At 38.7% G+C, this 288,358-nt stretch overlaps 1 protein-coding gene and 1 pseudogene across 2 annotated transcripts; both read left to right on the plus strand.

Moving 5' to 3' along the window:
- The first annotated feature begins 15,647 nt into the window (after positions 1–15,647).
- Positions 15,648–241,945, plus strand: LOC136857015 (tubulin gamma-2 chain). Of its 2 annotated transcripts, XM_067135356.2 has the most exons (11): positions 15,648–15,821; positions 66,734–66,846; positions 91,240–91,329; positions 125,123–125,269; positions 125,358–125,494; positions 145,075–145,269; positions 149,383–149,494; positions 181,748–181,879; positions 202,573–202,755; positions 214,360–214,551; positions 238,703–241,945. In XM_067135356.2, the coding sequence occupies exons 1-11, from the start codon at positions 15,773–15,775 to the stop codon at positions 238,715–238,717; spliced, it is 1,365 nt and encodes a 454-aa protein (XP_066991457.1). In that variant the 5' UTR covers positions 15,648–15,772; the 3' UTR covers positions 238,718–241,945. The 2 variants fall into 2 exon arrangements, with proteins under 2 accessions (XP_066991457.1, XP_066991458.1); XM_067135357.2 differs by lacking the exon at positions 66,734–66,846 and having other exon boundaries at positions 15,758–15,821.
- Positions 241,946–269,228: 27,283 nt separating this feature from the next.
- LOC137500920 (uncharacterized) lies at positions 269,229–279,668 on the plus strand (annotated as a pseudogene).
- Positions 279,669–288,358: the final 8,690 nt, after the last annotated feature.

Below are 288,358 nucleotides of genomic sequence, written 5' to 3' on the forward strand. Positions count from 1 at the left end.
CCATGTATGGGTCTATACCACGTATAGAGGTCGGCGGCTACGGAAGAAAAGAGGGTCTATACCACGTATAGAGGTCGGCGCTGAGGGGTTAATGATATAACCGCGCCGAGGAATATTTTGTGTCACGTAATCTCTTCCAGGATACAATGTTGAAGTAGGTGTTGAAAGGTAAAGCCTACTCTGTCATTTTCTTATGAATTTGTGTCACGAAATTTCATTTCAGGAGTCCACGTTGATTTGTGTGTGATATTGTAAAAGTCCACCAGTTTATTGCTTTTGTGTCATGTAATTATTTTTTAGGAACCTGCGTCGAATAGGAAGTGGGAAGTGTTCCTTAACGTGTAATTATGCTTCCCTTTATTTCCAGTGTGGCTTTGAGTGGATGCGAGTTGCGTGAATACCGCATGCTTTTCTTAGTGAGACGTGGAAAATCTGACATCATATTTTGTTTCTTTGAATGTATATATTTTGCCATTTATGTGATTTTGATTGTGTGTGGTTCTGATTCACATTGTTTGTTATGCTCATGAAATTGCTCATGGCTCGGTATGTATATATTTTGTGCGTAGGTTATTTTACCACTCAGCGTGTTTTATATATATATATATATATATTGTACAGTTAGGTTAGTTCCCCCCCCCCCCCCTTGCGCATTAGATCATGTCTTTTCTTAAGGTAAGGGACTCATTGCTATGTCAAGTGTGCAGAAATGGGTAACGTACTCATCTACAGTTAAAAGTGTAAACAAAAAGTAAAGCCAGGAGCGTGGTGCGAGCACGCGAGCCCATGTGTTAAAATTAATGAAACTTCAAGATTTGATTTGATGTGTTAAGTATGTGTGTAGGCATACACTGTAAATTTGTAATATATTCTTATTGTCAAGATGGATTTTATCAAGCTGAAAAAAGGTACAATTTGAGTCATGTAAAATCTGGATCATTTGATAGTTTGCTGTTTATTTAAATATTTATTGTGTTTATTTTAATAAACAGATTTTCCTCCAAACCTGACGTCATGCTTCGCCTTGCTTTATTTGTAGTTTTAATTGACCTCACGGTGTCCGTATTTAGTTATATGTTCCCCATCATGATCCAGGGTGTATGTATTTTTAGGGCATTATTTTTATCATATTTCGGACTGAGCACGCCTGTGATCGGCTGATTAGTCTGGGGCAAATTACCTTGATGGTAGAAACAGGGGACATTATGAAGAACGAATAAGGACGGAATAGGAGTTACAATACACTGGTAAGTGGCGTACATGTGCTCATGTACACCTGTTGCCTACTTATTAATACAATTTTATTTACTATTGAAGATGCCTCATTCTCTTCCTTCCGGTGTATATTTGTCGGCGTTAGCCCCCTGTGATGGAGTGCGGCTATGGCCTAATAATAATAATAATAATAAGAAGAAGAATATAACATTGGATTATAAGTTAAGTTTTTGTGTCGGTGGTGTTAGTAATGGAATAATAATGGCCTTGATCTCTTCTACTCTTCAAAGATAGATTGTAAGGATATCAAAATTATTGTTAAAATTAGAGTGGAAGGATTGGTGAGCTTGTAACAATCAAAATAGGTGTGAGGTTTATTATCACAGAATATTAGTGAATACATCTCAGAATTTGGTGGTAAAGATATTAGTCAGTTATTATCTACAGTGTGATACTTGCAAAGAAGCTACTGTACAAAAGGAAAACCCTTAGCTGGGCTGAGTGGCTCAGACGGTTGACGCGCTTACCTTCTGACCCAAATTGGCATGTTCGATCCTGGCTCAGCCCGGTGGTATTTAGAGGTATTCAAATACGTCAGCCTCGTGTCGGTATATTTACTGGCACGTAAAAGAACTGCGGGGCAAAATTTCGCCACCTCGGCAACTCCAAAACAGAAGTAGTTAGTGAGACGTAAAATAAATAACATTAAACATTATTATTAGATAATTCTAATCCATTCATTTCTTTCAAGAATGGAGGTAATCTGCATGTTCCTACGAAAGGTGTTGTTCATGTGTGCAAACTTATTGAGATGTATTTCGGAGAGAATACATGTAATCGTTTAAGCTCAGCCATGAAAGGTGACATACCTAATGATATACCTAATGTATGAAATATTGCTTTTTTTCAATTTTAAGCTCACATACTTTAGATCTAAACTCAAATGACTCGCACGTTTATCGCTTTGTTAGTGTAATTTCTTTAGCGTACCTGAAAATACGTGTGAGAGCCCGACTGGTGGCGTTTAAGTGTAAACAGTCTTATACCGTGGTTAGCCAGTTCGAGTCCTATTGGTCGAAAAAAATTCACAATCAAAATGTTGACCGGCAAGGTAGGGAAGGTGGTGGTGTACAACATATAATCACCAGATTGCGTGCCAAAAGCCTGGATTAAATTCCAAACCACCCCGCAGTGCTTGAAATGGCGTGAGGGCATATGACGCTGTTGATGGTGATTCGTCCGTTGGATGGGGAGGATAAGCTTCCAGCAGACCCCTTGGTGCTATTCAAAAGAAGATGGCTATGTGCCGGCATCGCATTTCACCCTCCCACTTCCTACTATCATATATCACGTGATTCATTTCATCTCTTTAATTCTCTGTTGAGGTTGACATCAGGAAGGTCGTCCAGTAAAAATATAATAAACTTGCCACGTCAGGTTCATCTCACTTCATACCCGACCCGTGTACAGAAACGGGACAAGGTTTGGGCAAACAAACAAACAAACCTGAAAATACGTGTGAATCGTGCTGTGAGAGAGTTGAGTGGAAACAGATTTGACCATAGGTCTGTCTAAAACAGGTTGGCTATTTTTAAGCATTCGGAAATTGATATACCATTGTTTATTTTTCCGACAGCAAAATAAAGAGGACATAATAGGTCTAATTAATCAGTGTTGTTGTTGTTATTATTTCGATGTGCCTTAAATTATTTTAATTATCTCCTGTTCAAAATTACCAAATACAGTAGAGACAATACGCGACACTTACAGATTTAGCCTTGTTAAAATGGGAGACAATTCGACGTTGGCGCTCCTAGTGACTTGACCTGAAAGTCACGCTAAATTCAAATATCAATGGAAATATATACGAAAATGGATAAATAAATTACGTCTAGAAAGAAAGTGTTATTGAGATTTTAACTTCGAAGTTTCTAAAGCAATTCTGGATAAATGAATGAAGAATTCTTTAAAACGTTATTATTTAAAGACTGAAATTAGACATATAAACAAGATGTGAAATGGACTGCTGTGAAATGGGTTGATCTTTCATTCATGCATTACTTTTTTGCTGTAGCATTCCTGCCTGAACTTTTACGGTGAGAGTTGTCTTTTTTCTCATTTAAAAACATTGTATCATCACATTAAGACACTTGTCAATACAAATATCGGCACATTCCTTAAACACATGATGCAATGAATTAACTTTTAAAAGCTGGACAATTTTCCTCTTAACATGAAGCCTACTAACAGAAAGAAAATCTATAAAATCCCGGCCTCAATCTGAGAAGAGGGATGAAAGAAAGAAAAGTATGGAAATGTTGTCGATAGTGATGCTTTGAGGAATATTTACGTACAATTAGAGTAAATATATAACATACCCTTGGCTGTATAGTTGAGGATTTTTAAAGTCGCTGGCCTGTAAATGATCTGTACAGATCTTATAATTCTTATATAAGCGTAACGTCCCCTATTTCTTGTACACCTTATCCGAATCACTTCTGTGTTATTTCAAAACCCACAGATCACACCTACAACAACACATCGGTATTTAAGGTTAACTGCTGCACTATACAATAAAATATGCGCATTATATTTTAAGCCAGTAAAAATATGGGTCAAGCATGTCATAAGATTATGAAGTACTACAAAAATATCTTTGTAACTGGAAGAATATATATGCAAACACAATATTACTTACATTTTCTTGTCACGAGGGTAGCGAAAGAAAGACCGCGCATTCTTCTCTACTTCATAGTTACTGCAGCCAAACACAGCACATACCTTTCCCCTCGTGTTGAGAGGAGATATCAAGGAATGACACACGCTACTATTTAATTATGTCAACTCACTGAAAACGCATAAATAACACCAAAAATTTCACACAAATACACATGCTCTTATGGCATATTCAGTAGTTCTCAGGTCTACACGCTCTAATAGCTGTCCCTCGAAATCTCGCTGAGTGTCGCGTATCGTCTCTACTGTATTTGATATTACCATTTAGGCTACTATTTTACATTAATGCATGGTGTAGTGTAGAGACGCGCCGCACGCTTGCGGCTTCTGAATCCTGCTGATCATTGCCAGTCTACTTCTCTCAGTAGAGACACTATGCGACAGTTCCGGTTTTAGCCTTGTTAAAATGGGAAACAAGTCACAAGTGGCGCTCCTAGTGACTTGACCTGAAAATTCGTGCTAAATTCAAATATCAATGGAAATGTATATATGGAAATGGATAAATAAATTACGTCTACAAAGAAAGTGTTACTAAGATATTAACTTCAAAGTTGCGAACGCAATTCTGGATGAATGAAGAATTATTTAACAGGTTATTATTTAAAGACTGAAATTAGACATATAATCAAGATGTGAAATAGACTGCTGTGAAAGAGCTTGATCTTTCATTTATGCATTACTTTTTTAGCTTTAGAACGTTCACAGCTAGATTTTTCTTTTCTTCTCATTTAAAAGCACTGTATCATCATATTAAAACACTTGTCAACAAAAATATCGGCACATTCCTTACACACATGATTCAATGAATTTACATTTAAGAGCTGGACTATTTTCCTTTCAACGTGAAGCCTGCTAACAGAAAGAAAATCGATAAATTTAGACTCAAACAGATTCAAACTTTCCCTATAAGCAATACTTGCCATAATGCCATTGCATTAGTGTAAAGCAAATTTGCACCATCTTATTGTTTCAACAAAATATGTACATTTCTTAAATCACCCATATTTAATAAATCTTTATTACAACCAATGGTCAAATAAAAGAATAGCATACATAGCACTATTCACTACAGAGACTTTTCAGAGAGTAAGCTCTCTTTGGGCACTCCAAAGCGTGGTAACGGCAACAAAGTCTATTGACCCATCGACATAGTCACTACTCGGATCGTGAAAGCGGAGAGTAACACAAGCCTTGTGGCGTTGCCTACGCTATAATACAAGGATTTGAAATGCACTCGTGGAAACGGGTTGCTTCCTAGTTCACCATTCAGCCGCTAGGATCGCGGACTTGCTCCCTTGTATTCGCATGGCCATACATGGCAATAAGTAAAGTATATCCTAAATAAAAAGAACTGAATGTTTTTGCGAGTATTGACAGTACTTTATTTATAGAGCGGTGCTACATTGGCTTGGATATGTCACTGAAGTTTCAAAACTTTCCTTCTGAGTTGCTTCTTATCAAGTTTCAAAACTTTCTCTCTTCTCAAATCAAATCAAAATCTCTTTATTTGCAAATGAGGTGTCTACCTCGGTGGCAAATGGTACACTAAAATACATTATTGTCAAGCACTAAATTTTAAATTAACAGGAGACGAAGAAAATTTTCCTAGAATACAATATTGTACAATTTACGCTAACAATTTTTTCTATTAAACAAACACATCATCCTTAATAAATTTATATTGTTTACAAAATTCTACTTATAATATCTTACGAACATAGTCAACTCATATACAGTACGGTATGTGAAATTACTTCTAATAATACTATACAACTGGTATAAGATTAAAATTAACATTGAATTTATTTACATATTTATATTTTACCCATTTTCGAACCTAAGTAGCATAACGACCTGCTGCGTCTTAACCAGAGCCCCTTTTGCCACCACTTTTCAGAGTTCCTGAAGGGCCTTCACAGCTACCGTAGCGGTCCCAGGGCCCTCGAAGTCCCCACTGTACTTCACCCCTACAGGCAGTCCCCTACTTGGGCTGTCCAAACACCTTAGACCAGGGGATGGAATTAATTTAATCACACACATTTATTATTTACAATATCCTGCACTGGTCGAATGCCCTCTAACATTTAATTTATTATCTCTGTTGTTGTTTATTCTCTTCTTGAATATCTGTACAGATTTTGGAAAAGGATCAAACACTACCCCTGGTAAACTGTTCCACTCCTCCACGCCGTTCCCAATGAAAGAAAATTTACCCCAATCGCTTCTGCTAAAATTCCTTCTAATTTTGTACTTGTGGTCAGTTCTACCAATATAATTATTTTCCAACCGAAGCCTCTCACGGATATCTCCCCATGCTTCTTCTCCTGTATATGCTCTATATAATCCTATGAGTCTACTTTTCTCCCTTCTCTTACTTAAAGTTTCCCACCCAAGTTCCTTTAACATTTCTGATACACTACTCTTTCTCCTGAAATCCCCTGTTACAAACCTTGCTGCTTTCCTCTGCACACCATCTAGTTCTTTTATTAGGTATTCTTGGTGAGGATCCCAAACACTGTTTGCATATTCCAATAATGGACGAACTATACTTAAGTAACTTTTTTCCTTTAATTCTTTGTTGCATCCTTTAAGTAGCCTCATTATGACATGTAACGATCTGTATGCTTTCCCAACAACGTCATCAACATGACCCTTCCAGTGCAAATTACTTTCAAATCTCACACCTAAGTATTTGCACTTGCCATCTTTTGGGATAACTACCTCATCCAAAGTATATTCAAATTCAGTTTCAAAGCTCCTGTTTGTAAATGTTGTAACAGTTGATTTGCCTCCATTAACCTTCATATTATTTTCTTCAACCCATTCCTGGATACTGTCAAGGTCCCTTTGTAATTCTGAACAATCCTCAATGTTTTTTATTTCCCTATAAACAATTATGTCATCTGCATACAATCTTATTTTCGATGTTATATTGTTCCCTAAGTCATTTGCGTATATTAAGAAAAGTAACGGACCGATTATACTAGCCTGTGCAATTCCCTTCCAGACTTTCTCATCCTGTGATATATTATTTCCTACTTTGACTTTCTGAACCCTTGAATTTAGAAATGTTCTTATCCAACGTATAACCCTTACGTCCAATCCTATTCCCTCCAATTTCTTTACTAATATTCCATGTTCCACTCTACCAAAGGCTTTGGAAAGATCTATGGCTATGCAATCTAACTGGCCTCCTGAATCTAACTGATCTGATATGTCCTGCTGAAATCCCACCAGTTGTGCCTCGCAAGAAAATTTCTTTCTAAATCCGTACTGGCTCCTAATGAACCAATGTTTATCATCACATATCCCTCTGATGTACTTTGCTATTAAACTCTCCAGTATTTTACAAACTATACTGGTCAGGCTAATTGTTCTGTAGTTCTCTGGTTTCCTTTTATCACCCTTTCCTTTATAAATTGGTATTATTATAGATTCCTTCCATTCCTTTGGTATCACACTATTATTTATGACATAGTCAAAGATAAATTTTAAATAAGGCACTATATACCACCCCATTGTCTTTAATACCTCCCCAGTAATTTGATCACTTCCTGCTGCTTTTCCTTGCTGAAGCAGTTGGATTTCTCTGAAAATATCTTCATTTGTGAATGAGAAGCTTCTTGTTTCCCTCTGTGTCTCTCCCTCTCTATCTTCTGTTACGGTTTCCAAGTCCTGACAATCTTCTACTGAATCTCGGAATTCCCTACTAAAGAGGTTTGCTTTCTCAGTATCTGTTAAATAGTGTTCACCCCCTTCTCCCACCATTGTAGGAATTTGGATTCCTTTTCCTTTTTGATTCCTAATATATGAATACAGCTTTTTCCATTTCCCTTTGTGGTCATTACCCTCTTGAAGAATGCCATTCATATAATTCTCTTTTGCTTCCTTTTTCACTCTATTCAGTTCCCTCATTAGTTGTTTTCTAGTTTCTCTATTCTCCCTACCTTCTTTGATTTTCCTGTTTACTATTCTACATTTTCTTTTTTTTGCTTATTTCCCTTGTGTAATAAACAGGGTCTGAGGTCATTTTACCCTTCTTAACAGGTACAAATCTCTTCTCTCCTTCCCAAATTATTCCTTTAAATGTAGCGCAAAGTGTATCCACATTATTCCCTTCATTTATCCAACAACTGAATTGTGATTTAAGGTAAGTCCCAAATTCATCAACTTTAGTTTTTCTGTATAATTTCTTGTCTATTGTGACCCTCTTATTAAGCATTTTTGGTACGAGTCCTACATCCATTATTACAGCCTTATGGTCTCCTATTCCTTCAATTACCTCAGTTTTATCAACAATTTCCCATGGTTTAACCAAGAATATATCTAGCAAGTTATTGAGACGAGTTGGTTCTTGTACTACTTGTGTAAATCCTCCCTCCCAAATTAACTTATTTGCCAGTTTCTGTTCATGTGCTTCACTTGCAGCTCCATTCCATTCAACTTCAGGCAAGTTTAGATCTCCCCCAATTATTACCGTATCATTATTGTTTTTATGAGTATAATCTATTATTTTCTCAAATATTTCCATATCTTTTTCCTCTCTTCCAGGCCTATATGTTCCTATAATTCCCACCTCCTTCATACTATCACAAACTAATTTTATCCCTAATATTTCATTCCTTTCATCAGTAAACCATTCATGCGAACAATAAGTTTCCTTCACCAGAATAAATACCCCTCCTCCTTTTTTATCTCCTCGGTCTCTACGATAGACTGTATACCCTTCTGGAAATACTTCTGTATTACCCACCCCTTCTCTCAACCACGATTCCACTCCTATCACCACATCCGTCTCATAAGATTCCATCAATGTACCGAATTTTAATTGTTTATTTACTACATTCTGACAGTTTACCAAGAGCAATCTCAGACCTCCTTCCTCCCTAAAACTTGACTGTTGCAATTGGGTAACGTTTGACTCATGAGTTGAGAACTTCCCTGGAACCCAGATCCTTGTACATAGATCTTGATTTAAGGGTCTGGGTTTTCTGGCAAGTTTCCCTGTATGTGCCAGTTTAGTGGTATGGGTTTTCTTAAGTACCGATTAGTTTGCAAATCTCTATTGATAATTGTAGCAATTTGTCTACAGAGAGTTGCTTTTCCATTACCATTTAGATGTAACCCATGTCTAGTGAACATTTGCCTGCCAAGACCTAAAGTATCTACTACATAGACATTTCTAAAACCCTTACATAATCTCTTGATTTTTATATTTACATCATGTACAGCTTTGGTCACACATGAGTCCTCTAAAAGTTCATACCTGGGTGGCACATTTACTACAATTACTTTTGAGTCAGGTAGTTTGGAAATCTTACCTCTGAGAGTCGTAATTAGTTCCTCACCTTCATTTGCAGCAATGTCATTTGTACCACTCACAATCACCACATAATTGTCCTTCTCTAACACAGGATCACAACTTGAAAGGACGTCTTCAGTTTTGGCACCTGGTTTTGTTAGTCCTAAAACCTCAGTCTCTGTATTCTTCAGCTCATCCTTGATGCCTTCTGCCATACCCCGCCCTTGACTGTCTGCGTAGAGTTGAATCTTTGGCGATCTTGACTTTTGGTTGGTTTTCTTACCTCCACTGGATTTAAAATTATTTGGAAAACTTGGTGTGTCTTCTTCTGGAACTTGCTGCAATAACTGAAATCTATTTTGGCACTGCAAAGAGTTTTTTCCCGGTTTTAAGTTGTACGTAGTTTCTCCCATATGTTTAACATTAGGCTTAAAATGGCCACGCGTCACTTCCGTCCACGGCGATCTTTCTTCTCCAATGTCTTCTTTATCTTCCAGTTTCTTTATTCTGTCCTTTAAGCATTCATTTTCATGTTTCAGAGCGCATAAGTCCTCTTGTAGCACTCCTAAAATCTTAATTATAGTTTCGTAAGTCTCTCTTTCTTGTTGTTCTGCCTCACTATCAGTTTGTTTACACTCGGGACACAGCCACTTACTTTCTTCATTATCAGTCCTATTTACAATATTTGCACAACAAAAATGGTACCATTCATCACACTTACGACACAGAATCCCATTTTAACTACTCTTCTGCATTTGCCACATTTTTCACTGCATCTTACACCATTATCTACTACGGATATCACAGACTCACACACAGTAGTCGCCATCTTGAAATTAGAGTGAGTGGCTCAAAGCAATGTTGTCTAACAGAGGTCTCAGAAATTTTCATAATAGAAAAAGAGGTGGTTTGTCGCCTTTAAAATTTCCACACTTAAGTTCACTGTTGAACATGTCTTTCGAAAAAAGAAACGTACACATTTTAGTAACTCTCTTCGGGACAAGTACTGCGTAGCGGAAGTGACAAATTCCGTCGTTCACTGCAGAAGTGTCACAGACGATGATTTTCGGTATCTGAGGGCTCTTCGATCTTGAAAACGAATAAGACACAATGTTGGACTCTGAGTAGCTGGAGAACAGATATGTTCTAAACAGCCTTTACAGTCTGTTTTTTCTTTTGCCACACGAACCATAATGTCATTGTATTTCGCTTGGCATCTTAGGTAGCTGAAGAAGAGCTCGATGTCATAGCTCGTTAGGTTTCTCGTCAATGCATAATGCAAATGTATACTTATGAGGTATTTTACGCAGGCCACAGTGGCCTGGGTAGTGAAGATCTATGCCCGATACATTTCTCTCATGATTTTACAGTCTGTTTTTTTCTTTTGCCACACGAACCATAATGTCATTGTATTCCGCTTGGCGTCTTAGGTAGCTGAAGAAGAGCTCGATGTCATAGCTCGTTAGGTTTCTCGTCAATGCATAATGCAAATGTATACTTATGAGGTATTTTACGCAGGCCACAGTGGCCTGGGTAGTGAAGATCTATGCCCGATACATTTCTCTCATGATTCTTTTTTACTTTCTCTGAATGCATTTTAAGTTTCTTAATATATGATAGGAAATCATTAATAACCAACTGAGGAGTTCATCTTCAGTACCAAAAGATGACACAGATAGGTATTATGGCGACGATGGGATAGGAAAGGCCTAGGAGTTGGAAGGAAGCGGCCATGGCCTTAATTAATGTACAGCCCCAGCATTTGCCTGGTGTCAAAATGGGAAACCACGGAAAACCATCTTCAGGGCTGCCGACAGTGGGATTCGAACCCACTATCTCCCGGATGCAAGCTCAAAGCCGCGCGCTCCTAACCGTACGACCAACTAGCCCGGTTAAAAGATGCTCGTTTGTTCTCGTTCCTGAATATGTTCCATGTGAGGTGTTGTAGACGTTATGAGCATCGAACAATTTAATAAAATGCTCCATAAAACAAATGGCTTATTTTAAACTGTATTTTATGCTCTCGGGACAAAACCACCTCCATACTTTTCAAACCAGAGATTGCTTCAGGGGAAAATACAATATTTTTAGCTCTTATTACATTCATTTTCGTGAAATTTGTTGGGCAAATTATTTTCCTGGTTGGTTTCCTAATTTAAGATTTCTGAGTTTGAAGATGCCTCTCAAATGATTGCCGGTCACGGTAGCATAGTTTAAAAAAAGTCCAGTGACAAATTTTGGGATCGGCCGATTCTTATGACGTAACTCGGATCAAAACTTAGGAACAGAGGCCTACTTCGATCAGGTTGAATTCGTATCTCATGCGTAATTCTTCCTCTGTATAATGTTTCGAACATTGAACATTCACTGGAAATTGTGAAACGAAATTCTACTACCTTTAATTTCTCGTGAATAAACCATGACTGGAACTGTGAATGCTTAACATCAGACAAATACATAATACATTCACAACCAACTCAGTTAGTGAACACGTTTAAAGGCGCGAGCCTGGTAGACAGGGAGCAAGAAAGCGATCCTAGCGGCCCGGCATTGAACTTCGGTGTAACCACTTACATAGCGTTTTACGGGCTCTATTTCCAGGCCTTGTATTATAACGTAGGCAACGCCTTGTGGTGAAATCCGTGGACCGCTGCACGGGTCACCGCGTGTCTCAGTTCAAAACAACTTTGTTGCCAGTCAGTTGTAGTCATTGCGTCGTTTGTGTAGAAGTCACTCCATATTTCGGTCTTTTTAAATTTCAAATTACGCAGGAAGTCTTGGTATTCTGTCGTCGATTGCAGGGTCATAGAAAACCGTAGGTCTTCGATGAAAAACAGTTCTCTTGTCAGTTCGTAAACAAGTCTTGAAGGCGTGTATTTGGACACACAAAGAATTCGTTTAAGGAAGGTACATTACAGCATTCCAAATGGGGTAACACAACCAGCCGCACTCATATGCATATGTATTTTCCTGAATTAAATCAAACCCACAGATCACAACTACAACAACACATCGGTATTGTAGGTTAACTGCTGCTCTATACAATAAAATATGCGTATTATATTTTAAGCCAGTTAAAATATGTGTCGAGCAGGTCAGAAGATTATGAAGTACTATACAAATCTCTTTGTCACTGGAAGAATATATACTGGTACGCAAACAAATATTACTTTCATTTTCTTGTCACGAGGGAAACTGAAGAAAGATCGTGCATTCTTCTGTACTACATAGTTACTGCAGCCATAAACAGCGCATACCTTTCCCCTCATGTTGAGAGGAGATATCAAGGAATGACACTTCCTACTGACACTCCTGATTCTATGATTTACTCAGATAAACTGTACAAAGGGTTAGGTGTTTTTAGGACAAGCTGGAAAGCCTTGCTTTAGAATATAAGCAGCTGCAACATTCTGAAACGGGAGTGGAACCAATATATTGAAGCCACTAGAAATCTAGATGAAGAAATTAACAGTTAAACGTATTAAACGTTAATGATAAAACTGAGGATATGAAGAATAGGCACGGTGAGTATATGACACCAAGAAACTCAGAAATAAGTTGCGAGAATCTGAATTTGAGAATTGGTGCCAGTTGAGAAGCAAAGGTCAGGGAGTGTGTCTGTACAAGGAGTTCCATCCTGCAACTCGCTGAGTTAGAAACCACGATGGCCTTTCTAGCACGGAGTGGGAGGAAGTCCATGGCATTGGAGTAAATGGCAGCACGAGAAAGATAGATATGATCGCCATTAAAGGGAAGAAAGGATATATATTAGACCCCTCAGTAAGATTTGAAACACACTCCGAGCAACCAAACGAAGTGGACCGAGAAAAGAAGTCTATCTACTTGCCTACAGTGCCGTATTATAAGAATAAATACGAACTGGACGATGTAGAAGTGAGGGGTCTCATGATCGGTGCGAGAGAGACAGCCCCTAAGGAGACGATAGAGCTGATGAAGGTCTTCAACATCAGTACCAAGGAGTTCATCGAGTGGGGGCTGAAAGCACTCAGGGGTTCTCTTTTGATACTCAGACACCACTTGTATTCGCCGGACTGAGACATTAATTACTTATTTTTTTTATATTTTTTGAATGAAATTGTATGTGTATTCTTTGTGTTAGGCAGCCTCCTAGTGGAGAAAGATTTTGAAAATAAAAAATATGTCAACTCACTAAAAACACATAAATAACACCAAAAACTTCTTCACACACAAATACACGTGCTCTTATGACAGAATCAGTAGTTCTCAGGTCAAACCGCTAGAGAGAGAGAGAGAGAGAGAGAGAGAGAGATATGTAGCTCTAATAGCTGTCCGTCGATATCTCGCCGAGTGTCGTATATTGTCTCTACTATATCTGCTTCTATATGTCTGTGGGCCTGAACGATACCAGAGATAAATACCACTGATCTCTATACCTGGATGGCTGGTAGCTTGGGTAGCAGTAAGCCGAATAGAAGATGACTGGCGTCGTAAGATGGCAGCAAGCGCATGGTGCAGTAGACCACGAGGAGCGCGCTTGCTTTGTTTGTGCTTAGTTCAGTGACGCCAGGCCTCTTGATTGTAGTTTCACGAGTGTTCTGTGCTGTGTTATTGCAAAGTAAATAGTAGTGTATTTTACGAATTTAGGTTCGTTGCCTTGTAGTATGCTTGTGAATTACAAGATTAAATTTAAATATGTATGTGTTTATCTGAAATATGAATGAAGAAACATTCTACGGGGTATTAACATACCGCAGTATTCAGCTTATGGATGTACAAACAGAACCGATCAGCAGAAGGAGAAATCATTTCATCGGGGAGTTTTAATAATAATGTTATTTGCTTTACGTCCCACTAACTACTTTTGTAAGGTCTTCGGAGACGCCGAGGTGCCGGAATTTAGTCCCGCAGGAGTTCTTTTACGTGCCAGTAAATCTACCGACACGGGGCTGTCGTATTTGAGCACCTTCAAATACCACCGGACTGAGCCAGGATCGAACCTGCCAAGTTGGGGTTAGAAGGCCAGCGCCTTAACCGTCTGAGCCACTCAGCCCGGCCCGGGGAGTTTTATACTGTACATAAGAATCTTCCTAGGGTAGTGTTTTGAGTTTTAGGTTTATTGTATCTTATTTCACATATTCCGGGAGCAAAATGGCAATTAATTTTTGTAGGTTTCCTTTCTCGAGACCCGAACATCTAAGATCATCGATTAGGAGTATCAGGCGGGAGAATTGGGAGCCTTCTAAAACAGCTGTTCTCTGCTCGGATCACTTAGAGGAAGACTGTTTTGATAGAAATGGACAAACTGTACACCTTAGAAGTGATGTACAGCCAACTGTTTTCAATTTTGCTGAACATTAACTGCAAGTAAAGATTTACTTATATTTTTTTTTATTTCCCATAATTAAACTGACGGTTTCGATGAAATAATTGACGTGACCTTATAACAATCTTAGAAAATGAAGTCTGGAGGAATTCTAGACCTTATTTACATCAGTAATAATTATGGGTTTCAGACACTGGAGTGGTGGGAGAAGGGAAAGTGTGGTGGGTGTTTGGGGCTATTCCATTATACTATTCGTGGTATTTGGGACTCTTTTAACTGGTGTTATGTATTTCTGATGATGACTATCAATATCGCTTTGCTAGCTGAATTTAATTAAAGAGGTCTGCAATAGTACATTAAGCTGGAGGTAATATGATATATTGACTAGTTTTGAATATTTGCTGGTTTTATAAATGTGTAAATTTGCTTCAATGATATTTTAATTTGATAATATGCGCGTTATTTCTTGGAAACAGGAAACAGAAATTCATTATCAAGCACCGATTACGATATGTCGAATCTAGGCCTGTATATTGAGCTACGTTTATAGGTACATCATTTTAAGAATGCATAATTTCGTGGCATACATGTATACAATTTACAGCAATGTTTCCAGAAACTGGTTTTCACTCGTATTGTGTTACCGATCGCTAATTGCATGTATTCAGCACCTAAGTTAATATTTGCCGGCCGTTATTATACACTCATTTTTATTGCTATCCCGGAGATTTACTGACCTCGGAATGACGTGTCAGTGATCCCAATGTCCTTATGCTTTGAGTGAACATGTCTCTATATTTTTAATTATTCCAATGCGCCATTAATTGCGACTTAAAATTGACTATATTATCATTGCTTCCCCATAAGGAGAGCTCGAGGTTGGGTACGCCAACATGGCGAACCGCGCGTTCAACTTGGCGTACTTTCTCCTGCAGCGGAGACCTGCCATCAGCGATCCATGTATAGAGATCAGTGATAAATACTTAAGGGCTTATGTTATTCTTTCCGTTCATGGATGTTTCTTATTCCTTGGCAGAAACAGAGCAAAGACTGATCGATCCCATAATCGACTATCTCAGTACCCAAAAACAAATGGAGGGAATATTTATTTATCCGTAACTGTCGTACAGTAATGTATTTTGGTTAAGTGGCTCTCTTATATTTAATTCATTGTGTATATCTGTAGCGTATTGAACACTCTGCAATAATTCAAGATGCCGTGTGAAATGATAACTTTGCAGCTTGGACAGTGTGGCAACCAAAGTAAGCAACGCGCAGTTAAGTTGTTTGACAGATTATCATAACCTTCCCTATCTATTTTTATTTACCCCAACGGGATGAATAATACGGCAGTAGCTTCGGTGTTGTAATGCTGTTTTGTAAATGGTGATTTGTTTACATATTCGTAATCTTCTCGTTAAACTAAATTATGCTTTTTATTCGTTCAGGCATACCAAGTATATTCAATTACGGCAGGGGTGTGTTACGAATGGTATCGTCAAATCTTACGCATTTTCAGCTGTTTACCATTGGATGTGAAGTGGACACAGAATTAAATATAGCATTGGTAATGCGTGTTTTTTTAAGTCAATACCGTGTTATTCGCACAATGCAGTCTTATCATCGCATTCATTCTGGTGAAAGGAAATTGTAAGCTACGAAAAATTTAAGGTGACAGACAGGAAATTCTAGGCGTGAGGCTCATCTCTAAAGATAATAGGCAACTTAATGTCTTTGGAGTGTACAAACCGGGAAAAGGTAGCGCTGACGCTGATTCAGAATTATTTGATAAGATAATCAGGTATGTGGGAAACGACATGGAAAGGAACGTGATAGTAGCGAGTGATATCAATTTACCAAATGTCAGTTGGGAAGGTAATGCGAACGACAGGAAGCACGACCAACAGATGACAAATAATTTAATATGGGAAGGGCAGCTGGTTCAGAAAGAGAGGGAAGAATATTCTGAATGCAGTGTTGCCAACTTTGCTTTTTCCTGCGAAATGTATTTTATTTAATCCAACGTTTAGTGGCAAAAGAACTATATTCCCGCTGTATGTTCTTCCCTGCTAAATCTAGCTTATTTCCTTCAACGTGTCTCATGGGATGTCGCGTTGTGTTCCCCCGGTATGAACGAACATACACGCACTCTCTCTCTCTCTCTCTCTCCCTCCCCCCAGGAGCTCTGAATTTGGGAGTGTGGGTTGGCCAACACGGGGCCCTCAGATGAGTTCTGTCGCTTCCACTTACTTGTGACGGGCTCCTCACTTTCGGCTATACTGTCCACTTGGTCAACTCTTGTTCTTTTCTGACCCTGACGGTATTATGTTTGTGAATCCTAGGTAGTTTCATTTTCACGCCCTTCATGGCCCTTGTCTTTCTTTGGCCGATATCTTCATTTTTCGAAGTGTTGGACCCCTTCCATTTTTTCTCCTTGATTGGTAGAGGAAGGCTGCCTAGTTGTACTTCCTCTTAAAACAAAAATAATCACCACTACCTCTGTCCCCTTGTATGATGTGCTGGCGACAGTGAAACTAGCTATGATCATGATAAGTGACTCACGACAGGTCCAGCAGGAGCATGCAATGTGCCTTTATGATGTAATATTATGACAGCCCTTCTCATACTTCAGTTTTACTATCGTCCGATCAACTCACAAAACTTCCTTTCTTGTGTCAGGCTCCTCACTTTCATCTGTCCTATCCAACCTCCTTTGATCAACTCTTATTCTTTTCGGACCCCGACGGTATTAGATCACGAGGCCTAGAGAGTCTTTCACTTTAACGCCCTTTGTGGTCCTTGTCTTTCTTTGGTTGATATCCTCATTTTACAAAGTGTCAAATCCCTTCCACATTTTTAATAAAGGATGATTGTCCAGTTGTATTTCCTCTTAAAACAATAATCACCACCACCTCCACCTACCAGGACTAGCTCAGTTTATGTAATAATTATCCATGGTTTGCGGTTATACTGTAGCAGTTCGCTAATTGAACAGAACAGTTTCATTCTCTACCTGGTGAGCAGTGTTATAAATACTTGGCATATTTTTTAACTTTCTCTAGTTCTGATTTAGTTTTTTCTAGCTTATATTGGATGATGTTCCAGCTTATTAAATGAAAATTATGTTAGCAACACTGTCTGGATGTGGTGCTGTTAAAACCAGATGAGCTCTATAGAGAAACCAAAGTAATAGATGGTACGTTTTTGTCATAGTTAAAAATAAATGTGAAAGAAAGGAAGGTATTAATATTAGGACTATTAGGCAGTTCCATATGGCTGATTAAACAGGCATGGGGGAGTTTAAAAAAAGTAACTACGATCCGTGGAAAACGGTAAATAAAAATGTAAACTGACTGTGGGATGGTTTTAAAGCAATTGTTAAGGGATGTAAAAATAGTCGTTTTTTACCTCTTAAAAGGTGGTAAGGAATGGTAAAGATCCACTATATTATAACAGAGAGGTAAAGAGACTAAGAAGGAGATGCAGGTTGGAAGTAAATAAGAGTTAGAAATGGCTGTGGAAATAAGGAGAAATTGAAGGAACTTACTAGGAGAGTGAATCTAGCAAAAAAAGTCAGCTACGGATAACATGATGAAAAGCATACTTCATTCAATTCCTTTCTTTACAGTACTTTTACAGTTGACCATGAACATTTTTGTGTCATCCCTACTTGACTTCCATTTCCCTGTACCCTTATCACCGCTACCTAGGCCACCCCGTTTCCCTCAATGTACCTATCTATAACCCTTCTAAACAAATTTCCTAACTTACATGTACCACTGCGGTTTATTTGAAGGCCATCCGAGCGCAGATCACTATCTCCTACACACCCATTAGGATCTAGAAATCTCACTCCCAGTTTCCCACATACCCACTCCATTGTCTCATTTAAATCCCCTATCATCTTCCAGTCAGTATTCCACTAATAACAATCTCTGCTTCCTTAAACTTCACCCGTGTTGCATTTACCAGATCCCACACATCCCCAGCTATGTTCGTACTGATACCTGCTTGTCTTACGTTGTTAGTACCAATGTGAAATTGTAATTTATAATTATTTGATAAGATAATCAGCTATGTTGGAAGCGATATGGAAAGGAATGAGATAGTAGCAGGTGATCTCAATTTACCAAATGTCTATTGGGAAGGTAATGCGAACGACAGGAAGCGTGAACAGCAAATGGCAAATAAGTTAATATGGGAAGCATAATGGGTGGTCATACAAATTTTAGTGAAAAATGGAAGATTATGTACTTTAAGGCAGAAATAGGTTCCAAGAAGGACATTGCAGGAATCATTAATAAACAAGAGGTGTGTGTATGCTAGGATCTTCAGAAGGCTGAATCAATCAATAAATCAATCAGTACATCAATCAATCACTACTGATCGGCATTTATACTCAGCACGGCCTTACTTCTAAATTGAAGTTTCGCAAAACAAATGAGCATCGCCTTTCCTCTGTTGCCAGTGCGGTACACTCGCGAAAATAACTGATGCAATACAACCGCGGTAAACAGTCCTAGTCAAATGCAATACCGTACTCAGAAAAACTAATGAATATGGATTGAAAACAAATCCATAAAAACTACACTTACCTACTAACAACATCTGACACTAAAAGGGAATATATTATTAAGAATAAAAGAGAATGAGGAAATAATACATCACTCACTGCTAATGGCTGGCACAGGAAGGAGGTTATGGCCTACAAGGGGAACACTCCACTGAACTCAGACTCACTGAAACCCTCCAACAATATGAAAAACACACCAATTACTGAAGAAAAATGCAAAAGATCACGAACCATACTGAATACCGTACACGCTGAGCGAGACAGTTTAACCACGTGGTGAATGTTAATATTAGAGTTGGCAACTAGGTTTCGAAATCGTGCTCTGCCGATATAAATCTATATGAATGGCAGCTTGGGATTGGTTGGATGTCTATGCTTCAGCGCATAACCACCAGACAGAGCCAAAATCTGCCAAAACGTCAATTTAGAAGTAGAGCCGTACGATGTATAGGGCAGTCGCCCAGGTGCCAGATTCCCTATCTGTTGTTTTCCCAGCCTTTTCCTAAATGATTGCAAAGAAATTGGATATTTATTGAACATCTCCCTTGGTAAGCTATTCCAATCCCTAACTCCCCTTCCTATAAACGAATAAGCAAAGCAAAAAGCAAAGTCATCTCTGTACAGGCCATGGAGGCCCTTGGAGGGGTGGAAGGTAAAGGCTTTCACTATCTGTAACCTCGGCACTTGATGGGGAGAGTGGTTAGCTCTACGCCTGGCCGCCTTTGTCCCTAGGAATTAATCTGGTACTCATTTTTTGTGTATAGCTTACTCGTAGCGTAATGGCTAACGTGCTTACTTCATAATACGAGATATGCAGGTTCGAGTCTTCTTAATCCTTTTTTTTAATAAACAAGTATTTGCCCCAATTTATCCTCTTGAATTCTAACGTTATCTTCATATCGTGATCTATCCTTTGTTCGTTACAAGGATAATGTCCAGACAGAGTAGGTGACTAATACTAAAGAAGTATTAAAATTTACCTATGATAACAATAACTTTTGCAGTAAAAGTTGTAAACTAGACAGCTGGAATTGATAAGATTTCTGGGGATATAGTAAAGACAATGTGTTGGGATATAGTACCATATCTGAAGTACTTATTTGATTATTGTTTGCATGAAGGAGCTGTACCAGATGAATGGAGAGTTGCTATAGTAGCCCCTATGTATAAAGGGGAGGGTGATAGACATAAAGCTGAAAATGATAGGCCAGTCAGTTTCACATGCATTGCATGTAAGCTTTTGGAAAAGCATTCTTTCTGATTATATTATACATGTTTGTGAAATTAATAACTAGTTTGATAGAAGGCACAGAGTCACCATGGCTCAGGTGGCAGCTCGCCGGCTTCGCACTGCTGGGTTCTGTGGTTCAAGTCCCGGTCACTCTATGTGTGATTTGTGCTGGACCAAGCGGAGGCGGAACAGGCTTTTATCCGGGTACTCCGGTTTTTCCCTGTCACCTTTCATTCCACCAACACTCTCCATTACCATTTCATTTCATCTGTCATTCATTAATCATTGCCCCAGAGGTGTGCGACAGGCTTTGGCAGCTGGCACAGTTCCTGTCCTCGCCGCTAGGTGGGGGCTTCACTCATTCCATTCCTGAGCCGGTCGAATGACTGGAAACAGGCTATGGAATTTTTTTTTTAGAAGGCAGTTTGGGTTTAGGAAAGGTTATTCCCCTGAAGCGCAACTTGTAGGATTCCAGCAAGATATAGTGGATGTCCTGGATTCAGGAGGTCAAATGGATTGTATCCCAATTGACCTATCTAAGGCATTGATAGGGTAGATCATGAGAGACAACTGGCAAAAATGAGTGCAATTGGACTAGAAAAAAGTGACTGAATGGGTGGCTATATTTCTAGAAAATAGGACTCAGAGAATTAGAGTCCGACTCGGCTGAATGGTCAGCGTACTGGCCTTCGGTTCAGAGGTTCCCGGGTTCGATTCCCGGTCGGGTTGGGGATTTTAATCACTTCTGATTAATTCTTCTGGCTCGGGGACTGGGTGTTTGTGTCCGTCCCAACACACTCCTCTTCATATAAAGACAACATACCACACTACCAACCATCACACAAACACGAAATAGTAGTTACATCCCTCCATGTAGGGTTGGCGTCGGGAAGGTCATCCGGCCATAAAACAGGGCCAAATCCACGTGTGACGCAGTTTGCACCCGCAACCCCACAGATGTGGGAAAAGCAATAGGAAAAGAAGATGAAGAACTCAGAGAATTAGAGTTGGCAAAGCTTTATCTGTCCCTTTAATAATTAAGAGGGGAATTCCTCAAGGCAGTATTATTGGACCTTTGTTTTCGTATATATATCAGTGATATGTGTAAAGAAGTGGAATCAGGGATAAGGCTTTTGCAGGTGATGTTATTCTGTAATAAATACAGAGTACCGAGCTCGATAGCTGCAGTCGCTTAAGTGTGGCCAGTATCCAGTAATTGGGAGATAGTGGGTTCGAGCCCCACTGTTGGCGGCCCTGAAAATGGTTTTCCGTGGTTTTCCATTTTCACACCAGGCAAATGCCAGTCTGTACTTTAATTAAGGCCACGGCCGCTTCCTTCCAATTCCTAGGCCTTTCCTCTCCCATCGTCGCCGTAAGACAAATCTGTGTCGGTGTGACGTAAAAAAAAAAGAGTAAAAAATGTAAGTTTCAAGATTGTGAGCAACTGCAAAATACCTCGATAATGTTCTGAGATGGATAGTAGACAATGGTATGATGATAAACGGGGTTTTGTCGGGTTGTGAGTTTCACATATAGAAAAAGTCCACTCAGTTTTAATTACTGCATTGATGGGGTGAAAGTTCCTTTTCGGGATCATTGTAAGTACCTAGGTGTTTATATAAGGAAAGATCTTCATTGGTAAGGTAAGGGTGTATTCTGACCGAAGGCAGGTCCAAACCTCCGCAGAGGTGTGCCTGAGCCGGAGTTTACGTATGATGGGGTGGCCAGTTCCTTTCCGCTCCTCCATTACCTTACCCCCCACCAACAGCGCATGGCAACCCATCCAAATCTTGACCACGCCCCATGTTACTTAACTTTGGAGATATCACGGGATCCGGTGTTTCAACACGGCTACGGCCGTTGGCATCTTCGTTGGAGTAATCACATAAATATGATTGTAAATAAGGGTACAGATCTCTGCACATGGTTATGAGGGTATTAAGGGTTGTAGTAAGGATGTAAAAGAGAGGGCATGTAAGTCTCTGGTAAGACCCCAACTAGAGTATGGTTCCTGCTATGGGACCCTCACCAGGATTACTTGATTCAAGAACTGGAAAAAATCCAAAGAAAAGCAGCTCGATTTGTTCTGGGTGATTTCCGACAAAAGAGTAGTGTTACATAAATGTTACAAAGTTTGGGCTGGGAAGACTTGGGTGAAAGGAAACGAGCTGCTCGACTAAGTGGTATGTTCCAAATTTACTCATTTACTCGTTCGAAACAAATATTTCATGTTGCCTATGGGAATCAACATCTTTATCATAAGCATATGTTCCGAGCTGTCAGTGGAGAGATGGCGTGGTATGACATCAGTAGACGAATAAGTTTGAGCGTTGTCTTTAAAAGTAGGAAAGATCACAATATGATGATAAAGCTGGAATTCAAGAGGGCACATTTGGGCAAGTATTCGTTTATAGGAAGGGGAGTTTCAGATTGGAATAACTTACCAAGGAAGATATTCAATATATTTCCAATTTCTTTGCAATCATTTAAGAAAAGGCTAGGAAAACAGATAAGGAATCTGCCACCTGGGCGACTGCCCCAAATGCAGATCAGTAGTGATTGATAGACTTGGTTCACATTATTTGCAGCTGTTAATTCAAGTAGCATTCTTTATTTAATGTTCTGCTGTGTCTCACTGTGCTAACCGTTGTACAAAGAAAACTCAAATAAAGAAACATAATAGTACTGTAAAGAAAGCTATAGAAGTTCATTCTGGGGCAGGAATCTATAATAACTGGGTTCTAGTCTGTTCATAAAAATCAGTTATTTTTTCTCATGTTATGAAAATTAGGCTGTTGTATTGGTATTGAGCAGGTAGAAGACAACAGTTACTCCATGTCTTGGCCTTAATATTAATTAGACTTGCTTTAGTCTTAATCGACACTTATGAAATATGAAAACGTAAAAGCTTCCTCGGCTACAAATTGAGAGAGGTTTAAGTATGCTGTATTTTGCATCTTTTAACAATATAATACCTATTCATGAATGAGAACCATGTATAGTGATAGATTTTTGTACTGGGTTGAGGAGTAAGGAGTGAGCACTGCCAGTTCCGGTAATACTGCCAACAGAATGGAAATGAAATCTGAATTGAATCAATATGATCGATCACTATGACTTTTCAAAACCTTTACATTCTTAAACCAACAACTGTGTCTCACACACACATACACACACACACACTCACTCACACTCACTCTCTCTCTCTCTCTCACTTGGCTTTGCTGTGTAAACAACAGTACTACGAGTACGTAAAGTGTACGCCAGATGTCGCACAGCGATTCATGAGTGATTCTTAGTTCGTGTTGCAAAGGTTGCCAATACGAATCTCGAAGATAACCGAGGTTGACCGATTCACCACTAGGGTGTCCATCTATCACTAAAAGGTGCACGTACCATACTTACACTGCTCAGTATAATTTCCTGCAGTTTGCACATGGGCTTGCCTAATCCAAATCAACATATGAAGACTATAGAAGTCTAAAAGTATTTAATTGAATTCCCAAGACTTTTTCCTTTAGTTGTTTTTGGAGGTGAAATATTTTTAGACACAGCCATCATGGAACTTAAAAGTCCATAACAAGGGGCAGCTTGTACCTTTGGTACAATTTTCACTTCAATGGGAGTGTTCTAGGTGAACTTCATGTTGCCGCCACAAGAGTGCAGTAGGGACCGTAACGGTCCTGGCACATACGAATGGGCAGACATGCTTCATTCTTTCTAATGCAATCAGCTGTACTGTCAGGCATCAAAATGAGTGAAAAAAAAGAACTATGGGAACTGGAATGTATTTCAGTAGAAGGCAGAACTCGGAAGAAGAAATGCAAAAGTTTATGGGCGGAAGGGTGAACTTATAAAGAGGTTTTGTTGTTTGGATTATTGCTGCTTTATTTTTTAACCTGACATAGGCGTAGGCCTTGTACAGTGTCAGTTTTATGGAGCTTTAATCGTCAATATATGTGTAACATTTTGTATTTCATCCTTTATAGTTTCAAAGATTATGATGCCACATTTAATGTGGAAAATCAGCAGGATGAGGAGGAGGATATTTTCATTTTTCATTTTTTAATCATTGTTTTGCTTCTGAAAAAATATAAATGTGCATGTGATGGACTCGGTTAGACCCAAAGAATTAATTCTCACTTCAGTATGGAGTTTTGGAATCTGGAGAAGAAATTAAAAGCCAAATTAGGCAAAAGATAGAAAGGAAAGAATAAAAGGAAATGTCTAGAAAAGACGAGAAACAACTAGAAATGAACTCACCGTGAGCAGCCTGTGTGATCGGTGGACGGAACTGGACTGATGGATGCGAACATGAGGTGACGGACCAAGGGGAGGGGGTTAGTGGCGGAGCAATTGGCAGGGAGCTACAATGGAGTGGAAGGATGTGGTAGTGGGGGTGACTGAAGAGGATATATATTACGCATGGTTTGAAAGGTCGAGTTGTTCTTTGGTGGTCTAATATTTTTTAACCATTTAATTAAGAGGTCAAAAAGAATATTAGATTTCTCAGAAATTTAATTTAAATTATAGTTAGGATTGAAATATAGATTGCAATGAATAAAACAATTTTCGATAACGTTCACTATTGGCCCTTTGTTTGCTATTTGAAGTATCTCAAAGTCATGTTCAATGTCAGTGAACGTATAGTTAGAGTCGTGAATGTTTTGGCCTGTAGCAGAAAACTTATTATATCTTACTGCGTTGACGTGCTCTGAGTATCTGGTTGCGAAGCTGCATTCTGTTTGCCCCATGTAAGAGGTGCTGCAGTCATTACACTTGAATCTATAGATTCCGGATTTAGAATATCTGTTGTAGGTATTGACAGATGCTGAATTGTGTATAATTTCTGAAGTCCTGTTATTAGTCCTGAAGAAAATTTTTACGTTACATTTTCAAAAGAGATTGGTGATTTGATGAACATAGTTGTTGAATGTAAAAGTAGATGAAATGGTAGTTCTAGGTTTTTCTTTTGTGAAAGTAGTGTTAAGCCAGTGTCTGAATTGATTGATTATCATTCTGTAAATGATCTGTTGTAACCGTTGAATTTGGCGATAGCCCTTATGCTTATAGCGTTGAGTTCATTATTGAGGTCTTTCTTAGTCTTGGAATCATGAATGCACGATGAAATGCTATTATACGCTACATGTTTGTGTGTTTGGGGGTGTATGGAATCTTGACGAATAGTATTGGCAGTTTGTGTCTGTTTTCTGAAGATTCTATGTGATAGAGCTAAAGTGTTTCTGAGAATAGTTAAATCTAGGAAATTAATTACTTTATTATTTTCGGATTCAAGCGTAAATTTGATGTGGGGGTCGATGTTGTTTAGTTCCTGCAGGGTGGAGGTCACATTCTTGATTTCTTCATTCATTATAACAAATGTGTCTTCAACATACCTGGCCCAAATAAGGATGTTTGGAAAAGTGTTGTTATTTATTTTTGTATGTTCCAAAAAGTCTCAGTAAATGTCCGCTAGAATTCCCAATGCGGGTGATTCCATGGCCAGTCCATTTTGTTGATAGATGGTTTTATCAAACATATTATTATTAATGACCAGATTCAGAAGAGAAATGAAGTCTTGTATAAGTTATTTTCAATAATGGAGGAAAGTTTAGTTGTAGGTATGCTTGGATAAATATTTACTATGTCGAAAGAATGAAGAGTATGGTTGGGTTGTACATTAAATGACTTCATTTTTTCGATTAGTTTGGTGGTGTTTTTGATGGATTTTTTAGAGAGAAATTGATAGTTCTTAGTTAGAAAACATTGAACAAATTGAGAAACTTTATATAGAGGGCTGGGTTTGTAGTTAATAATGGGCCGGTTAGGAATATTAGCTTTATGTATTTTTGGGAGGGCTTTAACTGTGGGTAAACCTGGGTTCATATTTAATAGTTTAGATATTTCTTTATCCGTAAAAAGAAAGGGTATATTCTTTAATGTTTGTTTTAATTGTTGCTGTATTTTCTGTTTAGGATCTTTATTGATTATTGTATACATGCTATTATTAAAAAATACTTTGGTTTTAGATACAAAATTATTTTTGTCCATGATAACTGTAGTATTTCTTTTATCTGCTTTTGTGATTATTAGATTGTTATTTTTAATTTTCCTTTTGAGTTCTACGATTTGCTTATGTTCAGAAGTAAAACTATTAGCAGTAGAATTGATAGGCGGGGTTTCTTTTATTTACGTTATTAGAATTGAACATCTTATCCAATTTTCTTTTTACTTCAGATCTAATTTCGTCCTGATCTAGCAGCATTTTATTGATTGTAGCTTCCGACTCAATAATCAAGTTAGTGGCTGTGTTTATTTTATCCATATTGAGCCAATTATGCTTTAGGCCTTTTGCTAAGATGGTGGTTTCTTTCTTGGTTAAAATTACGTTAAATTAACTACAGGAGGGTGGAATTCTCTATTAAGTTTCTTTGTAGACTGGTCTCTTGGGCTGATTTTTTGATACAGTTCTGTTGCTTTTTAATGCAGTTAATTTCTTCTCTAAAGAAAGCTTTTTTTTTTTGTGAGAGTATGTCAAAAAGCTTATTATTAATCTGGTTTAAAAATAAATTCCATTGGATGCTAGGAAGCATATTGGCTGCTTGAAGGTGAGTTTCTTATAGTTTATTATTTAAAAACTATTTTTTAAATATAAAATGCAAAGTTGGTTTTTCAACCAAATTTTGTTGGTTTTTTGTTGAGTTCTGACAGAATGTAGCGCGGAACGATGGTTTTTGATGGTTCCTTCCAGAGAGTTAGGTGTTAAATTGTGTATAATGCATTGTTTCAAAAAGCTGATATCTTTGCCTAATTTGGTGACTTTAATTTTAAACCCATATATTAACAGGCTTTTCTCTTTGCCTGGTAGGCCGTTTCATTGATATTTAGAAATTTCATGATCCGTATTGAAGAGGGATTACAATAATTGAAATTATTAGGGGTCCTCCTACTCAATACAAAGACATTTATTAATGTGAATAAATCACATGTCGTTCACACAAGGTACTAGTTTCGGCACTTAACTTGTGCCATCATCAGCCAACGAGTCAAATCAGGCAAACACAAACAACTTTAAAACACACTGAAACACCTGCATAGATTAATATTAAATAAAATATGGTACATGATGATATTGCACTTTAGTATAAACTTTTTAAAAATGATGGTGACTTCGTTGTTTTGTACACATGGTGGTTTTTCCAGCTTGTATAAGTTTTTAGTTCTTTAATCTTGTAAAAATACGCATGTGACATTATATTATATTTTTTTTGGAACCAAACCAATGATTAAACAAAGTGTCAACTTCACATGACATTAAAACTCTGCAGCGTATTTTCACAAGATTAAAGAACTAAAGACTTATACAAGCTGGACAAACCACCATGTGCACAAAACAACGGAGTCACCATCATTTTTAAAAGGATTTTATACTAAAGTGCAATATCATCATGTACCATATTTTATTTAATATTCATCTATGCAGGTGTTACAGTGTGTTTTAAAGTTGTTTGTGTTTGCCTGATTTGACTAGTTGGCTGATGATGGCACAAGTTAAGTGTCGAAACTAGTAGGCTACCTCATATGAACGACATGTGATCTATTCACATTTAAAAATATCTTTGTATTGAGTAGGAGGACCCCTAATAATTTCAATTATTGCAATCCCACTTCAATACGAATCATGAAATTTCTAAATATCATTGGTTAGAGATGTTAAGCTTTATCAGACCCCTCGGGGTTATTCAGTTGGCGTAGGTTATGTGCTGACACTGGGTTTCTCCCTTTCCCTACATCATCATCATCATCAACTTGCACCCAGACTTGCAGGTTGCTCATATGTGTCAAATAGAAAGGCCTGCACCAATTGAGCCAAACATGTCCTTGGACACTCCCAGCACTAAAAACTGTATGCTTAAATAAATTATAATGTAGTTTTGTTTAGTTTGGTTGTGGAAATTCTTGTATCTTCTGATCTTGGGGTTTAATTTCCATGAACAGCCCAGGCCTTTCTTTCTTAGATTCTAATTTTTTGGAAGAACAAAGTTATTTTTCTTCACTCTACAGCAAAATTGGCATAGTTTACTAACTCAGATATTATTAATAGCATTGAATATATTGTTGTATGTTAGGGACTTTTCATTTTGTATTTTCAATAAGTCGACTCAAGAGCAGCCTACTCTTTCGGCTCATAGTTCATTGTCAACTTGAAAGAATTGAAAGATCAAACCTGTGTCTGTGACATATTCATCATAGGCTGTATGGCAGTGTTAATTATGGAGCAGTAAAGTGGGGGATCTTCAAGTTTGCATTGAGTAGGGGGCAAGGAGCAGTTTAGTGGTATGCTTTTAGAGATGATTTACTTTTAAAGCCTTGTAGGCCATGAAAACATGGTGTTCAGAATGCCATGGGGACATGCTGAGTTTTGTTGCTCATATCACAATTATTCATAATTATTATATTGATACTTCTACTGTTCTACACCCACTTAACTCAATAATTTTAGTGAGGAAACAAGAACTGAAAAAGATGAAACCATTTTGGATGATCTGGATATCTTGGTAGAACCACCAACACGACAGGAGATAGCAGAAGCAGGGAGATAAATGAAGAGTGGCAAAGTGGCCCTAAAGGCAGATCCACTTCTATCACAAATATGGAACCAAGAACACCTTCCTGAGGAATTCCTCATTGAGATACCAAAAATGGGTGACCTCTCAGATTGTAATACCTGGAGGGGAATAACATTGCTCTCATATGGAGAAAAAGTGATGTGAAAAGTCATACTGAACAGAATAAGCAGTGACATTGATAAGGGACTCTGCCAAGAACAAGCAGGTTTCAGAGAAGGTTGGTCTGTTGTAGATCAGATTACATTGAACAACTTGCTGCATTTCAGACAACTTTGTATATACTTTTCATTGATTATGAAAAGGCCTTTGATTCTTTCAACCAAAAGGAAAATGTGGTGGGCTATGGAAAAGTTTGGAATCCTATAAAAAATAGTCCGTCAGATACCTCCTCAATTGTAATCATGTAGGCTTAGTGGACCAGCCCTCAGATACAGATTAAAATCCCTGACCTGGCTGGGAATCAAACCCAGGGCCTCTGGGTAAGAGGCAGGCATGCTACTCCTACACCACGGGGCTGGCGCATGTATCCAAAGCAGCCTCTAATTCAGGAGTAATAAACATTTTCATACCATGCCTTGCAGCATTCTGCATTGATGAACTCTCAGAAGTCTCTCCTAAAAATTTACCAACATTGATTTCATCTGAACTTGGAAGTGCATTATCGAAATCTTCACATGATGAAGAAGGAAGTACAGCAGAAAATGTAGACACTGTACACTGTTGTGTCCCTTTCCTTTTCTCTTCTTGTAATTTTCTTTGCCTCGCCCTTTCTTCATTATCCACAAGTTCTTTTTCTACTCGTGCAAGGTAGCCTTTACGTCCTGGCTTCATCTGCCAAAGTAAAAGCATCTTGTCTTCTTCCAACGTCATCATTTGTAGAGCATTTGTATGTGCAATATCAAATAGATTGTCCAAATTATTTCTAAACTCCTCTTCATGATGCTTAAAAATATCTTCGCACTTGTTTGTGTTATTTTGCAGTTTTCTCCACTCTGAACACAAGTTAATCATTTTTTGTGAACATTGGTGATTAGCTCTTGTTGGAATTCTTGCTTTCTCTCAAAATATGAAGGCTGTTCAACAAGGACTGAGACTGGTTTTTTTTTTACAGATGTTTATTACTCCATTCCAATGTTTATATAGTCTTTTTCATAGTAGTCCTCTTCTACTTCAGTGCACTTCCTCTAGAGTTTTTAGGAGCCATTTAGAGACAGTTGTGGTGAATTTTAATTTATTACTTGATAAAAATAGCATTGCGCTTCGCAAAATTGCGCGGACGTGTGATCTATGTACTAATCTATGCATTTGCTCAGTAATGGCATCTAACGGCATGACTGATTCACAGGTGTGGAGCATGAGTTCATACTATTTTTGGAAGGCTTATCTGAGACCGATCATCTCACTCACATACTTCCTGTGAGGTAATAGAGGTGTGTAATTTTTAGCTTTGTAGCCTCGTATAGCAACAGTCATGTTTTGAGAAAATAAGTGTTTTTATATATATATGGTACTCCTGTATTGCGCATGACATGTTGAATAAGCAGTTTTGACCGATTGTATCTCCTGATTTTCATACCAAAATCTCCTGATTTTTGGTTTTGTAAAGTTGGCAGGTGTGGTAGTGATTGATTTATTGATTGAATTGCCTCACTTTTCTTGAACACTGCTTCAGAGTTCTCGAATCGAATGCCCCTAATCTTTGCCTTTAGTGATGGGGAAAAAAGTCACAGGGTGCGAGATCAGGGCTTTAAGGTGGATGTGGTACACAGGTAATGTTGAATCGAGCCAGAACTGCATGATTTGGTTTGCAATGTGAGGCTGTGCATTGTCATGATGAAGTCTTCACCCAGCCTGAGAAAGCTGTGGTCGTTTCTTTGCAGTGTGCTTCCTCAGTGTAGCCAATACTGACATGTAGTAACAGTAGTGTGAGGGGGAACTGCATGCTGGTAAATCATTCCATTACAGTCAAAAAATGTGATCACCATCACTTTCCCTGCAGATGGAACAACTTTTGTCTTTTTTGGTGATTTCCACACTGTGCTGACTTGTTTTCCTTCAGGATCATAGTGATGCTTCATCTCTTCATAAAATTCAGTGGTGTTATGGTTTAAACAAAAAAAATTGATTTCACCGTACCGTTCCTTTTGCGTTGCCTCCATTGTTTGGTATGCGAAATGCACGTAGCGTCTACAAAATAGAACATGACTACCAACCTACCGATACGAGAGTGCTGCCGCCTACGGACATTATACATAAAAACCTGTTGTTTTCAAATATTTATGTTACAGATAGGAAACTATGAAGGAAGCTACAGGAAAAAAATCAGTCTGTCTTTGTTGATCAGCCCTTGTATCATGCACTCACGAAACCACACATACACCAATGGTTAATTTTGCTTTCTGTATGTTATAAAATAAAACTTCAAGCACTTGTGTATTTGATGGAAATTTGTGTCCACTTATTTGGTGTATTTTATCTCCTATTAAAAACACATGCTCCCTGGCACTGGGTTATTGATGTGAAATTATGGTAGATTAGCAACCCGAAAACATGTGTAACATGATGGATAACAATGCACGTACTGATAGTCTCCGGCCTGACCCAGCGCTGGTTGGCAAGTCTAGACTTGTTCTTCATGTGACTTTGCGCTCAAGTTGGTGCGGGTTAGAATGCTCCGATCTCAACAGAATTTTGTACGGGCGTCTTTTAGAGTCATCCGAACAAAATTAAGGTTAGGCATTCAAAAATTTTGAACTCGGAGAATAAGGGACAGCATATCATACGTACGTACTATACTTGCACAATTTTTGATAGTCATCATAATCATTATCATCATTATTTTACAGCTCCAGGTTTCTGGGTGTGGTTTACTGTGTATAAGTGCTCACTACTTCTTCCTGTCAAAATATAGTTTCTGTTCCTCTGTGTCTCTCCCACTTGATATTCCTGTTGCTGACCTCCGATTTCACTGTGTCTATTCATTGATGTTTTAGCCTCCCTATTGTCCTCTCCCCTTTCACTCTTTATCAAAGTAATTCCTTGCCATTCTCGTTGTATCCATTTTTATAATATGTCCTAACTTTTGTAGCCTAAATCTTCCTAAAAGCTCGGTAACGGGTATTTTGATGACTGCCTACCTCTTGTTTGCTTCATTTCTAAATCATGTCTTTCCTGGATTGGTTCATTAGTTTGATGAATTTCATTTTTGTTGACTGGATTTTACTATTAGCCTTGTTAGGTAGGGTACATGTTTTGAGTTCATTGTCACGACCGCGTGTTGCGACGCACCCCTTTCGTGTCTCTGTGCCGAGCGAACAGGCTTGAGCAAGTCTCGAATCTGCAACTTCCGAGACTAGAGATTGGGAGTGCTTTGAATGTTTGAGTGATAATTTAATTAAGTGAAAATTCTAAGTATTCAAGGCATAAGATTTCATACGAGTTTAACATAAAGCAGGTTTGGTGCAACGCAAAGACAGTGCATGTGTAATGTTGTGAAATAGCCGACAGCTTGGCATCAGTGTAAAACAGAGGTGCAATAGGAAGCCCTGAGGTTATTTCAGGAAGCCAGAGGAAGAAAATTTTGCATAGGTTAGCGCAGAGATTTTGATGCAGTACAAAGATACTTCGTTCGAGTATATTCTATGGCACTTCCCATCAGTTAGTGGGAGGAACACGTGAGTCAGTCAGACTATAAAACAACTTATCTCTGGGAGAATAGAGGGGCGATATTCTAGAAGCCTCGAACTTGGAATATAGTGGAATTCTTCGAGAGGCGGGGGAGAATCTATCCAACTATCGTGCAAGTAGTGTGTGTGGCTGTGAGCCATAGCAGGGAGAAACAGTGCAGAATTTGTGAGAGACGGGTGTGTGGCAGTAAGCTGCAAAATAAGTTGTATGTGGCCAGGCGAATCAGTCCAGATATTGCGAAGGATGCGCAAAGCAAGGAGAGACTACTGTCGACTCAGATTTGCAACCGTTAGTGAAGGGAGATTGACTAAGTTGACTAACGACGAAGATTGGAGGTGCCGAGTTTGAGTTCTGCGTTTGCACCTCCCTTCAACTAACCATCGTAACTCGCAAGGCGATTATGGCATCGCAGCGAGAAAAGCATTGAGAGAAGACGGAAGCAGACGAAGGAAGAAGCCCCCAAACACAAGCTAAGTACTCACCAAATATTTCAAAGTTTAGCATAGGCCTACTGAAGTGAAGAGTGTTGAGAGAAATTGGGGAGACAAGGACTTGAAAAGAGTCTACCTCAAACCAAGAGTTGTATATATTTGTAAAAAAGATCAAGTCTTTTGTAGAGTTTGTGTATTTGTACTATGTGCTGAATTTTCAAATAATACAGGTGAAGGGAGTTGTGTGTGTTGGAATTTTAGTCTTGTCATTGCTTAGAGTAAGCTTCCAAAATTCTGAACCCAATTCTTCAGCCTGTCCAATCCTTAGGATCACGACAGGTGGACTTAAAATTCTTGGAGTGCAGAAGTGGAGTTATATGCACCATTAGTTCGTGATAAAATGGCAAATATCATTGGTGTTAGATTGTGAGAGAGTGTATTTGCATTTAGTAATTTTTTTAAATACTTATTTCACGATCACCGAAGTATATTACTTGGTGATCTGCTCTTTTAAGCTGATTTATAATTATTTGGGGTTATGTTACAGAGCAACAAAGTATGAATTAAGAATTCTTCGCTGGTGTGGGAAAGGAAGGAGAGTTCTGGTGACACTCAGCGGCATTGTATAGTCGGAGCAGCAAATAGTGGAGTTAGATCCAGTCCAGAGTCCAGCGGTTAGGGTCTACTAGATCAAATAGTCCAGCTCCCAGTAATGTTGAGGAGCAAGTAGGAATAGTGCTTGAAGGTTATTTATCTGTAACAGAGGCTCTTAAATTGATAAGTACAGAATTTTACGGTATGCAACTGCTGGATTATGCGAGATTTTAGAATATGGAAACTGCAAATTATAGGTCAAGCAAGACGACGGATAGAATTCCGTCCGAAGCCGAGACACCAGATGCTGCAACCAGCACATAGGCCTAGTAACCAGAAACTTCATGGAAGGGCTAAAGTGCGAGTAATCTGTTATAATTGTGACAAGGAAGGGCACATAGCATGCGAGTGTAGGGCCTTGAAAACCCGCGAAAAGAAACCTTCATTATGCAGACATTGCAATAGGACAGGCCATACACAGAAAGTGTGTAGGAATAAGCACAGAGAAAAGGTAAAAGACGGGTTACACAAGTTAAGGTTTGTGCTACAATCCGTTACTATAATTGCAACAAGGTGGGACACAAAGTCTGAATGCTGGGAGTGGCAAAGACAAGCAGGTGAAAGGAAGCGTATTACCTGCGGCTGCAAGGGCCACTTGCAATGTACGTGCTGGTTCAATAAGACAGAAAATACCTCTCGAAATAGATAAGGTAACTATTCGAATAATAAATGGACATTTTTTCAAACCTCTAAACAAGCAGAAGAGCAGAAAGTGCAAAAAGCTAGTGATAGGGGGTTAAATGAAAGAGGCCGAAGAGTGAGTCCCAAGAAATAGGAGGCCCGTGGAAGGGTGCAGCTAGTGAAGTGAAGGGGAAGTCACGTACCCAACCACAGCGTGAGGGCAATGTCTGTAATAAGCATAATTGAAGTAAAAGTAAGAGTTATCCTGAGAACACTCAGCGAGTAATTTGGAGCAGTGCCAAAGGGAACATGATCGAACTGGCTCTGTAGAGGTCTGTATCAAGGGATGAAGAAGGCCCTGTCGTTTTCTTGTGGATACTGGGGCCGATGTGAGCCTCATACGAGAGAGGGCTGTGCAAAAGGAAGAAATAAACTACTGTAAACCAATGATAGAATTACATGGGGTGACAGGACCTCCCGTACTAAGGAAAGTGTCATACAGGAAATAGGTGACTCCTCTCCCGAATTTTATATTGTAGAGGACGAGTTTTGATTGTCTGTCAATGGTTCAATAGGGAGAGACCTTTTAGAAGAGAGTGTAATAAATTACAATAGAGTAAATTAATGTATTATTTGGGTCCACCTTTTCAATACAAAATGTAAATAGTTTAAATTACATAAATGATTAGGGACTAGTTTCGACCTAGTACTAGGTCATCATCAGCCTAAAGCAAAATTAAAACACAAAATATCGAAGAAATTAAGCAATATAAAGACACGTACGGTCTCGTAAAAGTACATACCATGTGAGATATTGTGCAGCACTATGTTAAAAAATAACTCTCTGAAAGAGATTCATAATAAGTCCAGTGCATATTAAGAAGATGTTATAGAAAGGAATCCTTGAATTGCTGGAATATGCTGGCTCCTTTAAGATGCAGGTATCCAATTGAAGAACCAATGAGCCAAAGTTACGTCGTTTATTTATGAATAAAGTCCAGTGCGCCGTATAGCATTAAAAAGTCCAGTGCGCACTAAAAAGATGTTAAAGAAAGAATTCTTAAGTTGCTGGATAAGGAGATTAGAATAAACTGGCTCCTTTAAGATACTGGTATCCAATTGAAGAACCACTGAGCCGAAGTCATGTCGTTTATTTACGATTAAAGACCAGTGCGCCGTGTAGCATTAAAAAGTCGATAGGGATGGAAATTTTTCAGTTGTTGGTCAAGGAATTCAACATATGCTGGCTTCTTAAATTTGCTGCTGTATATTCGAAGAACAACTGAGATGAAGTTATGTCGTTTTTTAAGATATTCATAGACGTAAAAACACATGGATGCTGGAAAGGCTCTTCAGTTTTTTGGAACTTGTTGCGCGTGGAGGCTTAGGAATCCAGAGATGCGCTATATTATGATAAAAAATAGAGATCCATAAAAAGGTCCCGAGCGCCATATAAAAGTGACAAGTTGTAAAAGTAATATTTAAGTTGTTGGTCATGGAAATCGAAAAAGGTTGGTTTTCAAGCGATGCTGGTGTTCATTCAGAGATCAATTGAAATTACAGTACCGTAACATTGTTTTCTCAAGATGGTTATAAACTTGAAATAAATGTCGATGCGAAGTAAGATGCTAGAAGAAAGCTCTTCTGTTTCTAGAATCTTGAAAGACGATGGATATTACGCGAGGAGGATTAACATATATGGAGTTAAATAAAGGTGGATAGAAATTCGCAGTTCAATGCGGACCATACATTTGACTCTGAATAAATGACAGCAAGGAAAGAAAGAAAGAAAGAAAGAAAGAAATTTGGTCAGGTGGAAGAAAATATTTAAATAAAATATGTCATAAGGGAATTAATGCGTGTTGTAATAAGCTGAAGAGAGAAATGGGGGTAGGTGAGGTTCAAAGGAAATTTTGAGGAGGTGAAGGGAGAAAAATAACGGAAGGAGAAGAAAATGGGAAGAGGGAGAGGATATTAAGGTGGGGCTGAGGGATGTGGGAATAGGGAAGATTTTTTAAGAAAAATACTATAAATAGAATGAAAAATCGGACCTTTAATATTAGATTTTGATTGTCTGAAAAGCTGAATGAGCAGGTCAAAAAGAATGTTCGATTTTTTGGAAATATTAAGATTGAAGTTTGGATTAAAATATTGGTCACCGGGAGAGTTGGCCGTGCGCGTAGATGCGCGCGGCTGTGAGCTTGCATCCGGGAGATAGTAGGTTCGAATCCCACTATCGGCAGCCCTGAAGATGGTTTTCCGTGGTTTCCCATTTTCACACCAGGCAAATGCTGGGGCTGTACCTTAATTAAGGCCACGGCCGCTTCCTTCCAACTCCTAGGCCTTTCCTATCCCATCGCCGCCATAAGACCTATCTGTGTCGGTGCGACGTAAAGCCCCTAGCAAAAAAAAAGAAAAAAGGTCTAGATTTATAAAGCAATTCTCTGTTATGTTAAGGAGGGGTCCTTTATTAATAATTTTGAGAATTACCATATCATGTTTAATGTCTGTAAATTTATGATTATAATCATTCATGTGTTGACCAACTGCAGAAAATTTATTATGTTTTAGGGCATTGACATGTTCCAAGTATCGTATTTTAAAGCTTCTACCTGTTTGTCCAATATAAGAAAAATTGCAGCTGTTGCATTTGACCCTACATACACCGGATTTTGAAAAACAATCAGTTCTATTAACAGATGATGAGTTGTGTAAGACTTTAGCATTATTATTGTTGGTTCTGAAGGAGATTTTAACATCATGTTTTTTAAAAACGTTAGTGACCTTATAAATATCTTTATTGAACGTAAAGGTAGAAAATAAATAAACTTTTGGTTTTTCTTTTTTCAGAGTGGTTATGGGACGATGTTTGTATTTATTGATAATACCTTCAATGAAAGAACTATTGTATCCATTGAGTTTAGCAATCATACGGATATTGTTCAATTCTTTTTTAAGATCACTTTTGGTCATTGGGACAGTATAGGTTCGATGAACCATACTATTATAAGCTGCTCTTTTATGGATTTGTGGATGAGAGGAACCTTGACGAATAGTGGAAGATGTTTGGGTAGACTTTCTGAAGATATTGAATTTTAAGGAATACAGTTGCCTAGTGATGGTTAAGTCTAAAAAATTCAGTCTTTGTTCAAATTCAGATTCGAGCGTAAATTTTATGTGCGGGTCAATGTTATTAAGGTTGACAAGAGTGGAAGCAGCGTCTGTTGTGCTATCATCTAGGATTACTAAAGTATCATCCACAAATCTAGCCCAAAAAAGAATATTATTGAAGTTATTATTATTATCAATTTTAGTATGTTCTAAAAAATCCAAGTAGATTTCAGCCAAGATGCCCGAAGCCGGCGATCCCATGGCCAAACCCTCCTGCTGATAGATAATACTGTCGAAAGTGAAATAGTTATTATTTAAAACCAATTTCGGGATAGACATAAAATCTTGTATTTCCAAAGCACTTAGGTGGCTGTATTTACTTAAATTGTTTTCAATGCTGGGTATAATTTAGAGGTTTGAATACTAGGATACATATTAACAACGTCGAACGAGTGAAAGGAATGGTTAGGTTGGATATGAAATTTATTAAGATTCTCGATCAACTCTGTAGTATTTTTAATAGATTTTTTAGATAAAAAATGATAATATCTTCTTAGAAACTTTTGAATGAATTGAGAAGCATTGTAAAGAGGACTTGGTCTATAATTGATCGGGCGGATAGGGACACCGGGTTTGTGTATCTTAGGAAGGGCTCTAGCGGTCGGAAGGCTTGGATTCGTGATAATAAATTTAGTTTTTTCTTGTTTAGTTAAAAGGAATGAAGTATTTTTAAGAATTTGTTTAAGTAGGCATTGGATTTTTTGAGTAGGGTCTTTTTTAACAACAGTGAACAAACTGTCAGAAAAGAAATCTTTAGTCTTATCAATATATTTGTTTCTTTCCATTATAACGGTGGTATTGCCCTTGTCAGCCTTAGTGACAATAAGATTATTATCAGAAATCTTCTTTTTAAGAGCGTGTAATCGCTTTTGATCAATGATTGATTCTTTATTGCCGACAGGGATGTTGGGGTTCATACTTGAGTTAAGAATGTCGTTAATTTTACGTTTTACTTCGAATTTAACTTCATCCTGTTCTTCAAGGGGTAATTTACTGATGGCTAGTTCAGATTCTAAGATCATAGTAGTAGAGGTGTCAAGCATATTAAGATTAGGCCAATTATGATTAGGACCTTTGGCTAAAATTGAATTTTCGTCATCATTCAGAGGAACATCGGATAAATTAATAATCGGTGGATGAAATTGAATCGTTGTATTAGAGGAATTTGTATTATTAATAGCAAGGTTGTTATTAGATTTGGAACCTTTTAGGATGCAAAGCTTCTTATCCAAGGTTTTCTGTTTCTTGGCTAATATGTTGAAAAGTCTATTATCAATTGGAGATTGAAATAAATTCCATTGAACACTTGAAAGTAAATTTGCAGCTACGAGGTGAGTTTCATATAATCTATGATTTAAGGAAGATTTTTCTTATATAGGAATTTAATTTCTTCTCTTAGCCAAATTTTGTTCATTTTAATTTGGGTCTTAGCAATGTGAAGTGACGGTCAAAATCTTTTCAAGTTGCCTTTGAGAAAATTAGGTGTCAAATTGTACATAATACATTGTTTAAGAAACTCTATATCCTTGCCTAATTTGGCTATTTTAACTTTTGAACCTAAGTATAAATAGGCTTTATGTTTTGCCTGGTTGGCTAAGTAATTAAATGAAATAAGTTCCATAATGATAGATCCGTATTGAACTGTGATTACAATAGAGTAAATTAATGTATTGTTTGGGTCCACCTTTTCAATACAAAATGTAAATAGTTTAAATTACATAAATGATTAGGGACTAGTTTCGACCTAGTACTAGGTCATCGTCAGCCTAAAGCAAAATTAAAACACAAAATATCGAAGAAATTAAGCAATGTAAAGACACGTACGGTCTCGTAAAAGTACATACCATGTGAGATATTGTGCAGCACTATGTTAAAAAATAACTCTGAAAGAGATTCATAATAAGTCCAGTGCATATTAAGATGATGTTATCCACGAACCTGCTACGCAGGCGTAGCAGGGGGAGAGGTGATACTCCCACGTGGCGCGTCCCAGGTGGCGGATAGGGGGGTCCTAACCGGCTTGCCGGCGGACTTGAGGGAAATAAAATACCTCTCGTGGACCAAACACACTACCCCCTGTGGGTGGGGAACGCAGATGAAGAATGCACCCACGGTATCCCCTGCCTGTCGTGAGAGGCGACTAAAAGGGGCGACCAAGGGATGATTAACTTGGAACCATGAAACTGCTTTTGATTCATGCCATCACGCGGGGAACACCTGTACTTGCGAGTTGTACCACTATATTCAGTACGAAATGGGTTTGTGATTAGTAACAGCAGAGTGTTGGTTCCCCTGTGGGTTTTCCAGTACCCGTGTGTCGTACCCATGTGAGCAACACCGCGGATCTGGGCGTAGCCTGTGAGTTGTACCACTATATGAGCGACACCGTGGGTCTGCGTTGCCTTTGATTAGTATCCACTATGGGAGGAACACCACGGAGCCCGTGGGACCGGCATCCGTGCCTAGTACACCTAGGTAAGGAGACTCTTTGGTTTGCGTTGGCTATGAGTGGCGCCATTGTGTGCGAAACACCATAGGTCTGCGTTACCTGTACGAAGTACATTGCTTGTGAGTAGTACCGTCTTGTATGGAACACCGTGAGTTTAGCTACTTTTGATTAGTACCGCAACATGACAAGTACCATGGTTCTACTTTACTCGCGACATGTACCATTCTGTGGGGCCTTAGACATGGATTTTGCACCCCTTTAGACATCAAGCATCATTGTGCTTTATGAGTGGTCCCTTGGTCAGTAATCAATTATGTACGATCTTTGTTTGAGTCTGATCCACTGTATTTTGTTTGTTTGTTTGTTTCCTCTTTTTTTTTTTTTTGTGGGGTTCATGTCCATCCATTCATTCTTCATGTCATTATTATTTTTTTTTTGGTCAGTGGATGAATTTGTCATTTTTGTTCTTTCATTTCGTACCATTAGGGGCCGATGACCTCGATGTTAGGCCCCTTTAAACAACAAACATCATCATCAAGAAGATGTTATAGGAAGGAATCCTTGAATTGCTGGAATATGCTGGCTCCTTTAAGATGCAGGTATCCAATTGAAGAACCAATGAGCCGAAATTACGTTGTTTATTTATGAATAAAGTCCAGTGCGCCGTATAGCATTAAAAAGTCCAGTGCGCACTAAAAAGATGTTAAAGAAAGAATTCTTAAGTTGCTGGATAAGGGGTTTAGAATAAACTAGCTCCTTTAAGATACTGGTATCCAATTGAAGAACCACTGAGCTGAAGTCATGTCGTTTATTTACGATTAAAGACCAGTGCGCCGTGTAGCATTAAACTCCATATATGTTAATCCTCTTCGCGTAACATCCATCGTCCTTCAAGATTCTAGAAACAGAAGAGCTTTCTTCTAGCATCTTACTTCGCATCGACATTTATTTCAAGTTTATAAACATCTTGAGAAAACAATATTACGGTACTGTAATTTCAATTGATCTCTGAATGAACAGCAGCATCGCTTGAAAACCAACCTTTTTCGATTTCCATGACCAACAACTTAAATATTACTTTTACAACTTGTCACTTTTATACGGCGCTTGGGACCTTTTTATGGATCTCTACTTTTTATCATAATATAGCGCATCTCTGGATTCCTAAGCCTCCATGCGCAACAAGTTCCAAAAAACTGAAGAGCCTTTCCAGCATCCATGTGTTTTTACGTCTATGAATATCTTAAAAAAACGACGTAACTTCATCTCAGTTGTTCTTCGAATATACAGCAGCAAATTTAAGAAGCCAGCATATGTTGAATTCCTTGACCAACAACTGAAAAATTTCCATCCTTATCGACTTTTTAATGCTTCACGGCGCACTGGTCTTTAATCGTAAATAAACGACATGACTTCGGCTCAGTTGTTCTTCAGTTGGATACCAGTTTCTTAAAGGAGCCAGCTTATTCTAATCTCCTTATCCAGCAACTTAAGAATTCTTTCTTTAACATTTTTTTAGTGCTATACGGCGCACTGGACTTTATTCATAAATAAACGACGTAACTTTGGCTCATTGGTTCTTCAATTGGATACCTGCATCTTAAAGGAGCCAGCATATTCCAGCAATTCAAGGATTCCTTTCTATAACATCTTCTTAATATGCACTGGACTTATTATGAATCTCTTTCAGAGAGTTATTTTTTAACGTAGTGCTGCACAATATCTCACATGGTATGTACTTTTACGAGACTGTACGTGTCTTTACATTGCTTAATTTCTTCGATATTTTGTGTTTTAATTTTGCTTTAGGCTGACGATGACCTAGTACTAGGTCGAAACTAGTCCCTAATCATTTATGTAATTTAAACTATTTACATTTTGTATTGGAAAGATGGACCCTAATAATACATTTACTCTAGTGTAATCGTAGTTCAATACGGATCTATCACTATGAAACTTATTTCATTTAATTAGTGTAATAAAGTATCGTAATGGTTATGTGGAGATCTTCGGAAGAAGGTTTCCCGTTGGGGTTAAGTGTTCGAGAAGTGTGTAGAATAATTTTGCGCCATAGTGAATTCCCGAACACTGTAGAAGGCAAAATAAAATTGGCGTGCCAGATCAGGAGAATCTACTTCAATTTGTGCTGGGTACTGGAAGCGAAGTATCTCTCATAAAATGGTATTATGTGCCACGTGAGGCGAAGATTGTAAGGGGGACTGTCCCACAGTTTATGAGTGTAGATTCAGAAAGGTTCAGAATCAGAGGGAGAGTAAGACTTCCAGCCGGAGTGTCAAATGTTGATTTTCATGTAGTAGGTGAAGCTGTACACCTCAATAGTGATGGAATCATCGAAAGAAATGTACTAAAAGATAGGATATTAAATTTCAAGGAAGGCTATGCTGTTGTAAAGGGTGCTCAATATTACATGACGGAAATTAGTGATAGAGTGCACATGATCAGTCTCGAATTCAGGACAGAGACGATCATTGAAGTAAGAACAGACAAAGAAGAGGCAGAAGGTGTGATTGATAAGGAAGAAATTTAGCCAGGGGTATACATATCAAGCTGTATAACGAAGGCTTGTAATCATGAGGCTTTAGTTAGCGTGTTAAATACAAGAGAAGTTGTAGTAAAGTTTGAGAGCCGTTATTTAGTATTAAAATATTCGAACCCGTCGCATCCTCTGAACGGGTACAGTCAAGAGATAGATCAGGTGATTCAGGTGAAAAAATATAGAAAACCCTGAGAGCAGAAGGTAATAGATCAATTAAAAGTAGATCATTTAGCACCTAGGGACAAGGAACAATTGTATGCTATATGTGCTGCAAACAATGACATATTTCATTTAGAGGGTGATAAGTTAATGCACACAGATTTACTGCAGCACGAAATTCAAATTGGAGAAAATCAGCCTCTGATTAACATGAGACCTTGTAAGTTACCCGAGGCTCAGAAAGAGGAGATTCAAAGACATATTGACAAAATGCTAGAGGACGAGATAATTACTCATAATACCTCTGCCTGGAGCGCCCCATTGTTACTCGTGCCAAAGCAAATGGACGCCTCAGGGAAGTGGAAATATCGTATGTGCATAGATTATAGAGCGCTGAACTCTGTTTCCATAGGTTCTGCCTATCCAATCCTGTTAATATCAGAGTTATTAGATGCACTAGGGAAGGCCCGCTATTTTTCAGTGACGGATTTAGCATCAGGCTACCATCAAGTCCTGTTGAGGCCCGAAGTTCGTGAGAAGACAGCATTCTCTGCCTTAGGTGAACATTATGAGAACCTACGAATGCCGATGGGTTTGAAAGACGCCCCTAGTACGTTCATGAGGCTAATGAATGTAGCAATGTCAGTGTTAATTGGTGTAAAATGTGTGATTTATCTGGATGACATTTTAATGTTTGCAAATTCTATTGAGGAACAGAATCAGAGACTTAGTGACATGTTCCAGAGATTGAGGGAACACTAGCTAAAATTTCAGCCAGATAAATGCAAATTCCTTAGAACGGAAGTGGCATTTCTAGGCCACGTTATTACTGCAAGCGGGGTACAGCCAGACGAACGAAAGCCTGAGGCCGTGAGAAATTTTCGCAGACCTACAACTACTAAACAGCTAAAAGGTTTTTTTTTAGGTCAAGTGGATACTACTGTAGGTTCATCCCAGAGTATAGCAAGATAGCAAAACCTCTGTATGAACTTCTAAAGAATATTGTCCTTTATGTGTGGACGGATAAACGGGAGACAGCTTTCTGTATCCTGAAACAGAAGTTGACGGAGAGACCCATCTTACAGTACCCAGATTTTGAGAGACCCTTGATTTTAACGACAGATGCTAGTGGCGAAGCTCTAGGAGCGGTCCTCTCGCAAGGCGAATTAGACAAAGACTTGCCAATAGCATATGCTAGTAGAACTTTAAATAAGGTGGAAAGGAACTATTCGGTTACTGAGAAAGAATCACTTGTTATCGTCTGGAACATGAAGTATTTTAGGCCATACCTGTTTGGATGACACTTCACGGTGGTCATGGACCACAAGCCTTTAAAATGGGTGTTTATATACAAGACCCTTCTTCCAGGTTAATGAAATTTAGAATCAAATTAGCCGAGTATGACTTCATCATAGTATACAAGACAGGGAAGATGAACAAGAACGCAGATGCGTTACGTAGGATTTCCACTATGCCTGAGAAGGCAGTGAGAATAATAGGTTCTGAAAGACACCCACCAAGAGATAGGCGAGCAAGAAAGGATTGATAGAATGATCTCGAGGATGCGAGAGCAGAGAGGTAGGAAATGAGGATCTAGCTCAGAATTATAACTCTGAGGACGCAGAAGCAGAGGAAGTTGAGTCTGATGAGGAGAAGAGCTCGCCTAATGCTGTAACGAAGGAACTAGCTAAGGAGGACAAGTTAGCTATTTTACAGGATGCGCGTAATTCTCTTGTGAGTGGTCATCAGGGCATTACTTGAACTCTGGCGTGAATTAATTATGTTTACCATTGGTCGAACATGAAGAAGGGCATAAAAGCCTTTGTATGCTTGTGCCCTTCATGACAGAAGAATAAAATTGTAGGACCAGGAATTAAGGCACGAATGGTTATTACTGATACACCTAGCACCATATTCGAAAAAAGTGGCTTTAGACGTGATGGACCCTTTTCATGTAACCGAAAGACAACAAAAGTACACTACTTACCTGTCATGATCAGCTGTCGAAATATGTAATAGCCAGTCCAATAGTTAATCAAAAGGTAGATACCATAGCAAGGACTCTAGTGATGAATATGATTAGTATTTTTGGAATTCCAAGTGTTATTTTAACTGATATGGGTAGTAATTTTTTGAGTCAAACTTTTAAAAGGCTGTGTAAAATTTTGAGGATAGAAAAAGTCCATACTACAGCTTTCAGGTCGAAATCTAATGGAAGCATAGAGCAAGCGCATAGAACACTTACTGAGTACCTGAGACATTATATGTGTAAAGATCAGAATGATTAGGATGAGTACTTACCCACCACCACTTTTGTGTATAATACATCGCGACACACCAACACAGGGTTCACTTCGTATGAATTGATATTCGGACGAGAGGCGAACATACCGGGTATATTGCAGAAAATACCCGAGGTAACCTAGAGTTTAAGATATTACCAAAATTTATTAGGTTGATCCTAATAAATTTTGGTAATATCTTAATCTGATGTACATTTCAATACGGACCAAACATGAAATTTGTAACATGTAACCTAGAGTACCATCATGTGGTAGAAGACTTAACCCGTAGGTTACAAGAGAATCACGAAATCGCACAAAAAACTTTAATTCAAAGTAAAGAGAAAGGGAAGCAGCGGTATGATAAAAAGCATGAACTGACCTCTCCAGTAGGCGATCAGGTACTGCTTAGAGAATGAGATGATACGGCGAGGTAGGAGTTCCAAATTTTCTCAGCCGTGTAGGGGACCATATGTGATAGAGAAAATTGAAGGCGTAAACTGTCTTTTGAGAACTAGTAAAAAGGGAAGGTAATTAAAGTGCATAAAAATAGATTGAAACTATACATACGAATTGGGCCAAGAAGTTAAGGATAGTTTGGCTCCTCTTTTGATCGCAGTGATTCCACACCCCGTCTACTCTTACGATTATGTGAAACCATATATTTAAATTGGGCTGTGATATTTAGAGATACGTCTCTTTCATTGCTAGTAGCCTTAAGGATATTTAGTACGCAGTGCACATTGCATGTTGCTGTATGTACTTGTCAGAGGGACTGTGTGATACGAGACCACAGTCCAGATGTCGCCTCGCAACACTAGGAAATCATAGTTCGATTCCCCATTCTTCCTGTTATATATGGGAAAAGCCATTAGAATTTAGAGAGAGAGTAAAGTCATTTATATAGTTAAAGCAATAACTCGAATATGAAACACTTCACTAAAATGCATCACTTGCAGATCTTCAAATTACAGTAGAACCTCGATAATTCGAAACCAGTTAATTCAAAATCCCGCCTGATTCGAAGAAGCTCTCATTCCCGGAAACATGAAATATGGTTTTGCACGTTATTTAAATTGTTTAATTTGAAATACGGATAGTTCGTAATTCGAAGTACATTGTCGGCCCAATTAGCGAAATTCAGACTTTTAATTCGAAACTGCCTTTACATTTTGAAACAATAGTATGTTACAGAGTAATTTAAATTCAAAATTTATCCGCATCATGATGGAACACGTCTTCCGGAAAGTGCAGGGGTAGCTTTCTGCACTTTCACACACTTCATAATTGCTAAGTTCAAGTGAAATCTGAATTCTTTTTTATACAACATTTTAAGGAACGCCGTAATATCACGCAGCAGGCAATGTGTAGAGAACAGAATCCGCGAACAGTGGCGATGCTGACAGTGACGAGAAAGTGTGGCTCATGTAATCAACTCATAGGCACCGAACAATATTGTCATTGCTGATGAAACTACATTGGTTTTTTTTTTTTAATGCTGAGCCCAAACGGTCAAATGGTTTTAAAGGAGAAAGTGCCAGCTGGAGAATCGTACAAGGGTGGGGCTCATTGTACTGTGTTGCATTGCACATGGAAGCGAGAAACTTTATCCCCTCGTCATAGGAAAGGTCGATAAGCCACAGTGTTTTAAGGGCGTCGGGCATTTTACGTGAAAGTACAACACATCTAAAAAAGTAAACAGTACAGTCATCCAAAAAAAATAATGCATTTGCACAGGAGAACCAGCATAGTTTATCCTCGTTTTTGAATCGTGTGATTTCTTTTTTCTTTCGTTGCATGAGGTTATGTTTGTCAGTGATTTATCCAAGTGCATTATTTGAACATTGTAAATGCACCTTGTTGGATACATTTTGGAAGTAGTTTTTTTCATTGTATTTGAAAGGTTCAAACTGTGAATCAAGGCGATTGCATGCATTAATGGGTGGTAGAATACTTTGTGACGCGGCAAGTCTTTACATTTTTGAAGTACGGTATGAGTGAAGTGCCACGGTGGGAAATCGTACAATGATAAGAGTGTCTGTATTGTGTTGTCATGCAGAAGGAAGCGAGAGACTTTCTCCCCTCGTCATAGGAAAGTTCGATTAGCCACAATGTTTTAAGCGCATTGGGTACTTTCTGTGCAAGTACAGGGCATCTAAAATGCATACGTACAGTAATCCAATGAATAAACAAAACACTTGCACATGGGAGCCAGCATAGATTTCTCCTCGTCTTTGAATCGTACATTTTTCCTTTCTTTCATTGCGAGAGGTTATGTTTGTCAGTGAGTTATCCAAGTGCATTATTTGAATACTCTAAATGCACTTTCTTGGATGCATTTTGGAAATAGTTCTTTTTTTTTTCATGGCATTTGAAAGGTTTAAACTGTGATACAAGGTTAACTGCATACAGTAACGGGCCTTAGAATATTTTGTAACGCGGCAAGGGTTGGCAATTCTGAATTGGCGGTTAATACGAAATCACGTAATTCGAAGTCCGATTTTTTAGTCCCAACGACTTCGAATTAACGAGGTTTTACTGTACCTGAAAAGGCCTTGCCTGTAAATGAAAGAACACATTATGATTGTGCGATAGTGAGAGCCTACAGATGTTTTTGACAAAGAGGTAGGCTAGAGAAAGTGAGAGTGAATACCGTTCATCCTAGTGAATTCAGACCTGACTATGGAACAAACCCATTACCCTATGGTCAGCTGTTTTGATGAACGAGTCCATTCCCTCATGTCAGAAATAGACAAGGAGTGATTCAGTTTGCCCGTGTGGCATCGGGCTAGCACAAACAACTCTTAGACACATAGAGATGTAGAGCGAAAGACACATACACACACAGAATAGTGCCACGGCCAGTTCTGTCTCTCGTAGCAGGTCAGAAAGGAATCTTTTCTTTCTGTCTTATGCCCTTGTGCTGTCTGTCAAGGCAAATATAACATACCTTCTTCTTACTTTTTTTCATTTCCAATAGGATATAGTTTGTTCATGATTGACTAATTGACAGGAAGTACAACACCATTGAATGCAGTACCCACAAGGTCACCAGATGCTATGTACCCTAAGTCCAAATAAGCGCGTGTTTCACTACCATCTTCTGGTGAGGACCTCACTTTTTGGAGTAGAAGCAGTGACAATGTAAGATGACTCTGGGGAGGCAGATTATTTTAGTAGTAAACAGCCAAAGAAACATCTTAACCATTTATTAGCTTAAACAGGACTATTGTAAGAGGAAGGTCATTTGTAAGTGACCATGACGAACTCATCATCATCATCATCATCATCATCATCATCATCATCGTCATTTCCTATTATCCAGCTATAGCAAGGTAAGGGCAAATCTGGTTCCTCTCCACTTTCTTCGATCTTTACACCACTCCTTCAAGTCCAGGTTTCTTTCTCTAATACTGCATTGGATTGTGTCCTTCCATCTCAATCGTGGTCATTTATGGCCTCTCCTTCCTTGCATTTGCATTTCCATCACCTTTTTTGGCAGTCTTTCATCACTCATTCACGTTATGTGCCCAAACCATCTTAATCAGCTCTTCTCTATTCTATCATTCATTTTTTCCACTCCAATTTCTTCCTGGATTTTCTCATTTCTTATTTTGTTTCTTCTACTCTTCTGTATCATACTCCTCAAGAACATTTCGGTTGCCTGTATTCGACTCTCATCCTTCTTTGTCATTGTCCAAGTTTCTGCTTCGTAAGTTGTTACGGGTACATAATAGATTTTGTACATAGTTTCCTTTGCTTCCATTGGCACATCGTTGTCCCATAGCATGTTTCGTACACTATGATAGAAATAGCTTCCAGCTTGAATCCTCTTACTAATTTCAGCATCCAGCCGAGCATTCTCCATTAATTTACTCCCCAGGTATTTGAACATCTCTACTACTTCCAGGGGCTTGTCTAATCTGACCTTTCCCTTCTTTCTTTCTCCCCTCTAGTCATAACAAGAGTTTTACTCTTTTCTACACTTACTTTCAATCCACATTCTTTGTATCTTCTCATGCCCCATATCCAACTGTTCGAACATTCATGTTGTCTTCTCCCCAAATCACAATATCATCTACAAATAACATGTTCATTTCTCTTCCTCCATATGCTGCTTTTGCTGTTTTCATGATGTCATCCATTACTACCATATAATCCCGAATACCACCTGCACTTTCTTCCCCAAAATATTGGTTCTAAATCTTGAGTGCGGGTCGTATTCAAGCCGTTCATTCTTGTAAATATTTACTACGTTTACATGGAGTATTGAAATAGATTTGAATACGGTTATCATACTCAATATACCACATGTAAATGGGCATTCAGCTCTTACTGTGTTTTAGTTGTGTTATAGAAAACAAGATTGATTTTTTTTCAGTACAGTTACAGTGGCATGTAAACATGAAATGTAAGGTAATGAAATACGGTAAATCAAAGAATATGGGTAAATATGCTGTTAATATGAAAGCCACTGCTACGGATGCTCAATCGTCATTTGTTTCACAAGTGTTGCTGGCATGCTGGGTGCACGAATAGCTGATCTTACGGGATATCGTAATTTGCGAGAGTTGAGACTGTTTGTTACGGAAGTCTACCTCGCTCACATTCGAGTTCTGTATCTGTCCCGTGAAAGTGCTGTCTCAATAGTAAGTAATGGATTCAAAATGGCGTCTGCGGTCATTTACTGTGCGTGAGAAACTTAAAGTTGTAAGTGAAGCTGATATATACAGAAGTCGTGCTGTTGGCCGAAAGTACGGTATTGATGAATCGTGTATTCGTGATTGGCGGATGAAGGAAAAACTAAAAAGTAACGGCAATCGTAGAGCGTTCCATGGGCGGAGTGCAGTGTTTCCGGAAATTGAAGAATGACTACACAAATTTGAGATAGAAAAACATGAGTTAGGATATCGTGTTTCTAGTGAAATGTGTTGATTGAAAGCACTAGATATCTCAAAAGAACTCAAAACACAGGGTTTTACTGCAAGCCGCGGTTAGATCCAAAACTTTTATCGGAGGAAGGGATTGTGCATTCGGAGACGTACGTCTATTTCACATCGTCTCCCTGGGGCGTATGAAGAAAAATTAATGGCCTTTCAGCGTCACATTATTCATTGGAGGAAGCAAAATTCTTATTTACTGTCGCAGATTGGGAATGCTGACCAGACACCAGTCTATTTTGAAATGCCGTTGGAAAATACAGTGGATACCGAAAGGTTCTAAAAGTTTAACCATCAGAACAGGTGGTAACGAAAAGCAACGTTGCACGGTAATGTTGTGCGTATTAGCAGATGAAACCAAACTCCCTCCATATGTGGTTCTGAAAAGGAAAACCCTTCCGAAAGGAAACTTGCCGTCCGGTGTTATTGTGAAAACACATGAGTCCGGCTGGATGGACAGTGCGTTAGTTGAGGACTGGGTGAAGTGCATTTTGGCAACGTCGCCCGGGAGCTTTATTACGAAAATGAAACATGCTTGTGTTGGACAGTTACCGAGGACATACGACTGACGCCGTAAAAGATATGATGAGGAAAGGAAAAATCGATCTTGCGATAATTCCCGGAGGATTTGCTTCTATTCTACAGCCGTTGGATGTGTACATGAACCGGCCTTTCAAAACTGCAATGAAACCAGGTTGTACACCGAATTCATGTGTGATGGTGATCACGCGTTAACACCAACCGGACAAGTGAAGAGGCCTGAAGTGGGACTAAAGCGGCCCTTACACGATCAGTAATGTTGACAATACAGTATGATACTGACAATAATATTGATCGTGTAAGGTGAAAAAAAAAAGTATTGACAGTAGATATTGAAGCGATATTGATGAAATCCAGATTTTCTGATCTCGGGGCATCATTGTTTAAAAGTGGAGGGAGTATTGTCAATATTATTGATTTTCTAGGGGCAGATGTTAATAATATTGTCGATACTCGGTTGTTGCCACGCTTTCGTAGGGAATGGAAGTGGTCTTTTTGCGGAGTATTATGGATTTTACGAGTGACCTTGCGATAATGTCTGAAGACGTTGAAGCGGTAAACTCGGTGAACCCCGACAGCAACATACAGACTATTGCAAAAGCTTGGGGAGAAAATTGCTCACTTTGGATGCCAAGCAGGGGCAGTTTGCTGAGAAAGCAATACTTGATGTGCTTTTTGAAGCACACTCCTTCTTAGCTCCCTAAAAATAAATTAATTATGTCAATGTCTAAGCCCTCAATGTACCACACAACCGGGAACAAGTAGTGGTAGCATTTCATCCTTCTCCACATTTAATTATTCTTCTCATACACACAGTGATAACCCACTAATCAACAACCAACATCAAGATTTATCAGTGGTGACTTTTTTCAACACCTTCGCAGATTGAGGATTTTGAATTTTGATTCATTTTGATTGCCTTATTTCTTTTTGTTTTCTTTCTGTTTAATGAATACATAATTGAAATGGCGTATGGCTTTTAATGCCAGGAGTGTCCGAGGACAAGTTCGGCTCGTCAGATGCAGGTCTTTTTTATTTGCCTCCCGTAGGCGACCTGCGCGTCGTGATGAGGATGAAATGATGATGAAGACGACACATACACCCAGCCCCCGTGCCAGCAAAATTAGCCATTTATGGTTAAAATTCCCAACCCTGCCGGGAGTCGAACCTGGGACCCCTGTGGCCAAAGGCCAGCACGCTAACCATTTAGCCATGGAGCCGGACAATACATAATTATTATAATCTTTCGCTTTAAATTATTCAATATGCGTTTCCCTACTTCTACTGTCATGCTAAGTACTTTCATATAGGTAGTGAAGAGGTTGTGTGTATTGGCAGACCGATATACTTAGGTAAGTAGTAATGTACCTAAAAAATATATTTGAAACACTTACTTTAATGTGGTCTCGTAGGACATGAACAAGAGTTTCACACATTTCAATTATACTGTAGCTTTGCTGATAGTTGCAGGCGACATGATGACAGAGAACTTCAAATCTTCAAAATGTCTTCTTGTAGCTAAGTACCTCAGGGTTAAGGCTAATCTTTCGTTAACAGGAGTGCATTCCCTTATGTTTGTGTTCTGCCTTCTTGAGAGTGGTTTTACTATCTTTAATAATTTTATGAATATCCTTTCTCTCATTCTGAAATAATTGTGAAAATCTTGCGCATCTATCAATCTGATTTCCTGCAGCAGCCTCAAATAAGAATATTCTTCATGTTTTTTCAACCGCCTGCCTCTGTGGTGTAGTGGCTAGCGTGATTAGCTGCCACTCCCGGAGGTTCGATTCCCGGCTCTGCCACGAAATATGAAAAGTGGTACCTAACTTAAGACTACGGCCGCTTCCTTCCCTCTTCCTTGTCTATCCCTTCCAATCTTTCCTTCCCCCAACAAGGCCCCTGTTCAGCATAGCAGGTGAGGCCACCTGAGCGAGGCACTGGTCATCCTCCCCAGTTGTATCCCCGACCCAGAGTCTGAAGCTCCAGGACACTGCCCTTGAGGTAGGGGTGGGATCCCTCGCTGAGTCCGAGGGGAAAAACCTACCCTGGAGGTTCAACAGAAAAAGTAGTAGTTTTTTCAACCACTCTTTCATCCACCGATTTTGCTGAACTCGATGAATACTTCCGATAGCCATAATTACGGCTACACTACTTTTTTTCGATCATCCATGTTTTCAAAACATACGCCACAAAAATTAACTTGAAAAGACACAATTCCGCTAGTCCAAATGGTGGAAACAAACGTTTATTGATACAGTTATTGACAATAATATTGACCGTGTAGGGTATGGCGATATTGACAGGAGTAAACGACTGTATTGACAATACTGATATTTAAAGTTAAAAATTTCATTGTTCCTTATTGAAGAATATTACAGTTAAAATTGAAATAATTGATAAAGAGATTCAACTTATTCAATACAAAAGAATAAGAAATGTAGTGAATTACATTCTTATTTAATAATAAGTAGAAGTGGTACCGGTTTCGACCCTAGTCCAGGTCATCATCAGCCGATTAAAACATGAAAAACAATGCATAGGAAAAGGAGATAAAAGATCAAGTACACTCCGGATCAGTAGAAGAGGCGATAAAATGTAAGTCACTGAAAGGAAAACAGCGCATAATTTTCTGAGCAGCAGTATGGCACACGCAGTGTTAGGCAAAGTCTTATAATGTTTATGAATAGAGGAGAATGGTTAAATGAGCTAGTTTTTAAACACTGTCAGGCACAAAGTCATATCATAATCGAACACATACGAAGATCCATAATCGTGCAAGAGTTGAAGATGAGTAGATCTGTTGAAGTGACTTGCCAGCTCCCGGTGATCAGCGCGATATATTTAACATCAGGCACTGTGGTTTCAAACACCAAAGTAAAATGGAGAATAGCTTGATGATCCAGTAATTTTCTTTGGTTGCAGGAAAGTAAGTATATAAATATAATGTAATTCAATATAATTGAATAAGTAATTGTGCTCCTATAGAATTCTTAGAACAGTTGACAGTTAACCGCTCTGCGCTATTCATAAACATTATAAGACTTCACCTAACACTGCGTGCGCCATACTGCCGCTCAGAAAATTACGCACTGTTTTCTTTTAAGTGACTTACATTTTATCGCCTCTTCTACTGATCCGGAGTGTACTTGATCTTTTATCTCCTTTTCCTATGCATTGTTTTTCACGTTTTAATCGGCTGATGATGACCTGGACTAGGGTTGAAACCGGTACCACTTCTACTTATTATTAAATAAGAATGTAATTCACTACATTTCTTATTCTTTTGTATTGAATAGGTTGAATTTCTTTATCAATTATTTCAATTTTAACTGTAATACTGATATTATCAATAATATTGGTTGTGTAAGAGCAATTGAAGACACAATAAGTTGGGCTGGATTATGAGTGTGGGATTTTAGTAAAGAAGAAAAGGATTACAAGAATTATTATTTGAATTTCAGAAGCGACAGCAGTTGTTACGTACCCATGCTCAAGAGGGAGTGTTGTCTAGTATTTCCCACTTATATATGTTAAGGCATTTACTAGAATAACACGCTCCAAAATTATTTGCAAGAGACAGCCATTTTTATTTTTATTTTACATATGTCCAAAGCTATTATGGGACAAAGTTAGCTCACATCTTAGATCTGAATTAGCAAAGAGGTTATAAGTCAATAGAATAAACAAAAGGAAATTTAATTTGGCGGTGGACATAGGTAAACTGAATCTGAAACATTAGGGAGTCCTAGTTCACTAAAGAGAAAAGAACCTTATTTACGATTGTGGAAAATACGATTGGTTTGGAATTTATGCAAGTGAAGGTTATGTTATTAACACTAGTATTTTAGTGAAACAGGTTGTAAAGTCGTAATACTGTGAACGTTTATTTGACTGGCTATTAAATTAACAATCGTATGCAGATTTAACATATTCTATGACCTAAAAGAAGCTACTACAGCATACACTCGTGACTTGGTATTGTAGTTCAGCAAAGTAGAAAATCAACTCAAATTTCTTTATGGTGACGTTTTCATCACTTGTTCTTTAAAATATTTACAGGCAAAACAGTTTAGTCAAAAATCTTACATCTGTGAATGTAAGTTGATAAGTTTGCAGATATTTTTATTTATAAGTTTCATATTCCGTATTGATTGGATTCAATGTAATAGACAAGAAAAATGTTACACCGATCAATACATTTATTGTGAATGAATTATTGCACTAGTACCGGTTTGCAGATATTAATTACCAATATATGTTCTCAGAATAACAATGATTATGATTGGCTTCTCCAATTATTTAGAATACTACTGTGTAGCTAAAATTATACTTTTGTACTTTAAGCTAACGAAGTTCCTCTATTCAGTCTTAGCAAGAATAACTAAATTAGGAAATTAACTAAGAAAATTGAGCTTGTGGTACGGTACCTAAATGATAACAGCCGCAAGCGAATGAGAAGGAAATTGTATAGGGTAGTGTGAAAACGACCGAGTATCTTCCGGTATAAGAAGATACCCTCTATCAAGTGCCAACAGTCTTCTCGAGGGTGGATGAGCGGGTAGAGGCTAGGGCACTCTATTGTCCTTGGGACAGGAAATGGTCCCAAAAGGCAGATGAACCTACAACTGGTCAATGGCATTAGGATGCAGAAGGCAACGGGAAACCACTGCATTAAAGATCCTTAAGGATATCCCTTTGAGTTCATATGGCATGGCTCTGTTTAATGTAAAACTATTAGCCGGAGTTTCTATTCCCCCATTCGGATCTCCAGGGGGGAATGTTTTGAGCACTGCTATGATTAGTAAGCCCGACAGTTGTGGAAAGATCAAAGTGTATGTCAACAAAGTTCGAATTGCTACATGGAATGTACACAGCTTATATATGACCGGGAAGCTTGCAAACGTGGAAGCAGAAAGATGCAGGCTGAAAATTGACATTCTTGGGTTAAGTGAAGTAAGATGGCCTGGATCAGGAATTCAGATTATGAAGGAAGGATCCTTGTACTTTTCAGGGGGAGATGATATTAACCACAGGTATGGAGTTGGCGTTATTCTGTCATCAATGATTGCAAAATCAGTTTTAGATTTTGTTCCAATTAGTGATCGAGTATTGTTACTAAGGTTACAAACGACACACCGACCTGTGAATATCATCCAGGTTCATGCACCAACTTCTGACAAAGATGATGAAGAGATAGAATCATTCTATGATACATTGAATGAAGCACTGAAACTTACAAAGAAAGGAGAGATAACACTGGTCATGGGTGATTTTAACTCAAAGATTGGCCTCGGTGCTGAAGGTGATATTGTAGGGAGCTATGGTCTTGGTGAACGAAACACAAGGGGAGACAGATTGGTGCAGTTTTGCACAGAACATGAAGTTTTCGTTTCTAATACCTTTTTCAAACTTCACCCTGGGAGGCTATACACATGGACTTTACCTGCAGATAATGAAGAAAAGACTGTCAGAAATTTTAGTGAAACAAGAGCTGAAGAAATTTGTGAAATCAGTGAAAACCTATCCTGGTGCCGACATTAACAGTGACCACAACCCAGTAGTAATGGACTTTAAAATGCAACGCTTTAGAAACGCTACAAGGTGTGCTAAAATATCAAGACACATAGACATCAGAAAATTGGCCAGTTCTGATGTCAGAACTAGTGTTGGTGCTGCTCTGGAAGAAAAGATGGAAGCAATAAAAGAGTCTCAACATATAGAAGTAGAATCCACATGCAACTCTATAAGAGATAGCATAACTCAAGTCCAGGAAAATAACATAGGATACGTCAACAGCAGCAAAAAGCAAAACTGGATGACTGATGAAATCCTGGAGCTTATGAATGAAGGGAGGAAATATAAAGGTAAAGACCCCGTTAAATACAAAAATCTACACAAAGGGATACGTAGAAAATGCAGAGAAGCAAAGGAATCCTGGATGTCTGACAAATGCAAGGAAATCGAGGAACTTCAGGAGAAGCATGATCACTTTAACCTATATAAAAAGGTGAAAGAGCTGAGTGGTCTACAAAAGAAGAGATGCGGACAAATATTAAGGAACACAAACAATGAGATTATTTTAGGAGTTGAAGAAAAACTTAAAAGATGGAAGGAATACGTCGAATATCTCTTCAATGATGACAGAGATGATCCTCCACCACCTGACGAAAGAATCAATGAAGCCAGTCCTGAAATAACAAAGAGTGAAGTATTGAATGCCATTAAACTTCAGAAGAATGGTAAAGCCACTGGTTCAGATAGAATTTACGCCGAAGTTGTTAAAGTTATAGCTGAACAGGACTCAACCGGCCTCAGTCTACTAACATCGTTGTTCAACATCATCTATACATCAGGAAAGATACCTTCTGACTGGCTGAGATCAACTTTCATACCAATACCGAAGAAGCAGAACTCCTCCCAGTGTGATGATTACCGTATGATTAGTTTGATGTCCCATGTCCTCAAAATATTTCTGCGAATCATACACACCCGGATTTACAAGAAATGTGAATCTTATATGGATCAGACCCAGTTTGGCTTCCGAAATGGGGTCGGCACACGTGAAGCACGCTTCTCCTTAAATGTACTAGTACAGAGGTGCAGGGACATGAATGTCGATGTATATACTTGTTTTATTGACTACAAAAAAGCCTTCGAGTCTGTGAAACATGAAAAGATGATAGAGATATTAAGATCGACTGGTATTGACCAATGTGATTTACGCATTATCAGCGCACTGTACTGGAATCAAACCGCAGATGTCAAAATCGACCAAAGAACTTCAGAAGCGTCTACAATCAGAAAAGGTGTTCGTCAGGGTTGTGTGCTGTCACCTCTCTTATTCAACATTTATTCTGAGGCAATATTTAAGGAGGTATTGTTGGAGGAAAACAGCGGGATAGTTATAAATGGACAGGCAATTAACAATATCAGGTACACAGATGATACTGTTGTCATAGCAAATGAATTACCTGTGCTCCAACGCATGATAGACAAATTAGTCCAGCGCAGTGAAGAGTTTGGCCTGTTTGTCAACGCTTCCAAGACCAAAGTTGTAGTCTTTTCTAAAAGAAAAATTCCAGCAACCCTGTCAATAAACGGCAGTAAGATTGAACAAGTATCCTCCTTCAAATACTTGGGTACTGTGCTAGATGAGGAATGTGATTCCAAGAGGGAGATAAAACCTAGAATAGAACAGGCCAGGAGGCAATTTTTTAGCATGAAACAGGTATTTACAAAATCGGACCTAAGTGCAATTAAGAATGCGAATGATTCAGTGCTATGTATTCTCCATTTTTCTCTTTGGATGTGAAAGCTGGACCCTTGACCAAAATCTAGAAAAAAGAATTGATGCTTTTGAAATGTATCTGTATCGCCGCCTACTCCGAATACTGTGGGTGCTGAAAATTTCAAATGACGAAGTCCTTCATCGCATGAAGAAACAAAAAGAACTATTACTTACTGTTAAAAAAAAGAAAAACCCAATATCTAGGGCACATTATGAGAGGCGAGAAGTACCAGCTATTACAACTCATCATTGAAGGTAAAATACAGGGGAAAAGGTCTGTTGGCAGGAGGAAGAATTCATGGCTGAAGGACATCCGAAGATGGCACAACTGCACTTCAGAAGATGCTTTCCATGCTGCAACATCACGTCCAGAGCTGGCTATGTGGACCGCCAACCTCCGCTAGGAGAAGGCGCCTCAAGAAGAAGAAGAAGAAGAAGAGCCGCTTAATATGCAGCTGGATCAAGACCGCATGGGTGCGCATTCCCAACGATCTAGTGTCCAAAAGCTTTAAGAAATGTGGAATTTCAAATTCAGTGGACAGTAGTGAGAACAACTATTTGTGGAAAGATGCCTGCAACGAAAGTTCCTATGGTGAAACTTTAGATGATGACGGCGAATTGTGAATGATCTGAGTATTGGACCGATTTTATGTATGATTTTTGTGATGATTTTATTGTAAGCTGTTTGAATTTATATTTGTGGTATATTTGAAGAAAATTAAATAGGTATGTACGTTATTTTTTCCCCCCCATATTTTGCCATTTCAAATTTAGGGTGGGGGTCTTATTCGGTAGCGGGTGGTATTCGGGATTATACGTTATTGTAAACAGGATTGGTGATAGAACACTTCCCTGTCTCAGCCCACTAGTGATTTTGAACCAACTTGTATTTGCATGCAACTAAAACATTTTCTGTACATTGCCATGATCATTTTTATTAACCCATTAGTTCCCAGAACTTTTTTTCTTGAAAAACGGCTGAAATGTTTCTTGGTTGTTCGTTAGCATTAGAAAATAATTCCTGGGAATGTTTTACTGCAGTTCCATGCACACAAGCCTACAATGAGTATGTTGCGAAAACTCAACACCGGGAACAAAGGGTTGCAAACATGGTCATATCGAACGTATGCAGTTAGAAAGAAAGTATTGTTATAATACCAATTTATTGTGCTTATATTACTACTTTTCTACTTCCATTATCATTGTACCCTATTTATTACAAAATATTGTTCACAATATATTGTTGATGTATTGTCCTATTGCAATACCAGGGAAAAGATAGCACTAGCCAAGGATCACTGCCGGTATTTTCCTTATTTTCGAACGTGAAATTCGAAGAAACACTTATCATGCAGGGCCACACCGCAATTAGCACACCTTCTGTTTGTCTGAGATCTGCAGAGAGCACATCGTGTTCGTTTCTTGTGCTTCACAACAGTGTGCCCTCTTTCATCGAAGCGGATGTCTGCCGAGACTCTACTTGTAACTGCAGTTACAGTGGGGCCTGGCCTAGCTTTAGGCGTTCCATACTTCCCAATGAGATTCTGTGCTAAATTTCTGCGAAAACTCAGGAGGTCCATTATTTCGGCATTCACAGCCTCTACAGATTTCTTGTGTAGCAGCCAAGCATTCTGTACAGCTACGTCTAACCCTCATGCAAACAGTGGCCACCACCACTTCCTTGATCGTATATTTGTTCGATAATTGCTGACATTCTGATCCATTCTGTCCGTTTCGCCCATGCGAATGTTGTAAGTGTTCAGTAGACTGGGCTAGCGAATGGTGATTTTCTTCTTCAAGGATGATGAATACCTTTCAGCATTGAAACGGGACTCTTTGCCTTCACAATTCGAAACAGCAGTGACTGAATTATCGTTCCAGCGACAAACAACAAGTTTGTTTGAGTCATCACACTTTACATCAAAAGCACCCCTTTCTTCTTTCTTCAATGAACTTACATCTTTTAGAGGGCAATTTTCAATTCAGTTATTTCACAGCGTTCCTGTCAGTCCAATGCCAAGGTCTGTAAAAATATCAACAACACTTAGGGTTAGGAAATAGTTGTCCGCAAATATGTGATGTGGGAGCACTTTTCCATTTCCGTCTTGAGACAGATTTTCAGAAAACTTAATTAGAATTCCTCCTCCTAAATCAAAATCTTGCTTCTACTCATTCTGTTGTCCCTTTGCACTTTGGTAGACATCAAAGTCGATCAGATAACCCAGTCTTAGATTATGACCGAAGCGGATTGGCTTGCCTCAAATGTACTGTTTCAGGCCGTGCCTTCCGTAGTATGGGATCATAGCTTCATCAATGCTTGACTCTATCTCCCTCGTAGCAAACTCCTTGAAACTCTCTTTCAGTTTGTCTAGGTATGGTCTAACCTTTGCAATACGATCATTTTTATCCAAGCTGGTATTATCACTCAGATGAAGATTCCTCATAATTTCTTCAAACCTACTTCTTTGCATTGCACTCGAAACTAAGTCATTTCTGGTATCACTACTTTCTTCCCAATACATTCTATAGCGGGGCAATGGAACATAACCACTGAGTAGGAGAATACCAATAAAAGCTTTCAGCTCATCGGTAGAAAATTGTAACTTTGGACGTCCTTTCTGAACAGAATATATGACACTTCGTTTCACAACATCTAAAATCAACTCTTCACTGTAAAATAGTTGAAATACTTCCACAGGTCTACAGAGTGCATTAGGCTCGTTAAAATACATACTTGTTTCTGTTCTCTAGCGTTTTCTTCATTTCACAGTTTTCAGCCAGATCACAATTTCTCCACTTTCTAACCTGTTTCTTGTTCTCCAACAACCTAATTTTTGCCACTGTCGCATTAAAACTAGTCATATCCTGTTTGCTAATATTGCGAGAACTGTCTTGGTCTGGAAGTTCAATTTCCTCAGAATATTCTTGCACAGTTTCTCCCTCAAATACCGTATCCTCATTCAAATTACGGAAGATGGCTTCGGCTTCAGATCTCAGCTGCTGTCCACTTAGATTATTTATTGTTCCTCCAGTGTCTTCGTCACCACTGTCTTCATCTGTGTCGTACCTTACCGGTGGGGGAGCCATGAATACATCCACGCAGTTGGCTCGTAACATATCCGGAGGCTCCTCCTCCTCCAGTAATGTCACAATGTTGTGCACGGACAGGCTCCTACATGAGATGAAAAAGAGAACGAAAATTCATAAAGTGCACAAAAGTATTAAGAAAATGGTCAAAACTGTAATAATATGTCAAAAGGTACCAGAACAAAATTTAATGTTTTTGATATCATTTGTGCTCGGTGTTGCGAAAACACAACACTCGTAATCTGAGTAGTCTGGATGACTCATTGTTGCATCCAGGATTAATTTTTTCACACAGGCATATTATATTGTCTCTGTGCTATGCTATAAACATGAGTCCATCATTATAGCTTCAGTTTCATAACGATTTACTTACCGTTCTTGTCGGTCAGACACCGCCATTCTCGGAGTTCATTCACTGTTACAATTCACCAGCTGTCCACAGGACGACATGCTGTCAGATACGGCGGGAAACACCTGGAGCTCGTAGCTTGAGTCATTGAGTAACTATATGGCTAACACCAAAGAGTTCACAATAGCTGCTACCAGCTTTATTTAACAAAATGTATATCATTGTACGCTGTTGCAAAAACGCATCACCGGAACTAATGGGTTAATCCCTGTCCAATTCCTTTGTGCACCAGACTGTCTCAAACTTTAGTCCTGGGGACACAGTCATATGCCTTTTCAATGTCAATGAATGTCAGTGACGAACTCACAGGTGTATATATTGAATGTAAGGATTGATTCATGAGATTAGACATCTCATACATGGAGAATTTGCATTACTGTTGTAGTGTTCGTGTTTTTAGGGTGATATGCCTTTGCTGGCAGTTTACAGTACACTATGTCTTCTGGTATGGGCCAGAGCAATTTTGTTACTTTCATTGATCTGTCTCTGTCTTATCCTTGGCTTTGACAATATGAAAGTGGCTGAGGTATGAGCGATGCTAGTAATGCCATTTCTTCTGCAGCCAGTCCCTGCTATGAATGGTGTGAAAATGTTGCTCATAGGGTCTGTTGGTGCATGCATTTCAGTGGGTTTGGCAGACTGACATGAAATAGCAACTTTCTGGCTCAGTGAGGAAAGCAACAGGAAACTACCTCACTCCTCATTTTCCTAGTACGCCTCTTTAGTGATGTCTAGGCCATCTATGACAGCTGATGGCAGAGCTGTTGAGGATCCAACCAGCCTTAGGTGTAAAGACTGTACATACATACATACATACATACATACATACATACATACATACATACATACATACATACATACATACATAAAGAACTCTACCATCATAGAGACTGCTGAATAATTAATTAGTGCAGAGGGCGTAGTTGTAGTGTTGATAAGCGATGAGAACGTGAACTCACAGAAAGTATAGCAAGAAAATTCTTTCAATTGCAGGTCATTCCTTGGAGGTACGAGATGGAGACTTCCACACGGAAGGTAGTTTGGGTCATGACAGTCATTCACATAATGGCACATGGGACTATCATGGGAGAGAAGCATTAGATTTTCAAGTGTTACCATATGAGAAAACCCCAGGGATATACTTTAAGGATCAAGGAGACCTGGCAATATCCACGATAGATTGGAAACTCGTTACTTATGTAAATGTAAGTAAATTACATGATACATTTCGGGTTGTTAGACGAAACGTACAGAAAACACAAACACTATGTTATCAATTACCATATGAATTAAACCACACATGTCAACACGACATACAGTTAGAAATTAATCGTTTACAGAAAAGACAGGAATTAAAAGATGTAATTAAGTAGTTTACTAAGAATACAGTGAAACTTAAGAAACATGGGTTTAAAAAAAAGTTTATTGGCACTGTGTCAAAGTCATTATTTGGCATCTTAGATCAGGATGATATTGATTTTTATCAAGGAAAGATATCTGAATTAGAGACAGAACAGATATCCATGTTAAAGATAGCTAAGGAACAGATGATAGTGGTTAAATCTACATTGCAGCCAATGAATAGTACACTTCTATGATGTAACAGCCAGTGAATTACAATGGAGTCAGAATTTAAAGTACATTCAGAAATTTCTCCAGAACGAAACAGGACAGTTAACACAAACATTCATACTGTTAGATATCAAGATAGCTGTCAATAGACACTTGATTGAGATAGAGAATCTTATATTGCAACTGTATGAACAATATCAGGTAGTTGCTACATGTATGCTCAAGGAGGAATAATACATATGCAAATTTTGAGCCCTGTTGAGATAATAAAGACCTGTAAAAAGTCACAAGAACAGTTTCCATTTAGAATGACCCTACCATTTGAGCTGGGTACAACTCAAGCATCTTTGATTCATAAGGTTGTAGATATTACAGCATTTCTTAACAAAAGTATGTTAGTGTATGTTGTGCTAATGCCGCTCGGTGATAAGAAGAACTTTAAGTTGTATGAACTTCTTCCTTTCCCTACTACAGTCAAAGATCATAATAATCAATTTGTAAATGTACGGATAGAAAGAGACTTTGTACTCATAGATGCTGAACAGCAATTTTACATGTACCTAACCACAAGACAAGTGAACAATTGCAAACTTGTAACTGAAATGTCTAGGGTATGTAAATCAGAGTTTATATTGAAAATGGTTCATGGAGCAAAAGCATGTATAATTATGTTGTTAAAATGTGTTAACTCAATAGCAGAAAGTTGCAACAAGGACATAGTATAAATCAATTGATGTGGTTACTCATAGACCCAAGTAAGTATTTATATTTATCCCCTGAACCAGTAAAGGTAATCATTGTTTGTAAGGAAACGAGTGATGTACTACTAAATGGTACAGGTATATTGACATTTTATGAACCATGTACAGCTTATGGATCAAATACCAAGCTCAAAACTATTAGTAACATTAATACTACTTATTGAAAAGTTATGATTCCTCATGTGTCTTGAATATACTTGTTGTGAATATTTAAATTCTAGAATCAAATTATGAGATTTGGATATGAAAGAAAGTACACTACATAGTCTCCTAACTCATTTAGATGATTTTAAACATTCTGGTAAGAAAGTAGAAGTAGTAGAGACCTTAATCAGGGATAAAGAGTTGCAAGCTGATAATGTCTATTCAAGTCTCAATGTGTATAAGGTAATTGTTTGGACAGTAATATCTATAGTGGCAATTTTAATTGTATTAACCTGTTGTAAATGTTGCCTATGTTTAGCTGGGATAAATCATAAAAAAATATTGGGATCATACTGCTGGATGTTGCACAAAAATCTGCTTTAAACAGAAGATAGTAAATGAAAGTCATTTAAAGGCAAAATCATCAGACGATGATTTGGTAGTGTATTTTGACAGACCTCGACCAGTTGAAAGTCAAGCCAGTATTCACGAGATAGAGACCTCAGATTATTCCTCACAGATAAACGAGGGACGTAAATTGCAAACGACCCGTGGTACGAGATCCCGCGAGAAAATGAGGTTGTAAATAAAAAGGTACTCCACATTGTATGTAAATGTTGCCACAAATTTTACAAGATGGTAAAGAAAAACTACCCCTCCATTTAGAGGAAAAGTAGACAGAAATGTTTGCATCAAGGGAGGTGTCGCGACGCACCCCTTTCATGTTTCAGTGCTGAACGAACGGACTCGAGTGAGTCTCGAATCCGCGACTTCCAAGAGTAGCGATTAGGAGTATCGGTCTAGAGTTTAAATGAATATATGACAGTGGCAAGAGATTATAGTGCTTCGAACGTTTGAGTGATAATTTTATTAAGTGAAAATTCTAAGTATTCGAGGCATAAGATTTCATACCAGTTTAACATAAAGCAAGTATGGTGCAATGCAAAGCCAGTGCATGTGTAATATTGTGAAACAGCCAACAGCTTAGTGTCAGTGTAAAACAGAGGCGCAATAAGAAGCCCTGAGGGTATTTCAAGAAGCCAGTGGAAGAAAATGTTGCGTAGGTTAGCGCAGAGATTTTGACACCGTAGAAGATATTTTGTTTGAGTATATTCTATGACACCCCCCATCAGTTAGTGGGAGGAACGCGTGAGCCAATCAGACTTGAACACAACATACAGTATCTCTGGGAGAATAGAGGGGCCATGTTCTAGAAGCCTCAAACTGGGAATATAGGCGGAATTCTTTGAGAGGCGGGGGAGAATCTATCCAACTACGGTGCAAGTAGTGTGTGTGGCTGTGAACCATAGCAGGGAGAAACAGTGCAGAATTTGTGAGAGACGGGTGTGTGGCAGTGAGCTGCAAAATAAGTTGTGTGTGGCCGGGTGAATCAGTCCAGATATTTGCAAAGGATGCACAAAGCAAGGAGAGACTACTGTCAACTCAGATTTGCAATCAGTAGCGAAGGGAGATTGGTATTTTCACCCGTCCTTGAAAATCCCTTGTTGTAGCTCTTCACTCCAACCTAAATTGTCCTCATACATAAACATAATTGGCCTTGACCTTAGCATCAGGTAACATGTCTGTCAGTAGAACACTGATATCAGGATCACTATCTTTCTCCTCTATTTGCAAAATGGACGATGATTATGACACCCTAATCTGAAACTCTTTCAGTTGTTCCATTTAAATTTAGTGCATTGCCCTTGATCTCCGTTGGTTGTCAGTCAATTCATTCGATCGATTGATTCGATACCAGCATAATTGAACTGACATGATCTCTGAATTGGAGGATTTTAGAAAAAAATTAATGAGATACCAATTTTAATGAAGTGATTGTATTCTTAGGTAATAGACAAGGATGACATTTTAAGAAAGTTGTAAATAGAATAGTGTAGTTTTAAGGTTCTTTTATGACATTTAGGATATATTTTATTTTAATTATGACACAGATTTCTATTAAGAGATGTTTAGAACTTTGGTGTTTGACGTGTAAAAATAAGTAAAGAGGTCCAAGAGATAATTGGTAGTGAGAGAGAAAAAACAAAATATGCTGAGGTAGAGGACAGTGAGGTCCTCGAAACATGTACTGTGTATGAGGCGATAAAAAATAATTAATTAAACAAGTCGCTAAGTATTTACAAGGCTGATTTTTAATTATCAAAGGTATATTTATTGTAGTAGAGATTGTAGTCAATACAGAGCATTATAAAACCCAAACCACAATGGTTAAATTAATGAACTTGGTGAAGGTTTTTGTCATGCTTGTCTTAAGGTGAAAAGCTGCGTGGTCATCAGCCCATGTCAACTTACAGATTTCTTCATATGGGCATGAAGATATTTAGCAGTTGTAGTAAGGGAGCAAAGGAGAGGGTAAGGCCCCAGTTGGAATATGGTTCTAGTATGTGGGACCCACCCTACGCGAGGATTATTTGATACGAGAACTGGACAAGTTCCAAAGGAAAAGGGTGACAAAAATGTTGCAAATTTTGGTTTGAAAAGACTTGGGAGTAAGGGGACTAGCTGCTCGGCCAAGAGATATTTTCTGAGCTGTCAGTGGAGAGATGGCATGGAATGACATTAGTAGACAATTAAGCTTGAGTAGAGCTTTTAAAGGTAGAAAAGATATTAATATGAAGAACATTTGGAATTCAAGAGGGCAAATATTAGTTTATAGGAAGAGATATTAGCGAATGGAATAATTTATCAAGGGAAATGTTCAATAAATTTCCAGGTTTTTTTTTTTCTTCTGTTGAGAAAATACTAGTTAAATAACTAATAGGCAGTCAGCAACTTGGGCAACAGCCCTAAATGCAGATCAGTGATGATTAACTTAATAGTATATTCACATTCCTCCACTTTTCCTCAATATAACTGGATGGATTGTATGAATATAACAGACACTGTTGAATGAAATATCACTTGGGTGTTCCCCTTTGTCATTCATTCTTGTAATGATACCATTCTCTCTTTTGTTTTATGTTTTTAGTTGGATTTGAATTCTGGAAGAGGCTTTGTGCCGAACATGGGATCAGTCCTGAAGGCATCTTGGAATCATTTGCAAAAGACGGAGTTGATAGGAAGGATGTGTTCTTTTATCAGGTGAGATTCTGTTTTTATTTGTTGTGTTTCACTTGACACTACTCTCTTTTTAAGGTGTCATTGAGAGATTGTAGCTTGTGTCTTGAATGCTGATATTGTGTGTTTGGGAAATATTGGCAGTGGGATGTTGTTCATCTTCAATATAGATAATATGCTAAAAGTGTAATAAGAAGAAATCTTGATTAAAACAGTAAAAGATAAAAGGTGTTAAGAAGTGATAGAAGGCTTGTATTTGTTCCTGCCATCATTCCTGCTTTTTATACTTGATTTTATTATTCACATTTGTTCCCTCTTCATTGCTGGTGTAAATGACCAGGAGCCTTAATTCTTATTGGTATTCTGAGCGCTGAAATCTTTAACAGACTATGAACAATTTTAGAGCGAATATGTGCAGGCCTGTCACAAAAAAGAGAAAAAAAAAATTACATTATTTTGTGCATTTTGTGTTGTGGAATTCTCTTGTTATGTGTTTGTTTGTAAATCATGATTAAAGACCATTAACGCTGAAAGGCCTGACAAAATACTGGTTACATTGAATAGGAACAGCCACCTCGTTTATTTTTTGTTCAAGTTACAAGGAATAACCAGTCCTTCTGTAGTCTATAAACAAATTTAAAAGCTCAACAGGACTAAGTAAGACTAATGCCTGTTGCTAACGGTAAATGTTTAGTAAAATTTGTTGTACAACTAATTTTGTAAAAATATGACCGAAACAAGTTGTGTTTTTCATGGTAAAATTAATTTTAAATCCGTGGAAGCATCAAGATGGCCATCCATGAACTAAATTCTGAACTAAGGTGTGTATGTGCTGCCAAGAATTGAGTTCGAAGCCAGTTTATCTTCGCCTTCACATCAGCCTGGCTTGTGTTTGGCTGAACTTGTGACACAAATTTGGGAGTTGAGTTTTCTGCCTCCCGTGTTGCATTTCTGTTGTGATACATTGATGTTTTAACCTCATACAAACACTACAGCTTCCTTAGTCCAGCCGGATCCTGCCATTTTAGAACATGTTTATGTTTACAAATGAGCTTCACAATGTTCTCACGTCATAGCGCCGGCATCATCATGTCAGTTTTGCTAATTGCTGCATTTTGAAGAATTAATTTTATGGTATAGAACATGTCCTATTTTATGAAAGTTTTATCAGAGTTTTTATATAAACTTCAATTTGACCATGAGCAACAGAAAATTTTAAAAATTAAATTAATGTACAATAAATTGGAAGGAAAACTTTACCGTGAGGAACGGGCATAAGCTTCTTGCTTTGCAGACATCACTAAAGACCACCAACAGTAGTTTCAACAATTCTTGAATACTGTATAATCTTGAATACCACCCGCCACCGAATAAGACCCGCACCCTTATTTTGAAAGAACAAAATTTTTAAAAAAAAGTGAAGTCAAAATTATTTACAGTCTCTACTAACACACATCAAATGATTAGAAAATACAAATAAAAATAAACAAACATTTCCAGAACGATATCCAATGAGTTCATCATCATCATCATCATCATCATCAGTACTAACTTTGGAACTTTTATCACCATCACCTTCCCACATAATGTCATCATCACTTCCATCCATAGCATTAGAAATGCTACACTTCCTGAAGCTCTTCCATATGTGGTCCCCAGGGATACGATTCCATGCTGTCAAAATCCACGAACACAGCAGCTGAACTTCCGGGCACTGAATGCGACCAGTTAGTGTCAGTGTGTGATTATCAGCCGCCATCCATTCTGTATAGAGCTGTTTCAAGGCTGCTTTAAATGGATGGTTCACACAGACATCCAGCGGCTGTAGCATAGACGTCATCCCGCCCGGAATGACTGCTAGTGCAGTTTTCCCATCCTTGATATATTTCTTCACAGCGTCTTTTGTGTGGCCGTGGTAACTGTCGAGAACAAGCAAGCTCTTTTGTCCCAATAATGCACCAGGGCGACGTTGCCACACGCACTTTACTCAAGTCTTCCACAAGTGAATTGTCCATCCAGCCGGAGTTCTGAGATCTGATGATAACACCAGCGGATAGATTTTTAGGAGGCGTCTTTTGCTTGAGAACAATGTACAGCAGCAATTTGGTTCCGTCTGCGAGAATACACAATGTTACTGTACACCGTTGTTTCTCATTACCACCTGTTCTAATGGTAACACTTTTTGCACCCTTAATATTCACAGTCCTGTCCACTGGCATTTCAGAGTAGACTAGCGTTTGATCTGCATTGCCAATTTGGGAAAGCAAATATACATTTTCCTTCTGCAACCGAATTATGTGACCCTGAAATGACAATAACTTCTCATTGTAGGCACCAGGAAGATGCTTTGAAATGGAAGTATGCCTTCGTACGCTCAACCCATTTCTTTTATAAAAATTACAAACCCATCCTCGGCTTGCCTTAAACCCTTCCGATGAAAGTTCCTTTGCGATATCTGATGCTTTTAGCTGACACATTTCGGTTGACACACCATATCCCAATTCCCACCTTTCTGTCACACATTTATAATGATTTTTTTTCAATTTCTGGAAACTGTACACTCAGTCCACGAAAAGCTCTACGATCACCACTACATGTTAATAGCACATTTTTCTTCTTTCTCCAATCTCGAATACACGACTCGTCAATATCGTATTTCCTTCTGGCGGCACGATTTCCAATAATTTCGGCTTCCCAAATTACTTTCAGTTTCTCACTCGCAGTAAAAGATTGCAAACTCTTTGTGGAATTCATGTTTATACTCTGAGAACGTGCGTGAGACTGATGTCAAGCGCGGAAGTAGCGTATACTGAGAGCAGAAAGAGCACTGTTGCCAAGCCGCGCCGGCTGTGATGCCTGATTTACGCACATTCGGGAAGATAAATTTCCCAAAATTTTAAATAAGACCCGTACCCAATTTTAGAAGCGATATTTTCGAAAAATCAGTGCGGGTGGTATTCGAGATTCTATGATATATGCAAAGTGATGGACTGGGGACTACCCAGATAAGGCCTGGCAAAGAAATTTGCCCATTGATGAAGTGTTATTTATATCAGCATTCATATTCATGCAACATGCAACATGTCTTCTATTAGACATTGAGAAAAAGATAGTAATGTGGGAAGATACACAAATCTTCTTTTGCTGCAGCTTTTCCCACACCCTGGCGGGGTGATGAATGTGGACTGTGTTTCACATGTGGACTTGGCCCTAATTTGCGGTCAGATGTTCTTCCTGATGTCAACTCTGTGTGGAAGGGTGTATTCACTGTTGTATAGTTTTATAGTGTTTGGTAGTGTAATGCATTTTGTGTGTGTGAAGAGAAGTGTATCAAGATGAACACAAAACCCAGTCCCCAAGGCAGAGATATTTAATGAATCAGGGCCAAAATCCCTGACACGGCTGGGAATCGAATCCAGGACCCTCCGAACTTAAGGTTGTGACACTGACTATTCGTGATAAATGTAAGAAATTTATTTCTCTTCCACCTATTCAGTAACACTAAAAATATTAGAGTTAAATCCTTGTTAAAATGAGAGTTGGGACTTGTTTCGCCCTTTCCTATGGGGCATCATCAGCCGTATCAGTACCTTAAACCATATCGGGTACAATGATTTTCATTACTTGTAACTGACCATTCAGCCAAGGAGCTGGATTAGTTTGATATTAATAGTAAATCACTGTATTCACGTGAAGTAGATTAGGGTAAAATATGATAATTTGTTAGGGTCCATAGCAGAAGCAATTTAGTGATGGCAAAGAAGGCCTAGAAATGAAGAGAAAGTTTCAACAAAGTAACGGGAGAATGTGAAGAAGGCATGATGCTCAACAGCATTGTCACAAGCTTCTGATGAAAGAGGCTCGAATAAGCCAGTGGAATTTCCTAAATGAAATATCATGTCTAAAAAAGGATTGACAAAGGTAATTTAGGTAATAATGCAGGATTATTCTAAATTGCCTGAAAGTAACATTAAATAACCGTGTACATAGCCTATACTTATTACATAATTTATTTCCAAAACACAAATTATCTGAACATCAAGATTTGTTTACAAATGCTTTACGAATGTTCAATGTGGATTCCTTTTGTCACTTGGTAGATATGAACATTGATCCCATATACGCACAAGTATGCCCACATCTAGCTTACCATTGTGAGTTGCAGGGAATGAATGGTGTGGGGTGTATACTTTGTCTTTTACATAACCCCCACAGAGAAATATCCATTAGTATTAGATCAGGAGATAGTGAAGCCAAGCTTTGTTTCCATCCTGTCCAATCCAAACAGAAATGCTTTAGTATGGAATAGGTATGTACAGTAGTGCCTTTTCTGTCATAGTGCAGCAGTGCTGTATCTTATCGGGACATACAGTTTTCTCCCATATTCTCTCACAGCTGTGAAATCGGGTAGTTTTGCAACGTACTGTATTTACTCGCATATTTGCCCCACATTTTCCCACAATTTCTCAAAATTTTGAGGCAGGGAAAATTATGCGATGTCTTCAGAGTTCGAGTAAAAGTTGTATGGCCATTTAAAAGAAAAATACGAGAAATACTGACTTGTAGGCAAGAGATATTAATAAATAACACATATTAAATCACGCAACTCAATGTATATATACATAAACAAAGGTATTATGCTAACACTTGAAATATTGTTCGGTAGGTTGCGTTTAATCGCTTTTCATTTCTACGTTGTTCACGGAAAAAAGAGACCTGCTTTTGTGTTTAAGAGCGCACTCTCATCCACCTGCCAGTGAGTCAAAAAATCTGTTCAAAAAATATCCACGCCTTTCAGTTATTTTACATCATGTGAACATGAATTAGAGGCATGTTGCAACTTACTTTTCTCATGCATGATCACTCTCATCTGATGATTCAGCTTGTAGACCGTCGCTCTCGTCATCTCCTTGCGTGTCTGAGTCTTCCATCCACGATATGTCGTCCTCTGATCCATCGAGAGAATTGGAGATGTCCGGTTAAAAAAAAAAAAAAAGCTTTTGCTGACCACTTGTTCAGGGTTCGTAGCCCACGCTCGGAGAATCCACTGGCACATCTGTTCAATTGTTAGTTTTTGAATTATTTCCATTAGTGTAAAACTATGCACATTCTTTAACATCCATTCCGTATACAATTTATGTAGATAATTTTTGAAGGGCTTGTTCACTGAAACATTGAGAGGCTGAAGAATTTCCTTTATGGCGTCCACAAGTTAGCCTCTAAAACTATCCAAAACAAGCATAGACTTCAGCTGTAATAATGCACCAAGACGTCTTCTCCATACAGTATTCAGCTAGTCTTCCATCAATTCGCCGAACATCCAACCCTTCTCCTGCACTTGAATGTGGATTCCTGGCGGAAAGTTTCCTTTGGGAAGTGTTCCGTTTAAAAATTATATAAGGTGGCAACTTCCTGCCATCTGCGGTGATAGCTAACATCACTGTGCACTTCATTTTGTCCGACTTGTTGGCTGAATGGTCAGCATACTAGCCTTCGGTTCAGAGGGTCCCGGGTTTGATTCCCAGCTGGGTCGGGGATTTTAATCGCTTCTAATTAATCCTTCTGGCTCGGGGACTGGGTGTATGTGTCCGTCCCAACACTCTCTTCTTCATATTCAGACAACATACCACACTACCAACCACCACAGAAACACGCAATAGTGATTACATCCCTCCCTGTAGGGTTGGCGTCAGGAAGGGCATCCGGCCGTCAAACAGGGCCAAATCCACATGTGCGACGCAGTTCGCACCTGCGACCCCACAGGTGGGGGGAAAAGCGGTAGAAAAAGAAGAACTGTGCACTTCATTTTCTCTGCTCCTGTACTTCTGTATACATTATTTGCACCTGTATTGTTAATTGTAGTGTTTTTGGCATGTCAAAAAACACCTGTGTTTGATCGGCACTTCCAATCTGAGGAAGAACATAGTTGTTCTTCTGCCGTAACCTGATTTTTAATTTTGTGTGGCTATTTCTAGCTGGGTGCAGCCTTTGTAAGGCAGACATTCCGATGAGGATCGGCGGCATCTGCCATGTGTAGGTAACTGCGTGTTATTGGGGTGGAGGATAGTGTCGTGTGGTGTGTGAGTTGCAGGGATGTTGGGGACACCACAAACGCACAGCCCCTAGCCATTGGAATTAACCAATGAAGGTTCAAATCCCCGACCCAGCCGGGAATCGAACCCGGGACCCTCTGAACTGAAGTCCAGTTTGCTGACCATTCAGCCAAAGGGTCGGACCGTAGCTTGATGAAAATTTTTTGAAATTCTATTATCTTATTGGTGTATACTTCTGGAAATCGTTGACAGTGTGATGTAGTTCTTAAGCTTAGTCCACTTCTTCGCATAAATTGTACAGCCCATCGTTTGTTGGCTTTAAAATTTTGGGCACTGATGTCATTCCTTTTCATCGCCTCGCACACTTTAATCTGCAGCATTTTAGTGTTACTCCATAACCACTTTTTCTCAGTTATGTAACATACGGTAGCGCTTCCTCATCAATTTGCCTATATTTTCCATATTTTGGACCACGAAAAGACCGCAATATTTTCTTAGCTGTCATTAATTTTTCCCTTTGGTTGTGCCAGTATCGTATTAACCTTGGATCAACTGAAATTTCTCAGCCTACCGCTTTTACTCCATTCGTTTCTGTAAAAGAAAATACATACAACTTTGCCATATAACTGTTATGTTTACCCATGTTTGTTAGTTTCACTCGCCAGAAAATTGAACTGTTTTATTGCACTAAACATTTTAACAATCTGGTTGCGACCAAGGTAACTGCTGTACTGCCTGGAAGCTGGCTCAGCGCACAATTGTCTAATGTGGTCTCCTGCGAGTTATTTTTAAAAGGAGCACATGGGAAGGGGTACAACCTTGAGTGCCTGGAAAACAGGTGTTGTAGTTTAGGACATACATTTAATTCCTTCTGATTTATGAGGAAACTTCCCGAATTTTCACCTCTTCTTCCAGTCTTCTTAATTACTATTATTTCTTCTGAATTTTAACCAGTTTGACCTCCATTGATACATTTGTTAAAAAGAATGCACCGCAAATAATTCCCATTCTCTAGGAGAATATCAAATTGCTTTCGTGATTTGCACAACCTTAGTTTCGAGTTTAAATTGAACTTCATGCTTTGTCTCGCAAATGTAAATTGAATGAATGAAAACCATAACGGTATAAGTAGTGTTTTGTTCATTCAGAGAAAAAGGCATTTAAACATCTTAACTCTCATATAAAGCATGCTATTTGTAGTTATGCCACCCATCACTAGAGCGCAAAATATTACCGCTATCACTTGTATCTCTTTGCTGGTGAAAGGATACATCCTCCCAGAGTTACATCCTGCACTTAACTCTTTTTTTTTTTTAATGTCACTTTTACCATTATGGTTTTCATCCATTCAATTTTGCCATTATTTCTCGCTTGGCAGTTGGCTCTACAGCTGGGAACTCGGGGCAATATTCGCCCCGCAAGTCCAGCAGCAGCTCGAGATGACTGATCAGCTGATCGGCCTAGTTGAGCTAAACAAAGGGTGGGAACATTCTGCGGGCAAAAATAAAATTAGTTTTTCAGTCCCAGAAAAACAGAGCAGGGAAAATGTGTGACGGAGGTAAATACACAAGCAAATACGGTATCTATATATGTGATGCCAGTGAAAAAAAGGAATGGTCTCTATTTTTTCAGTTTTGGCTAGTCCCATGTGTGTGTGTGACAGGTAGTCTGCCGGTATCTGTGTATCCCATATCCTCGCACTGTAGCGATTAATTTTACCACTAAGCTAGAAGGTTGCCTCATCACTAAACTCAGTCTTATTAAGAAAATCGTCATTTTTCCATTTTGATCATCATATCCACACAAAACTTATGTCATCTCTTGTCACCATCACTCAGTGTTTGAACCAGTTGCAGTTTGTACCCCTTACATTGCAGTCATGGCTGTAAAATTCTTGATACCTTCAGCTGCAGAATGACCATTCCAAACTTGCCTTCTTTGGACTTCATTCATACGTCCCTCGTACAGCTCACACAATGTTATGTGCTACACGAGGGTGCTCCTGTCCTTTCTCTCCGTGTGCCACACAACGTTTTTCCACGAATCAGTCATACAAAGCTTTGATAGTCTTTACCTGTAGCAGAGCTTTCTGATGCTTTGCTCTGAAATTTATTTGTATGGTAATTTGTGATTGTGTTTTGTGGTAATCTGGACAACACTGACTGGGCAAGTTAACCGAGTGGTTAGGGGCACGCAGCTGTGAGCTTGCATCTGGGAGATAGTGTCGGCAGCCCTGAAAATGTTTTTTCATGGTTTCCGCATTTTCAAACCGGGCAGATGCACTGCTGTACACCTCCATAGCGACTGCATCACAAGCTGTAGACTTGGTCTCCCCGCACAGCGCATGCGCATAATGACTCTGGTCTCAAAATTGATTGCAACAATAGATCTTTTCGTTAGTGTTACTTAGACGACGTTGAAGCAAAACAATTGCAACTTTAAACGAGAGATGGTATTATTTGTAACAATGACATAATACCGAAACTACGTTAATCGGAGCAATGTTAATCGAGGATTTACTGTACAAAATTCTGTCTGTAATATAGACCTCCTTCAGCTACAAGATATTATTCATGTTTGCATGTTGCTATGGTGATATGCATTAACAATCTTGAAAAATCCTCATAAAAACTCTGTATTAAAAATAACATATTTTACAATTCTATAAACCGGACTGTCAAACTTAAAACAAAACTATGTTACTGTTCAAATTCTAATATGTTCCATGATGTTGGATGTCTGTTTTAAACATTCTTGATGATGAACATAGAATATGTGAAAGTAAGGTCCACTTATTTTTTATTGCAATAAAATGACAATTTTTTAATATAGTTGGTTTGTACGTAACTCAGTTCTGTGTAATTCTTTTTTATTCATACATTTTGGAAAGTCCCTGCAAAATATAACGTAAAAACATTAAACCTCATTTGTATGTAACCCATTTATTCATATATGGCACATATTCATTTTCGTTAAATGCAGTTTATTTGTACATAATTAAGTTAAAATAATGTCACTGACAATTGCATTTCCTCTGGTAAAAACACATGCGAGTTGGAAGTGCGATACATTAGAGTCTGTTTTGTTGGCTGTGGGACTTTATCTGCAGATGTCGGAGGGATGCGGTGGTCTAGCGAAGGTCGTGGGAAGTGACCGTGTGGCATTAAACTAAACAAGAAAGATTAGGAGACAGTTAATAACACAGTTAAAATAATGCTGTAGACATATGAATTCCTGTTATTACCAGAATACAGGTGAATTAAAAATGCGATACATTAGAGTCGGCATTGTTGGCGGTGGGACTTAAGTTGCAGATATCGAATGGGTGCGGTAGTCTAGCAAAGGTAATGGGAAGTGACTGCGTGGCATAAAGTGGGACATAGGACACGTTTCCATTTTAACTGTAAGCTCGTTATGAAAACGAGATACATTAAAATGGTGCTGACTTGACATTTGCCATATTGAGTAATGAAAACTAAGGTTATATGAGTAGAAATTGCATCTTCCTGTCAGTTGGCCATAGATAATGGAAAGAGAAAAGTTACACGCTGGACGAGACAGTCAAATTTATGTGGGAAGTGGACTATAATTCACATAAAACTAAAATTGAAATAGCAGGAGATTCAGGAAATGCTTATGCCTCACTTTGTACAGCTATTAGTAAAAGAAACTCTATTTTAGACAAAAATTTTAAAAACTAAGGGACCCATGCGAGAAATCTTGCATGTTCATAAAGAATGTGGTGGAGTAGACAGCTGGTGAACTAAGGAATACACAAATCTGTAAAATATTAGACAGTCTTACTTACCACTTAATGTAATCCTTGACTTTTTTAACATTTATGGTATCCACTTGAACGGAAGCAAATGCAAGTGCATTATTATACTGACTAATGTTCCGGAAGTAATTTTAGGTTTTAGTATCATTCTTTTCTTAACTGATAATTACAGCATATTATAATGGCATAAAACAGGCATCCCAGCGGCCAAAATGTGAAGTGGACAGCAACGATGGCGCATATTTTCCTACAACAGTATTTGCAAATCGCACACTTTGCACAATTTTTTTAACTCATTTTTTAAAAGAAATTATCAATATTTATGAAATGAGAGTGCAATTCATCACTGCTAATGTCTGTTCTCTTTTTTTTTTTTAATGCTGATTTGTCATGAGTTACTTGTGAGCGACACAAAAGGGGTCTATACTACTAATAATTTCGTGTGGCTTTTTCTAGCCGAGTGCAGCCGTTGTAAGAATGAGGGTGGGAGGCATCTGCCATATTTAGATAACTGCGTGTTATTGTGGTGGAGGATAGTGTTATGTGTGGTGTGTGTTGCAGGGATGTTGGGGACAGCACAAACACCCAGCCCCCGGGCCACTGGAATTAACCAATGAAGGTCAAAATCCCTGACCCAGCTGGGAATCGAACCCGGGACCCTCTGAACCGAAGGCCAGTGCGCTGACCATACAGCCAACGAGTCGGACATCTATATGACTGAAATAATATATATGATTGGGTGCAAAATTAAGAATGTTGATTAATGATGTTGCAAACTTGATATACATTGTTATATATATTGTTATATTGTTACATTGTTATGTATATTAAATCGGCACAGTTGGCGACGGGAGCTGGGCTCGCTACTGGGGGCACCGCTGACATCGGCCTGGCTGGTAACGGGCTATGCTAATGTTAGCCTTGCTCGCAGACGGATTTCAGTTGTACTATAGGATAGGGGAAAATAGGCGGAGTAAAAAGGACGCGTCTAGAACGCTTTCTTGCATAATTTAAGGAGTATAAATACCCCGCGTAGGTATATAAGGACATCAGACTCTCCTGAGCTTCATTATGTCTGCATTAGCGACACCTTCGAGCTGGCTCGTTCAAAGTGCCGACTTAGCAGAGCTGTCGATTGACAACCTCTCAATTCTTCTGCGAGGTATTTTTCTTCAACCAAATTGCAAGTTCGACCTGCAGGGCGATGATACCATACTTCCGCACCTTCCGTACTCTACAAAGTGTGCGTCTATTTACCATAAATTTGGGGAATGGGCTGAGTTCGTCAGAGTGGTGCCGCAATCGATCCATCTTCAAAAGGAGGACTTTCGACGTTTCCTGGAGCTGACCCAGAAGAGGAGGATTACCACATCACCTGAACCACCCGTGGACAACCATCACACTGGACCATCACAGCAAGCTGGGAGTACTTTGCCATCAAAAAGGTTCAAACAATATTCTTGAGTCATTAATTAGAAAGTACAAGGCTGCCTCACACAGTTTATTATACGATTTATGTACACCGGACGAATGGACACTCCTTACTGGATATTATTCCCAGGTGTTAGCTAGGGAAATTCAAAATACAATTTCCTGTTATATTAAAGAAAAACTTTGATCTGAAAGGAAAAATAGATTTCAACATCTGTTAAATTGTGCAGCTGATGGCACCAGCTTGAGCAGAGATACAATATCTGAATTGTTTTATAGAAATAATATTGTTCCTATTGATTTTGTCTGCAACCTTAAGAAAATTCTTAATGAGGACCAACCCAAGATTAACTCGCGCTTTTTCTGTGGACCAAGTAACACAGGGAAGAGTTTTGTAGTGCATAGCATTGCCGCACACTTCGTGACTGGGTATGCCTCTAGTGTAGGTTCACTGTCGGAGTTTGCATTTGAAAATTTTCTTAATAAATCTATCATTGTAATCGAAGAACAATTTTTAGTGGAATCTACTTGTGAGGATATGAAATCTGTTCTTGCTGGTGCTCCCCATTCAAATTTCCAAAAAGTATTCAACAAAACAGGATTTGCTTTGCACACCTGTGTTAATATCGGGCAATTCTGAATTTCTGGGTAAAGGTTACTTAGGTAAACGTTACGAGCAAGCCTTGGCTAATCGCATGGTGAAATACAATTTACATGTGCCTTTTTTCGTGTGTGAAACCAGTCGCACCGAACCAATTTGTTCATTGGGTCGTTTATATCCTCAGAACCTCACCATGTTGAAATCAGGTGGCACTTTGGCTCGGAAATGATCACTCGACGAAGGCAGCGCTGAGGAACTGTCTGCACAACGAGTGAAACGGGAAGCTGGATCTACTGGTGGTACAGGCAATTCGGGACAGGCTGGTATAATTCCCGACGAGAGTGAATCGCCAGTAGAACGGCCCCTCCCATTTAAGCATGTCACGTTTACCTTTACCCAACGGTCATGGGAGGAACTGTCGACAGAGTTGTGTACACTGCCATATTCACGGGAACTTGGAGAATAACGACAATCATTATACAGGATATGTATTAAATTATCTTGAATATACAGAGCACGAACTGCTAGCCTCACCTTCTACAGAAGCAGATAAGTTCTGGCTCCGTCTAGATCATGCATTTGGTGTGGTCGACGAAACGACACAATAGAAGACGGTTAAGACTAATTGGTTTCTTGAACCTATGACAATCTCTACTTGCCAAAATGGGGATTTGATTCATTTCTTGGGTGCAAGCGACACAGTCGAATTTGAGGTAGAGGCCAATGTAGAATGCGGCCTTCTATACTCGGATAAGATAGAGCCTGTGGGAATGCCTGCTCCGTTTACTTTCTTTTCTGTGAAAGAAACGGAAAAGCAGTCTCAGCAGACTCTTTGGAAATTTTTCGTCCCATGGCCTTTGACTTTCAATCCCAAAACGTATCGTAGGAATGCCTCACTGGGCTCTCAATGGCTCCATGCCCAATACAAGCCATTACAGCACCATTTCTTTACAATGGTACCTATTAAAAAATCGAATACCGGGCGAGTTGGCCGTGCGCGTAGAGGCGCGCGGCTGTGAGCTTGCATCCGGGAGATAGTAGGTTCGAATCCCACTATCGGCAGCCCTGAAAATGGTTTTCCGTGGTTTCCCATTTTCACACCAGGCAAATGCTGGGGCTGTACCTTAATTAAGGCCACGGCCGCTTCCTTCCAACTCCTAGGCCTTTCCTATCCCATCGTCGCCATAAGACCTATCTGTTTCACACCAGGCAAATGCTGGGGCTGTACCTTAATTAAGGCCACGGCCGCTTCCTTCCAACTCCTAGGCCTTTCCTATCCCATCGTCGCCATAAGACCTATCTGTGTCGGTGCGACGTAAAGCCCCTAGCAAAAAAAAAAAAAAAAAAAAAAAGACCTATCTGTGTCGGCGCGACGTAAAGCCCCTAGCAAAAAAAAAAAAGAAAAGAAATCGAATGGGAACTTAATGAAACAGAGAGCTTCTCTTATGCTCGAACAAAGTGTTCAAATCTCATTTGTGTTTCATGACTAAACACAAGGCATGGCTCCTTTGGACATGGTGCATTTGCGAGCCCGATGTGGATGGGAAGTTGGCATTACTAATTATGATGCAATCAGTGGTAAAACACTTCCTTTTTTGACATAATTTATTGTATCTAATTGTACATAATAAAATATAATTACATTAATTTGTTGTATTTATTTGTTTGCTCCTTCATATCCATGTGGCAAGGTACTTATACGATCTAGTAACATAATCTGCTTCTTGTTGGTGGACGACAGTGCCAACCGACGTTGTTTTATTGTTCTAGGAATGTGTTGTCAAGACTGTATGTAATACTGATCCACACACAATTCCTTATTGTCAAAGAGACAATTTAAATCATCTTTGAACTGTATTTCACACTAGCCGGTAATAGTGCGAGCGTTCGTTCGTACCCCCTTATGTTTCTGTGCAGATGAATCATCACGGAAATGAAGGGTGTACGTTTTTGCTTGTAAACCCACGAACTCTACAATTTCTTTGTAGTTTACCTCATCTGCCCATAATCCTACTGAGTTCCGAATGTTCTAATAACATAGCCAGGTGGTGCATTTTCAAAGTCCAGTTTGGAGCCCAACCCTGGGTTTCGCATCATAGTTAGCAATGGATGTGGGCGTTGAGATTGAAAGTGCCACAGTAGGCTATCTGTATCCGTATATAATAAGCGGTCGTTCTCGCCAAATACTTGCAAAATGTGAAATATGAAAGAATAAATTTCCAATTTTGCGAATTCTAAGATCGCAAACCCCAGTGAATAAGTTTCTCTAAATGGATCTCTGTGTTCTCGAACTCACAAAAGTAGTAGTAATCAATTTTGAGGAACTTCTTAGTGCCCACTAAAAATGAGTTTTCCCGTCCATTGTTAATATTCATCTTGGCTTGTAACACACTGAACTTCTTATATTTAAAAACATTTTCACAAGTTTTCCCATACAATGCATTATTCATAAGCTTTTACAAATCACTGTACGGTTTCGTACAAGCATTTCGTAGTTTTACAATATTATCATCAACATATTCTTTTAAGACGAAACCTTCAGAAAATATACACTGACTGACAGAGCAAATGCAACACCAAGAAGGAGTGGTTCGAAAGGGATGAAAGTTGGGGAAAAAACAGAGACGGCACGGACGAATAATTGATGTTTATTTCAAACCGATATGCAGGTTACACAATGCGCACGGCATCAACTCAGTAGGATGTAGGACCACCGCGAGCGGCGATGCACGCAGAAACACGTCGAGGTACAGAGTCAATAAGAGTGCGGATGGTGTTCTGAGGGATGGTTCTCCATTCTCTGTCAACCATTTGCCACAGTTGGTCGTCCGTACAAGGCTGCTGCAGAGTTTGCAAACGGCGTCCAATGAGATCCCACACGTGTTCGATTGGTGAGAGATCCGGAGAGTACGCTGGCCACGGAAGCATCTGTACACCTCGTAGAGCCTGTTGGGAGATGCGAGCAGTGTGTGGACGGGCATTATCCTGCTGAAACAAAGCATTGGGCAGCCCCTGAAGGTACGGGAGTGCCACCGGCCGCAGCACATGCTGCACGTAGCGGTGGGCATTTAACGTGCCTTGAATACGCACTAGAGGTGACGTGGAATCATACGCAATAGCGCCCCAAACCATGATGCCGCGTTGTCTAGCGGTAGGGCGCTCCACAGTTACTGCCGGATTTGACCTTTCTCCACGCCGACGCCACACTCGTCTGCGGTGACTATCACTGACAGAACAGAAGCGTGACTCATCGGAGAACACGACGTTCCGCCATTCCCTCATCCAAGTCGCTCTAGCCCGGCACCATGCCAGGCGTGCCCGTCTATGCTGTGGAGTCAATGGTAGTCTTCTGAGCGGACGCTGGGAGTGCAGGCCTCCTTCAACCAATCGACGGGAAATTGTTTTGGTCGATATTGGAACAGCCAGGGTGTCTTGCAGATGCTGAAGAATGGCGGTTGACGTGGCGTGCGGGGCTGCCACCGCTTGGCGGCGGATGCGCCGATCCTCACGTGCTGACGTCACTCGGGCTGCGCCTGGACCCCTCGCACGTGCCACATGTCCCTGCGCCAACCATCTTCGCCACAGGCGCTGCACCGTGGACACATCCCTATGGGTATCGGCTGCGATTTGACGAAGCGACCAACCTGCCCTTCTCAGCCCGATCACCATACCCCTCGTAAAGTCGTCTGTCTGCTGGAAATGCCTCCGTTGACGGCGGCCTGGCATTCTTAGCTATACACGTGTCCTGTGGCACACGACAACACGTTCTACAATGACTGTCGGCTGAGAAATCACGGTACGAAGTGGGCCATTCGCCAACGCCGTGTCCCATTTATCTTTCGCTACGTGCGCAGCACAGCGGCGCATTTCACATCATGAGCATACCTCAGTGACGTCAGTCTACCCTGCAATTGGCATAAAGTTCTGACCACTCCTTCTTGGTGTTGCATTTGCTCTGTCAGTCAGTGTATATACTTCGTGCACACGGGATATCTTCAGATCTTTATCAACGTAGAATTTCAATGCGATATTGTGCACCATATACCTGTCCTTATTTAACAATGTGGTGCACAGTCTCTAGAGATAGTGATGCAGTGCAAGAGGCATTTGATGATGACTATCGTGCCTATCTACAAGGTTCTCAAGATCTACAACCGCTAAAAAGCATTTATCCAATTGGTTAGTCCAGCTTTCCCAGTTCACGGGTAAATCGGTTTCTGTTGACAAAAGCTCAATCGGAAGTTTATTTAACATACATTTAGAGTACAGTGAATTAATATCGAGATACAATAGTTATTCATCCGGTGTATACATTGTATACATTGAGACACACCACTGCGCATGCTGTTTTGAATGGATAGACATTCGCATCACGAATAATTTTGAATTCGTGGTTATTCCAGCTCATCGCACAGTATCACGTATAGCCAGGTGCTCCCTGCAAATAAACGGGATCTACTCCGTACGCCTGATAGGAGACTGTGCGGAATTTTTCAAACACATCAACTAATAGAGCGACTTCAAGGTCAAGATAATAATTATGATATTCTTCGAATTTTTGCATTCCTTTCGCATCCCACACAGCAAAAGATTTTGTTTTATCTTGTCCCATTCCTGCTAAAGAGGAAAACCATGCAGCATCAGCGCTTGGTAAGGGCATGTTTAGTTTCTCAGCTGTATCAAACCATTCATATGGAAATACAGCTTTTTCCTCTGCATGTACAGCATACCTTCGGTAGCAAGGTTGGACAAGGACTTAGATAGGAAATTATGATTGTCACAAATTTTAAATCTCACCTGATCCGTCAAAACATACAGGGTATCAATTTTTTCGAACCCTTTTGCCCGTATCTGTACCAATTCACCAAAGGTTTGAATTACATCCCGTAGCAATAAATGTGAATCGTACCCCTTAAGATTATGAAAGAAAATCGGAATGCAGTTTTCCATACAACGCCAGCAATGTGCATGGTAGGAACCCTCGCTTCCGACTATAGTATTTTTACCATGATGGATCACAGGGTCATGTTCCACTATCTCTGTGCCGCATATTAGACAGTTAGATGACGTCTCACCAGAGACGACAACCAGTCTTTCGTCCACAGCCTAATAGACTCAACAAATGCGGCGGCTACATCATTGACCGTATTCAGAGTATGTAAGTCTTAATGTATCACCTCTCCATTAAGAAGTGTATACCAGGCTTGTCCCGAAGGGATATGCTGCTTTGTGTCATCAATATAAGACTCAAAATCAGCATATATTACTATACTATGCATTCTTCCGGGCTTGTCCGATACGGTGACAGTATTATCACCCTGTAAAGAGTATGGTAGCGACAGCAAGTATTACAAAACTCACGAACCCCTACTCGTGTCTTGTCCTGGAAAAATGCATCTAACCGTGATATTAACGAAAATTTGCCATCGGAGTGAAAAAATGCGTATATAGTCTTTAATGTCACGTTCCTTTTGTGCCTGATAAATAACGTTCCCGCGCTTATTGAATATCTGTAAATTAAATCTATTAATTTGATTATGCCACTCCCTTATGTTATTCATAATCACCTGTTGTCCGCTAGCCATGCCTCGATCCTACGGCATACCTGACGGGCATTCAGTTGTTTCTCAGGAATGTGGTAAAGGGCAATACAGTCAAGCACAGTACCCTGTTGTCTGTGTTCTCCATCAATGTAGGTTGGAGATCTCTTATTTCTTCTGGTCGGCTGGGCAGCGTTGTTGGGTTGACAGGGTGCCATCGTAAACCACCAGCGATGGATGCCAACGAAGTTGTACCCAGAATCATGCTTGGGTAATGCTCGATGTCCGATAACTTCTCATACGTCTCGTCGAAGAAATCAGTAGATTCCAGGGTATCTACATCAAGGAGTTATTCAGGCGGGAAGGAAAGCGCGACTCCACTTCTTCCCCCTCGTGGTGAAAGATGCCTGAGGCATGCAGTGCCAATTGTATAGAGTTCTTTGCTTCGACGTACTCTATTATGAAATTTACTGCCTTTTAATAGGTGGCAGCCCACCACTAGCCAGCAGATGGAGTAGCGTTGATAATACTTTAAGCCATTGCTAGAGAATGCATTACACTCCCGTCTGCGACCAAGCTTTTATACAATGCACCGTCCGTGACTTGCTATGCTGAAAATAGGGAAAATTATTTTAATTATTATATGACATAATATCTAAACCGATTTGTAAGTGATTCTTAGTTATACATAAAAATCTGCTCTTCAACCTGGTGTATGTATAACTCGTGTTCAACTGTATTCTCAGTGTGAATTCTTGATGTAAGTTGATTACATGAATCATTGAAGGAGCTTAAAATAGTTGTTTTTCAGTGTCAGCATGGTACAAAAAGAAATGTCAAGTGGGTGGGAATGCATTGTTTTCAAAAATAAAATTTCATGTTGACGTGACTCTTTAACCTTTAATGTTGTGTAGCACTTATCTGCTTTGAAGAATTTTACTTTGAGGAACAACGCTTCACACCTATTTGACTTCTCTTTCAGTAGAGTTTTGACTCTAAAAATACAATTGCTTTAACATGCGAGAGGTTGCACCCATTTCAGAATGCAGGAGGTCATGCGAAGGCAAATTGCTCACACTTAATTATTTTCAGGCCATGCTATTTTGCTTTTGCAGTGAATGCTCCAATATAATATTTACCCTGTTTAACTGCCTTTTGACTAGTTCTAATATAATTACTCAGTAAAAATATTTTCTCAATGTAAAAAAATAAATTTAAAAATGTGTCATATCTGGTAAAAATACGCAAGTTTTTAAGCAGCGCGAGAGGTTGCACATGAGCAAATCGCCTCAGCAAGTGCATTTGGGCATTTCAGTGAATGATTTGGTTACAGTTCAACTGCAAAATCAATTTTTAAAATGAAGTACAAAATTTAAAAGAAGATACTATACAAAAAATATGAAAACTACATTTTGTTGAATAATTATTTTTTATACTGGATAACAGTTCTAGTCGGCTGTGAGCTTGCATCCGGGAGATAGTAGGTTCGAATCCCACTATCGGCAGCCCTGAAAATGGTTTTCCGTGGTTTCCCATTTTCACACCAGGCAAATGCTGGGGCTGTACCTTAATTAAGGCCACGGCCGCTTCCTTCCAACTCCTAGGCCTTTCCTATCCCATCATCGCCATAAGACCTATCTGTGTCGGTGCGACGTAAAGCCCCTAACAAAAAAAAAAAAAAACAGTTCTAGTCAGTGTCAATGACTTCACCTTGCTCATCTTGTACCGTTTTCTTTGATGTGTTCTTTACAAATTGAATTTGGCAGGAACTGCATGTTACAGTTGTCTTCCTATTTTTCCTTCGAGGACATATTCGACAGTGAGGGTATCGTCCTTCTGTAAGAGGTTCTTCAGGTTTTTCTTGGATACGTTCCAGTTTGAATACTTCAGTTATTCTTATTTTCATTTGACGTATAATATTGTATTGTGGGCTTGATCTTTTCCTGGCTTGATTACATTTGCCACCCTAAATTCATCAGAAATGATTGGAGAAGGAGAATTTTTATGCTCAAATGTCTGGTTGTTCACTTTGTAAGTTACATAGACATTTATTCCCCAAACATTCAGCATGGAGAAAAACATTGTCAGTGCCCACTGGTTTGATATGCTTCACTAAAAAGCACCAAGAACTTCATAAACTTCACTTAATGAAACTCTCTTAGAAATGCAGAGTCATGTAAAAAATGCACTATGCAAGAGTTCGCACGAAGGCAATTTGCTGTGGCAGATGCGAGAGTGAAATAAAACTTAAACTACTCCAGAATGCAGCAGGCAATACACAGTCAATAGTCATGGTCAGACATGAGAGCGAGAGAGAGAGAGAGAAAAGAGGTGAAACAGGTGCCCTAAACCCCACCGCTACTTGCAACAAAATTATTAACCAACTAGGTGATGCACCCGTGCTTGGCTACGGAATTCTACATTTTACACAGAATTATAGGTTAGGTAGCGTACACATTGTGAGCAAAATTGTATTAAATTGCATAGCTGTTAACGTTACGTTAGGAACATGACTGGGAAGTCACCAAACGTCTTTTCTCATATGAAGACTGGGTTAGGGAATTTTCATTGTATTGGTAGGCTTGCCTACCGTCAGTCACAATCAGGTTGGGGAGTTTTCATTTTAGTGGTAGACACTCACTCTCTACCTGCCTTTTTACATCCTCAGATAGGCTGTCTTAGTGGATTTCCCAACTGAAATTAACATAGGTCATTACAATGATGTCAGTAGGAATGGTGCAATTAAAAGCAATGCTTTGAAATGAAAAACTTGATCAAATGAAAAACTACACATTTTCTCACTCTTAACGAACAGTACTACACTGCCGATCTAACAGTCCAAAGTTCCAGAACTGCAATGACCAAGCCGCAGACAACCGTGGTCCGTAAGCGCTCTTCGTCTTTTTTCAGCGGGTGTGGTCGAAAGGTGGAGACTCCCAGGGCAAAAACTATGCCCTTTCACTAATCTTTTTCCTAGGGGTACCTGATGAGTTGGAATCTCAATTCACTACACTGGTGGCGGAAAAATTTGCCTCCAAGCCAGAGGAGAATCCCCCTCTTCACTGTTAATTTGGAATAAAATGAATTTGATAAATGTGAAGAAGAAGAAGAAGAAGAAGAAGAAGAAGAAGCTTTTCTTAAGAAACAGCTCTTTTCAGGGTTGAATTTTGAGTTATTTAGTGAGTTGTGGTGCTATAATTTGGAATAAGCCTAAATTTGTAATTCTAGACCAGGTCATACTACTACTACTACTACTACTACTACTACTACTACTACTACTACTACTACTACTACTACTACTAAGTGAGCCTCTTCCTTAAGTGTACACACTGCTCATTCAAAACAGCGAGTCAGAGCAGGGTTTGAATAGCTGGAATACTATGATGAACCAGTGTGTTACGTACCAGCAGTATCAGAAAATATATGAATCAGAGAAATGGCATGTGAAAGAAAAATTTTTTCTAACTCTGCAGCTATTTCCCGCCAGTATTCAGTCAGGCTGTTATACTCGGTACGCAGCAGTAATCCCATGTATCGGAGTTGAGTGGCAGCATAAGAAATAATGAACATCACAACAAACAATGGTCAATGTAATGTTATTGTTGATCAATGTTATGCCCTTTCAATATTATAGGCCTTCACATTTAGTTTTCTTCCGACTGAAATAGCACTCTTATCATAGTCGGTACGGAAAAACTGAATAAAACATAAATGATCGGAAATAGTATTCTCTATAACTTTAGTTATGTAGTACTTTTCAATAGGACCAATAACATAGGTATTTAAAAATTAAATTTTAAGTCTTCAAGAAAAAATTAATGCCAAAATGCAACACAGAAGGTAAGTTAACCACATATAATTTAAATGAGAATATTAAAACAATTAGCCAGCAGATGCAAACTCACAATACTACATGTTCTAAATTATTAAATTGAACTGAAGACAAATGTTTAAAAAAAAAAAAAAAAAGGTTAGAAACATTAAATTTAAATATTGCCTTAGGCAACCAGTAGAAATTAATTTAATATATTATCTATTAAGAATTGGTAAGTAATAAGGGAGGCCTCCTTGAAATATATTCATAATCAATTAAATTACACTCTTTGTTATTAATAAATCTGAGATACCGTGACTTAATGAGTTCATGGTCGACCACTAGCTACGAAATTGGAATGATAAATTTTCATACTTAATCACCCAAAATACATCACCAAAATATACAAAAGGAGATAATACCAAAAATGAAGCTTAAATTCATTAAATCGAAAAGAGACACGCGACTTCGAAACACTGCACAAAAGAGATAAGATAAACCCACTTATAACGAGATAGGGAATGAATGCCAGGGAAAATTATGTAACAGTGACAAAGAAAACTGATAACTCAAGCTTCATAACTTATTGGAATCAAATCCTAATCTGCACTGAATATAGCATTACTTAGACCATTTAACGAAAAATAAAATCTTTCACCAAATAACAATAATAAGAGTAATGAGGTGAGAAATGAAATGCCGTGTGGCCTCCGGAGAGGCCTGGTGCAGGTCTGTTGATTTGATGCCTGTGGGTGACCTGCGCGTCGTGATGAGGACAAAATTATGATACACCCAGCCCCTGCGCCAGGGGAATTGTCCAATTATGGTTAAAATTCCTGACCCTGCCAGGAATTGAACCCGGCACCCCTGTGATCATAGGCCAGCACGCTAACCACTTAGCCATGGAGCCGGACAATAATAAGAGTGGTCCACAATAAATAAATAAATTCTTACAAAACATAGCTCACAGCACATAGAAAATAAAAATTTTAAAGGTAAAAACATACACAGTGTGGCATAATAATAATAATAATAATAATAATAATAATAATAATAATAATAATAATAATAACAACAACAACAATTAAGAAAGCATCCACTGATGGAAAAAATAAGTAAATTAAAAGCAAACATGTATATCACACACACATCACTGGATAAGATTCAGATTCACCACATTATACCCTTTAAATACATTTTTACATTGATAATGAAGTATTCAGTATCTTAAAAAAATCCTGTAGTTGGGGCATATGCATAACATATTCAGGTGCAATTGTGGAAATATTTTCTTTAATTTAGACTTTACTATTTTGATTTGAGACTAAAAACATATGAAAGTAGCTTTAATTACATGGCCAGAATTTCTTCTTGATTATTAGAATACTCGTGGAGAAGATTCCAAATTATCGGAGAAATTAAATTCTTATAGTATTGTGCAGCAATCTTTCCATGGTGCAGTTACATAATAGAGATATTACCTATAATTCGTTTCAAGTCCCAATGCGGCACGGAAATACCTGGCACTCAGCCATTATCTATCAACATAGCCCTAAACTGGGCAAACTCTATCTTCACAGCCAGTGTGAACAGCAGACAGACTGTCCTGCCTCTACGGTGTCAATCGACAGACTGATAGTTCACGGAGACTCGCAAAGATTTAATAGTCGATGATGACTGAGTTCTTGCCATGGCCACCAGATGGCAGACAAGTACAATACAGTTTTGTTCCTTAGAAACATGTCTCGGAGATAACAGACAATATTCATGTTCTCGGCAATACAAGGGAGACGGTTCCAAAGCGAACAGTTTCATAAAACAAGCAACCACATAAAATATCATTTGCTGGGCATTAATATATCCACAAATGTAAGAACTATTTTCATTACATCATAATTTCTTTTAGTTAGTTTCTCTGCTGAATAAACCTAAAACGAAAAAGAGAGATTTATTTGGAATGGTTAATTGAATTCTTTAGCTGCCTATACAAGGACCCCTTAACTCTCCTGCCCTAATTTGTTGCTGTACACCGAGTGGCCAAAAGTCGTGGGAAGGGGTGTCTCATTAGAAAATGTGCCAGGTATGACCCCTGAGCTTTGCAGCAACCTGCGGTGTAGCTGAGCAGTCTGTCACAGACACCAGTGTCATGAAGATGGCAACACGTCACGAGTTAACCGACTTTGAACGTGGGATGATCATCGGCACATGGGTCATAGCATTGCAGAAATTACATGAAATCAAGTTACAGAAAAAAATTCACAGATACAATTTTATGTCACCCAAATGGATAATAACAAGCTTACAAAGAAATTTTTAAACCTAGCCTTATCAATGAAAAATCACAATAACTGGCTAAAAGAAATCAGTGAAAACCTAAATCATACCTGCCAACTTTCCCGATTTCGGTGGGAGACTCCCGACTTTCAACAGTTTTTCCCGCATCCTGATTATTGTATTATTTTTCCCGATTTTAGCTTATTTTTTGGTGAACTTCAAACATTTGTTTTCAAATCCCGCCATTTCAGCTTTTTTACGCCAGTGGCCAGAGGTCCTTCGCTCATTTGTCGCTTTCAAACTAAATATCTGTGTTTATTAATACGAGAAATGTGTGCGAAACCTGTATATCGCGACATTGGAATTAACCAATGAAGGTTAAAATCCCCGACCTGGCCAGAAATCGAACCCAGGACCCTCTGAACCAAAGGCCAATATGCTGACCATTGAGCCAACGAGTCGGACACTATCCAATTAGGACAACACCAAGCAAGTGGCTGCACTGTTTGGGTCACATTGTTGTCATCTTGCGTTTGGAATATAGTGGGTTCGAACTCCACTGTCAGCAGCCCTGATAACGGTTTTCCGTGGTCCCATTTTTACACCAGGCAAATACTGGGGCTGTATCTTAATTACCACAGTCACTTCCTTGCCACTCCTAGCCCTGTCCTATCCCATCATTAACATAAAACCTACCTGTGTTGATGCAACATAAAGAAAAGTGGAAAAAATATCATTAAGGCCACGGCTGCTGCCTTCCCAATCCTAGCTCTTCGATGTGTTAGTGCAACATTAAACCACTAGCTAGCAAAAAAAAAAAAAAAAAAAAATGATATGATCTGTAGGTTGAAAAATTGTTATCTGTAGGTTTAAGAAAGCAATTATGCATATTTGTTTTATTAACTGTGCTCTTTTACTATTTGTAGGCAGATGATGAACATTACATTCCAAGAGCTGTGCTACTTGATCTGGAGCCTCGTGTTATCCATACCATAATGAATTCACAATATGCCAAGGTAAGTGAAAAGTATGAAGCATGAGGGGGATTATGGTCATATGCAAATAATGCTAGTACCGTTATTACTTTGAAACTTAAGTTACTGAGCTCGATAGCTGCAGTCGCTTAAGTGCGGCCATTATCCAGCATTCGGGAGATAGTGGGTTCAAAACCTGAAGATGGTTTTCCGTGGTTTCCCATTTTCACACCAGGCAAATGTTGGGGCTGTACCTTAATTAAGACCACGGCCGCTTCCTTCCCACTCCTAGTTCGTTCCTGTCCCACCGTCACCATAAGACCTATCTGTGTTGGTGCGACGTAAAATGTAAAAAAAACTTAAAGTTTCTGCATAGTTTTCTTTTGTTAAGAATTGAGAAAGAAAAACAGGACAATTAGAAAGCAAGATTGTAATTTCTTTTATTCTGAAGAAGAAATCAGCATTGTACAAGTTTAGACATTTATTGAGTTTTAAGTTTTCCCCCCTCTCACGTCAACCCCTCTTATATTTAAGTAGCGTGTACTCTCCAATGATATTGGAAACTCTGTGCATAGGCAGTGATATATCGGAAGATGTTTTAATTAAGGTGGTGATATTGGTGATGATTATTGTTTCTAGGGGAAAGTTGTGTTGCTTTGAGTATACTAAGATATGTGGTCTGTATCTTCCTTTATATCTGACTAACTGCTTAGTATAGGTTGGTTCGACATTTTGCCTTCTATGTTCCAGGTTGCGGAATAGTATTCTATTACTGCTGGTTGACATGTAAATGCTTTAGTACAACAAACTTATGTCAATAAAATGAATGGCATGTTTAAGAACCCTTGTTGCCTAGTTGGACTTCCTCTTAAAACAATAATGACCATCACCACATTATATTAAAATGGAGTAGCTCTGCTGGAACACCACCATGGCAACACCTACTCAGCATGGGACTGCCGGGGGAAGGCTATTTATTACTGGTACTTCCCGTACAAAGTTGGAAAGTTTGTAACTCATAATTGACCATAGGGCATGTGTTCATAGGGATATGTTGTGTTGTTTTGCAATGTATTTTCCACCACCCTGTAGCTTCCCGGACGTTTGAGAACACCTTGATATATATATTATGTGTTTGGCACTCTAAGGAGCAATGTGAACCATTAGTTAGTATTTTCGTCGTCTTCTTCCTGATTCGAATGGGCCTACTTTGGACCACGCTTGTTCAACTGTTGGGCTTTGATCTTTGCCCAGTATTGGCACATATTCTGCTGGTGTAACTCCTTTCTTTCATCAGTCCAGGGGGGTACCTTTCTTCTGGGGTTTTTCCTGAAATCCATGGAATTCCTTCAGGGTACGTCGTACAGACCGTGTATCTTGAAGATCTGATATTCCCAGTTCCTTAATGTCCTTCTCAGTTTCTGTCTGCCAGTGGTACGGATCTTCTTGTTCTGCCAAAAGATGAACAGGCGATTGGGTCAGTCTTTTTTTTGGAAGGCAGTCTTACTATATGGCCATTAAAGGCTACTCGCCTTTCCCTAGCACAATCAGAGAGCCTCTCAATGCGTTTGTAGAGCTCAGTTTTTCCATCAGACCTCTTTGGTTCAATGAAAGACACTCCATGGCATACAGAGCTTCTGGTCATATGACTGACGTGTAGTGCTTCAGTTTCAGATTGCGTGATAGGCATTTATTGTTATGAGTGTCCTTTGTCAATCAATAGGCCACTTCCAATTTGTTGGCTCTCATGGATAATAATGCTCTTTCTGATAAGTTGGGTTCAATCCATTCGCGTAAATACTTAAATTTATCCAGAGGAGCCATTTATTACAGATTGTCTGTAACGATTATGGATTTCACTTCGCGATTGCAACATTACGGTCAAAGGGGCAATTATTATGGAAAGCACATTATCATGATAAAAATTAATTTCTACGAAAAAAGGAAAGAAGTAAAAAATGTTCAATCCCTTAGAGCAGGGCCTCTCAGGGTGCATGCGCGTGGTGCATGCACTGTGCACGGTGCAAAAGACGACTTGGCTTGGTTGACCAGAGTGCAGACCCCCCACTCCTCGATTTGGAGCAATAGCGCTTACTCTCTCTTTCCCCACGCCTGTCTCGCTTGCTCCGCCTGTCTCCCTCTGCCCCACTTGCGCCGTAGCGCTCCAAATCCGGGCTGACTCGAGCCGAGTATAGGCGAGTTTAGCCGAGTAGCCCAGAGACGAAGCGTTGATCCGAGCCATGCCGAGCGGCAGCGATGCACAGTGCACGGAGCTCTTGCGCCTCTATCTGCACGCGTGAGATTTTGGGCGTTTGAGAGGCCCTGCCTTAGAGCATTACTGGTCAACCCTCCTTGTTTCAATGTTTGTAAGTTGGCAACTAAACTTATTTGGCAGTTATTTGGTCGTCACTTCCTTTTGTTTCCCGCGAGCGTTGCAAAATCACAGCTAGCTACATAGATATACATTGCTCTCTGAGCTTGAATGACGCGTCAAGTCGGCCATGAAGTAGGCTCTACTCCTTCAAACAACCAATCAATCAATCAATACTGATCGGACCGGGCGAGTTGGCTGTGCGGTTAGGAGCACGCAGCTGTGAGCTCGCATCCGGGAGATAGTGAGTTCGAACCCCACTGTCGGCAGCCCTGAAGATGGTTTTCCATGGTTTCCCATTTTCACACCAGGCAAATGCTGGGGCTGTACCTTAAAGCCACGGCTGCTTCCTTCCTATTCCTAGGCCTTTCCTGTCCCATCATCGCCATAAGATCTATCTGTGATGGTGCGACGTAAAGCAAAAAAAAATACTGATCGGCATTTAGGGCAGATTCCTTATCTGTTGTTTTCCTAGCCGTTTCTTAAATCTGTCCTCTTGAATTCCAACATTACCTTCATATTGTGATCTTTCCTACTTTTACATATGCCACTCAAACTTATTCGTCTACTAATGTCGTTCCACGCCATTTCTCCGCTGACAGCTCAGAACATACCACTTAGTCGAGCAGTTCGTCTTCTTTCTCCCAGTTCTTCCCAGCCCAAACTTTGTAACATTATTGTAACGCTACTCTTTTGTCGGAAATCACCCAGAACAAATCGAGCTGCTTTTCTTTGGATTTTTTCCAGTTCTTGAATCAAGTAATCCTGGTGAGGGTCCCATACACTGGAACCATATTCTAGTTGGGGTTTTACCAGAGACTTGCATGCCCTCTCCTTTACATCCTTACTACAACCCCTAAACACCCTCATAACCATGTGCAGAGATCTGTATCCTTTATATACAATCCCATTTATGTGATTAACCCAATGAAGATCTTTCCTTATATTAACACACCGATACTTACAATGATCCCCAAAAGGAACTTTCACCCCATCAATGCAGTAATTAAAAGTGAGAGGACTTCTCCTAGTTGTGAAACTCACAACCTGATTTTTAATCCTGTTTATCATCATACCATTGCCTACTGTCTATCTCACAACATTATCGAGGTCATTTTGCAGTTGCTCACAATCTTGTAACTTATCTATTACTGTATACAGAATAACATCATTTGCAAAAAGCCTTACCTCTGATTCCACACCTATACTCATATCATTTATATATATAAGAAAACATAACGGTCCAATAATACTGCCTTGAGGAATTTCCCTCTTAATTATTACAGGATCAGATAAAGCTTTGCCTACTCTAATGCTCTGAGATCTTTCTAGAAATATGGCAGCCCATTCACTCACTCTTTTGTCTAGTATAATTGCACTTATTTTTGCCACTAGTCTCCCATGATCCACCCTATCAAATGCTTTAGACAAGTCAAGCATGATACAGTCCATTTGACCTCCTGAATCCAAGATATCTGCTATAAATTGCTGGAATCCTACAAGTTGAGCTTCAGTTGAATAACCTTTCCTAAGACCGAACTCCCTTCTGTCGAACCAGATATTAATGTTGCAATCATGTCTAATATAATCAGAAAGAATACCTTCCCAAAGCTTACATACAACGCATATCAAACTTACTGGCCTGTAATTTTCAGCTTTATGTCTGTCACCCTTTCCTTTATACACAGGGGCTACTATATCAACTCTCCATTCATTTGGTATAGTTCCTTCAACCAAACAATAATGAAATAAGTACTTCAGATATGTTACTACATCCCAACCCATTGTCTTTAGTATATCCCAGAAATCTTATCAATTCCAGCCGCTTTTGTAGTTTTCAACTCATCTTGTTGTAAACATAATTGTTATCATGTGTAAATTTTAATACTTCTTTAGCATTAGTCACCAACTCTATCTGGACATTATCCTTGTAACCAACAATCTTTACATACTGCCGACTGAATACTTCTGCCTTTTGAAGATCCTCACATACACACTCTCCTTGTTCATTAATTATTCCTGGAATGTCCTTCTTTGAACCTGTTTCTGTCTGAAAGTACCTATACATACCCTTCCATTTAACACTAAAAGGTGTATTACTGCCAATTATGCTTGCCATCATGTTATCCTTAGCTGCCTTCTTTGCTAGATTCAATTTCCTAGCAAGCTCCTTCAATTTCTCCTTACTTCCACAGCCATTTCTAACTCTATTTCTTTCCAATCTGAACCTCCTCCTTAGTCTCTTTATTTCTCTGTTATAATAAGGTGGGTCTTTACCATTCCTTACCGCTTTTAAAAGTACTAACCTGTTTTCACATTCCTTAACAATTTCTTTAAACCCATCACAGAGTCTGTATACATTCTTATTTACCGTTTTCCACCATTCATAATTACTTTTTTTAAACTGCCTCATGCCTGCTTTATGAGCCATATGGTCCTGCCTAATAGTCCTACTTTTAAAACCTTCCTTTCTATCACATTTATTTTTAACTACGACAAAAACAGTTTTATGATCACTAATACCATCTATTACTTCTGTTTCTCTATAGAGCTCATCTGGTTTTATCACCACCACGTCCAGGATAATTTTTCCTCTAGTTGGTTCCGTCACTTTCTGAATCAGCTGTCCTTCCCATACTTGCTTATTTGCCATTTGTTGGTCATATTTCCTGTCATTTGCATTTCCTTCCCAATTGACATTTGGTAAATTCAGATCTTCCACTACAATTACATTCCTTTCCATGTCCTTTCCCACATAGCTGATTATCTTATCAAATAATTCTGAATCCGTGTTAGCGCTACCCTTTCCCGGTCTGTACACTCCAAAGACATCAAGTTCCCTATTATCTTTAGAAATGAGCCTTTCACCTAGAATTTCATGTTTCTCATCTTTAATTTTTCATAGCTTACAAATTCATCTTTCATCAGAATGAATAATCCCCCTTCCACCATTCCTATCCTATCTCTACGATACGCACTCCAGTTCTGTGAGAACATTTCTAAATCCATTATATCATTTCTCAGGCATGGTTCAACTCCTGTTACAATAGCTGGTAAATATTATATCTATTAAAATTACTTAATTCTGTTCCTTTCTTTACAATACTTCTACAGTTCAACACTAACATTTTTATGTCATCCCTACCTGACTTCCAGATCTCTGTACCCTTACCACCGCTCCCTAGACAACCCCGTTTTCCTGAATATACCTCCCTATTACCCTGCCAAACAAATTTATACATACCACTGCAGTTTAAGTGAAGGCCATCTGAGCGCATATCCCTATCTGCTTGCTCTGCTGTTCTCCAGTGCGCGCGTTTGGCTTTCTCTTTGTTGTGTAAGTAGATGTGAGTGGTATATTTAGCGTGTTTCAGTTCTAATTATCCTAGTTGTTGATTCAAAAACAAGTGATTGGTTTTGTAAAATGAAGCAGAGCAATTGTCAAATTACATTTTCTTCTAAGACAGCAGTGGTACAGAAATATTGAGATGGTTACACAAACAATTGGCCTTGCCTACTTACAGTACTTCACGTGTTGGTGAAAACCACGTATTCTGCCATGTGTGTTCTTGTGATTTCTGTATGGCTCACGGTGGATGAGATGATTGCAGAAGACGCATAGAATCCAAGAAACATCACACATACGGTGAATCAAAATTACGAAACCAGTCTGTTTCATTGTTCTTTGTAAAAGGTAATGAAACTGCGGTGACAAATGCCGAACTGCTATTCACATAATTTCTTTCGGAGCATAATATTTCGTTATCAGTTTCAGACCGTGCTGGAAATTTATTTAGATCGATGTTCCCTGACTCTGAAATATCTCAGAAATATGGTTATGCAAGAACTAAAACCTCTGCCTTAGTTCAATACATGGCATCTGAGGCAAAAAGGGTAGTAAGTGAACTTTTGCAAATAACGCCTTTTTCTTTGGCTACTGGTGGTAATACGGATTCAAATGCAGTTAAACTTTATCCTATAGTTGTCTCTTTCTTTAATGCTCAGAGAGGCCAAGTATCAGCTCTTCTATTGTCATTGTTAGAAAGTAATGACAACACAGGCAAGGGAATTTTCTTTGTTATGAATAATTGTCTTCTTTAGCCATTCCATGCGAAAATTGCATATCTTTTTTTTATCTGACAGTGCATACACAGTAATAGGGGCAAATAAAAGTCTTACCAAATTTGTGAAGGAGGGACATTCTTCTGTTTATATCCCTGGTTGTTCATGTCATCTTATACACATCTGTGCACAAAAAGCAGCAGTCCAATTACCAGTCAGTGTAGAGAAGTTTTTGGTTCAGTTAAATTACTATCGTGATAAAGAGTTCTAAGAAGCAAAACACGTTGAAAGTATATCAGGTTGTTTGTGGCACAGAGGCTCACAAAATTTTAAAATATGTCAGTACCCATTGGCTCTGGCTTCTTCAGTCTATTAATCAAGTTCTTGAGCAGAGGGAAGCTTTGACACTCATGTTTTGTAGCGAGCTCCACTGTAAAAATGAGAGCAGCAAGCAGTTTTAAACTAACATCTTTCATACAAGATGCACACACAAAACTGTTTTGCAACTTTCTTCAGAGTACACTGCCTGTCTAACTCAGTGAATTTATTTCTGCAAGAAGATGCTCCAGCCATACATCTTCTTAGAAGGAATCTTACTGGTCTCTTGGTCAGATTTGTTCAGCCATATTCTCTTCAGTCAGAATGTAGCTCACTTTTAGTGTTGAATCTAAGAGGAGGAAATACCAGAAAGCCATTGAGGACATAGTAATTGGAGCAAAAGCCAGGGCATACTTGAAAGATAACGACTGTGATGAAGAGATGTTTTATAATTTTGCAAGAGAGTTTTACATGGCAGCTTGCAGTTACATTATCAGGAAATTTCCCCTTGAAGAATTTCTCCATCATGCTGAAGTTGCAGACATCTCTCTCAGAATGAAGGTTTCCTATTCATCTCTTGAATATTTTGTTACCGGGCGAGTTGGCCGTGCGGTTAGGGGCGCGCAGCTGCGAGCTTGAATTCAGGAGATAGTGGGTTCGAACCCCACTGTCGGCAGCCCTGAGGATGGTTTTCCGTGGTTTCCCATTTTCACACCTTAAATACCTTAACTCTTTGAGCGCCAAGGGATGATTTATCATTCCTCCGTGAATTCGCCGAAAGGAATGATATTTCATCCCTCATGCAGACTCGTTTAGAAACCATCGTAGTTCTTCCTTTTCCGTTAGATGGTAACACATATCAGTAGATTCTTATCAAGGAAGATATGTAGTCTCCAAATTTCCCACCAGAAGCCACATAAAATTATTTATTTTCGTGTGACGAACATTTAAAAATGTGAAAGCCGTGTCTGCACAACTTGTTCCAATGTCAACAGTGATCGCGGACTTACGGGACGACATATTTACAAATAATGATGGTCAAGCTGACTACATACATAGTTTAGGGAGTGACGATTATGCCGAGTCAGAAAGTGAACTGGACTTCATGATAGCGTTGAAAACTCTTCTAGTGAGGTTATTCTCGGTGAGAGTGATTCTGAAAACTATTTTGTAAACACCGCCAATTGCTGAGGTCAGAAATAATTCGGAATGTAACAAACATTTCCACAGTAATATTGGTATAAACAATATCACACATCGTCATTGTTCAGTGTAGTTACCCGTGATAGTGATTTACCACATCAACCACCTCCCACTTTCCTCGAGTTACCCGGACCGAAACATGCCCCTCCTCATGATGCTGAACCTGTACTTTATATTTTGATTTTTAAGTCATATTATCATTCCAAATACATAATTTTATTCAAAACGACAGTCAAGAGTCTGTGCTAGAAGAAAATACCATCAGTTAGTGTGTCTTACTGATTTTTAGAACTACATATTTGCCTGAAAATGTGGATTTTCATTAATTGTATTTTAAATTTTTAAATTTGTGATTTATTTTAATTTTAACTTTAAATAATTTTAGGTATAAACTTCCATTAATTCGAAGGGACATTCCTTCTATATAACAGAAAACATTGTCCTGAGTGAGTGATGAATTTTTTTCTAGAGAGTTGCAAAATCGAACAAAACGTGGGTGGCACTCTTGGCTAGTACCTAACAAATACATGCAGCACTGAGAGGGTTAATTAAGGCCAAAGCCGTTTCCTTCCCATTCCTAGGCCTTTCCTATCCCATCATTGCCATACGACCTATCTGGTGCGACATAAAGCAAATAGCAAATATATATATTTTGTTCGAAATTCCCAAGTTTGGTCAAGGAAAGTGAACATGACAAACTTGAAGAGGAATTTGCAGTTCACCAGTGTGATACTTTCCCTGAATGTATTGCACATGGACCTAACATTGATGTGAACTGGGGCAACATTGCAGAGCTGAAAAATGAAAGTGGATAAATTAAGTGTAAAACCTTTAGTAATGTTGTATTTGCAGTATTAAGTATACCTCACAGTAACTCTCCCCCAGAGAGAGTTTTCAGTGTTGTTAGGAAAAATCAGACAGAATTCAGGCCCACATTAAGTACATCTACACCGGAATCGCTTATGGATCTGAAGACGAAAATGTCATCTCAGGGGGAAGTATGTTTCAAGAAAACCTACACTGTAAAGCAGCTGTTGGGTGCAAAACAAGCTACAAAGAATTTTTTATCACAGAACTAACAGGTAATGAGCAAATTTTATTGTGTAATGTGATATACTTTAGAATAGATTGGTGTTGGAAAGGGCAAACAGGGTGCTTTGGATTTGACTCGTAAACTTTTGAGGGGGGGCGGTGCGCGAGTTACAAATGGGATTACTGATAACCCACTTCAAAGGTTGGCGCCTCTGTTTCAGTCCTCGTGATTTTTCTCCGTTCTAGTAGTATCTTTCTGTTAGCTTCTTTGATGTTGTAAAGAACTCTTTTTTCCTCCAAAGACACTTGCAGACGCACTTTGGCTGGCTGTCTTCTGAAGCAAATGCTCTGTATTGTTGCTGTATCCAGCAAATCGGCAATCAGTGCCATGTCATCAGCAAAGGCCAGGCAATCTACAACCAGCCCTTCCTTCTTATGACCCAGATATATCCCACTCTGGATATTCAAGTTGGTCAATTCTCTGTGCCATTCTCTCACAACCTTTTCAAGGACACAGTTGAAGAGAAGTGGGAAAGTCCATCCCCTTGTCTCACCCCTGTATTAATCTCGAAACTTTCTGAAACCACCTCTAAATGTAACCTTGGAATGGGTATTAGTCAGGGTTTCTAGAATGAGTCTGCAGGTTTTGTTGTTTAATCCCAGTTCCTGGAGATTTTTATTAACTGTTTGTCTATCAACGGAGTCGTAGGCCTTGGAAAAAATCAACAGAAGTGACGACCACATTGCGTTTCCTATTTTGGACTACCCGAGTACAGTTTTAAGGTTTAGGATCTGTTCGGCACAGAATTGACTCTTCCTGAAGCCTCTTTGATATTCTCCAAGTTGACTGTCCAGTTGAATTTCTGCCCGTGTTAGTAATGCCTTGGAAATTATCTTGTATGTTACTGGGACGAGAGAAATTCCACAGTAGTTGTTGAGAAGTCAGTAAAGTCTCCTTTCTTAAGAAGTTGAATGATTTTGCAAACTTCTTTCTGTGAAGGAGGCAGCGAGTTCCGGTTTGATGTGGTTTGTTTGTAATCAAAATCTTCTCTGGGTGGATCACAATTAAGTAAGTTCTTAAAATACTGCGCTAAGTGGCGGCAGTTGTCCTTGTCTTTAGAAGCCAGGTTACCCTGTGAGTCCCTGAAGTGAAAACTTGGTGGAGTGTATTTTCTAAGTGTCTGCTCGAAAGTTTTGTAGGAGTCACTGGATTTATTTTTAACGGACCTCTCTTCGATTTGGATTAGTTGGTTATGTGTGAAGGCCCGTTTGGTTCCTCGCATTACCTTGGTTGTAAGTTCTGTTTGTTCCAGAAAGTTCTCCCAATGGCCCTTGGACTTTTTAGAATTCCATTTCATCCAGGCTGCCTGTCTTTGAGCTATTGTATTGTTACAGTCTTCAGTCCACCACAGATGTTTCCTTCTTCAGAGGATCTGCATTGTTCGGTCTTCGACTTACTTCTTGATTAGAGGTAATAAATTTCATATTATTCCGCATTGAAGAGCAATATAATGTAAAACAAAAGCTAAAGGTTTCCACCTATTCAATACTATTTATTGTAACCTTAAAAAAGTTACATATATATTTATTGAAACTAGTTTCAGTCTTTCTAGAGACCATCATCAGTCAAAATCAAGTTAAGGCAAGACATGAGTTAAAGATAACATTTACAAAGCGAGTGTGTGTTATTGATATTCAGTGCAAGTCAAGTAAAGATTTGGATGTTAAAACACTCATCACAATCAAATGTCTTGCGTAACTTCTCAGTTTTTCCAATTTGAAGAATGCACTTCACAGAAGACTAGGTGAAACACTTACACTGAAGAAAATGGAAATTGCAACACCCAGAAGGAGTGGTGCTACATTGCTGCAATTGAACATGCAGGACGAGTGTATGGTTGTGATTCGATGATTACACTTTCAGGTCCCTCTGACCGCAAGTTTGGACAACAATCAATACAGGATGTGCCCACCACGAGCTGCAATACATTGATGAATTCGTCGAGGCATGGAGTCAATAAGTTCCTGGATCGCTTCCTGAAGAATTGTGGCCCATGCTTGTTGCACTGCACGGGTCAGTTGTTACAGAGTTGTGGGTGGCTGAGGACGGTTGGCCAGTTGTCGACACATCATGTCCCACACATGCTCAATAGGACTGAGGTCCGGGGATTTGGCGGGCCATTCTAAGGTTGTGATGTCTTGGAGAGCTTCTCTGGAGATGCGTGCAGTGTGAACCCGGGCATTGTCCTGCTGAAACATCCCATTAGCAATGTTTGCCATCAGAGGGACAACCACTGGATTGAGTACCCTATCAACGTACTGTCGAGCAGTCAGTGCCCTCAACAAGCACTAATTATGATTTCACATTAAAGCCAATAGCTCCCCAGACCATAATGCTTGGTGTTGGCCCTGTGTGCCTCTCGACAATAAGATCTGGGCGGCCCCTCTCCCCGGTACGTCGGCGCACACGATTCCGGCGATCACTGCGGGCAAGACAGAAACGCGGTTCATCACTAAAGACGACCCTATGCCATTCGTCGACCCACGTCGATCTTTCTCGACACCAGGCCAGCTGTACAAGTTGCTGTTGTGGGGTCAATGGAACACCTTCTGCAGGGACACGGGCTCGTAAGCCAGCTGCACGCAGGCGAATACGAACTGTTTGTTGTATAACGTGGGGTGCCACAGCTGCTCGAATTTGCGCCGCTGTTGCATGGGGTTCCATCCGGGCCATCTGAATGATGCGGCTATCCTCTCTCACAGTTGTCTGTCGCGCTGGGGCCTGTGTCAGGTCTACGAGTGTGGGTGCCTCCATTTGACCACTGCTGCAATACACGTTGTACCGTAGATGCCGGTCGGCCAACACATGCAGCAACAGTCCTTAGCGATAATCCAGCCTCACACAACCCAATTATCCGAGCCCTCTCAAACGGCGACAGTTGTTGATAGCGAGCTCTTCTCTGTCGTCGAGGCATGTTTGACGGGGAACACTTCACTGCAGAGACTGCAAGTCAACTACGCTACACCAGAGTCCATATACTGGAGTTGAATCCTCCGCGACCAATCACGTGGGGAGACCTGTAGCAACAATCCAATGGGTCTGAAACTTTGATCGTTTACATTCCTACATGTCATCGTTCCATATCTTGAAAATCAACACAAACGACCAATGCCTTCATGGTGTTGCAATTTCCATTTTCGTAAGTGTAAAATACTAGCACTTGAAGAATCTTCTAGAATTCAGTTCAGCGTAAACAACTAAAACAGAATAATGTTGGAGGGAAAGTATTGAGATTGGAAACAAATGAAAATTTTCATATTTTAGTTCTCCATTTTTATAGTTTTTAACCAAATCTACACAGCTAAGGGGTAAAATATTACATCTTAAGAGTGCTATGAAAGTTGTAACTTTACAGTTATAAATAAATAGCATTATCTTGTTGTACATGCTGATTCAAATTACAAGTAACAACTCTCATTATTGTTCCGTATTGAAGATGACGTTAGGCATAGATATCAAGGATAATTAAATAAAAAACCACCTATTCAATACTTTCCACGTTTAATGTGGTTATTATCTACATGATTTTATGTAGACTCATTTGGTCAGGTACATGTTTCAATAGGTACTTCAACCTTAAGGTCAAGATTTGTAAACTAACTAAAGACATAGCCTTTCTAAAACAGTGTCTAGAACTAAAATTGATCCCAAAATTTTTGAAACCTACACAGCGAAAAAACTTATCTAACCAAAGTTTGATTAGAGTTCAAAACAAGGTCAACGACATTTGGTTAAGAAATGAAATTAAAGCGTCATATAAAAAGAAGTCGCTTTTAAATCTGCAGTTATATAGAGTTCATTTAGCGTTAGCTCAGGCTTTACATCCGTTAGAATGGAACTCTTTCCAGCTACATGTGGACAATAAACTGATTGCTTTATTGGATAGGAAGCAAGTTACTCTCGACAAGAAACTATCTCAATTAAAAGCATCCCAATCACGATTACCAAAACGCAGTTCAGACACGCAAAAAGCGGCTCCCTCACAGAACAATACACCCACAGTAGTTAATTTGACAGACGTACAGTTCTCTGAAGAAGAAATGGGGATCTTGAATAAAGGCTTAAAACATAACTGGCCTAGCAAGAAAAAAGAAACGGATATTATCAACACAGTAGCTGAGATCGAGGCTAACATTTCTAAACTCCCTTTAGAAACACAGAATGATACCAGATTTGAGGTAAAAAAGAAACTACCAAAACTAGCGGAAGAAATAAACGCATATTCAAATTTCGACCACAAAAAATTGATCCAGAACGTAAAAAAGAAAATAGACGACAACAACATTATTGTCACAAAAGCGGACAAAGGAGGATCCACAGTTCTCCTAGATCAAAACACATACATTCAAAAAACAGAAGACTTTTTTAAGGACAAAATATACACAATAGTCAACAAAGATCCAACCACGAGAATTCAGCGAAATCTAAAAACTCTAATAAGAAGTTCTAACTTTCTTTTCAATGAACAAGAACAACAAAAACTTTTTAACATGAACCCTAGTATTCCGACAGCCAGAGCCTTACCAAAGATTCATAAGAAGGACATTCCAATACGCCCTATCATAAACTGTAGAAACAGCCCCACCTATAAAGTATCAAAATTCATTCACGGCTTTCTAAAAAAACATTACGTATTCAATAATAAACACCCTTTAAAAAATTCATTCACTTTTTACGAATTAACACCTAGATTAATTAATATCGTGAATTCAGATCAAAACAAAATCCCTCATTTATTTAAATCTCCACACTCAAATGCTTCATCCATCATGCCAAAAGTTAAACCCGCCCATATTGCTTCTAGAAACTCCCCTCCAGCAACAGCACACACACCCATAGACCAGCCTACCCCCACTCTCCCTCCATGCCCCGCCCCTCCATTACCGCACCATTACAACACCAGGAGTAGAAATGGTGACAAGACAGGCGCTGCCGGAACAGACAGATCCATCTAGTATTAACTGAACAAATATTCTTAAGATCCCTCCCAAAGACCAAGCAACACATCAACGGGAACAATTTTCACACAAGACTGTATCAAGTGTCTAGGATGTCTCTTCCCAATTAAGCAGCAGCCTAAAACTATGAAACAGCTAAATATTGTACTCTTGTCAATTCCTTGACGTTACATGAGACCCAAAGTCAAGACGCTAACAGTTTCATTCACAACGTTTTTGACCAGTCTACCTACAACAATCGGCTTTTGAATCTCCACTTGTACACGACAACACATTTAAATATTAGTTACGTCAAGAACATGAAAATGAAAATCGTGGGTCAAACAAGCTCCAGTTTTAATATAACCCCTTCTCAAGAAGAAAAAAGAAGATCCGTTTCATTTTATTTTTAGTTTTGAATATTTTAAGTTAACCAGAACTGCCAAGTTAAAACACATTCAATTTAAATTTATATTTTCAATCTTGACCAACCTACAATCAGTTCAAATCTCCACTTATTGATGACGACACATCCTGTCACCAGACACGATACGTCAAGTACTTAATATGATATAGGGGTCACATAAACCCCGATTTGCAATCCTCTTCACCGAAAAGAAGATCCATTTTAGTTTTGGACATTTTCCATATTAAATAGATTAGGACCAAAAAACTTTACTGTATTGACTTATGTTTGTATATATTGTATATAATGTATATGTTGTATATAGTGTATATATTAGTATGTTTATATTAGTTAAAAAGGTCCCAAACCTTGACCTAAAGGTTGTTTACAGGCTGAAGATGCCCAAAATAATGGGTGAAACATGTACCTGACCAAATGAGTCTACATAAAATCATGTAGATAATAACCACATTAAACGTGGAAAGTATTGAATAGGTGGTTTTTTATTTAATTATCCTTGATATCTATGCCATGCTGATTCAGTCGGTAATTTTTTAACATTCAATCAGTAAAGGCTTTTTTCTGAAAGTAATTACTTTTTTAGATGTTGCTGTAGTTCTGTTTTGATATTTAGCCATTTTCTTTCAGTATACTGTAATTATTTACTGGAAAACATTACCAGATTGCTAAATTTACATGTTTTTTACAATTTGTTTTACGTCGCACCGACACAGTTAGGTCTTATGGCGACAGTGGGATAGAAAAGACTTGGGAGTGGGAAGGAAGTGGCCACAGCCCCAGCATTGTTGCCTCGTGTGAAAATGGGAAACCACGGAAAACCATCTTCAGGGCTGCCGACAGTGGGGCTCGAACCCACTATCTCCTGGATGTAAGCTCAGAGCTGCGCCCCTAACTGCAGGCCAACTTGCCTGGTAATTAATGGCATGTGGCCTCCAGAGAGGCCAGGTGCAGGTCTTTTGATATGATGCCTCTAGGCGACCTGCACATCGAGATGAAAATGGAATGATAATGAAGACGGCACATATACCCAGTCCCCGTGCCAGTGGAATTAACCAAATATGGTTAAAATTCCCGACCCAGCTGGGAATCGAACCCGGGGCCCCTGCGACCAAAGGCCAGCACGCTAACCATTTAGCCATGGGGCTGGATAACTTGCCTGGTATATTTGTTTTAAAAGTCTCCCCATAAGTACTGGGACTGCCCTGATGGACAGAGTATACTAAACATTCCTAGATACATGAAAACAGACATGGTAGGAGTTACTAAATGAAAAAACTTCTGAGATGAACTGTAACTCACCATTGCAGTCTAATGGGCTGGCTTAGACACTCCTCTGTAGTCCTAACATACACACGCCAATTAATAATTAAAATTTTGAACGTCCATACAATAAAATTAACCTTGTCTGAAATTTATTGAGACTTTCACCTCTACACAATCACATCATCCAATAAAACATTGACATAAGCACTAAATATATAACAAACATTCAGGTAGTTTCTTGTCCGTCTGTCCATTATCTAAAAGCTAAGCCTTGTTGCTGCAGCCACATCCCACGGTCTTCAGCAGTCCTTTTCATCGTGACATATGAAGGAAATCCCATCTGAGTGATTATGTTCCTAAGGCATGAGAGACGTGGTCTTCCTCTCAACTTCTTCTCTAGGACCTTTCCTTCGAAGACATTCTGGAGAAAGGTGTCATGTCGTAGGACGTGTCCAAGAAATTGAGCTTTCCTCTGCTCAATTGAATAAATTAAGGTCATTCAAGATTTGGATATTAGTCTTTTCTGTCCAACTCGTCCCTGTCAGTCTTCTCCAGAATCACATTTCTGCAGCTTCTAGTATTGATTGTGCTTGTTTTCCCAAAGTCCAGGTCCTACAACCGTAAGTTAGCAAACTCCAGACAAAGGTTTTAACAAATTTCTTCCGGGTTTCAATTCCTATGTGCTTATTTAACAATAGATTTTTCCTGCTTTGAAACACTTTTGTTATAGCAATTCTTCTTTTGACTTCTGTCAGGCACTGAATGTCATTGTTATAACACTACCCAGATAAGAAAATTCTTTAACCTGATCACTTTTTTCACAGCCTAATTTAATGTTTGTTTTCATTCTTCTTCTTTTGAACGACCATCATTTTCGTTTTCTTTGTGTTTATTTTTAGCTTGAACTTCTCCAACGTGTTGTTTAGTATACCGAGCATCCTAGTCATTTTGTGCTCTGAATCAGCTATCAATGCAATATCATCTGCAAAACGAATACTATGAATTTGTTTACTATTAAAATTTATTCCTTTGGTTTTTTTCCTTTTACTGTTCTAATAGCAAATTCTATGAAGATATTAAAAAGGTAAGGTGATAAGGGACAGCCTTGCCACACTCCTCTTCTTATTCTTGCTTCTTTTGTCGTTCTATTGATTTTTTTTTTTTTTTTTTTTCTGTGCTCTGACTCTTTACAGGTTAAAAAGCAAACATCTGTCCTTCCAATCAAGACCAAACGTTCTCAGAGTTTGAAATAATAACTTCCAGTTAACCCTATCGAATGCTTTTTCTAAATCAACGAAAGCTACACAAGTTTTCCTGTTAACTTTGAGTCTTCTCTCCAGGATTTGATGCAGAGCTAGAATTGCTTCTCTAGTACCCTTACCTGCTCTGAAGCCATATTGGTCATCATCTAAATTCTGCTCAATTTTCCTGCTGTTTCGACCTCTAAGTATTGTCAGTAGGATTTTAGAAGCATGGGATAGAATAGCTGTTGTTCTGTAATCTGAACAGTTCTTGGCATTTCCTTTCTTTGGGAGTGTTATTGTCTGGCTCTTTAGGAAATCAGGTGGTATGATTCCTTCTTCATAGCAGTTTGTAATGATATCAAACAATCTCTCTTTCATGATGTCTCCACAGTTCTTTAGGAGCTCTGCTGAAATGTTATCAACACCTGTAGCTTTTTTTTTTATCTTTTAATAAGTGTAGAGCACATTAAACTCACTTTTTTTTAATTGGTGGGCCTTTTCTTTCTACCTCAATCAGGCTCTCATCCTCTACATAATCGCAAATGTTATCTGTTTCCTGACCTTCATATAGATCGTATATTGCTTCCAGCGGTCACCTACCTCCTCATTTTCAAAAAGACTCTTTCCTGCTTTGTTTTTACCCACATTACTTCTGGTTATTTTCTTGTTCTGCAATGATTTTATTTTAAAATATGCCTTATCAGATTTTCCTGCTTTTAAATCTTTTTCGATGTCCTCACCAATTTCATTCATCCAGCTGTCTTTTGCTAAGCAACACTAGTCTGTTATTAACTTTTTAATGCTCTATATTGTTCAAAATCCCTGCTTCTTATTTTGTTCCTCCGTTCAATGAGATCTAAAATTTCTTGAGTCATCCAAGGCTTATTTGGTTCCAATTTTCTTTTAGCCAATATTTTTGAAGTGGCTGTCATTAAGCTGTTCTTGACATTTCCCCATCCAGTACTTTTACTGCTCAGTTGATTAATTTTCTCTTTGAACTTTGAAGCCAAATCTGCAATGTGTTAATTATTCAAACGCCATTTCTTTGAAACGTACGCTTTACCCCTTGGTAACTGTGACTGGTAAGCACTTGGTTTCTGTATCTCTGTCTTACTATTATGCAATGTAACAGATGTCTTCTACTATCTCCAGGAGCCTTCCATGAATAACGTTGTCTTTTGTGAACATCAAAGCATGTATTAGTTATTAATAGTTCATGTTGTTCACAAAACTCAACTAATGTTTCTCCTCTAGAGTTTGTTTCGCCAAGTCCGAATTTATTACATGTTATATGTTATAAATCTCATTTTTGGTCCGTATTGAAAATGTGCAGGTATGTGTAAGATTTTCCTGACTGCCAACTGAATCATTGTAGTCTCCCATTAAGATAATATTAGCTTTGGTGTCTACTAACTCATAGAGTTCTTGAATACAATCATACATTTCTTCTACAACATTGTCTTCACTGTTTGTGGTTGGAAAATATACTTGAATAATGACTACATCAACAGGGTCAGCTTTTATCTTAACCATCATAAACCTGTCACTGATATGAAGGGTATTCATCACATTTTGACACCATTTACCTTTTAGGATTATTGCTACTCCATTCATTCCACCTTTATCATTTCCAGTGTGTATTACCCTGAAATTCCCTGATTGAAATTCTCCTTTTCCTGCCCATCTAGTTTCACATACACCAAGCACATCTACATCTTTCGTGATCATTGAGTTCTTTACTTATTCCAATTTTCCAAGCTTACCTAGTGTTCTTACATTCTATGTACCTAAGTTGAACTTACTGTTCTCTTTGCAAGGATTTTGTATGATGATGACCGGAGAGACTTTGCTGCTGTTTCCACTCCTGCCAAATCTTGGCTTCCGACTTCCATGATTAGTAACTACAACTCTGTTGGCTTGGCTGCTATGCAAGGGATATCCCTAGGATCTTTAATGCAATGGTTTCCCATTGCCTTCTGCATCCTAATGTTGACCAGATCAAGCCAGTTCATCTGCCTTTAGGGATGATTTCTCACACCAAGGACAAGAGGGTGCCCTGGACCTCTACCTGCTCATCACCCTCCGAGGACGCCATTGGCACTTGGTAGAAGAGGACCAATTATACAGGTGGTCACTTGGTAGCTGCAGTTTAATGTCATAATAATAAAATATTAGAAATGTCATTTTAGTGAGATTTTTGTAGTTGTCTCCTTTCTATCAGTTCACTAATCTTTGATGAAGTGTCAACCAATAGACAGCTCTGATCAACAAACAGGTTAACAATCCATATATTGTGTTTCCTTGGGTCGTCATGGTCTAGATAATACTTTTCAAAAGATAAATACGTTCCGTTCAAATGAGCTGTGATAATGCCTAAAGATGGCTTCTGTGACGAATCATTTACTTCTCCAATATAATCCGAGTGTGATTCGAACATTTCATACCTTCCTTTTGAAATGATGTGTATTCAGAGCTTACTTCTACTGCATTCCATGTATTGAACCATGTTATGTGTGGACCTTTTGTACAGTATTGGTCTCGTGTGTTCCGTTAGAGCGTTGGAAACAACGCTGGGTAGCTTGTAGTGAGTCACTTCTTCCCTTAATATCCTGTAGAAATTTTGCATGTTGTTCCTTTTGAAATCATCAGTTTTTTCCCCAATCTTTTGCGGTGGTATGCGTGTTTGATTTGTCTGATTATTTTGGATGTTTTCTGTTTCTAAGAAATTCTGCCAATTGTCTAGTGTTTGGTGGCTGTGCCTATTCTTACAGGCTCTAGTAAAGTATTCAGGACACTGTCGCAGTGTGAGGTCCATCATGTGTGTTTTCGTTTCTGTGGTGGCTGGCCAAGGTTAGTTGATTCTTGGATAATCTCAAGAAGTGTCTCTCGTGTTTGTGTATTTGTGTGTAGTGATTGTGTGCAAACTCCTGTGTGTGTTCTTTTAAGTATTCCAGATGTGTGCGATTTTAGGTTTTTGATCATTTTGATTTGTGAGAGGAGGTGGTTGGACTATGCATAACCCTTGCCTGCTCTCATGTTCATGATTTGTGGAGACAGTTTCCTAGTGATCGCTACATGATCAATTTGGTATTCACCTAAGTGGTTGATTGGTTAATTTCCAGGTGGTCATTTTCCATGGAGAAGATGAGTGGACATTAATTGATGGTTGACCATTTCACATATGTCGATTAAGCGATGTCCATTGCCATTTGTCGTTCTGTGTGCTGATAAATTCCTGATAATGTGTCATTGTTCCCATTCTCTGTGAATTTGTCCATTAAAATCTCTTAGGATCTTGACAGGGTGCTGAGGGATCTTGGTGAATGTTCATTCGAGTTGTGATGAGAACTTACTTTTGTTTTTGTCAGGTTCATTGTTGACTGGAGCATGTGCATTTGCCAGTGTGTAAGCCTTGTTGGCGCATTTAAGTACAAGTAGGGAGAGGTATTCCCAAGTTTTGGATACTGTTATGCACTAGGAATGCAATTCCTAACACACACACACACACACACACACACACACACACACACACACACACACACATCTGTTGCCATTGATGCTTACACGGCCCATACTTACAGACATGGTATAGGCTCCAAAAGCTTATATCATGTGTACACACAAATCTTTATTTGTTTGATTGCCAACTTTCCCTTACATGTGCGATATCCACTGGAGTCAAAGCTATCAGAAACATGTGAAATTGTGTTTACTGTACAGCAAGTATGAGGATTCCAAATCTGTCGCAAGCATCTGTCATTATCTGGAGTTTCCCTGTTTTGGTCAGTGTCTGTATGTTGTTTGCCAGTGTGTTGTGTTTTCATGGTTTGAGAAGGTTTGGAAAGCTCTGACTCTTCCTTGCATGATGTCTTGGTCCCCCAGAATGTGAATTACCAGATTTTCCTTCACTGTCATAGGTTCGGGTCTGAGGTAGTTGCTCTCGATGCTTGTGCTAAGTTCATGGTTGATTTTAGTTACTGGGCATACCGGGCGAGTTGGCCATGCACCTAGAGGTGCGTGGCTGTGAGCTTGTATCCAGGAGATAGTAGGTTCGAATCCCACTATCGGCAGCCCTGAAAATGGTTTTTCGTGGTTTCCCATTTTCACACCAGGCAAATGCTGGGGCTGTACCTTAGTTAAGGCCACGGCTGCTTCCTTCCAACTCCTAGGCCTTTCCTATCCCATCGTCGCCATAAGACCTATCTGTGTTGGTGTGACGTAAAGCCCCTAACAAAAAAAAGAAATAATTACTGGGCATCAGTCTGGATCAAGTGGGTCACTAATTATCGATTCACTCTCATCATAAGGGTTGTTAGTCCATACAGGCAGCTGGTGTTTAACCATGGCATTTTTTTGCGACAAAGATTAACCGATTAGCCTGTTGCTCCAGCCTGACGTTGAATGAGAAATCAGCTGGCCCTAACATGGGGTACAGGCACCGTGGGCGGCCATCCACTCCAGATCAGACTTTGTTGCTAAAGTCTGATATCTGCCCCAAAGGAACAGATACCTTGTATTCTTCCTCTTCCACATCTAGGCTGTACCACATTTACTCCATTGTAGATGCTGTTGAGGTCTTTGCTCTTTACCCTGAGTTTGGGCTTTCCTCAGTTATGTCCCGTGGAGAGAGGGTGCCCTAGCATTATAAAACACCCGGGAGTACCTTCTGGCCTCCTATCCACCACTTAGGTAGGTGTCAGGTTCTCCTTGGCAGCAGGAGAATTATTATTATTACTATGGATCTGATTTCTATGACCTAAAACATATGGAAATATGCATGCACTTATGCCCCGAAAGATACCGAAATATGACACACAAACTTGGAAACCTGATGCTAAGGAAATTAGATTTTGTCCAAAAATTGCGTAAAAGAGTCGTTATCATTAATCATTCTATAAAATAAAAAAGGCAAATATTAACTCCTATTGGTCACAGCAGATTCATCACGCTATACTGTCCCCTTTCCTGGGTTCGCTCAGTTGCCGGAGCGACACTCCTACTGGTGGAACGTTCGCAGGGCCGATTTTGCTATATCAGGACAGTTCTTCGCAGGGCATAGGTGATTGGATAGGTAACACTGGCACAATGAAATGCATAACAAAACAACAATAAGTATTTATTAACAACAACAGTCTGGACATCAGGAAACAAAAATACAATATGTGTAAACTTAGAGCCTCCGTGGCTCAGGCAGCAGCACGCCGGCCTCTCACCGCTGGGTTCCGTGGTTCAAATCCCGGTCACTCCATGTGAGATTTGTGCTGGACAAAGCGGAGGCGGGACAGGTTTTCTCTGGGTACTCCAGTTTTCCCTGTCATATTTCATTCCAGCAACACACTCCAATATCATTTCATCTGTCATTCATTAATCATTGCCCCAGAGGAGCGCGACAGGCTTCGGCAGCGGGCCCATTTCCTATCCTCTCCGCTAGATGGAGGCTTCATTCATTCTATTCCTGACCTGGTCAAATGACTGGAAACAGGCTGTGGATTTTCAATTTTCATGAGTAAACTTCTGAACTCATTCCAGTGAATATTAAAAAAACGTTTTTACAAAATGTGTTTCTTGCTTTCCTTAAATTACATTTTGAATATTTCTCATATTCGTTATTCTCAAATGCTTCTTCTGGTATCAATGTCAATTCAATATAACTGTAATATCAAACAAATTAAACTGACATCAGTGAAAATGCATATCACAGTTGATAAGGTATCCAAATCATATCCATTTGCCCATAACACATCACCTTGAAATTGAAATTGAGCATTCTACCCATCTAGTAGTTTGTTTAACCAAGTAAAATCTCCTTTCAATCACTTTACTGTTAATCAGTTTAATTAATTTTATTCAAATTTATTTATGTGTTTATTTAATTTATTGGATTACTCCCTTAATTCCTATTCCAATCTATGCTGATTATTATTATTATTATTATTATTATTATTATTATTATTATTATTATTATTATTATTATTATTATTATTATTATTATTATTGTATATTTTAACAAAATTTGTTAACTCAGCAAGGATTTAAATATTTAGAGTTTATATAAGCTTCTTAATTATGCTTATTTTTATATCCTAGCTTAGCCTCTCTGGTTCCTAGTTAATTATTGGTAAAATTTACCCCTATTGTCAAATTTCAATTTATTCATTCCAATAAATTAACTGAGATTATAATTTATTATTCTTAGAGCTCCATTTCTTTAAAGTTGGGCTCCAAAAAGATACTCTTGCTTTCTATATTTTACTCATGAATTAACAATTAATCATTTAGGTTCCTTAATAGCTCTTCGATTCTTGCATTTAAAGATTTGACATTCCTTTTAATTTTTAATGGTCAACTCCTCACACAACTAGTTACCATAATTTTGATTTCACTCAAATTCTTTCCTTTCCTTTCTTTTCTTTTGGATTTCATTCTAATTCTTACGTATAAGGTTTCTATAATTGTAAATTTATCCAAATTTTTACATATAAGGTTTCTGTAATTTTAAATTTATTCAAATTCCTTGGCTTATTCTCTTCCTTCTCAGATCTCGTTTGATTTTATTTCTCGATTTAACTACCAATAATCTTCTCATTAACTGAATTAATCATTAACTGTGAAATAGAGCATAATCAACCAAATATCCCTAAATTTGGCCATATCAGAATCATCACATTGTGAATATGCTTAGAATTCAACAAAAAGAAATCCTAAGAACTTGAATTATACTGGTGCAAAATATCGCACGCGACCATACAATTCCCCCAAGTTTACGGAAATGGATTTATCACCGTATGGGTTTTTTAATTCTTATTATTAGACAATCTCGAACCCTAGGATCCTGTAGTACCGAGCTCGATAGCTGCAGTTGCGTAAGTGCGGCCAGTATCCAGTATTCGGGAGATAGTAGGTTCGAACCCCACTGTCGGCAGCCCTGAAGATGGTTTTCCGTGGTTTCCCATTTTCACACCAGGCAAATGCTGGGGCTGTACCTTAATTAAGGCCATGGCTGCTTCCTTCCCACTCCTAGTCCTTTCCTATCCCATCGTCGCCATAAGACCTATCTGTGTCGGTGCGACATAAAACAACTAGCAAATAGCAGGATCCTGTAGTAGACCCTACAGTAATGACCTACACGACTCATAGTAATGAATAAAATAGAATGCAAAGACAAATAACCACAATAAGATGAACTTTAACCACCACAATCACTTATCGTGAATACTTTGGAGAATACACTCAAACTCATGGAATTACCTCTAAATCATCACAACACATAAAATTTGTTGTTGAGATATAAGATGATTATTATTATTATTATCCCCTAAAGACAATAACTATGGCTATGACTATAACCATGAGTATCACCAAGACCAACGTGTACCCTAGTGGTCACTACGCGTCAATACCCTCCTCATTATAATCCATCCTGCAACTATCACTCACGAAATTTATGTCTCAACAACATCATTAAATCCTCTGTCCTAATCATTATTTTCACTTCCATGATTATTATTCTCAGTTACAACATTCTGAAGAAATAAACTGCGTGGCTAATAAATGAAATACATTTATGGTCAGATTTTATATTCAGAATACATCTCAATCTCTATAGATCCTCTAGTTAGGTCATTGCTTTAAGGTCGGCTACTAAAATTTATTATTACCATCTTGATTATTATTCTGCCGGAGTACTGAGCTAATGCGCAACCATCGCCACCATCGTATAAGAACATCGATTGCTCGAGGCTTGAGACAGCGTGGATGGGAGGTGCACGAGGAGGTTCACTGCATCTCTACTGATGACTCTAATCGGAGGGCGGACATCGTAGCCATCAACAGAGAGGACGTGAAAGCGATGGTCTTAGATCCCACCATTCGCTTTGAAAGAGACCTTAATCAGGCTCGGGATGTGGACCTAGAAAAGCAAGCTATTTATGTTCCGTGCTTGCCTTACCTTTCATCTAAGTATAAAATACCTATTGATTGGTGGATTGTCACAGGCTTGCTTTTCGGAGCAAGAGGCACCCTCCCTAGTCAGACATCGAACTTCCTACAAAATTTGAAAGTTCCATTCTGCGAGTTAGAAAAAATAATAATACAGATACTGAGGGACTCGCTGCAAATCATTCATTTCCACCTATTCCTGAGAACGTGAGTTACATTCCTCCCCCACTAACCCTGGAAAAAAAAAGAAGATAACAGCATTAACGATTAAATGTTCATCTTTTGATATTTTTAAACCATTGAAATTGAAACTGTATTCCGAATCCAAATGGTCACCCTCATTGGAGGACGGATGATTATTTATTTCTTTAATAAATCTCTCTCTCTTTTTATGATTATTATTAGGCCTATCCATTATCATCATTTCCCTTTATCCAGCTGTAGATGGGTAGGGGCAAATATGGTTTCTCTCCACTTTCTTCGGTAGGGGGCCCCCTAACATTTTCCGAGGCACCTTTATTATTATTATTATTATTATTATTATTATTATGATTATTATGATTATTATTATTATTATTATTTTTATTTTTATTAAGGCCTCAATATATCAGTCATAAATCTTCGAAGATCTTAAACAAGTCACATACACCATCAATGAATCAGTGAAATACAGGCTCTACTCTACCAACACCTTAATGAAAGAAATACAACTCCAACTAATAGCAGAAATTAAATTACTCAAGAACACAATCTTATGAAGAATCTACAGAAAGAAAGAATATTGTTAAATGGGTACTCACGGTTTCGATGTAGACAAATGCATCTGGAATGTAGACGTAAGTACAGGTCCCCTCTCAGTTACGGCGGATCGTAAACATACAGATTCATTGTGCTGGCTCACACAATCTCGGCATAGAAGTTCATGACATCGGCGCAGTCAGATGATACCGAGTTGCGGCGATAATCCCTTGAAGTTTCTGTGGAAATTCTCCCTCGTTGATCCATGACGAAAGATTGGGCTCTTGTAGTCGGGTGAAACTAAAATTTACATTAGAAGTTTGCTCCACCTGTTTTATTTCACTAATTTTATGCACTATCATACTTAACTGGTGCAATGATGTACAATATTCGCTGTCCTATTTCTCTAGTAGTATTGAATAATGTACTGCATCTATTTCTTGTCGGCCTTAGCTTAGGTGTTCTACAGTGGCTCAACACTTTGTTAAATACTCAAACTGTCACTCGCTCACACTCTGTTGTAATCTCTATCATACGTCTTTACACTCTCACTCTAAGAAATTTCCCTTCTCAAAGGCTTAACTGTTGCAAATATATTCCAAAATGAAATAGTTCCCATGAAAGCGTGGAATAATTCTCAAATTCAAAGACCAAATACAAACTTATTAGGAATATCCCAAGTAAAGTTCAAGTAAAGTAAAGTACTCGAAGTTTCCAGACCTATCACTTCGATCACGTTGCACCTTGACATTTTCTACAGACCGTACTAGAATGTGCGGTAGTTGGGATCTAAAGAATGCTGTTTTCTCACACTGTTCTAATTCAACTAGACTTCTTCCTTCGACATTCTAATACTGAAATCTACTTAACGTCCATCTCAACTTATCTCTTCGATGTTCCCACTGAAGGCTAATGTTCAATCTCTTGACCAGCGAACAAGTTAGAGGATGACGTAATCAACATATTAGGATTCCTATTGATTAAACATAATACGAGAATGTGATTCATCCTCTCTTGTAGGGGTACAGATTATTCTAGAATTCTTTCGCCCCTTCTCCAACTTTCGCTGCAGGACGAGCTCTCCGCTGTGACGTAACTCAGGTGTCCTTGACTGCTCGACCCAGTTCCATTATTTGGCTCACAACAGGACGGCCTGTCTCTCAGCTGATACCTAGTCAGTGCGTATGCATGTAAAATGTATACGAAATAGAACAAATCTTCATTTATACTTATAAGGTACTATTTGGATGGGTACAATACAAATAGAATTGCCTGAATTAATTTTTCCTGTGAAAATGTATTTAACTGAATTCACACTTCACTGTAGAGTAGATGAAAGAATTATGAAGAAAATGTCCACTGCCTACTCTCTGTACAACTAATACTTTCATAGGTATGTTAGCAGAGTCACTGACTCCTCAGATTTACTACATACATAATCATTATAGACTGTTATGCCTTTCAGCGTTCAGTCTACAAGCCTCTGAGAATTTACTAAACGTCGCCACAATCCTCGATTTGCAACTAGTGTTGTGGCCTCATTTAGTTCTATACCTCTTATCTTTAAATCATTAGAAACCGAGTCTAACCATCGTCGTTTTGGTCTCCCTCTACTTCTCTTATCCTCCATAGCAGAGTCCATTATTCTCCTAGGTAACCTATCCTCCTCCATTCGCATCACATGACCCCACCACCGAAGCCGGTTTATACGTACAGCTTCAACCATCGAGTTCATTCCTAAATTAGCCTTTATCTCCTCATTCCGAGTACCCTCCTGCCATTGTGCCCACCTGTTTGTGCCGGCAATCATTCTTGCTACTTTCATGTCTGTTACTTCTAGCTTATGAATAAGATATCCTGAGTCCACCCAGCTTTCGCTCCCGTAAAGCAAAGTTGGTCTAAAAACAGACCGATGTAAAGATAGTTTCGTCTGGGAGCTGACTTCCTTCTTACAGAATACTGTTGATCGCAACTGCGAGCTCACTGCATTAGCTTTACTACACCTTGATTCAATCTCACTTCATGCCATGAATTTACCGAGCTCAGAACATTTTAAGCAAGCCTCGGACCTATGGGAGTAATGGAGTCCCACTCCCATTTGACAGGCGAGGGACTCCTTGGAAACAACTTGGCGAACGAAATGGAATTCGATGGGGAGCTATCAATATTAATGGGGCTTATGGAAGAAAGAAGGTAGAACTGGCTGAGTCAGCAAAGAGGATGCATCTGGATGCTAGGAGTAAGTGATATTCGGGTAAGGGGAGATAACGAGGAAGAGATAGGAGATTATAAAGTGTACTTGACGGGTGTTAGAAAGGGAAGGGCAGAGTCTGGGGTAGGGCTCTTTATCAGGAATACCATTGCACGCAACATAGTTTCTGTTAGGCACGTAAATGAGCGAATGATGTGGGTAGATTTGTCAGTTGGAGGAATTAGGACAAGAATTGTGTCCGTGTATTCACCATGTGAGGGTGCAGATGAGGATGAAGTTGACAAGTTTTATGAAGCATTGAGTGACATCGTGGTCAGGGTGAACAGCAAGGATAGAATAGTGCTAATGGGCGATTTCAATGCGAGAGTTGGGAATAGAACTGAAGGATACGAAAGAGTGATTAGTAAATGTGGGGAAGATATGGAAGCTAATGGGAATGGGAAACATTTGCTGGACTTCTGTGTTAGTATGGGTTTAGCAGTTATGCTAAATAAATAAATAAATAATATATTTCTAAGGAAAAGAAATTCAAAATAAACAAAAAGAAAATCACTTGGCATTATCAGCACAAAACATATGAATAATACTTCGGGAATGGCTAAAACAACAATGACCAGAAATAAGATTTAATACCAATTTCTTTAGCCAAATATGACTTGATGATAAAATGTATTAATATGACTAATACAGCACATGTTATTGTTTTCACAAAGCTAGAAATGTGTTTTAATTTTAAAATAAGATTGTAAAATGTGTTCAGGATAAAAATTACTTTTAGGAACCTGAACCCATTACCTTCAAACTTCATTCTCCTTTCTGTATTCTGTCAGCTATATTCTGTTCATTTATAACTCTCTTGTTATCAAATGGTATTTTAAATGCATAGTAGTTTGAATCAATAATTTCCAGTGAATCTTTGTGCAGTTTTTTTTAAATTACTATTGGGATTTCCCAGTGACACAGATGTGGTGTTTTTTTTTTTTAACTGTTAGATATTGTCATAAAGATTTTCATGGCCTAAAATACTGATTGGTGTATTTAGGGTTTATGACTCATGAGTTAAAGTTTTGAAATTGGCATATGTTCATACTCTGGATTATCTATGCTCTGCCTGTCATAGCCCACAGAAATTTGTTCATATGATCTGTACGTAATTAATAAACTTGGGATAGTTTGATTGTATTATGTACGTATTCTTTTTCCAAATTGTGTATTAAATTTTCATAATTTCAGAAAGGAGCTACTATTCATATCAAGTGCGCAATTGCCATTTTATCTCTATATTAGAGATATAATCTGTTCATATTGGCACAGTGGTTCACATTGTAGGTTCATATTCTTCCGAGTTATTTTGTAAGTGATTCTAATGATTTGAGTACCTGGCATAGTGGAATATATGTAGACATCTTGGACATGGTCTTGGCCATCCTTGTTTTATAGGAAGCTTGTATTATATGCAGGGACCAAGCAAGTTGGCCATACGATTAAGGTTGCACAGTTGTAACCTTGCGTAGATAGTGGGTTATAGGCAGGTAAGACTAGCACTGAAGCATGTTTATAATGTCTGAGCAGGCTTGGACTAATGGAAGCGATATAATCCCTCTTCAGTTTGACAAGCTGTGCACTTCTTAAAAGTAAGTCTACTGAGCTCAATAGCTGCACTCGCTTAAGTGCGGCCAGTATCCAGTATTCGGGAGATAGTGGGTTCAAACGCGACTGTTGGCAGCTCTGAAGATGGTTTTCTGTTTTCCATTTTCACACCAGGCAAATGATGGGGCTGTACCTTAATTAAGGCCACGGCCGCTTCCTTCCCACTTCCCTTTTCTGTCCCATTGTCGCCATAAGACCTATCTGCGACATAAAACAACTTGTAAAATAAAGTAACTCTGTAATGAAATGTGATACTACCATTATCAATGAGCTGTATGTTAGGAAGAATGTAGAATTGGTCGTCATATAATAAGATGTACTTAATGTGTAATAAAAAATGGGAAAAGGACAAAGAACCTTGAGGTGTTCCCAACAAGTGTCAAAAGTGATACAGTGGAGTGCAACGTGTGGTTGTTTATTAGAAAAACCTAGTCGTGTAAATATGCAAAAGTATGGGTGATAAAGGTAGATGTGATTGTTGCAGAAACGACTTCGATGTCATGTTAGATTGCAACCGAGGATGTAGTAAACAGGTTTTATGAGTTATTTAGTGGTATGATGAGAATCAGCAGCAAACATTATGTTCCATCATAAGACTGAACTCCAGTCTGTATCAAGTAGATAGTTCGTGAAACCAGATAAGGTTTATGAAGCCTAGATATTTCTTACAGAAATTGAATTGTACCAGGAAACATGATAATATCTATGAAACCTACTGTAGATGTTTGTAATAGAAAGGGATTTGTATAGGTAACATGGAAAACATGTTTGCGACAGAGTGAAATCAAGGATTGCTCACTAAGAAATAAATAGGTATATGAAAGTAGGTCAACAATTGTATGAATTAAACAAGATAGCTTTGCTGCAATATTAGGAAGGACACCACTATCGTAAGAGCGATGTAGTAAATAAGTACAGGCCATTAGTCAGGCTGCTTACAGAGTATAAAACGATGTCAGTTACCAGATTAGCCAGGCAGAACATTAGACAGTTGGGAAGACAGTAAAAGAGGAAGTCAGACAGTGTAAAGATTCACTATGTAAGGAGAGGGAGAATAGACTTCAGAGCCTAGTCGAGCTTGTTATTCCAGAAGAAGAATCATCTAAGTTGAAGTACAAGATTTTGAGTCTAAAATTGGGAATCAAAGTTATAATTAGACAGAGGACATTAGTGTCACAGAAGAATATAGAGATTATTATAGTGGCTAGTAGAAAGATTGTTCAAGAAGCAACATGATTTGCATGCTCTCTCAATAGACATCAACTATGATATATACAGTCAAAACTGGTTATAACGACTTTGAAGGGACCGCCAATTAACGGTTGTTACAGGTGACAGTCGCACAAACAGGTTTTTTTTTTGCTACGAAGGCGGATCAAATACAAACGGGAATTTGAACGTACCACTGCTGTTAGTAATAATTCGCCCCCTATGGGTGGGGGACGCAGATGAAGAAATCACCCACGGTATCCCCTGCCTGTCGTAAGAGGCAATTAAAAGGGGCGACCAAGGGATGATTTTGTTAGAACCATGAAACTACTTATGATATTTACCATCACGCGGGGAATACCATGGGTCGCTTTTACTTGCACGTGGTACCACTATATTAGGTACCAAATAGGTTTGTGATTAGTAGCAATAGAGTACGTTGCCGGCTTCTACAGTACCTGTGATTCGTACCCCTATGTGCGCAGCACCATGGGATTAGTGACACCATGGTTCTGCCTTGCCTATGCTTAGTACCCACTATGTGAGGAACACCACGGGATAGTGCGGGTCCCTGTGGTTAGTCCACTTATGTGAGGAATGCCATATGTTTGGGTTGCCTGTAAATTGCACCGCAGTGTGCGAAACACTATAGGTCTGTGTTACATGTGCTAATTTCATTACCTGTGAGTAGTACCATAATGTGTGGAATACTACGAGTCTACGCAACATGACAGATAGCATGGTTATATTTTCCTAGTGATAAGTACCATTTTGAAGGGACGATGACCAGGATTTTGGACCCGTTTTGACTACAAGCATCATCGATTCAATATTATGCTTTAGTCGCAATCACTTGGTCAGTAATACTATTATTTAACGCTAGTTTCTGGGAATGTGGGGCATTGCGGGTCGGATCTACTGATTGCTTTAACTTCATATCCATCCATTCGTTCTTTGCCCTCATATTTTCGAATCTGGTCGGTGGAGGATTCTAGATTTTTAATGGTCATAACATTCCATCTCATTTCGTACCATTAGGGACCGATGATCTCGATGTTAGGCCCCTTTAAACCACAAGCAAGCAAGCAAGCAAGCAGTAATAATTCAGAGGTGGGGCTTCGCCAGGATGTTGGTGGGGATGTCTGAAGAAGGGGTTTGCACGCACGAACAACGGTGGAGGGCTGGGCTGCTTCGGTACACCATGAGTGAGCAAGAGGTGCACACATCTGTTGCGCAACCCATCATTATCAAATTTCTGGCAAAAGAGGGCACCAGACCTTCCGAAACTTTGAGACGGCCCTGCACCCAGTTTGGGGAAGAAACACTTTCACAGACTCAAGTGTATGAGTGGGCTAAAAAATTTGTGGCAGGAAGAGAAGATATGGAAAATGAACCTCATGAAAGGAGACCGCAGACAAGCATCACTGCAGACAACATTTTAGCCATTTGTGATATTATTGGTGAAGATCGGCGAATAATAAATTGTTCTTTGATGTAGTGGTTTACTCCATTCTGTTTCCTAATAAGTTGTTGGGGATGAAGAGACATGAAATTATATGACATGTTTTTACGGCCAGATGCCCATCTTGATGCCAACCCCAATGAAGGAGCTAATGAAGATGAAATGAATGATGGTGAAAGAAATTGAGAAAGAAGAATGGAAGGAATCTGCTATGGTATATGAATAGGAATTGTCCTGACATTTGCATAGAAGTAAAAATGGGAAACCACAGAAAACCATTCTCGGGACAGCTGTTGGTGGGGTTCGAACTCGCTCATCTCCTGAATGCAGAGTTTGGTTACATAGCCGTAGCATGTTAATGTGAATGACCACTCCTCTCCATGACAAATTGCTTTTTTTTAACACGTTTGCGGCCGATGATGATATGTATCATGACTCCACTTTCACTTAGTGCCGATGACACACATGCGTCGCACTACGTGCCATTTATTAAAGCTCTTATTTCCGCTAGTACCTTTGTAAACAAGCAGACCTCTTATCTGTGCATTGTTAAGCTGTTGTTAAACATATGCTCCAATTGGACATCAGATTGTTAGTAGTCGTTACAATTCAGCATAATTTTCTGCGATGTCAACAGAGAATAGTGAGGTTGCAGGGCCTTCTCAGTGGAAAAAATACCATCTTGTAGACTCCCAGAATATATCACACCGCCTAGAGGAACACATTTTCACATTTTTCCAGTAAATGTGTTGCTTAGGGGAATGGGCATATATTGTGGAAGCCGTGCAAACACGGTTACAAAGAAGGACAGCAGTGCAGGACTGCGTGTTCTACTGTAGAGTGTGTCCAGAACAGCCAGGCTGGTGTCTTGAACAGTACTTCATGTAATTCTGCAAAAGACAGAAGTAATTGGTTCCAAACAATGCTGTATCATCTGTGTTTGTACAGGCTACTGCATTGGCTAGGTATGTTTTATAGCAATTGTTTTTACCACGCAGCATTTTTGTCAGAAACATTCAAAAACATATTAATCTGTCTGAATATCTACAACCGAACAAAATATTCTTTCCCCGATTCCACTTCAGTACCTGCATCAAACAGCACTGCAGGTGGAAAGCTCATCGGTAGTACCGCTGACGCACCGGGTGCATTATGGTTCCCATGCACAGAAATATTAATGAAATAATTCAAATTATAATCTAAAATGCATAAGGACACAGAAATAAACTCCGTTAAGCAGAAAAAGCATTGTGGTACCATCGTAACGGTTACCAATATCCGAGCAGCTGTGTCCTTGTTAATACCTGCCTAATAAGACTGATTAAGAAATATTGACATGCATAGGATGAACAGATTTCTCTATTGTATGTTCCACCAATGCATGGTCAAGATATAAGATCTGCACATTTATTTTTATCTAAGTGTGTCCATTGTACAATAAGGCAGATATTATTGGAAAGTTGTATGTTTTGAGGTACAATCTGTGCCATCTTAAGTTGCAGCAGAGTTGATACACACATTCCATTTACTGCAGTTAGGCTTTTGGTGGTAGAACATACTTTTTTCTCTTGTACATGGAGAAATGCTGGAGTTAGTTTTATTTTCTCTCTTAACTTGTGCTTTACCCTTTGTGATTTCTCCAGTGGTGTTAGTGTTTCGAAGTAAACATGAAACTTCATAAATCCTTTTTATTTCTGTTCATGCTCAGCTCTATAATCCAGAGAACATATACTTATCAAAACATGGTGGTGGTGCTGGAAATAACTGGGCATCTGGATACAGTCAAGGAGAACGACTTCAAGAAGAAATATTTGATATAATCGATCGAGAAGCAGATGGAAGTGATAGTTTGGAGGTAAGGAGCTTCTCCTAAGAAATGCTGTCCAAGTTTGCAATCTTTTTTTTTTTTTTTGTATCTGTAAGACATCTTGTTTCTCTTCTAGGGCTTTGTGCTGTGCCATTCAATAGCTGGAGGTACTGGTTCTGGTATGGGCTCGTATCTCCTAGAGAGGATTACAGATCGATATCCCAAGAAACTGATTGAAACTTACAGTGTCTTCCCTAATCAAGACGAAATTAGGTTAGTACTTGGGGTTTAGGTAAGTTTATACTGCATGTTGTATTGATATAGTGTTGTAATCGTACCAGCTTGGCAACGTGATCAGTCACAAGGGATTGACATAAGATGTGATGGAATTTGAGGCGAAGAGAAGTTAACTTACCTTGACTAAATCCTACATAGTTGTGTTTTTATATTCAAACTCTAAAATAATGCCTTCAGCTCACAGAAGCAGGACTTTATTCTTTCTATCAAGACTTTACGCTTGAAACTCTTATCTGTAAGGTCATTAGTAATGGTGGTGTATGTGAAGGATACTTAATAATTTCAATTAATTGCACTAACCCCAGTTTGATTTTAGAAAAGCGTAACACGATCAACTCCACACTTGCTTATTCGGCACTACACTGCCAACTCGTGGTGGTGGTGGTGGTGGTGGTGGTGGTGGTGGTGGTGGTGGTGGTGGTGGTGGTGGTGGTCATAAGAAGGTGTGAGAAGCTCTCTCTTGTAATCTGTCTCCATCAGAAGTGGAAAAAAATTTTTCTTGAGTATCTCTGGTTTACATCTGTGATGTTGAGGTTTTTGGACAGTTACCATAGACACTATATAAAAAGATACTGTCCTACTTTACACTTTTGTTTTTAATCAGGCATCTTTGTTTATAGTAATTCCATCTTTATCTTCAAAGAGAAGTGTTTTTAGCAAAGGCTAAACAAGTCGAATGTGACAAACATTGTAAGTACTCGTGGGTTGATAAAAGTGATATTCAAAATTAGAAAAGAAGATATCAGGTGAGTAATCACCAATTCTAGTACTGAGGACTTTAGTAAATTGTGATTCTGTAAACATGATGGCCACTAGTGAGTTGTTTGTTAATTATCAGAGATCTTTGAACTAAAGACAGGTGTATTTTTATTTTATTTCCTTTGTTCACCTTATTAATGTAATTATACAGGAAAACCTTTCTTCAGCGAAATCAAATGGGACTCGTAAATTCTTCCATTAAAGATAGGTTTCCGGTTCATGGGGGTAGGCCTATGCTAAAATATTTAAACCATGGACATGCATATAATGAACATACCTAGAAAAAGTAAAATGGTATACATGCCTTATTCAGTTTTGTATTTACATATTTCTGCTACGAATTAATAAAATACAAGCAAAACTTACAATGAACAGAAAAAAATCACTGTACACCCAATTCATTTATTTTTTCCAACAGTCAAGGTGGGTTTTCTGCACACGCTGCTTAGCCATTCGACTTTCCTCAAACACTGTAGCTTGAGAAATCACATCAAGCACATCAGAATCAGTTTGCCGTACTTCATTTTAACTCTTGACAGCATCTTGGTACACTCTTCTTCCAACTCAGTGCCATATTCCTCTGCCTCCTGTTCTCCTTTCTGATTTTCCACACAATTCTTAATCAAGCCATCTATATCCATTATGTCTGTTTTGGTTTGCACATCACTATGTTTACATAGTCCTTGGCACTGCAGTTGAAAGCAGCTTTGTTAATATAGTTTAGTAATTCTTGCTGTTCATCTTCATTTTCCCTGACTATCAATTACTTTTCTCATTGGAAACCCTGCCTTTCCTAAAGACTTTGTCACTGTTTCTGGTAACAACTTTACACCTTTGCTTATCCAAAATACCACGTCTAGCACCAAGACGGTTTTAGCTAATTCATAGGCGGATAACATAGAATTCATGTTGGCGAGCAAAGATTGCATTAACAGTTTATGATAATGCATTTTAACATTCTGAATGATGCCCTGGTCCATTGGTTGAGTCACTTGTGGCATTTGGAAGGAACCAAACAAGTCGTATGTCGGAAAGTTCGATGTGGGAGTGACGTTGCATTATCCCAAAACAGGCAAAACATTATGGTTTTGTCTTTTCATTCTTCCATTAAATGCCGTTAACCATTCCTCCATGGTCTGTGACGTCACCCACGCCTTTTTGTTGAATCTCCAATCAAGTGGTAGGTTCCTTAGGTCAGTGGTGTTGAAGAATCGTGGCTTAACAGCTTTTTACAATTGATAAATTTCATTGTAATGGTATGCGCAGCAGTACTGTAAAGAACAAGCTAACGCTTAGCTCGGGAGGCAGTCATCTATAGGGAGGAGTAAAACTAGGGCCTTGCTATTTACCAGATTTATTTTCGAAAGCTTCCAGCACTCGGACAATTCGACTAAATCAACAGTCGGCCAGGTCCCTTTTCTCTTCCACCTCCTGAGCTACTGATTAACAACAAACACACAATCAGTACACTGAAACTCAAATCAAGCTTCAATCAGCTGCTAACTGTTTTTAACAGAGTTTTTGCAAAGAATGATTGTACTCTAGTTGTTCTTTTAAGTGTGCATTTTAAAATATTAAGAAATTCTGTTGATCGTAACCAAAACAAACTATTGCACAGATATTTTCTATAGATTCTTCAGAAGACAAGTTGATGAACTCAGTAGTATTCAATGCATTCAATAGTGATATTCAGTGGTGATTTTATTTTGAAGATATAATTTCCAGTAAGATGAACCATGTACCATATTAATCTTAGATAAGCTTAGATATTAAAATTACATGTATTTTCACTTTTGAAGTGAAGTGATGGTATTGATTAGGTGGACACTTTAAATAAAATAAAGTTCTTGCTTAATAGCCTTACCGATCACTAAGGGTTTCTCCATTTTACCTAACATAAAACTACTTTTTTTTAAAACAAGAAGTCTTTCCTTGGACAAGTTTCCTCCCGAACACTTTTCACCTTTCAATCACAAAGATTTATGGGCATGATATAGGCTTTTGGGCTTATGCTGTGTCAAGAAAATAAGGTGAAATTCTTTACGTTCCGCAGAGAACTGTGCTCTGCGTCATCAGAAGAAATCTCTACTGTCCACGAGAAAGGCTTCTTATTTTCTTGACACGGCATAAGCCCAAAAGCCTATATCATGTCTATAAGTACGGGCCGTGAAAGCATCAACGGCATGATGTATGGGATAACACATGTAAAAAAAAAAAAAAATAGCCCCGTCTCGTCGCAGTTTGCTATATTTTCAGGTTTGTATCCTTTGATTATGGAAAGTAATATAGGAATCCATTCAGCGATGGTCTTACTATTGACGTCACTTGATTCACCACAAATCTTGATAAAAACTATCTGATGTCTTTTGCAGAAACTCTCTGACAATCCATTAGATGGTTAGAATTCAGTCTTACCTAGTTTTTCAGCCCCTATTTAGCATATTCCTGTAACATAGAACCTGAAATGCAATTTTTTTGCCTTGTTACTATCAAACCACTCCCACACTGTTCAATTAGAGCAAGAATTGGTAAAGGCTTGGAGAGCAGTAAACAGGCAGTTAGCTGTACACTTTAACATGTAAGTTGGAGAACAAAAGAATGAAGACCTATTAGCACATTCCTTGTCAGTTACAGACTCAACTGTTAGAGCAGACAAGATAAACTTTCACAGGGTGCCTGAATATTTTCTAAACACTGTATTCTGGAAGTTGGAAATTTTTTGTTTAAATGTGTATTTTGATTGCTATCCACGCAACATAGTTTCCATTTAATGAAGGGAATTTAACCCGTTCTTCACGCCCTCTATTCACGGGACCATCAAATATGTCCATTTAAGGAAAGTTTCTGTTTAATCAAGGGTCCATTGAATGCAAATTTTACTGTATTAACAGAAGCATTTTCACTTTCTGATATTAAGGACAATGAACTCTGTGATAATTGGTAAGCTATTGTACCAGGAAAAGTTCGGGGTGTAGGGCATGAGAAGGATCTCAGGTAGTGGAAGTTGGTTTTGGAGCCGATACAGAGCAGGATAGAATCGCAGGGCGAATAATAGATGGTTATACCTTTTCCAAACAATTTATTAATAATGTTAAATGATTCCTCACCCTGCAATAATAATATAGGACTCAGATATTTTGTTGAAATCAAAAATGTTAACGTAAATCTTCTTGAATTCAGTTCGTGAAAATAAATAAATATCAAAGATCCTATAAATTTTTGTGAAAACACGAAGTGTCAGTTCTTCACCTAAAGTCTTTCTAAGTATTAATTCATGAAATGAACACACACTTATAATTGAAAATTGCAATAAGAATTTAAATTTCTGTTGTAAGTTTCTCAGTTTGTTAGCCTTGTAATATAGAGCACTTGAAAATCCTAGAGTTCTTCTATGTAAAATAAATTTATCATTAAAAGATGAATTTTGAGAAATGATGAAAAACTACGAAGTATCGTCACACGCAGCACTGAGTAAATCACTGTTCAAGATTGATAAAAAAAAGTCAGTCAGTTTGTGACTACTCACTTAATAAAGAAAATTTGGCTTACAAATGTTGATGGGAGTCTGGAACATTCCACGGGGTGCGGACAAAGACTCGAACTTGATATTCCACGAAGAAACCACGTTGACGTCCCTCGATGGGTACCATAGATGAGATGATGTTGAAGATAGCTGTATCTTGTAGAATTTCACCAAGATTTCCGGTGCTCGTGGAGGTGATTTTAGCACATGGAACGTTCATTTGGTGCAAGTAGTATTTACAGATACTATCATTCACTGTTGAACACAGTTCAGTTCGTATGTTAATTTTATGACGTTAAATGAATAATCACAGTCCTTGCTGCATAAAACACAATTTTGAATCATCACTGAGAACGTCCATAAATACACAGTTCAAACACTTGAAAAAGTTACGTGTAACATTTCTCATTACCGTCTCTGACCACACTCTTTGAATCGTTATCCGAGCAGATAACACTAATTTTCTGGTGGTGATAAAATTATATTACTTTAGAAAAAGTTCTTAATATTCACCAAGTTTATCACTGTAGTAAGTCATGTCCTAATATGGCACGTAAATAAAGAGACACAGTTCAAGGATGTACTGTATTAGGAAAAATGAGTCTTAGAGTAGTTAGAGTTATTGTACACGACAGTTTCTGTTTATTGTGGTAATTTAATATTATGTGAAATTAATTAAGTCCACACGTCATGTTCTAGTTTGTGAATGTCCAATATTTAACTTTGTACTTCAATAATTTCACACCTGTTATACTTCGAAATGTCAGTGAATTATATCGAAGTCGCGGCACGATAAACTAGGTACGGTGCAACGTCTTTTACAAGTACGACGGCGATTAATTATCCCATAATTTCAACTCTGCGAAACATGACGGAAAGTACTGTCTTCGAGACTGCACGGACCTACGGTACGAGGGTCAGTCTCCCCTCTGTCTCACTCACACACACATACTGCACTGCTCTGCACTGCCAGACTGTACTGCTGAACTGAACTGCTTGTTAGCCTTGACCTAGTGGCATGTATATCTGTGCCAGGAGGGGTGGTGTTTTAAGTCATGTGACCGAGAGCGCTCAATCTTCTTAAACTTTAATTCAGAAACTACTAGACAGATTGCTTTGAAATTTACAAGATTTTACTTTTATGATGTCTGCTACAATTTGGCGTTGGTCCTGTTCAAATCGGTTGAGGCGTTAAAAAAAGTTCACGAGAAAAAAATTATTTCAAAAAATATTTCTAGGGGAGGCAAGTTTCAAGCGGTAGGTGACGTCACTTGGCCTCGCCTGGTCGGTCGTGGAGTCTGGTACGTACTGGAATGTTCCTTCGCTCCGCTGTTCGCATGGCGAACGGAAATTGTATGCTGAAATAAATTTTTTTCAATTGATATGTGCCAGGACCTAGGCCTTCCTGGTACACTATATTGTTTAGAAATGCTGTACAGTAGAACCCTGATTCTCCTTTTTTGAAGGGACCCTGGAAAAAAACCCCTGTGGGTGGGGGCAGTAGAATAACACCCACGGTATCCCCTGCCTGCCGTAAGAGGCGACTAAAAGGGGCCCCAAGGGCTCTGAACTTTGGAGTGTGGGTTGGCGACCACGGGGCCCATAGCTGAGTCCTGGCATTGCTTCCACTTACTTGTGCCAGGCTTCTCACTTTCATCTATCCTATCTGACCTCTCTTGGTCAACTCTTGTTCTTTTACGACTCCGACGATATTAGGTTTGCGAGGGCTAGGGAGTCTTTCATTTTCACGCCCTTCGTGGCCCTTGTTTTCCTTTGGCCGATACCTTCATTTTTCGAAGCGTCTGATCCCTTCCATTGTTTTCACTCTGATTAGTGTTATATAGAGGATGGTTGCCTAGTTGTACTTCCTCTTAAAATAGTAATCACCACCACCACCACCACCACCACCACTATGGAAAAAGAACATCCAGGAACCAGTTATAAACCATCATAAAAGTAGCTAAACACCATAATAATGAAATATGTATACTGTAATTATAGATTTTAAAAAACTCCTGCATAAATTACACTAGTTAAAATCTCGATACTTTCATTCCAGTTTTACCATGGATACAACGTCACTTACCCGGGAAAACTTCTTTCAGGTCAGTAACTTAGATCAGCCAAGTTCGTCAAAAAATATGCTACTAAATAATGCCAAGCCAAACAGCAATCGATCGCAAGTAATTTTTTTAGTTTTGTAACAACGGTCAGTGATAAAAAATTCTGGGTGTAGAAGAAAAGATGAACTAGGAAACCAGTTGTTTCCCGCTGTCCAAAGTAGGCCAAAATTGGACTAAGAGGAGGAGGAGAAGAAGAAAATAAAGCACGCCCTATACAAAAGCACACAACATAAGGATGAGAGCCTTTTTTTTTTATCACCCTTTGTGTTTTGGTCAACGGTATTGTAGTAATTGGACGAAGAGGAGGAGGAGAAGAAGAAGAAGAAAATAAAGCATGCCCTATACAAAAGCGCACAACATGAGGATGAAAGCCTTTTTTTTTTAATCACCCTATGTGTTTTGGTTAAGGGTATATGTAGTAAGTTTCTGTACAGTAAGTCTTGTATGGCATAAATTATCATTAGGACTCCTTGAATTTAAAGGTTATATTATACTCGAGAATATTGTTTTAAATTCAATTACCCATTCTTAAAAGTTCCCAAATGCATTAATTTCTGCCCGTCTCTAATCAGAGGCCACAAAATTATTTGGAAAAAATCATGGAAATCTGTTAGGAATGTACGAGTTTTTCGCGCATTTTTCGATGATCTGTAGTGAACTAAGTATCTCTAGGCCTAGGGTAGAGAAAATGAAATCTGTATGCAAACGAATAAGGGTAGAAAATCTCCAGGACGAGGAAATTAGACAGAAGTACATGGATATGATTAGTGAGAAGTTTCAAACAGTAGACACTAAGCAGGTTCAGGATATAGAAAGTGAATGGGTGGCATACAGGGATGCTGTAGTAGAAACAGCAAGGGAATGCCTAGGAACAACTGTGTGTAAAGATGGGAAAAGGCGAACATCTTGGTGGAATGATGAAGTGAGAGCAGCCTGTAAACGTAAAAAGAAGGCTTATCAGAAATGGCTCCAAACAAGGGCCGAGGCAAACAGGGATTTGTACGCAGATGAAAGAAACAGAGCAAAACAAATAGTTGTTGAATCCAAAAAGAAATCATGGGAAGATTTTGGTAACAACCTGGAAAGTCTAGGTCAAGCAGCAGGAAAACCTTTCTGGACAGTAATAAAGAATCTTAGGAAGGGAGGGAAGAAGGAAATGAACAGTGTTTTGAGTAATTCAGGTGAAGAAGTAAGTATAAATAACCACCTAATCGATTAGGTGGTTATTCATACTTCTTGATTAAACATCGATACGGTCATGAAATGGACAACTTGTAATAATTCAGGTGAACTCATAATAGATCCCAGGGAATCACTGGAGAGGTGGAGGGAATATTTTGAACATCTCAGTGTAAAAGAAAATCATCCTGGTGGTGTTGCGAACAGCCAAGCTCATGGGGAGGAGGAAAATGATGGTGGTGAAATTATGCTTGAGGAAGTGGAAAGGATGGTAAATAAACTACATTGTCATAAGGCAGCAGGAATAGATGAAATTAGACCTGAAATGGTGAAGTATAGTGGAATGGCAGGGATGAAATGGCTTCATAGAGTAGTAAAATTAGTGCGGAGTGTTGGTAAGGTACCTTCAGATTGGACAAAAGCAGTAATTGCACCTATCTATAAGCAAGGGAACAGGAAGGATTGCAACAACTATTGAGGTATCTCATTGATTAGTATACCAGGCAAAGTATTCACTGGCATCTTGGAAGGAAGGGTGCGATCAGTCGTTGAGAGGAAGTTGGATGAAAACCAGTGTAGTTTCAGACCACAGAGAGGCTGTCAGGATCAGATTTTCAGTATGCGCCAGGTAATTGAAAAATGCTACGAGAGGAATAGGCAGTTGTGTTTACGTTTCGTAGATCTAGAGAAAGCATATGACAGGGTACCGAGGGAAAAGATGTTCATTATACTGGGGGACTATGGAATTAAAGGTAGATTATTAAAATCAATCAAAGGCATTTATGTTGACAATTGGGCTTCAGTGAGAATTGATGGTTCAGGGTACTTACAGGGGTTAGACAAGGCTGTAATCTTTCACCTTTGCTGTTCGTAGTTTACATGGATCATCTGCAGAAAGGTATAAAATGGCAGGGAGAGATTCAGTTAGGTGGAAATGTAGTAAGCAGTTTGGCCTATGCTGACGACTTGGTCTTAATGGCAGACTGTGCCGAAAGCCTGCAGTCTAATATCTTGGAACTTGAAAATAGGTGCAATGAGTATGGTATGAAAATTAGCCTCTTGAAGACTAAATTGATGTCAGTAGGTAAGAAATTCAACAGAATTGAATGTCAGATTGGTGACAGGTCGATTATTTCAAGTATTTAGGTTGTGTGTTCTCCAAGGATGGTAATGTAGTAAGTGAGATTGAATCAAGGTGCAGTAAGGCTAATGCAGTGAGCTCGCAGTTGCAATCAGCAGTATTCTGTAAGAAGGAAGTCGGCTCCCAGACGAAACTATCTTTACATCGGTCTGTTTTCAGACCAACTTTGCTTTACGGGAGCGAAAGCTGGGTGGACTCAGGATATCTTATTCATAAGTGAGAAGTAACAGACATGAAAGTAGCAAGAATGATTGCTGATACAAACAGGTGGGAACAATGGGAGGAGGGTACTTGGAATGAGGAGATAAAGGCTAATTTAGGAATGAACTCGATGAAGCTGTATGCATAAACCGGCTTCGGTGGTGGGGTCATGTGAGGCGAATGGAGGAGGATAGGTTACCTAGGAGAATAATGGACTCTGCTATGGAGGGTAAGAGAAGTAGAGGGAGACCAAGACGACGATGGTTAGACTCGATTTCTAACGATTTAAAGATAAGAGGTATAGAACTAAATGAGGCCACAACACTAGTTGCAAATCGGGGATTGTGGCGACATTTAGTGAATTCTCAGAGGCTTGCAGACTGAACGCTGAAAGGCATAACAGTCTATAATGATTATGTATGTAATCATCAAAACTGAAGAAATTTTTGTTTATTTGTAACCTTGAACTTGGATTTGAAACAAATTGAGATACTTGCTGCACAAATCAGTAGGCTACAGGTCGGAAATGACCCAGATGTTTTAAATGTTAGGCTGCGTATATAAAAAAGACTGTGCTTTCTATAAGGGCGCTTTAACGTAAAAATCTCCATCTTATATTTGTTTTGGCCACTACAGTAATATTCTAAGACCTCTCATGGCTTTTTGCATGTAAGGTGCAGCATCTGTTGAAGTCCTGTGAATACAATCATATATAATGCTTGATCGTGCCAGAAGATTGAGTGCATCTGAAAACTAGCAACCCAAAGGGTTCACCGTAGGTAACTCGTCAAAATGAATAAAAGTGCTGAGAAACTAAATTTTAGAAGGACTTTGTCCCACTTACTCAGAAATGAGCCATGACCAACCACAGCAGTAAGAATATGTCCTAAAGTCATGAGACATGATGAATCTTCTAAGCATATAGCAAACTAGGGAACTCGATTCTTATCTGAAATCCCAATAACTAGTGCCCTGGGAGAAGTGGTGAGACGTCAGCTTGCATTCAGGAGACAGTGGGTTCGAACCCCACTGTTGGCAGCCCTGAAGATGGGGTTTTCTGCAGTTTCGCGTTTTCATACCAGACGAATGCTGGAGCTGTACCTTAATTAAGGCCATGGTCACTTCCTTCTCTGATCCTAGCCCTTTTCTATCCCACAGTCATAAGACCTACCTGTGTCGGTGCAACATAAAGCAACTAGTGAAACAAAAACAAAAAAAATGCCAAAAACCAGCTAGGTTATACCGTCATAAAAAGTCTGTCAAAAATAAACATCTAACCCTGGACAAAACGTAGATATTTTGCAAGTATGAACATTTGATAAAACGTTTTCCGTCGTCAGTAGAGCTGTCAGAATGCACATTGTCTTCTTCCAATTGTTGCGACAACTGTGCTTTTTGACTTCTCCGTTTCTTTAAGCAATACTAGGTGAATGCAATGCCAAGATGAAAGTCTTGTACCGCATAAATTACCCTTAGGCGTACTTGACTTTTCAAGGTTATGTTATTTTGTTCTTGAGAATACGGTTTCGAGTGCAGATATCTTTTACGTATGGAACACCTTGAGGTAGATAATCAGTAGAAGTACACGTTATTTTTAAAGTACCACATCAGCTAAGGAGTCGGAATGATACAGGTGCAGACTACATGACGACTGACTGGAGGTGAAGGGAAAGCTTAGGCTGTGGATAGGCGAGATAGGAGTAGCCAGTGAGATAGCTTTATTTGAACGGCCACATGACCCAATGACGTACACATCGTCCAGTCCTGACGTAGTGACAATCTAATACAGCTGCTTATAATCACATGGTTTACAATCGTAATTTCTAGAAATATATGAAAATTGTAACAGAATATATTACAATATCGATTCTCAAAAGTTCTCCAATGCCTTATATTCGATTCTGCCTGTCTTTAAAAACGCTTGATTGAGGATCTAGCATTGATGGGGCCAAAATTTCTCGAAGGTTGATGCGGAAAATTGTTTCTTCAAGGAATGGATAATGTAGGTCTTTGAAATCAGTTCAATTAGAACAGTGTCAACAAACTGGCTGACGTGTAACGTTGGAGAGCCCGTGTGACGCAAGAGCGCACAGTGGTCAGGTGCTTCAGTCATAGAGTGGGACGAAGGGCCTGCCTCGCTTTGTGGTAGGCACATGCTGTGTTGTATATAGTGGTGTTAGTAGTGGTACAGTGCCGTACTCTTCACCAGCTAGAATTAAACATTCCTTCCCAAATTCACCATCACTGAACGGTTCAAGTTTCTTTCCAATTAAATATGGAGTTTTAAAACTCATTCGAACTGCTGACTCACTGATCAAATGTTTCGACAGGGTTATTTATCTTTCAGTTCTGCAATTACACATACCCGTTCTTTGCCTTGATACTGATCGTAATCTGTAGCGTGACACAAACTGTACTGGTGTTGTAAATTATATTTTCTTACTGTAGCTCTTTTCTACAAACTAAACAGTTAGCTGTAGCATTCCTATCATTTTCAACAAATAAATATAGATCTTACCATTAAGATAAAATGATTGGAGGCATACATATCTTTTCGCACTGTGATGTGCTCGGTTCATCTTTGCTTATGTATTGTACTGTCCCACTACTAACACCACTAAGGCACAGCATGTGCCTACTACAAAGCGAGGCAGTCCCTTCGTCCCACTCTACGACTGAAGCACCTGACCGTTGTGCGCTCTTATGTCACTTGGGCTCTCCGGCGACACTGAATTAGGATGTTCACGGGACCTCGTAATTCAAACGAATAATGCGGGTAAAAGTAGTTTCCGGGAACAGATTATTGAGGTTGTACTGTATTTCTTTTGCTAGTGGTTTAATATCACCGGGCGAGTTGGCCGTGCGCGTAGAGGCGCGCGGCTGTGAGCTTGCATCCGGGAGATAGTAGGTTCGAATCCCACTATCGGCAGCCCTGAAGATGGTTTTCCGTGGTTTCCCATTTTCACACCAGGCAAATGCTGGGGCTGTACCTTAATTAAGGCCACGGCCGCTTCCTTCCAACTCTTAGGCCTTTCCTAACCCATCGTCGCCATGAGACCTATCTGTGTCCGTGCGACGTAAAGCCCCTAGCAAAAAAAAAAAAATGGTTTAATATCACACTTACCATCACCTTCTGCCGCCATGCACTACACACCTTTCCATTCCGGCTCAGAGCAGTTACATTGAATTTGTGTACTATTTCTCCACTACCCATCTTTCAGCACCACTAGTTTGTTGGTTGGTCAGCGCACTGGCAGGCACTAAATTCTTCTTTCCCATCGTGCATGGCCTTTTCTAAAAGTGATGTCCTGGCATTTTCAGGAATGTGACAACTTGTCAAAGGCCTGGAATGGAGGTCGGTCTTAATTGGTAGGGTGAGGAATCTAAGACATCAATACTTTTCCATTGGGTAGTCGTCTCATCGTATTCACATTTGTCTTGTGGTTACCTGTAACCAATCTAAAAATTACAAAACCAATAATTTCAACCTGTTTGATTACTGACAGTGTCAGATTGTACACTTCAACACCAGACAACCTCTTCAAAAAGAAATGGGCAACGGGAGGTTTGTAACTGGTGGATATGCCACGTGCAGTAGAAGAAAGCATAACAAACTATTGGCAAGAGCTGCACCTTTTCCACTGCTCTCTATTGAAATGGGCATACTTCCAGAACTGTCTACATTTCGACCAGCCTTGACATGTGTTGATGTATCCTTATGACCAAAAAATGTGTGCAACTTCTTGTGGTATAACAATTGCTGATTTATTGCTATTTTATCAATAATGAAAAAGCACACTTCTTCGGCTTCATTAATATTTCTACGAGTAGTCCTTTTTTAATGAGATCTGTCACTCCTGATTGGCACGATGTGCTCCCAGAAGGCAACTTGGATAAATGATTTTGTGCATAAGCATAACCCTTCGGACCCACACCAGGACTACTAGATACAAGAACTGGAAAAGATTAAAACGTAACCAGCACAATTTTATCTGGTAATTTCCAACAAAGGAGTAGTGTTACAAAAATCTTGCAAACTTTGGGCTGGGGAAGACTTGGGAGTAAGGAGATGAGATGCTCGACTCTGTGGTATACCTTTGTTGGTTTCAAAACACTTATTGGTTATCTCTAGTCCTGTAGACTTATTGGTGTTATTTGCCAGCTGACCAGCATAAACATTGTTATCGTAAACACCTGATTAATCATCAAAATTCTCATCTCTCTCCTCTTCTTTCCAGTGTTTTGTCCTAGTTCATACTTCTTTATTCGTCGCTTTTGTAGTATTGATTTTGGCAAATTATGCTCGCGATAATCTTTAAATACGGAAGGAACAACTTTTTCTTTCAATTTCCTTATTTTTAGTTTGGGATGATAATCTGTTTCAGCAAAATGCAGACATGTACAAAGGATGTTCTGAATTCAAAAAATTGGAACAGAACTGTCCCGTGACACGTTTTCAGCCATTTCTGTCCTAGGTCTGCATCACACGGAAATTTGTGAAACAAAATGCCTTTACTTTCTCTGATCTGGCTTTTGCAGTACGGCACACAGCAATAAACCATTGTATAAATGATACGCCGGTACCGATACCTGCAAGTGAAAAATTATACTTGAATTAGATTATTACCGGGCGAGTTGGCCGTGCGCGTAGAGGCGCGCGGCTGTGAGCTTGCATCCGGGAGATAGTAGGTTCGAATCCCACTATCGGCAGCCCTGAAGATGGTTTTCCGTGGTTTCCCATTTTCACACCAGGCAAATGCTGGGGCTGTACCTTAATTAAGGCCACGGCCGCTTCCTTCCAACTCCTAGGCCATTCCTACCCCATCGTCGCCATAAGACCTATCTGTGTCGGTGCGACGTAAAGCCCCTAGCAAAAAAAAAAAAAAATTAGATTATTGCCAGCTTTAATTTTATAAGTAGGCCGTAACTGAATACAAAATATTCTACAATGTGGCCTGGTTATTAAACGTTGTGTGAATTAATCACGATCTTTAGTGGATGTGCAGTTGTAGGTGCCCTTGAATATTATAACATTTTTTTTAAATTCATGTACGGTATATAGACCAGTGGTTTTCAACCTTTTTGAGACCATGGATCCCCTGACCAATAACATTCATTCTGCGGCTCTCCTGTGGGATACCCCGTAAAAACTTGACATTTACTCTAAGAATCTGTGAAAAAATATACTAACCAACATAGAAGTAAGAAATCTTGTACAAACACAGTGCAGTATGAAAAACCTTTACTAAGTTATAAAAATTCAGAGCAGATAATGTTCTTCTCCTTCTATTATATTTAAAAATTGAAGTCTAAAACTAAAATGAAAGGAACATTATAAAATACAAAATAGTATGGATAACGTACATTTTCACCACAGAAACTGTTATCAGTTTGAAACCTGAACTTGCTTGTTGTTACACAGCTTACCAAATCTTGGCACTAATTGAGATACAGATACTCTCATTTCCTTCTCTACACACAGTCTTGATCTGTACTTGGTTTTTATGATGCCAGTGCTGAAAACTTGCCACTTGCAAAGATAGGAGGTTGCAAAAGGAATCAATATCTTCAGTGGTCTCTTGCTCAAGCTTGGGAACTTCTGTCTTACAGAATACCAAAATTTTGGCAATGCAATGCACGGAACGTTCGCTTTCAGTGAAGAATGTTATTAAAATTGTATCAGTTCTTCCTCTTCTTCAGTACTGAAGTCCGAAGAAGCATCACTACAGGAAGGATTTTGAACCCACTGATAATAGTCACGTTTTTGAGGAAAGTACATTTCAAAATAAATGCTGAGTTAAGTGTCTTACAATTATGGAAACAATATCTGTAGTAAAGTCAATTTCATTTTCTGTTATGAAATGCTGCACACATGGGAAGTAGACCATTTCTCCTCCTTCATTGATTTTCCTCTTTAGTAAACAGCTTCTTTTTGAAGGCCGAAACTTTGTCAATAAGCTGAATCAAGTGGGTTGCACTTCCTTCCAGAGACTTATTCAGCAAGTTTAATTTTGCAAAAAGATTACTTAAATATGTAACTTTCAACAGGAAGTCCGTGTCCAGAAAGCACTTAGACTGACATGGTTTTCTTCTTCTAGATAAGAATAGATTTCCTGCCTAAGTTTAAAACGGTGCGATAATACATTTCCTCTGGAAAGCCATTGACCAAGCTCGATAGCTGCAGTTGCTTCAGTGTGGCCAGTATCCAGTATTTGGGAGATAGTGGGTTCGAATCCTTCTGTGGGCAGCCCTGAGGATGATTTTCCATGGTTTCCCATTTTCACACCAAGTAAATGCTGGGGTTGTACCTTAATTAAGGCCATAACCACTTCCTTCCCACTCTAGCCCTTTCCTGTCCCATCGTCGTCATAAGACCTATCTGTGTCGGTGCGACGTAAAGCAGTTTGCAAAAAAAAAAAGTGGGGGGAGGGGCTGCTATGAATTAAGAGAGATGTATGCTCAGCCTCTATATCTTGGCATATTTTACTGAAAAATCTAGCTTTGAAGGGTCGATTTTTAATGAAGTTCACCACATTTATGACAGTTTGCAGGACTTGATTCGAATCAACACTCGAATGCTGTGAAGCAAGTACTTCTCATTGTATAATACAGTGGGTCCAAACTGCATCATGAGCTTTGCCATGGCTGAGAGATTGTAGACCACTGTAATGGCCGACATTGAACGGCCACCATCGGTGCATACACCAACACAATGAGCCCAATCTTTTTCATTTTCAACCATGAAGTTGTCCACAATTTCAAACAAATCATTGTTTGTCGTACTTGCACTTATCTCCTAACAAAAAAGATGATCTACCATTTCACCTGTTTTATTATTAGCAAATCTCGCATAACATATTAAATGAGCATCTCTATTGTAGTCAGTGGCCTCATCAAGCTGCAAGCCAAAGTCCATTCCCCTCACTTTTTCTATAATCTGTTCACGAAGATCCTCTCTCCTAAATCTTGAATTCGATGGCTGATCCTACTGTCGTACAAAGGAACGGGTGAAAGCTGTTTTCCCACGGACTCGCCAAAGAACGCAGACACCAAATCAATAGCACACGGTAAAACAAGTTCTTCTGCAATTATTGTATGGAGAAACTTTTAATACACTGAAGATAAAAATATTCTGTTTTTGTATTCTTAAATTTTATTAAGAAGCTTGTGAAACATTGTGCTATGTTTTTCTGTTGGATTATTAATAACTAGAGCCCAGATTTCCACGCAAATGCATGTTTTTAAATAAGCTGGTTACAATTCTCAAACCTTGCAAATATTCATTTTATGGCTTAAAGATTCCAAATAACCGTTCTTTTCATGTTTGCATGTTTTGGCCTTTTTAGGACAAAATTCATGCATAATGCATTTGAAGATCTTGGATTTAATAACGAATATTTGAACGTTTAATATTGCATAATATGACTTTTCTTGTGACTTTGTTGCTTGAGTAAACATTGATGTAAGCTGGAAGGCCCTGCGCCGATCTCTGTAATTCCTGGGATTAAGCTGTTCCCAGTTATACATTGTTATAAATCGGACCGTAAATTGTGCATTACTCATTGACGGCTCATTTTTTCGTCTATGTTAGACGAACAAAACAAAACTTGTATCTTATTTCTGTGACGACGCGTTACTGAGCTAGCAGATGGTTTTGCACTGAACCATATTCCGTTCTTATCCTGGATTTTCCTACCCAGAAGTCTCACTCATCACTTTGTTATCGCAGCAGGCTGTCATTGCCAGTTATTGAGGAGATTCAAATGTGTCTACCATCATCGCACGGAGAAGTAGCTGCGACAGCTTTATATAAGTTGAACAAAGTGATCCGTTCAAATTCTGATTTTGAATTTGTCAAGCTTATATAAGACGTATTGTGGTGAAAATGCAAAAGACGTACAATTTGTCCTCACTTTGTCCCAAATGTCTTGATTTAAGTATGCACTGTCACTTCTTGTGATGTAGAAAGATCATCTTCTGTGCTTAAGAATGTGCTGACAGATAAACTGATGAGCTTAAATCAAGACAATTTGGCGAAATTAGTTGTTGTACAATGTTTCAAAAGGAACTGAATTTTGATAGTGCATATTTCCAGTTTATTGTGCATGTTATGCTATATGATAGTGCATGGATGCATGCGTATTTTGAGATTTGATAGTGTATGGAAATCCGACCTCTATTAATGACCGACTGAGCGAGTAGTTGCATGGCTTGGGTTATGTAGCTGTCAGCGTGCATTTGGCAGATAGTGGGTTCGAAACCCACAGTTGGCTGCCAAGAAGATGGTTTTCCATGGTTTCTGATTTTCACATCAGGCAAATGCTGTGGCTGTACCTTAATTAAGGCCACGGTCACTTCCTTCTGCTCATAGCCCTTCCCTATACCATTGCTGCCATAAATACACACATATTAATAACCAAGTTATTGGCACCAACTTTGTTTAATGTAACTAAAATACCGTAGTTTTTGTCACTAGCAGAAGTTCAAACTGTTACAAATTTAGATGTTCTCTGGTGCAACGGTATGTTGACATGTAAGTTGTTTCATTGTTGTAATTCCAGCCACACAACTGGAGTTGTACAGTACATACAGACATGGCTCGTAAATACAGTGTAATGTATCCCTTGGGTTTGCACTGTTTTTATGACAGGAAAACAAAGACTGGAGATGGAAATGACTACGACCATCTCTGAAGTGATCTCTAGCAGATTCTAGTCTGGCTTGATTGTTTACAGCAAGGTTTCTAGAGTATTGTGTGGCAAGAGGATTCTAGCTAGACTGAAAGTAAAAATACTCAACTTGTTGTAAGCTTAGCACTCGTGCTGCTGTTAAAGATACATGTTGCATAGACAAAGGTGCTAAGAAATTTGTGTGTACTGAGAAGGAGGAAGAGAGTGAGGAAAGATATGGGGGAAGTAAGCGGGAAAGTGAGAGAATCAAGTTTGAGATGGTTCAGCCATGTTTGGAGGAGTATAGAGGATTGTGTAGGAAGAAGGGTAAATGAATTGCTGTACAGAGAACTGGACGCCATCACAGATACTATACGGAAGAAGAGGATCTCTCTCTTTTTTTTTTAAATCACATTTTGGGGACACCAGAAGCCAGATTACCAAGAAAAATAAGAGAAACTCTGGAATCTGTAGCAACATGTAGGATGGATTAAAGAAATTAGAGAGGATATGGAAGAACTAGAAATAACTCTGGATGATTTGAAAAACAAAATAGAAAATTTAAAGAAACTGAAAAACATAAAAATAAGATTTGAACCGAAAAAGTAGACAAACAACGTACAATGAAAAGGGTATTTATAGATGAGGAACGACAGAAAATATCAAGAAGATGTACATTACAAGTGTCATCATTGGACATTAACTGAATTGCTACGATATGAATCAATGTTAATTTTTTGCCTATGTTCAATGTATTATTTGTTTTAAGATCTTTATATCTTGCCCTACTTTACTATTTGGCTGATGATGACACTTGTAATGTGTCGAAACCGGTCCCAATAAACAAGTTGTGACTTCTTTTTAGTTCAACTTACAACGGAGTATTGAAAGGTGGATCCTTCTAATATTGTACATCTTCTTATTTCTCTATTCAATACGGAACGGTCATGAAGTTTTTAACTTTAAAGGAAAATATCAAAACGAATTAAAATCTTCTGGGCAATTCGGAAAGAAAACTTATCAAGGAAGGTGACCAGAAAATTGACTGAAGTGGTCCAATGAGGCCATAAAACAAGAATAAGAAGAAGAAGAAGGAGGCCAAGCTTGATAGCTGCAGTCGCTTAAGTGCGGCCAGTATCTAGTATTTGGGAGATAGTGGGTTTGAACCCCTCTGTCGACAGCCCTGAGGATGGTTTTCTGTGGTTTCCGATCTTCACACCGGGCAAATGCTGGGGCTGTGCCTTAATGAAGGCTCTGGCCGCTTCCTTCCCACTGCTAGCTCTTTCCTGTCCCATCGTTGTCATAGGACCTATCTGTGTTGGTGCAACGTTTTAAAAAAAAAAAAAAAAAAAAATTGCAAAGATCCTAGTTCCTTTCTCTTTTTCAGCCCAAATTCCATCACATAAGAATTGAAGGCAAAACTTTAATATTGTTAAGAATAATTTTAAATGTGTGTATTCTGTTTATGTAATAAAATTTGTAACTTTTTTCTATTACAGCAGTTAAAATATCCATGCGTGTGCGTTTCCAAGTCCATTATTCATGAAGTTCACCTCACAGAATTCTTACTTTTAAAATATATATCTTTTTAAAATCATACCTTGTGATTTGTTAATTTCATATGTATTTGAGGGTACTCATATTATACCAGAAATTATTTTGCTGTTTTTAACATTGATTCTTGTTTTACTGGCTGTGAAATGATGATAATTTACAATTTGTTACTGATCCTCAAGTGTCTCACCTGAAGTGCAGACTGCTGTAGTGTTGAATAATTCTGCACTGAATTGTATTGCTATAAATTTTATCAAATTTGTTTCTGTCTTTGGAAATTGTCTATTTCTGTAAAGATATGTTGAGTGGGCTCTTCATGGAATTGCTCTGTACGTGTGCTTCCATCAAATAAATAAATAAATTTGGTGACATACCCTTTTATTGAGTTTTTAATGTTGATCTTTCAGTGATGTGGTTGTTCAACCATACAACTCATTACTGACCCTCAAGCGTCTCACCCAAAGTGCAGACTGTGTTGTTGTGTTGGATAATACTGCACTGAATCGTATTGCTACTGATAGACTGCATATCCAGAATCCTTCATTTGCACAGATCAACACCTTAGTATCAACTATTATGTCTGTTTCTACAACCACACTCAGGTTGGTAAAATATTTTTTGTGCATTCAACTTGTGCCTTGTTTTTATTTTCTTACTTTGTGAGACATATTGTTGCTATATATAGTAGGTAGTTGTATGCATAATTTTAAAAGATTGTTTTGATTGGATGTGTGTATTCTATGACAAAAAGTATAATTGCTTAAGTTATTTTTCTAATTCTGCAACAATGTGAATGCGGATGTTCAATTTCATTCTGAAGAATTGGATTAGTATCACTCCAGTGGCTTCTGTTGCAAACTTTTCAGTTTTCGTATTCAAACAGTCACCTTACCTCATATGTATCATGAAAACATATTTCAAGCACAAGTGGAATAATGATAACCTTTTTGTTATAAATTACTCGGGCATAGCCTTTCCGAAATTTAACCAGACGTGAGAAAATACAGTGTAACCTTGTATTGCGCATTACTCATTAAGACCATTTCTTGCTTAGTACTTCGTAAAATCAAAGTCCCGATTCACGTCGTATTAAATCTATTTAAAAATACCTCATTTTTTGCGTCACATAATTCATTATTATCGCTCAGTAGATCACATTTTTCCCAGCCCTGAAATTGTTCTTGATCACCCCTTCTGAAAGGAACGTGATTCCCAAAACAGATTAGAGCCCTCGCCACAGGAGGCAGGTCGGGGAAAGTTACACAAAAACGAAAAATAACCTTGGTTTCCAGAACTCTAGAGAGTAAATTATAGCTTCGGGAAGCAAGCCATTAGCCTCAGGAAAGTTCAGTTTTGTTCTCCGGTTTTCATTGGTATTGCTGAATAACCCAGTAAACCTGTTTGTGCTTATATTTTGCATTCCATTCGGAAGTTAGAAATGTATTCTGTGTTGAGTGATGCAGTGAAGGGTAGCAAATATTTGTCGCATGATAGACTACGTAAGGATTAGGAACATAATCCTGTGAAGTTGACTAGCGTGGTGCATGTTTGTCTTGTGGTAGCTCCATTATAGATACTAAAAGAGTCTTGAAATCGTTTATAATGATGACAAATCCCAGGAAGTGGACAGGCATTTGCATCTTTCAACGGTGGTGCATATGTTGAAACTCGCTAGTTTAACCGCCAAATAATTCATGTATTAAAATTATAAAATTCTTTTATTTATAACCACCTATTCACTACATTACAATACACTCATTAAATTATAATATAATCATTCGCGACAATTGCAAAAGACCTTCAAATCATAAAATACATTAATAAAAGTAAACTGATGACAGAGGTCGAGAACCAGCATTTTAATGAAAACAAAATTTAAATGATACTTCAGAAATTAAAAGCCCAACAATCGAGAAAATTCCAGAACTACTCTCTCTTTTCAATATAAAGGAAAAAAAATTTATGAGTATCTTTAATTATAAAACCGCTAACAACATTCCTCCTATAACAACAGCTACTGTTTCACCACCCCTTCACTCTACATCCCCTCCACATACGTCAGACCCGCCCAAGGAATCGGCCGCCCCTCCTTCTCGCATGACCCATTCTCCGCCTCTACGTATACATAGGTACAACACTAGAAGCAGTAATAGAGCTACCCGCCAGTCTGCTTCACGCAGCCAACGCTAGCGGACATCTTATACCAGTCCCAGGGGGGTAAGCTTCCGTTTTCAATTTTTCTTTTCATTTTCTTCTGGTTTTAACATAACTTCATTCCCTCTATTCTTTTCAGATTCAAACTCTATTTTGCGCCAGAATATGCTCTGTCTTATAAGGATCGCTAAAACTCTTCCCACATTCAAGTTTCATCACTACTCTTTAATGAGTTTATTGTACACTAGTTTTATTTGCTAGCATGTATATATTGACTAGCTTAACTGGTATTTTTCTGACAGCAAGATTGCACCTCTCTTATGAATTTTGCTTCTGTTGGAGTTCAAGTTATACGTCAAATTTAGTTTGTTCAATGTTATGTGCCTTTGACTAATTCAACTTGGACTTGTGACAGGTCAATGAACTCTATTTTAACCCTTATTTATGAATTCAAACTAACTTTATCGTCACAATATTAATCCACGCTTCACACATTGACGTATATTTATGTCACAATATCCATTGTCATGTTTCAGTGGCCTCATAATTGTTTTTAATTCCACAGATTGCCACCGTTATGTACTCCACGGCGAATATTGCTTTTAACTTGCATATATTGTTACAACCTCAAGTCTAATGTTTTTATTTTATTGTATTGATTGTTGATTATTACTTTTTATTAGAACATGGTTAATTTTTTAATATGATGATAACATTCTGTATATTTTAAGCTCAGGGCCCTGACGTAGTTTTTGTTGCATTAATGGCTGATGACCGGGCGAGTTGGCCGTGCGCGTAGAGGCGCGCGGCTGTGAGCTTGCTTCCGGGAGATAGTAGGTTCGAATCCCACTATCGGCAGCCCTGAAAATGGTTTTCCTTGGTTTCCCATTTTCACACCAGGCAAATGCTGGGGCTGTACCTTAATTAAGGCCACGGCCGCTTCCTTCCAACTCCTAGGCCTTTCCTATCCCATCGTCGCCATAAGACCTATCTGTGTCGGTGCGACGTAAAGCCCCTACCAAAAAAAAAAAAAATGGCTGATGATGCTCACTATGTCGAACGAAACGTCCCAATATTAGACACTTCATGATTATATTATAATTCAATGAGTGTATTGTAATGAATTGAATAGGTGGTTATAAATATAATATAAATAAATATAATTTTAATATATCGTCTTCAATACAGTTTTAATATGAGATTAATTATATGTAAAATAATTCATGATCGAAGAGTGTGATCTGCAATAATGCGTTGATATTTTACGACGCCTCACTGCAAATTTTTTAAAATATTTATCAGGTATTTTACAGACTGTTTAATAAGCCCCACTGGGGAAGGTTTTTGTATTATCTCCCGTCTTTTTCATGCCTTTTAATACTCTCATCGCATCTTCAGGAAGGGTAGATGACTTGTACGTTTCTCTGTACATTCATGACGTAAAATGCACGCTTGTCGGAAAAGTAAACATATCAAGTGTTGTGTATTCAATAGTATGTTTTCTCGCTTAACTCATTATTTTTCCTTGTCCCCTGCAGAAACACCTAACGAGGGTTTACTGAATAAACTAACCTCCAAAATCAGTCATCCACTCTGCGCTGTATCTTGAGGTTTATCACATTCTTGCTTAATTTCAGTACATAGTTTTTACAATTAAACAATCATTTGGCTTCAGCCTTTATTTCGTATGAGTTAACTACTACTATTGGCCATGTTTTTTACGCATTTCTTACGAAAACATGTTCTCTTTCATTTTGAATTGTGCCTTTAGAACACCAGTCGACAAGTATTACTGATCGACTCCGATATTGCCTTCGAGTTCAAATGTCGACGAGAGAGCTCGTTAATGCACATAGCGAAAAATCTATACCGAAGATGATCGATCACATTCAATATAATCGCTGGAGTACATAAATGTTGGAAATAGAAAAAATTACGCACTCTTAATTACTCGTACCAACGGATGCTTCAGTGGTTGGGTTCTCACTGTTACCGAAAGATAATGCACAGTTTAATATAGGGATTTTCAAGGGACAGAATAAAGCTGCTGTTATAACGGAGTTTTCGCTATATGCCGTACTCGCTGTAGCAGACTTGTACTGTATTTTGGAATTGTTTTCAAGACTTCCCAGTTTGATTGCTTCATGATTTTCAGTGAGTGAATATAATATTTTTAACATTTTATAAACATCTTTACCTTCAAGCAGAAGTATACATGTACTTCCTAGTTAAATTATACAAGAAAGTATGCAGACTACACAGTTCTCCTCATGATGTAGTTCTGCATGCATACTAGTTAACAGAATTTTCTGTGTACTAATTGTTGTATGCCGGTTGGAGTCAGTACTGTAATTCCAATTGAGCAGCCTTTTAAACAGCAGTAGTTGTTCACATGAAGCTTAACCAAATAGAATTTTGAAATAGTACATCAAATTAATGCATACCTATTTTGAAGGACCGTGATTGTCACTAGAAAACTCAAACTTTTAAAGTTGCAATGAAATTGTAGTAAAAATGTATTTATAGACCTATTTCTTAGTATTTTGTTGTGTTTGTTTCAGATACCCATCTTATATGAATAATGACCTAATTGGCCTCATTGCACCATTGATTCCAACTCCTCGGCTTCACTTCTTAATGACTGGATATACTCCTCTCACCAACGATCAAGAGGTGGGGAATTTATTCATTTGATTGTGAATTTATGAACTTAAAAAAAAAAAAAAAAAAATACGAAGGTGGCCCAGAAAATAATGCACCATAATTTTTTCTCAGCGCCCAACAGTGTTACAAAACTTTAGATATGAATTCTGTGAAGTTTTCGGAGCGTGCACGCAAAGTTTCTTTCTGTTTCTTCCGACAGATAGTGCACTTGCAGCAATAGTTCAACATGGCGTCTGTAAGTGCCGTACATTACAAGCAGCATGTCGTCATTGAATTTCTCACTGCGGAGCAAGAAACTGTTGAAAACATTTACATGCAGTTTATGGAGCATCAGCAGTCGACAGAAGTATGGTTAGTCACTGGGCATAGAGGGTGAGGCCATCTGAAAACTGTTCAGTAGAGCTCCTAGATTTGCAGCAGTCAGGGTGCCCACCCACGGCTGTCACACCTGACAAGATGCAGCGTGCTGATGTGCTCATTCGTGAGGACCGACGCAGAAGAACTTGGAAATTGGCGCGGGAGCGGTCAATCAGCAAAGGAAGTATGGGTGTAATCATCAGTGCTCTTGATTACGCAAAAACTGTTCACAATGGGTTCGGCGCTGTCGTACGGAGGAACACAAAAGTCTCAGAAAAAAAACATTTCCTCTCAGTTGCTAAAACATTTTGAAGCTGAGGGGGAAGCCTTCTTGTCCCGGATTGTGACAGGTGATGAAACCGGGGTTCATTATTTTGAGCCTGAAACAAAACGGCAATCGATGGAATGGCACCATCCTGACTCTCCACAGAAGAAAAAATTAAAAGCAACTGCTTCTGCTGGTAAGGTCATGATCATTGTGTTTTGGGACTGTTATGGTGTTATACTCATTTGTGCGATGCCAAGAGGCACCACCATTAATTCCGAGTCATATGTGAACACATTAACCAAACTCAAGAAGCGCTTCCAGCGACTTGGACGCCATAACAACCCAGGTGATTGTTTGCTTCATGATAACACACGCCCTCACACAAGTTTGAGGACGTCAGAACACACCATCACGAAACATTTTTGGACAGTATTACTCCATCCACCCTATAGCCCTGACCTACCTCCCTCAGACTTTCACTTGTTTGGGCCATTGATGAATACCATTTGTGGGAGACATTTTGAGGATGACAAATAGGTAACTCACACAGTGAAGAAATGGCTTTGTGAACAGAACAAGGAGTGGTATCGACAGGAAATACACACCCTTGTGTCTCGCTGGAGAAAGGCCATAGAACGGAAAGGCGATTACATGGGAAAATAGGGAGTGTAGAAGAAACATAATTCTTTCTTGTGTATACCGTATGTTCACTATTAAGTTGAAAGAAGATACATGATGGTTAAAACTTTCAATACTATTAAAATAAGAAATGTAAGTTTTACATTCCTACTTAATTATAATTTGTACCGGTTTCAACCAGTATTCTTGGCCATCATCAGGCGATCACAAATAAGTATAAAAGACAATGCACAGGTAAACTATATGTGAAGATTAAATAATTCTGTCAGGTGCTGTTTATGAAGCACTATAACACTTCAGGGAGCACTGTGTGTTGAAATTTCAATGTTGTGAAGAAGTCTAGAATCAAATACGTATTTTTCAGTTGCAGTTCATGAGGCACTGTATAATTTCAGGGGTCAGCACTGCGTGTCAATAGTTACGAAAATATTGAAGTCGTAGATCAAATACGTAAATGTAGTACGGAGCAAGTTCTTGAAGAGTAGCAAGTTATATGTGCCGATCGGCAATGTGCTTCCAAAAGTTTGTGGAAATCCGACGAAAAAATGTAAAAAGTTCACGTATCAGGCCTTCAAATGCTGACATGAGTGAAATAGTATAGTTGTATATTATTTGTCGAAAGAAATATATCCAGGTTAAAGAAATTTGTATTATATTCTTGAAGATATTGAAACATATGACATAGAAAAAGAATTGTGAAGAGAAAAAAATACTAAAAAGTGCAAAATTTGGAACAGTTGAGGAGCGTGATGACGTAGCACGTTGTATCTTGAAGGTAAGAGTTGAGGTCGATCTTAGAATAGCATAATGTATAAATTTGAAAGTTAGAGTGGTCTAAATTATTAGAGATGTTAGAAAATTTAGTTCAATTAGGAGAGAGAAAAAAGAAGAAAGGTAAAAAGGAAAGAAAATGTTGAAGTAGAAAAATAATGATTAAAATAAAGGAAAAAATAGGGAAATAAATGAAGAGGTGTAGTAGTTTAATGTGGATCAGGTGGATGGGTTATAGGAAGTGGAAAATATCTGTAGGAACTATATAAGGCCTGGAATATTGAATTTGGGTTGGGTTTGTAAATTTAGCATTTTTGGAAAAGTGGATAAGGAAGTTGAATAAAATATTAGGTTTTTCAGAAATGTCATTTAAATTGAAATTGGTGTTGAAGTATTGGTCAAGATGAATAAAACAATTTTCAGTAGTGTTTAGAAGGGGGCCTTTGTTACTAACTTTAAGTGTTTCTTTGTCTTGATCAATACAAGACTCTAATCATAATTTCACCAGAATTTTTTTTCAAAAAAGTGCGTTAAGAATGCTAGAAAATACAGTAAGTTTCATTGTGTTCAGTAAATAATTGTTGAAGGAAAAAATGTGGTGCATAAGTTTCTGGGCTACCCTCGTATTATGATTTCCATACACGTTACGTGGGATATTTCTTTTGTCTTGTATTTTGGGAGAAAGATAATGAATTTAAGTGGAGAACACTTGTCTAGGTAAGTACGGCTTCATGTGACCAGTGACTGCCAGGTATTCTAAAAATCAGATTTTTCGTGGGGTTCTGGTGAAGTCAAGATCAAGATATTTTTTCAAGTATGTATACGATTACTCTTTCAAGACAAACAAGAGCATTATATGTACAGCACTAGAAATAAATAATGGCACACATGAATGATCAAAATCTGAGATAGTAGACACTTTGCATGTGCAAGGATATAAAGCATTGTTTATACGTTGGTGCTGACCGAGCAACTGGTATTCACTGTAAGTCAACAATTGTGGTGACTCTTATGCAAGTATCCCTGAAAAGAGGAGTGAAATAGTTTACACAACAGTCACAGAAAGTGGTGTTTTATGAGTGAAATGTAATAGTAATCACATATCATCAAAAAGTGGTCAAGGTAATGCCTAGTTTGAGACAAGTAATTTACATGTGGCTTCACATAAAGTGTCCAGTTGGCTCAGTGGTAGCTTGCTCACTCCTGAATCCTAAGGTCAAAGTTGGTATTGTCTTTTATGTTTGTTTCTTCTAGTGATGGGATATTCAATTGATTTTACTGATTATAGGTTATGATTTTCATTTCTGTGTTGACGTATAACTAATATAATAGGGTTTGAGTACAGCTCATGTGATCAGTGACTGCCAGGTATTCTAAAAATCTGATATTTCGTGGGGTTCTGATGAAGTCAAGATCAGGATATTTTTTCAAACCCTATTATCTTAGTTATACATCAACACGGAAATGAAAATCGTAAGCTATGACAGTACGGCCAAGCAGGTACACAAATACACTTACAAATATTTAAATCTGAGGAAAAAGATAACGATCCTTAACAAAGATATCACCTTTTTTAAAGAATGCCTTCTCAATAATCTAACTCCTAGATTTTTAAAAGCTTATAACATAAAACATAGGTCAACATTGCAAACATGAAACACCCATTATGAAACCAACAAAATTTGGCTAAAAGAAGAAATAAAGTTCCTATATAGGAAAAAAACCATTTTTGAACACTCTGCTCTACGAAGCTCACTTAGACGCAGCTCACAGCCTTACCCCAACCTATTGGGATGATTTTCTCAGACACACACTTTATGTAACTGAAAACATTGCCACTAAGAAAGTAGACAATTTCAGCGAGAAAATAGATCACCTCAAAAAGTGCATGTCAGTAATAATCACTCCACATCACTTAAGTTAAATAAGAGAGGTACCACACCGGACTCGAACACTAGCATCAAAATACCCAATGAGCATATATTCAAGCCCGCAATCATAAATGTTTCTAAAAGAACTTTTAATGAAATTGAAATGGAAATATTAAGCAGAGGTCCGAAATTCAATTGGAGTCCTCAATCCAGATACAAGGAATTAAACACCCTAGTTACAGAAACGGAACATGCAGTTAGTAAACTCCCCACAGAACAACAAGAAAAAATTAGATATGAAGCCAGATAAAGATTAACGAAACTAACAACCAAAAAAAAAAAAAAAAAAAACAACCCAACCTAACAATAGCTCCAACCAATGCCAACAAATCAACCAATTAAAAGAGAAAATAAAATCTAACAATCTCATAGTTACACCAGCAGACAAAGGAAATACTACAGCCATCTTTTACAAAGAAGACTCCATCATCATCATCATCATCATCATCATTTCTCTTTTTCCAGCTGTAGCTGGGTAGGGGCAAATATGGTTCCTCTCCACTTTCTTCGGTCTTTCCATCACTCCTCCTCCAACACTGTGTCCAAGTTCAGGATTCTTTCTATAATACTGCTTTGGATTGTATCCTTCCATCTCAATCGTGGTCATCCACGGCCTCTCCTTCCGTGCATTTGCATTTTCATCACATTTTTTGGCATTCTTTCGTCACTCATTCGCTTTATGTGCCCAAACCAACTTAGTCGGCACTTCTCTATTTTATCATTCATTTTTTCCACTCCAGTTTCTTCCCGGATTTTCTCATTCCTTGTTTTGTCTCTTCTACTCTTCTGTATCATACTTCTCAAGAACTTCATTTTGGCTGCCTGTATTCGATTCCCATCCTTCTTTGTCATTGTTCAAAATGAAATGGCGTATGGCTTTTCGTGCCAGGGGTGTCCGAGGACATGTTCGGCTCGCCAGGTGCAGGTCTTTTGATTTGACACCCGCAGGCGACCTGCGCGTTGTGATGAGGATGAAATTATGATGAAGATGACACATACACCCAGCCCCCGTGCCAACGAAATTAACCAATGATGGTTAAAATTCCCGACCCTGCCGGGAATCGAACCCGGGACCCCTGTGGCCAAAGGCCAGCACGCTAACCATTTAGCCGTGGACCCGGATTGTCATTGTTCAAGTTTCTGCTCCATAAGTTGTTATGGGTACGTAATACATCTTGTACATAGTTTCCTTTGCTTCCACTGGCACATCTTTGTCCCATAACATGTTTCTTACACTATAATAAAAACAACTTCCAGCTTGAATCCTCTTACTAATCTCGGCATCCAGTCGAGCTCTCTCCATTAATTCACTCCCCAAGTATTTGAACGTTTCCACTACTTCCAGGGACTTATCTGCAAGTCTAATCTGACCTTCCCCTTCTTTCTCCTCTCTAGTCATAACAAGAGTTACTCTTTTCTACACTTATTTTCAATCCACATTCAATCTTCCCATTCACCACATCTAACTGTTCTTGAACCGTACTGTTGTCTTCTCCCCAAATCACAATATAATCTGCAAATAACAACACGTTCATTTCTCTTCCTCCATATTCTGCTTTTGCTGTTCTCATGATGTCATCCATTACTATCGTAAACAGGATTGATGATAGAACGGTTCCCTGTCTCAGCTCACTAGTTATTTTGAACCAACTTGTCCTGCCAACTTGGGTTTGCATGCAACTACAACATTCCTTGTAAATTGCCATGATCATTTTTATTAATTCCTGTCCAATTCCTTTTTGCACCAGACTGTCCCAAACTTTAGTCCTGGGAATACTGTCATATGCCTTTTCAATGTCAATGAATGTCATCACCATATATTCCTGTACTCCCATTGCTTTTCCATTAGTTGTCTTGTAAAGAAATTGAGCTCTATTGTTGACCTTCCACGTCTGAAACCAAACTAATTTTTCTGTATCTGATTCTCAACCCTCAACCTTATTCTACTTTCCAGTATCCTCTCCATTATCTTAGCAACATGGGATATTAGAGTAATTCCCCTGTAGTTCTTGAAAACTTTCTTATCGCCTTTGTTGAAAATTGGGATGATTATTCTTTTTTGCCAGTCCTCAGAGACCTCCTTATTCTCCCAGACATTCCTGAGAACCCAATATGTCCACTGCAGGCCTACAGTTCCAAAAAACTACACAATTTTTTCAAGAAGGAAATTACAAAACAATCAAAAAAGAATGCAGAAAAATCTGAAACTTTTACTTAAGAACATTTCATTTATTCCCAGTGAACAAGATTCCAGTAAATTAATAAACATGAACACCAAGCTTCCAACAGCTAGGGCACTCCCCTAAGACCAATAGTTAATTTCAGACCCAGCCCTACCTACAAACTAGCCCAATTCATCCCAAGATTTCTCAAAAAACACTATGTCATTCAAGTAAAAACTTCCATTAAAAACACATTAGAATTTTGCAACAACACCAAAAACCTCAAAATTCAATCTTATCATTCACTAGCATCCTTCGACATCAAGAATATGTACCCTAGTATTCCTTTAGACGAGACCATTTCCATCATACTGCCCCCATTATTCCCTAGCTAAGCCCAGCCAGTGAGCGAGAGATCCCGAGGTGGATCATTCGTTCATGGCTATCGTTTTCTAGAGGCATTTAAGGGTAAAGGGTTTGATGACCAGGCAAATAAAAAATTTTTAAAACAACACTCTGACATTTGTTGACATGAGCATTTCATAACAACAACAAAAAAAATCCTTGATGGTTTTTGTTTTACAATGAACTTTCATAATATTTTAATCTTCCGCAGTATTTGAGAATCACACGTATTTCTCGTCCTCGAGCCTTACTGTTCTGGAAATGAAAATCAAAGGAAAATTAGGCCTTTACTGCCTTTAAAATCAAAATATTTGGCTGAAAAGTTCAAAGATTTTAACAAAAGTTTTACAAAATTATTAGACAGCTGTCTCGCTTATGGTTCCACAATAAAAGTTTCTAAAGGTTCCATGAATTTACAGTAGTCTCAACACGTGGTCTTAGCTGAATTCTGATAAATCTCAACATTAAAAGTGTATAATATTTGTCAATTACACCAGTAGAAACTTTAGTAAAAATCAAAATTAATTTCAAAATTAATTTATTATTATTATTATTATTATTATTATTATTATTATTATTATTATTATTATTATTATTATTATTGGTAGTAGTTTCTAGCCTTGTTTGTGTAACATGTTCCTTTATCATCACACGATCGTGTTTCTAATTAGTGTATCTCACTGCATTATCCACATGGCAATTATAATTCACATTTAAATAATTATTTTTCAATCAATTACTATGACTCATTCTTACTAGAATTCAAGTTAATTATGCTCTGTGTGAACATTTCATTCTGACATTTGCATGGATTTCACATTTTCAAATTAATTTAACATATTTTGAAATTTGAATTTCTTATCCATGTGTGAGCTAGTTAAATAATAATTTACAAATTGTTTGCCTTTGCGGAAATAACGAGATGATCTTTCCCTTATATCATAATAATCAACAAAATAAAATCCTATTCTAGTCTTCCTCAACATAAACTCATTAAATTTTTCCTTATAAGTTTATTCTTTTAATTTTAAGCATGGTCACGTCAACATTCAATAGAAGATAAAATTCGTGTACTGAAAATACTCCATCAATAGTGACTAGTGATCGAAATTAGGGATATCACTTGGGTTGAAATATTCTTCTCACGACGATGGAGATTCATCGAAATTTCGGAGATATAATTGAAGATTCCAATAAAATCCATAATCACCACCCTCACGTGCGTTACAAGCCGCAACCATCGCGTTCGTGAGCCTCAGTCGCATTATTATTATTATTCCCTATCCGTGAAATACATACGCAACATGTGCTCCACTTACAATAAGTTCCACTGTGCTCCCAAAGACACAGGAACAAGTCAATCATCACAAATAAATCCTCCAACTACTCCTTTACATAATTAACATCCTGCAGGATTTGCCGTATTCCAGGCACTTCATAAAAAGAGCACATTAAATCTCATATATAAGGAATCTAAAATAAGTTATGGCTCACGACCGTTTAATTCCATTTTTACCCGATCTTTAGTTGATTTTATTATTACTCAAGTGATTATTAAATCTTTCAATCCTCATGAAGTATCGTAACATTAGATGACTCGATCCTAAATAATACAAGTGATCTTAAAATGACACTAGGTTTGACCCTATATCACAAATTGTACACGTAAATTCAAGTCCAATTAATTTCAATGTCACAGGCAAATAAATAAAGTTTATCGCGTGGTCGGTGATTTTTAGAGATATCTAACTCATATGCATGGGAACTCACTCAAAAACAAACTACACATCTAATCTAATAGGTTCCAAATTTCAGTCACACACGTGAAATTCAACTACCATGACACCTCAAGAAATGGAAAATGAAATGCTTCTATCTACAACAAACTAATAGATCTACGATTTAAAGAAGAAAGACCTCTAGTTTTACAAAGATGAGAAAGAAATAAACTTTTAAATGGTACTCATGTTTTAGATGAGGTTCGATCCCAGGTTGTAGTCAATCATTCCAGCATTTCCCGGTCAGTCACCTCCTCTTGACCAGATACGCCTCACATCTTAGAAATTCATGGATACACGGCAGTAGACGTCCCACGGTGAAGTAGAGGTGTACATTGTCGAAGAATTATTCATCTTGATGTGCTGCGATCTCCGGGATAACTTCTCTTGCGTTCCAGACGTGTAAGCTGTAACTGAGACGACAAATGTTAAGATATGCACATACGCAGAATTACGGAATGTTCTCCTGGATAATTACACTTAACTTGGTTTTTCTAGGTTGAATTTTACTCCATAAGAGTCAGTAAATAATTTCCACTAAATTTGGCAGAACGGGCGTCTGCTCGTACTGCAAAGTTCTCTCCCACGTGGTCACGTAGATCAGCATCAAGTAGCGTAGATTAGAGCAGCATAGTGACGAACAACATAGAGAAGAGAAGGATTTACTCAGAACACGGCTTTTTATATCCTCGGCTTGGGATGCGTGTACTCTTCAAAGACGATAATTGGCTACCAAGGTCTCTCGTAATTGGCTCTGACTGTTTGAGGAGCGGGCTGGCAGTCAGGTCATTCGCGCGTGGCAGGTTAGCACACGGGCTCGTCACGTGATTTACCTTGCCCTGGTCGAAGTTGGATCAATACATCGCCCCTCTGAATGAAAAAAACTGGTTCAGAGCTCGCCGACTGCTTTCCAAATGACAAACCCAGCTCCCAGCAGACAGTAAAACTTTTAATATTAACTTGTTGAAAATATTTTCAAGATCACCAAATTTGAAGGGGACAATACAAAGTATCTTGCAACAACATAGTAAACTGAGTAAACTTGAAATAGAAGAATTCATTAGCCTGGTTAAATTTACATTTAATAATAATTATTATTATGATTTTAACGGAATAATATATCAACAAAATGGCCTCCCAATGGGATCCCCGCATCGAGATTAATGGCGGACGTTTACCTAGACCACCTGGAACATACACACATCAGCAAAATAAAACACTTTTTTTTTTTCTGGACTAGGTTTGTTGATGACACCTTCACAATTTTAGGTGGAAAACACACCAACAGCCTAACCATTCTTGAGGAGTTGGAAAAACTGAGTCCCCATATACAGTTCACATTCGAAGCAGAATCCAACCGTTCTCTAAATTTTCTGGACTTGACAGTCGCAAGAGATCAACACTCCCTCTCTTATGACATTTACAGGAAACCTACACAATATATCAATACCATAAAACAACTCTCAATCCACCCTACCTCCCACAAAAAAGCAGCCTTTTATAGCTTTCTCCACAGGGCTTTTAATATTCCATTATCTCTTTCCAACCTAAGAAAAGAACTTGATACCATCAAGGCAATAGCTTATTCTAATGGGTATAACAGAAGGTTCATCGACCAAATTATATCTAAAATTCAAAACAAACCTAAATATACTCTTATTAAAGAAAAGAAGCAAAAGCACAGTTTTTCATTTTTCACCTTCAACAATGATTCTGTTTACCAAATAATAAACCTATTTTAAAAAACACGGGGTAAAAATAGCATTCAGGACAACCAATAACAATCGTTCTCATTTCCACAATCCAGGGACCGTGAATAAATCGGGCAAGTTTGACAAACCGGGCGCGTACAGGTTACAGTGCCAGTCTTGTTTAGGAAGCTAAGGAGCTTTAACACCAGAAACATCGAACATATTAATTGTGATACATTTCAATACGGAACATTATGAAATTTTTATCTTTAAATGCATATTAATGCAGTCAAACATAACAGACATTTAGCCATGGGTCTACAAATGCAAAAGTCCAATCATAAATTTTCCGATATAGACAATGACCTACAAATTATTGAAACCATGGAAAAGGGACCTTGCTCAATATCAAGGAAATGTTTTACATATCGTTAGACCAACATGTAAATTTTAATCATAATCTGAACGAATCCACCAAAAAAAAAAAAAAACATTCTTTACGAGGCCATCCATCCCCTCATCCTCAAGACATATCTAGGCAGAACGGCGTGACAACAAATCACTTCCCCACTCTCGCAGAGCCCCTCCACACATCAACCGACCCTAAGAAAGCAACTGCTCCCCCCTCCCCCCTGCTGGCCAACAATAAGCACCACGCCCACAAACACAGTCGAACAAAGCGCATCCTACTCTTCTAACAGCAGGTCAACACGAACGGGAACAAGAGTGAGTAAGTACTATTCAAATCACTTTACAATCAAATCCAAACACACATATAAGCTTCTCATTTCGTTTTTTTTTTTTTTTTTTTTTTTTTTTTTTCCCTCAGACATCCACTTCTAATTACACGGTGCCATAAACCCATGGAGGGAATTAGATAATTTTCACCAATAGAGCATGTCAAAAATGTCAAAAACATTCAGATGAAAGGCTTTTCAGGCATTTGCTCTATTAACCAGCGTTTCGTCTTAGGTCTGACACTAGACTCATCAGAGTGGGATGTGTCAGACCCTACCCACTGACACTAGGGTTTATGCAGGTGAACTTATCAGAAGCCCTTATAAGAAGCACAGTCTGATAACTGCATATGGGAGATAAATTTCCACAATGGAGTTATTGCCCACTTAGCAATTCCAAATGGAAAATTCTAAATTCCCGTGGAGGGAATTAGATAATTTTCACCAATGGAGCATGTCAAAAATGTCAAAAACATTCAGATGTAAGGCTTTTCAGGCATTTGCTCATCGATTCAATTTTTTCTTTTTTTTTTTTTCTCAGTTGCCTGCCTGTAGAGATTTATTTCTTTTTCAACAATGTACTCTGGATGTGTCTGCCCTCTGATGTGAATGTTTTCAATTATATTCTTTCAATACCAATGTGTCATCCATGAGTTTCATCATAAAGAACGCAACTTACGTCCGGGCAAGAATGACCTAAAGCCCAAAGCCTCGCGCTGAAGCTTTAGCTCATCGCCTAATCGTCCCTGGGGTGTAATAATATTTCTGTAGGAGGGATTTCTAGAGATTGTGATACTGAACGGACCTCTCTGATGACATTTTAGAACTGTGGCCTGATTTATTATCCCCAATCTTGTGTTCTTCCTTCACGACTGGAGTGTGTGTTTACTGAGAGTTACACAACATTTATTATCGTACGCATCCGTAATACAGGCACAATTCATTATTTTCGTCCAAACTGCAGAGACAAAGGTTCTATTCGATCTTTTTTTTCTTAAATTTTTACCGGTAAAATGTCTAAAAGGAATTACCGGCCCCCAACGTTAGAGGAAGATAATTTACTGGCCATGATAAACGAAATGTTGGAATTTAGTGGGGAGAATACTGATCATAGTGAAGTAAGTTCTGCCGAAGGGGAAATCATAAGTGACAGAAATTTACCTGGAATAAGTACTGCAGGCTTGAATGTACAGGGTTCATGCCCAGCTGATGCGAATGTTCAGCAGTCGCTAAGAAGACAACACGTGTTCGATTCCAGTTCAAGTAGCAATCATGACAGTGGCAGTGATGACAATAATACTGATTACAATCCAACCAATGCTATTTCTTATCAACTTATACTGAAAATGGACAAAGAAGGTCCCGCATCGATCCAAAATTCCATCATGATGTAAAAGGAGAGTTTTTTGGGAAAATAAAACCAAGCAAAATATTTTAATTATTTTTTATGCCGATATATGCCAGAACATAGCTGAACAGACAAATGATGCCCAGCAAGAAATCACACATAAAACCCAGTTTAGTAAGATGAAACGAAGGAGTTGAGATCAAGACCGGGTCAGAACAAATAAGGATAAAATAAAGCTTCTTATAGCCATACTGTTGCCACACAGGATTGTACAGAAACCTAAATTAGGACACTATATTTCTCGCAATAAATTGTTCACTATGCCTATTTTCTATGAGCTGATAACACAGAAGAGATTTTTTCTCGCCGGGCTTAGTGGCCCAGATGGTTGAGGCGCTGGCCGGCCTCCTGACCCCAACTTGTCCAGTTTGATTCTGGCTGAGACCGGTGGTATTTGAGGGTGCTCAAATATGTCAGTAATTTACTGGCATGCAAAAGAAATCCTGTGGGACTAAATTTTGGCACCTCAGTGTTTCTGAAAGCTGTAAAAGTAGTTAGTGGGACATTAAGGCAATATTATTATTATTATTATTATTATTATTATTATTATTATTATTATTATTATTATTATTATTATTATTATTATTATTATTACTGTTGTTGTTGTTGTTGTTGTTGTTGTTGTTGTTATTCTCACCAGCATTTTACATACCTCTGACATTGAGGTGAATAATGGACAAATTCCTCCCAAAATGTACAAGATAAATCCAGTATTTGATCATCTGTTGGCAAAATTTTTGGAAGCTTATAGCCCTGATGGCAAAGGGTCAATTGATGTGAACCATCCATACATACCAAGAAAACGATCAGATTTCGGAATGGAATTTACAAATAATGCGAAGCCGAGACAGTTTATATAATGTTATCTGTTTCCGTGTGTATCATAATGAACAGCTGTAAAAGGCATAACACGGTGCAGACTGTAAATACTAAATATTACTTATAGTGTAGAGTAATATAGTCCGTGTGTGTTACTTATGAATTGTAGGTATATAAACTTGATTCCTCAAAAGCACTAACCAACATAACAGAAAATTTTGTGAGTATTATAATTTATTCCATTGTAAATCTTTTATGTACATGTAAACTTTATAATGCTACAATTTACATATACAAGAACATTTATTTCCAGGCAGTGATTGTTAGTAAACTGCCTAAAATATTCAGGTGAAAGTTACTGTATAAATGAAAACAAGAGCTTTGCTATTAGGAAGAAGCAACCTCGATATCACAGTGTGAAAGCAATTAGTACGTTCTTGCACAATGTATTCAAAAAAGAAATGGGATTTTTCAACAATTAAATACATTATATTCAAGTAAATATTTCTCTTATGGCCCTTCAATACTTCATTTTAGTCTAATATTGTTTTTAAACAAGTAATCAAATATTTTCTTCAATCAGGGAAAACGCTCCCCACCTGGGAGTGAGCCGGTGTGTACTGAGCTCCCCGCTTAAGGGGTTAAAGTGCCAAGCGTTTCATGTCATTGTGTATATAATTTGTCAGATGTTTTATGTCAGCCTATTGAAATGTGTGTAGGCAATCCTCATGATTGTTATCAGATTACCTTTGATTTAATTGTTCTACAAGAACTGATGATGACTCCAAGGGAGTCGAAACCGGTCTTCGCTTAATAAATTTCAAACATTTTACATTGTGTTGAATGGTGGAACATCCCTCAAACCCTGTCATTTTTACTGAATTGATTCATTTGAGTCTGTTCACGTCACTGAATGCATACAGTGATCCAATTCATAGCAAATTAGAGAAATTAGAGTCAGCATTCCCATGAAATCTGTGTAGTGTGTACTGATAGACAGCAGCAACGCTGTTGTCATCACGTCTTCATTCTATGTACTGCTTTCCTATGCATCAACCCCCTGTGGGTGGGGGACGCAGACGAAGAATACACCTACGATATCCCCTGTCTATCGTAAGAGGCGACTAGAGGGGGCGACCAAAGGATGATTGTATTAGAACCATGAAACTACCGGTACTTGTGATTATTACCACCTCGCAGGGAACACCATGGGTCACTTTTACTTGCGCGTCGTACCACTATGTTAGGTACCAAATAGGTTTGTGATTAATAGCAACAGAGTGCGTTGCCGGCTTCTACAGTACCTGCAATTAATACCACTTCAGGAGCGACACCATGGTTCTGGCTTGCCTATGATTAGTACGCACTATATGAGGAACACCACGGGATAGTGCGAGTCCCTACCGGGCGAGTTGGCCGTGCGGTTAGAGGTGCGCGGCTGTGAGCTTGCATCCGGGAGACAGTGGGTTCGAATCCCACTGTCGGCAGTCCTGAAGATGGTTTTCCGTGGTTTCCCATTTTCACACCAGGCAAATGCTGGGGCTATACCTTAATTAAGGCCACAGTCGCTTCCTTCCAACTCCTAGGCCTTTCCTATCCCATCATCGCTAAAAGACCTATCTGTGTCGGTGCGACGTAAAGCCACTAGCAAAAAAAAGGTGCAGGTCCCTGTGGTTAGTACACGTATGTGATGAACACCATAGGTTTGCGTTGCCTGCAAATGGCGCTGCAATGTGCGAAACACTGTAGGTCTGTATTCCAGGTGCGAATTTCATTACCTGTGAGTAGTACCATACTGTGTGGAATGCTGCGAGTCAATGCTACTTTTGATTAGTACTGCAGCGTGACAAATACCATGCTTCTACTTTCCTAGCGATAAGTACCTTCATGAGGGGCCGATGACTTGGATTTTGCACCCCTTTATACTAAAAGCATCATCGATTCAGTATTATGCTATAGACGCAGTCCCTTGGTCAGTAATACTATTGTTTCACGTCAGTTTCTGGGAATTGCAAGCTGTCCACTTCATGACCATATACAGGACATGTTTCGTCTACTTAGTGGTCATCTTCAGCTGTCTTTAAATAGCTTAGATGAAACAATTTGATAAGTAAGTACATTAAAATCTTAAATTACTTTCCCATGGGAACTTATGCTATTGCTTAAAGCACTTGAAATTGGGTGGGATTTTAGTGATGTGGTGTGTAAAAAGGTACTTAAATTACAATTTGCATCTACGGTAATATTAAAAAGCTTATTTTCTAATTGAACATATTTTAAAAAACCTTAAAACGTCTGTAATTAGGCACTTTATGTAAAAACACTAGGTGGCTTGATCTTGCTTATGTTAAAATTGATGTGTATAACAGTCTTCAAGTTTCATATTACTTGTCTGTTGTGTTGATTATCTTCCTCGAAAGTTGCTTTTTATTTTTAGTACCAGGTTGTGTTGAACTGTTAATACAATGGTCCTATGGTGACTTCTCCATTAAGTTGCGTGAAATGGTGGTCCTCAGATTTGGGCAGCTTGCCCACGATCTGCAACCAGCAGAAAGATCATAAAATGTTAAAATGTCACTAAACAAAATTGTTCTAATTTAGTTTGACAGAATGTGTCATTAAACAAAATTGTTCTAATTTAATTTAATGACACATTTTAACATTTTACGATCTTTCTGCTGGTTGCAGATCGTGAGGCAAGCTGCCAAAATCTGAGGACCGCCATTTCACGCAACATAATAGAGAAGTTATTATACGACCATTGTAAATTAACAGTTCAACACAACCTGGTACTAAATATAAAAAGCAACTTTCGAGGAAGATAATCAACACAACAGACAAGTAATATGAAACTTGAAGACTGTTATACACATCAATTTTAACATAAGCAAGATCAAGCCACCTGGTGTTTTTACATAAAGTGCCTAATTACAGACGTTTTAAGGTTTTTTAAATGTGTTCCATTAGAATATATGTTTTTTAATATTACCGTAGATGCGAATTGTAATTTAAGTACCTTTTTACACACCACATCACTGAAATCCCCCCATCCCCCACCCAAAATTTCCAGCGCTGTAAGTAATTGTTATAAGTTCCCATGGGAAAGTAATTTAAGATTTTAATGTAATTACTAATCAAATTGTTTCATCTAAGCTATTTAAAGACAGCTGAAGATGACCACTAAGTGGTCGAAACATGTCCTGTATATAATAATGTTTTTATAATTCTGCCCAAAGGTAAGAAATTAAGTATCGATTAGGTGGTGTTTTAAATTAATTTGTTTAATAATTTGTTGAGTTTCTGTGAATGGGAGACATTGCGGGTCGGATCCACTGGTTGTTTTAAATTCATATCCATCCATTCATTCTTTATCCTCACATTTTGAATTCTGTTCAGTGGAGGATTTTGAACTTTTAATTTGTCATTCCATTTTGTCTCATTTCGTACCATTAGGGGCCAATGACCTGGATGTTAGGCCCCTTTAAACAACAAGCATCATCATCATCATCATCATATGTGTCATCCAGCTTTCAGATTCAGGTTTCTCCTGCAACAGTCTCTTTGCATCAAGTTTGGATGTTTCAAAGCCTTTCCCCCCCCCCCAGTGACAAAAATTAGTGTACCTACAATCATCTATGATCTGCATTGGGGCTATCGCCCAGGTGGCAGATTCCCTAACAGTTGTTTGCCTATCCTTTTCTTAAATGATTTCAGTGAACTTAGAAATTTCACTGTATTCACAGTTTTCTGATTCAACATCTCTTTAGTTAAGTTTGCATCAGTCGTTTCACTTATCTACATAACTGGTGATCACTTGATTCAATGATTGAAGTCTTGTGCAATGATGTGACATACAACCTGAAAGAATACTGAGTGGTTCTTCCCAATATAAAGCATATAATTTTGAGTGGTTACGAGCATGACTCATAGTCATAGGGTAGGCTAGAGAACTGAGTTGAATTAATTGTCAAATATCAGGTTCCCTGTAAGAAGAGGACAGTGAATGCAGGTGGGTATTATTTTCAGATGAGCTGAGAGCGAGAGTCCATTTTAGCATACGATTGCTTCAGTGAGCAATGGATGGCTCTCTATGTCTCGCCCACAGCAGAAGTTCGGCTCCCCGCCAATGTTTAGTGTTCCAATAATGAACCATGTGTGTGTGTTGTGTCTCACTGATCCGTGAGTGAACCACTCGGCACTGTCCACTGTGAGTCAGCTGAATCGTGTGCCGTGAGCTCGCCATTACTGCGAATCGATTCACTTGGACAATTTAACGAATTGTTACAGTGCTCCGAATCATACACTCAGTAGCCAACACTAGTTTGTACAACCATTTTGAAATACGCAACCTAACAAACTCGTATAATACAGCTAAGCTAAAAACACTGGTACCTGCTCCTGTGTACTGTTGAGTTCATGCTCGAGATTATAGATTATATCATTAGTGCCAATGGCATAAGGTCCACCTTTTCAATACAAACTATGCGATGTTTACATTACATCTCCGTTCAATATATATGGGACAGGAATGGCCTAGGATTGGGAAGGAAGCGGCCGTGGCCTTAATGAAGATACAGCCCCAGCATTTGTCTGATGTGAAAATAGGAAACCACGGAAAACCATCTTCAGGGTTGCTGACAGTGGGATTCGAACCCACTATCTCCCAGACGCGAGCTCACAGCTGCGCGCCTTTAACCGCATGGCGAACTCTCCCGGTACTTCAATATATTTAGACCTCCATGCGCAACAGTCATCAGCATTCAAGAGTCTTTAAACAGAAGAGTCCTTCCCTCATCTTGCATCGAATTCATGTGTATTGAATATGTGCTTTTGTACATAAATCAAATATTTTTAACATCTTGAAGACACCTTGACTTTGGCTCAATTGAACTTTTAATTGAATGCAACATATTTAAGGAGCCAGCATTAATCAAATTTCTATGCGTCAACCTTAACCAACATTTTATGAATCTCTATTAAAAACAACTTTTTAACATAGTGCAATGCATTTTTTGAGCCTTACTTTGATGCATACATGGTATGTGCATATCATTTTAATGTCATTGACACTGCTCTGTGTCTTAAATCGATTGAACTTTTAACGGAATGTATTTATTTATCCGGTCTTAACTTGAATTCTATGGGTTGTGCATACATTTTTATTTTAAGGCCATTGTGTCTGTGCATTGTTTATTTTATTCGGTGTATTTGTGTGATTTGCTTTATGGCTGATGATGACCTCCAGTTAGGTTGAAACTAGTCCCTGAAGGAAGATGTAATATAAACATTGCATAGTTTGTATTAAAAAGGTGGACCTTAAGAATAAAATATTTAACTAATATTGTGATTCCATGGTTCTCCGTTGCTAAGGTGGCAAAAATTGTGCATCACTTCTGTTGCGGATCTAAGGTGCCAGGAAACAGGTTCATTTCTCAGGCTGGTGTTTTGTTTTCATTTTATGCCATTTACAGTGGATGTGATGTGACCACATACCTACTTGTTCCAGTGAGTGAATTTTTATTTGGTCTTGAAAAGAACCGTTCTTAACAGATGTTACATAGCCAGGTTCGACTACGACATGACGGTCTGAAGGAGGAAACACTGTACCGTGCATACTCAGAACAGTAAGTGCGTGAAATATTGATCACCTTGGTTTATACAGATTTCAGCATGATATTTAAAGATATTCTTGCTCGTTGTAACTTGTGAGGTGTAACAACTTGGCATGCTGTGGTTATCAGTTGCCTAATGTGACCAAGGCTTTTCAGGCTCCTGTACATATTATGCCTGCTTTAAGTGACCTCACAGGAAGTAGCTAAGCGCTGAAAGATTGGATGATCTGGCAGGCTAAGGAATAGTTCCCTCATTTCGTACCTGTTTATTAGGATATGAAGCATGAAGATGTTTAAGGACAACTGCTAATCTGTGAGCTGGGTCCCCGTCCTGTTGTAACCACATTTGTAACTGGGTGAGCAGTAGCATGTTCTCCAGTAAGAGAAGAAAATCATCAGGATAGCCATCAAAGAAATTAGGTAGTTGCCCAAGATCCCATACCAGACATTTGCTCCCCACTGCACTTGAAATGTGTCCTGTCTTACCCACAAAAGATTCTCTGTGCTCCAATAGTGCATATTGTGCCAATTCATGGTGTCATTGTTGTGAAATCTTGATTCATCTGAAAACAGGACTTTTGACAAAATGGCTGCTTGCATCATTGGTCACATTGATAAAATGTCAAAAATCTAAATCACGTCCATGAAGCTGCCGGTCTTACTGAAATTGCTACAGTTGAACTGAAAAAGTGATCACAGAAGCCCCAAGAGGGGCTGAAGGATAAACAAAAAAAGTTGTAGAAATAAAGGGGAGCAATATGTAAGTGGATTGCACAAGTAAGTGTTAAAAACGAAATAGGGTGAACTTAGTCTCGTGTTGCTGAATGCCCGAGTCAGTATGCTAAGAAAAGCAGCCTTACAACTGAACACAGGCATGTTTTTTACTCAGCTATGGAGGACTATATTAGACAAAACGCCTAGCTTGACTATTCGCAGAGAAAGTTAGCCTACAAGTACTGTGTTGTTAACAATTGGCAAGTTCCTATGTGCCAGAAAGTCTCAATATTCTGTTAGATTTCTGATATGAGATCCATTTAATGATGATCGTAATACCATATACAGTACATGTGCATATTCCGTGCATGTTTGTTTTTGTTTTGTTTTTTTCAGAATTTACTAAAAAAACTTGAATGTACACATTATTTGAAGTAAGGTTGATACCGCTTTGCCTCAAACAATGGGTCCCGTTATACTGTAGTGTCATGTGACCTTGGTCCATGTAGCATCAGTAGAACAGTAGAAGCGGAGTGTGAACCACAAGCAGTATTAAGTAGGGCTACAAGTTCTTGTAATCCCCTGTTCGCAGGTGAAGATAAGCTTAGGATTATTGAAGATGCTGAGAACATTAGAAACTGCACAACACAAAGAAAGTATGTTGCCAAAGAAAGTTGTCCTTGTGACTGGCAAAAAAAAAAAAAAAAAAAAAGTAAACAAGCTACTTCAAAAAATAAGCAGATAGTAATTGCCGGACATTTCCCACAGCACGTTCCTGTACAGCTAACATGAGAGGTGGTGGTGGTGATTAACGTTTTAAGAGGAAGTACAACTAGGCAACCATCCTCACTAGGCTAACATGAGACATGATACTCATTACGACAACACATAGACGAAACTAGCTGATTACAAATATCAGGGGAAGGTAAGTGGGTTGCCTACCCAACAGCATGTGAAGATTTTGATGTGTTTCTTAAAACAGATTAGGGCCGATGACCTTCGATGTTAGGCCCCTTTAAACAACAAGCATCATTATCATCATCATCATCATCAAAACAGATTAATTGTATTTTACTGTATTCACTTTTGGAGTACATCATTATATAAGATTAATTTCTTGTTAAATAAAACACAAATTGAAACAAAGTTTTAAAATTCTGTTCTAAAATTAGGGTGCACATATTATTCACATATATATGGTAATAACTAGCAAGATACCCGTGCTTCGCTACGGTATTATACTGAAATTTATAATTGAATGCTTATTGTATTAGATATATAATCCGCCGAAATTCGCGATCTGACTCGTTTTCTGCGAGAATCCACCAAAATTCCCGATCTGACTGGTTTTCTATGATTTTACGGCACATTTCCTCCCACTTTTAAATCTTCCTTTCCAGCAATCGATTTCGTACTTCCGTAAATCTTTGCCATCTTTTCCTATAATATTTTTAATATGGATAAAATCCTTCAGGAGATCCGGCGTGGTGTCATATTGGGTGCCTTGGCGGCACTGAACCCACGGCCGGACTGCATTCTTAGTCATTACCCATCCAGGAGCCGTTTCCAGCGCAGTCCGCACATTTGACGACGGTCCGGAATATTATTATTATTATTATTATTACTATTATGTGTTGCTGGAATGCCTGGTGACAGGGAAAACCGGAGTATCCGGAGAAAAACCTGTCCCACCCCCGTTTTGTCCAGCACGAATGCCACATGGAGTGACCGGGATTTGAACCACGGAACCCAGCTGTGAGAGACCGCCTGAGCAACGGAGGATCCTTATAAGTACATTAATAACAGTAAAATCAATTGGTCTCACCACCGTTAATTTTATTTACCGCCAACCCCCCCCCCCCCACCAAAAAAATTAAAAGAATGCTTGTTTCTTTATGTTTAAGGGAGATTAAAAACACCAATGTTCACGTCCAATACCTTCAGTTTTGAGATTTAAAAAAATTCACTTTTTTCACTTCATTTCGCAATAATCCCCCCCCCCCCCCTTTAAATGAATTTTCCCGCAAATAATACTTGTTTCTTTAATAGTAAAGGATCTTCTAAATACCAATTATCACGACTCTAACTTCTTCAGTTTTCGATTTATGTGTCCTCATGAAAGGAATTCAACTCCTTTACACTCCCGCCCTCCAAGATGGTTTCCCCACCAAAACGCGTTCTTCTTTGTTTTTAAAGGAGGTCCAAATAAGAATTTTCACGTCTGTAACAACTTTAGTTTTTATTAGATGTATGTATTCTCATACAATTCAGTCAATTAATTTTTCAATTCTTTCAACCCCCCCCCCCCCCCTTTCATTGGATTTTCCGAGAATACGTGTTTCTTTATTTTTAAAGCAGATTGCAAATATCAAATTTCACGTCTGTAACATCTTCATTTTTGAGATATCAGTAGCCTAATTAAAAGAATTCATCACCATTTTCAGTCACTTTTACCCCCCCTCCACCCAAGTGGTATTTCCGATAACTAAAAGTACACGTTTCTTTATGCTTAATAGAGATAAAAAAATACCATTTTTCACTTCTGTAACATGTTAAGTTTTTTTTTTAGATATACTGTAAAAATTCTCATTTTAAAATTTCACCCCTTTTGAGTTCCCCTTAAGTGAAGTTTCCAAAACAAATCACCTATATTTCTTTACATTTACAGGAGATTTACACTCACTCTTTACTCTGTAACATTTTACGTTTCCAAGATATTCTGTAGATACAGTCTTTCAAAAAATTCACCCCAATTTGTCACTCCTGTTTAACCGCCATTAATTGGCTTTTCCCAAAACTAAAAAATACGTGCTTCTTTATTTTTAAAGGAGATCCCATATGCAAATTATCAGTTCTGTAATATCTTTCGTTTCTGAGATATGTGTATCCTCAATTAAGGCATTCAACCCATTTTTCACCCTTTTACACCCCTCCTATTAGGATTTACAGGAAACAAAAAATACGTGTTCCTTAATTTTTAGAGGAGATTCCAACTACCAATTTTTACATCTGTAAATTTTAAAATTTTAAGATGTAGACACACTCATTTTAAAAAATTCACCCCCCAATATTTGGATTTTCCAAAAACGAAAAAATACGTGTTTCTTTACTTTTAAAGTAGATCCAAAATACCAATTTTCAGGTCTGTAATATCTTCAGGTTCTGAAATATAAGTAGCCTCATGAAAGGCATTGAACCCATTATTCACCCTTTTACACCCTTCCTATTGGGATTTTCCGAAAACAAAAGAATACATGTTTCTGTATTTTTAAAGGAGATTCTAAATACCAATTTTTACATCTATAAACTTAAAAAGTTTTGAGATATAGATACACTCATTTTTAAAAATCACCCCATTTTCACCCCCCCCCCCATTAATTGGATTTTCCACAAAAAGAAAAATACGTGTTTCTTTATTTTTTAAGGAGATCCAAAGCACCAATTTTCAGGTCTGTAATATCTTCAGGTTCTGAAATATAAGTAGACTCATGAAATGCATTCGACCCGTTTTTCGACCTTTACCACCCTTCCTATTACGATTTTCCGAAAACAAAATATAAGTGTTTCTTTATTTTTAATGGAGATTCTAAATACCAATTTTTACATCTATAACCTTTAAAAGTTTTGAGATATAGATACAGTCATTTTAAAATATTACCCCCTTTTCACCCCCCTTAATTGGGTTTTCCAGAAAAACAAAAAATACGTGTTTCTTTATTTTTAAAAGAGATCCCAAACACCAATTTTCAGGTCTATAATATCTTCAGTTTCTGAGATATAAGTAGCCTCATTAAAGGCATTCAACCCATTTTTCACCCCTTTTCACTCCTCCTATTGCGATTTTCCAAAAACAAAGAAATACGTGTTTCTTTATTTTTAATGAAGATTCTAAATACCAATTTTTACATCTGCAAACTTTAAAAGTTTGGAGATATAGAGTCACTCATTTTAAAAATTCACCCCCTTTTCACCCTCCCATTAATTGTATTTTACAGAAACAAAAAAATACGTGCTTCTTTATTTTTAAAAGAGATCAAAAGTACCAATTTTCAGGTCTGTAATATCTTCAGTTTCAGAGATATAAGTACCAGTATCCTGATTAAAGGCATTCAACCCATTTTCCCCCATTTTCACCCTTTTTCATCCCTCATATTGGGATTTTCTGAAAACAAAAAAATACGTGTTTCCTTATTTTTAAAGAAGATTATAAATACCAATTTTTACATCTGTAAACTTTTAACGTTTTGAGATATAGATACACTCGTTTTAAAATTTCACCCCCATTTTCACCCCCTTACCAAAGGAATATCCAAAAATCCTCTCTTAGCGAGCACCTACATCATAACATGAATATATCCCCAAAATTTCATTTCTTTATGTCCAGTAGTTTTGGCTCGGCGATGATGAATCAGTCAGTCAGTCAGTCAGTCAGTCAGTCAGTCAGGACAAGCTATTTTATATATATATAGATAATAAGAAGCAATACTTCCTATTTCATGTCTAATAATGATCATTACAAGTATATTGGTTTTACTGTGACTGTTATTTGTCTTATTATTGTTTATCATCATTGTTATTACTATTACCGAGCCGAGTGACCATGCGTTTTTTACACACTACGACTATGGTCGAAACTCAGCATTTGGGAGATGGGTGGGTTCAAATCCTACCATTGGCTGTCCTGGTAATGTTTTACTGTGGTTTTCCATTTTCTCCTCCAGGCAAATGCTAGGACAGTTCACATTCATAGGCCGCAGGCATTTCCTCCTACCTCTTTACCCAGTTTGATTCACCAGCATTCATTTCATCTTCATTAGCTCCTCAGTTGAGATTGGCATCAGGAAGGACATCTGGCTGTAAAAACATCCCATCTAATTTCATTTCGCCTTATCCCTGACTCCATATCAGGATCTTGATTTATGAATTTCATTTTCCGTATTGACATTTACCAATCTTCATAAAAGGAAAGAAAAATTCCACCTAATCAATACATTTATTTTCTTGTAAACTATTACAATCTAGGACCGGTTTCGACCCTTCATAGGTCATCCTCAGCTATATCAGAATCACATTTGCATTTCTATCTTATACCTCTGAAAGACCTTCATGATGTATTGTTTCATAATTTTTCAGTGAAAACTTATCTAAAAACTTACAAATTTCTAAGCGTTGTGTTAAAATTAAAAATTAAAATTACAAAACTTTGTCTATTATATACATGCCCTTGGGCTGACAGAATGCATCCTTGGGTTGATTAAGCACATATCTTAAGTATTGCTTATTCTGTTGAATCGAAACCCTTTTATACTTATGTACAATCGTGAATAGACTATCAGTAAAATTTGATAAATAAAGCTTGCGTGATAATTATAATAAAATATCATGTTACATCTTTATACCTTATTGCTGGAGTGATATTATTTTAGGCAAAATATAAATGCGTGTTGACCTCTATAAAATATTTTTACATAAACACACTAATGTACTTTAAAGTCTAATCATTGTACTTTAAAGTCTAAAATACTTATTGCTTGGATCTTGCGTTGTTATGTGGTAAAATATTATAACAATTTGTCTTGTATAACATCAGATATTGATAATGTTTGAATATGCCGTGTATGGTTGGCTTTTAAACCTAATGATTAAATGTCAGTTCCTTCTTGCATAAAATTACAAGGAACCACCACAGTCTTACGGCATTTGATGGGAGAAAACTCCAGAAGTTAGGCCAGAACTGAATCATACATATATTCCATAATTTAACATGTATCAAGCTTATATTGATCCATTTCACAGTTATACAAATGGAACCTATAAAGTTCAACATTCAACATATATAAGAAAAGGCAAATTATGGAAATATAACGCAAGAATCAAGGCCAACACGTTTCAGTGTCACTAAACACTGACTATATTACTAGACACTCAAGTGTTTTTTAAAACTTCTGTAGTAAATGATAAGCATTCAATTTAATAGACATTTGTGTTTTATACAATACATAATCAACATAATATGAAACTTGTAATTTTATGCAAGAAGGAACTGACATTTAATCATTAGGTTTAAAAGCCAACCATACACGGCATATTCAAACATTATCAATATCTGATGTTATACAAGACAAATTGTTATAATATTTTACCACATAACAACGCAAGATCCAAGCAATAAGTATTTTAGACTTTAAAGTACAATGATTAGACTTTAAAGTACATTAGTGTGTTTATGTAAAAATATTTTATAGAGGTCAACACGCATTTATATTTTGCCTAAAATAATATCACTCCAGCAATAAGGTATAAAGATGTAACATGATATTTTATTATAATTATCACGCAAGCTTTATTTATCAAATTTTACTGATAGTCTATTCACGATTGTACATAAGTATAAAAGGGTTTCGATTCAACAGAATAAGCAATACTTAAGATATGTGCTTAATCAACCCAAGGATGCATTCTGTCAGCCCAAGGGCATGTATATAATAGACAAAGTTTTGTAATTTTAATTTTTAATTTTAACACAACGCTTAGAAATTTGTAAGTTTTTAGATAAGTTTTCACTGAAAAATTATGAAACAATACATCATGAAGGTCTTTCAGAGGTATAAGATAGAAATGCAAATGTGATTCTGATATAGCTGAGGATGACCTATGAAGGGTCGAAACCGGTCCTAGATTGTAATAGTTTACAAGAAAATAAATGTATTGATTAGGTGGAATTTTTCTTTCCTTTTATGAAGATCCATATCAGGAAATGGGACTATTGGGTAGGCATACAGTTACTACTATTATTATTATTATTGTTGATGGTATTATAATTAGGCCTTTCATAATTGGACTAATAATTACTAATTATAATTCTTTTGCCTCTTATGTGTTTCCTGTGTGGTGTTTGTACCTTGGTCATTATTTGCCTGTGTATGTGAAAACATGAGTACCTCTGCAAGTTTTTCAAACACAGCAATCCTCACACCACCACAAGATAGGTGAGGTAGGCATAAAAACCAACCACACAAAATCTAGGATGACAACAAAGAAAAGATCATAAAACACTTATGGTCATTTCCAAAGTACCAACCACAATTATAGCAGAGCAGGAATCCCAAAATAAGTGCACATCTCAAGCATGAATTCTATTGAGGAAATGTATCGTCTGTATGAACACCAGTGTGTTGAAATTAACCAATTGCCCTCTGAAGGTACATACATATGTATGACTCTGAGTTTAACATCAGGGTTAAACTTCCGTTACCTGATACATCATGCATGAACTGCATAAAATAATACAAGCTATCCTGTCAAGATAGAGCACCTTTCCAAACATGGATGCTGCAATAGAAGCAATATGAGGCGGATATCAGGTCAAGTAAGGGAGAGGAAAGTGATGTTGTCTTGGTCACAGTAGATTTGCAACCGGCACTACCAACACTACATATTCTGCCAGAGACTCTCTTCTATTATGGGCAGCTTTGTAATACAACTTTGGTGTGCATGTATGTCACATTGGTGACGGATTTGTGTATGTCAGGTTAGAGGACTGTGCCCATAGAGGTCCAAATTAAATCGGATAGTGTTTTCTCAAGGTCATGTATGAGCTCACTAATGGAAAACGTGATCTTGTTGTCTGGACAGGTTTGTGCGCAGGACAAAATAAGAATTTCTTTGTAGTTCCTTTGTGGGTTCACTTGGTGAAGACTGGTGTTCTTGATAGTATTACCGATAGATTTTTTGTACCTGGTCACATGTATCTGACTTGTGATCGAAAAGGAAAAGCATCACACCCACTATGTGTGTATCCCTGACCAATGGTGTGACCCAATTTCAAGCAAGATAGAAGAAGTCATTCCATGTGATTGGTGTGAAAAAGGATGACATGCAAAATCTATTTCTTTTGCAGAAAAGTCTTGTGTAGAGGAAAGAGTCAATCACAGGTGGATTGTACCTCGAACTTTTGAAGTAAAATCAAACATGAGGTTACTGGACTTGTGTTTGAGTATAGTCATGAATATAATTAGATAAAAGTAAATACAAGACAAATGATTCAACAAGCAAGCCATGTGAACTCATACAATCCCAGATTTTAATAATCTACCTTTAATTCCATAGTCCCCCAGTATAGCAAACATCTTTACCTTTGGTACCCTGTCATATGTTTTCTCTAGATCTGCTGCTTTATGACAATGGAGTTTATTTACCATCCTTTCCACTTCCTCAAGCGTAATTTCACCAACGTCATTTTCCTCCTCCCCATGAGCTTGGTTGTTCGCAACACCACCAGGATGATTTCCTTTTACATTGAGAAGATGTTCAAAATATTCCCTCCGCCTCTCCAGTGATTCCCTGGGATCTATTATGAGTTACTCAAAACACTGTTCATTTCCTTCTTCCCTCCCTTCCTAAGATTCTTTATTACTGTCCAGAAAGGTTTCCCTGCTGCTTGACCTAGCCTTTCCAGGTTATTACCAAAATCTTCCCACGACTTCTTTTTGGATTCAACAACTATTTGTTTTGCTCTGTTTCTTTCATCTACGTACAAATCCCTGTCTGCCTCGGCCCTTGTTTGGAGCCATTTCTGATAAGCCTTCTTTTTACGTTTACAAGCTGCTCTCACTTCATCATTCCACCAAGATGTTCGCCTTGGTTCAGGGTACTTACAGAGATTAGACAAGGCTGCAGTCTTTCACCTTTGCTCTTCATAGTTTACATGGATCATCTGCTTAAAGGTATAAAATGGCAGGGAGGGATTCAGTTAGATGGAAATGTAGTAAGCTGTCTGGTGGCCTATGCTGACGACTTGGTCTTAATGGCAGATTGTGCCGAAAGCCTGCAGTCTAATATTTTGGTACTTGAAAATAAGTGCAATGAGTATGGTATGAAAATTAGCCTCTCGAAGACTAAATTGATGTCAGTAGATAAGAAATTCAACAGAATTGAATGTCAGATTGGTGATACAAAGCTAGAACAGGTCGATTATTTCAAGTATTTAGGGGTGTGTTGTCCCAGGATGGTAATATAGTAAATGAGATTGAATTGAGGTGTCGTAAAGCTAATGCAGTGAGCTCGCAGTTGCGATCAACAGTATTCTGTAAGAAGGAAGTCAGCTCCCAGACGAAACTATCTTTACATCGATCTGTTTTCAGACCAACTTTGCTTTACGGGAGCGAAAGCTGGGTGGACTCAGGATATCTTATTCATAAGTTAGAAGTAACAGACATGAAAGTAGCAAGAATGATTGCTGGTACAGACAGGTGGGAACAATGGCAGGAGGGTACTCGGAATGATAATATAAAGGCTAATTTAGGAATGAACTCGATGGATGAAGCTGTACGCATAAACCGGCTTCAGTGGTGGGGTTATGTGAGGCGAATGGGGGAGGATTGGTTACCTAGGAGAATAATGGACTCTGTTATGGAGGGTAAGAGAAGTAGAGGTACACCAAGACGACGATGGTTAGACTCCATTTCTAACGATTTAAAGATAAGAGGTATAGAACTAAATGAAGCCACAACACTAGTTGCAAATCAAGGATTGTGGCGACGTTTAGTAAATTCACAGAGGCTTGCAGACTGAACGCTGAAAGGCATAACAGTCTATAATGATGATGTTTGTATGTATGTATGTATGTATGTATGTATGTACCTGACAGTAGTTCACTGAGGGTTTTGGGAGTGTGACGGTTGAACATGGGTTGCATACAAACAAGTTATACAGCAGTTCAAATTAGAGGTGGTGAAATATGTAGAAGAAAATGGTAAAAGAGAGACAAGAACGACATACAATATTGATCCTAAGAATGTTCGATGAGTCAGAAGACATCCCTTGAAAAAACTAATAGAAACAGACAGGCTTTTCGGGGTAAAGAAGCAAAATACCATCAGGTGGAAACAGAACTGTTAGAATATGTGCGCAAAACACGAGCTCAAGGTTTTGTTGTATCTGTTGAAATGCTTGAACTTAAAGCTCAAACAATAAACCAGTAAACAAAATATTTTGTCTACTGAATTCAAAGCCAGCTATGGATGATGGGTAAGTGGTTTCATGAAAGAGATATGATCTAGCAATAAGTCTGCAGACATCAATGGCGCAACGTGTTCTGGAAACATATCGGGGAAAGCTACTAGAGTTTCAAAAACATGTTATCACGCTTCGAAAGATAACTACAACCTGGCAGCCATCAATAATGCTGATGAAACGCCTGTACTTTCGACGAACCAGGAAATACGACAGTAAACAAGATAGATGCTAATACAGTTCGGGTGTGTACAACCGGTGCGGAAAAACAAAGGTGCACTGCGATGTTAGCAATCACTGCTGATGGGCACAAACTTATACCATATGCTATTTTTAAGCGTAAGACTCTCCCCAAAGAAAAGTTACCATCAGGTGTTATTGTTCGAGTGCAACAAAAATGGCTAGACGACTGAAGACCTTTTCATGGACTGGTTAAAAGCAGTGTGGTTTCGGCGACTGGGGCACTCCTACGCCCACGTTCGATACTTGTACATGACAGTTTTCAAGGTCATTTGACAGATGGCGTTAAGGAAAAGTCTCGGCAAGGAAAGTGTGATATAGTGGTGGTTCCTGGTGGAATGACTGAAATGTTACAACCTCTCGATGTTTCTATCAACCGCCCTTTCAAGGCAAATTTGAGATGACTGTACCGTAACTGGATAAGCAGCACAGCAGAAACGACTCCAACTGGACGCCTTAAGAGGGCTTCCCTGTCACAGATGTGTGAATGGATTGTTGCAGCATGGAAGGAAATATCTCCGGACATTGTTCAAAAGTTTCAAGGTGACATCAGTTTCTAATGCAATGGACAGAACAGAAGACGACGTGGTGTGGTGTAGATCTATGTCAGATGCTAAAAGTGAATCTAGTGATGACCAAAGTATTAGTGAATGATCAGTAATTCAGCAAATGTAACAATTCAGATAATAAAATTTTTCATAATTTTTTCTGTTCCAAGTTTTTTGTCTCAAAATTCTGATAAGAGAAGTGATTCCTAAACACGCATAAATACATTAAACAAGATAAAAGTGGAAAAACACAAGGTCAAAAAATAATACAAATTAAAATAAGATACGGAGTGCCAAATACGTCGGTATAAAATACAAGATATGTTTAAAGAAATGTTCATAAAATGTTGAAATCATGTTACTGACATAGCCTATAGAGCTGAAAATTGATCAAAAATGTCAGTATCACATGAAAATTCCATGAGAAGTCTAGCTGCTGAACAAGCTCTTCCTAAGTCAACAAAATGACTAATACAAGTTGATAATATTTCTTAATATAGGATAATGGACAGGCAGAATGTATCTGAATGCACAAGAAGGTGACAGACTGTGCCAAAGGTTGAAATGTTTCTGGAACAGAAAGGAATTCTGTTAGCAATGTTGAAAGTAGGCAAGATTTGAATAGACTCAACCAAAAGGAAAAAAGATGATTAGGGGCACATCTGACTACTTACGTCCTCGCTCATTCCAAAGTGGCACAACTTGGTTTGTGTGCTAAGGCTGACTAAGTGTTGTCTGAGGTCATGTGTAGTGAAAGCGAGCTTGGAGGGGAAGGAGCAAGGGGTTAGACCTAGTGAATGAGGAGCGGGATTGTGTTATTGAACGATGAAAATACAATGCATAAAAAATGAAGAGAGCAGAGAATACAAGCAGTTAAAGAATGAAGTGGGTAGAAAGTGCAGGACAGCTAAGGAAGATTGGCTGAAGGAGAAGTGCAAGGATGTTGAAGGTTTTATGGTCTTTGGAAAGGTAGATGCTGCATACAGGGAAAGCAAGGAAATCTCTGGAGGAAGGAAAACTAGGTGTATGAATATTAAGAGCTCTGATGGAAAACTACTTCTAGGGAAAGAAGACAAGGAAGAAATATGGCAGGAACATATGCAACAGTTGTATAAAGATAAAGACATAGATATGGAACAAGAAGAGGCCGTTAATGCTGATGAAATGGGAGAGCCAATTTTGAGGTCAGAATTTGACAGAGCTTTGAGATACCTAAACAGGAACAAGGTACCTCGAATTGATGACATTCCCTCTGAATTACTGACTGCTTTAGGAGAAACCAGCATGATGAAATTAGTGTGAAAGATGTATGAAACAGGAAAAGTGCATTCCCATTTTTTGGCAGAATGTTGTTATAACTATTCCCGAGAAAGCCGGTGCTGACAAGTGTGAAAACTAATTAAGAACTTTATTTTAAGTGTCCACCTGAACTGTAGCCCAGGAGGTGGAAGAGAAAAGGGACCCCGCTGACTGTTGGTTTTGTCAAATTGTCCGAGAGCTGGAAGCTTTCTGAAAGAATCTGGTCAATAACAAGGTCTGGAAAGAGAAAGAATATCTTGTTGATTTAAAGTGCTGAAGTGAATCAAGTTTTTTCTTGTTGAGAAAATATTGTAACATACCATATTGGTACTCCTCCTTATGGCGGACGAGTAGTCTGAAATTGGTTCTCTCTTAATTTGTCAGCTTTGGTACTGGCCACCCAACACTCTTCCAGACAATCGCAGGTAGTATTGTGTACTGACACATATGATAGCAGGATGTCCTTGACCTGACATTAAATATTAGGTTATATTCTAATATTTAAAAAAAATTATAACTGTTAGTTTGCATTCGAGAGATAGCGGGTTCAAATCCCACTACCGGTAAAGACCTATCTGTGTTAAGTGTGATGTAAAACAAATTGTATGTGTATAAAACTAATATTAAAAAATGTTATATATAATATAAAATCTAACATGTTACGGGAAACATACTGATCCTTGGACCATAAAAAGGCTTAAGAAATGGTGAGTGAGAATATTTTTCTTTTATTTACACTATATTATCCTACATGTTATTCATTCCTCATGTAAGTCTCCTCATACTTGTTTGTTCATAATATTTGTATATAAATTTTCCTTTTTGTAGTCCTTGATGAATCAATATTACTTGTTCAACTTTTGTTCCAGGAAGCATCTGTACGAAAAACTACAGTGTTGGATGTCATGAGGAGACTTCTTCAGCCAAAAAATATGATGGTTTCAACTGCACACGACCGTTCTGCTACACATTGTTATATCTCTATTCTGAATATAATTCAGGTATGAGATTTTTTGTTCTAGAGTGCAATTTATGAATCTTTTACAATCTATATGAACACTATATAGTTGCAAAGTAAGGTTGGTTATTGTGATATTCAAAGCTATGCACAGTGCGCCAGAAATGTGAAGTAGCGGGACAAAATGACCCAAAAATATATATATCTTGTCTCCATTTCTTCCTTCCCAAACTGTAGACAGATAACCAGGGATAATGAACTTCAACCCTGGTGACAACATATAAACAGATATGGCTAGAAATAACACTTATTTCCCCTTTCTGGAAGAGTTTGTCTGTCTTACTGCTAGTTGAGCTTTAGCAGATCGCAGATCGCTAACGTAGTATCAGTGGACGATAGTGAATATCTGAAGTATGGAAAAGAAAGCTGCAAGTATGCAACTCCATATTAATTTAATTGAAGCATAACTATTTTCATCACTATTTCACGCCAAAGACTTATATTTATAGCATGTGAAATTCGAACTTTACATGAAAATGTATCCGAACATTCCTGGCTGCATTTTGGTACCATAATACAGAGCAGTTCATGAATATTAAGGCTAATGTCTCAGTACGTGCACTTTCTTACACTCTTCTTGGAAAAGTAACTTTATTTCTAGTGGCACGTGCTCCACCGCAACCCATAATAACCCACCGTGAGCTGTGTGAAGTATTGAGGGACAAGAAACAGATTAGAAACGAGCTAGAGGATTATGTATTATCAAAGATGAACATTCAGGACTGCTCTTCAGACGTTTTACAGTACCTTAAATTGACACTGTTTTTAAATACAAATTTCAAGAGCGATGGAAACAGTCATAGGATGAAAGGATTTACATGTTTTTGAAAAAGTTAATCTGTCCTCCAGTGAGGTGGGCATAAAGGTCCGAAATACATAACTTACAGTACATGATTACAATAATGAAATCATATCTTTTCTGGGAAATTCATCGTAAAGAGATTACGATTTCAAGTATAAATGAAACTGTATAATTTGCAGAGAATTTCTTATGATCTGTAATAAGCTTTTCTCTATGCAGTAAAAAGGAATTTTTAAATTTTGATGGATAGTGGCTGTGTTCTTCAGCAGGGTACCTCTGGATGCAAACAGGAGGTGTCTGACAACCATTGACCAAGAGGAATATTATATTTGGCTGATAGATAAGGCAGACATGGTGTATAAATTGCTCGTTTTTCCAGATTAACATCCTGAGCTTGTTACAGGTCCATCTTGGTGCGAATGGTGGGATCTAACACTATCGCTTTATTCTCTTATTGATGGCTATGATGTCACCTCTTCTCGTTTAGCCGTCATTAGAGACATGGTGAACTTCTTTGTGCACCTCCCATCCACATTGCGTCAGGCCTTGAAGAATAATATCCATACTCGATAGTGACGATAGTTGTGCAGTAATTCGGTGCTCCTGCAGAACCCTAGCAAATGTCCAAGTGTTTCGGTCTCGTTGCAGCTGTTTTGATGGCAACAGGTTTAGCTGAAAGTTCTGCTGGGAATTGATCTTACTGCGGTCGGGTTGCACGACATTTTGATAGCATTTATGTATTTCGATGAAGATAAAGGTGACTTGCGAGACATCCAGGAATTTGCCTTTGGGTGGTCAGTGTACAAAACCACTCCTCTCCCTTTATGGGGTAATTGACACCATAACTGAAAAGATCGATCTCTCATTATCTCTCGCAGCTTTATTCCGTTGGTTTTAGAGGAAAGACTTTCTTTATTGATATTCAGTTTATGGAGCACCGCATTCTGATCAGAAAATTTTTGTACATGATGCAGCTGTATGTTCTTAATTGGGAGTAAGCGACTGCAATTATATTGCTGAATATTAGCCTCCTATTCGGTGGAGAATAGTCTCATACCTTTCAATTTCTTTGGACTGTATAACATGGAGTTTGGTGTATCATCGGGTAGCATCATTATTTCTTTAAATGAACTTCTTATAATTTGGTACAGATCTCTAAGAAAAGTCCTGGATAACTGAGTTAGAAGTGCGCACTGTAGTGAGTACATCGATCCTAGCAAAATAAATTAATTGATGATTTTAACTTACTGTTCCAGTTTTAAAAGTGTAGTTTTAACCAGAGCCATCTACAGTTAAAGCCTAAAGGTACGCTTGGCAACGCTGTACCTATCTGTCAAGCGGAAGCCAAGAGAAAATGGGGTGTGTCTGACTGTGAATGATTTCACTCACATTCACTACATTTAGACCAACACGGTGATCATGATAAATGCACATTCTTCTTACTAAGAAACACTCATATCACTAAATGCCTTCACTGGAGTTAGAAATACACATTTTTCATGAATAAAAACAAAACACTTGACTCACAAACTAAAATATTATGGAGCGTTGACACCGTATTCCGCTTAATGTTTTTATCCTCACTGCTGACATAACTCTTGTTCTTCATCTGGTTTCTATAATTAACACGACATCGGAAAATGTAGACAATAAACAATCTATCAGACCATTATTGTCACACCCACAATGACCACGTTCAAACCAAAACTGTTGATTTTCATCTCCTTTAAAGCAGCCATGGACAGAGAGAAGGGAAGTTCTTTTAAGGATTTTCACAATCCAGGTAGTCTTTCTTGTAGTCTTCAGATAGCAGCTGGTAAATATTCCTGTCACTGTTACGCAGACACACAACACTGATGGCACAACTAACCCACCTCTCTGAAGTTTTTCAAAAGAGGGGTCATCTGTTTCATTACTCTGCAGGAGACCTAAACATGTGTTACAGCTTATCCTTTTGGATATTGTTCTTACTGCATACCCAGAAATGTATATTACGCCTTAAATCTCAAAATGCCCATCAAAAAATTCACATCAAAGAAGTGAGTCTCAACTTGTTAGTTACTTCCATATTAGGTCTGATATCTCTTGTCTTGATGGAATCAGACATTTCCAATTGGCTACAGCCAGTCTGCACTTTTCCATACCACTGCCACTACCACTGCTAGCCTAGAACAGCCTTAATCCTAATTTTCATCTCACTTTCTAGGACTTGAAGTTTGGTAACATTGTAGTTGCAACCAATAAGCTATCGGTACTGACCAAACCTTCTTTCTAAGTTATCCCTTTGAAACTTCCCTACAGGAAATAATTTGCTTTTACAGTTTAAAACAAAAATGTTTGAGTAACTCTCCTTCATTTATACTAAAATGCAAATGTGGCAAATTTGGGAAAATAATTGGACATGCATCAGGAAGAAGCTCATTAGGTTTAGGTGGTAGTATAGTTACGTAGCCTTTACTATCACAAATTGTATCCCCTGTTGAAAAACTTTCGTCTGTGAAATGTCTTATGCACACGACTGAATCCTTCCCAGATTCCCCAGTTATACCGTTTAAAGTGACAAATTCATTTTTGTTTTAATACCTCATCTGAAGGAAACCTAAACGAGGTAACATAGTTGCCACGACACAAATTTAGTCTGCGCCTTCACAAATAATAATGTTATTGATTTAACATCTCAGTAACTACTTTTACGGTTTTTCAGAGATGCAGAGATACCATAATTTTGTCCCTTGGGAGTTCTTTTACTTGCCAGTAAATCTACCGATACAAGGCTGACATATTTAAGCTCCTTCTATTATCAGCAGACTGAGCCAGGATTGAATTTGCCAAGCTACTCAGCCCTGCTGCGCTGTAACGTATTTTGATAATAGGTTCTATGTATGCTTATTCAATCGCTTACCTTGTTATATATTCTTGAACATATCCGTGAAAAATAAAACGAAATACAAGACGAAGCTTACTACACATCAACATACATGGATATCTCCCGCTCTTTCACCTTGGCCTCCGCTGCACGTTGCCAGACTTACATGACTCCGGCTTGTAATTGTAGTCAGCTATGGTTTTAACTCATTATCATCATCATCAATGTCTGACTCCAGTCGCCCGTGTGTGGTTTGTAGTTTTAACTAAATTGTATAAATCTGAATTTAGGATATTAATTACCTTCGATCTGTCAAGAGAGATTTCATTATTGAAATCAATTCTTAGATACTTGATTCATTAATTATTTGATGTTTCTGATGGTATTACTTATCCTTGAAGAGTGGTAATTTTTCCTGGAACAAGTTTTCCGTACAGTAATAATTTACTTTTTTGTAGGTTGATATTTAGACCTATTTCTGTGAAGCTACTTATGGCTAAATTAAGGAAAATTGTTGCATCTTCTTCGATTCTACTGATTATTGCTATATCATCAGCAAATGCTAAAGCAGACAATGGTGGGATTTCTTCAGATAAAATGTATCCGTACTTGTCGCTGACGTCATGGTCAGTAAGATCATGTAATATTTTATTAATTGCCAAATTGAAAAGGAATGGTGAAGTAGGGGAATCTTGTGCTATTCCACATTTAATTCCTATAGGGTTCGATTTCTTAAAATCTGGTTCTACTTGAATACTGTTCTGCAAAAGGAAAGCTACAGTAAGTTTACGTAAATTGTCTGGAATGGCAAACTGCTGAAGAGCCCATCTGATGTGCTGATGTCCAATAGAATCAAATGCTTTCGATGTGTCGAGAAAAATGATGCAATAATCCTTCCGGTAGCGCTTTGCATCTTAAAGGCAACCAAGCGTTAATATGGGTTCCAGGTAGTGGCACAAAACCGCATTGAGATGGATTTCATGTGATCTGTGCCCGTAGCTGTGCATCTAACACACGTTCTTTGATTCTCTTGACCAGCGAATAGATGGAAATAGGTCTCCATTCCGTGATGTTATTTCTACCCCTTTGTATATCAATATCAATGGTAATATCGGCAGGTTAAGTCAGTATTTATTTCCGTATCTGGGAGACGGATGTTGTTGTTTTCGACACCCAATATATTGATATATAGATGTTGATTCCCATAGGGAATCTGAAATATTTGTCCCGAATTAAAATTTATAATACCAATACAAATGGTCCGTTATTGGACATAATAAATTTTCCAGCTAACTCATTCCTGGTTGCCAGCGTTTCGCCCCGTGTGCTAGGTTGGGCTCGTCAGTTGGTACCTAGCACACCTACCAAGATTCATGGCTAGTGCATACCATGGAGGCCACTGCGTAGGCTACTTGAAGCCACCGGCAGTGCCATTGCACTATGAGAGACTTTGTCTCATTACCAAAAATTGATGCCTGCTTGGCCTTCGGATGATATAGATGTTGATTTTACAATGGCGAAAAATGAAAGTATCCTCCTATTCAATACATCATTATGATGTATACATCCTATTATGATGTATTGAATAGGAGGATACTTTCATTTTTCGCCATTGTAAAGTGAAAACCGTCAATACGGAATGATTCTAATATCTTGTAATAGATGTTGATTCCCATCGGGAATCTGAAATATTTGTCCCAAATGAGTAAATTTATAATACCAATATAAATGGTCTGTTATTGTACATTATAGGCATTTATAATTACCATTAGTGGAAATGATGTACATAAGGCGCTTCACGGCATAAAAGTTGACATGTCACCTGGCCCCGATCGTATAACTGTTCATGATTAAGACATCTTAAAGCTACTACACTCCTCACGTTGCTCATTAACGCAATGCTGCAATTCTCTTATGTACCTTCACAGCTTAAAAGGGGATGAACGATATTACCCTTCCAGGCTACATATTGCTGCATTACTTCGGCCGTGCTTACCCATGCTCCTGGACGTGAACTGTTCGTGAGTGCGTGATGTTTGCAAAATCTTGCTCATGAAGCTTGGATGTTGCCAGTAACTTGATGCAAGGAACTTTGAGGACATTAATCTACAGTTATAAACATTTACCCTTCATCTCTGTTGGGAGAGGCTCGACATTACGATATTCCCTTTCCAGTTGTGTGTCGGGTGAGGCCCAACATGGCATTTTGTCGCTCACCGCTTGCCTGCCATTTCTTAGTCAACAAAATACACGATTCTGTACTGTACTGCCATCTTTTGGTTCAGTGTGGAACTTTGTAAAATCCACATACTATTTGACAGTCAGTCAAAAATCTATTACTTAGATGGCAGTGTAGCCGTCAGCTGTGTCCAGTCCACTCACGCATGCAAAGGCTCGAACAATAGTAAACAAACATGGTCGCCATGTGCTCTCCTAGTCATATACAGAGTATTGTTCAGTACTGTATATGTCAGGTGATTGTACAAAACCCCAGTATTTTCTCACCTCTACTCCTTCCTTGTACCCTACACTATATATCTAATAGCTTTTCACGGCATCTACAAGTGAACTGGCGATGGTCGGCTTGTATACCGTAAACCAACATGTAGTTGATCAACAGATCCCGATTTCAAGAAATAGCCGTTTACAGTGGTTTCAGGCTACAAACCACCGTGAGGTTGAAACCAGAGACTGAATTAGAGTTTTTCAATTGTTTTTTACCGATAATTTGTTCTGTAAAATTACTAACAAAACCAATCAGTATGCAATAACGTTAATAATAATAATGTAAAATAATAATTTGAACATATTGTTTTTATTTGCTCCAGTATAATATGCTGTAAATGTTTATACGCGTAAATACATCATTTAAGAGCAAGTGCTATCTCCAAAATCATGAAAGATGAATAGAGGTCGTATAAGATAGAAATTCACATTTAAAATACGAATACTAGAGGCAACACAGAGAACTTTAATTTGAGGAGTAAGGGTTAACCTAAATATATTTGTCATTCTTTGAAACTTTATTTAATTTTTTTTTTTTTTTTTCTGTACAAGTTGTTTTACGTTGCACCGACACTGATAGGTCTTATGGCGACAATGGGACAGGAAAGGGCTAAAAGTGGGTTCAAACCCACTATCTCCCGATTACTAGATACTGGTCGCACTTAAGCGACTGCAGCTATCGAGCTCAGTATATAAAAAATGTAATAAAGTGTTATGATGGATGATTCCTCCTGCACTACACCTGTTCCCTGTCCCTTTCCCTCCTTCAGTTAAGGTTCAGTACCTTGTTGGTATGTTTTCGGGCTGTGTGCCAATTTATCTACCTCTTTTATGAAGTAAATACAGTTGAACCTGACTTATACGTAGATCAAGGGGAAGAGAAAAAACTACTTGTAACTCAGAATTACTTAGAAATCAGACTTACACAATACATTACATATTTACTAAAAAACAAATGGAATAGACCTACATGTGTAAATCCTTGCAAATAATAAATACATTAAGACAGAAAATATTATTTTGAACTTGGCCCAGCCTTAAAGAAATCAGATTTTTTTTTTTTTGCTAGGGGCTTTACGTCGCACCGACACAGATAGGTCTTATGGCGATGATGGGATAGGAAAGGCCTAGGAGTTGGAAGGAAGCAGCCGTGGCCTTAATTAAGGTACAGCCCCAGCATTTGCCTGGTGTGAAAATGGGAAACCACGGAAAACCATCTTCAGGGCTGCCAATAGTGGGATTCGAACCTACTATCTCCTGGATGCAAGCTAATCAGATAGTTTGGCTTGCTCCATTTTTCTTGCATTAAGAGTATAAACCTCCTTTTGCAAACATAGTAATGAATTCAAAGCATTTTCATTACAACTTTTCGCACTGATGTAACGTCTACACACACAGACTGCACTTAACACTTCACTCAGTTCAGGTGTTTAAGAATTCAAGTCGTTATCTTCATCTCCATCACTGTCACTATCGCTTGTAGCTGGTCCATCACCACTGCGTTGTTGGCATACGTCAGCAATAATCTCTTCATCCGGTTGTTGTCCACATACAGCAAGATTATCATCGAAATGCACAAAAGTATCGAATTCTACACTCTCTGGTAGCGTTAGCTCATTGCCAGACAAAACTTCGTTTCCATAATCATCATTAGAGGCAGCCTCATCTAGTAAGACAGCAGCTTTGCGGAAACAGTTACTGATTGTGGAGGATGACATCTGCTTCCAGGCAGCCGAAATAAGGTCCATTGCTTGTAGCAAATTAATGGAGAGAAGTCCGGCTCCATGGCTAAATGGTTAGCGTTCTGGCCTTTGGCCACAGGAGTCCCGGGTTCGATTCCCGGCAGGGTCGGGAATTTTAACCATCATTGGTTAATTCCGCTGGCACAGGGGCTGGGTGTATGTGTCGTCTTCATCATCATTTCATCCTCATCACGACGAGCAGGTCACCTACGGGAGTCAAATCAAAAGACCTGCACCCAGGGAGCCGAACATGTCCTCGGACACTCCCGGCACTAAAAGCCATATGCCATTTCATTTTCAATGGAGAGAAGTTCATTTCCTGCATCACTCAGTGTTATTAAATGTTGAACCAGCATTTTTCTATAATGCACTTTGAAATGTGCAATGATGCCCAAAAAGCGGTTGTAGAACACTGGTACAGTTAAGAGGGAAAAATTCCACTCGGACATTCTCCAGAACGATTTAAGGATGTACTGCACATCAATCCATAATGGATCTTCCTCTGTTTCTTTTTTATTTTAATGTCCAGTTTTTCATCCACTGTTCCATTAAAAGCATAGTCATCTGAGAATTTCTGTTGGATTCATATTCCGTAGGTTTTGTCTTTGCACCCTTAAAACACCTCTGATCCTTCATTTGTCCTATCACAAGTGGAGGAAGTTTGTCAGATCCATCTGCATTGGTGGCGAGAATGACTGTTACACGAATTTTACTTTTCTTCCCTCCATGGCATGGGTCACCTTTTTCAGCTAATGTTTTATTAGGAAGGAGATTGTAGAACAGGCCGGTTTCATCACAATTGTAGTTGTTTGGAGGCTGGTAATCGCTTACGATACCCGGCAGAACCTCTTCTTTCCAGTGTTGCACCATGACATCGTCCACATCTTTTGAGTCTTTGCAAATTGTTCTCCCTGTGATTTCATGATGATCTTTAAATCCTTGCAACCACCTGATGAAGCCTTGAAATCAGCAGTGATACTCATCATTTTAGCTAAATCTGTCCCCTTTGCCTTCAGCATGTTGCCACTAATTGGTAGAGCTACGGCCCGCTTATGCTGGAACAATGTGAAAAGTACTTTCTCCAAATCTACGTACCTTCCGTGGTATAAGCAGTTCCTAAGTCTGAAGCAATTTCAGTTTCTGTTTGGTGTGGATTAGCGTCCACATCTCGTATACATTTTTCTTTTTCATCTAGGGTATAACTTTTCCTGTTCTCCATGGCTAATCAAAAGCAACTGAATGACAAGACGACTGTTCAACAGTAAACACCAGATACCGGCAACGTGAACATTTTTGTTCCCACGAAAGAAATTCTCATATTCAAACAAATTTACTGTATTTCCTTTTGTTTCCGCACCAAACCGCCCACTTTGCTTGTAATGTACCTTAATCTTTGGCGGCAGTGTGAAGGTCAAAAACGACGAAGGTAGAGGAGGAGGGAGATTGAGAGCGAAGAGGAATCGCTCGGTTGGCCTTTGTTAAGCCGCCAGTAAGTGAGGGTCAACAATGTCACTCGGCGAAACTCTTTGTGTTCTGTTTCAGCAACGAAACCCGACCGCTCTACTTCCGCCTACGCCGACCAAGTCGAAATGTCGCAAATACAGTAGTTTCTGTTAAAAAACCACGTGTTCATTACAATTACGCAAAACTCAGTTATATTTCACTGACACTTAATACCTATAACAGCGAATTACGTATAAACGGATTACGTATAAATAAGGTTTAATTTACACGCTTTTAAATTACATTTTGCCGGGACCTAAAGGAAATTACGTACAAATGCGAATTATGCAGAACAGAGTTACATATAAAGCAGGTTCAACTGTATTGTAATTTGAACCTTGAATGGTGTGGTTTCTGGGTTATACCATCGCTGTGAATGTTGTAAATGTGGCTAAAACATATCATTTATGCATTTGTTCCTGATGATGCTCAGCCTTGTTAGTCTTGTTTTTACTTGCTGTTAATCCCTTTTCAAATGGTTTTAGAATTTGTGTCCTCTTCTCCTTATATTAATATTGTTATTCTAATTGCTTAAAATATACATTCTAGTACAAATGTTGAACTTGAGATTTTTTCTTCTCTTTGTTATTTTCCTTGTCTTCTGTACTTATCGCAGACAACCTCTGATCTTTCCCAGCTGCTTCCAATATAATTTATGCTAAGTTAATATATTGGTAATGTGTCATTATTTTTGGACACTCCACCCTGCTTTGATCATATTGATTATTATTACTAAAGGCAACCATTTACATATCAATTGCTCGCTGAGTTAAATAACTTCCCAATTTGTTACTTTTGTTAGCAAGCTCAGTTACAACTACTAGTAGAGTTTAATTTCTATTTTCCCCTACACCTTAGTACGTTACACTACTTCACAGTAACAGACTCTCCCACCCAGCATTCCACACATGTATCATACTGCATAGATTAGCATCGCCTGTGAGCTGATGGTTTAAGATGTTCTCAAAAGTGGAACAGCACAATTGGGTAAAAATTAAATGCACCTATTTGCCGTTGCTGAGCAATGTCATCAAGATCTTTGTTAGGCATATGGGGAATTTTTTTTTTTGCTATGGGCTTTACGTCACACCGACACAGATAGGTCTTATGGCGACGATGGGATAGGAAAGGCCTAGGAGTTGGAAGGAAGCGGCCGTGGCCTTAATTAAGGTACAGCCCCAGCATTTGCCTGGTATGAAAATGGGAAACCACGGAAAACCATCTTCAGGGCTGCCGATAGTGGGATTCGAACCTACTATCTCCCGGATGCAAGCTCACAGCCGCGCGCCTCTACGCGCACGGCCAACTCGCCCGGTATATGGGGAATTGGCATTGTCTTACAGAACAGTGACACGGTAGATAAAGGTCTTCAGTGATGGATGCCAGTGTGTGGCCGGCATGCCTCTGCTGGGTTCCGTTGATGTCAGTAAAGAGGATGGGCAGTTTGTAAGAAGTGTGTAGGTGATAACTGATACTGATCAGGTTATTTGTGAGTTAACCTGAGAGACAGGAATAACGCCGAAAACTGCATCATATCCTGAAGGATTGCCTGTATATAAAGAACATTTGCAATGCGATGTATTCTGCACTATTTGATCAATTGAAAACAATATGATGCTGCGCAAACCCATTTGAGCAAGAAAGGGAGGCTTTCCCGTGCAGTTTCATGATGTTGGATGAAACATGGGCCCAATTGTTCAAGCCAAAAAATGAAATTCCATTCGAATATGCGGCGTCATTACAGATCTTTGCAAAAATTTGTTGTTCACCAGAACCCCAGCAATGTGACGGTGATTCTGATCTGAGCCTACAAATACAGTATTTCTCTGAATCCAAGATGACCCTGAATACAAGACAACCCTGCTTTTTCCTTCAAAAAATTAAATCAGGCTTAAAAAGTGCTTTGTGAAATCATATGAATGCCTTTCTTGTACAGTACACAGTTTTAGACTATCATTTCACGCCAACGCTGAACATTGGCTTCAGTTATGCCATATTTTCTTGTGTGTGTACAATCATTCTTTATTTCTGCGAGTTTCGTAACCATTAAATTAAAATTGGCATCATAATTTCGAAAATAACCCATTGAAAATTTGCCGGCAATACACAGTACACAGTACAGGCAATACACACGTCTCTACAATACGATGATCTTCTTAAGACGCTGTCTCCGAGTGGAGGTTGGCAATCCACGTAACTAGCTCTGATCTTGACAGCGCAGAATGGAATGCCACTTCTGAAGTACAACAGTGCCATCTTCGAAGGTCTTTCAGCCATGAATTTCTTCTTCTCCCAACAGATCTCCTCCCCTATATCTTTGCTTCGATAATAAGCTGTAATAACTGATACCTCTCACCTCTCATGATATGTCCTAGGTATTGTGTTTTCCTCCATTTTATGGTGAGCAGTAGTTCTTTTTGCTTTTTCATCCGACGAAGGACCTCGGCGTTTGAGATTTTCATTACCCAGGATATCCGCAAGAGACGGCGATACAGGAACATTTCGAAGGCATCAATACGTTTTTCTCCAGAGTCCAGCTGTCTGGAAAATATTCCTGCTGTCTATAAAACTGTTACTTTTACTAAGCATCAGGTACAGCCGGCTGCCATTAGATGCATGTCTTGCTTGCCGGCTGCGGCCGACTTCAGCGGCTAGTGATGTTTATAATGGAGGCACGAACGTTGATGGTCAAAGAGTTTATTGCATCATGGTACGGCCATTCTGCCCTTGCATTTTTCGTGCACGTATCACAATTGAATCTTCGACATCTTTAAAGCGTCCTTGTTGCATCCTGAATGCATTTTTGGTACATTATGCATTTTAAGCTATCTTTGTCTCCATGCTAACGCAGAATATTGGCTTTAGTTATGCCATATTTTTTTGCGGCTTCATTTCTATGTGTTTAAAAACCATGAACTTAAAATTGGCCTCATAATATCGATGAGAACCTGTTGAAAATATGCCAGCAATACCTGTTCCACGTGTCTTTACAACACAACAATGCATTGAAAGATAAAAATTTCATAATGTTCCGTATTGAACTGTGTCACAATTAAATTGAAATAAGAAATAAAATGGTTCAACCTATTCAATACAATTAAATAAGAAATGTAGAGTTTGCATCTTATGTCAGTCAAACAGGTAGGAGCTTCCATACAAGATACTTAGAGCATTTTAACGCCCTGAAATATAACAGATTATCGGCCATGTGACAGCACATGGGTGATACTAACCATAAGTTCACTAATCAGGTGATGCAGGAAATATTAGATTAGGAAATGAAGTCTTAAAGGAAGTGGATGAATATTGTGACTTGGGTAGTAAAATAACTACCAGTGGCAGAAGTAAGGAAGACATAAAATGCAGGCTAGTACAAGTAAGGAAGGCCTTTCTTACGAAAAGAAATTTGCTCATTTCGAACATTGATATAGGAATTAGAAAACTGTTTTTGAAGACTTTCTTCTGAAGCGTGGCATTGTATGAATTGAAACATGGACAATAACTTGCTCAGAAAGAAAGAGATTATAAGCTTTTGAAATGTGGTGTTACAGAAGAATGCTGAAGGTGCGATGGATAGATCGAATCTCAAATGAAGTGATACTGAATCGGATTGGTGAGAGGAGATTGTTGTGGCTAAATTTGACAAGATGAAGAGAGAGAATGATAGGACACATCATAAGACACCCAGGACTTGTGCAGTTGGTTTTAATAATAATAATGTTATTTGCTTTACGTCCCACTAACTACTCTTTTACGGTTTTCGGAGACGCCGAGGTGCCGGAATTTAGTCCCGTAGGAGTTCTTTTACGTGCCAGTAAATCTACTGACACAAGGCTGATGTATTTGAGCACCTTCAAATACCACCAGACTGAGCCAGGATCGAACCTGCCAAGTTGGGGTCAGAAGGCCAGCGCCTCAACCGTCTGAGCCACTCAGCCCAGCACAGTTGGTGTTTGAGGGAGAGGTAGGCCAAAGTATGAATATGACAAGCAGATGTAGGATGCAGCAGTTAAGTAGAAATGAAAAGGTAGGGTGGCATGGAGACTTGCATCAAACCAGTCTATGGATTGATGACTCAAACAACAACAAACAACTTTTTACCCCTAGCAGTTCAATTCAACTGTGGATTTCCTTTAGTAGATAGCACAGATAACTAACAAAGCTTGTCTGGTATTTACAAGGGTGAGTTTGCATTGGATATTTTTACTAATACACTGTAGAGTTGCAGTGAAAAGGAATGACGTTAACAATTTTCCTTGATTCTTTCTTCCCATAATTTGTTTTTCTTCTTAAGAAGTAGTCTCAGCGTTACTCATCTGTCATGCTTTTAGTAGAGTTAGTGGCCAAGGGTGCAGAAACTCCTGCAGTATTATTGTGCTCAGGTCTTTGGGATGATCACTTTTCCCCACACTGTAGAATAGGACTTTTGCAACTTGTGTAACAGTATTTCAGTTAATGTTTGTGCTGTTTTTTGGACTGCCCAGTATTACTGAAAATATTGAGTCTGTTCCCTGTTCCATTTGTATCAGCAGCAAAACAAAACCTGGCTTTAGATACCAGAGATCACCTCTGTCCTTGATTTTGACATTAATATATCTTAGGGCTGGGGATCATCCAAAATTTATATAAATAAATAGAAGGTACTAGTTTAAGATACCACGGCCAAGTAGATCTACACTGCATCAAGTCTGCCGTGGTAGTACTAACATTCAGATCGATGGCCTCCCTCTTACGGTACATACTCTAGAACTAATATGTAAATCTACAGCTCGTATTATGGCTGGAATCATCTGAAATTATCAACTGTTGGTGGATGGCCATGACTGAGAGGCATGTAAGACATGTTCATGATCATTTGATCTTCCCATAGAGAAATGTAACACCATTTTTATTAATGACATTACTAGACATGGACTTCATTACTACTAATTTTATCAAGACATTCTTGATGTGGTGTATAGACTTTCACAACTCTCACAAAATATCCTCCAATATATGTCATTGCAGCACTTGTCATAAAAGTGCATGACACCCCTTCGGTTTCCTGTTCAAATTGTGTTTCGAAATTTCTTGTTTACTCTGGAGTCATTGCTGCTGGTTTATTGGAACGAATCGTTGAGCTGGTATGTCTCCTGGTTGAGTTACATGTTGCCACTCAGTCACTAAAGGCAGTTTCAGGTGCTACATTTTCTGTGAGAGATTCACTTATGAGTTCAGTTGTTACAATTTTATTCAGGACTTTTGTAGCACTTTCAGTATTGTTTGGTCATTGCTACCTCCAAGTTGTCTGATGCAACTAAGTTCTTCATCAGAAGAAAATTTGTTGGTTAGTATAAATGGGAAGCAACTCTTAAATAGGTATTTGACATACAGGATGGCAGATTTTGTCATCAGACAAGATTTTCTGTACTTATGAATTCCGCTGGACATACTGATGCTTTCTCCCAGAGCTCCCGATAGGAAATGTTGTTGTTCTCCAACTATTTGAGTCGTTCATCATCAACAGAAAAGAAATGCATTGCTTCTTCCTTCCGAGAGTGAATATACTTCAAATTGTTCTTCATGCTGAGGTTGGTGAACCATTTAATAACTAGCTTCAAGAACTCTAGAATGCCTTCAGCATCTTGATGTTCTTTTTTTTGTTAGGGGCTTTACGTCGCACCGACACAGATAGGTCTTATGGCGACGATGGGACAGGGAAGGACTAGGAGTGGAAGGAAACGGCCGTGGCCTTAATTAAGGTACAGCCCCAGCATTTGCCTGGCGTGAAAATGGGAAACCACGGAAAACCATCTTCAGGGCTGCCGATAGTGGGATTCGAACCTACTATCTCCCAGATGCAAGCTCACAGCCGTGCGCCTCTACACGCACGGCCAACTCGCCCGGTTTCTTTTATTCTGAACTGAGACCTGTATGGCCTCAAGAACTCACACACTGAAATAACATCTGAAGAGAAAATACCTACAGTTCTGTTCACATGCATCTTCTCAATGATTGTTGGGTAGATATGTTTGTGAGTCAGTCTTCTTACTAGTTTCACTTTCAATGTCCTTCTGTAAGTTGTACAGCTTCCTCATGAACTTACCAGATATGGGGTTCTCATCCTGGAACAAATGCTTTTTCACGTTTAATAATGCATTTTTAAAAATTGTTGATATAGATAGAATAGAAAAGATAGATAAGATAGAAACATTAATAATATTACATTTTCTAATATCCCACTAACTACTTTCAATGGTTTTCGGAGATGCCGAAGTGCTGGAATTTTGTCCCACGTGAGTTCTTTTACATGCCGATAAATGTACCGACACGAGGCTGACGTATTTGAGCATCTTCAAATACTACTGGACTGAGCCAGGATTGAACCTGTCAAGTTGGAATCAGAAGGCCAGCGTCTCAACCGTCTGAGCCACTCAGCCCAGCAAGATAGAAATACAGTAGAAGTTCATTATGGCGAGAATTCAGAATGGTGAAAAATTTACTCACTATAGCGGATTGTCTTTATATCCGGTTTGCCGTAAAAGTCAGGAAAAAAAAAAAAACCACTCACATTAAAATCAGTATGAAAAGGCAATCGGTTTGTTCAAAACTTGCGTTTTTGCAGATGATTTCCATACTGCTGCTTGCTTGTTAGTTGTTTTTAAAATTCCGTCACTACATGAACACGTATGTTCAATTTCACTCTTTAAAAGGCTTCTGTGTTTCCTTATTCAAACAGCATCACCTAACGTAACTTAACTGTATGAGTATCATGAAAATATATTTCAAGGCTTTGTAGAGTAGTGATAACCTTTTCGCTATAACTTTACATGGGAATAGCCTATCCGAAATGTAACCAGATTCGACAAAATATAAACTAGCCTCTGAAATAAATAATGCACTTTGCCGTATCTTGAGGTGTATCACATTCTTACTTAATTTCAGCACATAGCATTAACATTAAGCGGTCATTTACGTTGGCCTTTATTTATGAGTTAACGACTGTTATCTGCTGTGCTATTTACACATTTATTATGAAAACATGTTTTTCTCCCTTGTTTTGAATTTTGCTCACAGTACACCTATCTGGGTATTACTAATCGAATCAGTCATTGCCTTTGAATGTCGACACGAGAGCTCGCTAGTGTATGTAGCGAGAAAAATGTACCGGAGATGATCGTTCGCATTCAGTATAATAACTGGAGTGCATAAATATTGATAACCGAAAAAATAACTTGTGCTTAATCACTCATAATAACGGATGCGTCAGTGTTACGATTCTCTCTGTAACTGAAGGATAATACAGTTTAATATAGGAATTTTCAAGGAACAGAAAAGAACTGTTGTTACAATACAGTTCTTGCTATATGCCTTACTTGCTGTAGCAGAATTCTACTGTACATTGTGTGGACTATCTGAGGGATGTAGTGCAACTGGTAGAAATGTGCAACCTTCAAAAACAAAAGAAAAAGGAACTGAATAGTTTCGCATTTGTGTAATGATTATCTGCCACTTCACATACAACGCTAAGGGCCTGTACTACAACTGTCAGATAAACAGCCAGATACGTAGGCTGCAGTTTTGCAAACTAGAAGTTAAATATTTTCTTGCGTACTACCAGCGGATTTTAACGACGGTATTGTAATGCGGAAGATGTAGTAACATTTTTATTCGGTTGGTAATAAGGTTACTGAAAATATAGTGAAATTTAGCACGGTGGGATACGTGTTCCATGGTGTTTTTGTTTGTTTAGCTCTATTCCTTTTTAAATTGTATTACTAGAATCCAATATCAGACTCTTATTAAGCTATAATGTGGAAGTCCAGGTCAACAGAATTAGGACTGAAATATACACATACGAAGAAATGTTAAAATTATTAACTGTATAACAAAACTGAAACTGTTATAGAAAATAAAAAGACTGAAAATGCAACCTGGACGAAAAAGTTAAGATTCAGGTTATGTATCTTTTTTGTCTAGTACTATTTACGAGGTTGCGCGTTACGACGAAAGTGAAGTTTATATTCGTAATTAATGCCACTGATGCAGCGTGGGATCATTAATTTTATTATTAATTCGATTTATTGTTTGCTCATTGAATAAGTAGTTAGTTTCTTTCTTTTCAATACAATGTGAGAATAGTAACTGGCAAGCATTTATCTGACTTTAGCATAAATAATTTTGTAGCAAGTTGTTATGAAGTAAAAGAAATATAACCTCCTCAACATCCTCATTCGACAGACGAATTGCCATGAACAACGTCGTATACCTTTAGTCCATATGTACGTCGCAGATAGATTTGGAATAGAACCCACGCTTTTGACACGCATTTTAATGATTAGGAAATGTGTACTATCACCTCTAGTACCCTACCGACTACCATTTACAAGATAAAAATAGTGTTAGATTATTGGGACTCGAACCCACGAAAAACTACTTAGCAGCAAACTATGCTGCCCTAACGACCACGGCTACCCATGAAGCTTACGGTTTGCTGCTTGTGTACTAGTCATATACACAGTAGCAACAACTTGCTAGCTTGGGAAATCTTTAAGAATTCTGTGATAGCTGGACAGGAAGCATGACATACTTTATAAATATATACATAAATTACATTGTAACAACTTAATTTCGCACAGCATCATGCAGATGTAGATTCATCTTCATGAGTAGCCATCTTGATTCTTTACAGTAGCGTCTCCGATAAGAGCTAAAGTCCCAGATAAGAGCGTTAACAGCCTCTCCAACTTCGGCATAGCTATACTCGAGAATATTTTCCCAGATTGCACATAAACGAAAGTCGTAGTACGCGGTTTCAACCGAACTTCCAGATGAATGTTCCTAACTGCCAATTAAATTTATACCGCACTTTTATCTGGCTGTCGTGGTACAGGCCCTTTGAGAAGCATTTTTTCCTTTTATCAAAAACTTCAGTAGTAAGTTGATGAAGTACTTTCCAGCCTTTAGGTCCCTAGTAAAGAAAACATACACCACAGGAATTTTAAAATGCAAAGGATGTCCAACATACACAAAGCACAGCAGTTTTGTCACAATCACTTTTTCTAGGCCTAAATCTTCTTGCAGTGTATCCACAGACACAAGTCCCAAGTTCCTGTACTTCATCAGCGATTGCAGTAAATAACATGTGGTTGAATAGCTATCTCATCTATAATAATCCAAATGTATTTATTCTCTCAGTGCATTTTACTTCTTTGTGCAGTCTCTTTACTATTAAGCTTGACACCATTACACCAGTAGTGCTTCCAACATAACGTTTGATGGTGGATCTGGAAGGCAGACTTAACAGTTTGCCACTTTATACTACATAAATCTATTATCTGCTGGTGACATACTCTGCCAGATAATGTAATAACCTGATAGTTATATCACTACACCTGGGCTTTGATTGTAGAAATACTGCTATTCTTGTAGAAACTTTGCTTATAAATTTCCTTCAGTACACTTAAGCCTCAGTTGCATCTAAATTGTTGTCCACCAATTTTTTCTCTAAACTACTGATTTGTTTGTGTTGCTCTTGGTAATGTCTCAGTGCAGATATATTCTGTCTAGTATGTCGAAATGACATGTGCAGTGTTTGTAATGTCCTTTTCTGCAAGTTCACATGTCTCACATGTAGGCCTAGCTTTGTTTGTGTAGACACATATTTCTTGACTAAATCACTACCATTGAGACATTTTTTGGGTGTTAATGGTACAATTGATTTTACAATATATTTTAGTGGAACTGACAGTTTAATTTTCTTACTTGAAAGGTAATCACTGAAGCTGTAGGGCACCGCATCAGGCTTTAACTGCTTTAACTTTAAGTCAGGTTTGTAGTCACATTCGATAAAGTGATTACTGCTCATGATAGATTGGTCATTAAGGTTCCGTAACTTATCCTTGGTATCACCTACACAACAGAATAAGGAAATTACCGTCATCAAAACTGGAGCAATTATACAAAGTAACCTAAGTTTGGTAGTCACGTTCTGCACATATTCCTTGTCTGCATATTGATTTTATCCATAATTTCCTAGTTAGCTTTTGGCAAGAAAATTCATGAAAGCTAATTCCAGGAACTTTATTTCTAGAGCTTTGTTTGAAAAACTGAACACAACAGTACACCACCATAATATAATTGACTTATTAATAATAATAATAATAATAATAATAATAATAATAATATAACTTCATGCTAAGTTCACAAGGGGTTAAGAAAAGTCACCTGAAGTGATCATGTGAAGTTGTATTGCAGTGCCTCTAGCAGCAAACATTTCACAAGGTGGACAACTACCAGTGGCTGTTAAGCAGACCTTTTATTACTTGCAGGCTAAGTTCTAGTGTGCAACTATGATTGTGTTTTGTCCGTTATTGGACATTATAAATTTTCCAGCTGACTCATTCCTGGTTGCCAGCATTTCGCCCCAGTGTGCTAAGTTGGGCTCATCAGTTGGTAAATAGCACACCTACCAAGACGCATGGCTAGTGCATACTGTGGAGGCCACTGCGTAGGCTACTTGGAGCCACCGGCAGTGCCAATGCACTATAAAATTGATGCCTGCCTGGCCATCAGATGATAAAGATGTTGATTCCCATACCAGCTATATTGGTATTATAAATTTACTCATTCGGAACAAATATTTCAGGTTCCCTGTGGGGAATCGACATCTTTATCATATGATGGTGTTATCGTAACACCGTACCCCAAGGTCAATCATGAATGTGCAATATTATTGTTCATTTTTGAGACATTACTTGCAACCAACATTGCAAAAAAATATGGCTACACTTTTTATAGACTCCTCCCATAATTTTCCAGAAAGAGGCTCATGTTGCAATCAGTGGCCGAGTTATACACTCAGTGGGACTGGTAAGTGCTCTAACATCCTCCATACTACTCATACTCTCCATACTTAAGCCCTTGATTTTGATTCCAAAAATGAAGGAACCACTTTGCAGCATCCACTTCTGAACTCTTCCAAGCATTATTCAGGCGGTAGAATGCTGCAACAGGTGTATTATGGCTTCTGCATCACTTTCGGTGGATTTTGCACATTGCTAGTGACTACATCAAGGGTATGTAGAAGTACCACAGAGGTCTCTCTTTTGTATCTGCACAACAAAATAGTTGCCCTATTAAGGTACCAATCCTTGTCTATCTGTAAACAACATTTGAAATTCCCATTCTATATGTATATTTTGCATATTTTTCTGTTTCCAACATGTACTGATGTCATATTCTTTGATTCTAATTTTGAAAGTTGCTCACTCTTGTAGGGTGAAGTGGACCCAACCCAAGTCCACAAGTCTCTACTTAGGATACGAGAACGCAAACTAGCCCATTTTATTCCTTGGGGCCCAGCTAGTATACAGGTGGCACTCTCACGGAAATCGCCCTATATTACGAGTGCACACAGAGTATCAGGACTTATGCTGGCCAACCACACCAACATCTCCTCGGTAAGTCATATAATTCCTTTTTAGTTTATTCATGCCAAGTCTTCCTCATGATGTGACAGAACATTAATGGCACTTGACCAAAATCATTACTTTTGAAAGAGGTTGCTGAGGACGGATATTATTATAAGTTGGAAATAGGTAACTGTTGGATATACTTTCTTTCATTCTGTTGGCTTGACTTGTCGAGTTGTATGTTACCACTGTTTAAGTGTGCTGGCCTTTGGTCACAGGGGTCCTGGGTTTGATTCCCAGTAGGATTGGGAATTTTAACCATCATTGGTTAATTTTTCTGGTGGAGGGCGCAGGCCACCTACAGGCGTCATATAAAAAGGACCTGCATCTGGCGAGCCGAACTTGTCCTCAGACACTCCTGGCACTAAAAGCCATTCGTCATTTCATTTTGTTTATTATTTAAGTAGTTGTTTTTTGTTGAATTCAACTGATGATCGAATGAAATTTCAACACTCCAACTGTACAAAACAAACAAAAGTTGACATAAAATGTAATTGGAAATGGAATGGCAAGTTCCTGTATGTATAATCATATAGAAAACTATATTTTTTTCAGAAATGAAAATTGTGACAATTCACATCTGCACACAGTTTGATTGGGTGGAGATACCTACCATGTTTATTTACACGCACACACACACACACACACACACACACACACCTCTCCCCAATTTTCAACAATTATTTTGGTGGAAAAATAATTTTAAAAAGGACTAGGGAAAAAATTTGCAAAAAAATCTTTCAAGTGACCAAGCAGCAAGTGCAGTATCTTAGTTAACGGTAAAACCCACGCTTCTGCACCACCTGTTCATTAGCCGTTGCCTTGGCTACTCTTTCTCCCTACCATAGATTTCTCAGTGCCCTTCCAACTTCCGAGCTCCATATCTTGGGAGGCTGCGTGTCGTGTTTAATTAGGAAGCATCCAGTACACAAGCAGGAGTGAAAATGACCAAGAGAACAAGTTTTACGACATCCTTGAAGTTGAATGTGTTAGAATATGCTGTAGAAAATGGAGTGAGAGTGGCGAGCTGTAAATACAAAGTGCAGCCACGTATGATTCATTATTGGCATAACCAGAGAGACAAATTAATGGGAAGAATGAAAATATTGAATTCCTTTCGCCTTTAGAAGAAAGGGATTTTTTTGTGTGCGTGCGTGCGTGTGTGTGTGTGTGTGTGTGTGTGTGTGTGTGTGTGTGTGTGTGAGAGAGAGAGAGAGAGAGAGAAAGTTAGTCATTATTAGAACCAGATATTTCATATAGTTGTCACATGACAACATTGCAATGCTGATCAGCTTTGAACTCCACGTGGCACTTAGTCATGTGACCAGTCAGTTGTGATAATGCTGGAGAGGATTGATACAAAACTGTTTGAATGTGGCTAATATCACTTTTTGCTTATATAAAGTATAGATTTAAGTAACTATTTTGTGTATTGATTTAAATCCGCTAGATGTTCCTACTTGCTACTTTTAAATCACACCAACCTAACCTACATTGTGTGAAATGTATTATAACCTTCCCTATTTTTGAAGTTGAAAATGAGGGGGGAAAAGCAGGTGTTATTCGCAAATAAATATGGTAAATCTTGTTGGACCTTGGACACAGCACTGTTACAAGGAGTTTACCCGCCTTGAAGGACGCCTCGTCTCAAATGAATCATGGACTTCTAAACTTGCCAGTCATGAACACTACTAGACAGGAAAGCAAGCAAGCAAGCAAGCAAGCAAGCAAGCAAGCAAATGTTCCAGGAACTTCATTTGTTTGACCACAGGCTTGGCAGATCACTTTCGAGACATTGTAGACCACTTGCAGTATTCTTTGGTATTAATGAAACTCTGCTGGATTTGACCTGAGACTGAATAAGACAGTGTCAATGGTGGGGGTGTTTCTTGTTCTACCTAGAAACCCAGCATATTTAACCCTTTAGACTCGTATGTCGGATATGTTCCGTCACACTTATTCAAATAATAGAGCATGTAAACGGCATCATTTAAGCTTTCAGCAACTCTTGGACAGTATCACTTATATAAAGTACCTGTTTACAGTCTGTGGAAGTTTTTTTTTCAGTCTAGATGAGAGGCCACTGAATGGAGAGTCACACTTCATCAAGGCACACATTTGAAATATTACAAAGGACTCTGCTAAGTGCAGTAATAGACAGAACAAAGGAAAGTGATGAGAAACCTACTTGTTCTTGAAAATCTTTGCAATGAAACTAGACCTTCATCAAGATGTTTGCTTCGAGACGTGCTATACAGAGGATAAAAGTAAACAATGAAAGCATACCTGCAAAATCTTCACTTCTAGATTTATGTAATCATATAAAGGACTTAATTTCAGTTTTAGTCGTAAGAATGGATATCACTGCACCCTTACTTTTCCAGAAAAAGAAATACAAGTAGAGTTGTGTAACCAGAACAAGAAAGGTGCTTCCCCGAAGACTGCAACCCACTCCAGCATTGTGAAGCAATCGGGTGTTCCTGGACAGTGGCAAAATTGCCGACTAATCCTTTCAAAACGGAATCATCATATATCCCTGCTCAGTTTACAGAATATAAGATGCTATTTGAAGACGATTACCGAGAGAGGCAACATTGGTCACTGGGAAGAAACTAATCACATTGCTGACAGCATCAAAAAGGGGTTCTTGGATTAAAACTATAGAACAACTTGATCAAACTAGAAACAGTTACAAAGCGTGGAGACTACTGAGGCATCTCAATAATGACCCAGCCAGATCCACTACACATTCCAACACATCACTGCAAACCAGGTAGCTAACGGGCTGCTCATGAATGGGAAAGTCGGTCACAAAGTTAAAGTATCTAAAATTCTTCATGAATTCCAGAAGAAGAGGAATGACCTTACTATCCCATTCAAGTTAACAGTACTAAACAAGGCTATCAAGGAGAGGTGTTTGGATGACATCCAAATGGAGCAAATTAAGAATTTTGGTTCATCAACAAGAGAATGGATCTTGCAGCTTTTCAGTGAGCAAATGCCAGGTACCAAAAGTGTAGATTGATAGCTCTTCTGAAACATGGCAAGGAAACAAAACCATTCCAAGAACTACAGGCTCGTTAGTCTTCTTAGCCACCTTAGTAAACTGTTTGAGCATATTATTCTGAATCCTGCCTGTGATTGACCCTCTACTCATAACCGAGCAAGCAGGTGTACGGCCTAATGCTTCACAGGCCAACTTTTGAATCTCGCTCAGTTCATAGATTTGAAACTCGTCAGGTGACAGAGGAGGTCTTTGTGGATCTAACAGCAGCATATGACACTGTCCATCACAGGTTACTCCATGTTAAGTTGTTAATTCTAATAGAGAACTCCCATCTTACTAGGCTTATCATCACTCTCCTTAAAAACTGCAGGTTTTTTGTTGACTAGCCATTGGCCCCAAACACATGAAGCATCATATATGCAGATGATCTAACCCCGAGTGCACAAAACTTGAGCTTTGAATCCGTGGAGAGAAATCTGACGAATGCCGTTAGAAATCTGTCAAGTTACTACAGTCGGAACCAACTCAGACCCAATCCTTCTAAGACACAAGTATGTGCTTTCCATTTCAGGAACGGTGTAGCTCATCGTGAGTTACATCCAGTTGCAGCACTGTCACATCCCAAAATACCTGGGAGTGATCCTTGATATAGCTCTTACATTCAAACCCAAAGATGAAAATCTCCACATGAAACAGTGTTATTCGCAGGTTCACAATGGTGCTCTCATCCTCGAATAATCTGCACTTCAGCAATGGCACTGTGTTTTTCTGCTGCTGAATATGCTTCCCCTGTACGGTACTGTTCATTTCATGCCAGACAAGTAGATATTGTCCACAATGAAACCTGCAGGCTGATTACAGGTTGCTTAAAGCCTACTCCAACAGATAAGCTGCATTACCTGGCTGGAATAGCTCCACCCTGCGTACGTATAGAAGTAGCTGTCAACAAGGAGAGGCTTAAAGTAAAACAGAACAGCGCCCCCCCATGGACATAGTCTTACTCAGCAGCGGCTGATATTGGGAAAAAGCTTCCTAAGGATATCGGAGGTGCTTACCATCTTGCCAGAGAAGGCAAGGCTGGAACCGTGGAAGAAAAAGACCCTTCACCTCCGCCAGCAGCTGAACAGTTACCAGTTGGACATAATGAAAGCTGGGTGGTGTGGAATTCGCTACACTCAGGAGTGGGAAGATCCAGGGATAACTTGAAGAAATCAGGGTTCAGTACAAATGATACAAGGTGTCAGTGTGGACAGGAACAAGCCACGAGCCACATGCTTCAATGCCCTCTGTGTCCAAATATTGCACAGACGATGGATGATCTCCTACAAGCCACTCCAAATGCATTGGACATTGTAAAATACTGGACATGTGTAATATGAAGATCTCACAAGTGTTTTCTTCAAACTGGCTTGTATATTAACGGTAAATTTGCCAGGCTTAGTGGCTCAGCTTGGCAGGTTCAGTCCTGGCTCAGTCTGGTGGTATTTGAAGGTGCTCAAATACATCAGTCTCATGTCAGTAGATTTACTGACACAAAAAAGAACTCCTGCAGGACAAAATTCCGGCACTTTGGTGTCTGAAAACTGTAAAAGTAGTTAGTGGGACGTAGAGCCAATAACATTTTTTTATTCATTATGCCCAACTAAGGAGCGTATGTGAACTTATTTAGCACAACGTTTCTTCTTGCCTTCCCCAAATCTCTTCATCCTTTCGCTATGCTTCTTTTTGCGTATTCTGTCCATCCTGTTGCTTGTCTTTTAGGTTGGTCACAAATTTGTGTTTGTTTATGAGATTTCTTTTTTTTTTTTTTTTTTTCTTCTGAAGATCGTTTATTTCTGTAAGCCAGTTGTGATTTTTTTTTTAGAGATACTGCGAGATTTAGTATTTTCTTTGTTAGCCTATTGTTATCCATCCGGATCAGGTGACTATAGAATTTTAATTTTCCTTTTCTAATGGTTTCTATGATTTTTTTTCTATTATTTCATAGATTTCCTGTGATTTCCTTTTCATCCAAATACCATTTTCGCATTTAGGTCCTAGAATTTTCCTGAGAATTTTCCTCTCCTGTTTTTTTATGTTTTTTTATTTGTGATCTGCCAGCAATTATCAGAGTTTCTGATGTATGAAGGGCTTCTGGTTTGACAACTGTGTTGTAGTGTCGTAATTTTTGTGTTTTGGGATATAGATTTTTTGTTGTATCTGCTCCAGACAATTTTTTATGCTTTTTGCAATTTTGTAATTCTTTCATTGTTTGCTCGCTGATTTATCCTCTTTGGTTGTAAAATTTCGCCTAAGTATTCGAATTTATCTACTTGGGAGATTTTCCCCATATCTAGTGATTAGAGGATGGTTGTTAAATTATGATTTTGTACCTTCCATATACTTTGTCTTTTCATATGAAATTTGTAGGCCTGTTCTTGCCGCTATTTCAGGAAGTTTTTCTGTGGACTGGAGTGCTTCTTGTTTGTTGTTGGAGAGGATTGCTAAGTCATCTGCAAAAGGTTTCGTTTTTCCATTCTCAAACCACTTTTTCCAGAACTAGATTGAACAGTAGTGGTGATAATCCATTGCCTTGTCTGACCTTTGTTGTAATTTTGAATGGCTCTGAAATTTCTCGTAAGATTTAACTTTCGCTGTTGTGCCTGTTAGAGTTTGCTTGATCGATTCCCTTGTTTTTCTGTCGACTTGAAATTCCTCAAATATGTTAAATAGAGTCTGTCGGTCTATTGAATCATAAGCTTTCTTGAAGTCAACAAAGGTTTGTTTGTTTTTTTGTTTTATGAATTTGTAAAATAGTTTTTAGGTTTAAAATCTGTTCTGGGCATGATCTTCCTTTTCAAAACCCTGCCTGATATTCTCCAGTGAGTTGGTCGGTTTGTTTTTCTAATCTATTCAATAGGGCTTTATGACGTGTGGCCTCCAGAGAGGCCTTATACAGATCTTTCAGTTTCATGCCCTTTGGTGAACTGCATGTTTATGAAGACAAGGTCTTATCTAGGATGAAAACTAATGTTAAAGATGGCACGAACACCCAGTCCCCAAACCAGAGGAAATAACCAATAAAAATTGAAATCCCTGACCCAGCTGGGAATTGAACTTTGGACTTCTTGGTCAGTTTACTAACCAGTTACAATACAATACAATGAAACTCTCTTTATTTCTTTAAAGTTGGGTCTTGACCTTCCCTTACCACCTTTAAAGGTACAAACCTGTTTTCACATGCCTCAACAATTGCTTTAAACCCATCCCAGAGTATATGTTTACTTTTTTCTTTACCATTTTCCACCGATCATAGTTTTTATGAACTCCCTCATGCCTGCTTTATCAGCCATATGGTACTGCCTAATAGTCCTACTTTTAAGACCTTCCTTTCTATCACATTTATTTTTAACTACCACAAAAACAGCTTCATGATCACCAATACCATCTATTACTTCATTTTCTTTATAGAGCTCATCTGGTTTGGTTTTACCAGCACAACGTCCAGGATATTCTTCCCTCTAGTTGGTTTCATCACTTTCTGAATCAGCTGTCCTTCCCATATTATCTTATTTGCCCTTTGTTAGTCATGCTTCCTGTCATTCACATTACCTTCCCAATTGACATTTGGTAAATTCAGATCTCCCGTTACAGTCACATTCCTTTCCATGTTGTTTCCCACATAGCTGATTATCTAATCAAATAATTCTGAATCAGCGTTAGCGCTACCCTTTCCCGGTCTATACGCTCCAAAGACATCAAGTTGCCAATTATCTTTAGAAATGAGCCTTACAACTAGAATTTCATATTTGTCATCTTTAACTTTTTCGTAGCCTACAAATTCTTCCTTCACCAGAATGAATACTCTCCCTCCCACCATTCCTATCCTGTCCCTACGATACACACACTAGTACAATTTACGAACTTCATCGTGTAGATCCGTATTGATACAGTTAAAAGTAAGAAACAATGTTAGGGTGGACCAAAACCTAACGCTGTTTCTTGGTACACACTCCAGTTCTGTGAGAAAATTTCTGCATCCATTATATCATTTCTCAGCCATGATTCAACTCCTATTATAATATCTGGTAAGTATATATCTATTAAATTAATTCTATTCCTTTCTTTACAATACTTCCACTGTTCAACACTAACATTTTTATGTCATCCCTGCTTGACTTCCAGATCCCTGTATCTTGATCACCGCTCCCTAGACCACCCAGTTTTCCTGAATGTACCTCCCTATAACACTTCCAAACAAATTTCCTAACTTATACGTACCGCTGCGGTATAAGTGAAGGCCATCTCAGCGCAGATCCATATCTTCTACCCACCCATTAGGATCTAGAAATCTCAATCCCAGTTTCCCACATATCCCCTCATTATGCCAAGGGCCGTAGCCGTGTTGAAACACCGGATCCCGTGAGATCTCCGAAGTTAAGCAACATTGGGCATGGTCAAGATTTGGATGGGTTACCACACGCTATTGGTGGGGGGTAAGGGGATGGAGGAGCGGAAAGGAACTGGCCACCCTACCGTACGTAAACTCCGGCTCAGGCACACCTCTGCGGAGGTTCGGACCTACCTTCGGGCAGAATACACCCTTAACTTACCTTACCTTACCTTACCCTCCATAGTCTCATTTAAATACCCAATCACCCTCCAGTCAGTATACTTCCTACATAGTATTCCACTGATAACAATCTCCGCTTCCTTAAACCTCACCCGTGCTGCATTTACCAGATCCCACACATCCCCAACTATGTTGGTACTTATACCTGCTTGCCTTATGTTGTTGGTGCCAATGTGAAACACTACCACTTTCTCCTTCCCCTTCTTCTTTTCTACTGTCCTCAGTATCTGCGTCAACCTGATTCCTGTATAACACACTACCCTGCTTCCCTTTCCTCCACACACTTTCCCCGCATGTCTAAGAATGGAATCCCCTATGACCAGAGCCTGAACCCTACCCACCTCATTTGATACCTTCTCCTCCTGGTCAGCCCTGTCTTCTGAATACTGAAAGAATACACAAGAATTATGGTACGCAATTCTAAACTGCAGTTAACCCTATCCTAATCACAAGAGAATTCTAGTGAGAGCATTTCTTCAGATACCTCTACTATACTACACAAATATTTTACAATAATAGAGTAAGTACGCTAATTTTTAATAAGATATTGCTCTTATACTACAGTACACTTGAATTAGAAATTGAACATCTAGCACAGGAATTCAGAAAAAAGAAACTGGCTCTAAAAAGACTAATCCAGGAAGAAAAGGAAAAGTGTTGGGATGACTTTACTACAAGGATAGAGGAAGACTGTCAAGGAAGTAGGAAACTACTGTACCAAATAGTAAATAGTAAAAGAAATGAATATATAAACGTCCTTGCACTGGAAACAGATGATAGTAGCTTAATACGAACAGAGGAAGGGATCAGGGATGAAATGAAGAAGTACTTCAACATGCTGTTAAATGGTGATGGGGGCAACACCACCACCAATGATTGTAGTGTAGATGAAGTCAAAAACAATAAATACCCATTAACATGGCTTGAGGTAGAAACAGCACTAAAGAGCATGCAAAATGGGAAGTCCCCAGGCTTTGATGATCTCAGCTCAGACATGATAAAGGCAGCTGGAATACCAGGCTTGAATTGGCTATATAGAGTGTTATCAGTGATTTGGGAAAGAAACAAAATCCCAGAAGATTGGAGTAAAGGAGTCATCATCCCACTGTTCAAAAAGGACAACTGACGGAAATGTGGAAATTACAGAGGCATCATGCTGTTGTCACACACACTGAAACTGCTGGAAAAGATCATAGAAATGACACTTAGGAAGATAGTGAAACCTTTGCTTGAGGAAGAACAACACGGGTTCAGGAAAGGTCAAAGTACTGTGGATCTGATCTTTGCAGTAAAAATGCTGACAGAAAAGTACTGGGAATACGGAAGAAATCTTGTGATTGCATTTGTGGACATTGAAAAAGCACATGATAGTGTTCCTCGAAACAAGATATGGGAATGTCTGGAAGACCTAAAGGTGCCAAAGTACTTAATTGACAAAGTGCTACAGCTGTGTCCAGATAGGCCAATCAAAATGGTTTGAAACAAAGAGAGATGTTCAACAAAGATGTGTCCTATCACCACTCCTGTTCGTAATAGTAATGGACAAGGTTATAAAATCTAGCAAGAAAATGGACAGTTATCCAAACGCCCTGGTATTTGCTGATGATGTGCTTTTATGGGGAGAGACAGAAGCTGAAGTTCAGAAGAAACTTAATAAATGGAACTATACATTCAAAAATTTTGGACTGAAGATGAGCAAAACAAAGACAGTGGAAATGACTATCAATAAGGAAGGAACAAGCTCAAATATATTTCTGGAAGGAGTAATAATCGAATCAGCTTCCCACTTCTATGTACCTCAGAAGCACAATCTCGAAAGACAACACTGTTAGGCAGGAAATACTCAGCAGGACACAGAAAGCATCATACTTCTACAACCAGGCGAGTTGGCCGTGCGGTTAGGGGCGCGCAGCTGTGAGCTTGCATCCGGAAGATAGTGGGTTCGAATCCCACTGTCGGCAGCCCTGAAAATGGTTTTCCGTTATTTTCCATTTACACACCAGACAAATGCTGGGGCTGTACTTTAATTGAGGCCACGGCCGCTTCCTTCCAACTCCTAGACCTTTCCTATCCCATCGTTGCCGTAAGACGTTGCCGTGTCGGTGCGATGTAAAGCCGCTAGCAGGGGAAAAAAACTTCTACAGTCAAGTCAGAAATCTTCTCTGAAACTGCAAAATACCACAAAAAGAAAAAACAATCATGTACCACACTTACTTTGTACCAATCCTCACGTACGCTTTAGAGACATGTACCCTACTAAACAAAGACTTCAGTAAAATCCAAGCAAGTGAAATTAGATTCGAACCAAACTACCAGAAAGGACAAGGTCAGAAATGAAGTGAATATGAAAGTAGCTGGTATTGAGGTTCCTATTACCAGTGTCAAAGAAACGCAGACTTCAATGGTATGGGCACATAATGAAAATGAACAGGGAAAGACCTGCCAGCAAATATTTTGACCTTAATCTCATAGGAAGAAGACCACAGGGAAGACCAAGAAAATGCTGGATAGAGACTGTAAGATCAGATATGGAGGAGAGAGAACACAACTGGGAGGATGTACTGGAACAGAAGATGTATGAAGACAGAAGCAGATGGTGAGCGCTTGTACACCACATCCGGGAAACTGGAGTTGGGAAATGATGACGGTAATAATGATGACTACAGTACACTACAATAATTTTAAACTATAATGAGACATATCCTAATTACAGTATGTTACTACTAAGCACAAACAGAAATTGAAATTACAAGTTTGAAATTTGTAAGAACCACACAAAGATTACCAACAAAGCTAAATGTGTAGACAGATTATTATTATTAGTACTATTTTATCTTACTAGGCTCGAATAGATACACATTAAAGATACACACTAATATAGCAGGCAAGATAGGTACTATCTAAATATACCGTATCTACACTACAATTCTCAACTGAAATGTTGTTTTATGATTTTTACAATAGTGCAAGTATAATTCTCATAAAAGGGTAGCCTACTAACATCATGGTGTGCCATAGTCTATTTTAGATGCAATAAAACCTATATATTGGAAATTGGCTCATGCAGACCTTGTAAGAAAATGTTTGCATGGTCAAACCTAGAACTCGAATGAGTCATTTAACAATGTCATATGGGCAAAAATACCCAATAATGTGTTGGTATAATATGGTGGTTAAGTGTTTGTGTTCTCTCAGTGTTTCCTATGTTAAAGGAAAGAACACTTTTCAGTACCCTCATCTTTAGGATATTATACCAACAAACTCATTATGAATAGTAGTGGTGACAGCACACTTACTTGTCATCCAGTTTCATTCCAGCACCACTCTGTCCTCCCCACATTGTCTAGAAATTGCAGCAAGGATTTTTGTACATTGCACATATTCTATCATTTGTTTCCAAATCCGTTCTGTTGTGTTACTTTCCATACCTGCTCTGGGTACACTATTGTAAGCCTTTTCTGATTCAAGGAATGTCATCACTGTATCTCTTCCATATTCCCAGTGTTCTCCGTTAACTATCTCCTACTGAAGATGGGGTCAAATGTTGATCTTACATTTCAAAATCCATATTGCTCTTCTTGTAATTATCCTTTCACCAGTCTTCCCATTCTGTTTTCTAGTACCCTTTCAGATATTTTTGCTGTTGATTCCTCAATAATTATCACATATTCTTGTTCCCCCTTTTTTTTTTAACCCCTAGCGTGCCAAGGAGCATGATCGTGTTCCTTCCTACTCGCGCTAAAATTGCCAGGAGCGCAATTGCTCTCTTCTTTATTCAGCCTTGCTTTACTCCAGTCATTTGGTACTGTTTTTTCTTTCCAAATCTAAATATTCTATACAACTATTGTAGACCAATAGTAGTCCTGCTGCTGTTGTCATTTCCAGTTTTGTTTTTTTCCTCAGGGTGAAGTGTAAGTGTGAGATAATTTTGTTTCACATTATTTTCAGTGAAGTAATGCAAGTTATTTTTCAGCTTTTTGATCGAGCACTTCAACAGTACGACAAGCTGCGGAAGCGCGAGGCATTCTTGGAGCAGTTTCGCAAGGAGCCCATGTTTAAGGATACTTTGGAGGAACTAGATCATTCACGACAAGTAGTCCAGGAACTGGTTGAAGAATATCAGGCTGCAACACGCCCTGATTATTTATCATGGGGTAACCAGCAGGTAATGGTTTCATGTATATTCTTTTAAATACTTTCAGGTAGATTGACTGGGCGAGTTGGCCATGCGGTTAGGGGCGCGTGGCTATGAGCTTGCATCCAGGAGATAGTGGGTTCGAATCCCACTGTCAGCAGCTGTGAAGATGGTTTTCCGTGGTTTCCCATTTCCACACCAGGCAAATGCTGCGGCTATACATTAATTAAGGCCACGGCTGCTTCCTTCCAACTCTTAGGCCTTTCCTATCCCATCGTCGCTGTAAGACCTATCTGTGTTGGTGCGCATAAAGCCACTAGCAAAAAAAAAAGTTTTTGTAGATTGATACCAGAAAATGATTTGTTAAGCAGTGATAATTTTCTGTATAGTTCAAATACACAGTATACGTGAACAGTTCTCGCTTTTGCGAGTAAAACCATTTTATAATATGATATAATGTATTTAGAAAATTACAAACTGGTGTCACTGGACAGTAGTGTTGCAATTATTGGTGTTAATTTCTGGAAAATGTGACCTTTGAGGGATTATCACTGGTAATAACTGCTGTCTTTAAAATTACAACAGTGAAAGCAGGCTCACCTTGCTCACCATTACCAAAAAGGACCAGACCACCTAAGAGCAATCAAGACTGTATTCCGACATGAATATTAACCACAAAGAATTTGTTCCAACATATGAGCAATTCATTCTTTTTCTGAGAAGTATTGTGGTAATTGCAATAATGAGACATCTGAAGACTTACGTTGTAAACTTCTCACATAGCAGTTTTTTACTGCCATTCCTCATCTGTCTTGTTCCTGATTTGGCTCATTGCAACTTGAAAAGATGAAGGCCTTTGTTTTGAAATTATCAAGGAGTTAAAAGCAGAATTAATGGTGGTGTTGGACACTCAAACAGTGTACGACTTGCATACAAAAAGGAATTGCAGTAACCGTTGTGGCTGGGTACAATAGTAATTACTTATTAGGCGAGACTGTTCCCTAGAACCTGTAGGTACTTACATAAGTCTTATAGTTCGAGTCTAGAAAATTTGTATATTACGTGTGCATAGTGTATGACTCTCTTCATATTCAGCAGACACACTACACTACCAACCACCGCAGGAACACGCAATAGTGATTACATCCCTCCATATAGGGTTGGCATCCGGCCATAAAACAGGGCCAAATCCACATGTGCAACACAGCTCGCACCCGTGACCCCACAGGCGTGGGGGGGAAGCGGTAGAAAAAGAAGATAGTGTATGACATATTTTTATTTACAAACATATGTGATAAATGCCAGTGGGAGCTGGGCAAGGGAAATAGATGATGATGATGATGATGATGATGATGATGATGATGATGATGATGATGATGATGATGATGATGTGTTATACAACAATGGACATCACATTATCCTTACTTGATTCTTTTCTTTTTCCTGACTCTGCACAGGAACAGAATCTTGTTAGATTCTGGCCATTGTATTCATAAGTGGGAGACTGACAATAGTGTGAGAATGGTAACTGGTGTCTGTAATGAAAAGATAAGTTCAGTTCAGAATTAATTAAATGAAGTTGGATCTACAGATCTGATTAAAGAATTTAGTCGTTTGATTTGAATAGGTGAGGTTTGATAACCGTGGAAACAGATTAATTCAGCCATAGAAGTTAAGATGGAAATGATAGGTGAATATCAAGCTCAAGAAAATGCCAGAGATAAAGACCTGGTTGCTAGGAGAAGATGGGAAGAAAGAAGAATACTAAAGGAAAATCTCAGCCAAATAACCAAAGAATGAAAAAAGAGGAGTAGAAGAAGAGTGACTGTCATTCAAGAAAACCCAAGTTTCAGAAGCCGAATCAGTACGTGGAAAGACAAGAGAATTATGCAGGGAGAAAGAAACACCATGGTGGAATGAGAGGTGGAAAACTGCTGTAAAAGAAAGAAATGCAGTAAACAAGAGGCTACATAACAAAAAACAGAAATCGGTTCACCAAGAAGATGAAATTCAGTACCTGACACAGGAGTATTGGAACAAAAAAAACTATTTGTGAAGCGACTGATTAAAGAGAGAAGGAAAAGTGTTGGGGCAAGTTCACTACTGGGCTACTGCATAAGTAATAGAAAGTTGCTTCATAAAGTAGTCAGGAATAGAAGAAGTGAGCCTGGCAATAACCTTGCACTGGGAACTTGGTGAAGACAGATCAAGGCATCAGAGAGGAAACAAAAAGCTAAAGCAATACTTTATTAAATGGAGAAAATATTTGAAATGATACCATTGAAGACTGCAGTTTAAGTGCAAATGATGAAGCACAACACCAGCTAACATGGCTAGAAGTTGAGTCTGAGTTGAACATGAGAAATGTTGAGTCCCCAGGATTTGATGACCTCACTGCTAACATGAAAAAGGCAGCTGGAGCACAAGGCATCCAGTGGTTGTATAGAGTAATCTTTGTCATCTGGAAAGAGAACAGGATACCACGGGACTGGATGAAATGTATTATCTACCTGTATGGGTATAAAAATGGAAATAGGAAGAAATGTGCAAATTATAGGGACATCACTCTTTGGAACTCACTTAAACTTCTGGAGGAGATCATTGAAAGAAGAATCAGGAATATAGTAGAACCGTTATTGAAGGAGGAGCACCATGGGTTCAGGAAGAGCTGAAGTACTACAGACCTGATATTCGCCATCACTTGCTAAGAGAGAAGTGCTGGGAAAATGGTAAGAACTTAGTGATGGTTTTTATGGACATCGAGAAGGCCTATGACAGTGTGCCTAGAGAGATAATCTGGGAATACCTAGAAGGGATAGATGTGCCAAACTTCCTGACTGAAAAAGTAAAGATGCTCTATCAAAAATGCTTTAGCTGTGTCCAAATAGGGACACGAAAGTGCCTTGTCATCACTCCTGTTCATCATTGTCATGGATCGAATCATAAAATCCATCAAAGAACATTGTGAAGAGCCTACAACCCTGCTGAGGGGCATAGACTTGCACAACTGTTGGATATTCTTCTTTTAAAACACACCTTCACTTTAATAATCCTCTCATTAATGAAAGTAACATCAGAACTGCAGTCCATGTCCTTATCAAAAACAAAGCCAATTCCATGTCTAGCTTCTGTCTTATTTCCACACCGGTACAGTTGGTATCCATCATTCAGTAGTTCTGTGTTGCATCCCTTCCACTTTGACTCGATTAGATCCAAGATGTTAATGTGTCTACGCTTCATCATATCTGGTATTTCTTTACATTTTCCAGTCAGTGTGGGTTAATATGTTCAAGGTAGCAACTCTGAGTCTGGCTTTTCTGTTATTTCATCTCCTTTTGGTGTTTCTTCTTACACTGTTGGGATGAGCTTTTGGGCCCTTTTGAGCAATGGCAAAACTACTTGGAGTCATTTGAGGCAATGCCTACCCTAAGAAATACGATTAAACATAAATATCGTAACAAATTTATCTGCTGTAGTTATTGTGTTAAATCAACAATAATCTCTCTTTGATTTGTGCTACATGACGACGGCAGATGATGTACTTCGCTGACAGCACCACTAGATGGCGACAGCAGACTACTTATTTTTACAGGGAGGCAGTCTGTAACTTGTCTCACGCAGGACTTTTTATTTTGTTTCCCTTCAGTCAGCTTGTCGACTGGCGGGGGGTGTTGGAGGAAAGATAGGGTTACCGCCCGCACTCCTCTCTCCGCAAGGTCTAGACCACAGAGAGGCAAGCCTCCTGTGCTATTTGAGAGCGTAGTAACACCCAGCACGAAGGTGACAATGAAGTACCGGTACCCTATTGTTAAATGTGTGTTTTTCTTTTAAATTAGTAGGTAATCCCTGCATTATTGGCTTAATTTGTACCAATTTAGACATGGACTCTTAGTTGTGTAAAACAAGACTTACATCATCCGGTTGAAAATCACATTGAAATAATGTGTGAACTGTGAAGTAGAGCCGTTCGGGAACTTAACGAGTCTTTTGAACTCTTTAAAACGTAAGCCGTTCTCATCTTGGACTTACGAAGAGAAATGTGAAGCCAAAAACAAAAGATGTAGGCCTAATTTGGATATTAAGTATTCTGCCGGTAAAGTAGCGAGAAAATTTCAATTTTCTTGGTATATACGGTATTCATGGTTAACAGCCTGTTCCAAAAGCAAGAAGTTTTTTTGGGGGTTGCTATTTGCTTTACCTCGCACCGATACAGATAGATCTTATGCCGAAGATGGGACAGGAAAGTCTTAATAGTGGGAAGGAAGCGACCGTGGCCTTAATTAAGGCACAGCCCCAGCATTTGCCTGGTGTGAAAATGGGAAACCACGGAAAACCATCTTCAGAGCTACCAAAAGTGGGGTTCGAACCCACTATCTCCCGGATGTATGCTCACAGCTGCACGAACCTAACCGCATGGCCAACTCGCCCGGTAAGAAGCTTTTTTGTTATACGTGTGTTTTGTTTTGGTGGTGAAAAGGAATGGACTTTAAATGGGGTAATTGTTACAAAAAAAAACTTTCTTAGAAAAGCAGAGAAGCATCAAAATTCAAATAAACATATTCAGAATGAAGAGAGATTCCGTTTACTGGGGCGTGGGAGGATAGAACATTCTTCATCTGAAGGTGCAAAATTTCAAGCCGTTCAAACATAATGAAGCCGTGAAACAAAGTAGGCTTGTTTTTGAGAAACTTGTTGGCATTGTGTGTTTTCTTGGGAAACAGGAACTTGGATTTCGAGGTCATTTTGAAGGGGAAGACTCGATCAACAGGGGCAATTACCTAGAGTTGTTATATATTCTTTCAAAACAGGAACGGTACATTCGAGATCATCTCCAGTCCACATCAGTCTTTAAAGGCACATCAAGAGAAATACAGAATGAATTGAGTCTGTAACTGCCATAATTCAGGAGACAATCAAAGCAGAGTTAGATTCTTGTAATTTCATTGGTATTCAGGCAGATGAGACCTTAGATGTATCAAACAGATCTCAAGTTAGTGTAATATTCTGGTTCTGCTCAAAACAGGGTCCCACAGAAAGATTCATAGACTTTTATGATGTTTTGAATGATAAGACTGCATTAGGCTTATCAGAATTAATTGTCGATATTCTGCGAAAGTGGGCAGTGATTGATAAAGTCGTATGTCAAACATATGACAGATGCTCCACAATGGCAGGAAGGCATGAGGGTGTCCAGCATTACGTTAAGAAAGTTTGCCGTAGGGCAATATTTCTACACTGTTATGCCCACAAGTTAACCCTCGTTCTTCTTCATTGCTCCAGAACTTTAGTCAGGCTCTTCATTCATAATATGACAGCGTTTCATTCATTTTTTAGTAGATCCTCAAAAAGAGCTCATCTTCTGGAATCCAAAGGATTCATACTTCCACAAGCATGCGCTACCCATTTGAGCTTTCATTCGAGAGCATTCCACACAATATGTTCACACTATGATGATCTAAGACAGATTTTTGAAGACATTGCAGAGAATGATGAGGGTTGGGACCGTGAGTCGTACAATTCAGCTGTTGGGTTGCTTGCCTTACTCAAGAAGGCTCAATTCATTCATTTGCTCTGTCTCTATAGAGAAATTTTTATTTATACAGACCATATCTTTGCTCTACCGCAACATAAAAGCACATCCGATGTAATTCTGTGCAATACTGAAATTAGAAAAACCACTGGTTCCTCAAGGACACGCGATCAGAAAATTCCATGTCCTCTTGCATTTTAAAATGTCGCAAAATAAATAACGAGATAAATGTAGATGACAGGACATTGCAAACGCTCAAAATGTTAACATATGAAGTTCTTGACACATCAATTATGCAAAAGGAAATACGGTTTGGCGATTTTGAAAACATCCAGTATGCTGAGTTGTTGGATCCAACTCAGTTCATAGTTTACGAAGAGAGCTTTCCTGCTATTAAACTGAACAGTCTTATAAACATTTACCCATTTGTTAATAGGGAAAGATTGGAAAATGAATGTATTTACATTTATTCCGGTATAGAAAAACATTTGTCCCCTCAAAAACTTTTGCATTATATTGTCCTCAATGACCTCGAACAAGTGTGTGTGGAAGTGTCAAAATTGATTCATTTAATATTAACATTTCCTGTGACAACAGCTTCCTCTGAAAGGAGTATGAGCACTCTGAAGAGGATAAAAACATACTTGCGTAATTCAATGAACAATGAATGACTCAGCAGTCTTAGTACCATTTATATCGAGAAAATGCTTGTGAAAGAATTGATGAGTGATCAAGTACTGAAGGCCCGTGTGATTGACCATTTTGCAACCAAGAAAACTCTACGTTTGGAACTACTCTACAAAATACTTTAAGGTGAGATTTCCTGCCTACCCATTAATTAACTAATAGCTTCGCCACTGCTGTTGAGTCTTTATTATTTCCAAAAGTTTGGTTTTCAGTTGAGTTATTTTTCTTTCTGAGGCTCACTTTGGTTGAAAGTAATTTGCAAAGTACTCTTCCAGCTGAAGAAGATTTTTCTGTTGGGGTTTTTTTCTCCCTTAGCCTTTAGCAGTCCCCTGCCACATCTGCAAGGCAGCAGTTTGTTGATGAATTCATGTGTCATTTCCTACACAAAGTTTTCATCAAACCTCCTAAGGGGAACTCTGCCGCCCATAGCCGTTGGTTTACCCTTAGGTTGTGAGGTTTGGTACTGGCCGCCCAACCCTCAGCCAGACAGTTGCAGAATTTCTCGTGACCTGACGAATTAATCTTTCTTATAAAATAAGAATGTTGCCTTTTAAAAATGAGAAAAAAAATCATTAATCGTCAGAAATCTTGAAGTTCCTAGATATATGTTCAAGAAGACAGAGGAGCCCAGCATCCCTAGGTTAAGCAAAATTTTGAAAATAAGAAAATGAAGGGAAGAATGCAAGAGTTTACTCATAAAATGAGCACGGAGCTCTCGGATAACACGTCCACTCTACAAGATCCCGAAATCAGAAAGGCAGCCCAGTAGAGAAGTACGCTTTCAGGAGTTTACTGTTCTGGCAAACAGTCATATTCAAATTTTCCAGTTTCCACTGGTATCTAGTCAATGGAAATGCAAATCACAGCAAAATAAGCATGTGTGCTACAGGGTGCCCCGCAAGTCCCAATGATTTAAAAAACTTTGGTGACCTTAAAAATTTTGCAATTCTTGAAGAATACCTTTATTAACATCAACAAACAAGAGAATCCATGACTAGTTCCGTTCGCACAGCTTGCTTCGTCTCATTCCAGTATTCCCCGACAATATGAAATCAGGGACAAGTACGTGCGCGGCTGACTGGTTGGCTGTCAAGTTGCTGTTAACACATGCTGTAAGTAGTTGCAGTCAGGCTTGTCGATTGAGGTTATTCTTTCACTAATGCTGGAAACGCAATACAACTAAAAGAACAAAAGTAAACGTAAAGTGACTGAAAGTATTAAACATGGAGTTAAATGGAACTATTTAAGATGGATTGTATCCTTCCATCTCAATCATGGTTGTCCACGGCCTCTCCTTCCTTGTATTTGCATTTATATCACCTTTTTAGGCATTCTTCCGTCACTCATTCGCTTTATGTGCCCAAACCATCTTAGTTGGCTCTTCCGTATTCTATCATTCATTTTTTCCACTCCAATTTCTTCCTGGATTTTCTCATTCCTTATTTTGTCTCTTCTACTCTTCTGTATCATACTCCTTAAGAACATTTTGGCTGTCTGTATTCGACTCTCCTCCTTCTTTGTCATTGTACATAGTTTCCTTTGCTTCCATTTGCTCATCTTTGTCCCATAACATGTTTCTTACACTATGATAGAAACAACTTCCAGCTTGAATCCTCTTACTAATCTCAGCATCCAGTCGAGCATTCTCCATTAATTCACTCCCGAGGTATTTGAACGTTTTCACTACTTCCAGGGGCTTTTCTGCAAGTCTAATCTGACCTTTCCCTTCTTTCTTCCCTCTAATCATAACAAGAGTTATACTCTTTTCTGCACTTATTTTCGATCCACATTCTTCGATCTTCCCATTCACCACATCCAACTGTTCTTGAACCTTCCTGTCGTCTTCTCCCCAAATCACAATACAGGTAAGGTAAGGGTGTGTTCTGCCCGAAGGCAGGTCCAAACCTCCGCAGAGGTGTGCCTGAGCCGGAATTTACGTACGGTAGGGTGGCCAGTTCCTTTCCGCTCCTCCATTCCCTTACCCCCCACCAACAGCGCGTGGCAACCCATCCACTTCTCGACCACGCCCAATGTTGCTTAACTTCGGAGATCTCACGGGATCCGGTGTTTCAACACAGCTACGGCCGTTGGCTCACAATACAGTATCATCCGCAAATAACAACATGTTCATTTCTCTTCCTTCATATGCTGCTTTTGCTGTTCTCATGATGTCATCCATTATTATTATTATTATTATTGTTATTATTATTATAAACGGGATTGGTGAGAGAATACTTCCCTGTCTCAGCCCACTAGTTATTTTGAATCAACTTGTCCTACCAACTTGTGTTTGCACACAACTACAACATTCCTTGTACATTGCCATGATCATTTTTATGAATCCCTGTCCAATTCATTTTTGCACCAGACTGTCCCAAACTTTAGTCCTGGGGACACTGTCATATGCCTTTTCAGTATCAGTGAATGTCATCACCATATCATTCCTGTACTCCCATTGCTTTTCCATTAGTTGACCTTCCACTTCTGAAACCAAACTGATTTTCCTGTATCTGATTCTCAACCCTCAACCTTACTCTACTTTCCAGTATCCTCTCCATTATCTTAGCAACATTATCTTAGTATCATTCCCCCGTAGTTCTTCAAAACTTTCTTATTGCCTTTCTTGAAAATTGGGATGATTATTCCATTTTGCCAATCCTCAGGGACCTCCTTATTCCCCCGGACATTCCTGAGAACCCGATATGTCCACTGCAGGCCTAGAGCTCCAGCTGCCTTTATCATCTCCACTGAAATTTCATCTATTCCAGCAGTTTTTCCATTCTTCATCTTTCTTACTGCCATTTCAATTTCACACATTGTAATTTCTTCATCAACTAATTGCGTTTCCTGGTCGTCCATTGAATGACTGTCATCAGTTCTTATGTTCAGCAACTTCTGAAAATACTCTCTCCATCTATTTCTTATTTCTTCTGGCTTTGTTAATATTATGCCGCCTTCATCCTTCACAAATCTGGTGTTTACTTGATCTCTCTTTTTGTTTTTTAAGATACCATACAGTAATTTCTTACTGTCCTGCATATAATCTCTCAATTTCTGTGTGAATAAGGCCCACCTTTTCTCTTTTCTCCCTCCACTACTTTCTTGGCCAAATTCTTTGCCTCCACATATTTTCTTCTACTTTCTTGAGTTTTAGATGTTTTCCATGCTTTCCATGCCATTTTCTTTTCCTTCACTTTAATCTTTACCATATCATTCCACCAGTGTGTCTCTTTGTCTTTCACATTTTGTGATGTTCTACCACATACCTTTTCTGCAGATTCAACCAGTGCTTCCATTCATCTTCAACATTCCCCGTGGGTACCAAATGTATCATTTCCCTTTGAAATTCTTCTTGTATGTTTTTCTCCTTCAACTTCCGTACTTTAATTCCTTTCTCTCCTCTTAATGGGGGTGTTTCAATCTTTCCCACTTTCAATTTTCCTATCACAACTCTATGATCTCCACCAAAGGTTTCTTCAGGCATGGCTGAAACTTAGAACTTTATCCAGAAATGAATTTATTATAACTTGTTTATAATCCATCGATCCATCCATCCATCCAAATAAATATCAGTTAAAGGCAACCTAATTGAAATATTTAGAGTTTGAATGAAGTAATTGAGAAATTGTTTGAAGTTGATATACACGATGGTTTGAAATACAGGTTCAACTCACCAAGAAAGTTTCTAAGTCATTGAAGAAATCAAAGTCCACTTTGCAACTTGCAAAATTCTAAGATTCTCACAGTGATAAAGATTCCACTTTCCACTCGAGGAATTTGAGTCGTAGCATAATATAGCTTTGTCCTAAGATGAGCTTTAGTCACGGCGTTAACTGGCGAGTGTGCTAGGCATATCTCCCAATGGTGAATAAGCTGACCAGTGTTCTGGCTGTTGCTTTTATATATACTGCTAGGCGTGATATGTCATCTGATGTCATCAATTTACATAACGTCAAATAATTTCTGTTCATGCGAAGGGATTTTGATGAGATTTGGACATGTCAAGGTATATGAAACGGCACATGCGGTAATGTTATTCACTTGCTGGTATCTTACTTGATTCAGGACGAGCAACAAGGCTTGCGTCACACACTCCACATCATTGGAATGAAGCGGGTTGCCTAATCGTACTCTGAAATACTTTGTAAATATAAAAATAAAAATATAAAATATATGTAAATATAATATAATATACTTGCTGCACTGGCATTCCTGGTACAATACATAAAAATATTTACCAATAAAGTACACATTACATGAGAAGGAATTATAGGAATACAGGTGAAGAAAGAAAACATGTATAAAACCGACAAAACAACTAGAGCGTGAAAACAGATACAGAAGTGGCAACGAAACTCTTGTATCGCTTTATCTTCACAGGTGCAAAGTACGGTAGCCAGACAGCATGTTAACCCTTCCCCACTCCTCTGTGATGTCGCACATCCACTCAGAGAGCATACTGGGGAAGTGAGCTTTGCACAGGTTCTTTTGATTGTTGCAGGGTAATACCTAAGATTTAATACATGCACCACATATCAAAATTATAATAATCCCTAAATTGACTCCACAGTATTATCTTCTGCATATGGATTTTCTATAATTTTCCATAACACAATCAGTCACTTCCAAAATTATCAAAGACACAACAACAACAACAAAAATACATGGCAAAATTGGACTCAACAATCCACAGCCCATAATGATCTGTAAATTATCAAATTAAAAAATTAAAATGATGGAAACAAACAAAATAGTAGGGTTGGTTAAGGCTTCATCGCGCTTATTTATTTATTTATTTATTTATTTATTTATTTATTGATTGATTGATTGATTGATTGATTGATTGATTGATTGATTGATTGATTGATTGATTGACTTTAGCAGTGGCGAAGTTAGGGCTCGTGGCCCTCTCTTACACTGTGTGATTAATTATTGTGATTAATTTTATTATTAATTCCCATTTATATCCAGAATTGGGAAGTAATTGTGTAAATGTAATCAAATTACTTGTAATGATTACTGTACATTCCTAGTAATTTTTACTTGTAATTGTTACTTTTGTGGGATAGAGTTTCATGACTGTTGTACCTGGTCAGTTAAATCAGCAATGGTTAATGCTTATACTGGACAATGCTGGATTTATCATCCTATATGTGCTCAGTGGATGATCTCTTAGGCCACAGCAACTGGTCGACGCTCTGTGACAGCAGCGATATGAGGACAAGTGTCATCCTGTTCGAAAACACCCCCTTGAATACTGCAAATGAATGCGAGCACAACCGGTTCAATCACCAGAATGACGTACAAATCTGCTGTCTAGGTTCTTGGGATAACGACAAAAGTGCTCCTGCTGTCAAAGGAAATCACTCCCCAGACCATAACTTCTGATGCAGGTCCAGTGTATTGACGCCACAAACAGCTTGGTTCCTTACCAAACTACGGCCATCACTGACACGAAGACAGAAATGGCTCTCATTTGAGAACACAACAGATCTCCATACCACCCTCCAATGAGCCCTAGCTTTATGCCACTAAAATCACAGATGGCAGTAATTCGGAGTTAGTGGCATGAATGCTACAGGACATCTGGCTCGGAGCTGTCCTTCAAGTAATAGATTTGTTACAGCTCGCTATGTCACTCTGGTGCCAACTGAAGCTTTTATGGCTGCTGCAGATGCAGTATGATCCACCACAACCATGTTATGAATATGGTGGTCTTCCCTCTCCGTAGTGACTTGTTTGTGGCCGGACGCTTATCTTCATGAGACAGCGCCTTCCCTTTATCACTGAGCCAACACTGATGCACTGTGGATACATCCCTGCCAAGCCTTTCTGCAGTATCGCAGAAAGAATATCACCTTCTTGTAACCCTATTACACGGCCTCATTCAAACTCAGTATGCTGCTAATACTGCCTTCTTCGTCTCCTTACAAGCATGTTTGACTCACACCTACCTCACAACGTCAATACCGCAGGATGACTAATGCTCATGAAGTGTACAGCACATATTTAAAGCAAACATGCTTTGCAAGGTAATAGTGGCGCTGCTAGCAACACTCTTCGTTGATCATTGCACAAATTTGAATAGGCGTCATCTTTCAGATATGCAAATACACCTCCCGAATTTCATCTATCTGCCATAACTCCTTCTTAGTGTTGTAATTTTATTTTCCGCCACTGTATATTACTTCATGTTGTGTCTGTGTTTGGTTCATTAATAACTGCTGTACTCGCCACGATTTCGAATGCAAGCAGGCAAACGTGCATGCATTGTGTTGCGCAGGTGCCACCATGCCACATGTCTTTTCGTGCATACTTCAACCTGTGACCTGGAAACTTTAATTAAATAAATTTGTTGCCTAGACAGTTGCCTTGCCTAAATTGCACTCCTTTAAACTACTGTCTTCTTGTTCTTGGGATTTCATTTTCCATCAGTGTATTTTCCTTGCAAGCTTTGTATTATGCTAAGGAAACTGTTGGTGATATCCTTAAGACTAGCATTTTGTAAATTGTAATTTTACTGATTACCTGTTGAAAAAATTCCATCTCATACTATTTCCTTACTGGTCAGAATAAATCTTCCTTCCATACAGCTTACATATTCAATATATTGAAAATTTGGCCTTGTTTAGACTATCTTCAAAATAGTTAGCTCACACACTACTTCAAAAATACCCGTGCTCAACATAGCAAATGCAAGATTAAATATCTGTATTATTGTGAACCTTGATTTTTACTTCACTCTTTAAAAAAAGGTTTATTATTATTATTATTATTATTATTATTATTATTATTATTATTATTATTATTTATTGTGACTTTGCTCGCTTCAACTCAAAGTAAACAGTATCTTCTCAGTGCTGTGAATTAACTATGAGCATTACTAACTGAATACTTGTTCGAAGAAAGAAAATTATTTTTAATCTAAATCCACATACACTGACTGACAGAGCAAATGCAACACCAAGAAGGAGTGGTTCGAAAGGGATGAAAGTTGGGGAAAAAACAGAGACGGCACGGACGAATAATTGATGTTTATTTCAAATGCGCACGGCATCGACTCAGTAGGATGTAGGACCACCGCGAGCGGCGATGCACGCAGAAACACGTCGAGGTACAGAGTCAATAAGAGTGCGGATGGTGTCCTGAGGGATGGTTCTCCATTCTCTGTCAACCATTTGCCACAGTTGGTCGTCCGTACGAGGCTGGGGCAGAGTTTGCAAACGGCGTCCAATGAGATCCCACACGTGTTCGATTGGTGAGAGATCCAGAGAGTACGCTGGCCACGGAAGCATCTGTACACCTCGTAGAGCCTGTTGGGAGATGCGAGCAGTGTGTGGGCGGGCATTATCCTGCTGAAACAGAGCATTGGGCAGCCCCTGAAGGTACGGGAGTGCCACTGGCCGCAGCACATGCTGCACGTAGCGGTGGGCATTTAACGTGCCTTGAATACGCACTAGAGGTGACGTGGAATCATACGCAATAGCGCCCCAAACCATGATGCCGCGTTGTCTAGCGGTAGGGCGCTCCACAGTTACTGCCGGATTTGACCTTTCTCCAGGCCGACGCCACACTCGTCTGCGGTGACTATCACTGACAGAACAGAAGCGTGACTCATCGGAGAACACGACGTTCCGCCATTCCCTCATCCAAGTCGCTCTGGCCCAGCACCATGCCAGGCGTGCACGTCTATGCTGTGGAGTCAATGGTAGTCTTCTGAGCGGACGCCAGGAGTGCAGGCCTCCTTCAACCAATCGACGGGAAATTGTTCTGGTCGATATTGGAACAGCCAGGGTGTCTTGCACATGCTGAAGAATGGCGGTTGACGTGGCGTGCGGGGCGGATGTGCCGATCCTCGCGTGCTGACGTCACTCGGGCTGCGCCTGGACCCTTCGCACGTGCCACATGTCCCTGCGCCAACCATCTTCGCCACAGGCGCTGCACCGTGGACACATCCCTATGGGTATCGGCTGCGATTTGACGAAGCGACCAACCTGCCCTTCTCAGCCCGATCACCATACCCCTCGTAAAGTCGTCTGCTGGAAATGCCTCCATTGACGGCGGCCTGGCATTCTTAGCTATACACGTGTCCTGTGGCACACGACAACACGGTTTGATTCGTTCTGATAGCAGTGTTCTTAATTTGCCTGAAATCTCTACAGGCCTTTTGTGCATCATTTCAGTTGAAAATTTGTGATTCTTAAGAAGGCTGGTTATTTTATTCTTGTTCTGTGCATCTGTAATTTCAAGTCCAACTGTTTTGAGATCCTCTTCAATTTCTTTGATCCAACGCCCTCCTGTCTTCTTTCCCAGATTTCTCATCACTAGTTGTTGTAAAATCCTATTATCTGGTAATCGTAAGATGTGAAGGAAATAAGAAATTATTTTCTTCTTCATCGTGCTGGTAACTGGGTCAATCTCTCGATACCGAGCTCGATAGCTGCAGTCGCTTAAGTGCGGCCAGTATCCAGTAATTGGGAGATAATGGGTTTGAGCCTCACTGCCTGCAGCCCTGAAGATAATTTTCCGTGGTTTCCCATTTTCACACCAGGCAAATGCTGGGGCTGTACCTTAATTAAGGCCACGGCCGCTTCCTTCCCATTCCTAGGCCTTTCCTATCCCATCGTCGCCATAAGACCTATCTGTGTCAGTGCGACACAAAGCAAAAAAAAAAAAAAAATTCTCTCTTTTCAGTTTTGAGGAGCTGATCAGTTCTTTCGTTTTAAATTTGGAACAAGGTTTCGGAAGCGTAAATGTCTATTGACAAGCATTTTTTGTTATAAGTCGACCAGGTTAGAACTTGTGCTTTTTTCATTTTGTTGGTTCTATTTATTCATGTTGCTTTCTCGCTCAAGTTGTGCGTAATGATTTCTCCAAGGCAATTAAATTGTAGGACTATGTTAATTTTTTGATCATTTATGATGACTTTGTTTTCTCAAAGGATACTTGTAATCCTATTTTTAATGCAATTTTCTGGAGACTGGTGATCTGAGCATGGACTTGAAAGAGAGCTAAGAGAGCTAAATCATCTGCGAACAGTAGACAGTTTGTCCTTATCAAGGAGTTTGCTCCAATTTTGATTTTAGGTGGATTTTCTTTTTGCCAAATTTTCATGATGTAATCTCGAGCCACATTGAAAAGCAGTGGGGATAATCTGTCACCTTGTCTGAGGCCTGTATTTATTGTAAAAGCATTTGACATTTCTCCCCTAAACTTTACCTTTGAAATTGTGTTTGTTGAAGTTAGTTCAATAATTTTTGTTAATTTAGGACGAAGGCCATATGAATTAAGGATTTTTAAAAGAGTGGATCTGTGTATACTATCATAACCCTTTTTGAAATCTATGAATGATTTTTTTGCTAGTGGCTTTACGTCTCACCGACACAGGTCTTATGGCGACGATGGGGTAGGAAAGGGCTCGGACTTGGAAGGAAATGGCCGTGGCCTTAATTAGGGTACAGCTCCAGCATATGCCTGTTAAAATGGGAAACCACAGAAAACCATCTTCAAGGCTGCGACTGTGGGATTCGAACCCACTATCTCCCGGATGCAAGCTCACAGCTGCGCGCCCTAACCACACGGCCAACTCGCCCAGTTATGAATGAAATGAACAGCTGTTTATTTCTGTATTTGTAATATTCCATTATTAGTTTCAGGCTGAGAATTTGGTCTGGGCCACTGTCTTATTACTGATATTAAACTTTTTTTCCCTTTGCCTTCCTGTGATAGTAAAGTGACCTTGGAATGATCCTATACAATTATGACATTGGCCGTCCGACTCGTTGGCTGAATAGTCAGCGTACTGGCCTTCGGTTCAGAGGGTCCCGGGTTCGATTCCCGGTCGGGTCGGAGATTTTAATCCTAATTGGTTAATTCCAATGGCCCAGGGGCTGGGTGTTTGTGCTGTCCCCAACATTCCTGCAACTCACACACCACACATAACACATCCTCCACCACAATAACACGCAGTTACCTACACATGGCAGATGCCGCCCACCCTCATTGGAGGGTCTGCCTTACAAGGGCTGCACTCAGCTAGAAGTAGCCACACGAAATTATTATTATTATTATTATTATTATTATTATTATTATTATTATTATTATTATTATTATTATTATTATTATTATTATTATGACATTGGTCTGTGTTAAAAGTTATGGCTTCTCATTTAAACAATTGGGACTGTAATTAAGTAGTTATAATGTCAAATAACTTGTGTTGATGAAAATAGTTGATGATTTGACTCATCCTGCAGGAAAGCACCCAAGGTCTCAGCATCTCAAAAACATACATGAAATAAGAATACTGCCACCAAAATCCAAATCTACAAAGATGTGCTACAGAAGAAATTCTAAATATAGTTTTCTACACAAGAGAATAAATTACGAGATTGGTACTAAGAAAGAAATCGTTCAGCAAAATCTACGTGAATACAGGAAAATATCTACAAATAATGGTTAGTTAAACTTAACGAAACGTGGTTGCTTCTTGTTGTCCTCATGGGTGACTGTGACATTGTGGAGTCTTCCTTTTCTGCTCTCTTCATTTCGAAATTTATGTTGGCAGTGTCTTCCTTGTTGAAATCTGTGATTAACTCCAGCATCTTGACCTGCTGATCCAAGTGATCACTGCCTTGGCTCTCCTCGTCAGATAGCTCCAGTCTCGTTGATTAAAATTCCACTTAAAATCTGGTTTGCTACATGCGGGTCGAATTTAGTAGCAGAGGGATAAACCATACAACAGCAATGCAAACAAATTTAAATTCATCATCATCATCTGGAGCAGTTTCCAACCACAGGCTGGGTCTGCTTGGAACATAACCCTCTCCATCGTTTTCTGTCTATCCACCACTTCTCGTCTCTCACTCCAGTCCAGTCCTTCCTCAATCACCAAGTTATGAAACGAAGTATTGAAACTGCCCGCTTTCATTCTCCACACATTTTTGGCACTTGTGAGGAAATGATTCATCTCTTTCTGTAGTTCATGTTGGAGGAATCCCTGCAATTTTCTGACGAATATTATCTAATGATGATGGAGATGTGTATGTATTGAATAAGAGGAAATAATAAATTTCCTTTGTAAAGTGGAAACTGTCAATACGGAATGATTTTAATATCTTGTAATGAATGTTATATCGTCATTGCACCTATAAAACCCGCTACGTGATAATATTTCAGCTTAGAACTCTGACCAGAAAGGTTCTGTCATCTAAGGTTCAGTATTGCATGAACTAACTTACATCGACGAATGACAAAATGTAAGTAGTTAATATACGATAGTAAAACAACAACAACAACACACAACATATTACAAGAAAAACACAAATCATCCATAACAGTGAAATGACATATCGTACTCAGTCAATAAGATATTCAGAAAGCAAGGCTACTTTAAATAAGTTCATCACTTGTTAACATAACCCTGCAACCCATATACTTGAAAATGACAAAATTTAACCAAACTTTGTTGGTAAAACACAAAAAAAAAACACACACATACATATATTACAAGATAAAGACCCATAGCACTGAAATGGCATACCGTACTCAATTAAAAGAAATTCGACAGTGTAGACTACTGTAGTTTAAATATGTACATGACTCACTAACATAACCCTACAGCCAGTACACTTGAAAATGACAAAATTAAACCAACATTTGTTGGTAAATCACATTAATGCACAACATATTACAAGAAAAACACAAATTACGTAGGACAATGAAATAACCTTCTCAACAAATACACATTCACCAGCCTAGTCCTACTTGAAATATACAGTTAAAGGTGTATTTATAAGAACATAATTATTGATAAAAAAACATTTGCTAACACCTTAATGCACTTTTTAATTATTGTTTTCGACTTCACACTACTGACACTCATTAAGGTTACGTACACTACTCTCAGTTAACTGAAATCCTAACCCTGTGCCTCTGTTTCATTCTGTACCTTGAGATATTCCGGTTTGTAACTGTCACTAATTAACACCTGGAAAAGTCTGAACACCTTACAACACGAGGACATGACCATCAATGATGAGACACTTCAAACCACCTCTCTTCACTAGGTTAAAATACATCATTTCCCTGTCACTATCCACAAGCAATTCATTTTCAGCCTGCAACATTTTAACGCAGACATCACACTTTTTACATAATATGTCAATCACTTGCAAACTGGTGCAGCTGGCAATGCAGACTATAATCTGCAGAGTTTCAAGGGGAACTGTGATGTGAACTACTTTTTCTAATGCAGGTTCTAACACATCCAAATTATCAATAATTGCATCATGGCTGTCGATATAGACATTCCGAGCAAAGTCTTTCAAAGAAAATTCTTTTAGACTCTAGAATTTGTTCCACAGAAGCATTATAAGTGCAACCACTCAATCTCCTGTAGCCACCAAATCTTTCCTCTAAACTGTCTGTCTGCAATTTGGCAGTAAGCACGTAAGACCAGTGGTACTTACTGAGAGAGAGAGAGAGAGAGAGAGAGAGTGAGTGAGTGAGTGAGTCTCTCTCTCTCAAAGCAGTGTATAGTACGCGCACTCTTTAGTGATAGATTTTTGTACTCGATTGAGGAGTAAGAAGGGAGCACTGCCGGTTCCAGTAGTACTGCCAACTGAATGAAAATGAAAATCTGAATTGAATCGATAATATGATGATCAATATGAATTTTCTAAACCTTTATTATCTTACGCCAACAACTGTGTCACACACACACAATATATAATACTATATAACATTTCCTGATGCGAAACGTGTTCCTAGCATGAATTCTATAGTTTGGCTTTGCTGTGTAAACAACAACAGTACAAGTACTTAAAGTGTATGCCACATGTCGCACAGGGATGATAAGCGATACTTAGTTTGTGTTTCAAAGGTTGCCAATACGAATCTCGAAGATAACCGAAGTCGACCGATTCGGCACTAGGGTGTAAATCTATCGCTAAAAAGTGCGCAGATAGTATGTTTTACTTGCCAATCTTCCTTCTGTTTATGACATGTGCCATAAGTCTATGTATGTTTTAAGCATGTAAGGAATGAAAGGTTTATGTTATCAGGACCAGTAATTGGACTAGCATCTTCATATCTGGTATGTGTACCTTTCATGGGATGCTGTACATTCCAGACTGACCACTTATGAATTAATTTTAAAAACTGGATTGTGCCATCAGAAACATCCACACAAACAAAGTGCCACTGGACTTTTAAGCAATTACAAACAAGCAATATTCTTATGATCAAAGACTTTACTGCTAATGATACATTCTGTCTCTATTGTTGTTGGATACAGAACCTTTCTGGATAAATTTGGATCCATTTTTAGAAACAATCTCTTCTCTGAATGAAACAGCTCGTTAAGGTCTGAAAATTTGGCCTCATTAGTTGTAAATTTACAGACTGACTGTACCAACATCAACATTGACCACTTCACTTAAAACAGCAAATATCTTATCAACGTTTGCCATAATAAGAGAATGTTGCAGCCCATATCAGTAGTTCTGGAGAGTAGCTTATTTGATTAGTTCTAGGACAAATTTTACATTACTAGATCTCTCTGCATTAAACTCAGTCTAACTCAAGTGCATTTTTTAAAAGGTTCATCAAAAGAGAGTTTAACAGTGAGACCAATATTATCAGAATAACGTGTGAGGTGACTTACTAAAGTGTCAAACTTCGTCCATATGTCATATTTCAGGTCTTCACAAGCATCAGATTCCAATATAAACCTAAAATGCTTTGTAGGCAAACACCATTTTTGTGAAACACTTGAACTGCAAATTAACTTTAAAATTCACTGATGGAACGATAGTAAATGACTCATCATCCACCTTCACAAACAACACATAATCTTCCTTCACTATTACAGCAAATTTTTTAACGAATTTCTTCTGAACTTTACAGATGAATGAGGTAAAATCTGTATATATGTCACTTTCACACTACTTACTGAAATAACGTCTAAATACTATAAACATCACTAACACATTAAAAATATCTAGATAACCAATAAAAGGACACTGCAACACTATTTAACACTCAAAAATATTTGGTGAGAAATTAAATCGCTAATTTCAGTAGCAAGATAACCTCAGCCAACCACACACGTGAGTGGTATAAACCAAACTGAATGTAAAGATGGCCCCACACACCATCTACACGTGGCGCTATGTGGCAGACATTTTGTCACGTATTGATATATGCATTCAGGTCTGATAATATTGTAGTTGGTCTTGGTTCATGCAAGACCAACTCCTATCCTCAGATCTTAATGCTACTCTCGATCATTCAAAGATGGCGAATCGAGTAGCCAGACATGTTGGAAATGTGGGTTTGTTTTGGTTTGTTGTTATCGTATGTAGTCTGTGTAATTTCATGAAAGTTGATGATAAATGTCAGTTTCTTTGTAGAACATAAGTGTGCGAGTGCATTTTTATGAGTCAGTGGACAGTTAAGATCTGTAATTATACACAGTAATGTGAGAATGTGTTTGTATTGATATTGTTGTGAACCAGATTTAAGTCTAACTACGGCATACCTCTCATACAACTATTCTTAAGTTTTCTATGGAATAAATCATTAAGAGAGAAACTGATTAGGAATGTACGTCGTGATTATTTCAAAGGCGATGACAAAACTGTAGTGTGCATAGGCCTACATCATTTTTGAGAATAAGTCTGAGGTTAGGGAAGACTTTTCTCTAATTCAAAACGATGAACCTATCCGTGTTCCTCGAAAAATATTCATTTAGATAGAATATAATTGATACTGTGATATTCTGTCAGTGTCTATATGCTTCAAAATGTCGAGTGGCATAGACGCAAGTGTATTATATAATAATCTGTGCTTGCCTGTGGAAATGTTTGGCTGGATCTTGTAGTATAAGAAAACTTATAATTGTGACAGATGGAGCAATCTGTATACTGTTACACAGAAGAAATAGTGACTTGGAGGGGTTAGCTGGGTATGTAATGCAGGGTTTTACACTACCAACACCTTCTGATTCATGCTGTGGTTATCTGTTATAAAGCAGACTACACCAAAGTAAAGCTTGTCCATGTGGTTAAATATCAATATTTAGAGTCAATAGAGTTTTTGCACTTACGGTCTTTAATGGGTAAAAACCTATTATATCTTTAGTGTCTGAACGTTTCATTACTAAGATTACCATCATTGTGTGAAGTGCTGCTTTGCCATATGTCAACATTATGTTAGCATTACCAGGGCCGTTCATTGGGTTAACATAATCATTTCGGATGTACTTGGACGAGTGGCTGAGACGGTTAAGGCACTCGCCTTCTGACCCCAAGTTGGCAAGTTCGATCCAGGCTCAGACCGGTGGTATATGAAGGTGCTCAAATACGTCAGCATCGTGTCAGTAGATTTACTGGCATGTAAAAGACCTCCTGCAGGACTAAATTCCAGCAATTTGGCGTCTCCGAAAACTGTTAAAAAATGTAGTTAGTGGAACATACTTTTTGGATCTGACCATCACTAGAGTTAATGAGGAACTTACTTACAATATTTTTAGAAAGCCTACACAAACCACCAATACAATAAAACAGGACTCTCTTCATCCTGAAGCCCAGAAGAAAGCAACCTTTTTCATTTTAGTTCATAGGGCATATAGAGTCCCTTTATCAGCGGGTAATTTGAAGAAAGAGATGAATACGATGTATAGCTTGGCCATTAGGAATGGATTTAGTAAGGTCTTTGTTGACAAAATTGTCAACAAAATCAAAAATAAACTTTCAACTACCATTATTAGGGAGTCAGAAGTGAAGAAAAAAGAAAACTACGCCACATTCACCTTCAATAATGATAACATTTATCAGATTATGAACATATCCAAGAAGCAGAATCTGAATATAGCGTTCAAGACAACTAATAATAACTCAACTATATTTTACAACCATGATAATGTTAATATCAGATCAAGATTGGCAAATTTCGGAGTTTGTAAGTTGAACTGTACTCTGCCAGGCGAGCTACGTAGGCCAAACAGAACTCAGTTTTTTCACTCGTTGCCAAGAGCATACCAATGCCAAAAGCACAATAGATTTTCAGCCATGAGTATCCATATGTCTGATTACAACCACTCTTTCTCAACTATAGAGCAGGACTTACCATTCTAAAATTAGCTAATAAAGATGTTTTGTTAACCACCTGTGAGAACATTTTCATCAATATTGATCAAAGAAACATGTAGTCATTCTGCTTGTTCCCCCCTTTCAATTTCATCACTCCCTTCTCCTTGCCGCCACTCATATGCTTACTACTCCCGACAGACGAACGGCTATCTGTAGTCTAACACAACACCGCATGCAAGTTGGGTGGGCTAGAGAAGGGGGTGTAAGTACTCGGACGCTTCTAACTTTATCATTACTCGAGCCGCTTCAGTTGTTCAGTTTATTCTAATTTTCTTTCCTTTTTAGATGTCTTGTTCTTAATTTTACCCATAATACACCTATCAGGCAAGTGTTTGGACTATCGTTCATCATTTCATTTTGGACATCCATAGGATCTATTAAAAACCTTGTATTTTAACATTACATCGTCTCTGAAGACATGACATTTTATCTGCAAATACAGTACGTTTCTTACCAAAAATAGGCCTGTTTAAATGTATGTTTTAACCGTGCACTCGACAGAGTTATGTTTAACTCTAGAAATTTTGGATGTGTTATTTGTTGTAGCAGTTCATTAGGAACACCATGAATTTTACCATATTTTTGTTATTAGGCTGAAGTTGTCTCCAAAATAGAGATGACACATGTCCCTTTCTTTTAAAAAAAAGAATAAAGAATTGTTTAAATATTGTAAAGGTTGAGCTTACTCAAACACTTAAAACTTGGTCAAGGTTGACTATACGAATTAATTATGAAGTTCATTTCTTGTGAAAAACATATAGCATCGGAAGTTAGGGAGCAATTCCTGAAGTTCTACATTTGGTGTGTGGTACTGTACCTGTATGGGTGAGAAACGTGGACTGTTCTCATAGAGGAGAGCCTGCATGCCTTTGAACTCTGTTAAAAACAAGCTGACCGGGCAAGTTGGCTGTGCGTGTAGAGGCGCACGGCTGTGAGCTTGCATCCGGGAGATAGTAGGTTCGAATCCCACTATCGGCAGCTCTGAAAATGGGTTTCTGTGGTTTCCCATTTTCACACCAGGCAAATGCTGGGGCTGTACCTTAATTAAGGCCACGGCCGCTTCCTTCCAACTCCTAGGCCTTTCCTATCCCATCGTCGCCATAAGACCTATCTGTGTCGGTGCGACGTAAAGCCCCTCGCAAAAAAAAAAAAAAAAAAAAAAAACAAGCTGGACAGATATGATTACAAAGATGATGTTTTGAAGAGTATTGGATATAAGAGTGAAGTCATGCTCTGCTAACTGAATTGGAAGGACAGACAAAAGGGAGAAGAGGAAAAGGTCATTTAAGAACATCTTTCTTTGACAGAAAGAATCAAGGAGAATACCAACTGCAACTCTTACGAAGAAATGAAAAGACAGCTGCAGTAAAATGATAAATGAAATTTGTTACTAAGCAATCAAAAGATTGAGAACACAGATGGGGGGGAGGGCGTAGGATGATGCAGCAGTTTTTGTACATATTTCAGTAACTAAAATATAGTAATGACAGTGGCAGTACTCATTATATTCCATCTAACTGAATTATTACCTACAGGCAAACATTTGTGCTACCTAGCATTAGGTCAGCTGTGTTTTGAAATAACACATGAGGCAACAAATTCAAAACGCATTGTTTTGAACTAACAAAATAACATAGATGATTAATATAATTCATGGAATTAGTAACTGCACTTCTGTTTGCCATGAGAATTGCTTTCACCACAATGACTTTCTTTCTTTCTTTCTTTCTTTCTTTCTTTCTTTCTTTCTTTCTTTCTTTTTTTCTTTCTTTCCAGTTTTATGCTCTTATCTTTTTTTTTTTCCCTTCAGGTAACTGGAGAGTGATTTGCTGAAGCATCCGGAATTGGCGTGTAAATACATAGATACTTTCGTACCCAGTTCATCCCAAACTTTTAAAAATATGTTCTCGGGTGCTGTTGTATTTTTACCTCAACGTGATATTATGAGAAGGTGTCGTGGCGCTTCCTACTGGAATAAGGAAAGAAAAAAAATCTGTTTTGTCTGTAAGCATGTGAAGGCCATCTGTATGCCATGTGCTTCATATCATCTGTCACCTTCTCTGTGTACTGTATGTTATAATGTACTGGTTAGTATGAAGTGACAGATAGAATTGCAAGATTAAAAGAAACTTTTTAAACTAGAATTTTTTATTTTAACATTTTTCTGGTTTAGATTACATCATATCAAGAGAATTTTGTAAATGAGGAGTCAATTTTCAAATGTCTCCTTGTCCTTGCTGTTTATCTTGATATTTATGCCTTAAAATATTAATGCAAATCTTGTATTTTTTTGATTTGTGATTGTAAAATGATATTTTGATCATTTGTATACAAATGTTTACTAATTTTGTTGAAAATAGGTTTCATTAGTGGAGCAAGTATCATTTTGAAATTGTGGTTTGGACAGGGGTGAGTTTGGAAAAATCATGAGGGTTTTTTAGGTGGCAGTGGTTTTTTGTTAAAGCAGTGTATAAAATTTCTTGCTTGTTTGCATGTTCTCCAGTAATGTCATTCCAAAGGCACAAGTGATTCAGTATACTTTTGAACTGTGACTCTCTTTGCCTCATGTTGGTGAGAATAGTGGTCTCCACCACATTCTCCAGTTTCAAGATGGTTATGGCATATCCTCTGAGCCCCTTCTTTTCCTTGTGCTTTTTGACAAACCTGAGCTTGTTTTCTATCAACATCACATGTTCTTTGTATGAAATATTTAGTCCAAACTTACATGGTTTGTTTTCGATTGTCATAGCATCTTTACCTATGTGGAGTTTCATTTTAGTGTGATGGATAGTTGTGGGATAAAGTCAGTTATGAAATTTATGTATATTCTGCATGGTTAACTCGGAGCAATAAAAATCACACCTATTTAAATGTTTGTATACCGTATTAGAAGCTTTGGTAGAGATTTTGCACAGTACTTTGCCTTTTTACTCACATATTTCTTTTGTGTAGCAGGATTTCTCAATCTTGACCTTTTCTCTTACAGAGGGGAATTACTGCACCAGATATTAATCAAATGTCACTCTCAAAACATGCTTGATGGCTATTTTAGATTTTCCATATTATTTATGAAAGCTGTAATAAATTAAAATATAATAATTAATGCAGTATTATTGTTGTTGATATTATTATTATTATTATTATTATTATTATTATTATTATTATTATTATTATTATTATTATTATTATTATTATTGATGGCATAAAACCATGTTACTTTAACTTGGAGTTACTTATAACTAAGAAATCATTTTTAAGGCATATAGGAGAAATTGGTATTGTGCCGTAATAAAAAATTAAATTATTAATGCAGTATGTAAGTCTAATAATCTTTGTTTCCTAATGGTTATGAATTTGATTAGGCTGTGATTATACTAGTAAAAATTAAGTTAAGCAAAATAAGAAAGTCTACAATGTACTACTTACTTAACCAAATAAGTCAACTTTGAATATGGTTCACAACCGAACCGATCATTGAAATTAATTAGTTTCTTGTGTTCTCTGTCTGTTTAGGTACTGCCTACAGAAAAATATGACATTAATATTTCAAAGATGTTAATTTCCTGTTCAGTTAAGTTTTAAACCTTGCATGATACAGTAATCCCAAAAGAGGAATGGACAAGGGCATGTTTGGAAATAAAGATTCCATTTTTTATTTCCTCTGCCATTGGTCAAAATTCCATTTGATCTTTTACTGATGGCTGCTCCTATAGTCGACTGTGATTGATTATGGGTTATAGACAAAGGGCATTTTGTTTCTGTTCGTAATTATTCAGATGCTGTCTTTATGGTTTTAGATGTGTCTTGGAACTGTAATGCTCCTGTATTTCGATAGAGAATGATCAACTAACTGGTATATCTCATTTTCCATCAATTGCAGACAAGGACTCATTTGAAATGGACTCTTCAAATATCCAATGAATGAATTGTTTGTATAGAAAGTTGTTTACATTGTGATTCATAGCAGCTTTAACAATGTCAAATATTTTTTTGTAAAAAAAGAAATCATTTTAAAATGCTGCCATTTTTCACTTAATTATTTAATGCTGCTCTTTTCTCTCTTTTTATATTTTTTAAAATTAGAATTTCAACTATTCTTTGACCTACCTCTCCCTAGAGAAAAAGGTGTTTATATCATCTTTGTTCCTTTCATGTGTAGCACATTTTTCTCTTTAACTTTTTGTCTTTCCTCAATGTCTCAGTTCCCTCATCAGCCAGAACATTGTTTATTTGCTTTGAACTGGAAACAATCATTGTAATGTAAAAAGTTGTCCTGTTGTATTATGACTTGATTGTCCAGTACCTGGTGACAATGTCTGAAAATGACATCTTATTCAAATAATTACAGTAAAACCCCTTTAAGACGTTTCTTCAAGGGACAACAAAATGAACGTGTTAAGCGAGAAAACGTACTACTGAAAATACAAATACAAACTATCCAAGAGGGATATGAAAACGCTAGATAAGATTGTTACCGACATGTGAGCATTTCTAAAAGAATGTTTTTTTTTTTTTAGAATCCATCTTTTCAATACATTATGTTTTTTATTGATTTACATAGTAATATATTTTTACATTAATATGGTCTTAAGCAGGACATGTTTTACCTATTTTTTAGGCATGTACCTAAGATCAAAATAGCCAGTATTCTGCATTTTCTTTAATAATAAAATACTTCAAATGGTTAAGCTGACATGAATTATTTTAACTAAAAAATATTTATATGTGTGTTATATGTTCTGTAGAAACATCCGGCTGATGTGAATTGTTATGACTAGTGAATTGTGTTTACGTGTACTATATATAAAACATTTAATTGCATACAATTGCTTTGTCTAAAAAAGTGTGAGTTTTCAATTATTGTACATATGTTAAAACATTATTGTTATGTAATGACATTGGTTGGTTTGGGTTATTTAGTCTGTAATATTCAATATACGTGCTCTCACTGGAATCTTCATGTCACCTTGGGAATAAAATTTGGTATTGTTTTTGTAAGATATTGTGTGCTCCGTTGTCTGAATGTTGCTTTATGGTGATTTAAAATTATGTAAAATCTTGCTGCCCGTCGCTGTGTGGGTTTTATGAGGGGACTTCTCAAGGTCGTTTTGACATTTATTGTGGTCTTGTTGCTTCTTTTTAAGGGTTGATATTGGTTGATTGAGAGTCTGTTATGAAAAGAATGTGCCTTAATTGTGAAGTTCGTGTGAACTGAAGTTTAAAATGAGGATTTTAAGTGCGGGCTCTTATTCACCCCCTCGCCTCTCTTGCGGCTGGCTTGCTCATGTGACACCTCCTGTCCAACTGGCGATGGCTAATTCCGTGTTCCACGTGTTATTTCTCTGTGTGTTACGCGGAGGGGTATGGGTTGGGAAGGGGTGGGCTGTTTTCTGAGGAGGGTTTTTTTCTGTGGGCGGAGCTTTTACGTATGGAAATTTATTGTTTTAGAACATGTTTTCTTTATTTTTAATATTTTTAATATTTGTGGGATTTGATCGTATAAGGGAATTTTAGTCTTTATAACATCATTTAAATTGTGGTTTCTGTTGAAAAACTGATCTATGAAAATGTAGATGTTTTCATATTCATTCATCAGTTTGCCTTTTTGTATTCTCTTTCCCTCCACGTGGCGCAACAGCCCCGAAGGTCCATAGCCTACCAAGCGACCGCTGCTCAGCTCAAAGGCCTGCATATTATGAGGTGTCGTGTGGTTAGCACGACGGATCCTCTCCACCGTTATTCTTGGCTCTCTAGACCGGGGCCGCCATCTCACCGTCAGATAGCTCCTCAATTGTAATCGCGTAGGCTGAGTGGACATCAAACCATCCCTCAGATGCAGGTAAAAATCCCTGACATGGGCGGGAATCGAACCCGGGGCATCCGGGTAAGAGGCAGGCACACTACCCCTACACCGCAGAGCCAGCTTTATTCTCTTTAGTATAATTAAATCTTGTTCTGTGGTCAAGTAGGTAAGTTCAGTTTCTTTCATACATATGCTCATTGCCGAGAATCTATGATGTTTGTTTGCATTATAGTGTTCTAAGTATCTCATCGAGAAACTTCATCCTGTTTGCCCTATTTATGAAACGAAACATTGGGTACAGGTGAACAATGATTTCAAAGAGAGTGGAAATTTATAGAACATCTCCCTTGGCAAGTTATTCCAGTCCCTAACTCCCCTTCCTATAAACAAATATTTGCCCCAATTTGTCCTCTTGAATTCCAACTTTATCTTCATATTGTGATTTTTCCTACTTTTAAAGACACCACTTAAACTTATTCGTCTTAATGTCATTCCACACCATCTCTCCAATGTCAACTCCAAACATACCACTTAGTCGAGCAGCTCGTCTTTTTTCTCCCAAGTCTTCCCAGCCCAAACTTTGCAACATTTTTGTAACGCTACTCTTTTGACAGAAATCACCCAGAACAAAAATGTAGCTGCTTTCCTTTTGATTGTTTCCAGTTCATGTATCAAGTAATCTTGGCGAGCGTCCCATATACTGGAACCATACTCTATTTGGGGTGGTACCAGAGACTTGTATGCCCTCTCCTTTACATCCTTACTACAACCCCTAAACACCCTCATAACCATGTGCAGAGATATGTACCCTTTATTTGCAATCGTACTTATGTGATTCCTTATGTTAACACCTAAGTACTAACAGTGATCCCCATAAGGAACTTTCACCCCATCAACGCAGTAATTAAAACTGAGAGGAGTTTTCATATTTCATTTATCACTATACCATTGCCTGCTGTCCATCTCACAACATTATCGAGGTCATTTTGCAGTTTCTCACAATCTTGTAACTTATTTATTTCTCTATACAGAATAACATCATCCTCAAAAACCCTTATCTCTGAATCCACTTCTGTAATCATATCATTTATATATATAAGAAAACTTAAAGGTCCAATAATACTAAAACCAAACGAAATCCCATGGCAGTACAACCCTTGAAAGGCCTTGGCCTACCAAGCGACCGCTGCTCAGCCCGAAGGCCTGCAGATTACGAGGTGTCGAGTGGTCAGCACGACAAATCCTCTCGGACATTATTCTTGGCTTTCTAGACTGGGGCTGCTATCTCACCGTCAGTTCGCTCCTCAATTCTAATCACGTAGGCTGAGTGGACCTCGAACCAGCCCTCAGGTCCAGGTAAAAATCCCTGACCTGGCCGGGAATCGAACCCGGGGCCTCCGGATAAGAGGCAGGCGCGCTACCCCTACACCACAGGGCCGGCTCCAGTAATACTGCCTTCAGGAATTCCCCTCTTAATTATTATATGGTCAGATAAAGCTTCACCTACTCTAATTCTCTGAGATCTATTTTCTAGAAATATAGCAGCCCATTCAGTCATTCTTTTGTCTAGTCCAGTTGCACTCATTCTTCCCAGTAGTCTCCCAAGACCCACCCTGTCAAATGCCTTAGACAGGTCAATTGCAATACAATCCATTTGACCTCCTCAATCCAAGATGTCTGCTATATCTTGTGCTGGAATCCTACAAGTTGAGCTTCAGTGGAATAACCTTTCCTAAACCTGAAATGCCATCTACTGAACCAGTTATTAATTTTGCAAACATGTTTAATAGAATCAGAAAGAATGCTTTCCCCAAGCTCACATGCAGTGCAATGTAAACTGACTGGCCTGTAATTTTCAGCTCTATGTCTATCACCGTTTCCTTTGTACACAGGGGCTACTATAGCAACTCTCCATTCATTTGGTATTGCTCCTTCATGCAAACAATAATCAAATAAGTACTTCAGGTATGGTACTGTACCCCAACCCATTGTCTTTAGTACATCCCCAGAAATCTTGTCAATTCCAGCCACTTTTCTAGTTTTCAACTTTTGTATCTTATTGTAAATGTCATTGTTATCATATGTAAATTTATTACTTCTTTAGCATTAGTCATCTCCTCTATCTGGACATTATCCTTGTAAACTTTACACACTGCTGACTGAATACTTCTGCCTTTTGAAGATCCTCACATACACACTCCCCTTGTTCATTAATGATTCCTAAGAATGTCTGTCTTGCAACCTGTTTCTACCTTAAAGTACCTATACTTAAGCTTCTTTTTTTCACTAAAATTTGTATGACTGCCATTTATGCATGCCATCATGTTACCCTAAGCTGACTTCCTTGCTAGATTCAATTTCCTAGCAAGTTCCTTCAGTTTCTCTTTACTACCATAGCCATTTCTAACTCTAATCTGCACCTCCGTTTTAGTCTTTTTATTTCTGTAATAATAAAGTGGATCTTTACCATTCCTTACCACCTTTAAAGGTAGAAACCTGTTTTCACGTTCCTCAACAATTGCTTTAAACCCATCCCAGAGTATGTTTATATTTTTATTTACCATTTCCCACCGAACATAGTTTTTTAACTCCCTCATGCCTGCTTTATCAGCCATATGGTATTGCCTAATAGTCCTATTTTTAAGACCTTCCTTTTTATATCACATTTTCACCGAGCTTGATAGCTGCAGTCGCTTAAGTGCGGCCAGTATCCAGTAATCGGGAGATAGTGGGTTCGAATCCCACTGTCGGCAGCCTGAAGATGGTTTTCCGAGGTTTCCCATTTTCACACCAGGGAAGTGCTGGGGCTGTACCTTAATTAAGGCCACGGCCGCTTCCTTCCCATTCCTAGGCCTTTCTCATCCCATCGTCGCCATAAAAGACATATCTGTGTCGGTGGGACTTAAAAAGCAAATAGCAAAAAAAAAAAATCACTTTTATTTTTAACTACAAAAATACAGACAGCATTGTGGTCACTAATACCATCTATTACTTCAGTTTCTCTATAGAGCTCATCTGGTTTTACAAGCACCACATCCAGTATATTCTTCCCTCTAGTTTGTTCCATCACATTCTGAATCTGCTGTCCTTTCCATATTAACTTATTTGCCATTTGTTGGCCATGCTTCCTGTCATTCGCATTACCTTACCAATTGACATATGGTAAATTATCTCCTGCTATAATCACATTCCTTTCTGTGTCATTTCCCATATAGCTGATTATCTTATCAAATAATTCTGAATCTGTGTCAGGGCTACCCTTTCCTAGTCTGTATACTCCAAACACATCAAGTTGCCTATTGTCTTTAGAAATGAGCCTTACACCTAGAATTTCATGTTTGTCATCTTCAACTTTTTCATAGCTTGCAAATTCTTCTTTCACCGGAATGAATACTCCCCCTCCCACCATTCCTATCCTATCTCTACAATACACACTCCAATTCTGTGAGAACATTTCTGCATTCATTCTATCATTTCTCAGCCATGATTCAACTCCTATTCCAATATCTGGTAAGTATATATCTATTAAATTACTTAATTCTATTCCTTTCTTTACAATTCTTCTACAGTTCCACACTAACATTTTTATGTCTTCTCTACTTGACTTCCAGATCCCTGTACCCTTATCACTTCTCCCTAGACCACCCCGTTTTCCTGAATGTACCTCTCTGTCACCCTTCTAAACAAATTTCCTAACTTATACGTTCCACTGCGGTTTAAGTGAAGCTGGATCACATGACAATAAGGTACTACAACAGTACAATACTACTTAGTCGTACTGTATTATTATCCTACAGCACCCTAATAGGATAAAAACTGCTGTTAATTACTGAATACCAAAAGGAATTCACAAGAATTACACAGTTCTAAACTGCAGTTAAACCTATCCTAATTACAATAGAATAAGTATGCTAATTTCTAATAAGATATTACAGTACACTACAATAATTTTAAACTACATTCATATGTATCCTAATTACAATATGTGACTACCAAGCACAAACAGAAATGAAAATTGCAAGTTTGAATGTGCAAGAACTACTCAAAGATTACCAACAAAGCTAAATGTGTAGGCAGATTATTATTAGTACTATTTTATCCTACTATGCTCTAACAGATACACACGAATATAGCAGACAAGATATCATCTAAATATACCTTATTAACACTACAGTTCTCAACTGAAATGTGGTTATATGATTTTTGCAACTTGTTGGATTACTATTATTTTATCTATTACATGGGACGGTGAGTAAAAGTGTCCTTAAATGCTGAAAAATATATTATTGGGATATAGGAATTATATTATTAACTTTTACTCGATGAATAAACTTAGGTGCAATACAGTAATCAGCTGATTCATGTATTTGATTACTCAGCAACAATATTCTCTTTGATTTCATTTGAATGCAGCAAATTACGGTTATTTGTGACCTTGAGCTGAGCTGGAAAGCGTGCTCGAGGTACAAGGCAGTACAAGTGGGAAATGATAAGAACTTCTTAAATGTAACATGCTCAGATAAAACAACTGTGGTTTTTATAGCAGTTTAATACAAAAACGTAAAATTCCCAGTCTTATATTAGGACCAAAACAGTAATAGGCAATTCCAAAACCTCCCATGGCTTTATGAATGTGCATTATCTGTTCTGGTCTTGATAACATAATTGTGTACGATAATATTAAAATACTAAATTTGTGTTGAGAAGAAGCAGTTTCGATTCCTGTCTGAAAGCCCAGTGGCTGTACAGTGCCCTGAGGGTAGTGTTGAAAACTTGTTCGGTGATACATTTGAAAAAGGTACAGAAGTAAACATCTAATCCTGGACATAATGTGGAATGCTTTAAAAGTACGAGCATTTGACGAAACTCGTTCTGTCTTCAAGTAGACCTGTCGAAATGCGCTCTGTCTCATTCCAGTTGTTGTGTCCACTCTCTGCTTTATGATCTCCGAGGATTCTCTGCACGATACCACCCGAATACGATGCTAAGAATGTCCCTTATGCAAGCTCACCGCCGAACGCTTTTCCAGTACAGTACTTGTTTTATCACAATGATGGGACGTTAACACCGAGATCCGTAAGTATGTCGTAGCTGTCCTTTCATGAGATACAGTTTCTTGAAAAATGCTTGATCGAGGATTTAGTGTTGAAGGGACTGACAGTTCTGGGCGGTTGGTCCCGGAAATAGCTTTTTCGAGAAACAGATAATGCAGGATTTTTACGTGATTTAATTAGGATGCTTGCAGCACCATGAAATTTGAGCAAATAATCCGGGAAAACTTAATTTCCGAGAATGTATGATCGAGGTTCTAGTGTACATGTAAACACAATTCACTAGTCATAACTATTCACATCAGCCAGATGTTTCTACAGAACATATAATTTTTTTTCACACATAATATGCACATATAATTTATTTTTATTTTTTTTGCTAGTGGCTTTACGTCGCACCGACACAGATAGGTCTTATGGCGACGATGGGATAGGAAAGGCCTAGGAGTTGGAAGGAAGTGGCCGTGGCCTAAATTAAGGTACACCCCCAGCATTTGCCTGGTGTGAAAATGGGAAACCATGGGAAACTATCTTCAGTGCTGCCGACAGTGGGATTTGAACCCACTATCAACCGGATGCAAGCTCACAGCCGCACACCCCTAACAGCACAGCCTACTCGCCCAGTAAAATATATTTTAGTTAAAATATATCATGTCAGTTTAGCCATTTTAAGTAAGTTGTTATTAAATAAAACCCAGGATCCTGGCTATTTTGATCTTAGGTAATAGGAACAGCGCCTGAAGATGCCTAAAAAATAGGCGAAACATGTCCCGCTTAAGACACAACAATAATGTATATATATTATATGTAAATCAATAAAAAACATAATTGAGAAGGTGGACTCTCAAAAAAAAAAAACATTCTTTTAGAAAGATATACGTTGCTCAATACGGACCCAACGATTAGATTTGTGACTTGTAATGAGGGCATTTTACGTCATGTATCCGTGGGACAGTGAAAACTATATCTAACGTTTCTAAAGATGTGAGGAAAGTATTAAAAGGTTTGAAAAATACGGGAGAACAAATATGAATACCTTTTCTGCCGAGGTTTACAAAATAACAAATGCACTGAAAGGTGTGAAAAACACCATACAACAAATATGAAGACATTTGCACGGGGGCCAATGAAAATATCCAAGTATTATTGCAGATCACACTCTTTCTAAAACAAATGTTAATAGAAAGCTTTTATTTCGGAGCAGTGGGTTATTAAACATTAGGTTCTGGTCATACTGTTAGACAATGAATTGGAGGTTACAATCGACCATGTGTGACCGGGAGGAATCTGGAGGAATGACTTTGACCGCCATTTTGAAAACTTCAACCAAGTCAAATGATCGAGTCGAAACTCGAAGGTGCGAGTTCAACATTCATGACCTCTGCACGCTTGAAGATGTGCATTCCAGTCCACTGCCCTGTGGGATGCCAGAATGTTCCATAACAAGAGTCGAACTGAACCCATTAAGAACCACAGGCTGAGTTCTGCTATTAGGAAGCTCTGCATGGTCTATGGTATCAAAAGCCTTTGCAGTATCAATGTAGCACACGTCCGGTTGAGAACTGGCATGAAGAGCAGTTGTTGCATGATAGAGAAGAACAGCCAGATTAGTTAGGCAGGAGCTCCCAGGAAGAAAAGCATGCTGCAGCGACGATATATAAGGAAGGGTGAAAGAAAGGAGATGCAGGTGGATAATCTTTTCACAGGTGAGTGACAGGGTGGGCAGTATACAAGTCAGGCAATAGTTTCTGACATTAGACCTCTTTCCACTTTTAAAAACTGGAGTGATATTAGTGATTTTCCAGTTGACAGAAAAGTAGCCAGCTAAGAAGCAATGGTTAAATATAACAACAATAGGATGGGCAAGAGTTGTAGCGGTATTCTTAACCCTCCGTCAGGCGCGTGGGCTACAGTTGTAGACCAGCCATTTTGTTTTTGCCCCCACTCCTAGGTTCGCTGGCCGTAGGGGGTGAGATTATCAGTACCTTTCTTCATAACGCTGCTCTCAGTATTTAGTGCGCTCTGGCACTGCTTACTAAAGTTGTCTTTCTACAATCTTGCTCAAAGTCGGTTGGGCTACAACTGTAGCCCGCGCACCTATCCATGTTATGGCGAACAGTGATTGCGTTCAAGTGACATCTACTGGTTTAGTGATGAGTTTCGTATTGTAAAATGGTTGGATGGGGACTGTGAACTAGAATCGGAGGTGGATGGTGATAGCGATGAAGGGGAGGTGGATCACGTGACAGAGGAGATCCATTACTCTGACACGGAAGGAATTGTAGATGAAGAAGCAAATGTGATGGAGGATTCTGACGATATGATTTCCGAAGGGGAGGAACATGTGTGAGGCAACATGTTTTACTATGGGAAAGGTAATTTTCGATGGAGAAAGGATATTGCGGCTCTCGATATTCGTACTCGAGCACACAATATTGTTATGCACTTTCCAGGGCCGAAGGGGAGTGCTAGGAATGCCCAGTCAGAGCTTCAATGTTTTGAACACTTTTTCGATGCTAATATTGTCAAAACCATTACTACCTATACAAACATTTATATTGAGGAGGTGAAAAAGAAATTTGAGCGTGAGAGAGATACGAGACTGAAATTCGTGCCTTCATTGGAATTTTATTACTCATTGGTTGTTTGGGAGTAAACCGAAGAAGGGGCAACCAAGTATGGGGCAATTCCTGTGGGTCTGGAGGAGAATCGTGTTATCTTTCTAGGAGCAAAAAAAGATTAGATTTTCTCTTGCGTTGCCTTTCAACAATATACGTAATTGCGCCGAGAATTGGACCGATTTGCACCGATCCGAGAAATAATTGATATGTTCGTACAAAATTTTACAGTGAGTACTGTACCATCGATGAATAGTTGGTGGCATTCAGGAGAAAATGTCCATTCAAAGTGTACATGCCCAGCAAACCAGCTAAATATGGAGTAAAAGTTTATGCTTTGGTTTGTGCAAATAGTATTTACACTGTGAATTTAAAAGTTTCCGTTGGATTACAGCCCAATGGAAGTCCCAAATGTCAAACTCTGCTGCTGACGTTCTAAGAATGGTCCAGCCCATTCAAGGTACGAATTGAAATGTGACAGGACAACTGGTTCACTTCCATTCCTCTGACAGAAAAGTTGTTCACTGAGAAGAAGCTGACGTACCTTGGGACCATTTGCAAGAACAAACGAGAGATTCCAAAAGAGTTTCAGCCGAATACTAATGGTAAAGAATATTCACCCCTGTTTGGTTTCATAAAGACATGACCCTTGTGTCTTACTGTCCCAAAAAGAAGAAGACAGTGTAGGTGCTGTCATCAATGCACCATGACAAAGAGATTGGCATTGAAACAGGTGATTTAGAAAAACCTGCCATGGTTACATGTTATAATCACACTAAGGTTGGACTGGGCGTTTTAGACCAAATGAGTGTCATGTATGACGTTGCCCGCTGCACCAAATGGTGACCAATGGTGGTGGTTTTTGATCTTGTGAACATTAGTGGCATCATTGCTTCAAGAGTGCACACTGCAAATCATAACTTCCAGCCTACACCAAGACGAAAGTTTCTGGAGACCATTGCATGGGAATTTATGAAGCCCCAGATCGCCAGACGTGCTGTACTGCCAATGAAATGAAATGGTGTATGGCTTTTAGTGCCGGAAGATCCCAGGACGGGTTCGGCTTGCCAGGAGCAGGTCTTTTGATTTGACTCCCGTAGTCGACCTGCGCGTCGTGATGAGGATGAAATGATGATGAAGACAACACATACACCCAGAACCCGTGCCGAAGAAATTAACCAATGATGGTTAAAATTCCAGACCCTGCCGGGAATCGAATCCGGGACCCCTGTGACCAAAGGCCATGAAGCCGGACTACTGCCAATGATTCCGGCTCCCATGAGACGACGACCTATGCATCTTCTAGAAATTACAGACTGCACTTCAGATCCGAGCCAACAAAGTTGGCCGGTGCTTCCTTTGTGGACGTGGGAAAGACAGGTCAACAAGAAAGTGTTGTGTGCGCTGTAGCAGAAAGGTTTGGCCTCAACATTCAGGGCCGATGTGTCGGGAGTGCATCGATTGAAAATGAACACCTACTGTGCAGAGTTGATGGCAGTGAATCTTGCTTAATTTTCCGCACAAGAGATGCACAAAAAGATTCATTAGGCACGAGGAACCTGCACTAAATTTTAGTTTCAGTTGTACCGGTATTGTAAAATTCAATTTGGTGTTAAAAAATGAACTAAATTCTCCAAATATATGAAATTGTTAACTATTTCCTTCATTTCAGCAATGCAAATACTATAATAATACTGTTTTATCGTTTAGAATATTGACTGGACTACTTTCGTCATTCGAACATTTTGGCGCCAAAAGCCGTTTCCCGTATTATTGTTGTCTGTGGGGTGTAGGATAGTTTTTAAAACCATAAATTTTCATCAGTATTAATTTTAATAAATATATCTACAAAATATATGAGCTTGGTGAAAGTATGCATTCATAATGATGAAACCCGGAGCCTTAAACTTGGATTAAATTTCAATTACGTCAAAATTGAAAGTACACCACTTTGGTTTATTTACTTTTAAGAATTTTCAATGGGTGTATTGTTTTAAATTTTGTAACAACAATGTTCAGAATAGTCCAAAGATTGATATAAAATATGTTTCTAAGTTTTAAGCTTGAAGGATAATTACATACCGTTGAAATATATTGTGGGCTACAAGGGTAGCCCACGCACCTATCCGTGTAACAAAACATGGCGCGCCTGATAGAGGGTTAAGGAAGACAGGGCTGGGACCAATTGGACCAGTCGGATTATTTTTTGGCAGGAATGGAAGTAAAGAATACACTTCAGACTCAGAGGTGAAAAGATTACTGAGACTATGAGAAAGAACAGAATCAATACACGGAAAATCTGGGAACTGAACAGGTGCAACAAAATTAGACCCAAAGTAATCGTTGAAAATTTCTGGTCTATTATTACCACTGACTTATCACATGCTTTGTATTTTTCCTCTTGTTTATTAAAGAACAGAATCTCTTGCTATTACTTCTCACTTCTATGCAGGCCAAGTTTATGTACTCCAGATAATCCCGTTTCAGAAACTGTTTATGGTGTTTGTTAAAGTCAACCCAACAACCTAACTAACAAACCTTCGTGGACCGGTCAAAACTGGCTAGAGACTGACAGGAACTGAATTCGGGCTCCTAAACTAAAGAATAGCAGTAAAAAAGGCATGTACTGTGACCGTTCATCACATCATCAGGAATATATTATGGCATTCTACAGTTCAAATATGCCTTTTACTGCGCTCTTCTACGTTAATTAGCGCACGTTTACCCTTCCCGGGATAGGAGTCGCGCGCTCTAGGTACCGAGTCATACTTTGGCATGCCGGCGAAGGAGCTCTCAGTCATGCGCGAGAGAGACCACCCAAGCTGCTAAGTAGGTCACAAACACTGCACTCAACCTGGAAAAATATCATTTCTTCGCTCTTTTCCCGCGAAAACACCACTACCAATCCACAAGACTTCAATTGTTTCAGAAGAATTAATTGCAGAAATCAGGTAATACTTGACGAATTTCGAAGAGTGAAAGCTCATAATAATCGGCTAAATTTATGCAGATTTATCACACCAAGAAGTGTTGTATATAATTGAAATATAACCAAGTACGCAACAAACAAACACTTTAACAGGTGTTTGCCAGATGGGAAAAAACGGATGGCGGGAGCAAATTCGCAAGCTTCCTAAGTTCAAGCCCCTCCCACACGAAGCCGCCAAAGGACGCTATGGAGATTACATCAAAACGCACGACGCGACAGTAATGAGAATCGATCAGTGGAAACTGGAGCGAATGAGCTTCAATTTGATATCCAAATTAATGGTGGAAAGTGCGAATTAGCGGAGTGAAGTTTCGTAAGGGAGTGACTCCTCAAGAAGCCTTTGTTATAAAGTGTGATGAATTCAGTAACTATTTGTTGGTGTATAGAAGTTTAATAATAATAATAATAATAATAATTGATGTAATTGTCCTTCAATGTGTGGAAGTATTCGTACTTTCCGAGGACGTGACGTGTGAAGCCATAGAATAAACTACACGGGAGCGATTCATGTGTGACTTGAACGCTAGTAGGCGACGCCTCAGTATACGAGTTTAACAATGTCAGTAAAATCATGGAGGAACTTTGTTAGCGTATTGTATTAAATGATAAATTGAGAGACGAACAAGTGACTCACTGATAGTCAATATGGAAAGGGCGGTATCAGCTAAGAAAGCCCTAGTGCAGTAGTTACCTCTGTATCCCATAGAAACTAGTGTTAAATAGGACGAGTTGAAATCGCACTTCTCATGACATTGCCAAGTAACCAGTGAAGTGAAGGGAAGAAATCTAGGGGGAATAGCTTTATTAATAAAGGAAGAAATATGCGATTTAATAGAAGAAATAACGAATGAGATGGAGGAGGTGATTTGGATTAGTTTTACACTGACTGACAGAGCAAATGCAACACCAAGAAGGAGTGGTTCGAAAGGGATGAAAGTTGGGGAAAAAACAGAGACGGCACGGACGAATAATTGATGTTTATTTAAAACCGATATGCAGGTTACACAATGCGCACGGCATCGACTCAGTAGGATGTAGGACCACCGCGAGCGGCGATGCACGCAGAAACACGTCGAGGTACAGAGTCAATAAGAGTGCGGATGGTGTCCTGAGGGATGGTTCTCCATTCTCTGTCAACCATTTGCCACAGTTGGTCGTCCGTACGAGGCTGGGGCAGAGTTTCCAAACGGCGTCCAATGAGATCCCACACGTGTTCGATTGGTGAGAGATCCGGAGAGTACGCTGGCCACGGAAGCATCTGTACGCCTCGTAGAGCCTGTTGGGAGATGCGAGCAGTGTGTGGGCGGGCATTATCCTGCTGAAACAGAGCATTGGGCAGCCCCTGAAGGTACGGGAGTGCCACCGGCCGCAGCACATGCTGCACGTAGCGGTGGGCATTTAACGTGCCTTGAATACGCACTGGAGGTGACGTGGAATCATACGCAATAGCGCCCCAAGCCATGATGCCGCGTTGTCTAGCGGTAGGGCGCTCCACATTTACTGCCGGATTTGACCTTTCTCCAGGCCGACGCCACACTCGTCTGCGGTGACTATCACTGACAGAACAGAAGCGTGACTCATCGGAGAACACGACGTTCCGCCATTCCCTCATCCAAGTCGCGCTAGCCCGGCACCGTGCCAGGCGTGCACGTCTATGCTGTGGAGTCAATGGTAGTCTTCTGAGCGGACGCCGGGAGTGCAGGCCTCCTTCAACCAATCGACGGGAAATTGTTCTGGTCGATATTGGAACAGCCAGGGTGTCTTGCAGATGCTGAAGAATGGCGGTTGACGTGGCGTGCGGGGCTGCCACCGCTTGGCGGCGGATGAGCCGATCCTCGCGTGCTGACGTCACTCGGGCTGCGCCTGGACCCCTCGCACGTGCCTCGTGCTACATGTCCCTACGCCAACCATCTTCGCCACAGGCGCTGCACCGTGGACACATCCCTATGGGTATCGGCTGCGATTTGACGAAGCGACCAACCTGCCCTTCTCAGCCCGATCACCATACCCCTCGTAAAGTCGTCTGTCTGCTGGAAATGCCTCCGTTGACGGCGGCCTGGCATTCTTAGCTATACACGTGTCCTGTGGCACACGACAACACGTTCTACAATGACTGTCGGCTGAGAAATCACGGTACGAAGTGGGCCATTCGCCAACGCCGTGTCCCATTTATCGTTCGCTACGTGCGCTGCACAGCGGCGCATTTCACATCATGAGCATACCTCAGTGACGTCAGTCTACCCTGCAATTGGCATAAAGTTCTGACCACTCCTTCTTGGTGTTGCATTTGCTCTGTCAGTCAGTGTAAAATGAGAGGTGGGGATGAAAAAGAGGTATGTCTGCATTAACTATATAACCACCCGGGGGGGGTCGGCATATGCTAATGAAAACTTTTTCGAGGAGCTGATAGAGGAAATTAGCAGAATCAGTGAGAAGTATGAAGAGGGTAGGGTGATATTGATGGGATACTGGGATGTAAGAATAGGTGGTTTAATTCCAGTATGTAACAAAGACGGGAAGTAAATAATGAGGGAAGAAAGATGGGGCGAAGATATAGGGAGAAATTGCTGGAACAATGTTCGGTACGTAATCTGTACATTCTGAATGGATGGTGGACTCGGGATAGGGAAGGAAAGTTGACTTACATTACGACGCAAAGAGGTACTGTAATTGATTTGGCAATCAGCTCAGAGAAAATGTTGGCAAAAATAGGTAAATCTGAGGTTGTTGACTGGGTTAAATCTCACCGTGCCTCGGTATTTATAAACCTGGGAGAATGCAGTATGGGTAAGGGGAGAAACTAGGAAGGAGTGGTAGAGAAAAGAGTATAAGTCTTACTAAACATAAATGGACAGATGTGTAAAATTAGAAAATGATTTCCAAATTATTAAGGCGGGGTGCACAGTAGCCTTGAGATGTAATAATGTGGATAGGCGTGTATAGCTACTAGAATATCCCATTACGAGGGTAGCAGAGGTAAAAAGGAAAAAGAGGCAGAGGGATGGTATAATAGAGAGCGCAAAGAATTGAGGAAAGTAGTCTATAAGCGCTCAGAGAGTACAAGAAGCATGGGGAGGGTAGAGAGGGAGGAGTTTTGTAGGTTAATGAGAGAGTACACGCAGAAAATAGAAGAAAGGAAAAAGTTATGGAAGAAGGAACACACAGAGGCGATTAACAGGTTTTGTAAAAACAAGCAAAGAGAAAATGTATGGGAGAGAATTAACAAAATTAACAGGGGGAGATGAGTTACGTGATACCTAAAATTGACTACGAAACACGGGTGCAATGTTTTCGTAAACTGTTGGAAGCGATGAATGGGTGGAAGGAAGGGAAATGGGGTAAGGAGGTCGGGAGTGAGATAATAATAGGGAGCAATAAGTAGGATAAAGAAATACCAGAAGACGAGTTGTAGGAAGTGTTAGGGATAGCGAAAAGTAGGACAGCAGTGGGTGGAAATTGAATAACAAATATGTTTTGGAAAGAAGCTGTAAAAATAGACTGATGAGGGTGAGTATAGTCAAGTTATCTCATGATAAAAAGACAAATACTTTTGGCAACACGCAGAACGAATATGCACTTTAAGGCCACATTGTTCCTCAGTGTTTCTCTTACTTGCTTGTAAGATATACAGTATTTCGCAGGCACTTCCAACTCAGGAAGTCCCTCCGTTTTGTAATTGGTTGTCAACCACGAATGTTGTATCATGTTCTTAAACGGTGGGGAAAGACATTCAAATTGCGTCCAGGATAGCATTTTCAATGTGTTGTTTCTCTGGTAAACAATAAACTGAAAGTCTTCAGAAACCGGCACAATGTCTGTTAAACGGCGATACAATGCCTTTAATTGCCGAAGGAAAATGTTATAAAAGGATGTATTTCTGTAGTGTTGTTTGGAGGATTGTCTTAAAGACAGCTTGTGTCACAATAAGTCGTCCAGCAATCTTACAGTAGCAAACACTTGTGTTCAGCGAACGGGAAGAAAGAATCTTTAAACCAATAATTTGATTACTTTATTTTCCTCCAGATCTTACAGTGTATAAACTGATCGATCATTTATAAGGGAGAAAAATAACAAAATATCCAAGTCCAAGCAAGTTTTTGCAATTTACAAACTGCATAAACTAAACAATAGCACAAACAAATTAAACGAGGATGGTACTCGTACTCGGAGAGAAGATATACTGGATCACTCTAACAATGTCCGGCCCCGCGGTGTAGGGGGCAACGCGTCCGCCTGTCCCCCGGCGGCTCCCGGTTCGATTCCCGACCGTGTCAGAGGATTTAAATTATAAATGGTTTATATATCTGGCCTGGGGACTGGGTGTTTGTGTCGACCATAACGTTCCGTTCCTCAGATTCCGCCATTTACAAAATATACGCAGGTTCCTTACATATGGTGCAAGTAGGGGCAAAAGATCTTTCTAGGTCGACGCCCCGAACAAATAGTAAATAAAAAATCTAGCAATGAGACAATCAGACAATAAAAGCATAAAAGGAATAGTGGATCAACAACTCAGTGATTACTGCGAGGTGGAGCCTGGTGATTAGCAGATTTGCCGATTGCAAGGGAATCGCAAGGATACTCACGATAATAATAAAAGTTTAAAATAATAAAGCTAATAGCTCCTTCAAGCAGTGATAACTGCAAGATGGAGCCTGCTGATTACCGGATAGTTGGCGATTGCCAGGGAATCGTGAGGATTCCCACGAATCAACAATTCTCTCCCCAAGGAAGGCTTATGACCTGCCTCCGTAACCTGATTGTGTCAGCAAACCTAGATTTACATGCATAGTCTGCTTACATACCATAATCACTCTACACCTAACCTATTCTACTTAGGTTTGCTGATTCAGTCATAACATTTCGCCAGCCGCTGAGTATGTGCTCAATTCCTCTTACATTCCAACTTATTATCTTGCCAGTTTCTACTCTTACATACAATAAACACTTCTTGATCTTTTAATGCATCCCTAATAAAGCTATATGTCCACTTCTTGCAGTTTGTTTATACAACCATTTAAATTAATATCCGATTTGAGTCTAAACAACCACTTCTTACTCTTTTGATATGGCCTTAATAAAATTAAATTATATGACCACTTCTTTAATTTTATTTATACATAACTTTTAAACGGCACATAGAAACTTATTCAACTTCCCTTCTCTATTCCACTCCTTTGTTACTCACCCTATTTTTTTCTCATCACCCTGTTTACAAATATCTTGTTGTTTAGTACTTAAAAGTTTTGCCCTTACCTGTTCTGTCTCCTTACATTGATCTACCAAGTGTAGGTCATCAATCATATTTCCACACAATATACACAGTGAATTGCCTTTGTTCTTAATCCACCCCTTATTCTTGTATAGACCCATGCGCCACCACAGTAAACCTTTCATCATTCTATCCCCGCATCTAATATTTATCTTTGAAACTTGTATTACCTTATAGAATAAACTAACAGATGCTCTATTTCTACATATTTCTGACTGTGCATGTGTATATCCTTAATTCTTGCTATAATCGCCCCCTGATTACTGCATTTTCTATTCAAATCTCTTGCCAAATGTAACCCATTACCACAGTCTATATTACCTTTTAATTTTTGACAACCAACTCTAAGCATACATCCTTTTCAATTGCTGTTTGTAAGCCGCTTACAACACTATACCACCGGGCGAGTTGGCCGTGCGCGTAGAGGCGCGCGGCTGTGAGCTTGCATTCGGGAGATAGTAGGTTCGAATCCCATTATCGGCAGCCCTGAAAATGGTTTTCCGTGGTTTCCCATTTTCACACCAGGCAAATGCTGGGGCTGTACCTTCATTAAGGCCACGGCCGCTTCCTTCCAACTCCTAGGCCTTTCCTATCCCATCGTCGCCATAAGACCTATCTGTGTCGGCGCGACGTAAAGCCCTTAGCAAAAAAAATACAACACTATACCACCATCCTCTTTTTAGACGCATCGAATAGTTTTGCAATACTCTAATTACATATTCCACTTCTAAATATTCTCCGCAAATTAATATTTCCCCCGCACTCGCTGTGCAATGTGGGAGTCTCATAAAAGTCTTATTAAATTTGTAAATAATTTGATTTAGAATATCCCTTTTTTCTAGATCCCATAGTTCTGTCCCATACAATACTCTGCTTTGCTCTATTGTCTTTAACATTAACCTTAGTATATTGTAATTTATCCTCGGAAATTTTGCCTCTAGAACATTAAGTACAGGGAGGGCCGCAATCCCTTTCCATTTTCTCTCTTAATATCGTCTTCCCATCCGCCTATTCTATTTATAATCACTCCTAGATATTCTAGCTTTTCAACTTCCTCTATTCTCTCTCCCTGAACCATCCATTTCCTGTCATTCTTCCTTGTCCTATTCTTAGATATTACTACCACCTTCGATTTATTACTATTAATTTTCAGGGTTCAACTCCTCGCATATTCCGAAACTGTATTCAGACTTACCTGTAGTCCTCCCCTTTTAAAGCCATTAGAATTACGTCATCAGCGAAAATTAGTCCTGTGGTCCCTAGCTCGTGTGCTACCGGCGTCGCCCACTTATCGCCTCCGTGCGCTAGCAAAATGTCATTTATGAATACTAAAAATAGTATCGGCGATAATTTTCATCCTTATTTCAATCCAATCTTGCAATCTATCGGCCTACTTATTAAATTTTCTTCTAGTTTAATGCAACAATATGCATTCTGTTACATCGCCTTAATTGCTCGGATCATTTTCTTGACACCCCCATCCTTTCTAATGTTTTTGTTAACGCTTTTCTTCTTACTGTGTGGAAAGCTTTTTCAAAGTCTATTGCAGCTAAATATACTTTGCCTCTTTCTCTGCTCAAGTATATTTCTAGGATCATCTGAACTATCATTATACCGGTATTATCTGCCGTCCTTCTGCCCTTTCTAAAACCACCCTGAAAAATTGACAGTATCGAATTCTCTTCTGCCCAATCCCTTAGTATATTTACCAGAGCTCTTGTGTAAATCTTGCTCAAGGATTCTAGTAAAGTTACCCCTCTATAATTACTTGGGAGGTTTTTGTTCCCTTTCTTTTTTATATTGGCCAAATGACTCCAATCTCCCAATCTTTTGGAAATTTACCGCCGTCGAAAACCACGTTAAATAATTTTACTATGCCCTCCACCATCTGTCTGTATTCACCGATTTCTTTCCAAAATAAGTTGTTAATACCGTTACTCCCCTCCGCCGACCTGCCCCTAAATTTGCCTATCACTTCCAGTACTTCCTCTATTGAAATTTCTTTATCAAGTTCATATATACTAAATTTTACATGTCTCCATGAGACCTTCTTCCCTTCTCCATAGTCCAATTTGTCCTTCCCTCCTAATAATTCGCTGAAACAGATCACCCACTGTTCGTGATCAATTCCCTCCTTTATTAGTTTTGTTTATTCTGTCCCATACACTCTCTGTTTGAGTCATCTTACAGACACTGTTTATTAAATCTGTTTATTCCTTCACCCATAACCTCTTCCTCTCAGCAATTTTGAGTTTCTGTTCTTTCGTTAATTTACAGAAAGCTTCACTTTCTTCATTCCCTCCGATTTTTGTATAATCTTTTAACAACTTCGTAATTGTTCTCCTTAATTCCTCGCACTCATTATACCACACTCCATCTCCTCTCCTCTTTCTTCTCTTGACTTTATCGATCCGTGCAACACTTTTAATTGGATATGCAATTAGTTCTAACACTCTCAATATGTTTTCCTTCAAGACTACTTCCCATCCATATCTAATTAATCGTAGCTCGTTTTCTATAAGGGTATCGAATTCCCTTTCTGTATTTTCTGACCATTTATATTTAATAAGACTTCTACTCTTCTCAATTATCCTCCTTGTATCTGCATCGCTTACCTCTTCCTCACTTCCTTCTATCATCACCCAGACCGGTGCATGGTGGGATTCAACATAGTCTCCTACTTCCAACCTTTTCACTTTACCTAACATGTCTTCCGAGCGAATTACTAAGTCAATAACGCTTCCACCTTGAGCCGTAATATATGACAAAATATCTTCTCTATCCCCGTCCCAACGACCATTCAAAATGTAGAATTTTCCTGCCGTGCACAATTCCAAGAGCTTTGTTCCGTAACTATTTCGTTCTTTATCTTTACTTCGTCTTCCTCCCCTTAATTTAATCTCATCTTCTTTGCTGTACATTGGGCACTGCTCACCTATTCTAGCATTCCAGTTTCCAAATAATAACATTCAACCTTCCTCAAACCTCCCACTAATGATACTAGTTTCTATAGGTATTTTCTACTCTGATGGCGGGTGGCCTACATGCTGTCAGGGGAAGTTGGGTGCTGGCAGTATGTCACTGCCCAATCAGACAAAAGATCGCCTGGCGGAGACGCTGAGAACTATTCAGTCGCCTGGAGAGTTTGCGCGCTCACTTCACCTCACGAACTGCTGTGTTGCCAAGTGGTCTTACAGTGTGCGTTGGGTATCACAAAGAGCTTGTTTGATGAGTTTGTTTTATGAGTAATTCTTGCCGCGTCCTTTACTGCATTCTTCGATTAACGTTTTCGTGGCATGTGATGGTGACGTTAGTTTTTCTATTCTATTGTTTCTATTTGCGTTGCTCTGTGTTGTTTTTGTATATAATAACTGCACTATATATCTTACAATGGCGAAGAGGAAGGAGATAAGGAGACAGGGTAGAAAAATAATCAGCAGTGTTCATGAATATTTTCAAAAGGAAGCAGAAAATAATGGCCCTTTAGTGAGTGTGTATAAAGTGCAGCAGAGAGTGTCGGAAGCCTGTCAAGTTAGTACGTGAACCGTTCAGCGTATAGTAATGGAAGGTAAAGACAGTACCCAATAATTTGGTTCCAACTCATTTCAATCACCGCGCAAACGAATCAAAAGGAACTGTATAACGAAGGCAATCGCCGGATTCCATAAAGATGTAATTAGAAGAACTCTCCTCAGTTATTATGTAAAGGGTGAATACCCGACACTGAACAAATTACGTGGTGATTTAGAAAAAGATATACAATTTAAATGGGGAGTTACTTCATTGTGGAGGATACTAATGTCTATGGGGTTCAAGTATAAAAAAGCTACGACGGGAGAAGATTTTTAATGGAGTGAGCTGATATAGCAATAGCCAGAGTAGAGAAAAATGCATCTTCTGAGAAATAAAGACCCGTCGCCTCATATATTTTATTTAGATGAGGCTTACATTCATCAGAATTACGCTCCAACGAAAATCTGGCAAGATAAAGAGGGTACAGGAGGTTTAAAAGTTCCTGTGGGGAAAGATGGATGAATTATTGTTTGTCACGTAGGTTACAGTCACACTGGTTTTCTACAGGAATGTAAATTGGTTTTCAGACAAAGGTGAAATCGACCAGTGATGACTATCACACTTATATGAACGCTATGGTTTTGAAAGAGTGGTTTTTGAAGTTTATAGACCCTCTTGACGAAAGGAACATCAAAGATGCAGTGATTGTAATGGACAGTGCCAGTTACCATTCAGTACAGCTAGAACGAATTCCTACAACGAACACACGATAAGCTGATAATATAGATATCGTGGTTATCTGCTAGGAATATTCCTCATGACAGCAATCACACCAGACTCGAATTGTCTCTTGTGAAACAATTCAAGCCAAAGGCAAAAATGTACGAAATTGATACACTTGCTGACAGAAAGGGTCATACCGTTGTTCGCCTGCCACCCTATCACTGTCAATATAACCCCATAGAGCTGGTTTGGGGAAACGTGAAAACTGCAGTAGGGAAAAGAAACAAAACGTTCAAACTAACTGACGTCCAATATTTAATGGAAGAGGAGCTGGATAAAGTAACTGAACAGGAGTCTAAGGCTTGTGTGTCACATGCTGAAAAATTTCAAGAGGACAATTACAAAAGGGACGTGGTATTGGACACAGTCATGGACGATATCATAATAAATCTGTGAGACGACAGCCACAGTGAGACGTCGAGTGACGAGGATATTTCCGGTGACAGCTCTGGTTACGATGGCGAGTGTCGGGGTGCTGTAACACGGACCCTTCACCTGGAATAAGGTAAGATAAAGTAAGAAAATGTGTTGTGTAACTCTGTACTTTTGAACGAATTGTTCTTCGGTCTGTTGCCAATGCACTTGCTATATGCATTATTAATTAACTCCTATCATACTACATCGAATATATAAGAAAATAATAGAAATAAATAAATAAAAATAAAAAACTCATCCACGGGCCATACTCGAACTATAACATACGAAGCTCTGTATTTCATTTTTATGTGGATTTCAACACAACTTTAACGCGCGCTGGCGCTCGTGGCAACGTTGTAGTAGTGGCCTCTGTCTCTCTCCCGTAATGGCCTCTCGCGTCGTGCTGGATTGGTCAGCCCGATGCTCCCCACTTCCCCTGACAGCATGATGGCCGTCCGCCATCAGAGTAGAAATGACCTTTAATAATGAATCCACAAAGAACAGTATGTTAGTAGGTCATTGTTGGATGCACTGGCGAATGGCTGGCTGTTCCAAGAGCTCTGTATAATCTCCGTGATAATGTTGTTAATAGTTGTAGAAATTTAGCAAAGAGAGAGAGAGAGAGAGAGTGTGTGTTATATAGTACATTTAGTCCAAAAATATTGGTGTTTAGTATTTATTTGTAGTAATCTGCGATTAGTGGTATTTATTTACCATTTTCACACTGAGTAGTTCCGTAGGCGTTCGCTAGATTACAACCTGTAATTTAGGACTACGTTAAAGAGGAAATATCCCTTTCTTTTTAATATCATTATTAAAATATCAGTAAGTTTGTTGATAAAATACAAAGACGGGTTATTAAAAAGACTCGTAACTTCGTTAGCGGTTATAGGCTATTAGTGCAGGCATTTGACAGTTTTTTTTTTTCAAATAGCAGTTCAACGGTTCATCTATCATGAAGGTAATAACTTCTTTAAATAACGCGATACTGTTGTACATTTTGTTCAAAGAAAGGATTTCAACAGAATATACAGTATTTCACAGGCGAAAGAGTTAACAGTCGTACTGTTATTGATTATTGTCGCTCTTCGTATTCACGTATTGGCATTGTTTGCTACAGCCGTGAACAAATAGTGTTGTCTATCAAGAAAATATAAATAAAAATCAGCTGATTCTTGTATCCGTAATTTATATTTCACACCATCGATCTTTCAGTATTTATGAGCGGTTAGCTATTAATCAAGTTCCTACATCCCAATAATTGCAATTCTATTCCCTGGCGTATTTTGGAGGATTTAATGAGACTATGGAGTGGGTCTGTGGGGAACTGAGAGTGAAATTTCTATATCCTAATGGGTGGTTAGGAGATAGGGATCTGCGCTCAGATGGCCTTCACTTAAACCGCAGTGGTACATATAAGTTAGGAATTTTTTTTTTGCTAGCGGCTTTACGTCGCACCGACACAGATAGGTCTTATGGCGACGATGGGATAAGAAAGGCCTAGGAGTTGGAAGGAAGCGGCCGTGGCCTTAATTAAGGTACAGCCCCAGCATTTGCCTGGTGTGAAAATGGGAAACCACGGAAAACCATCTTCAAGGCTGCCGATAGTGGGATTCGAACCTACTATCTCCGGATGCAAGCTCACAGCCGCGCGCCTCTGCGCGCAGTTAGGAAATTTGTCGGAAGGGTTATATGGAGGTAGGTACATTCAGGGAAATGGGGTGGCCTGGGAGCGGTGATAAGGGCACATGGAACTGGAAATCAAGTAGGGATGACATAAAAAAAAATGTTAGTGTTGAACTGTAGAAGTATTGTAAAGAAAGGAATAGAATAAAGGAATTTAATAGATATATACTTTAATATTTAGAAATTTCATGATCCGTACTGAAGCGGAATTACAATATTTAATTTTTTTTTATTTTTTTTTTTTTTTTTGCTAGGGGCTTTACGTCGCGCCGACACAGATAGGTCTTGTGGCGACTATTTTAAAAAAAAATTAAGACGGTTCCTCCTATTCAATACAAAGATGTTTATTAATGTGAAAGAATTACATATCGTTCACATGAGGTACTAGTTTCGACACCAGATACGTGCCATCATCAACCACAAAGTCAAATCGGGCAAACACAATAAAACCTTAAAACAACTTTACACACACTATAACATCTGCATGGATGAATATGAAATATGATTTTAAAACAACTATAAAAACACACTATAACATTTACACAGATGAATATAAAATAAAATATGGTAGATGATGGAGTTGCATTCCATTTTAAAATCCGTTAAAACGATGACTCCGTTGTTGTATACCCATGGCGGTTTGTCCAGCTTATATATATATTTAGTTTTCTAAGACTGTTAAATTATGTTGTGGGGTTTATTGTCATATGAAGTTGACACTATGTGTGTTCTGTAGTTTGGTTCCGGAAAATAAACGTAAACATGAACTTGGCTAGATCCAAAGAATTAATTCCCACCAGATGTCGCACAACGATGCTTAAGCGATTCATAGTTTGTGTTTCAAAGGTTTTCAGTACGAACCTGGAAGATTGCCGAGGTCGACCGATTCAGCACTAGGGTGTAAATGCACCAAGATAAAGTGTGCCGACAATAACTATCGCATGCATTGCTGCTCGAGAACTAGGCATAATAGAAACTGTATTAATGAATCTGTGTTGTTAACGGTAAAGTAACGTAATTTTATTTCTCCCCCACAGGAGTGCCTATACGTAAATTTATATGAGCTATATTACTGTCTTAATTATTATCCGAGCGAATTAGCTACACGGTTAGAAAAATGCTGTTGCACTATCAAGCGACTACGAGGTGCTGACCTGAGTCTGATCCGCCTAGGGTCGTTGTGTACCTATCGTATGCATTGTTGCTCGTTCGACGCAGTTTACGAAGGATAATACAAGGTGTTTACTAAAGTGTTTAGTCTCTCTGTGTGTGTGTATATATTCTTGTACAGGTCAACAAGCGAGATCCTTGCTTATCGCTCAAGGTGAGCGTAAGTGCTGACGATATACATTCCACTTCCCTAGTGGAAAGTTACACGAGCGTGCGGCGCAGTTCTGAAGAAGTACTGTACCTTTTACAACAAGCAAAAACACCTCTCGATAGGGGCCTACCAAGCGACCGCTGTTTAGCCAGATAACCTGCAAGCAGATTGGATCCTAGCTCAGTCCAGAATTCCGCATCTACCAAAATCCGTTAAAAGTAGGATGAAAAGCGAAAATAACTCAGAATATGTTACATAGTTACTGCAAAAATAAGAATTGTACTGTTCTAGCGACGATTACAACCCGCAGCATTTACCTAGTGTAAAACTATCATCTGTGTAACCAGCGCTTAGGTAAAATAATCCCTGTCCTTACCGGGAATCGAATCCGCGTTACTGTATACCGCTGCTTAGCACGAAGGCCTGCACGAAGCAGCTCTTAGGTAGAAATCCCTAACTTTACCGGCAATTTACCTCTTACGACCGGCAGAGAATACCGTGCTTATAGATGGTCCTTTTTTAGTTACCTCGTACGACAGCGAGGATGTAATCTCAAGTTGAGAGTGCCTTTTATTCGCCTCTTACAACAAGCAAAAGTACTGTAAGTGTAAGGCTAATATATGATGCATTTTCTTACGTCAGACAAGGAATACCATGAGTGTTGATTAGAAATAGGCTCCCTGTCCTTACCGGGAATCGAACCCAGTTTACTGTCTACCGCTCCTTAGCCCGAAAGCCTGCGTGAAGCAGCCCTTAAGTAGAAATCTCTATCCTTACCGAGAATTTACCTCTTACGACCAGCAAGGGTACCGTGCCTATAGATAGTACTTTTTTAGTTACCTCGTACAACAGGAACGGTGTACTCTCAAGTTAAGAGTGCCTTTTAGTCGCCTCTTACAACAAGCAAAAGACACTATAGGTACAGAGCTCATAGATGATGCAGTTTCTTACGTCAGACAAGGGATACCGTGAGTGTTGACTAGGAATAGGCTCCCTGTCCTTATCGGGAAACGAACCCGGGTTACTGTCTACCGCTGCTTAGCCCGACTGGCAGGGAATACCATGCCTATAGATAGTCGTTTTTAGTTGCCTCGTACGACAGGGAGGGTGTACTCTTTAGTTGAGAGTGCATTTTAGTCGCCTCTTACAACAAGCATAGATGATGCATTTTCTTGCGTCAGACAAGGAATACCGTTGAGTCTTGTGCGCTGACACCTCAGCTACACAGACTCATTTAATAATAAGCTGCTGCCTATTAGAGTTTAAGCTAGTATTTAGGCTCCATAGCTATATCCTTAAAATTCCGCGGCGTGGCTAATTCCCGTCAATATCAATTTAAATTCCGCACCACTACGTGCATAAGCTCGCAGCAATGAGGTTTAGCTCCGTCAAGATAGCAGCACTGAAGTAAGCCATGTTCAAAACAAGTGCACGTAGTTAAAGATGGCGGCTGTCATCTTAACAGATGACAAAAAACATGTAGTTTTTTAATTGCCCATCACACCACATGCATAAGGTGGCAGCAGTAAGGTGTAGGTTTGTTAAAATAGCAGCACTGAGGTTAGCCATGTTTACTTGTTTAAAATTCCGCGCCGACGTGGTTAAAGATGGCAGCTGTTACCTTGACCGTTGTCAATAAAAGGACGTGGATTTTAAATTGCCCGCCACCACGTGCGTAAGGTAGCGGCAATGAGGTTAGGGTATGTCAAGATGCTAGCACTGAGGTTAGCGATGCTTAAAATTCCACGCCCACGTCGTTAAAGATGACAGCTGTCACCTTAACAGTTGTCAAAAACGCACGTGGATTTTAAATTTCCCGCCACCACGTGCATAAGCTCACAGCGATGAGGTTTAGCCCCGTCAAGATGACAGCACTAAAATTAGCGATGCTCTGTTGTTTAAAGATGGTAGCTCTCATATTAACAGCTGTCAAAAAGCACGTGGCTTTGTGTACAAACAATAGCACGTGGTCGTGACGTCACGGTTTGTTAACCTGCTGACGCAGCAAAGAGTGTTGACGCTATGGAGTTGAACTGTCTTAGCTCTACTACAACTACTACTACTACTCTTAATAATAATAATAATAATAATAATAATAATAATAAAGGTCCATGTCATCTGTATAGGCTTGGTGGTTACCTAATGAGGAAAAAACGAATGGTGAAGACGTGATAAACACCCAGTCCCCAAGCCAGGGGAATTAGGAATTGATTCTCAGAACTGAACCGTGCCCATCGCACCAAAGGCAAGCATTCCATCCATTTCGCCACAAAGCCGGACTTTATTTGCTAAACTTTAGGCTACCATTTCCACTGATCATGGATCGATTATCGACACTAGCAGAGGCCAGGGCAGTAGCTTGTGAAACAGCACTGACATCACAGCAGGCTACTCCGTTGACTATGGGCTGCAGCTCAGAATGCTTAGGGCTTGACATTCACTAAACAAACTATCGAAAATATGTAACTTAAGTCTCGTGGTAGCCCACGTCTTGATGCCAGCATACGCCACTGTTGATCTTGGCAATATGGCCAAGCGTGCAAAACTGTTGTAGCGAGCAATAGCATTGCCGTACGCATCAAATATTCTATAGCAGGGATGGCGAACCTATGGCCGGGTTCACAAAGGGACAGTTTACTGTATTCAAGTGCTTGGAACAAGCCAACTCTCCCTCTAGTTACCCTGTCTGACTGGATGGAGAGAGTCAGGCGGGAAGTGTCCGGTCAAGAAAAATCTAGTTGCCAAACCGTCAACCTTTGAGGCCACTTTCCCGCACCTGATTAGGTTGCCACCACTCTGTCCCGCGTGTGCATACGAACTTGAAGCTAACTGTGGTGTTTATTTCGAGAGCGTCTCACGTGTAGAATTTGATTGTAAACAAAAATGAGCGCCCCTAAATGGAATGCGAATCAGATTGCGCAGTTTTTAGACTTATATGAAAAGTACAAACTCCTATGGAATATTAGGCACGCAGACTACCTTAATAAAAACAAGAGGGAAATCGCGCTGGGACGATAAGTGATAGACTTAAATGTTCAAGGGTTTCATGTGGACATTGATATCGTTAGGAAAAAATTTAAAACCCTCAAGACAGTTTATCGGCAAGAGATGTCAAAGATTGCGAAATCGAAGAAAAGTGGTGCAGGTGCTGACGAAATATATGAACCAAAGCTGACTTGGTTTGACAAAGCTGATGCGTTTTTGAGAGATGTTATTGTTACTAGAACATCAACGTCAACTTTGGTGAGTACTTAACTTTAATTTGTATACCTTTTTTTCTTTTACTCCAACTCGAACAATACGCTAATGTTTGTAATTGTTTGGAAGGCCGGTGTTCTGTTATCCTAAAATAATAATAATAATTGTACCGGGCGGTACACCTCCGCTCCGCTAATTCAAACATTGCGCCAGTTGAAACTCCTCTACTGGAGGAAGCCGGAACTTTAACTTCCACTTTAATTCTCTGAGTTCTCAGAAGATGACTCTACTGTAAATTTTGAAGTGTTCTGAACTATGTCAGTTTCGATGTGTATTTGTTTGCTCTGTAGTAAGATGTGTGAACATTCTCTTCTAGATGGCACCTCTTAAAAACTACAATTGTGCACCCTAGTGCGAAGTGAAGGAACCTTTTTTTGAAGAAATTTAGTATTTATAAGTTTGTTCTTTATTAAATTTCTTTCAGCCATTGTTTAAGTTGGCAATGTTAATCCTTTCTTTCCGCCAGTTTTGAAATTGGCCAATCGCAAATTTCTGTAATTAATTTTCCACTAATCCTGGCTTTCTTCTCCAGTTTTGACATGTAATCTTTTGGCCGTCCAATAAAAAGCTTGTGGGCGGGTGTTATCATTCATGAAAGGTCTCGAATGTTCCACGAGGGTATATAAACTGCTGATTTTTGGGTCTCCGCGCCACTTCAGTAACATCTCTCATTGTGTAATTATGTAGCAGGGGGCGGGAAGCGCCTGTTTCTTCGGGCAGCAGTTCAACCATCAGGTAATGGCCGTTTTATAACTTACTTTCTTGCTAGCTCAGCAGTTTAACCCTCGGGGCGGGTTCGAAACTTTCCTCATGTAACCTATATTTAAAATGTAAAAGACACTTGGTATATATTCTGTTTCTTTAACTACAAATTGGGATAGGGAGTGCCTAACTGTCTCGAGCTCCCATTCATTTTGTTTTGAGGTGACTACGTTTTTATAACAGTTTCCCTTCTACTCGTAATGTCATAACATTTTTCAATCGTGTCACCTCCGTAGTATGGGATTAGCCCTTGCATAAGCGGTCTAGTGCCAAATAGGTTTTAAAGAAGTGTATTAGGAGTGCAGTTACGCCTCCTCTCAAGTTGGTATTTTGAGGGCCATGTAATTGTCCTGTTTCTTTATTGAATAGGCCTCAGTAGGTTGGGTATTTTTACCCCTGTTTTCATGTGCTTGGAGGACAGCTTGAAGGTGGACTTTGGTGTGGCCTTTGATAGGCTTGAACTTTGAGAGCGGGTTTCTCTTTCTTAAATTTGGTTTCTGTGTGACTCGAGCAGGCATTACTGAGTAATAGGGAGCAAGTGCTCCTGGGCATGATTGGGGTTTTCTGCCCCTTTGTCAAACCTTGTATTTGGGTAAAGTTGGGCTAATTGCTCAAGAATTGTTTGTCTGGGTCTCGGAGCCCAAATCCTGTAACAACCGTAATTGTACATTCTTGATTTGTTGCTAGGCTACTGAGTACCTGTTATATTTGTTATTTCTTGATCTTGAAAAGAAAATATAACCTTGTTAAATTTTAAATTAACTTTAATTTCGTATATTGAGACCTATTCATCCCAGCACCTTCTTTCACCTCTGCTGATCCACCAAACCACGGTAACAATAATAATAATAATAATAATAATAATTATAATAATAATAATAATAATAATAATAATAATAAATACAGAATTGATCTGGAAAAAGCCCATATGGACTCAACTGACACCGCGGACAGAAATCTCTACAGGAAAAAAATTAATGGATGGAAAGTGCAACCAGAGAACGAAGTGAAAAAGAAGACTGGAGCAAAGTGGACAGAAGAACGAAAAAGGATCCACGGAGAAAGGATGAGAGCTGTTTGGCAACTCAGAAAACAGAATCGTTAGAGCTTTGCGTGATCCATTGGGTCCATACGCACATAATAATAATAATAATAATAATAATAATAATAATAATAATAATAATAATAAATACAGAATTAGTTAACACATGCGTAGATTGACAAGTAAATCAGATCTAAATAGCAGGACTTCATAGTTGTATTTTATAAACTGCTTTTGGTACATTTTAACAAGGCAACAAATGGAAATGTCCAGTAACGGAGATACATTCTGAAGCACAAAAATGTAACTTTCAAACATAACAATCTCACATGATTTTAGATGCACTGTTCTTACGAAGGTAGTCAGTTATCAGCACCAATCATTGTCAACTGCCACTGCACTGCACTGCACCCCCTTCCATAAAATAATCAGCGTACTGGTCTCGCAATAACGAAGCAGGAATTGAATAATTGTCCCTACCTACATGGCTCACGTTTGATAATCCTGGTACTTCTTGACGCCATGAACCTGGTATCAGTTTTCCAGTGTTTTGATCCTCATTGTCTACACATCCTGATGGAAGGTAATCTTTAGTTGCTGTCGTACGTAACCAGTTATGAAGGGCGCAGGAGGGTTTCACCGCCAAATCCACAGTTTTTATTTTCAGTTCAATCGGGCTGTTAAAAACTTCAAATCTAGAAGCAAGTTTTCCGAAAGCATTCTCTGGAAATCTCCTCGCTCATGCAAGCCTGTAATTAAAATACTCTCTGCTTTAGTATTAATTTATTAGGGTGTTAGGCTTCAGTAGGTTTGTTCGGAGGGGAAATGCATCATCTCCGACAATGACATATTCGGTGGTAGACCGAGTTCATTATTTTCCATCAATACATTCAGGCTAGATTGTCGAACTATACTGCTATCACTGGCCCTTCCGTTGCCACCAACATCAATATATCGAAAACAGTATTCACCGTCAACAAATGCAAACTATATTATACTGTACGCCCCTTTATAGTTATAAAATTCCGATCCACTTCTGGGTGGACACTTCACATTAACATGCTTGCCATCTATAGCCCCGCAACAGTTCGAAAAATTCCATCGTGTCGAAGATACAGACAGAATCTCCTCCCAGTAAAGCTGTGTTTCATGTACCTATAAAAGAATGGAATTTTTTTAAGTAATTATGTACCAATGGGACAGTGATAATAATATTAATAATGGGTAATAATAATTATAATAATAATAATAATAATAATAATAATAATAATAATAATAATAATAATAATAATTGTACCGGGCGGTACACCTCCGCTCCGCTAATTCAAACATTGCGCCTGTTGAAACTCCTCTATTGGAGGAAGCCTGAACATTAACTACAGTGTTAATTCTCAAGTTTCTCAGAAGATGTTCCTACTTGTAAATTTTGAAGTTTTCTGAACTGTGTTGTTTTCGATGTATTTTTGTTTTGCCTGTAGTAAGAAGTGTGGACATTCTCGTCTAGATGGCACTACTGAAGGACTACAATTATGCACCCTAGTGCGAAGTGAACGAACTGTGTTTTTGGAGAAATTTTGGGTTCATAAGTTTGTTCTTTGTTAAATTTCTTTCAGTCATTGTTTAAGTTGGCAATATTAACCCTTTCTTTCCGCCAGTTTTGAATTTGACCAATAAGGAATTTCTGTAATTAATTTTCCACCAATAAGGTGTTTCTTCTTCGTCTAGTGTAGTCGTTTTTGCCATTATCCAATAAAATGCTTGTGGGCGGGTGTTATCATTTACGAAACGCCTCTAACTTTCCACGAGGGTATATAAACTGCTGATTTTCGGGTCTCCGCGCCACTTCAGTAACATCTATCATTGTGTAAATTATGTAGCAGGGGGCGGGAAGCGCCTCGTTCTTCGGGCAGCAGTTCAACCACCAGGTAATGGCTTTTTAATAACTTCTTTTCTTGCTAGCTCAGCAGTTTAACTCTCGGGGCAGGTCCGAAGCCTTTTACCATGTAACTTTCCTCTAAAATGTAAAGACACTTGGTATCTATTCTATCTTTTTAAACTACAAATTGGGATAGAGAGTGCTTAACCCTCTCGAGCTCCCACTCATATTGCTTTGAGGTGAACTTATTTTCACAACCGTTTCTTCCCTTCTAATGTAATGTAAATCGTTTTCTTATATAAGTCACCTCTTTAGGATGGGATTAGCCCTTGCATTAACGGCCTAGTGCCAAGTAGGTTTTAAATAAAGTGTATTAGGAGTGCAAGGACGCCTCCTCTCCAAGTTGGTATTTTGGAGGCCATGTAATTGACCTGTTTCTTTACTTAATAGGCCTCAGTAGGTTGGGTATTTTTACCCCCGTTTTCATGTGCTTGGAGGACAGCTTGAAAGTAGAATTTGGTGTGGCCTTTGATAGACTTGAAATTTGAGAGCGTGTTGCTCTTTCTTAAAATTTGGTTTCTGTGTGCCTCGAGCAGGCTTTTCTGTGTAAGGGAGCGAGTGCTTCTGGGCATGATTGGGGTTTTCGGCCCCTTTGTTAAACCTTATGTATAAGTAAAGTTGGGCTCATTGCTCAAGAATTATGTGTCTTGCTCTCGGAGCCCAAATCCTGTAACACTGTAATTGTACATTCTCGATTGGTTGCTTTGCTACTCTGTACCTGCCATTCTTGTTATTTCTTGATTTTGCAAAGAAAATATAACCTTGTTAAATTTTATCTTAACTTTAATTTCGTAAGTTGAGACCCGTTCACCCCTGCACCTTCTTTCACCTCTGCTAATCCACCAAACCACGGTAACAATAATAATAATAATAATAATAATAATAATAATAATAATAATAATAATAATAATAATAATAATAATAATAATAATAATAATATGCTAATTAGAGTAATGTGATCTTGCAGGTTTCGGAAGCCTATCACCGTGAGATGAACGATGGAGAGGGACGTGTTATTGGAATTAATAATTTTCTTCTGTATTGAGTGTCATTTAAAATTTGACATGATGAGAAAAATAGTTCGTAGTGTGTATAGTATTTTTCATATCTGGTAGTGTTTTTGATTATTCAACTGGTTTTTTTTTTCAGAGATTGTGTCGCCAACCTTATCACACCGAAACTGCGCTAAATTTATATTTACTCTGTGACTAAAACTGTGATTCTTTTGTTTTTACTTGTGCTGAGTAAATGGCGCGATGTGTTGTTGAGTGTAGAGTTGAGTTGAGACAAAATGTTTTAATAAATTTTCTAATCAATTATATTATTGAGAGTTGTGCCCGAATTTATTTCTGATACGTGTGACATGAGAATCTGGTTCTTCCAGAGATGAACAGTCGACACCAAAATTAAAAAAAACCGAAATCAGGCGTTCATCTTGTAAATGACGCGATTGTTAGTTTGCTACGTGTCATGCAGGATACTAATGGCAATGATGAATTCCAACAATTGAAGACCTCGATGTAAAAAAGCGGTAACTCACATTTTTACAAATTTTTCAGGAGGCACAAAAAACTAAAGACACGGTATTTCATTGTGTTGTTTATGCAGGTTGATTAAGGGTCTAATGTTTATTTTGTAGACATAAAATCAACAAAATAAATACATTGATGTTTAAGTAATCGGCAAAATTAAAACTGTACTTATCCCTTTTTGTACCGAAGTAAGAAAAAATACATTTATTAACATTTTTGCTTGAAATATTGTCATTCATTTGTAAATATAAGTAATATATAAGAAGCAATATTAAGACATATTCTCTGGCACTTTCAAGTTAAATGAGTCATACTCTAAGAAGAATAATCACTTTTGGAATACAAACCCGATTGCGATATCAGGGATGCATAATACCACATGCCACTCTTACAAACATACTGCGATGCAAGTTTCAATGTATCCTGGAGTTTGGCATCCTTAATGGGAAGCCTACTGTTATATGCAGGCACAGCAGTGAGTATTACTTGCTGTCCAGACTTCAACAAAGAAAACTCTGATGGTCACAGCACTCCAGCATGTGCTTGAATAGCGGAAAATACGATATCTAGGTACACTGAATTTTACATTCGTTTTACTCTTAACATTCTTTAGGAACGGTGGCCTTAGATGACTGACGTAGTTCCGAACATGATCCTGTTAAACATCAATGACCCTGAACCTCATTGGTGATGTGTTATTAACCAGTTTTTTTATTTTCCTAAGGTAAATAAATTCATTCTGTTTTCCTAATGTTATTCTCAATGCGACCAAAACATCAGTCGCAAGGCAGAAAGCTATGACCTGGTTCCGGAAATCGGTGGACAACATTTTCGAATCTCCCTATCCTTACGCAAACTAAAATAAAGTGTACCAAAGCAAAGTTTTTATTTTGTGCACAGCAGTTTGAAAAAATATAGAGTCTTTATAGATGGATCAAGCACATGATCAAAATAATGTTTTAAGAATGAAAACACTTCATTTGATCCTTTCTTTGCTGTGCATTTATCATACATATAAAAATGAGCAGTTTTATGTTTTGCTGCATACGTACAAAAATTATACATCCAGATCTGACGAGAATAAGAAGCATCGGTGGATAGCACTTTAGGCAATGGCATATTTTGCTGAAAGTCAAAAAAGAGTGTGTCTGTATACTTATTTGTTTCAGCTTCTTTTCTTTTTTCTTTTATGTCTGTGTAAAACACATCTGCTTTCGCTATATGTGCCTTTTTCAGCCTTTAATAACTCCTTTCCCTCTTCCAGTTTTTCCCCGGTTCTCTGATTTTCTAACATGTCACACGTCTTGCATATGTCTGTTCGGGCACAACCAAATGAATAATTAAAGTTGTTTCGGATAAATCTGTGATAAAAATCGGAACTCGCGACTGGCTGAGTTTCCTGTCCCTTTTCCGGCAGTTGGTACGCTTCAGGTTCGTACACTTTAAGGTACATCTTGCACATCTGTGATATAGTTTTACGGAGTTTTCGTAGATCACAGAGGTGAAAGAAGGTGCGGGCATGAACGGGTCTATCTACTACGAGCAAAAGATTAATTAAAAGCTTTAAAAATCAAAGTTATATTTCCTTTTTTCTCTTGGTTTTCTTTTCAGAAATTAAATTTTAACTATCAATTCGCTTTGCGAAAACAGGATTTCAGTAGCAGAAACAGCTAGTTATATCAGGCACAACGTAGGTAACATCAAAAACATATTCAATAAGCAACACATTAGGAATCTGAGCTTGTCGCTCTTTAAATTGACAATTCCCAAGAGCACTGAGGCCTCTTTCTAACGCACTCAAGGAGATAGGTCTCCCAATTTCTTTTAACAAGGTACAATTCTTCTAAGAGCACTTTTGCTCCCCCACAACGTTACCGCCTTCCAAAAGGCATCAATTAACCATCAAAAGACAAAAAACTGTGCAATAGGACACCTCGTTTTAGAAAAGGTTCAAGCCTAACGAAGGCACCACCTACATATTACAATTCAAACAATATTTACTGTCTTAGATACACAACAATATGACTACTTAACTTAAAAGAAAGAAATAGAATGATACAGGGGTATCGAATACCCATACTACTTGTGGCGGAAAGAGATCGAAGTGCTGACAACTGTGATACACAAAAAACAAAAACAAATCAACTCAGTTTACGAAACCTTAAAATAACAAATTACTTTATCACTTTGGTAGCGACATCTGTTGACCAAAGTTCGAACTTCTTGCACTAGTTGTTTCAAGTTTTAAGAGTAAGATGTCAGTTCACAAGGCGCTTGATTTGGATGTACGTGGTGGGTGTACCTTCGCGGTACATATTTAATAATGGAGACTGATAATACCTGGTGCTCTTTTCCCTGCTGTAATGTGAAGACTACCTTCGGAAGCTCCAGATGCGGCTGTCAATTTGCTGTTTTATATTTTCTGGAATATCGTTGGCTCTGTTGTTATGTTTTCCTCTGCCATCGCTTGGAGGAGTTACATTGGTAGCAATATGGCTTGCAATCCTTTCGACTCTCTTCTTGCCGACACCAAAGAGCAAACAAAACCCCATCTTACAAAGCTCAGTTTCACTTGAACCATTTCTAACCTAAAAATTAAAGAAAAATGTTAATAGCTACATATTATGTAAACTTAGTTGAGTAAAACGCACATTTGTTACAAAATTGTGTTTGATTGCACCAAAACATTGAATGCATAGGTACTTTGTATTTGTAACTGAAACATCGTGGAGTCTTAACACCATATTTCGCTCTGCGTCTTGCTACAGGAGCACATTTACCAGCCCACTAAGCAGTGACGTATACTGAGGGCTACCAAGGCTATCGGTGAAGCCCAAACATCAAGTGAGAAGGATGGAATTCTAAAGCACATTATAATGTAAGTATCTGACTTGTTCCATTTTCAAAACTTGAAAGCAGTGAGAAAAACGTCGCACGTATTTCTGAGAACAAGGAATCGGAGACTGATATCGCAACCCAGACAGGCGCCCCTCTCCCCGCGATCCACCTCTAGCGGTTTGCTGACGTATGTCTTATAGGGGCTGGGACCGGGATGACCAGCTGTGCTAGTGTTCGTTCCGTCAGATGCCACTGTTAACTATCAACCATGCGTTACTAATCGCATATACTTCCTCACCTCATACTTCTGACTTTTATAGATAAGAGAGCACTAGCATTTCACTCCCGTTTACTTCTACGTCCTTGTAGGATGACACCCTTAGGGTTGCTGTTATAGGAATAATACAGTTTTCCTTTTATAGATTGAACTACTATAATGAAATGCATTGTTTCAGGTTTAGTGTTCTCTTTTGTTGGTTGGAATCGAACCCGTGATCATGGGTCGAACACCACCACTGATCTCCTGTGGAAGTTAATTAACCAGTGAATGATGGGTACGATCGCTGTAAAATTCGACATGTGTATATAATAATAATAATAATAATAATAATAATAATAATAATAATAATAATAATAATAATAATAATAATAATAATAATAATAATAATAATAATGGTGCATAGCATCTGTATAGGCTTGGTGGTGACCTAATGAGGATAAATAATGGCAGACATCATAAACACCCAGTCCCCAAGCAAGGGGAATTAACAGTATGAGGGGGTTGATACTGAAAATTGAACTGAGGCTATCAGACCAAAAACAGGCATTCTATCCAATAAGCCACAAAGCCGGACTTTAATTTGCTAAGCCTTAGGCTACCATCTCCACTGATCAGGTGTTGAGTAATGGCACTGGCCGAGACCAGGGCAGTAGCTTGTGAAGCAGCCTTGACAAACCAGCAAGCTTCTCCGTTGGCTATTGGCTGCAGTTCAAAACGCTAAAGACTTCACGTTTACTAAACCAACTATCCAAAAAGGTAACTTAAGTTTAGTGGTAGGCCAAGTCTTGACACCAGCATACGCCACTGCCACTAAGGAAAGAATCTTGCTACTTTTGATCTGACAGTTCATTGAAAGATTTTAAAAATGACATTTTCTGATCATCACTAAGACTACTTAGACAGTTCTTCTTACATTTACAGTTGGTAGCTGGTTTTCTTCCTGGCATTAACTTTCCTTTGTATCCAATATACGCTTTGTCACGAGCACGTTTCAATTTAGCAACTTTTTTTTCAAGCACTTGTATTTCTCTTCCTTTTTCTGCTCTTCTGCTTCGCACGCTTTCCTGAATTAATTAAATCACTATCAGTTTCTGATGGAACATATTCACTTCCAGAATCCTCTAAATGAGGAAAATCATTACTACTTCGCGCCATATTTCTAGCAACTGATGTAAACAGGAGCATTCCTCCGTTGCCTACAATATATGTATCTCGTAGCCAACGGTTCATCACATCACCAGACATGTGCTTCTATCTTGTTCGGTGCAAAATAGGGATATCTCCAGTACATTTATCCCTTTCTTCCACCGAAGTGATATAAGGGATAAGAGTCTACAGCTCATAGAGGCCGGTGTATGAGTATGAAATATCCCTTTTTTCCACCGAAAGAAGCGCAGTTTGTTTCCTTTATTCATCACTAAAAAGCGTTTTACAGAAAAAAAGTGGAGTTATCCCCTTCTTGCACCGAGGTCTTCAATTTGGCAATCAAATTGCCACTCAGTTGCGGCAATTGCCATTGCGAAACGCTCTTTTAATGCAGGAACGCATGCAAAGTATGCTAACGCAGGAGAGAATCAACTGCATGACTCCTGAAGTTGTGTTTCAGTCTCCAGTTGTATATTTTTCGTCTCCGAGCACTCCAACAACGGACCAATCTCCCCATAATGATATTTAACAAGAAGCAGTATGTTCAGTTGATGATGATTTATTATGAACTTTGGCTTGGTTGCAGCGCACATGACGTCAGGAGTGATGATATTATTCCTACGTATATTTTAAGATATGTTCAATGTTCATGCTATGTGAAATTTAGTGCCTATAATTATATTTGAAGAGTTAACGAAATAACTTACCTTTATATACGAATGCGAACTGGCAAAAACTTGCAGGACAAAAACAGGATACCGCATTGTCCGGAAACGTGTACAAGTACTGAAGCGTTCTGAAGCTATTACCACTTGTCAACTATCGTAACGTAATTTCTAATTTTGTTCTGGGGGTATTGCCATTCGCATGACAGTATCCTTCTTACGAATAGATGATTCAACCATTCCTAAAAGTTCGTTAAACTTCTCGGGATTCATTCGTAAGTGGTTCCTATAAGCTAATGAATCCTCCCCAACAAGTTCTTTAAGCAATGTACTAGATGCACAGTGTTGATTACTTCTCCCAATCCATGTCCTAACCCAGGTTTTCCTTCTCTTTTCCTTTCTTTCCACAACTTTTTGTAATTCGTAAATTAACAGTGTACTTTTTTTTTGCTAGGGGCTTTACGTCGCACCGAAAAACAGTGTACCGATTAATTGCGCACATGCTTGAATTCGTGTTGGAGGCATATTTACTAGACAATTTTCACAGTAATAAACTGTATTTGCTTCACACACACTGCGCGCACTTTCGTCACGTAGGCTTTACTTTTTCCGCGCGCTGTCCTCGTGAGATTACAAGGAGTGGCTTCAAGTTTATTGGCCTCAAAGGCTCTCCTCCAGTAAACTGACCCCGTGTGAACGCGCCCTATGACACGCGTACCACTAGATGACACGGAAACACGATTTGTGTAGTACGCCACGCAACTTACAGTACTAACATAGTTTAACATTAAGTTTTAATAAAAGAAGTATGTTGAAATTAATTCTATGACCATATTTTCTAGAAATTTCATTTGGTTAAAGTTGAGCCTGCGTGGCTCAGGCGGCACCACGCTGGCCCCTCGCCACTGTGTTCCGTGATTCACTCCATGTGAGATCTGTGCTGGACAATATGGAAGAATGACAGGCTTTTTTCCGGGAACTCCAGTTTTCCCTGCCATCCTTTATTCCAGAAACACTCTCCAATATTATTTCATTTCAGCTGTCAGTCATTAATCATTGTCCCAGAGAAGTGCGACAGGCTTCGGAAGCAAAACTATATTTTATTCTTAAAATTTACCTGATATTAAAATGTAATTTCCGGTGATTTTGCAAAATAAAGTCATGAAAATTTCAGTTGAATGGATGTATATGTAATGCAATCTAATACCAAAAGTATGTCAAAGGAGGGGGTTTCATGATTCTTTTTGAGACCGACTGTTGCAGAGTAGGCTTCGCTACACTCCAACCGAACAACCGAGCAGAGGAGGGGTGGCCGAAGCTCTACCATGGCTGTACGCCTCTACATTTGGCAGACGGAGAGGGGCGGGTCCCCACCGTCGTCTGTCCTGAGAATGGTTTTCCGTGCTTTTCCATTCTCCTGCACTAAGGCGAATGCCGGGACAGTTCCTACTATAGCCCACGGCCACCAATCCTCTCACCTTCTCCGATTCACATCCCCAGGCCTGAGAGACGGCGTCACCGTCTAAGAGGCCTGCTTCCCTCTTCAGGGAAGGAATAAAAAATTAGTAGTAGTAGTAGTAGTAGTAGGTTATTTTTGAAGGAAATTAACCGATGGCACACTAGACAATAGGAAATAACAGGCACGACCTTAACTGACACACTAGTCGAAAATGATTTGCCATCCCTGTTCTGTAGTGTATAGGGATGTACTGAAACACTACCGATAGATGCCTCACGAGTCTTACTATACGCGAAAATTTTCTTGAGCTCGAATTTTACGGGGTGAGGAGCAAGGAGGGAGCGTTGACGGTACCGGTTATACTGCCAACTGGATGGAAATGAAATCTGAATTGAAACGATAATATGATCGATCGATATGAATTTTCTAAACATTTATTATTTTACGCCAACAACTCTGTCACACATTCATTATTTAACATTATATAACATTTCTCGATGCGAATATTGTTCCTAGCATGAATTACATAGTTTGGCTTTGATGTGTAAACAACAAAGTGTAAAGTGTACGCCAGATGTCGCACAGCAATGCATAGTTTGTGTTTCAAAGGTTGCCAATGTGGATGTCGATGATAACCGAGTTCTACCGATTCAGCACTAGGGAGCTCAGGACTCAAAAAAAAAGGTTCGTGTATAATCAACACCTCCTAGATATATAAAGGCCAGTCTCCACTGATTAACATTTAACAACAACATGTTTAATGTTAAGAGTGTTAAATGTTAACTGGTGACACCATCAGCATGTTAAATGTTAAATGTCAAATACTGTTTCATTTAACATTGTGTCCACACTTAATAAACATGTTAAACTTAACATCCTTTGTTTATATACAGGTCGTTCATCATATCAATTTATGGTAATACATTTAGATCGTGTCTAGTATTTTTAAATAAGGACAATGGACTCAGATGAAGAGGAATTGGCCTTTGTTATTGCCACTGTTGCAATTTAGAAAAGCAGTTTTATTAGGCACATTTCCTCCCCTCACTCTGCTCATTGCTTCAAAAGCAAACCACTTTGAAGTATAAACTTCGTCCTCTCCCGACTACCGAATTTTCTGAACTTTCTGCAATTCTCGACTGTACTGGGAGCGGAGGGACGCTAGTTTTTTTTTTCCATTTACTCGCGGGAACAATTATAGATATTTTCGAGTTCCTGGAAACTGTCTGCTTTCTTCGTTTTATATCTGTATTCCTCTGATGAGACATCCCACAAATAAGGCCTTTCTATTATATCATTAATTAAGTCCAGATTAATCTTCTTGCTCTACTCCATTCCTGACTATACATTTTAGTATAGTGCAGAGAGAACGACACACGTGCGTGTACTGTATTTGTAGCTTAAAACAAAGAGAAGGATTGTTGCGGAGTGTTGTAATTATAATCCTACTTCATGAGGAGCACGTCGTTTGCGTCGTTTAGGTTCTATGTTGGCATGGAAACATCATGGAAGTTGCCGAAGCTGTGCCGACAACGCACGAACAACGAATTGACTTGACATGTTTTCCACTTGGAGCGGAAAACACGCCAACATGTTAAAAGTGTTAACTCAACATTCTGAGTAAACATGCAAAGTCAATTGGAAGACACAATCGCAATATACATGTCAACTGTAACATGTTAAATTCAACATGTTGGTGTTATAAATGTTAAACAGTGGAGACCGGCCTTTAGGCCTCACAACTGTTCTGGGAATATACTGTGACGTCAAAATCGGGAGGCAAGCTTGAACCTTTTCAGTAATAACACAGCAATGAGTTTGGCCATGTAACGCTGAAAGTAGAAGAGTTTTAATTCGTTTAATGCTGCCAATTGTTAATACCGTTGTACGTAATGGTACTGATGTGTTGCGTACTCAACTTTAAGGAGAATTCCGGCAGTGATAACGAAGTGCATGCATTAAGTTTACGAAAGACGAGGTTATGCGGCAGATATGTTTACGTGCAATTCCAAGACAAGACTACAGACTTACTAATAACTCAATGGTGAGTAACTATTATTATTACATTCTCACATAATCATAAGAGTATAGGCCTATGACGTATTTAACTACACGCAACAGCTGGTGATATGTAGGCATATTTACTCTTCAGTGATATAAGGTTATGTTAGATCACAATCATGGGATACATAATTTCAACGGTATTATTATTATTATTATTATTATTATTATTATTATTATTATTATTATTATTATTATTATTATTATTATTATTATTATTAATATTAATATTATTATTATTATACGCATTAAAACATACCACCTACAGGAGCTGCTGGTGTAGGCCGATTCACTCTGTAAATGCACGAATTTCGCTCACGGTGATACATTATTTTACAGGTATGCCATAGACATTTCAAAATCGGTGATATTTTATGGGAAGTAACTGGTACTGATCCTGCCAGAATGTGACTATAAATATGATGGGCAGTTGGAAAAGATATAAGCCACTGCTGTCTCTGACAATCATGGTCTTGGAAGAGGAGTAGTTAAAAGAACCAGGAAAAAATGTAGAATAGAAAGGAGCAATAAACAGAGCCATTGAAGATAGTATAATACATATCTATACACAGAATTTGAACACAGCTGAAAAGTACAATAAACACGTTACCTGATGGTTGATGTACTGTGATGAAGGGAACGTAAGTAATTTTTCTGTACGTCGATACATCAAGGCAACCATACTGCATGGCATATGTTATCATCTTATAAGACATGGCCTTTGTTCTAAACGGGTTTTATTAAAGTAAAAATATTTCTAATGTATATGTGGACAAAATTACTAATACAAATGCGGTATATTCTTTAGTTACAAAACATCATAGCTGCATTACAAGGAATGACTGTAACAATGTGTAGAAAGATTAAATAAATAAGTTAATTCTAGTCCTAGTTGGTGAATTGAACACCGAGGATGATGTCCCCACAGTTAATTTAATAGTGGCAGTTAAAACATTTCTTAGTTCATAAAGGAGTATGTGCATGATTTTCTTGTTATTTGTTCAACCTTCTGTCTGATATCTCCTCATGTTTACAAATTTATGGCCGACCCCGTGGTGAAGGGATATAATGCCTGCCTCTTACCCGGAGGCCCCGGTTCTATTCCAGGCCAAGTCAGGGATTTTTACCTAGATCTGAGGGCTGGTTTGAGGTCCACTCAGCCTGCGTGTTTACATTTGCGAGCTATCTGACGGTGAGATAGCGGCCCAGGTCTAGAAAGCCAAGAATAACGGCTGAAAGGATTCGTCCTGTGGAACCCAAGACACCTCGTAATCTGCAGGCCTTCGGGCTGAGCAGGGCCAAGGCCAAGCCCTTCAGGGCTGTTGCGCCGTGCGATTTTTACAAATTTATGAGACAGTAGCAATTTAATGTTGTCACAATAAGTCAATACTTTTAAAAGAGTAGGCTCCAGTCCGAATGGTAGTCCAATATTAGGTTAGAAACTTACATACTTTCTGGAATACATAAAGGTTTCGAACAGAATTACAAATTAGTAACATCGATAGTAGGTGAAATTCTCATTAAACCATACATGAACTTCAAGAGAGGAAACATTGTAGGCTCATGTGCAGATACTGCCAGTGATGCTACATCAGCTTAGATGTTAGGCCTATGCTAATATTATACGTGCTAGTTTTCTTTTAAGATCACGTAATGCCTATTTGAATTGAAATATGTTTGTAACATTCTGTTGTGATGTTAGCAATTCGGCCTAAGTGAGTTAACATTGCAAAATGCTGTCGTGTTTTACAACTGCCTGCTGTTTATCTTTAATGGCAGAGTCAGTAAAATACGGTAATAACGTCAGTATAATTCAATATCCTTCAAATTTGAAACGCTATTTGTTAGTAAATAAATTATTCCATTGGCAAAAAATATTAAATTCATGTCTGTGTTTAACTATGTTCCGCGTTTCTCTGCATTGCCATCGCCTCCGTAGCGTGACGTCACTACGCTGTTGTTAGGCCTTATTATCTAGGAGGTGTTGGTATAATACACGGTATGCGCTTGTTGATCGTCAATTGACCCTCTATATTTTTAATGGAAGTTGCCTAGTTAATAAATGAAGATAAAATTTTAATATATCGCAATGGCAGAAAAGAAAAGAGAAAACTGTTTTGCCTGACAATTGCACTATTGCAATGTTCCAAAATCAAGGTCAATCGTACTCATACCATAAATTTCTTAAGAAGGAGCCCTTCCGTAAAAAGTGGTTGCATGTGCTTCGTAGACAGGACCTAAGAAATCAGATGAAAATGTTGCCATTACTGAAACGAGTGAATGAGGTAATCAATTCTAATTAAGAAATGACTTTATAGTTAGTGTCATCTCCATTAGTTAATATGACTTATTTAAATCATTTTAGTTGGGCTGAATATCTCGGACGGTAGAGCGCTGGCCTGCTAAGACCAATTTGGCAGGTTCGATCCTGGCTCAGTCCGCTGGTATTTGAAGGTGCTCAAATACGCACCCTTGTGTCGGTAGATTTACTGGCACGTAAAAACACTCCTGCAGGACAAAATTGCGGCACCTCGGCGTCTCCGAAAACCGTAAAAGTAGTAAGTAGAACGTAAAAAGAATAAATTGCTTATTATTATTCAATTAGCCTCCGTGACTTACACGGCAGTGCGCTGGCCCTTCACCGCTGGGTTCCATGTTTCAAATCCCGGTCAATTTGTGCTGGACAAAGCGGAGGCGGAACAGGTTTTTCTCCGGGTACTGCGGATTTCCCTGTCATTGTTCAGTCCGGCAACACTCTCCAATTTCATTTCATTGCATCTGTCAGCCATGAATCTTTGAGTGTGACAGGCTTTGGCAGCCGGGACAACTCCTACACTCACTGCCAGATAGGGGCTCGATTCACTCCATTCCTGACCCGGTTGAATGAGTGGAAAGGGGCTGAGGATTTTCAATTTTAGTATTATTCAATAATTTTAAGGTGAAAGACGAAGACATTCGATATTTTCATAGAGTGGCACAAGTACCTTGGAAATAATCCCGAGGGCAAGAAGATTTAGAAGTAGGGAAGCATCCATAACACCGTGTGCGTTGGTGTACCCTGAATCACAGAGTGACCTATAATTTGACACTGGAGCACCATCTATTTCAGACTTCCTGAACATGAAATAATTCATCGATTCCAAATTTATATCTGTCTTACGACCTGAAATAAGGTCTTGAAATCGCACCCGATGTAGCCTCGAATGCTGCACTTGGACCAATATCGTGCTTAATGTACACTTCTACACTAATATATATATATATATATATATATATATATATATATATATATATATATATATATATATATATATATTACGCATGTTTTCAAAAGACTATTTGCATTTAAAGAATTCAATATTAACAAAAACACTAAAAGAGACAGTTGCTACTTTTAGCCCTTCATTTTCAATCAACTCGCTTTCCTTCCGGATAATTTTCCGCCCTTTTCCTTGAATTTCGCTTTCAAATCCGCAATCGTCATTGCACCTATATTAATTCCCATCTCTTTCAAAACATCAGCAAAATATGGTAAGTTTATTTTCATGCATTTAAAGTAACAGTTTCGTTTCGATTATCATAAATTTATAAATACTCCATGGAAATCTCATTTAAAACAATAGAGAAGCGGCAAGCGAATATCGTTATTACCATTACGCCGCCTAGCGGACATGTTTTGTGTGATACTAGCCGACTGCAGTAGATGGCTTAAGACTGCTCTAATCCTTAGGCCGCTTTCACACGGACCACACTGCAGCCACGCCACCAGTTTTTGCTTTTTATACGAGCCACGCTGATGCCCGACTGGTGGCTGGCCTGCGTCGCTCCTTCAGTGGGAGAATGGATGTGATTCCGGAAACAACTTTATGTTGTATGTTGCTATTCCGTATGCTTCGTCTTCAACGTCAGAGGCGTCGTAGAAATTGGCGTTTCTGGTACATCCGTTAATTTCTAACCGCCTTTTAAAGGGGCAATTCATTACACTTTATAGTGATGTGAGAGAGAACCCTGCCAAGGTATTTAAATATTTTCGCATGTCATTTACACCGTCTGATGAAATATTATTTACCATCAGGGAGTATATTACTGGGAATCGTACCAACATGCGTTTACCAATAACACCTGAGGAAAAATTGAGTGTCACATTAAGGTAAGCATTTATTGCAAACCTGGACAAGTCATATTTTTCTATTTCAATTTAAATTAAAAATAGGTTTATTTTATTTTAAATTATTCCTACACTATCTATAGGCTGTCACAGAAACAAAGAGTACGGTACTGTACCTTACAAAATTTTGCAAAGGCATGGGCCTATTCTTTATAAAAATGTAATAATCAAAGAAATATCTTGTACTAATTGAAATATTGATATTGATTAAACACTGGATATAAGTCACAGAAATATACCATTAAGTACACACGATTCCTATTAATATATTTTAAATTGAAATTTAACACTTAAACAACTCACCCTCGAAATATTGGAGGTTGGCTTTAAAAATTCATAGTATCCAAACAGTATTTTACTGCATCAAACCGGACTGCAGCATTCTTGGGGGTACGGCCGTCCTCTTTCAACTGCTTTTATTGTTCTGCTACGCCAACAGATGGAGAAGCTTGTAAACATTGACTTGTCACCTCGTGCTGGACACACCGAAGGTAAATACATATTTTATTCTTTTAAAATGCTGTTCCTGCAAAGTTTCTACATTAGTTTCAATCAGAAAAGCATATGGAATAACATTTCAATAGTGTAATACGAGTATGGTTGCTATCTTGTTCACCATGTCCACATTAATGTGCACCACCAAGATTTTGGGGGATAGGTTTTAACTCAACATTTAATTTACGTTTAAACATTCTCTTACCTCCTGTAAAACCACATACCATGTGTTGTTTTTACATTTTCCTCATTTCTCGTATTATTTCCAGGTTTTCTCAATGATGATGAGATCTTCGAATTTTTTTAATAATTCAGACATTGATGAACAATCTAGTTATGAGGACGATGATGATCCAGTGATAAGTACTTAC

The sequence above is a fragment of the Anabrus simplex genome, chromosome 1 (genome assembly GCF_040414725.1).
Source record: "Anabrus simplex isolate iqAnaSimp1 chromosome 1, ASM4041472v1, whole genome shotgun sequence".
In the NCBI taxonomy this organism is placed as follows: Eukaryota; Metazoa; Arthropoda; class Insecta; order Orthoptera; family Tettigoniidae; genus Anabrus; species Anabrus simplex.

Excerpts from the sequence above, each read along its gene's own strand:
- LOC136857015 (XM_067135356.2), top strand. The coding sequence starts at position 15,773 with ATGCCGTGTGAAATGATAACTTTGCAGCTTGGACAGTGTGGCAACCAA. Across the intron at positions 91,330-125,122 it reads TGAATTCACAATATGCCAAG|CTCTATAATCCAGAGAACAT; the intron begins GTAAGTGAAAAG and ends GTTCATGCTCAG. Across the intron at positions 125,270-125,357 it reads ATGGAAGTGATAGTTTGGAG|GGCTTTGTGCTGTGCCATTC; the intron begins GTAAGGAGCTTC and ends TTTCTCTTCTAG.